Below are 288,358 nucleotides of genomic sequence, written 5' to 3'. Positions count from 1 at the left end.
CCACCCCCTCACCCACTGCGTGGCTGGTAGCTTGGGGAAGATCCCAGCTGGCCAAACACAAAAAAGATCATCGGCATTTCACTCCTCCCCTCCCCCCGCTTGGCTACGTGCAGGAAAGGATTTTTTTTAAGCTGCTGCAGTCCACGAACCCAGTAGGAAAATGGCCATCCCCCTTACTTAAATTCCTGATTTTTAACCAGGTTATCCTGAACAATATCACTTTGCTGAGGATAACACAGCGAGATAAAGAACAGATGCTTCTTGAATGCCAGCAATCACCGGGACCATACGCTGCTATGCTTTGCCATGCAATGATACCTGATTACTTGCTACATGCATGGTGTGGTAAAGTGTCCTACCATGGTGGGCGGAACAAGGCTGCCTTGCCCAGAAACCTTCTGCAAAGGCTTCTGGAGTACCTACAATCCCCGGACATGTTAACAAACTTTTCTAAGTAACTATACTGTCTGCGAATGCATCCCAAGTCCTCAGGGCAAATCAATCATTAAAAAACGCTTGCTTAAAAAACAATGTTTGCTATTTGCAAAGGTACACTCACCAGAGGTCCCTTCCATGGCGTCATTGTCTGGGATAGTTGCTTGGGAGAGCTGGGAGGAGGGTAATTCCATCAGGGTGAGAAAAAGCTCCTGGCTGCTGGGGCTCACGGAGTGCTGTGTGCTCGCTGCTAGGTCGTCCTCCTCTTCTTCATCTTCATCTTCCCCGTCTGCGTAATCCTCAGACATGGCAGAGATTACAACCCCCACCTCGGAATCCACGGTCAGGGGTGGGGTACTTGTGGCGCAGCCCCCTAAAATTGCATGCAGCTCAGCATAGAAGCAGCATGTTTTTCGACCTGCCCCGGACCTTCCGTTTGCTTCTTTGGTTTTCTGGTAGGCTTGTCTGAGCTCCTTAACTTTCACTCTGCACTGCACTGAGTCCCTGCTGTGGCCTTTATCCGTCATAGCCTTAGAAATTCTTTCAAATACTTTTTCATTTTGTCTTTTGGAACGCAGTTCTGTTAGCACTGAATCCTCTCCCCATATAGCGATCAGATCCAGTACCTCCCGTGCAGTCCATGCTGGGGCTCTTTTTCGATTCTCAGGAGACTGCATTGTTACCTGTGCAGATGAGCTGTGCGTGGTCACCTGTGCTGATGAGCTCTCCACGCTGGGGAAGCAGGAAATGAATTTCAAAAGTTCGCAGGGCTTTTCCTGTCTACCTGGCCAGTGCATCAGAGTTCAGAATGCTGTCCAGAGCGGTCACAGTGGTGCACTGTGGGATACTGCCCGGAGGCCAATACCATCGATTTGCGGCCACACTAACCCTATTCCGATATGTTAATCCCGATATTAGCGCTACTCCTCTCGTCGGGGAGGAGTACAGAAACCGATTTAAAGAGCCTTTAAAATCGATATAAGGTGCCTCCTAGTGTGGACGGGTGTGGCGTTAAATCGGTTTTACGCTCCTAAAACCGGTTTAAACGCCTAGTGTAGACCAGGCTAGAGTGTACAAGTAATGTTTGTAAAGCAGTTAAATTCATTCCAAGGGGCACAGGTTTTACAATAGAATACAAAGTATAAGACACCCTTAACTGGCTATACTTAAATTCAGGTACATGAAATTCAAAATCACATCCCCTAATTGCTACAATATGACAAACATTTATTCTCATAAGGATTGATTTCCTTTATGCACAAAATTAACAAGAAACATAGGACACCAACTTTTAAGACATACACAATAATCTCCTAAATACACAAACACAGAATTATTACTTACAAATGGGTTAATAGCATAATGGCATTTTCCTTCAGCTATTTCCAAACATACATCCTGAGGTTGGAGGGCATTTTTGTTACATTCATATCCAATTCCAGGTTCTTCTAAACAGGCTTCTAATTTTATTGTTTTCTATTTTTGATCATCTTTCACCACCCACACTCTGTGATCGATAGGTTCCATTACAGTCTGATTAATATTGAGGCCTAAAGCCACAGTGGGAGAAACCCATTTTATTTCTGCTTGGGACATTAGCAAAACAAAGACCATGATTTCCTCTGACTCTTGATTATAGGTGAAATTTACCATTTTCCACCAGGCTTGTTACTCTCTTAAAGTTTGGGTGGAATTTTTCCAAATGATGCTTCTGATTTCTACTGGGAGCACCCCATTCATACCATCACGAATCATATCTTTTACTACATCAATCATCCATACTTGTATTTGCATACATGCCATAGCTAAAGAAGTATTAGCTTGCAAAATGCCAACAGCCTGCAAGAGGCAGCGATGGTCTTCCTCTTGGTTTTTTTCCCATCCCTCTAAGATATTTGCTACTTGGGATTGCAGAGAACTTAATTGATCAAATAGATGTAGCCAAATCTTTTATATGAGCTCCCATTGCATTCATTTTGTTTGCAAGCACCTCCTCATTAATACTGTTAAGGACTGCTCCTCCCGTTCCAATTGCTCCCCATAAGTCTTTCTTTACAGATACTGGGCTAGATGGACCTTTAGTCTGACCCGGTACGGCCATTCTTATGTTATGTTATGTACCCTTCTACGTCCCCTGCTAGAACTTTCTGATTTGGGAATATTGTGTTTTCATCCAATTTTTCCAACCTTCCAATAAAGGCGGAACAAATTGCTTACACCAGGGCTCCACACCGAGACCTTTGTCAAGCTTAGGTCTAGAATGACCTTTTTGAGGGAGTGAGTAGGGTTAATTACCAATTGTTTTTTACATTGGTTCGGATAATGTAGGGACTGATTAAATTGGTGACTGGTGGGTCCAGAACCCAAACTTTGCAACTTTTTACACCATGTGGCCCTTGCAAAAGTCATGTTCCTGTCATGCTAACCTGCATGTGGATAATTTTCTCACCAGCACACCAGATCAGCTGATGCTGCTCTCCACATTATGGAGACAGGAGCTCCTCTTTGAGCGACCACTGGTTCCTGTTGGAACAGGACAGGAGGATCTTCCATTCCCCTCCTGGTGTAACTGTTCGCAATTCCATTTTCTCCCAATTTGTCTGTTTCCCAGTGAAGTGGGTGGCATATTCTAATTTAAATCGGACTGTTTTGTCTCCAGGGGCTGTTTTCTCAGGCAGGTCAGTCCACAGCTGTGCACATCTAGATTGGCTACAATTATGCAGCATCCTGCTTGTTCCCACCCAATGACAGCCTAATTTATCTGGGTAATATTTTCCAATTCCTCCTACCAATAAATATGCTCTTCCAGGCCAAAGGGGGTGTCATAGGTTTGTTCCCCACTTTGAACTTTAGCGTCCAAAAGGTGGGGACCTGCATGTACACTTCTAAGCCTAAATTCTAGCTTAGATTTGATAGTGCTGCCACCAACCAAAAATATAGTGTTTTGGTACACTTTCCATTCCCCCCAAACCTTCCCGGGGGAACCCAAGACCCAAACCCCTTGGGTCTTAACACAAAGGGAAATAAACCATTTCCCCACCTTTCCCCCTCCCAGACTTTCCCTCCCTTGGTCGTCTGGAGAGACTCCACACTGATTCAAACTCCTTGAATCTAAAACAAAGAGGGATTCACCTTCCCCCTCCTCTTTTTCCCCCCACCTATCCCTGGTGAGTCAGACTAATCCCCTGGGGTCTCAAACAAGGGGAAAAAATCACTCAGGTTCTTAAAAAGAAAAGCTTTTAATTAAAGAAAGAAAAAGTAAAAACTTTCTCTGTAAAATCAGGATGGAAATGCTTACAGGGTATACAGCTTATAAAACTAGAGGGACTCCCTCCCCCCTAGCATAAGTACAAGTACAGCAACCAGAGATAAAATATCCTTCCAGCAAAATACACATTTGCAATTACAGAAAATAAACAAAAGACTAATCCGCCTTTTTAATTAATACTCACTATATTGAATAGAAGAGACTATTTTAGGAAGCTTGGAGAGCCTGGATGTACGTCTGGCTCCTCTTAGATCCAAGAGAGAACAACCCCCAAAACAAAGAACCCAAACAAAGACTTCCCTCCACCGAGATTTGAAAGTATCTTGTCCCTTCATTGGTCCTCTGGTCAGGTGTCAGCCAGGTTCACTGAGCTTGTTAACCCTTTACAGGTAAAAGAGACATTAACCCTTAACTATCTGTTTATGACAGGGAGAAAGGGGATATTGCGGTATGCATGAGGATAGTGATGTTTCCACCTATTATTCTGGGATTCTTCAGCCGCCAAAGTGGACTACCATTTACAGTCCAAACCATTATACATGTTGATTCCCCACTCATTCTGACTGTGATGTTTATTTTATTCAAACCTTTTAGCCTCACGGAAGTGGGGTTGTATCCATCTGTAGATCTTAGGAGGTGAAGACTTTCTCCTGAGACACATGTGAGATCTGGAGCAATATCGAGGGTATTGTTTACTTCACATTCCAGTGTCTTCAATGCATGGTTCTCCCATTTCTCGATCACGGTGTCTTTTGTTGCGCCAACACCAGAGTAGCAGACCCCCAAACACAAGAATCCAAACAATAACGTACACAGCCAAGACCACATCGCAGGTAGGGATGTTGGACATCTGCTAATAACAAAAACTCTGCCACACAAAATAAAAATAAACTCTCCCCTCCCCCCCAAGAAGGAGGGAGTAGTAAAGCATTTTAAAGCTGACATTTATTCAGATTCACTGATGTCTGAATCATGTTTCTCCCAAGCTGGGCTTATCTGGGCCTGATGCTGTGTCCCAAACGTTTGCCCATGACTACCAGGGTAGTTTATTGCATTTATTTCACTTTCTGATTGTTTTAATTTCAACAATTACTTGGGTTACATTTACATTTTCATCTGGGACCACTTGAGCTTCCTCTATTACCTCCAGCTCTGAACTTAACTCCTCTTCTTCTGACTCTGAGGAATTAGTTGTCGGGTCACTATCTGTTTCTACTTTGGATTCCCATTTCCCATGAGTAATTATGCTCTCCTCCTCCAGGAACCAAAAATGGGCATCCATTTCATAGATTATTATGGTTGGAAGGGACCTCAGGAAATCATCTAGTCCAACCCCCTGCTTAAAGCAGGACCAATCCCCAAATGGCCTCCTTAAGGATTGAATTTACAACCCTGGGTTTAGCAGGCCACTGCTCAAACCACTGAGCTATCCCTCCCCCCTCATCTAAGACTGACTGGGATGGTTTCCCTTCCATCGTTTTAGCTGTGAGGCGTGAAACCACTTCAATATGTTTCTTTCCTGACTGTATTTCTAGCTGGTAGACAATAGGACTGGCCTTGTTACAGATTCTAACAGGCCCTTCCTAAATGGGACTAAGATTATGTGTTCTTTCCTTTATTTGTCGATGCATAACCATTCTTGCGGATTTAGGATTGGACCCATTCTTTTGTCTATTTTCTGAATGTTGGTTCCCAAGGCTATGGCAACCTGCCGATGGGTGTCAACAACAACTTTTAACAGCTGCTGCATCCATTGGTCCCTGAGGATGCGGGGTTGTAGGTTGTCAGGTGGTGTTCCATCCACCCACCACTGTTCTGGGAGACACATCTTTCTCCCAGTCATCGCCTTGAATGGAGTTACTCCATGCGATGCCACTGAACCCCTGATAGCCATCACGATGAATGGCAGTCTTTGGTCCCAATCCTTTCCTTGCTGGTTTACTACTTTTCTGAGAGCTGTTTTTAGAGTATGGTTAGTTCACTCCTCTTGGCCTGAACTTTGGGGGTGTCCAGCTATATGTAGCCTTTGTTTAATCCCAAACACTTGGCAGATTCCTTTTGTGATTTTCCCCAGCAAAGTGGGGCCCTTGATCTGAACCAGATGGGGCACCCCAAGGGAAATTGATTACTTGTTCAGTGAGCACCCGAGCTGTGGTTTGAGCTGTGTTATTTCGAGTAGGGATAGCCTCAATCCATTTAGTAAAGGGATCAACAATCACCAGACAATACTGATTACCTCTGGATGTCCTGGGTAGGGGCCCAATAAAATCAATTTGCAGTCGGGCCCATGGCCCCTCTATTCTTTGATGTTTCAGAGGTCCTTTAATTACTTTGGGATCAGCATTATTAGCTGCACATGGTAAACAGTCATTTACAAACTGCTCCACATCGCTGCTCATGTGTGGCCGGCAGCCTGCAACCAGGTTAAGGTTTTCTCTATTCCTATGTGTCCCTGGTCGTGAGCTAGGGAAATCATTTCTGTTCTTAAGGCTGCAGGAACCACCCAGACTGCTTCTGGTTCCCCTTCCTTAGTTGCTAGAATTAATTTTGATTAATTCTGCCACACTTTCCACTCCTGGTACTTTCCTTTTTTCACCAACTCTGTCAGGCTGGGATCCTGGCTTTGGAGGGTTATTAAATCTATTTGAAGTGAATCTCTTTTTCCAGCTGCTGCTATAGGAGCTATACCTCCCCCAGTTCTTGGCTGCCACAATTTTCCTTCTCTGGCCCCCCTCCTTGCTTCCTCATCTGCTCGATTATTCCATTTTGACTCCTCAGTCCCCTTCTTGTATGCTCTGACTTTTCCCAAGTGTACCACAGTGTCCTGGGCCCCCACCAATGCCCACACATATATCAGTTTGTCAGCATGAGCTATGGGGTTCCCATCTGCAGACCTCATCCCTCTCTTTTTCCATTCTGGAACCCAATCCACTAGGGACCCAAGGACCCAGTCTGAGTTGGTGAAGATGGCTACCTCCTGAGTGGTTGGGGTATTTTCGAGGGCTACTGCTATAGCCACAATTTCGGCTCCTTGGGCAGAATATGGTGTACACTGTCCCCTCAGCACCTCACCTGTAGGCACTTTTACAGCAGCGAAGCCCGCATGCAGATGGCCATTTTCGTAAAAACACGAGCCATCCACAAACCAAACAATATCTGCTACTCCCAGCATTTCACTCAGCACAACCCCTCCCTTGAAGAGCGAGGGCTCCTCAGGCAGTGTCTCAGGTAATGGGCATTCGTGTTCTTCCCCCTCTATCAGGAGGCCATAAGGTATTGGGGATAGTGCTGGAGTCTTTTCCATATCTACATTTTTGTTTAGCAAAGCAAGGGTCCATTTTGCCAATCGAGGGCTAGATACGTGGTCAATGTTGATTTTTTCCAGTGAGTACATACTTCACTGGGGAGTGGGGCTGTTTTTAATAACACAGGGGACAAACCTACCAGGCATTCCCAATGCTGTAATGCCCAAACCAGTGCCAAGACCTCTTTCTCACATGGGGTGAATTCCTTCTCTATCTCACTCAGGGTCTTGGAGGCATAAGCTACAGGTTGGAGACCTGTCCCATGGTTCTGGCTTAACACAGCTCCCATTCCCTTGTCTGCAGTTGCCAGTTGTAACACAAATGGTTCTCCTACCCGGGGATCTGATAGGGCTGGGGCTTGAGCCAAAGCTTGTTTTAACTGGGCCATGGCTTCCTGCTGCTGTGGGCCCCAGTTCCATTCTGCCCCTTTCTTTAACAATTCATGCAGCAGGGCTGCTTTTTCTGCAAACCCTTCTATAAAATCTTGGGAGAAGTTAATCATGCCCAGGAATGATCTCAGAGCGGTTACGTCAGTGGAGGCTGGGAGTTTTTGAGAATTAACTCCACCCTTTGTTGGTCAGGGTAGCGCCCTTCTTGTCCCAGTGTTACCCAAGCTAGAGTACCTGCTGGGAGCACAGTTGGGCCTTCTTGAGGCTTACTTTAAACCCTGTTTCCTGAATTTTTTGCAGCACTCTGTCCAACACCTTTAAATTTTCCTCCTGGGTCTGTGTGAAGACCAGGACATCATCCACATAAGGAATCATACTGTCCCTTTCAGGCATTCCCTCCCACATTTTTGCTACATGGGTATGGCAGATAACAGGCGCGTTATTCCAGCCCATGAGGACCCAGACAAAACACAATTGTTTTTCCTGAAAGGTGAAGGCAAATTTATAGTAGCTGTCCCGGTGTAAGGGGATAGCAAAGAAAGCGTTAGCCAAATCTAAAACTAAAAACCACTGGGCCCCTCCTACAATGGAAGCCATTACCTCCTGATATTTAGCCACTACAGGGGCCAGAAGTGGAGTCACCCAGTTGAGGGGGCGAAAATCCACCACAAGCCTCCAGATTTTGCCATCACTCTTAAGGATGGGCCATAGGGCAGCATTGTTAGTGCTGGTCTGTTCCACTAAAACTCCTTGGCTCAGAAGCCCATCAATTGTTTCCTTCAGGCTGTCTTCCGCCTCCTTTGGATATCGATACTGCTTCTGGGGTGGAGGATCAGGGCCTGTGACTAGGATTTCTGCATCAGTTTTACCACATTCTATTTTATTCTTGGCCCACACCTCCCGGTATTGCTCTGCAATTACTAAAACTTCTGGGGGCCAAGCAGGCCATTCCAATTTTTCAGATGCCTTAAGGGCTGCTATTCGATAGCTGGCTGAAATTTCCATGGGCTCTCATGGGGTGTCAGGAAGCATTTCCCACAAAACCCTGTTAGCACAATCAACTAGCACTCTCAATTCCCTCAGAGCATTTATTCCTAGAATGCCTTCTCCCCACCCAAATCCATCAAACCAAATTGCCCTTGGCTCTTCTTTGTCCCCACACTATATGGGATTTTCTTTACAGAAGGGAACAATGCTTTGTGCTTCATTAAATCCCTGTAAGGTTTTGACTCCAGCCGAAGGTCCAAATAGGTCCTTATTTTGGGTACTAATTAGGGAGTAGGTGGCACCTGAGTCTACTAGTAAATTTTGTCCCAATGCCCCTCCTGCAAACTTCACATAAACTGTGAACCTTCCCCACTCATCGGTGTTTAATTGTTCCACAATTAGGGGTTCCTGGGGTGCCCTGCCTCCCTATAAGGCAGTAATCAATGGTGCATTGGGACCTTTTCCCCGATGCTCGGCCAGTTCATGTTCTGCAAATGTCGCTAGGAGTTCAGCAGTAGGCAGCCGATCTATTGCTTCCTTCTGCTCATATTTTAAAAGCTGCTTCCAAATTTCCCCACACCATGAGTCAGGGGTTCTGCCTCGACCCTTATGGGGGCTATCTCCTTTTTCCTTTCCCTGCATGCTACTTGGAGGGGCTATAGCAGCCACCTTATCAGGTTTCCTTTTAGGAGAGTGCACATCCTTTTGGACCTCATAGGCCTGCTTTGCTCTATCCTCAATATCTCTTGTTCAAACTGCTGCCAGATCCATACCCACTAAGGCCATACGAATCAAAGGGAGAAATCCTTGGATTAAAGCTTGTTTGAAAGGGAGAGCTGCAAAGTCTGGGTTAATGACATTTGTCAGCCCAGAATGTCTCCATGCCAATTTCTTTCTGGCTACATAACCTTCTACTCTCTCCCCGGCCTGTTGCTTCTCCTGGTGAAATATAACTGTGGGGCTTTCTCCTGGGAAGAGGGTGTGTATTACTTCCCTCTGCACATTTATGTGCTTCTCTGTGTCATCTGCTCCAGGGGGGACACCCATTTGGATATCATAAGGGAGCCCTGCAAAATCCTTGGGGGACGTACACTCCCTGCACATAGCTTCCACACCAGCTGGAGTGAGTCCAGCCATGCCAGATACTCTTACCATCCACCCCAAGGCTGTGCTCCTATTCACCAGGCCAACTGATTTTCCTATTGCCCTAACCTGGTCGGGGTAAAGGGTCTAGTCTCCACCCTCTCTTCTGTTCCTGCTTGACCTCTCTGAGGGCCCAGCTTTGTGACAGAGGTATTGATTATGGGGGCCATTGGAGGAGGTCTTTGCAGCTCTTCCAGTGCTTCCCGTAGGGGACTATATGGAGACTGCCCGATGGGATCCAGGGTAAACTCACCAGGATCCTTCCGCTCATAATCACAATAAGGGGGGCATGCACTAGGATCTTCCTCTGATTCTATGTCTTTCTCCCAGCTACAATTCCCTCTGATCACTGCCATGATCCCCTTTTGCTCTCCCAACTGAGCCTTAAGGGCACAAATCTGTCTCTGGCATTCCCCATGGTCTGCCTGGGTTCTGCTTTGTGAATCCTTTTAAAAGGGCTCTGCCTGCAGCTTTGCTCTTGTGGTCTGCTGTTTCAGCTCACACACTTCCTCCTGCAATTTACCACTTACCCTGTCACTGTCACACACTTGCTTCTGCATTCCTGCAATCTGTGCTGCTTGTGTCAGAGACATAGCTCTGACAGCATCAGATTCTGCCTTCAAATTAATCACTTCACTTTCCTTTTCAGCTCTGATTCTTTCCAATTCCTGCACCTGGTTCTTTAGCCGATCTATCTCCTGATCCAATGTGGTTGAAACCACCCACAGCCCCTGCAAAGTAGCCTTTTTCTTTGCCCTAACATTCGGATCCCCCCACCTTCAGGCACTAACCCAGATGTCCCATTGCTTGTAAAGCTGGAGGAAGGCTCCAGGACCAGTGAAGGCACCGGGCTTCGAGGGTCCATTACCCCTGTACTCTTGTACAAAATCTGTCAAGTTGTTTCCCAACATCATTTTCAACTGTTCTTTCTTTCCAGTTGTTTCCCATAATTTCTCCACTTGAGCAGGCAATCAGCCTGAGTTCTGAGTCCCAGTAATGGAATGTATTCGTAAATTAACTCGCAAACTGTGACACGGGAACTTATAGGAAGTGACCCCACCCCGCCATCTTTCACCTCCTATTACAATGGACAAACTACAAACTGTTTGTACTATCTGTCTACCATCCTCGCTGGGGCCTCCAAATTCTGTTACCCGGGGTTCTTTTAACCCAAAGTTCTCAGTAACTTTTACTCTCTGTGAGGTGGTATTAGGAAATAAATCAAGGGAGACATGGCCGTTCGACCCATAGATGGCTGGCACAAACAGGACAACACAGGAGTGCTTTCACTTAAAGCTAAACTTTACTTAGTCTTAAGCACTTACACATGTCTGCAACGGGTTAGTGAAACACCCCCAACCCTCGATAATTACTGAAGCTGAGCGTGGCTCTCGAGTGACACCGTGACAGGCTTCAGCTGGCCAGGCTTCCGTTTGCCGGTGGGGACCCAAAGATGCGTCCAGAGGGAGCATCCCTGAAGAGCCCCTCCTGAGAAGTCCAATTACCTCAAACTTTTTCCCCTTATTTATACATTAGTAATACAATGACATATCCCTTAAAGAAAACTTGCTAAGCAAGCAGGGTTAAAAGGTCAGATACCTTATGATTGCCAGTTAACCAGAGATTTTTTTTTCCCAGTGTCCATGCCTTTGGGCCCTGACAAACATGCCCTGGGGCACATATAAACAGTCCTCTTGTTTTTCTAGAATACATGCATCAGCAATTTTAACACTCTTAGTAGGAAGGGTGTGTGGTCAAGCTGTCCTGTCTGTGGCACCCGAAACCCCCGCCCCTCCTGTCTGGTTACACTGAGGCCACTGCATGACCAATTTACGATCTGCTGACTTAGCTATTTTTGTTAGCAATAAGCAAGAATGGTTCAGTATGGCCTGTTAACTTGACTACTGTTAGTCATACACAATAGTGGTTTAGGCACTTTACTGGTTTATCAAAATCTCCCTGAATAGCAAGGACTCCCAGGTAACAAGGTGAGACAGATAATCAAACAAGGCAGGCTGTATCAATAGGGATCTATACACAAGGTTCAAAATGACAATGACTCTACCATCTCTAGCAGCTTGATTTGATAGTGCCTCCTTCTCTTCAGGATAGATGTAGCATGACAGGATGGCCAGATCGCTCAGATGGAGACAGGACCTCAAGGCAGGACCAGATGAGCGTCTTCTCAGGTAAAATGAGAGTACTTAGGTAATGAAATCCCTCCACCTCCCTTTACCTGTGTCGTAGTGCGTGGGGCAAGCGATCACTATAAAAGATGGATTAGGTACATGTAGGTAAGTATATTCCCTGCTTAAGATGACCCTTGTGGGGTGAATGGCCTACTCTATTAACCCTCAGCTACTTGCTCTGCCTCAGACAGACAACAAGACTCTGCCACTCGGGCAGGCAGCCCCAATCTAATCTGAGCATCGCCTTATATAGGCATTGGGTTGCTAGGCAGATTAGCTGATTGACAATAACTATCTTTTCCCACCTAAACATAAAAAGGCGCCAAACTCAGAGTGCGAAGGGGACAAGAAGGGCTTACAAAATGGATGCCTAGTTGTCCTTTAGAGGATCCAAGATGGCCTTAGGATTTTTACCTCTACAACAGGGCTTCGGTGGGCTCAGGCTTCAGTCCCCCCTCTTGGGGGGGGGGGGGGTCACGTAGTAATTTTTGTTGTCAGAAAGGGGTCACGGTGCAATGAAGTTTGAGAACTGTGGGATTAGACAATGTGGGGAAAACTGCCTAAGTAAATGATTACTTAAAAATTACAATAATTCATCTTCATCTTAAAGATTCTGTCATGTAGAGCAGCTTTAGTTCTCTTTGAGTTGATCTAACCTCAATAAGTAGAAGTTACACTGATTTCCTGAGCAAATAAGAGATTCAGTGCCTCTTGCATGTGCCTCTCATACTAAGAAACCTCTTAAGATATAACACACCTAAAACATATATCCATTTCCCGCTCATAACGTTACTTTTAAAATAACTGTTCTTGTTGAGGATTGCTATAGTTAAATCCTATTTTGTCCACTTATTTGCCCTACAGTGAAATAAAAAATATCAGAAGAAGGATAGTCTTGTGGTTAGCATACTAGGCTGGACCCCACATGATCTGGGTTCAATTCCTACCTCTTCCTGTGTGATCTTAGGCAAATCACTTAATATTTCTGTTCTCCATCTGTTCATTTTAGTAATAATCACTGTTGGGCTGTCTACACGGGGGCATGTATTCAATTACTTTACTGTATGCATGTTCCCTTTAGCCACACTGAGTGTTCACATATGTGGTGCTGGACATGGGTATAACACTACATGTACGTACGTCCACACTACCACTGTTGTTATGCAACATTAGCACTACCATTTCAGTGACAGTATCCCAGGGTTCTGTGTGCCCCAGGGAGACACTCCAGGAACTGTTTTGCTATGTGTTGGTGGTACTTCAGTGTGCCGCACCTTCACACATTTGATGATGGCAGATCCTTCTCATATGCCAAAATGGGTGAAAGACATGGATGATGATGATGATGATGTGGTTCAGCTCCTGGTCTAGGAGAATCAGTATGATGTGATGGAAACCTGGGTTGACCAGCAGTGGCTTCAGAAATTCCAAATGAGGAAACAGACCTTTGTGGAGCTGTGTAAGGAGCTTGCACCAAACTTCCAGAGCCAGAACATTCGATGCAGGGAAGCCACATTGGTGCAGAAGTGGGGGGCTATTTCCCTGTGGAAGCTGGCTACATCCATTGCAAACCACTTTGGGGCTGGCAAGTCTGCTGACAGGGTTGGGCTTGGGCAGGTTTGCAAGGCAGTTAACACTGTGACCTACTCACAGGTGGTTGTCTTAAGAAAAGTTCCAGAAATAATAACTGGATCTGAGAAGATGGGGTTTCCAAACTGTTCAGGGGCCACCAATGGCACTCATATCTGAATACTTTGCCCACCACAACGGGCAAGTGAGTATGTGAACACAAAAGGCTACTATTCAGTCATTCTGCAATGCTCAGTGGACCACAGAGGTAGATTCATGAGAAACACTAGAAAGATTCATGACACCAGAATGCTGAGGAGATCAGGATTGTACTTGGAGGAAAAAGGGACTTTAGCCCCCAGAAATGATACTATTCTGTATGGTATGTCTGTGCCAACTGTTATTTTGGGAGACCCCAACATTCCTGTTCCTAACTTAGCTTGTGAAACCATACCCCAACACCTTAGTAAAAGGGAATTCAGTTACAAGCTCAGTAGCTGCAGAATGGTCATGGATTGCACTTTTGGTAGGCTGAAATCTTGCTGCCTATGCACATGTTTGCCAATGTGGCTAATGCTGTTCAGATAATCATTGCCTGCTGTGTACTCCATGACATTTGTGAAGGTAAAGGGGAGTGCTTCCATCCCCAGGGAAAACAGGACAAATCTGGTTTACACACTCTGTACATATGCAGTGTTGCTATAGCCATGTTGGTCCCAGGATATTAGAGAGACAAGGTGGGTGAGGCAATATCTTTTATTGGACCAACTTCTATTGGTGAGAGAGACAAGCTTTTGAGCTTGCACAGAGCCCACACCTGAAGAAGAGCTCTGTGTAAGCTCAAAAGCTTGTGTCTCTCACTAATAAAAGTTGGTCCAATAAAAGAGATTACCTCACCTACCTTGTCTCTATAAAGGTAGCCAGACCCCACCCATGTGCACACTGGTTCTGGTTCCCAGTAGGCAAGGGAAATCAGGGATGCCATGTGTGTGCATATCTTGGCACAGCAGAAAGGCAGAGGATGGCATCTGTCTATGCTGTGAGATTCCTTCACACCCTGTGCAGATGCTGGAAAAGCACATGAGGGAATATTGGTACATACCTGTGGGGCTATATAGTTTTGTCAGGATTTTGTTCCCCTGTAGCTGAAGGTCATTAGCCATTCATTCCTTTGACAAGTTATACATTACAGACAATTATAACAGGGCATCTCCCCTGGCAGGGGCAGCTCTAGGATTTCCGCCGCCCCAAGCACGGCGGCACGTCGCGGGGGGCGCTCTAGCGGTCGCCGGTCCCGCGGCTCCGGTGGACCTCCCGCAGACGTGCCTGTGGATGCTCCACCGGAGCCGCGAGACCAGCGGCCCCTCCGCAGGCACGTCTGCGGGAGGTCTACTGGAGCCGCGGTCCCAGCGGACCTTCCGCAGGCATGCCTGCGGGAGGTCCACCGGAGCCGCCTGCCGCCCTCCCGCTGGGACGCCGCCCCAAGCGCGCGCTTGGCGCGCTGGGGTCTGGAGCAGGCCCTGTCCCCTGGGGTTAACACCTTTTGGTTTGGGTTTGTACTGTGGAGGGTGGTTGCTGAGTTGTAATGGGGTCATTGGGCAATGCTTTTGTCTTAACTATCACACGTGTTTAAAAACCTCTGTTACTGGGAGCACACAATCTCTTAACAACCTTATCAACATTTGCTTTGGGCGGGGTGCAGGGTGCACCTCTTTTTTTAATAGTTCTTTATCAGTGGTGCTAACTGCACTTAGGCGCTGTTATGGCGCACTAATTGCTACTAAAGTTGAAAGTGGTCAGGATTGGAGTGGGTGGGAAAGAAGGACCTTTTAAATACTGGTTAATGGCAGATGTCTGTATTGTTACTTGAACTGTGTTTTGTTTTCCTGCATGTGAACCAAGCCATAAAGATGCTTATCCACCCATTTTCAGTGTCGTGAGTTCTTCTGCATTTAGACCTACCACTGCTTTCTATAAACACCTAACACTAGCTGCACTTTCCCCATTCCTCCCCTGTGTCCTGGGGAGTTGGGATCTTTCTGATCCTGCAGGGAGCAGGCTGTGGGTGTGGGATAAACAGAAAAGTGTTTGTAGTATGATGGCACCAGACAGATGCACCATTCCAATTCATGTGCTGTGAATCATGAGGCCCAATCCTGAACCTGAAAACATCTTACATTCATCATGCTTAGGAAGGAGGGGCCACACAGAAGTCAAGGAAATGATAACATTAGTCAAAAGAACTACATGAAATGTGTAAGTAAAATATTTTTTAAGAGAGATGGAAACCCAACAAAATATAATGAGACTGAATCTGTGAACAACAGCCACATGTTAATGTCTCTGCATCCATCTCCTTGCCTTCTTCCTGACAATGGGGGGAATGATGGGAGAAAACTCTTGGGGCTGTAAGGGGATGTGTCCTACTTGGGCACTTGGTGGGATTCAGGGATTCCTGCAGGCTCATTGTTCCCCTCCTGGATGCTTGGGGGAGGATGCCCCGATGAGGGGTTTCATGTGCTGCTGGATGGTGTGGTCCTGGGAGTCCTTCAGGCTCCTCCCAGTCATTCTGGGGGAAAGGGGATTGAGTCCTCCACTTCAGCAGGACCCTGGGCAGCAGCAAGAGAAGGAGGAGATGGCAGCAGTTCATGGACAGGATCAGTGGCCATGGAAGCAGGTGGACCTTAAACTCATTCTGCCACAAGTTCTATGAGCCTCTCCATTAGGGAATGCTCCTGTTTTGTAATGTGTACTCCTGCACCATGAACTGGTTCATCAGTGTCTCTTCCTGTGGAAGAGCTTAATCCTCCCAGATCCTGAGGAACTCAAGCTGCTCCTGGTTCCTCCTGTACATACCAATGAGAAGATCGTCCAGGGCCCTTCTCTGTCTGCTTTTGTTGTCTTTGGGGTGTTGCTCCTTCCCTCCCAGTAGAATGGTTTCCCTCTTGGGAGTCAAAGATCCTGACAGCTCAAAGACAAGAGTAGCATTATATACATTCTTTTTCCTTTGGAAGAATCCAAGAAATCCCCCAGATAACATAACTTTACTAAGGCTAGGTCTACACTGAGGAGGGGGTGGGGTTGGCCTAAGATACGCAACTTCAGCTACACGAATAGTATCTTAGGTCAATTTACCAGGCCATGAGGATGGCGGCGAGTCGACCACTGCCGCTCCCCCATCGACTCCGCTTCCGCCTCTCGCCATAGTGGAGTTTTAGAGTTGACGGCAGAGCGATCGGGGATAGATTTTATTGCATCTACACTGGATGCAATAAATAGATCCCTGATAGATCGATCACTACCCGCTGATCTGGCAGGTAGTGTAGATGTACCCTAAGAAAGGCCACAATATTGATACTTTCCAGCGCTCCAGGAATGCTACTGTTAGACTATCTTTGAGTCTCTGACCACTTTTGTAGCTCATGAGGAACAAGCAGAAGTTACTAATGGTAAAATTCAATGTGCTCATATTTTTAAAAATTTAAAAAGTCTATAGGGTATCAAAGGGGTGACAGGTGGCAGTTCTTCCAGAGGCTAAATTACCAGTATGTAATTTCTTCTTTAAAGGCTGGGCAACTTCTGGAGAACATGGTACCAGAATGGAAAAGAGAGGTGACTTTCCAATTCTGTGAAAGAGATCCAGCAATCTACACCAGAGAGATGTTTCTGTTAATAGACACCCCACTACATATTGTGAATGGAGGGGTTTGGTCATATATGAAGGTAGACCAAGCAGATGTGTGCTGCTGTTGAACATCAAGACCCAGCTGAAGTTTCTGCTACATTAGAAGTTTACTGAAATATGTTTACAGGATTGGGGGACAATTCAACTGGAAATTGACTATATTCTCAGCTAAGATCTAGAGTTTCCTTGCAAAGGTAGATGCAAACCAGGAACACCATCTACCCCATGCCCCCCCCACCCATTGGCATCACTAGAAAAGCCAGCCCCTATGCCTGCCAAACAATGGTGAAATGGACAGGGAAAGAAAGAGACATCACAACTTTATTTCATTTCCCGGAGTCTCAGATCAGTACCACCTCTCCACCGCAAAGGGACATCATACTGTGTTTGACTGTTAGGTATTCCGGGGCATTCACTGAGGTCCCTGCAGCCTCCTCACCCTGCCTCTTTTTGGCATCCTGTCAGACAATGAGGCTGTTAGGCTTAACGAGGGGGTCGTGAGCCACTTGAGACTCTGTCCTGGGAGCCCTGACAGCACCTGGTCCAGCTCATCGTAAAAGGGGTATGTATGATGAGCCCTCACAGAGCAAGTGTTCGAGTCTTTTGCCCTCTGTTCAGGAGTCTCAAGTGCTTGATGCATTCCCAGTACCATGCTGGAGTCCACTCAATGCCCACCCACTCCAGCCTCCATGAAATTTCCTGGTAGAGGTGTCTTTCACTGCCACACTGGGTAAAGTCATGGTGGATGGTTTATTCCAACCAAACAGTGATCAGCACACAGGTGTGGCTGGCAAACCAGATGTCTGCTCCCGGAGGAGGATCCACATTCACCTGTTCTGATCTGCAGTGGAAAGCAGTTCTGATGTGGTCAGCACAGCTCTCTACTACCAGTGGCAGTGGGGGAGACACAAGGATCTTTACAGATTGGATGAGGGTCAGGAAGACAAGGGTTCAGTGCATTGTGAGAGGAGGACTATTGAAACTTGATACCTGGTACACACCCCTTACTCCATGCAAACTGGCATGGGTACAGAACTACGCCACAGCCTGAGGTGTGTACATGCCCCCACCCCTCAGGCATAAAGTTTACTCACCTTCTCTGTCTTCAGACATGTGCTTCTGGGGTTTAGATGTGGACAATGGTGGTGGTGGTGGGGTATAGCCCAGTCACACGCACAGACATGTATACGTCGCCTCAGACTGAAAGATTATAAACATGGGATTATCAGGATTTCACTACAGAAGCAGAAGGAAAAGTTGAACAGCAAGGGAAGAAAATCCCTATTATTCATTCACACCCCACCACTCCCACATCCTGATTAATAGTAAAGGAAATTCAAGGGGAAAATTGTCCAAAATTTGTTTGTATAAACATTCTCCCTTTACTTTTGCTCCATTTGCAAAGTCCCGTTGAACTGGTTTCCCTTTGTATGTTTCTTTGTGCAGCTCCCCTTTTTCCTTCTGGAAAACATAGTTTATCTAGCCCAGCAGCCATAGCATTCTACTGATCATGTCTAATTTCAAATCTCAGAGTAATGACCTCTCAATGTAGCAGCACCCATTGGTTTAAAGGTCAGTGCAGTTCAACAGCAACTGTCAGAAGTTTAACTTTGTCAATTTTTTGCAGTCTCAAGAGAAGAGGCAGTAGTTCGATATGTGGAGCTTCAGAGCTGGTGGGAGAAGTACAGGCCTGATCAGCTTTCACAAAGTGACCATCCAGGTAATTTTCTCTTTCTCGTCATGATGAGAGTATTTTGGCTGGTTTCTGAACTGGAAATCATGGATGTCATCTGGATCAAGATTCTTTTCCCACTCGGGTCTTGACTGGTTCGAAAATATTCTTTTTGCAATTCCAGTTTGGGGAGTAATAATCACAGTTTATTTATTCATGTTAATACACAAAGGCATGCATTACAACATCAGAAGGAATTCTAGAGCATATATTAAGCTATGCTATTAATTAAAAATATTTAAACTAAAAGGTTTTCTGGAATACTCTGCAGTTGCTAACACATTTTAAAATGTTTTATATTAGGAATGTTTGATGGTTTCAAGGGGAATGTATTTACTGAGAGCGCATGAGGAGAGAGCATTCTACATGGGCAGAGCTTTGCATTTAAATATCCATGACACTGATCCTGCAACTGATGGATATCTCTACCAGCACAGAGCCCCATTGAAGTAAATGTCGGCTCATGTGTGTGCAGTTGCAGGACTGGGGGCTTTGTCTCTACATTATGCCATTCTGGGTGGATGGGTGTGCTCATTTGATCAGTTTACTGCCTATATAGATGAAGTCATGATTTGTCTGGAAGCATAGATGTCTTATATCACAACTTTTGTACTAACACTCTTGATTTTTTTATTATTTTTTTTTGGTCCAAGAGACCCATTTATTTAAAAACTTCAAATGTTAATCCACCATACAATTTGGAAAACAAAAATCTCTTTTGCCTTTGTGCACATTATTACTGCAGTGATCATTATTCCTAATTAGAGATGGAACAGAGCCACAAAATATGGAACCAGATTTAAACTTTTCCAAAACTCAGGAGACGTCTGATTTTGGTGCGAAAGGGGCCAGCTATGAAATGTTGGCCTCGTCTACATGAGAAATTTGCACCAGTTTAACTTAAATTGGTTTTTAAATTGATTTAGTTAAACAGGTGCAAAACTCCTTATTTTGGACGCTCTTATTTCAGCTTAAAATTGGCCTATTTCAGTTTAGCTTAAACCAATTCCTAACTGACTTAAGATAAACTGAAATGAAAGTATCCACACAGCTTTTTGTACCTATTTAACTAAATGGGTTCAAAATCACACCTTTAGTTAAACTGATGTAACTTTCTCATGTAGACAAAGCCTTGCTTCAGCTCTGAACTTCCTCAAGTGAGGGTTTGTTCCGATCTGCGGCTATGGTTTGGGCCCCACTCTGTTTCAAATGGAAATAACAGTTTTTGGTACTCGACCATTATAAATGTGTGTTACTTTTATCTTCATTGCACTAGATCACATGCTTTTATGCAAACTGTGAAAATGAAATCCAAGATATTGCCTTCATTAAGGTATAAATGAAACCATTTGCTGTGCTCACGAAGCCATTCTCTGCCTGCTTTTGGCATAAAATGTGTGTTTTACATCCCATCTTGGCACATACATCTCCTGCCTTCCAATTATGAATGCCTTGGGGTGACCAAATAAGCAATAATTCTAGCTGCTCCTGGTAGAAGACACTGCTGCACTGCATTATTTTTTCTGATGGATGTATATTCCCAATAAGCATAAATAGACTTTACGTCAGCAGCATCTGCATCAGCAGGGATTTAAAAATTGGGTCAGACACTTTGCTGGATTGAGGGAGGGAAGGGGGTGAGGAGCTTGTGTGTGTATGAATGTGTGGCTGTCTATACTTCATTTTTCCCCCTCAAATTCCCCACTGTTCCTACCTCTGGTACAGCTCCATTAGTTCTAGCAGCTGAGGGAGACTTAAATGTAAAATGACTACCTGCATTTTAATCACCTTCATTGAAATTCTGGCTTTGTGGAAGTCAGTGTCAAAACTTCCATTGATGTGAATGCAGCCAGGATTTCACCTCACATTGTTTAACCCTGCTCAGGACTTTTTCTAGTTACACAGGCACTGATCCACAAAGGGACTTAGGGGCTGTGATGCTCAGTGTTGCAAGGCCTAACTTTTAGTGCCTAGAAATTCACAGACACAACACTGTGATCCACAAAGCCTGAGTTAGGACACTAGGCTCCTTATACAATGCATGGGGAAAGACAGGCACCTTGCAATGCACTCTACAAAAGCCAGCATGCTTGGAGGGGAGCTGCCTACGCTAGCCAATATGAGATGCAAATGAGAGGGATATGTGCTAAGCCCAGAGGTGTGGGAACTACAGGTGCGGAGGGTGCTACAGCACCCCTAGGTTTTGTGTGGGGTCCCAGTTGCCAGCCCCGTTTCCAGGAACCCGGAGCCCCTGGACCCCTGCCTGGGGTTCTGCCACTGGACTACAACCCAAGGCTCTGCTGCCAGACCCGCACGCGGGGTCCTGGCTGCTGGCCCGCACCTGGGGCTCTGCTCATGCCCCCAGCTGGGATCACAGCCTCAGCCCCCTTACCTCTGTCTGCATCCCACCCCCTCTCCCAGAGCCATGGCCCATTCTTGGCCCCAGCTCTGGGGAGAGGGGGCATGGACAAGGGTAAGGCGGGGTGCCAGGTAAAAAGTTTGGGAACCACTGGCTTTCAGCACCCCCATTGTTCCAGTGCCACTGGCTAAGCCCCACCTCTCTCACAGAGATAGGGACCTAAGTCCAGGCTGCAGGGAGGCTGCAGACAGGGGAGTTTGAGAGGGAGTTTGACAGAAGGAGGCCTAAGATGGTAAGGAAGACCCGCAACACCTGTGCCAGCACTGCTTCTGTCTCCTCCACCTGCGCCTGTAGCCAGACAGAACGCCTGAGCATGGATGCTTCTACCCAGATCCTGGTGTGGTTTTGCAGGGACGGTAACTTGCAATTCCCACTTGCTGAAATCCAGGCTGGGGGGACCATCCAATGTGAAAGGTGCCTGCTGGTGGAATCTCTCAGGCAGCAGGTGGGAAAGCTACAGGAGGAGGTGGCTAGGTTGAGGAGCATCCGAATCCACGAGCAATTCCTGGACAGTGTTCATGAGGAGACAGCTGAGGTAGCTGTCCCAGTACACAGGACTGCTGACACACCACTGGTGGAGGAGGAGATGGCTCAGGGTGGTTACTTTTGGCAGTGGACCGTGCTCCACCCCTGCTCCAAATCCTCCCACTGTGGTAATAGGAAACCGTTATGCTCTTCTTGATACAGGAGAGAAGGAATCACCCCCTACAGCAGAGGAGGAGAAGCCTCATACCCGTAAGGCTGGGAAGTCTGCTGCCACCACTGCAAATAGGAAACATAGGGTAGTGGTGGTCAGAGACTCTCTGCTGAGGGGGACGGAGGTGCCCATCTGTTGCCCTGACATTTCATCTCGGGAGGTATGCTGCCTGCCCGGGGCCCGTGTCCGAGACGTTACAGAGACATTGTCGAGGATTATCCAGCCCTCTGACTACTAGCCCATTCTACTCATCCATGTGGTCACAAATGATACTGCGAGGTGTGACACTGAGCGGATCAAGAGTGACTACAGGGCTCTGGGAGTATGGGTGAATGAGTTTGGAGCACAGGTGGTATTCTCTTCAATCCTTCCTGTCAAAGATAGGGACCCAGGCAGAGACAGGTGCATAATGGAGGTGAATGCCTGGCTGCGAAGATGGGGTTGCCAGGAGGGCTTTGGCTTCTTCAACCACGGGATGATATTCGAGGAAGGACTGCTAGGCAGAGATGGCGTTCACCTTTTGAGGAGGGGAAAGACCCTATTTGGACACAGACTGGCTAACCTAGTGTGAGGAGGGCTTTAAACTAGGTTCAACAGGGACAGGTGAGCAAAGCCCAGATGTAAGTGGAGAACATGGAGACCTGGGAGATGGGTCGGAAATAGGAGGGAGTGTGGGCCATAGTGGCAGAGAGAAAGGAGGGTCAGGGCAAAACTGGGAGGCAAGATCAAATCAGTATCTTAGATGCCTATATACAAATGCAAGAAGTATGGGTAATAAGCAGGAAGAACTGGAAGTGCTAATAAATAAATACAACTATGACATTGTTGGCATCACCGAAACTTGGTGGGATAATACACATGATTGGAATGTTGGTATGGATGGGTTCAGCTTGCTCAGGAAGGATAGACAGGGGGAAAAGGGAGGAAGTGTTGCCTTATATATTAATAATGTACACACTTGGACTGAGGTGGAGATGGACATAGGAGACGGAAGTGTTGACAGTCTCTGGGTTAGGCTAAAAGGGGTAAAAAACAAGGGTGATGTCATGCTAGGATCTACTACAGGCCACCTAACCAGGTGGAAGAGGTGGACGAGGCTTTTTTTAAACAATTAACATAATCATCCAAAGCCCAAGATTTGGTGGTGATGGGGGACTTCAACTATCCAGATATATGTTGGGAAAATAGCACAGCAGGGCACAGGCTATCTAATAAGTTCTTGGATTGCATTGCAGACAACTTTTTATTTCAGAAGGTTGAAAAAGCTACTGGGGGGAAGCTGTTCTAGATTTGATTTTAACAAATAGGGAGGAACTCGTTGAGAATTTGAAAGTGGAAGGCAGCTTGGGTGAAAGCGATCATGCAATCATAGAGTTCACAATTCTAAGGAAGGGTAGAAGGGAGTACAACAAAATAGAGGCAATGGATTTCAGGAAGGTGGATTTTGGTAAGCTCAGAGAGCTGATAGGTAAGGTCCCATGGGAATCAAGACTGAGGGGAAAAACAACTGAGGAGAGTTGGCAGTATTTCAAAGGGACACTATTAAGGGCCCAAAAGCCAGCTATTCCACTGGGTAGGAAAGATAGACAATGTGGCAAAAGACCAGCTTGGCTTAACCATGAGATCTTCATGATCTAAAAAATAAAAAGGAGTTGTATAAAAAACGGAAACTAGGACAAATTACAAAGGATGAATATAGGCAAACAACACAGGAATGCAGGGGCAAGATTAGAAAGGCAAAGGCACAAAATGAGCTCAGACTAGCTACAGGAATAAAGGGAAACAAGACGATTTTTTATCAATACATTAGAAGCAAGAGGAAGACCAAGGAGAGGGTAGGCCCACTGCTCAGTGAGGAGGGAGAAACACTAACAGGAAACTTGGAAATGGCAGAGATGCTCAATGACTTCTTTGTTTCGGTCTTCACCAAGAAGTCTGAAGGAATGCCTAACATAGTGAATGCTAATGGGAAGGGGGTAGGTTTGGAAGATAAAATAAAAAAAGAACAAGTTAAAAATCACTTAGAAAAGTTAGATGCCCGCAAGTCACCAGGGACTGATGAAATGCATCCTAGAATACTCAAGGAGCTAATAGAGGAGGTATCTGAGCCTCGCTCTAGCTATTATCTTTGGAAAATCATGGGAGACAAGAGAGATTCCAGAAGACTGGAAAAGGGCAAATATAGTGCCCATCTATAAAAAGGGAAATAAAAGCAACCCAGGAAACTACAGACCAGTTAGTTTAACTTCTGTGCCAGGGAAGATAATGGAGCAAATAATTAAGGAAATCATCTGCAAACACTTGGAAGGTGGTAAGGTGATAGGGAATAGCCAGCATGGATTTGTAAAGAACAAATCATGTCAAACAAATCTGGTAGCTTTCTTTGATAGGATAATGAGTCTCGTGGATAAGGGAGAAGCAGTGGTTGTGGTATACCTAGACTTTAGTATTTGCATTTTTGATACTCTCTTGATATTATTAAAAAAAAAAAACAAACTTAGATGGGGCTACTATAAGATGGGTGCATAACTGTCTGGATACGAGAGAGAGTAGTTATTAATAATTTTTCAAATCCTGCTGGAAAGGTCAAACAAGTGGGGTTCTGCAGGGGTCTGTTTTGGGACCGGCTCTGTTCAATATCTTCATCAATGACTTAGATATTGGCATAGAAAGTAAGGTTATTAAGTTTGCAGATGATACCAAACTGGGAGGGATTGCAACTGCTTTGGAGGATAGGGTCATAATTCAAAATGATCTGGACAAATTGGAGAAATGGTCTGAGGTAAACAGGATGAAGTTTAATAAAGACAAATCCAAAGTGCTCCACTTAGGAAGGGACAATCAGTTTCACACATACAGAATGGGAAGTGACTGTCTAGGAAAGAGTACAGCAGAAAGGGATCTAGGGGTTATAGTGGACCACAAGCTAAATATGAGTCAACAGTGTGGTGCTGTTGCAAAAAAAAGCAAACATGATTCTGGGCTGCATTAACAGGTGTGTTGTGAGCAAGACACGAGAAGTCATTCTTCCACTCTCTACTCTGTGCTGGTTAGGCCTCAACTGGAGTATTGTGTCCAGTTCTGGGCACCACATTTCAAGAAAGATGCTGAGACTGCCAACAAGGTTGACAGCTACTGTCAAGCATGGCTTTGTTTTTGGTGATATGGACACACATACTAGAAACTAACTAGATAGAGCCCACCACCAAACCTATTTCATACAAACATGTTCTATACCTTTACAGACATCTCCTCTAGAAAATAAGCAAACATGGTGTCTGATTTACGTTAGTCCTTGCTACAGCATGAAATAGAGGGAAACTTTGGTTTGATTCATTGCAAACAAACTGATGTTAGGATATAGATATTCAGGCCTGTCTGCAAAGGCCTATACTTTAAGAATTTAGGTGGATTCTTATCACTTAGCTAGTTATAGAGGTATAAAAGAAATAATCAAAATCACTGTCTGTCTGTGGAATGGCCTTCTCTTACTGTGACAGGCTAAGGCCTTCAGCTAAGATGTAGTTAGGCAGCCATAAGCTGGGAAGTGTATGGTCACATCCTCACATTCCAAACTAGTCACATTGAAATAAGGTGCTATTGGGCTATTAGAAATATCAGGGCAGGATTGTATTCCTATCACCTCCAGAGAAACGGAAGAGCCTAGAAGATAGCATCCTGTCTGGCAAGAACTCACTTATCAATAGACACAGCTGGAAAACCCTTATGTCTGTATAGATGTAGTTGTGAAATCCTCACTTCTGTATTGTTTTGTATGTTTATTTGCATGGTCTCTGTCTTGTTCTGTAATTGTTTCTGTCTGCTGTATAATTAATTTTGTTGGGTGTAAACCAGTGAAGGTGGTGGAATATAATTGGTTAAATAACCATGTTACAATATGTTAGGATTGGTTAGTTAAATTTCAGTAAAATAATTGGTTAAGGAATAGCTAAGCAAAACTCAGGTTTTACTATATAGTCTGCAGTCAATCAGGAAGTAAAGTGGGGGAGGGGAATGGGAACAGGGACCGGGAATGGGGGAATCAAAATCATGTCTTGCTAAAGGGGAAAATGGGAACAGGGGATGGGAACAGGAACAGGGACACTGGCAAGGCTCTGTGGTGTCAAAGCTGGGAAGGGGGACACTAAGGAAGGAAACTGGAATCATGCTTGCTGGAAGTTCACCCCAATAAACATCGAATTGTTTGCGCCTTTGGACTTCGGGTATTGTTGCTCTCTGTTCATGTGAGAAGGACCAGGGAAGTGAGAGGGTGAAGGAATAAGCCCCGTAACAACTGACACAAGTGCTGTCTATCCATTGTCATGTAGTATATACAGCTGTCTTCTTTTTTCTGTTCCCCATACCATCAAGGATCAATTGGAAAAGCTGTCCTTTCCCACATACTGTCCTTTTCCACAGTTATAAATTAAGACCTTTGAGGTGGAACTGCTGTCAGAGTATGTTAACTTCTAGGCTCCACAACACTGACAGTGTCTTTTAAATTATCCCATGATATTTCCAGGCCACCAAGATCCATATACTTCCAGCCCTTAAGTACACAGACGGAAGCAGGTGGCCAGAGATTGGAGAGAAGAAGGTAAAGGAAACCTTCAATCCATCCCCCAACACTGAGAGCTGTGCAGAGAATTCTGGACAAGCATGCAGCCTAGCAGAGGACATGGACAGTGGACTCTCTAATGGTCATTAACAGCTATAACACCCTTGAGCAGAAATTATGGCAACTTCTCCACACAACTTACCAGACACTTTCTCTTGGACTTGGAGAGAGAGGAGTTCCAGCTTCTCATCCACAAATTGTCTTTCAAATGCAGTTATTCGTGATAGGTATGAGTCAGTGGCCTTGATGTAATTTATTAAGTAAAATAAAGTTCTTGATTGTTTTTGGTTTTTAGTAGATTCTGAACTGTCCCTGAATGCACCCCTATTTACAATTTCACTGTAACCTTCCAACTGAATTAACTTTTTTGACTGGGAAGGGAGAAAGAACTAATTAGCTCTTTCCTTTTTTGGCAGTCTATCTTATTATAAAACTAATTAGTACCTGGCTTTTTATTGTTGTGACAATTAGAATATTAAAAAAATAGGCCACAGAATAAAATTAAAAACTGTTACATTTTGTAGTGATTCTACACTGGGTCAGACACTCATAAATAAAAATATCTCTGCCTTTCTCCGCCTTTGGAATCCTCTCTGGAAGTCTAAGGAGTAATGGATTTTAGAGATAGTTATTTGATGAAATTGAAGTAGTAAGTATGGAAGATATTCAGGGCCAGGTTGAGACATTACTTGTTAATCAGAAATCCCCATTGATATTAAGAGGGGTTTCTGCTTGAAAATGATACAATATGGCTCTCTGGTTGGAATTGATTGTAATGGTGTTTGACATCTGGATGGATAGAATTCTTACTACTGCACTTATACAACTAGGCTGGATGGGAGGGGGAAACCCTTGATACCTTTCCTGTTGCTGTAAGTGGACTGGATAACAAGGAATTAGAAAAATCATTAACAGACTTATGGAGAGGAGTCAACAAAACAATAAGATCATCTTTTGATACTCAAATACTTTAGTAAGAGGCAAGTAGCCTTGAAATGTCATCTTGCAAAACACAGAAATAACTTTAAATGTTATTATGCAACAAGTTGGCTTACTGATACTCATAACAGGAGATCAGATCCATTATTTATATTTGAAGACATTTAAACTATAGGGTTTGGCCTTTGTGGAGGAAGCAATTAGTCATAACTATAGACTAATAAAAATAAGCTATACCGATTATAAGCACTTTTGAACCATAATAGGAATAAGCTATACTGATTTAAGCACCTGTATGCCAGTAAAACTGCATTCACATAAAAAGTTTTTATGCTTTACCTATATTGGCTTTTAAACCAATATAGTTAGAGTATTACAAAAGCTATGTGGAGACAAGCCCTTAGCAATGGCAATTGATTTGCAGTATGCAGTATCATTACATCTGGGGTAAAATGTTAGGATTTTGTTTTTATATTGTTATTGGCATTTCTTGGTTCAATATCAGTCATGCATTCAGGATAGAATGTAACTGGTTTAAATGGACTGTAGTTGGTTGTATATAATTGAATGACTATGTATCATTTATGGGGGGTTTATGCCTACATGTGTTATATTTGTGTATAACACATATAGGCATAAAAACCTCATAAATGGTTTGACCAGGTGTGGCCAGGTGTCTGGTTTTCAACCAGAACACCCAGTTGAAAGGGCTCCGGTCAGCACTGCTAAGGCAGGCTAGTCCCTACCTGTTTTGGCACCAGGCTGTGCCCTGGAAGTGGCAAACAGGTTGGGCTCCTAGGTGGGGGGGCTGTCTCCGCTCTGAGCACTGGCTGGCAGCCTGCCTTAGTCCCCCTGCTGCGCCACTGACCAGGAGTCACCCTAGGTAAGTCCATGCCCCAACCTCGAGCTCTAACCCCCTCCCCCAGCCCTGAGCCCCCCAACCCAAAGCACCCTCCTGCACCCCAAACCCCTCATCCTTGGCCCCAGCCCAGAGCCCGCATCCCCAGCCCTCACCCCCCCTGCACCCAACCCCAGCCCAGAGCCCCCTCCCACACTCTGAACCCCTCATCCCCGGCCCCACCCCAGAGCCTTCACCCCCTCCTGCACCCCAACCCCTTGCCCCAGCCCAATGAAAGTGAGTGAGGGTGGGGGAAAACAAGCCAGCGAGGGAGGGAGAATATAGTGAGTGGGGGGGCCGGGCCTCGGGGAAGGGGCAGGGCTAGAGTGTTTGGTTTTGCACAACTAGAAAGTTGGCAACCCTGTACACAACATTGTATTATTTTACATGATTAAGTACTGAAGCAGTGTGTTAAAATTGTGCATTTGATCTTTTTTTTAATTTTCACTAATATGTATAGTTGTACATTTTAAGATTATGCCCCTGTGACATCAACCACACACTTCAATTTCTTTGTAAAATTGTACCAGTATCTTCTCTGAAACATGGGTAGATGTTCAGTCTGATGAATTTCTATTGCACTAGTGGCAGGCCTTGTATTTTGGGAATTAATTAGCTTGTTTATGAAGTAACTGTTTGCAGCTGTATGCTACTTTGGTTCCTTCCCTTTCAAGAGTTGTTGTCATCCGTGTTGTACTATTTTGAATAAAACTGGCTCAATGAGTGATCTTACTGTACATTTCTTTACCTCTTAAATTCAGAGAACCCCCAAGAGCAGGGTGGTCTTAGAATGTGAAGAACTCTTTTAAGGGCTGAATGGAGGGCATCCCAGGAGCGAAACAGTGCTGAATTGTTGAAGTAATTTCCAGTCATTGATCAGTGGAAGCATATTCTTGGAGATAACGAATGCCTCTACTCTTCTTCTTCTTGCTCCAGCAGCCTTATCCCAATACGCCTAATCAAAAAGAGTCTACATAATTCATCTGAAGGCTCCAGTACTTTGAACTTTTGCTTTCAAGTTTTAATTGTTACTTTGCTATGGTTATAAGTTGTTTTCTAATTTTCTGCAGGAAGAGTTTTTAAAAATGTCGGGTGAATTTCTCTTTAGTAAGGAGCAATGTTAATGCCACTGTTACTAATGCTGCTTTTTCCAAATTGTTTGGGGGGAGGGTAGAAGTATAGTAACATAGACTCTAGCTCTATTATACAGTTATTAACATATTCAGCCAAAGTGAAAATGTGCCCTGAAACAAAGAAAGGGCTTTGCTAGTTTCAACTTCTCTCAACTCTGTCACTTGGCCATGTCTACTTGGGAAAGTTTTACCAGTTACATTGACATCGTTACACCAGTATGACTCCCAGTGTGGAAACCCCTATAACGGAATAAGAATTTTTGCATCAGGAATTTATCCTGGTGTAACTATATCCATTTAAATTCACACTTTAGATTATACAAAAAAAATTTCCTGTGTAGACAAAGCCTAAAATTGTTTCCACTCCTAACAACAGATTTGGATACTTTCTTTCACCATTTTCCTTGGCAAAACCAGTCCTTATGGAGCAAAACTAGAACTACTAGCCTTGCTTCTGCTTACACTCGGATTGAAACCAAGCCAGTCCCTCCCCAACAGAGAAGAAATGTGTTTTTCCCTCTTTATATTCTTGGGACTTCCGTTTTGCTGCATACATGATTTTGGATTGACTCATAGCCATGGTATTATCTATTATGAATCTGAGAAGCTTTTGAGGATCATGCATAGAGCAGCTGTTCCTTTATCTTCATTGTAGATATTTTGGGCCATAATGAGAATTTGCATAAATGGGTGCAACTCTTAATGATTTGAATGGAGCGGCACCAGCTTATGTCAGGTTTGAAGCTGGCCCTTTGAGTCAGATTTACAGATCTCAGTCCAGCCTACAATACAAATTGGTGTGTGTGAAACAAGTGTCACAGTCACAGTAAAATTGCCCCCCATGGGGTCCCCTGGGTAAACACCAGCATTGTATATTGCTAATTCTTTTAGACTCACTGAAAAGGATTTTGAGATGGTGTAGCAGGGTGAACACCCGCTCCAGCCCAGAAGGGGTTGGAAAAGCCCTGCAGAGGGCTGGGGCTGGGCAAGGGAGTAAAGCCCTGGCTGATTAGGGGAAGTGGCTGCAGCTGGGGCCATGCCCCAAACAGACTAACCAGGCCTTATAAGAAGGCCAGGGCAGCCAGAAGCTCAGGACTCTCGCTCTGCTTGTAGAGAGAGAAGGGCCTGGCTGCTAGGGAGCTGAGCAGGGTACTGGGAGTGGAGCAGGGCTGGGGGAAGGCTAGAGGGGCTGGGGAGCTCTGGCCTAGGAAAGCCCCAGGCTGTGGGCCTAGCTGAGGGCCTCAGACCAGTACTGGGGTAGCCCAGCTATAGAGACAGGCAGCAGGTCCAACCCCACCTTGCCTGTGATGAGTGGCGTATACTGCAGTCTATCCCAGGGAGTGGGGCTAGATGGTGACTGGCAGTAGCCTTACACTGAGGTAAGATGGGCTTAGTGGGTGGGGAGACCCAGAGTGTGGGGGTACTGCCAGGGAGGGCAGCAACCCAGAGAAAGGGGCACCAGGGTCCTGGTAGGGACATAGGGGCCAATGGTAAGGCCGATCACCAGCCTGAAGGGGGTGCTCCAGAATGCTGGAAGAGCTAATTCCCATGGATGACCAGCAGGAGGTGCTGTAGGAATGAGTCCACTCCCTTACAGATGGATTGAAGGTGTGAGTGTGAAGTAAAAGATTCCTTTGCAGGTTATGAGAGGCCAAAGGGGGAGGAAGGGAGAAAGGAACGGGTTAACTCAACAATGTAGCTAGGCTTGAAAATAAGAAGCAAAACTGCCACTCAAGGTCAATGCACACACAAACAAGCTCCCTGCTGCCAAACAGCTAAAAGCCTGGGAAAAAGAAAAACTAACCAAACAAACCTAAAAGGGGGGTGCAAAATGAAAAAGATTGTGAAGGCCAGCGAGTTGAGCAACAACAGCCTCGCGACCCTTAAGCCAGTGTGTTTTGGAAACTTAGAGGAACTGCAGAAGGCCGGTTCAAACTGGTACAAAAAGCATGGAAAACAAAGGTCCCTGAACAAAAACACTCCCCAAAAAAAACAGGGCTTAAAACTCTCCTGAGAGCTGAAGCAAGTCGAAGATCAACCATGGACCCTGAATGGCCTGTGCACAAAACAAAACTCTTGTCCACCCTTCCCCCTCTTCTTCTTACATTACACCCAGGCTTGGCCAGCCGTGGGTTGTGCATGTGTAAGTATAAAAGTGGGTTAGGGCACGGGTGCTAATGCTTTCTTTCTTACTCTAAGTAATATAAAAAGCATCATACACTCACTGCTGTTATTTTATTAATAAAACTTTAAAGTTAGTCACTTGGTGTGCTCCTTCATCTCCTCCCCTAACAATCCGGTGGCCTCAGCCTAATCACCTGATGCCTCAGGCAAATTAATAACAAAAATCTGTCACACAAGTACAATACTGCATTTGTGCCTGGCAGTGGATAAGAGTGCCATTTTAGCTGTGAAAGTTAGAGACTACTTTATAAACAAATGAAAATGTGCTTTTTGTGTCATCCTGCAATTGTCTCAACAGTTTGGACTCTTTGGAATCTTCCATTATAGAGGCCAGGGCTCTGCTTTATAACTCTCTCCCCTCCCCCCCCCCACCCCAACTCTCTCTCCCCTCCCCCTGCAAACAACTGAATTATCATTTAAAATGTTTTGATTCAAAGTGGTCTTAATCTCTCCTTTAATATTAACAGAAATAGGAACAGAAACTGGGACTATATGTGGAGTATTCAAACTTGTTCATTAGCTCATCCTTCCTTAAAACAATTCTATGCAATAGAAGGAAATGTATAGGGTTTTGTTTTATTCCATATAGGTTCTGCAGTAGTTATATATGCTTCTGACTGTTCTCTCACTATTCCCTCTGATGGATGGAATGTTAGATCTGCTTAAGTGTGTTTGTGTGAAGTGGGGATGGGGGTCATGTCACCTTCTAGTGGCTGCAAATTACAAAGGATATAAATCCTGATTCCACAAATAGCATGTCTCACATACTATGGCTAATTTACATCCAGAATTGTGTTTTTTATGCTAAACATGGACATTTGGCCTGTTGAAAACACCCTGGTCCTTATTCTTCTGGGCAGCCAATGGGGTCTTTCAGGGTATTTGATATAGAAAGGCAAGCAAGCAAACAAACCTTGTCTTGATGCTAAAATATGCATTACACTGAGAGTGGAAAGATTCTAGACACACCTAATTTCCCCAGATGGATTACAGTTTCTCCTCTAGAGAATATTTACAAAAGCCTGAATCAACAATCTCTACAAGATATATATATTTAATTGAGCCATTATAAGAGAGCCTAGTTATTGTTTTGTTGATGCTGATCTAGCTGATGCTTCATGAATTGAACCTTATTTCTATTATTTGGATTTTCAGTTTTTGTAAAATGCATACATTAGCCTCTCTTTTGGTTCTATTGCCTAAGCCGGAATGTAACCATGATTGATTTTGGTCTGCTTCTGTAGCACATATAATTTCTAATGTTGCCCCATTTGTATGATTTTTTTTCTCTTAAATTTTCATAGTAAAGGCAACTTTAAAAAAAAAGCAGCTACATTTATTTATTACAATGGCACCAGAGACCCCCACTAGAGATGAAAGGCTGCTTGGGCTGAGCACTACACAGACACATGGTAATTTACAGTCCCTGCCCTGAGGAGTTTACAAAGGGTAGGAGAAAGAAGTGTTATCCTTGTTTTTCAAATGGGGAACATAAGAACGGCCGTACTGGGTCAGACCAAAGGTCCATCTAGCCCAGTATCCTGTCTACCGACAGTGGCCAATGCCAGGTGTCCCAGAGGGAGTGAACCTAACAGGCAATGATCAAGTGATCTCTCTCCTGCCATCCATCTCCATCCTCTGACAAACAGAGGCTTGGGACACCATTCCTTACCCATCCTGGCTAATAGCCATTTATGGACTTAACCACCATGAATTTATCCAGTTCTCTTTTAAATGCTGTTAGAGTCCTAGCCTTCACAACCTCCTCAGGTAAGGAGTTCCACAAGTTGACTGTGCGCTGTGTGAAGAACTTCCTTTTATTTGTTTTAAACCTGCTGCCTATTAATTTCATTTGGTGACCCCTAGTTCTTGTATTATGGGAATAAGTAAATAACTTTTCCTTATCCACTTTCTCCACACACTGCTGAGGCAGTGAAATATTAAGTGATCAGCCTAAGGCCATTTAGCTTGTGGTATCACTGGGAACTGAACTCAGATCTGCTGAGGTGACAGTGTTGAGTCTGAACTCTTTATGAACTGAAACTTAACTCAGACTACATGTCTCTGTCTGAAACTTTTAATCAAAAGCTTTGACCTGCGAACTACTCATGACCCTTCCCCTCCCAATAAGTAGCCATAAGTAGTCATCTCCTCTTATGTCTTCTCCAATTTACATTTTAACCTGTTTTATCCTGTAGAATCTTGATTGATTATGCATGACCATTATGATCTGTTAATCACTTTGTTTACTTCTGTGTATAAACATTGATGCTCACCCCTAATAAACTTGCCACACTTACTCCGAAGCTTTTCTGTAAGCTAAGGATGGTGTGAGCCCGTTGATCAACGAATTGTTGTCTGGTCTCTGACAGACTTGTGAGCCCCATACCAACTCCGCACGAACTCGGGTGCTGGAGAGGTGAGTAAGGACTTGCTTTTTTACCTAACAATTTGGGGGCTCGTCCGGGATTCCTTCTGGTGCGGTGCCTCTGTCCAGTGGCCAGACCACTCATATACGAATTGGCAGGCGCCACGGGAGATTTCTCCCAGCCAATTCAATATTGAGGGGTCGTGTACTGGACACCAGGATAAACGCCAGTTGGAGGGCTCCTGTCAGACACCATGGGTCAAGGGACTAGCGTGCCTCTTGAGAGTCCGCTGGGGATTGTAAATAAGTTATGGAATGAAGGGAAACTCCCAGTACAGACAGGAATGTCTAGGAGGAAGTTGTACACACTGTGTGTAAGGAATTGGACTGGGTATACCGCGGTATTGGCCGACCCGGAGATGAGGTGGCCTTCGTATGGCTCTTCAACAGGCTGCCTTAAGAGGAGTAAGGAGCCAGATCGAAAAAGACCATCCGGGACAGTTATGTTACTGGTTTTGTTGGGACACAGCAGCAGAGCTGTGGAAATCTTTAAAAATTATGGCAGTCAGGTATTCTTCTGAGAGTGAACCCCCTCCATGTTATTTCGATGAAGGGCGTAAACCACGGCGTGTTTTAACTCGTCAGTTGGTCCCCACTGCACCTGCCCCTATTCCTCCGCAAGGGGACTCTCTCCAGAGTGCAGAGGGGAATCTGCAGGACTCCAGATTGGAATCTCTGCAGAGGGATAAGGAGGAAATGGAGGGGCACACCTCGGAAGAAGTAATTACTAGGCAAAAGATCAAGCAGCTGCAGCAGGATGCATACTACTCTTATTTCGTTTTTTGTGAATCAGTCAGTACCCCCTGTAAGGGATTATTTCTTAAAGTTTCGCCCTGGTTGGGGAGGTGAGTCAGTCACTTCAGTGTTGGACGTAGCTGATTTTGCATGGGAGAAAGAAAGGGAAAGTAGTAAAAAGAAAGAGAAAAAGGAAGAATATAAGTTGATGGCTTTAGCTTTTTGCGGTGGTATTTGAGGCAGAAGCTGTGGCCGTGGCAGGGGATTTCAGGGTGCTCGGGGAAGAGGGTCCTGGCAACCCCAGCCATCAGGAAATTGTTTTCAGTGCGGACAACCCGGTCACTTTAAACGTGAATGCCCCTGGGGACGCCCAGAGGGTCTGGTCGCATCCGCAGATACTTACACCAGGGACCAATACACCCCTGCACCACCAGCCCAGCCCGTTCCTCAGGCCTGGATCAACTACGGGCAACAGCAGCAGCTGCAGCGAACTCAGCCTTCTCAATGACGGTACCCCGGGGGCGAAGGCAAACAATGTGATGGTCTTATTTCCTTAATGTCTTTAGCCGGCTCTTTCCTCACTTTCTCCCCTCCCAGCAAAGAGCCTCATCTAACCCTTTCAGTCCAGGGACTGCCTGTCTGTTTCCTCATTGATACTGGAGCTACTTTCTCTCTTTTAAATCATGCCCCCTCTCCCTGGCTATCCTCTGAGGTTAAAACTGCAACTGGGGTGGAAGGCAATCCACAGTCTCTGGGACTCACTTTGCCTCTAAATGTTATTTATGCTGATAAATGTTTTTCTCACCGTTTTCTTTTTTCCCCAGCTTGTCCGATCCCTTTGATGGGCCGGGATTTACTCTGTAAGCTTGAGGCTACTTTAACCTGCACTCCTGAAGGGGTAGGATTATTGATGACAGTGTTAGGAGATTCGGCCCCAGCTCAGGGTAATTGGGAAACCCCCCCCTCTCTCTCCCCTGACCTCACTGACTTGCCTTCAACCCTCTGGGGAATTTCTGACACTGATGTTGGCCTGCTCCTTTCGGCAGAGCCAGTAAGGATTCAAGTGAAGCCCTCCTTAGCCCCCCCGTCAGTCCCCCAATACCCCCTGTCGCTGGAAGCCCGGGAAGGCATCCGCCCCATTGTCGAGGGATTCATTGCACAAAAGCTAGTCCGCCCTCAGCGCACTCCCTGTAATACCCCTATACTGCCTGTCAAAAAGCCTCCTAAAAAGGACGGAGACCCTATTCGTTGGCGCTTTGTACAGGATCTACGGGTTATTAATCAGTATGTGGTCCCTCTTCATGCAGTAGTTCCTGATCCAGCTACTATCATCAGCCAAATCCCTGGGATGCTGAGTGGTTCACTGTTATTGACTTAAAATCAGCCTTTTTCAGCATTCCTGTGCACCCAGACTCTCAATATCTCTTTGGTTTCACCTGGGAGGGACAAAGTTATGTCTGGCAACGACTTCCTCAAGACTACAGAGACAGCCCCACGATTTTCAGCCAATGCCTCCACCACGACTTGGAAGGCTTCACCAGTCCGCAGGGATCCACGTTAGTCCTATACGTAGATGACATCCCACTAGGTAACCGCAAAGAAGCCACCCTCCGCATCGATGGTAAGGCACTTTTATTATACCTACACACCAGAGGCCACAAGGTAGACCCTAACAAGATTCAGTGGGTCTCACAGAAGGTTCGATATCTGGGCTTCCTGTTAACCCCAGAGGGGAGACAAATGGACCCAGTCCGCATAAAGACTATCCAAAACTGCCCTCTGCCAAACACCAAGAAACAACTTCGAGGTTTCTTAGGATTAATTGGCTTCTGTCGCCCTTGGTTGACGTCCTGTGGGGAGTTAAGCAAACCGCTCCACCGACTCACTGCTAACCTTGCTCCTGACCCTTTGCAGTGGTCCCCAGACACAATCCAAGCCTTTCAGTTACTCAAGGACAGTGTGGCCTCCTCCATGTCTCTCCGCCCCCCCAATTACAGCAAACCCTTTCACCTTTTTGTCCACGAGAGGGGCGGAATTGCTAGTGGCGTCCTTACCCAGCTGAGCGGACCCCACCATTTCCCGCTTGCTTTTTACTCCCAGCAGATCGACCCTGTCGCTCAGGGAACCCCATCCTGCACCCGGACTCTGGCAGCAGCTGCCCTGCTGATCACAAAGGCAAAGAGCCTGACCCTGGGTCATTTTACCATGGTCTGGACCTCTCATGCCTTGTCAGCCCTTCTGCGTAAGGGCACGACCCAAGTCTTTTCGGCCCATCATCAGCAGCAGCTAAAGGCCGAACTCTTAGAAGACACTAACCTAATTTTTAAAAGGTGTGGGCCCCTTAATCCAGCTACCTTGCTTCCTGACCTGCCAGTCCTCCAGGATCAGCACGACTGTGTGGAAGTAGTTCATAGCATCTTACAGATAAGGAACAACCTGTTTGACGTGCCACTGGACAACCCTGATTGCATCCTCTTCTCGGACGGAAGCTCCTTCTATGTTGATGGCAAGCGTTTCACCGGTTATGCAGTCACCTCTGAATGGGACATTCAAGAGGCTGCCTCACTGCCAGGCAACTGGGGAGCCCAAGCCGCCGAACTCTATGCCCTGGCCCGAGCCTGCCAGTTGGCCGCTGGTAAGACCGTTACCATTTTTACTGATAGCAAGTATGCTTTTGGAGTTGTGCATTGTCACATCCACCTCTGGAAGTTTCGAGGTTTCCAGACAGCTGCCGGTAAACCCATTCAGCACCTCCCCCTCATCCACAAGCTTTTGGATGCCCTCCAAGAACCCTCGGTCCTGGCTGTAGTTCATTGCCGGGCCCATACTAAAGATGATAGCCCCATCACCCGTGGGAATGCCCTGGCTGACGCCTCCGCCAAGGCGGCTGCCGTCTTACCCTTAGCCATGCCCACGTTGGCTATTGTGACCTCCTCCTTTACTCCACCACACCCCGTACCGGTACCTGCTGCTGAACTACAATCGTGGGAGAGCCTCGGAGCCACTCTGGTCAAAGGGACCTGGCTTATGCCGGATGGCCGAGCCTGCCTCCCTCGCTCCACATACCCCGTGGCAGTTCGCTGGCACCAAGATAAGGGGGGTCACTACGGCACGCACGCCCTTGTGGACACCATCGCTCGCTTTTGGTATGCTCCAGGCATTCAACCCTACTGCCTGTCAATAGTGAAAGCATGCAGCACATGTCAGCAAAATGGACCTGCTCCGCCTCTTAACAAAATTAAGGGTGGAAGACCTCCGCCTGCTGCCCCATTTCAACATCTTCAAATTGACTTTGCAGATATGCCAAAGGCTTTTGGGAAAAAGCACCTCCTTGTTTTGGTTTGCCCTCTGACTTCATGGGTCGAAGCTTTTCCTACTGCTAATTGTACTGCTGCCACAGTGGCGAAGATCCTCCTTAGAGACATTGTACCCCGTTTTGGCATCCCTCTCATACTTGATTCAGATCGCGGACCCCACTTTACTGGTAATGTCCTTGGCCGTCTAGAACAAGGACTGGGCATTTCACACTCCTTTCATACACCCTACCACCCCCAGTCTAGCGGGAAAGTTGAGCGTATGAATAGGGAGCTTAAGCTTACATTGGCTAAATACTGTCAGGAAACAGGGTTAAAGTGGCCTCAGGTACTTCCCTTGGTCCTGTTTCACCTTCGTACTCGCCCAACCCGTGTATTGGGATTATCCCCCTTTGAACTGCTCTATGGACACCCCCCTTTCAAAGGCGGGGCGCTACCACGTGCTGATGTTTCACTATTGGGAGGGGATCATATGACCGCGTGCCAGTTTCTCTCCCTACAGGCTCGCCTCCGTACCCTTTGGAAAGCCTCGCAGTTTTCCCAGACCGTGCCACTAGAAGAACAGATCCACCCGTTCCAACCAGGGGACTTGTCTGGGCCAAAAAGTTCGTTCGTGGCGACGCCCTCCAGCCGAGGTTTACTGGACCCCACCAGGTTCTTTTAACAACCCAGACTGCAGTGTTCCTGGAGGGAGCACCTGGATTTGGGAAAATGTCCCAGCTGCGCCAGTTAGCTTTGCAAAACCGAATGACTTTAGACATAATGTTAGCAGCCCAAGGAGGGACTTGCGCCCTCATAAATGAAGAATGCTGAGTTTTTGTAAACGACACCTACCCTGACACTTTTCAACGTACCAAACATCTAAGGGAAATGGCTAAGAACTATTCCTCTGGCCAGCCACCTTATGATTGGTGGGGAGCCTTATGGAATTGGCTGCCTGGATTTGGGTGGGTTAAAAAACTCTTGGTGGGTATTGTTGGGGCCATAGTAATCCTTATAATACTGTGTTGCTGTATTCAGTGTGTTCCCTCCCTCATAAACTCATGTGGGTCAGTTTATTCTTTTTCTACTTCAGCCAAAGGCCTTACTCTCTTCGAGTTGGCCCAGGCTGAAATTGCCAAGCGGCCCTTGGCTCCTTAAAATGGGGTGTAGCTGTTGGTAAATAATTATCCCAATAGCTACAAATGGAGGAATGTTGAGTCTGAACTCTTTATGAACTGAAACTTAACTCAGACTACATGTCTCTGTCTGAAACTTTTAATCAAAAGCTTTGACCTGCGAACTACTCATGACCCTTCCCCTCCCAATAAGTAGCCATAAGTAGTCCTCTCCTCTTATGTCTTCTCCAATTTACATTTTAACCTGTTTTATCCTGTAGAATCTTGATTGATTATGCATGACCATTATGATCTGTTAATCACTTTGTTTACTTCTGTGTATAAACATTGATGCTCACCCCTAATAAACTTGCCACACTTACGCCGAAGCTTTTCTGTAAGCTAAGGATGGTGTGAGCCCGTTGATCAACGAATTGTTGTCTGGTCTCTGACAGACTTGTGAGCCCCATACCAACTCCGCACGAACTCGGGTGCTGGAGAGGTGAGTAAGGACTTGCTTTTTTACCTAACAACAGCTAGTGCCTTAAGCACAAGCCCATCCTCTCTCTTTAATGCTACCTTTGTAATGACTTCAGTTCTCCAGATGCAGTTGTCTTCAAACTATAACTGTAAATTCCTAAGTAATTTAAGAAAAGAGAGAGTTATAAAAGTAACAGTAGCTGGTGATAATATAAAGTTAGGGGTATATCTTCCCTATCATGAAACAGCCAGGTTGTAATACCAAAGTGGAGTCCTGATTACATGAAAAAATTAGGATAGTTCAATATTGCCAATCCCAAATTTTCAAAATAATAAAAGGCTTTAAATGAGTTATTATTTTGGGGTTCTTTTTATTTGCCTTCTGTTTTTTGAGTCTTCCGGGTACACGCAGGTCACACTTTCAAGGTCTTCTCTGCATCCCTGGGAGCTAGAAACTTTTTTTTTCCTTAGTGAAGAATGAGATTCTCATGTAATCACTTGTCTCCCGGAGCTAAAGCTTTAAGTAAAACACCATGTAATGTGGGACTCACAATAAAACCATGAGAGCTGGCAAAACTGTTGGCATTCTCTATGACATGCATATACATTTTGAAGGAATCCTATTCAGTAACCTACATGACTTAAAACAAATCTTCTCCCTTTCTCTGTGTGTATCTCTTTGCCCACTCCAACCTCTCCCCTTTGTGTCTGGTTCAGGGCTGCCCAGAGGATTCAGGGGGCCTGAGGCAAAGCAATTTTGGGGGCCCCTTCCATAAAAAAAAAGTTGCAATACTATAGAATACTATATTCTCGTGAGGGCCCCTGCAGGGCCCAGGGCCTGGGGCAAATTGCTCCACTTGCCCGCCCCCGGGCAGCCCTGGTCTGGTTCTTCTGCCACACTCCATTTGCACTGGAGAGTTTGAATTTTTTAATTATTTGAGTTCCAAAAGGCACATAAGCCTCTTTTACTCTTCTGGTGTCTTGTTTGTTTGTTTGTTTGTTTGTTTGTTATAACATCAAACAGAGACACAATGATAAAGATGCAAATATCTAGTTTTTATTAGCCATTTCCCTCCAGGCTTTTCTGTCTAAAACACAGTAAAACATGCAACTCTGAATTACATGACTATCAAAGGGTTTTGGTAATGTCATAAACCATTAGATGAAGCTTGTAGGGTTGTGGGGTTTCTTTGTTTTTGTTTTTTAATCAATGAGCCTCTGAAGTAAGATTATAGCCCTGTAATTCAAAATGTGTTTGTTTATTTATTATAATACATTGACTTGATTTTCTATTTGCCTCTGCTCCCCCTGTTGCTTTCCGTCCCTGGTTTGAACTGCAGCCCAGTTTACTTGGTTTATTCTCATAATTTTAATTTGTGGGTGTGCTTTAATCCCTGTGAATTACAAGGGGCCAGGTACCATCATACTCCTGGATTGTGAGATTTCTTTTATCATAAGGTTCTTTGCCAGAGAGTAATTTCTATCCAAGAAGACTTAATTTAAAAGACTAAATACTGTGTTGATTTCCAACAAAATCCTGCAAAGTGCTGAGTACCTCATGTGAGGTTCTGTGCCCCTGTGATGCTATATAATTGAAGTCTGGGACCATTAATAAAATTGATATTGCCACTGTTATACAATTGCAACAAATTTTATACAAAACACGTCAAGTCAGGTGTCAATGGAAAAGTTATGATTTGCTAAATCTGATTATCCTGTTTATATGCATATATAATTTTTGTTTCCGAAGTTATGAATATTGGCTATACACTGGTATATGTATACACTGGTACATGTACTATATTCCTGGGCAACACACACCAGATAAGATTTACATCCAGGCTAGACAGCTTTGTGTTGATGGCCCATTAAAGACACTGAGCTCTCACAATGGGCCACAGAAGAAACTGATTCCACCCAGACAGCTCTTCCTGCAGATGCTTCAGATACCAAAGGGCCAGTGGCAACCCCTGTGAGTCATCAAGCCATGTAAGGACATGTGATATGCTCATGTGACCTTGGACTCCATCTTGTGCCAGTAACTTTCCACAAACTGGAGCCATGATACATTACAGCAAGCACAGACACAATAGAAAATTGGAAACAGCTGTAAAGAATCTTCAAAAAAGAGAAGTGCCATCCTGTGTTATAAATATTGATGGACAACAGCAGGCTTCAGGTAGCTACCCTGTGCCTGAAAAGTGGGTACAGAAATGGAAAATGATGGCCCAAGCAGAATTAAAAGATGGAACTTGGAATGAGTGTTGTAATGGGGACATATGGAATGACCCAGACCAGACACCTAATAACCCATGGGCAGGGGCCACCCTATTGCAACCACTACCACATGATAAAAGCCAGGTTCCAGTAAGACCTAAATGAAGACTTGGACTGGTGCCTGTCAAAACAGGAGAAGTAAGTGCACAGGAGAGAGAAGTAGACGCTAGATTGGTAAATCGGAGGAGGGATCGAACAGTAGTGTTAACAAACCACCTTAAGAGACAGAAGCTGTGACTTGATCGCAGGGGAGTGGATATATAAAAAATGTCAAAGTAATACGAGAGTAAGTGGTTTAACAGTTGGAATTGATGCATTAACACATGGAGTTGCCCAGAAACAGTTAACTGTCGCAGAGAAGGGCAACCCTCAGTGGTGAAAGTAACTTACAGGACTTACTGGTACTGCTGGAGTCCTGAGTGGGCATGGCCTCATCGGGAAGAGGCATGGCCTCTCAAGTTTTAAAGGCTCTGGGGCACTGGCTGTGGCTGGGAGCCCCAGGGCCTTTAAATCACCCCAGGGCTCCCAGCTGCAGAGGTGGCTGGGAGCCCCCGGGGCATGGGGGCAAATTAAAGGGCCTGGGGCTCCGGCTGCTGCAGCGCTCCGGGCCCTTTAAATCCCTGCCACAGCTCCGACAGCCGGGCTCGGGCAGGGATTCAAAAGGCCTCAAGCTCCCGCGGCTGCAAGGAGCCCTGAGCCCTTTAAATCCCAGCCCCAGCCCAGCAGCCAGGCTTGGGTGGGGATTTAAAGGGCCCGGAGCTCCCGCCACTGCGGGGAGCCCCAAGCCCTTTAAATCCCCGCCACCAAAGCCGGTGCGGTCCAGCACAGCATACTGGCTCTTGCCGGTACGCCGTACCAGACCGTACGGGCTTACTTTCACCTCTGGCAACCCTGCAACCCATTTGGCATGCAGACAAAAGCAAAAAACACTGGGGAAACAAACTAGATTTTGCAAAAGCAGGTAACAACACCCACTGTCCTTTGAGAATCAGAATAAAAACCAAGAGTACAGGTTCCCAATCGCTTTAACCCATGGAGTCCCACTTCTCGATCAAAGCTAATAATATAATCTTTCTCAAATATTTTTTACATACTGGTCAAGTTTTCCTTTATATCCTCTCTGTTTGCTAAACTTGCTGCTGCTAGCCTGTGCTATAAAATGACTTTGCAGGGTTAACTAATCTCTTTTGGTTCAGGTCTCCCTCCCTTCCTAGGTTATTCTTCCTCTCCCTTCCCCACCTCTCCTCACTTCTGCTCTCTCTTTGTTTAGAAAGTTATAGTTATTACCGAAACCTCCATTGCTCAAAAAGATGAAGCAACTGAAAACAAAACAACAAACAAAGAGAAAACAAGGTAAACACTTTTGTGACACCCTGCACCCCATGTTCACTGCTTTTATTTGGTTATATGTTGTATAAAGCAGGAGTGGCCAAACTTACTGACCCTCTGAGCTGCATACAATAATCTTCAAAAATTCAAGAGCCGCAAATCACGCACAACCTGCCCTGTGAGGCAGCGCCTGTCGGGGTGCAGGGCTTCTTCTCCATTCCCCTCCCCATTGGATTAAAGCCCTTAGACCCCCATCCCTGCAAGGCAAAAGCCCCTAGTCTCGCCACCCCACCGCAGGGCAAAAGCCCCTAGTCCAACCACCCAGCTGCAAGGCAGAAGCCCCGAGCTCCCCCAGCCCAGTCTTGTAGGTGGAGACTGGGGGGCGGGGAGTACATGGGGGGGCTCCAGGAGCCAAGCTTTAATTGTAAAAGAGCCACAGTTTGGCCATGCCTGGTATAAAGTATTCCTTGTGAGGTATCATTTGAAAACTCATAATCTACTAAATATTATTATTGTGTTGAAATTTGTACAGCTTGTGAAATTATGAGATGTTGATGTATGATTGTTACTGAAATATGCTGCTGTTCTGGATAATGCCCACAAACTAGTTTTTAAGAAACAAAGACACACTGGCAATCCCAGACAGGTCAAGTGGGCAATCACTTACTTAAATAACCACTCTTCAGCAACAGGGAAGTGTAAACAAGAAATTTACATTTCCTCCCAGATATGGTATGAATCTCACCAACACTAGGCACTGTTTATCTACACCCCAGCTGGGGGTGGGATGAGGAGGGTAAATCTCAAAGACAGGAGGTAGGTATAAAAATAAAGGACAGTGACCTCCACAGGCCCCTATCCTCTCCACCTTATGTCTCTTCTCATAACATCAGTGAATCCCAGGATGATAGGAAATGCAGCCTGTGAACTGAACTGTGAACTGTCTGCAGCATCCAGTTTGTTAAGAAAAGTGTTTGCTTCAAATCCTGTTTAGCTTGATAACGTTTAGGAATTAACTTGTGGTTTTATCTTTTTATTTTTTTTGTAACCAATTCTGACTTTTATGCCTTGCCACTTTCAATCACTTAGAACCTATCTTTCTCTAGTTAAGAAACTAGTTTTATTGCGTTATCTAAACCAGTGTGTTTGATTGAAGTGTTTGGGGAATCTCCACTTGAGAAAACAAGACTGGTGTACAATCATTCCCATTGTTGGAATGATGGAGTATTTATGAGCTTGTATGGTCCAGTGGGCTACTGAATGATACAAGATGCACATTTCAGGGGGGCAAGGCTGGGACTGAGGGATATGCGGGTGTCGCCCTGTATGTAATTCATGAATGGCTGGGCACAACATTCATGTACTCAGCTGGGAGTGACTTTGCATGCTGGTGGCTGTGAGTGAGCAGAGCCTGGAGATGTTTGCTGTTCACTAGCAAAGCAATGTAAAAGGCATTTCAGGCTGGAGAGGTAAGGGGACACATCAGTTTACGATGCACCCTGAGGAATGTCACAACTTTATTTTAAATAAGCCCAGTGAATTAATTATTGTAACCCTTCAAGAATGCAACAGCTGGAAATACTCCTAACTTTCTTGAAGATGTGGTTGCTAAGCAACAGAAATGCAGACTCTGCTTCTAATCCTTACTATTGACTAATACATAAAACATGAGTTTTCCTTATTTCCATATAGCAGAGTTTTTAAAAATAAAGCAATAACATGTAATGGAAAATGCCTTAAGTTACTAAATTAATACAACAAAGTGGGCAAACAATATGAATTTTTATCAATTGTTAAAAGTTTTAAATAAAAAGATAACTTGCTTATTTAGACATTTAATTATTTTATTTACCTGTTAGTTATTAAAGCAATGTATTTTAGAAAACAGAGTTCTTAAAGCCTTGACTGATATAGTTATAAATACAATTGAAAGCAAATGGTGCCAAAATTATAAGTTTGTCCTGTATGTTGTCCTGTGTTGTATGTTATGTGACTACTTTTTTGTTTTAATTTTGTTGCAACAAAAGTCAATTTTATACTTTTTGAAAATATAAGTGGTACCACACTATTTTAATATTATAGTTGGGATATAACCTCATAATACCAATTAATTTTTTTCAAAGCTCAAAAACACTGCTGTTATAAATATATGTACATATACTTTTGCCTTAACAAATAATGCAATTGCAAACAAAAATAATTGCTGGGGCTGACAGCAATCAAAAGTCTAATGCCCGAGCCCTCGGGGCAGGGCTGAGCTGATAGCAGGCTGTAACCTAAGGGCACATCTTCACTAGCAAGGTTAAAGCGCTGCTGCTGCGGCAGCGTTTTAACCTGGCTGTATAGTGGCGGCACCAGCGCTGGGAGAGCTCTCTCCCAGCATCATAAAAAAAAATCTCCACGAGGGGAGAAGCTCCCAGGGATGTAGCACTGTCTACACTGCTGTGTTAAAGCGCTGAAACTTGCACAGGGGGCTGTTTTTCCACACCTGAGCAAGAAAGTTGCAGCACTGCAAAGTGGCAGTGTAGACAAGGCCTAAGCCTCCGGGCCAAGGCAGCCAGCAAACACACGCAGTCAATAGCTCTACCCCTTTGGGTGGGGAAGAGCAGGGAGCAGACTTTAGCCTCAGCTTGTGGACGAAGGCAGCCAGCAAACACACAGTCTCGGGGTTAAGATAGCGTGAACACCTGCACAGTCTAAGGTATCAAGAAGGCTTACGCACCCAACAGAAAGTCTAGGGCGCTGGCAGAGGTATTCAAGGAGCACAGGCCTCCAGGCCTAGGAAGGGGAGTCGGCCACCCCAGGGGTCAGATGGCAGGGGGACGAGGGCCCGCCTAACTCCACCGTGTCTCAGACCAGGGCCCTAACAGTGGCAGAGTGGTGTGCCACTGGTTTGGCGTGGATCCAGATGCAACACACCAACCAGGGGGAGTGTAGTGCTCCCTTGCTCTCCAGTCCAGAGGGAGGCCACTCTGCCTCAGTACACCATCTGTCCTCCCTCCCCACCAAGTCTGTCTCTGGGGAATTGAGATGGCAATGTCTCCTTCTCCCAACCGAGAGAAGAAGTCTGCATTGGTATGGTCTCTACCTGCTCGATGACGCACCATGAAAGCATAGGGCTGCAGGGACAGAAACCAGCGCATTAGCCGGGGGGTTCATTTCCTTGACCTTGTTCAGCCACGTAAGGGGAGCATGGTCGGTCACCAGCATGAAGGGACCTCTAAGGAGGTAGTATCTTAGGGCATCCACGGCCCATTTGACCACCAGGGCTTTCTTCTCGACAACTGAGTAGTTCCATTCTCGGCAGGAACAACTTGTGGCTGATATACAATATGGGGTGCTCATCTCCGTTAACCTCCTGGAAGAGGACAGCTCCCAGGCCCACCTCCGATGAGTCAGTCTGTGACAAGAATTCCCGGTTAAAAGCCAGGCTAAAGAGCACTGGCTCTTGGCAAAATTGGTCTTCGAGAGTTTGGAAGGCTCATTTGTACTCGTCCGTCCAACACACGCATCGGGGGCTGTCCTTCTTCAGGTGCTCTGTCAGTGGTGCTGCGATTGAGGCAAAGCTGAGGACAAAGAGGCACTAGTACCCGGCGAGCCCCAGAAATTGTTGCACCTGTGTCTTTGTAGTGGGGGCCAAGTAAGCCTGCAGCGCCTGGACCTTTCCTATCATGGGTCGTATTTGGCTTCACCTGAAGGTATACCCCAAGTAGGTTGTTTTCTGCCACCCAATTTTGCACTTCTTAGGGTTGGCAGTCAGTCCGGCGTCATGTAAGGCTCTGAGCACGGTGGCCACTTGGTTGAGATGGTCCTCCCAGTGCCTGCTGTAAATTACTACGTCATTGAGGTAAGCGGCGGCGTAGGCACTGTGGGGTCGTAAGACCCAGTCCATCAGCTGCTGAAAGGTGGCCAGGGCCCCGTGGAGACCAAACAGCATCCGGGTGAATTGGTACAACCCAGTCAGGGTGGCAAATGAGGTTTTCTCCCTGGAGCTCGGGTGCAGGGGAATTTGCCACTACCCTTTTGTGAGATTCAGGGTACTGATGTACCGGGCCCCCTCAAAGTGCTCTAGAAGCTCATCAATCCGTGGCATCGGGTACGCATCGAATTTAGAGATGGTGTTCATTCTCCGAAAATTGGTACAGAACCTAAGGGTCCCATCCGGCTTCGGGACCAGAACGATGGGGCTGCGCCAGTCACTTTGGAATCACTCGATTATGCCTAGTTCCAGCAGTAATCGGTACTCCTCTTGGGGCTGTTCATTGGCACTCAGCACAGGAGTCACAAAAGTCTTTTACCTCCCTGTGTGCTCCGGGCCAGAAGAATCAGGCCAGAACTTGGGCTAGGGACTTCTCATGGCCCAGGTGCCCAGTCGCCGGGATGTCATGGGCAAGTGCAAGACCGCATGTGGGTGGCACCGGGATATCACAAGCTGGGCTTGGGTTTCGTGTGTTCATGGGTCGAGGGTGATCCGGTAAAGGCAGTCACCAGTCAATTAGAAATGGGGGTACACCGTTGCCCGGTGGGGTTCCGTCATGGTCCCATTAACGCAAGCCAGCTGTTTGTAGGCCTGACTATGTGAGGGATCCTCCCATGGATCCCGGCTGAAGTCAGGCCCCAAATTTGGTGTTTCTTCCTGAGCGGGTTGCCCGGGGTCAACCTCTTCCTGCATGGGTCAGGGTCGCTAGCCCTTTGGTCCTTCCCATCAGGGTCCTTGGAGATTCCGCTGGCTTCCTCAACGTGTTCCCTGTCGAGGGCTACTTCAGGCAGTGGGGCCCCTGCGGTTGTCATGCACAAGACCTCCGCAAACCCCTTCCAGTAACGGCCCAAGATGACAGGGTACGCCAGCCTTGGTGCCAGCCCAACCATCATGGTCTGCATCTCCCGTCTCATGGTCAAGATGACCTGGGCCTTGGGGTAGGGCTTCATCCCCATAGATGCACAGCGGTGGGTCTAGAGATGGGGCGAGATCGTGGCAGACGAAGTCTACCCGCACCCCGAATCAATGAGAGCAGAGACTTGGACTCCGTTCATGTCAAGGGGGATTGTCAGCTTACCCGAGCGCTGCTCATTGGCCTGAGCCTCCCTGGAACAGACCTGGCCAAAACTGCAATCCATCATGGGACACTCACGTCGAAGGTGCCTGAATCAGCCGCAGGTGAAACAAGGGACGATTTCGGGACGTTGGGGCCAGTCTGTAGAATTGGGCGAGGGTACTAGCAAGCCTGCAACTTGGGTCTTCCCCACGATGGCTACATCCTCAGGTAGTCCCTGCGTGGTAGGGGGTGGCTGTTGGGGCCTCCCGTCCATCAGAGTGTCTTGGGCCAGGTTGGGGTTCGCTCCTTTGGCTCCTGGTCTTCTCTTCCCAGGGCTGGACCGTCATCAGGGTCACAGGCCGAGCCCCAGGCCCTACAACAGTCTCTGCCACCAAAAAGCCCTCCATAAGGGCCATGGCCGTGCTCAGGGTCACTGGCCGGTGGCGAAGGACTCAGGTTCTTCCTCACACTACAAGGAGATGTATGAACTGCTCAAGCAAAACTTGTTCAACGACTTTGGCCCATGTACGCCATTCGGGCTGTAACCAGCACCAGCATGCTTTCTTCAATTGCTGGGCTACTGCCCTTGGTTTGGCCCTGGGAAGGTAGCTCTTCTCCCGGAGTCACCACCGGCATGTCTCTGATGTGATCTCAAGTGCATTGAGGATTGCGGCCTTCAACTGCCCATAGTCCTGGCCTTCCCCTACCGGGAGCCCCCAGTAGGCAGCCTGGGCTGTGCCCGTCAAGTACGGAGTCAATAGGGTGACCCATTGCTCCAGGGGCCACTCAGCTGCTGAGGCGACCCTCTCAATTCAATAAGGCAGGCTTCAGGATCATCCTCAGGACCCATTTTTGCCAAGCATACCAGCACCATGGGCTCAGCTGGGGCTGCTTCACCGTGGGGTTGGAGCCCCCTGGGGTCAGCAGAAGTGCCGCAAGCTGCTGCAAGCACTGTTGTTGCTGCTCACGGTTTTGGGTTCCCAGTTCTCAAATCAGTTGCTGTTTCCCGAGCTGTTGCAGCAGTTGTTTTTGCTGCTGCTGTTGACTCTCGGCAAGCCATTTAATCAATTTCTCGACCTCCATCCTTCCTAAAATGGAGAATGGTTAAGTGGTTCTGTCTAACGCTGTCATTGGCTTGTCCCCTTATCTCAGGGGAGGGGGCGATACCCATGTTCTCCACCAAGTGTAGTGCTCCCTCGCTCTCCAGTCCAAAGGGAGGCCACTCTACCGCACTACAATTGCATTAACCCTTTTCGCCACAGCATCACACTGGGAGTGCATGTTTTAGTTACTTGTCCACTCTAATCCCTAAATCCTTTTCAAAGTCAGTACTTTCCATGGTACAGCCACTCACTGTTTGGGTAAAACCTACATACCTTGTTCCTAGATGTATAGCCAAGCTGTGAGGATAGCGCTAATAAGGGATGTGGACCTGAGGTTGAAAAGGATCCTAGAGGAGCAGGTAAGAACCTTTTTCATCCCTTCATGTGGTGATCTTCAGTTGATTAATAGGCACTGGGAGGCTTTTGGGGACAGACAACTGTTCACAGCATTGTATGTCAATAATGAGGAAATGTGTTTGGGCAATGGTCACATTGGATCTAGCCTGGATATGGATAGAGAGCTTTTAATGTTTTTAGGAGGTAAAACTAATAGGAACTGTTTGATGCCATTTTAGATCTGATTCAAAATAAATGGGAGGATAATCAAAATTGCATCTGAGACTAAGGTATACAATTTCAAAAGGGCTAACTTTACTAAAATTAAGGCGACTAGTTAGGGAGTGGGATTGACTAACATATTTAGGGATCTAAAGGCAGATGCCTAGAGGACTGATGGGAATGAAGATATGGGGGTAGACATTATGGTATCTGAGGTAGAAGCCAAACTTGAACAGCTAAATGGAAGTATCGGGGAGCCAAACAAGAATATTTGATTCTATAACTTTGCACTAGGCTGTAATAAAATGCATTTTGTTTGAATGGGTCCAGATTACCAGGTTATGTAGATTGCCTTGTATGACTGCCCTGTACTCATTATTATTTACCATTCTGCCAATCTTTGCGTCATCCGCAAGTTTCATCACCAATAATTTTATATTTACTTACACATCATTGGTGAAAATCTTCAATAGTGCCATAAAGCCAATCTCTGTGGAACTCTACTAGAAATACCCCCAGTTGGCAGTGATTCTCCATTGACTACATTCAAAATCTGTCACTTAGCCAGCTCTTAATCCATTTAACATGTGCTTTATTCATATTGTACTATGTTAATTTTTTAATCAGAATATTTTGGGGTACTAAGTCAAATGATTTACAAAAATCTAATTGTGTTACATCTATGCAGTTACCTTTACCAACCAAAGTTGTAAACTCATTGAAGAATGAATTTAGGTTTATTTGATTAGACTTATTTTCCATAAAACCATGTTGACTGGCATTAATTATATTTCTGTCCTTTAATCCCTTACGAATTTAATCTTATCTCAGCTTTTCCATTATTTTGCCAAGGATTGATGGCAGGCTAACTAGCCTGTAGTTACCCATGTTATCCCATTTGCCCTTTTTGAATACTGGCACATTAGCACTTTTCCTGTCTTCTTGAATTTCACCATGTGGTGGGGCGGTTTTTCCACCCCCTGAGAAAAGGGCTGGAACAGGCCTTTGAGGCTGTGCAGGACAGCTACAAAGGGCCGAGGAGGTGCACAGGGCCAAAGGGGAAGTGGCCCAGGGAAGAAAGGCAGACAAGAGCGGAATGAAGGAGGGCAGAAAGAGGCTGCCACTAGAGGGTCCCTGGGTTGGGATCCAGAGTAGCAGAGGACTGTGGCCAATACAGACTGCAACTTGCCCCTGAGCTAAGGGGCTAGACTTTGGGTTGTAGTTGGCCAGTGAGGCAGGTTTGAGTGCCAAAGACTGCTGTTAATCCCCCCTCCCCCGGAAGGGGGTGAGACTGGAGTAGTGGGCACTGCCGGAGGGCAGTGTCCTGAAGAGGATGCCACTGAGTGGAGAGCAATGCTATCAGTCCAGTGATTAATTCATCTTTATCCAACATAGTAAGGTCCAAAATCATTACCTTGTGCTGGATACCTTTTGCATTAGAAAATGATCATCTATAATTTTAAGGACATTTTACTACTAGGTACATTGAAACTAGGCAAGAGTGTTATATATATTTTTGAGCAATGCAGAGTAGGATACTGTATATGAATAAATGTCCAATTCACCTCTGGAGATCTAAAGAACATCTGAAAAGTCTTTGCCAAAGTTTAATTCCGCCTGAATTTTAGTGAAAAACATCAGCCAGGAGGGGATTTACCAGTTAAGTGTTTGGATACTGTTCCTGACTCCTTACTACCACAGCTCTAATAGCCTGTACCAGACATAGCTTGTTTTTATTTTTTTGGAAAGGTGGCATTATGGAATTAAAGGGTTAAGTTTAGGTCTTAGAACTGGGAATTCACACGTAGGGAAGAATGGGATCAGTGGCCTGAAAGGAACTAGAGTAATGAAGTCAGACACAATTCACTCAGCAAGGGCCTTAAAATAGCCCTAATGGCTGGGCAGAGTATGCCATGGCTTTTTTAGTCTGCTGTCCCCTGAACATTTTGGCATTTATTTATCTCACTCCACTACAACTTCATGCAGTAGTGGCTTCATCTTTCCAGAAAATCACAAAGTGGAATCACTCCCCAATGCCATGCAATCTACACTCATTTAAATGGAAGAATTCTTCATTTTGGGTCAATATTAAAGGCATTAAAAAAAATCTCTCTATTATGAGGACAGCTTTTGCTCTGAGCATGGGTGCATCCTGGAGCCACTGAACAGCTCCCTCTGAGATTTTTTGAAATCTCCTTGATGCACACTGTCACAGCTTGGGATAATGCCCTAATTGCTACATTCCCAATTTTCCAATATGGTGTCTGCTATTTATACCCACAGAGTCTGATTCTTCTCACTTCACACATCACTTCACTGATTTAAATGGAGTTACTCTGGCATTTACCCTGTGCAACTCGCAGCAGATCCGACCCTGTAGTCCAACCAGCCTAGGCCTATTTCTATTTTCCTACCTTCCTACAAACACCATCAAATGTAATCGCTTTCACCTTCATTTAGGGAGCTCCACTCGTTTTGCAATATTATTTAGGTGGCTAAGGAACCACACATAAAACAACAACCCACAAACAACCCAAATATACAAAACACAAACTCTCCTCCCACCCCGCTTTAGGTTGAAGGGTTTTGCAGCACGCCTTTCCCTGAGGCCGTTAAAATCTCCCAGACCAGGACGTAGCTCCCCTCCCCGGGGATTAATTTAAAGACAATCGCTCTCTTCCCCGAGAAAGGGCTTTGCGGTGTATGTTTCCAGTGAGTAACTCCAATGTCCCTTATTCAAATTGTTCCTCCCCCGCTCCGCATCGTGTGCTGTTCATCACCAAAACCAAGGACTGTGCATGGAAACAACCTTCCCGTTGCGCGCGAGAGGGACCCCACCACAGCCCGAGCAATGCGATCAAAGGCTGGGCAGGGGGGTGCTGTGTGAACAGCACTGCCCTTCCTACACTTCCCGTGCCCCAGCGCCACTCACACCACGCCCACGCGGGTATTTATCGCACTAGGGGAGCGCGGCTCGCTACGTGCCCTGCGTCTCCTCGCGGCGCCAGCAGCTCCCTGCGTTGGGCGAGTGGCGGGCAGGGAGCCAGCGGCGCCGAAGTTATTAACCAGGGGCCGGGCGGCGGCGGCTGAGGAGCGGCAGCAGCTGCTGGAGGGGCAGGTCAGGGCTGCGGAGACTGCGCTGTGCCTGCGCGACGGGAGACGCTCGCTCGCCTCGCCGCCTTCCACCTGCAGCCATTTGCCAAGGGCTGACGGGCGGGCTCCGGCGCAGGGCGAGAGACACCCGAGCAGCAGCAGCCGCCGCCGCCTGGACAGCGCCTGGGTCGCGCTCTGCACGGGGGCCGTCCATGAACAGCAGCGCCGGCTCCGGAGGCGAGATGGAGGGTAAAGGCGAGCTGGGCAGCGCCTGAGTTCTGGCTCTTCCCTTGGCGGGAGCAGGGCCGCCCGCGGGGCCGGCTTCTGCCTCTCCGCGGGAGCGGTGGGGGGTGTCGTGGCTGGGGCTCCGCTCGCTGGCCACCCCCGCCCCCTTCCACCCCGGTCCTCCGCTCGGTAGAGCCGGGCTCCCCCGGGCGGGGGGACACCTGGCGGGTTGGGCTGCCCGCGGGGAGCGGGTGCAGCTGCGGGGGTTGCCGCGCGACCTCTCTGCGCCGGGGAAGGGTTCTTGGGCTGGGACTTGCCCCTGCTCTCAGCACAGTGGCTTCCTTAGCCTCCCTGAGGGCTGGAGTTAGTTGCCAAGGGCCAGGGCTCAAGTAGTTTTTTTTTGCGTTCATAACTGATGCGGCAAGCCCAGGGGGGCCGGGGCTGTGCACTGCCAAGGCTAGAGGTGCCAGGGCTCAGGCCTGGGCACACATTAAGCACTGGGGGACATGTAACTGTGGAGAGGGGCTGAGGAGGGGGATAATTGGAAGCTGCTGTGGGGGCATGTGACCGCCCCACCTGTTGCCTCTGCCTCCACACCCTGAAACTTAATATGTAGGTAGACAACATACACCAGTGGTTCTCAAACCATTGTACTGGTGACCCCTTTCACACAGCAGGCCTCTGAGTGTGACACCCCCATACATGAAAAACACTTGTTTATATATTTAATAAAATTACAAATGCTGGAGGCAAAGCAGGGTTTGGAGTTGAGGCTGACAGCTTGTGACCCCCTTAGGGGTCCTGACCCCCAGTTTGAGAACCCCTGACATACACTAACAACTACCTCCTCCTGGTCTTTGGCTGCCCAGCCCCTTGCAGAGCTTGCAGGCATTGCTCCCTGCCGGAACTATCCTCAGTCAATTTAGCAAGAGTTCAAAACAAGACCAACAAAAGGGGCAACACATCTGGGATGCACAATCCCCCTTGTGCCATCAGGGTGGGATGGTACTTCAGGCTTGAGCGTCTCAGTTAGCAAGACACTTCTTATTGGAAGGGGGAATATGGTGCCCCCAAAGCACCTTGATAGGCACATTGGCGGCTGCAGGGTCTGCTTTTCCCCCTCACCCTCTCCCCCTCAGCCTGCTTCCCTGGGGCTCTTGGGCTGGATGGGGCCTCATCTGAGCTGTCTGGTGCTGAGCACCATGTAGCAGGTCCTCTTCCCAGTCTAGAAGATGCTCCCATGACTTGCCTCAGCGGACGGTCTGCAAAGCAGGCAGTGGGAAGTGCTGTGACTCCAGCAGCAGGGAAGGAGAACTAGCCCCATGTAGCAGGGGTAAGCTCAGCCCACAGCCAGCCGCCCTGCTGCTTCCTCCTTCTCAGTGCTGCACAGACATATAGTGAGTGCTGCCATCAGGGGGAGCCACTGCCTCCTCACTGCTGGGGGTCCCAGAAATGGGGGGTGGTGGTGGGGGGGAGAGGGGAGAGAGACAGACATGTGACCCCATGTGTCCCCCACCACACACTGTCTCTGGATTAATCTTTAATTAAAGATTGTCACATGTTGAAACCTCCAGGAATATGTCCAACCAAATTTGGCAACCCTGCTGAGTGCACATATCCCTGGGCGTGAGTGCACCTTTCCCTGCCTACCCACAATGAAAAATCATCTGCCTTTGGAGCTGGGGGGCAGTGCCTGGAGTGAAGGTGTCTTTGGGATGTCACGGGCGGAAAAGTGGGGGAGTTCTGAGGAATTTCCTTGGGATAATGGTGTGGAAGGGGGTTTGCTGGTCTCCTTGATGTGAAAGTTCCTGCTATAGGAGGAATACATCAATTTATGGAGCTCATCAAAATAAATGGGTGTAGGATATAAATAATCTCCCTTTATAAAAGTGCTCCAGTAATGTACCGAAAACCCTTTAAGATGTTCTAGTGTTTCGAACAAGTACTATAGAATACTGTAATGCAGTATTTTTGTTAAAATAAGTGCTCTTTAAAGAACAATACTTAGCCCCTCCACCCACCCCCTGTTCTGGACATAAGTATGCACAGAAACATAATGATGCTCTTTGAAGCAAGTACCTTAGGAAAATAAAAATAAACCTATTTTATAAATGCATTAGTTATTACACTGGAAAGTTATAACAGGAGTACACTGAGCTATATTAAAAGGAAGAGAGCTGTTAAATGAATAGGTGATGGACAAAAAAAGCTTAAAACATAAGTTTATAGACGTTGGGAATGAGAGAGACCTATTTTTCATATAATTGTGGTACCTTTAATGAGGTTTGACAGGATAACTGTCAAGAGCATATAGTTTGGTGCATTTATACATTTAGGTTACTGCTATACCACTAACTTGCAAAAATTAGAAATGTGCAACTTACTGGTTTCTTGAGTGCAAAAATCTATTCATCATCCTCTTCTTTCTCCATTGGTGAGGTTGGATAGGACCAAGCTTATGAGCAGATTCCATCCACATCTGTTTTGAACCACCATTTGAGCCTGATTGTTCTGAAAATCAGGTGCTGCCTGGATGGTTTTGAATACCATGTTATACCACCGTCTCCTTTATGCCCAGCAATGTGGCCAAACCATTTTACTTGGTGCCTATTGATGATTGTAATCATGCCCTGTACTTTCAGTCATCTATAGATGGCTAGAATGCCAAAGAAATGCTATGTCACATCTATGACATAGTGCAGACACCTCATTTCAAATGTTTACAGCTTTTGCTCCAGATGCTTTTGTCAGTACCCATGGTTCACCACCATAAAGTAATGTGGGTTCAATGATCATTGTGTATAATCTGGTTTTATCTGTCATGGACACTGATTTAAGGTTTGATACTGTTTTATTCAGATACACGAACGTTCTGCTGACAGTAGCTATCTGCTTGTTCATGTCATCTTCATAGAGATTATTCCATGTTATGATGGAACCTCTGTAGCGGAAGTTATCTACTTGTTTGTCTACAACATTAATGACTAGGCTAGTCTGTTTCTTGATTTTTGACAGTACCATTAATTTGGTCTTTTGTTCATTCATTTTTAATCCCCATTGGCCCTGATTCTATTCTGTTCGATTTCTTGCAAACATAGCTCATTGAATAGGATAGTGTAGAATAAAGTTGTTGTACATAAGTATGTTTATACTTCATTAAAAAATAATGGGGGAAACTATTGCTAGTCTGGAAATTTAGAAAAAGGTACTTAGGGATGGACCTTCCACCTCCCATAAGCTTAAGAAGAATATTCTAGATCAGTGCAATTTTTTCCATACCATGACCCCATTACAACAGGAAAAAGGTTTTGGAGCCTCCTTCCTTCTAGTCATAAAGTAAGGGTTGCTGAGACCCCCCGAGACCTGGTTGCAACCCACAGGTTGAGAGTTTGTGTCCTAGATTCCCACCTCCCAGGATCTCAACCTTTTTACTTTGTTTTGGGGTTTAAATCTTGAGCGTTTTATTTGTGGGGAAAAATTGTAAATCAACAAAAATAACAATAAAATATCATTTTAAATGAAAGCTCTGGATTCTTATTATTTAAGAACCATTATCTTTTTTTGTTTAGATTCCCATAAGTCAAATGAATGTCATATAGCTACATGACATTTCTGGTATGTTGTGAAATATGCTGTAGTATACACTGTAATTCCAGACATCCTACTCTGTGAGAGAGACTCACATGGGACTGAGCATCCTTGAAAATTACTGATCTCAAACAAATTTTAATTTTCTTTATCAAGACAAAACTAAAGATAAACTTTTAGTGGCCACTAATTTGTCAGACTCACTGAAATGCACAGCTAGCGGCCCCCATGTTTCTTTCTGCTGTGCAATGGTGTTGGTGTTTATAAAAATTTAAATAAGGGGCTCCCTCTAAAATGATGGGCCTTGTCAGCAGTGCACATGACATTCCTTGTGTAAGCTACTTCTGTGCTCTCCTCACAAAAGCATCTGTAACTTTAATATTTTTCCTCTATACCCAAGGATCATTCCATCCCTCCACCACCTCGCATAGTACTTTTTGACTGGCTATGTGTCCCTCTGCCCATTACTTCACTGAAGGTCCTCCAAGTGATTTCCTTATCTGGCAGGTGTTCTTCACAACAGCAGTGGTGGTGCAAGGTGGGTGGCTCTGTGACTTCTGCTGGTGGCAGTGGTTTGCAGGCATGTTGTCCTGCCGACTTGGGTAGTTGGGATAGGTCAGGTGGGCAGTGGGTCCCCCTAGTGATGGTCTGGGTAGTCCGTTGGGGAATGGGTGCTCTTCAGTTCTTGAGGTGGGCAGATCTCCCCTAACTGCTGGAGGTCTCCTGTAGCACGTGTGAGTTTTGAGACCTGATCTTTGGGCTGATGCATGGGTAGTTCTCCTCTGGCTGGTAGGAAACGGCTCCATGTTCCTTTCCAGTACCGGCTCATAATACTCCTAGTAGGCATGTGCAGGCATCAGTGGGAGGAGAGGTGGGGTGCAGTGACTACAGGGCTCCCACTCAGCGCAGCAGTAGTATGGCTCTCATTTTGCACTACTGCAGTGCTTTTCAAAGTGGAAAGAGTTGCAGGGGTGACATTGGTTCATCCCTGGTATGTATCTAGAGCTCTCGCAGCAGCTACTGCAGTCACAGCAATAGTGGAAGCTCTCAGAAGGGGATGAAAATTTTAACAAGCAAAGCCAGCCTTAGCATTTTTTTTGGATGGGTTTTGAAACAAGTTCAAACCACTTGCTGTCAGTTGTAGCCCAATTTTTCTCCATAAATTATGACTCCATTATGAACAGGGCCAACTGAATCATTGTGGGGAGGATCTGCAAAATGATTCTTTAGGATACACCCCGACTTCAACTAACATGTTGTATGTAAAAACTAAATGTTTGTGTGTGTGTGCGTGCTCACATCAATTAACTTTTCCCAGTCTATCTTGGCAAGGAACCGGCCCAGAAACTTACATATTTTTTTAATAACATGAAAGCTGAGCTCCTCCTTCATAGACTCAGCCTTTAGAACCCATTCAGAAGAGTCTCAGATGAACCCCCTCTAGCCCATCAAATAGAGCAGAATAGAATCAGTGCCAAAAATAACAGGGGACAGGAGCACAGATTATGCAATATGCTCCCTTTTAATTCTGAACTGCTGGCTGCTCCTGTGTGTGAACAGTGCACAATTGGGGAGCTGCGCTGTAGCTGCTGGCAGAATGGAGAGATGAGCCAGAGAGCATCTATTTCAGGCAGGATGCTTCCACCTATAATTGTGTGATGTACAACCTAGCAAATGCAGCAGAAGTTAAGGTTGCCTGGTAGTTTGACCAGAGTAAGGACTGAAAGATAAATCCCTATCTTTGTCTTAAAATCTCATTTGACAAGAGAGACATGCCATCATATGTTATCATTTACTTGCAAGAAAAGAAACATTTGCAAAAAATCAAGATAGCATAGAATAAAGCCATTATACATAAGTACATGCAAACTTCATTAAAATTATAAAGATTTTTCTCAGCATTTAGAGAGTGTTTAGTAAGATAGCTTAACTTGACATTTGAGAAGCATGATAAATGTCTTATTTGATTAAGATATCTTGTCAATTACATAGCTAGAAATTGTCATAATGCACTGAGAATCTTATTGCACATTAACTCTGTTCTTATTGCTTATTTGATAATTTATATTTCATATGCCTGAATTCCATCCTGCTTAATGTAAGCTGTCTTCTTATTTGAAGGGCATTTAGATTTCCATAAACATTTACAGTGTTTAAACATGAAGCATGGAAAAATTGAAATACACAGACTTGCATTTTTGTACTTTTTAAATATTCAGATGTAGCCCAGTAACTTTTTAACATTTATCCAAAATACGCATAGAAAACATTTTTGCCTGCAACTTTGCAGTAACAAAAAAAAGTTAACTTTTCAGCAACCCTTTTTGTTTGATCATTTGCAGTCACGGACTGCAGAGGTTGTTGGAGGCAATTGTTTGTAAAGCAGAAGAATTGGCCATTTAAGAAGAATTGTCTGGACACAGTCAACTTGTGCCAATATTTCTGTTTAGGTTTTTTTTTGCCCTCTGTGCACATGGGTATCTCTTATTAGCAATAATGGGGGTTTATAGATTCCCCCCTCCATGTGTGTACATGGAGGGAATATTAGAGGTCTATACACAAATGCAAGGAGAATAGAGAATAAACCGGAAGAACTGGTAGTATTAGTACATAAGCTAAAATATGACTTAATTGGTGTCACAGAGACTTGGGCTAAGTCTCATGACTGGAATATTGGTATAGAGGGGTTCAGGAAGCTTGTTCAGGAAGAACAGGCAAGATAAAAAGGGAGAAGGTGGTGGATTATGCATCAAGAACATATGTGTGTTCTCAGGTCCCGAAGGAGGTGAGAGGCAGACCAGATGAAAGTCTCTGGGTAAAGATAAAGGGGGGTTGGGGGTGGAAAGTTAGGGTGACAATATGGACCACCAAATCAGGAAGAGGACGTGGATGAGGTGTTTTGGATATTTATGCTATTTTGTTCCAGAAATGCAAGTCCTGATAATAATGGGGGACTTTTAACTACTCAGACAGCTGTTGGAAAAGTAATATGGCAAAACACAAACTTTCCAGTACGTTTGTGGAATGTCTTGGGGACAACTTTTTGTTTCAGAAAACGGAGGAAGTAACCAGGGTGACAGCCATTTTAGACTTGATTCTTACCAAGAGGGAGGAATTGGTAGTGAAAGTGGAAGGCAGTTTGAGGGAATGTGATCATAAAATGGTAGATTTTGTGATTATAGGGAATCAAAGGGGTCTAATTCTACTTCGAATGCACGTGCATCACTGAGTTAAGTGCACGCGTGAAGAGAGGAATACACCTCTGAAAATGTAATGAGAGCCAAACAAGAAGTAAATAGATACTTAAAGGCAGAGACCATTTTAGTGTCCCCAAATTTAAAAATATGCTTATAGAAAATTAAAATTTTTTGTTAGTAGGGAACCGGCTTATTAAACCTAGAGTAGGCTCATTTTTCGCTAATTACCTGTTTTTCAGTAAATGTTTTTGATTATTGTTAAGGCTGTCAAGCAATTAAAAATAATTGCGATTAATCGTGCGATTAAAAATTTTATTGTGATTAATCTCGCCGTTAATTGCACTGCTAAACAATAATAGAATACAATATAATTTAAATATTTTTAGATGTTTTCTACATTTTCAAATATACTGATTGCAGTTACAACACAGAATGCAAAGTATACAGTCCTCACTTTGTGTGTTTTTTATTACAAATATTTTCATTGTAAAAAACACAAATAGTATTTTTCAGTTCACCTAATACAAGTACTGTAGTGCAATCTCTTTATCATGAAAGTTGAATTTACAAATATAGAATTAGGTACAAAAAAAACCCTGCATTCAAAAGTAAAACAATGTAAAACTTTAGAGCCTACAAATCCACTCAGTCGTATTTCTTGTTCAGCCAATCATTAAGACAAACAAGTTTGTTTATATTTGCAGGAGATAATGCTGCCTACTTCTTGTTTACAGTGTAACCTGAAAGTAAGAACAGGCATCTGCATGGCACTGTTGTAGCCAGCATCACAAGATATTTACATGCCAGATGCACTAAAGATTCATATGTCCCTTCATGCTTCAACCACCATTTCAGAGGACATGTGTCCATGCTGATGATGGGTTCTGCTTGATAACAACCCAAAGCAGTGCGGACTGACTCATGTTCACTTTCATCATCTGAGTCGGATGCCACCAGCAGAAGGATGATTTTCTTTTTTGGTGGTTTGGGTTCTGTAGTTTCTGCATTGGAGTGTTACTCTTAAGACTTCTGAAAGCATGCTCCACACCTCATACCTTTCAGATTTTTGGAAGACACTTCAGATTCTTAAACCTTGGGTTGAGTGCTGTAGCTACCTTTAGAAATCTCACATTGGTACCTTGTTTGCATTTTGTCAGATCTGTTCTTAAAATGAACACGTGCTGAGTAATCATCTGAGACTACTATAACGTGAAATATATGGCAGAATGCGGGTAAACGAGAGCCAGAGATGTACAGTTCTCCACCAAAGAGTTCAGTCAGAAATTTAATTAACACATTTTGTTAATGAGCATCATCAGCATGGAAGCATGTCCTCTGGAGTGGTGTCCGAAGCATGAAGGGACATACGAATGTTTAGCATATCTGGCATGTAAATACATTGCAGTGCCGGCTACAAAAGTCCCATGCAAATGCCTGTTTTCACTTTCTGATGATTCTGTAAATAAGAAGTGGGCAGCATTATTTCCTGCAAATGTAAACAAACTTGTTTGTCTTAATGATTGGCTGAACAAGAAGAAGGACTGAGTGGACTTGTAGGCGCTAAAGTTTTGCATTTTTTTTGTTTTTGAGTGCAGGTATGTAACAAAAAAAAAATCTGCATTTGCACTTTCACGATAAAGAGATTGCTGTACAGTATTTGTATGAGGTGAATTGAAAAATACTATTTCTTTTATCATTTTTACAGTGCAAATATTTATAATAAAAATAATAGTATAAAGTGAGCACTGTGCACTTTGTAGTCTGCGTTGTAATTGAAATCAATATATTTGAAAATGTAGAAAAACATCCAAAAACATTTAATAAATTTCAATTGATATTGTTTAATGGTGTGATTAAAACTGTAATTATTTGCGATTATATTTTTATCACGATTAATTTTTGAGTTAATCATGTGAGTTAACTGCAATTAACTGAGAGCCCTAATTATTATGAAAAAAATACTAAATGTGGGAAAGCAACAACAAAACAGATTTGTTTGGTTTTTTTGAAAATCAAGGGATCATATGTATATTTTGAACACCATCAAAATTACTCTGTATTGGTAGTGCTTGCTGAGCAAAAAAATATTTATTTATTGAGATAGCAATAACTGTATGGAGGGATCAGCTAAGTGCTGGTCTGTTAATGCCTCGGCTATCTCAGAATATCCCTCTGCTTGCCCTAGGTTTGTGTGCACTACCCTTATCTCAGCAGCCCAGTCTTGTGCAATATTGGGCTTCCTCATATAGGAGTGATTCCCCTCTACTGAAAAATGGCAGGGTCTTACCAGGCATGGTTCTCTCCTTTGATGCTTCTTCCCCGCCCCTAGCTATGTGAGCTGTCTTGCCAATGTTTCTCAATGTGTCTTTCATATTGACATTGTCGGTCTTCTGAAACCTCTTTTTCTATCCAGCACTACTCAATCATACAGTGTTGTTGCTGTCTTTGATGCAAACATACCGTGCTAAAGAGCTAGGAAACTTGGCAACAACACATCGTATATAATTGATGTTCATGTGGTACAATGCAGAAGCTGACCTGAAATGACAAATTATGTAAGGGAAGCAATCAGAATGGTCAAGAAAAGCCTGCACTCTCACTGCCCATGGGCAGCTGGGAAAAATGTGAAAGGTAGGTCACAAGTACAGGAGAGTTGTGTACTACCTACAGCTGTGGCCCCCTTTTCAGCTGGCTTGAACCATGTGATCTCGGTCCAGCCAGATGCTGATTTTTAGCATGCATGACACTCCTGGCTCTAGGTTACTATGACCCCTGACTTAGGCTACTATGACCCTAAATATCTCTCTCCCTTGAGGGTAGTCTGGGTCTGGCTGGGAGCCATTCATGCGCACTGTCACTCATTGATCCTGCCTCTTGAAGTTCTGGGAGAGGTACTGCCAAAAACACACATGTATGCTAAATAACTTAAAAGCATAGCTGGCCCTATACAGGGTAAGATCTATGGAGTCCAACTGGGGTCCCAACCCATGACTGTGCCCTGCTTGTCAGACCAGCAGTGTTACTGGTGTAATGCGGTTGGAAGACTGAAGTTGTGAATTCTAATCCTGGCTCTGCTACTGACCTGCTTGTGTGACATTGTTCCTATTTTTGGAAATGGGGAGAGAGGCACAGAAAGGCAGCTCCATTATGATTATTTGTATACAGTGGCCACAACTGAGATTTGGGCCCTAATTGTGGATTACGCACTCTACATATACACAGTAAGAGTTTACAATCCATGTAGATATTATACGTAAAGCTAAAAAAAGATATATATTATCACCATTTTACACGTGGGGTATTGACGTGGCGAGATTAAGTCATTTGCCCAAGGTCATCCAGGACGTCTGTGGTAGAGCTGATATACTTACCTTTCCTAGAGGAGTTTTGTGAAGGTAACGTAGTTAGTGTAAGAACTAAGATCACCACTGTCGTCAGACGCTCCTGGTGTGGTGCTCTGCTCTGTTCAATGTTGATATCAATCGGCTGCATGTGCGTGCTCCCTCTGTGTGCTGTCCCAGCTCTGCACAGATTGCTGAGATAGCAGACCCCGAGAGAACCCCCGATGACCACAGACTCTAGTAAGGCACGTCGGCCAGGTTTATTGTCAAACGAAGCACAGTAATAGTTCCCTCTAGACTTTACGGGATATACTATGATTATGTGCCCCCTGGCAATGGACTCAGCTCAGTCAGTGGTGGGACTTTCCACTGCCCCCTAGGCTGGATAAAGACATCCACTCAGAGGTTCATTCTTATACAGAGGTACAAACAAGTTACACATCACTCCTGACGTATTGAGGTGCAACCCCTCTACATAGTAAGGTGCCGCCTCTCACCTTGTACATGTTGGTTCGAACAAAACAACTCTATCCATAAGAACATAAGAACGGCCCTACCGGGTCAGACCAAAGGTCCATCTAGCCCAGTATCTGTCTACCGACAGTGGCCAATGCCAGGTGCCCCTGAGGGAGTGAACCTAACGGGCAATGATCAAGTGATCTCTCTCCTGCCATCCATCTCCATCCTCTGACGAACAGAGGCTAGGGACACCATTCTTACCCATCCTGGCTAATAGCCATTTATGGACTTAGCCACCATGAATTTATCCAGTTCCCTTTTAAACATTGTTATAGTCCTAGCCTTCACAACCTCCTCAGGTAAGGAGTTCCACAAGTTGACTCTGCGCTGTGTGAAGAACTTCCTTTTATTTGTTTTAAACCTGCTGCGTATTAATTTCATTTGGTGACCCCTAGTTCTTGTATTATGGGAATAAGTAAATAACTTTTCCTTATCCACTTTCTCAACGTCACTCATGATTTTATATACCTCTATCATATCCCCCCTTAGTCTTCTCTTTTCCAAGCTGAAGAGTCCTAGCCTCTTTAATCTTTCCTCGTATGGGACCCTCTCCAAACCCCTAATCATTTTAGTTGCCCTTTTCTGAACCTTTTCTAGTGCTAGAATATCTTTTTTGAGGTGAGGAGACCACATCTGTACACAGTATTCGAGATGTGGGCATACCATGGATTTATATAAGGGCAATACTATATTCTCAGTCTTATTCTCTATCCCCTTTTTAATGATTCCTAACATTCTGTTTGCTTTTTTGACCGCCTCTGCACACTGCATGGACATCTTCAGAGAACTATCCACGATGACTCCAAGATCTTTTTCCTGACTCGTAGCTAAATTAGCCCCCATCATATTGTATGTATAGTTGGGGTTATTTTTCCATCATATTACCCTTTTGGCCCTGTCATTGGGATGGATCAGCTTGTTCCTTGTTATCTGTGTGGAATGTTCCAGTATCAGAGTGTCCTGGTACTGTTTATATACTTCTGGTATCCAATACACTATATAGGTATATGTTTATGCCAACTTCCTTTCCAACTTTCCTTGCCAACTTCTGTGAGCAGGGCCTGCCTCTGGCTCACAGCTTAATTTTGCTTTGTTGGCAAAGTCTTGACCATTACTTTAGTTCAGGCCTTAGGCCTCATACCGGGCCTCTGATACCAAGGGTTTATGTTTCAGGGCCTCATCTTACTACAACCACTCTTAAGATGTACTTTGTTGAAGCAGAAATTTTATCAAATGTACACTATGAATGAATTTAAAAAAAAAAAGTCAGGAAACAGACTTATTTTGGCTGCAACTGAATTCATAAAAAATAACCACACAGAGAAGAAATTTGAAGTTTCCTGATAATTATATACTTCTACATTTTAACTTGTGTTGGTTAATGTGTGCTGTTTTAGGAAATGACTGGTTCCTCAGCTGAATTTGCAAAGATTGGTGTTTAAATATGTTTTTAAATGATCAAAAAAAATACAACACTTGCATAACATTAAAGGTTGTCATGCATTGCTTTTAAAATTATGTGGGAAGACCTCCATTTAAAAGGACCTATGTCCAGTTTTTCCCTTGATGTTCCAGTGAATAGCAGAGGAGTCAGAGGGCATTTTTATAGTTGTTTTGGGACCAATGGATTGGAACAACCAATCAAATTTTAGCTATTTGAACATGTTATGGACCTGAAAATATCATATGCAGTAAAATATTCATTATTAATGTGACCATTTTTAATTTACATAAGAACCATTTTATGTCTGTTATACTCACTACATCATTTGCAGATATTAAACATGAGAACATATAAGCAGGCTGCATCTCATTGGGGTCAGGGAGTTAGGATTTCTATTTCATACTCAGCACCTGCCATTTCTCAGTTTCTATTTAAGATGAATTCCAGTTTTCTTCAGCCTCTTTTCCTAATTTGAAATATTACAGCATGAATCACTCTTTCAATTACTTGGCTGGAACATCAAAATGTCATTCTTAAATATTAACACCCACTTCTGAGCTGTAGTGTAGAATCCTGCTACTTTGTTTTTGGTTATTTTTGGTTGGTGGTTTTTATTTCATTTTTAAGATGTCCTGCTTGATACTGTCATGCTTAATAAGCACTCAGTGGGCAGGGTGATTGGGCAGAGGCATAATGTTTTATAAGCACTCGCACTCAGACTGCATCTGTTCAGGATTCTGGAAACAACTAGGGGCAGGACGTGGCTCCTGGTGAGGCTGCTTCGTGTCAGTCTGCACGTACATTGCTGCCTTAGCTGCCTGACCACAGATTACCCAGCAGAGAGGAATTTTTGAGTGGCATATGTCTGGCATAGCCATGTCCACGCCATCTCCTCCTAACCCTTCCTGTCATGTGGGGCAAATCAGGTATGTGGGAGGGTAAAAAGGCTTGTTCAAAGCATAGTCGAACTTCAGCGATTCCCATCTACTGGAACAGGGACCGTTGCAGCCTGGCATAAGTTAGCATAGCCCAGAGGCTGCACTAGCCTACATCCAGGGCAAGTTGGATTCTTGCCAACTCTGGGATTTGTGTGTGGTAAAAGAGGTCTACAGCACCTCAGGCTCTGCACCATAAGGTTCACCTTTGCACTATTACAAACCTGGGGCTGTTGTGTGCAGACTGTCCATGCCCTCTTTCCTCAGGCCATGTCCCCTTCACCAGCAGCAGGGAGGAGATGTGGTGTAGGAGCCACTATGCCAACTCTACAACATTTGAGGATTTCCTTTGCAATGTTATGGGGCCGGAGTGGTGTCATACAGCTGCTTTGGTGCCCTGGGTGGATCACCCAAGTGCAACTTCAAGCACTGTATGAGGAATTCTGACAAACTTTTCATCTGTCATCTTTAGCTGTTCCTTCGTAGCAGGCCTGAGAAATGGGTTTACCACAAAACAATATATTTTGCCTTATCACTGGACAAGCTTTACTTTAATCATGGACATTTACAAAGAAATTATTAAAAAAAAAATCTATATCACGAGTGAATTCCCTGGCATACATAACAATGATCATATAGCACAGCACAGGTTAAGTTCTAATATTATAATGTGCAGCATGACAATAACAACAAACCAGTGTACACTGGAGGGCGTGTTCAAGCATTGAATTTGTCCATTTGTTTTTAATTTGCTTCATAGAAAAGATGCAGAATACTTTTGGAGGGAGTACTAGCAATTAGAATTTAATACAAGAAATAATTTTTACAATTTTGAAAGGTTGAATCCAAGATTTAAAATTAAAATCTATTTAGGATGAATGCAGAGGAAGTTAGCGCAATGAATGTTACAATTTGTGATTTACTCTTTTGGGTCAAATCCCGCTCTCCTTACTCACTTAGTCATGAGACTATTTTATGAGCAATCTGAGCAGGATTTAGTGCTTTATATTTAGATACAAGCTGTGTGCCTCACAGTGCAACCTCTCACCCATCCCCCCTCTAGTTCTGTGTCTCCTGTAAGTAGTAAATCTCCCCATGACATTTTATTCTACTCAAATAAATGCTGTTAGAATTTGTCAAGCACAAGGCTCCAGTTTCGTTTTGCAGAGTGAGAATATAGCAGCAAAGGTTTTTCTATTTTATGGAAACACAGAATCGCATATTTAACTGTTAAGGCTTGCGTAGTGAAAAAGATGGTAACATTAAAGAGTATTTTGGTTTTGTGTGTATTGTTTCAACTTTAGGTGCTCACATTTTCTTCTTTCTTTTGAGGAAAATAATATTGATAATAAAAATTGAATGTTGGTTTGAAAGTATTAAGCTTTTGAGGTAGAACATTGTACTTTCAGAATGAAATGTCAGAATCATGTGCTTTATCCTGCTCCCGCAGAAGCCAATGGCTAAATCCCCAGTTGCCTTGAATGGGAGCCGGATCAGGCCCTCTGTTTGTCACAGGCCATCTTGAGCAGTCAGTAATCCTTAATCTCAGATTTAGAGCACTTCTATTTGCTAATGTTTTGGCATTGCTTCTAGCCTTGAGCCATTTACCTGAAATTGCACTTGCTGCTGGTGTACTTTGTGTGCCTTCTCTCTGACTCAGCTTAGAATGCTGCTTCCAGCTTTTAAAATGCAAAACAAAGAAGTTTGTCACTATCACACCATCTGTAGATCATGCGCTTATTATTACATAAGACACATATGGGGGAAGATGCTGTTTTAGCATGTGGGCTTCATGTGAAACACAAAGGGCTTTCTTAGACCCAGTGTGTGTGTGTGTGTGTGTGTGTTTAAAACTCGGTTGTTTAGAAGGGGCTTTGAAAGCCCACTAGAAATACACAATAAAGTAATGCTATTTTGACCATGATATTTGGAATAGTCTCTAAAAGGAAAAGTACAGTTAAAAGCTTTAGGTCTTCATACAGTTTAAAATGACATTGTTGGCTTTGAGGCTTGGAAAAACGGGTATTAAGAGCACACAATTTAAACCAGCTACCATGTCATTTTAAAGTGAAAACTAAAGGTTGTTCCAAGTCCAGCATTGCCAATCCAGAACATTTAAAAAAAACCCCATGAGTTGGGCCCCCAAAAGTCATAAGTAAGGTCCTACTAAATTCACAGTCCATTTTGGTCAATTTCACAGTCAGAGGATTTTAAAAATAGTAAATGTCATGATTTCAGCTATTTAAAGATGAAATTTCATGGTGGTGTAATTGTAAGGGTCCTGACCCCCCCCAAAAAAAGGATTTTGGGGTGGGAGTCGCACGGTTATTGTAGGAGGGGTTGCAGCACTGCTACCCTTACTTTTGCACCATTGGCGGTAGCGCTGCCTTCAGAACTGGGCAGCTGGAGAGCAGCAGCTGCTGCCAGAGAGCCCAGCTCTGAAGACAGAGCCACCACCAGCAGCAGGACAGAAGGAAGGGTGGCGTGGCATGGTATGGTATTGCCACCCTTCCTTCTGCACTGCTGGTGGTGGGACGCTGCCTTCAGAAGTGGTCACCCGGCAAACAGCGGCCGCTCTCCAGCCACCCAGCTCTGAAGTAATCACAGAAGTAAGGGTACCAGTACTGCAACCCCCCTACAATAAACTTGTGACCCCCAATGACCCCTTTTGAGTCAGGACTTCCAAATTGAGAAACGCTGTTCTCTCCCGTGAAATCTGTATAGTAGAGGGTAAAAGCACACAAAAGACTAGATTTCACAGTCCGTGATGCATTTTTCATAGCCGTGAATTTGGTAGGGCCCTAGTCATGAGTTTTGCTTAAAAATTGTGAGATTTAAAAAAAAAAAAAAAGTTTTGGGGTTTTCCTGGACTTTTGAACTTCTAGGGTACATTCTGGTCACGTTTTCACGCTTTGCTCTGTAACCACGAGGGATACAATTTACTATAAAAATCTTAAAAATTGAAATCTTAGTTTCTCATGTAAGAGTAGCGGCTGGGGCTTAAAGTAAAACATCATTTTTACAGCAAGTCTTTCAATATTTGTAAGAGTCACAATACTTTAAGTCCACATTTTGGTCTGCAAAACTCAAACCCAGCCAACACAGAAAATGTGCATATTTAGGGCCAAATTCTGCTTTTGGGTGCAAACATTTGTGGTTCCTATTAATTTCCATTGAAGCCACATCCATATGGTATATTCCAAACTAGAATTTGGCTCAGAGGCCAAAGTGGAAGTCTATAGCCAAAAGCTATTGAGAAATTGATTGAGTGAATGGAGAGCATGTTGTTCTCCAGACTAATTTAAGAATGTACTGAGGGCCAAGTCCTAACCTCCTTAGTGCTTAAACAAGTAAACTCACATTTAAATGAATGGGAATTTACCTGAATAAGGGCTGATGTCCCTTGCAATCTGCACATAAGTCTAATCCTTTCTGTGAGGGTGGAGGAAGAAGCAGGAAGGAATCAGCTGTCTCCACAGCATTATCCTCTGCCCCAGGATCTGCAAACATCTGTCTGGGGACCAGTAACCTGTCAGTGCAGAAAGGCAAGGCTGGGAGAACACCTACTGTTACCTTACAACCAAACCCATGGGAAAGTTAGTGCAGAACAAGGCTGCACTAACTTTTCTGCAGAGCCCCATGAGGGGTTGTTCTAAGGGCAATAGAAGATGAGGAAGTCCTGGCAGCATGTCTCCATTTGGGCTAGGAGATCTGAGGTGGTCCTGATTCAGTGGCACAAGGGTAGCCTTATGGCTTTGGCACAGCCTCTGTCATCCAGGCCTGTCGAGAGAAATTTTGGGCCACGGTACATCACGTTTTCTGGGGCCCCAACTCCTCCCTTTTTACCCCAGTTACAGATTGTTCTGAGAGGCCTCAGTACAATTGCCCCCTCGCCCCTTCCCCACTGTTCATCAGCCCTGCTGACCTCTGCAGGTTCTGGGAACAGAATAGGAACTGTCTCTCCTCCCTCACTTCATTTTTTCTGCTTGGAGAAAATCCTGTTCTCCCAAAAGAGCAATCTGGGGGAAACTTTGCAACAGCTGGCATCTGAGCTATACAGGTGGTATGCCTCCCTTTTGTGGCCTTCTCAAATCCTAGCCCCAGCCCCTGCTCTGTAGATCTAAATGAATGGTGCTGCATGTAACGCTCATAGCATCTCTGGAAGAGAGAGGGACAGTATTTTCCTCTGTGTGTGTAAATTCTGTTAACATTTAAGGGGGTCAGACTTACATCAAAGGGAGAACTGAATCTAAATCCAAAAATAGTCCCTAATTCCCTGTTCAGTGTGCCCAAAGAGCAGGTAGGTGTCTTCCCATTCCTCACTAAACCCAGATCCTGCAAATCTTTTGAAATCTATCAACTTTGTTTTCATAGAGGAAAAAACTCAGACTTTTTAAAGCTGGACATTGTGTACAATGCTCCTGCTGAGGTGTGCTCTAAGGCAAGATGGGAATTGACCTATGTGGCTTTCAGTTGAAGAAGGGATGGAATATTACTTGCCTGTTAGTGAGGTTCTATGTTGGATCTACAAGAGAACATGTATCTTTTTAATCAAGTTTGGTACAAGAGGGCATTTTATCAACCTAAATTTACCAATATAGGGCTTGTCTACACTACAGGACTATTTCAAATCTACTTAAGTTGAATTTGTGGATTCGACCTTAATAAGTCGAATTTGTGTATCCATACTAAATACACAAATTCGAACTTCTGAGTCCACATTCACGGGGCCAGCTTCGACTTTGGAAGCGGTGCACTGTGGGAAGCTATCCTACAGTTCCCGCACTCCCCGCTGCCCATTGGAATTAGGGATTTCCCCAATGCATGCTGGGGGGAAAAATGTGTCGTCATTGAACCGTCAATCCCGCCCTCCCTGTCTTCCTTGAAAGCGCCGGCGGGAAATCTGTTCGCGCCCTTGTCTGGTCGGTTACAGCGCGGACGCCACAGCACTGCGAGCATGGAGCCCACTGCGATCATCGCTGCACTTATGGCCGTTGTCAACTCCTCGCACGTTATCGTCCACCTCTTCCACAGTCAGATGCTGAGAAACCGGGCGAGGAGGCTCCGGCAGCACGGTGAGGAGAGTGGCGCAGACCTCTCAGAAAGCAGGGTACGCCGGGCAGTGGAGATCATGGTGGCAATGGGTCAAGTTCATGGTGTGGAACGCGATTCTGGGCCCGGGAAACAAGCACAGACTGGTGGGACCGCATAGTGCTGCAGGTCTGGGATGACACAGAGTGGCTGCGAAACTTCAGGATGCGTAAGGGCACTTTCCTTGAACTGTGTGACTTGCTGTCCCCTGCCCTGAAGCGCCAGGACACAAGGATGCGAGCAGCCCTGAGTGTACAGAAGCGAGTGGCCATAGCCCTCTGGAAACTTGCCACGCCAGACAGCTACCGGTCAGTAGCGAACCACTTTGGCGTGGGCAAATCTACCGTGGGGATTGCTGTCATTCAAGTAGCCCACGCAATCGTTGAGCAACTGCTCTCAAAGGTAGTGACTGTCGGAAATGTCCAGGTCATCATAGATGGCTTCGCCGCGATGGGATTCCCAAACTGCGGTGGGGCTATAGATGGGACTCACATCCCTATCCTGGCACCAGCCCACCAGGCCAGCGAGTACATTAACCGAAAGGGCTACTTTTCAATGGTGCTGCAAGCTGTGGTGGACCATAGGGGACGTTTTACCAACATCAACATCGGGTGGGCGGGCAAGGTTCATGACGCGTGTGTTCAGGAACTCTGGTCTGTTTAGACGCCTCCAGGCAGGCACTTTCTTCCCGGACCACAAAATAACGGTTGGGGATGTGCAGATGCCTACAGTGATCCTCGGGGACCCGGCCTACCCGCTAATGCCCTGGCTCATGAAGCCCTATACAGGCGCCTTGGACAGTGAAAAGGAACTCTTCAACTACCGGCTGAGCAAGTGCAGAATGGTGGTGGAGTGTGCTTCGGACGTCTCAAGGGAGATGGCGGACCTTACTGACTCGCTCGGACATCAGCGAAAAGAATATCCCGTAGTTATTGCTGCTTGCTGTATGCTCCACAATCTTTGTGAGAGCAAGGGCGAGACCTTTTGGCAGCTTGGGAGTTAGAGGCAAATAGCCTGTATGCTGTTTAAGATAAGCAAGACACCCGTTCTGAGAGAATATCCCAGCGGGAAGCGATATGCATCAGGGAGGCTTTGAAAGCGAGTTTCTCGCAGAGCAGGGTAACCTGTGACTGTCCACTTGATTTTAAGAGAGCCTGATCATAAACCAAGTTTCCCCAGTTCGAAGGACGTTTTAAAACTAAGGACATGTTTTAGTAATTAATAATAAATCTTTCTTTGACTTTGCATTTCTCTTTCTTCATTGAAACATGGAAGCACTCTGTGCTTGTTAAGGTGTGCACTGATGGGTGGGTTTGCAGGAAGGGGCGAGGGTGCCGTCTTTGGATAGGGGTTAACATGACGGCTGTGGGTTTGGGCGTTGGAAGGGGTGAGGGGTGTGGGGGAAGGGTGAGTATCTGCCCCTGGATGAGGGCTCTTTTTGGGGCTCAGGGCACCGGGGAGGATCGTGACTACGGTCCAAGTGCATGTGAAGGGAAGCCTGCCTTTACATTCTGGGATGTCAGGCACCAGGACCCTGCACAAGCATACACATCAAGGAAAGACCCGGTGTAGCATACACCACACAGACTGTCCCTGGTGCCTACTGACTGCAGTCTGTGTGTGCCCTGCAGTTGACCCTGCAGCCAAGTCTGTAGCATGGCACTGTGGGCTATGCAGTGAAATTACAACCCCCCCCCTACAGAACAACAGAAAGTCTTCTGACACCAGAAACGTGACGGAAACAGTCAGTAACACAAAACCGCTTTTAATAATGTAGTACACAGTGGGGGGTTTGAACTTGGAGTTGGGACTGGTTGATGCTTTAAGGAAAGAGCTTGTACAAATTTACAGCGACAGTTGTCTCGAACATTATCGGTGTGCTGCGGTGCAGGGACAGTTCTCACGGCCCCTACCGCCTCCGTCTTGTCACTTTGGGTGAGGGGACAGGACTTCTTGGCGTTGGAGGGCGGTTGCAGATGCACTGCAGGGGGGCTCTCTCCTCCTGACTGCGGTCTTGCAGAACATCTACAAGGCGCCGGAGCGTGTCCGTTTGCTCCCTCATTAGACCAAGCAGCGTTTGAGTCGCCTGCTGGTCTTCCTGCCGCCACCTATCCTCCCGTTCCATGTGTGTGCGATGCTGCTGACACAGGCTCTCCCTCGACTGTCTCTGCTCTGCCGCCTCCGCTCTGGAGCTGGCCATCAGTTCCTGGAACATGTCGTCCCTTGTCTTTTTCTTTCGGTGTCTAATCTGAGCCAGCCTCTGTGAGGGGGATGGCGGGGCAGTCCGGGAAGGAGCCGAAGCTGTGTGATGCGAAAAAGTAGGTGATTTCCTTGAACAAATACATGTTTGCCAACAGTAAACACAGTCTAGTCAGTTTCAGTTAAGAAGACCAAACAGGGAACCAAGTCTCAGGAGATCTCGGAACTAGTCCGAGATTTCGGAATACGCTCTCATTGGCGGCGCGATTGCACTGGATAGCGCACAAGCGAGGAGAGACAGCTGCATCCCTCTTGCACAAAGTCCTGGTAAGCCTTACAGTACAGAGTGCTTATCAGTTACTGCTTAGCTGTGCTCTCCTGCTGGAGGCAATGTGCAAAGCAGAAAAGATGAGCGTTATGCGGCACCTCCAGCCAGTGAACGGGAAAGACCCCTGTATGTGTTTCCTCTGTGGCCTGCAACACGTGGCTGTTAAGCGAGGGTCATTCTTATGCAAAGTAAAACTCTGTTAAGCAAGGGTCATTCTTATGCAAAGTAAAACTCTGTTAAGCGAGGGTCATTCTTATGCAAAGTAAAAGTCTACCATGCACAATAGTAACAGTACACTAATTCCACTAATTAGATGCAGCACTTCCACAACGACATCACCCTGAGGCGTGTCAGGCGCACACAGAGAGCGGATGCTAACAGAAGCCCTGCACAGACCAGGACCATACGCTGCCATGCTCGTAGAGGCGATGGTCCCCCTGTACCTGAGGATGGCCTGGCGCGGAAGAGTGTGCTTCAACGGAGCACCCAATAAAGCACCTTTCCCAAGAAACCTCTTGCTGAGGCTTTTCCAGCTGCTCTCTGAGAGCTTTTTTGAACTATCCCCAGAGGACTATTGCTCCATTGCTGTTTGTGTAGACCTGCTGTTTGTATAGTTTCATATTTAAAAATTGTTATATAGTATTTCTATTTTTTATATATATCCCTGTTTCTTAAAAAAATAAATGTTTCCCTGTTTGTAGCACTTACCTCATGATCCTTCCCCTGATTCCGAGTCCGGGTTAACGGGCGGGGACGGTTGGTAGGGGATCTCTGTGAGGGTGATGAAGAGATCCTGGCTGTCAAGGAAAGCGGGAGTGGGTTCGATGTCGCCTGCGCCGTCCTCAACAGACCCTTCATCATCTTCCCCATCGGCGAACAGGGAGGGGGAACTGTCCCGGTACACTATTCCGTCCTCGGAGTCCACCGTCACTGCTGGGGCACTGGTGGCAGACCCACCTAGAATGGCATGCAGTGCCTCGTAGAAGCGGCATGTCTGGGGCTGGGCTCCGGAGCGTCCGTTTGCCGCTCTGACTTTTTGATACCCTTGTCTTAGGTCCTTCACTTTCACGCGGCACTGCATCGCATCCCGGCTGTATCCTTTGTCTTTCATGGCTTTAGAGACCTTCTCGAAGGTCTTCGCGTTCCGCTTGTTGGAGCGCAGCTCCGAGAGCACAGACTCCTCGCCCCACACAGTGATCAGATCCTGGACTTCCCGGTCACTCCATGCTGGGGACCTCTTTCTATTCTGGGATTGCCCGGACTCCTCTGCTGGAGAGCTCTGCATCGTTGCAGGTGCTGCGGAGCTCGCCCCGATGTGCAACCAGAACGTCAGATTCAAACCGCCCAGACAGGAAAATGAATTCAAATTTTCGCGGGTCATTTCCTGTGTGGCTGGCCAGAGAATCCAAGCTCGGAATGCTGTCCAGAGCGTCAACAGAGTGGTGAACTGTGGGATAGCTCCCGGAGCTGCTAAGTTCGATTAGCATCCACACCAAGCCTAATTCGAGCTAGCAAGTGCGAATTTAGCGCTACTCCACCTGCCGGGGTGGAGTACCAAATTCGAACTAAAGAGCCCTCTAGTTCGAATTAAATGGCTTCCTGGTGTGGACGGTTGAGCGGTTAGTTCGAATTAACGCTGATAAATTCGAATTAAAGTCCTAGTGTAGACCAGGCCTAAGAGTCATATTCTTCCCTCAGACAGTATTAAAAGTAAAAATAATACTTTTATAGATGCACATTCTAGCTTCCATTAAAGTTGGCAAGTTCATAGGAGGACTGACTGGCCACTTCAGGTCAGAATTTGATCTTATTTGTCCTAATAATGAGAAGAAAATTGAGTAGCTACTTTGTGCCTGCAGAAAGTTAATGTCATGGGATTGAAAGGATTTCTTTATGGACCTACAAACTGCATCCGTATTTCTAGGGTATATTTTGTATTTCTTTTGCTTCCTCCATGTGGGAATGTGAATTGTGACTGATATCCGAAGTGAATGTGCTTCATGCTGTCAGGCAGCATGCTGGAAATAGGCAGTCATTTATTTAGGCCAACATAAAGGGTCACATGTTTGCTTCTGCTGGGAAGTGCAGATAGGAGCAAAAAAGAATTAAAAATTGACAGGAGAGTTAAAAAGAATGTGAAGAGGGAGAGTGGGGCTGCCACAGTTTGCTTCCCCACTCCACAGAAGCCTAGACAAGCCCCTCTATGGCAATAATGCAGCATCCTGGCTAGAAAGTTCTTGATCATGCCTGAATGGGACCAGTGAACAGCCACCTCTTGTAACCCAGTGGATATTGGCACATAAGTTAATGTGATCCCTTGCAGCATTCACTTTTGTGCCATTTGCCTGTAGTTTCATTGTCACTTTGGAGAGGACTTTTTTATTTTACAGGCATAAGCAAGAGAGCCAATGATAGCAGTGCTCCTTAAGGAGCCAAACTGTTGATGGGATCATGGAGCAATGTGTAGGAGCAGCTCCTTTGTGGAGCCAGAGCTTTCTTTTCTAGAGATTCCTTCAGTAATATGTAATGATAAAATACCTCAGGAAATGGGCTGAATTAATATCTCTGATTTTAAGCTAGTGTTTCTCGATTTATGTCACCGGAATTACTTCTGATTTATATAGATTCAAGATCAAAATCAAGTCCAGACTGACGGACTTGATCTTGGATTTTCTTGCCTTTTTGTTCTGGATGATTGGAGACAAAATAATCATAAGGGATCTATAGAATAATGATTTAGCCTAATGCATCATGGACAGGCTTGGAATGATTGATTTTTTTTAAATTGGTAAATGCCGGTAAACGTTTATTTCACTGTACACACACAAAATGATGAACAAATATATTTGATAAAAATGTAGATAGGCAAAATAAGAAAAATGCTGCTTGCAAACTTACTGAAGTTTGATTTAAGGATATTTACTTTGTTTATTTTGACATGTGATGTCAGCCCATTTGTGTTTTAATGATGACAAAGCTTTAACTTTTTGAATCTTCTAGTTTACTGTCATTAAACACCCCTTAATTTTCCCAAAACTGTGACTATTGAAATTAATAAAAATTGTGAAAAATGTTTAAAAATAAACATCAATATTATCTGTTGAAATTATGAAAAAAAATAAAAATTGAATGTTGTCAAGATTAATAATGGGATATCATTGCATAAATCAACTTCATGCCCTACCATTCCTTCTCATGGTAAAGTCAATAGTGGAAGGGATAGCGAACTCAGAAAACCTGGCAGAATTTTTCTCAATGCTTCCTACATGTGGAAGAGGGCTGGGTACTGAGAGGTGAAGATGCTATACTTTGCCTGTCTCTCTGACTACCTCATCCCTTTTTCCCCTTCACCTTCAAACTCATAGAATGTGCAGTCTACAATCTTTACGCCGAGTTCCTCTCCCCCAACTTCATCTTGGGTCCCCCTCAAACCAGATTTCTGTCCTCTCCACGCCACCAAAACTGTTCACATCAAGGTCTCTTATGACTTCTTCCTACTCAAATCTCAGGGTCTCCACTTCATTCTCATTTTTCTTGACCTCCCTGCTGCATTCTGATAGTGCTGACCACTCCCTCCTGCTTGAGATGTTGTCCTCTTTTGCCCTATTGAAGTATCGGGTCGCCTGCCACATCTCTGGTTGTACTTTGTGTCTCTTTTGGTTGGTAGTCTTCCCCTCCGTCACTTTCCAATGGGAGTTCCCACAGGGCTCTGTCCTAGACCATCTCTTCACTCTGTGCTCCCTATCTATGGGTAACCTTATCCACTCACATGGCTTTAACTACCACTTCTGCACCCATGAATAGCCGCAGAACTACCTGTCCACTTCTGGCCTGTCTTTGTCTGTTCAATCTCACATCTCAGCCTATTTCTCTGACATCTCCTCCTGAATGTGTCACCCTCCACTTTATGCTCATCTCAGCCAAAATTGGACTCCTGGTCTTTTCTCATGAGATAAATAAGTGAAGTAGGTAAGTAGATGCCTTAGTCAGCTAGTTTCCTAATGATATAAAAGCAGTGTGGCTTCAGGAAAAATCTATATGAGGGAATGATGACAAGGGCTTTGTGGATCACCTCAGGAAGTGCATCCATTGCATAGGATGGTAGGGAAGAAAGCATTGAGATGGTTGTGGGAGAAGTGGACGAGCAAGATACGGCATCATTGGAAAACAGATCAGATGTAGGGCGATATTATGAGATCAGGGGAGGAGTAGAGTTGGGGAGGGGCTTTGACCGCAATTGCGAGAAGCTTGAACTTGATGCAGTGGAGAACAGGGAGCTGGTGGAAGAATTGAAGGAGAGGGACAATGGTGGTGTGGTCAGAACAATCAGGCTAGATGTTGGGAGGGAGGGAGTTAGGAGCATAAGGGTGCTGGAAATGATGCTGGGAATTGTTCCATGAGGAAAGAAAAAGGGCCGAATGGTCGAGGAATGGTCAGAGGAGAAAGAAACCTAGTGTGCTTAATATGGAGCTAGTAAGCCAGGTGCTTGTCACCTTCCACATCTTTTTTTATTTCAGGCTTTGTGCTCTTCAGGCAGGGACTATGTCTTCCTCTCTATACTATGACCAATTCTGTGCCCACAATTCAAGAAACATGTTGATTATTTGGAGAGGGTTCAGAGAAGACCCACGAGAATGATTAAAGGATTAGAAAACCTGCCTTATAGTGATACACTCAACGAGTTCCATCTATTTAGCTTCACAAAGAAAGAGTTAAGCGCTGACTTGATTAACTTATAAGTACCTATATGGGGAACAAATATTTAATGGCTCTTCAATCAATAGGCTCTTCAATGGGCAGAAAAAATCCAATGGCTGGAAGTTGAAGCTAGTCAAATTCAGACTTCAAATAAGGTGTAAATTTTCAATGGTGAGAGGACTTAATCATTGGACCAATTTACCAAAGTTTGTGGTGGCTTCTATATCGCTGACCATTTTAAAATGAAGGTTGGATGTGTTTCTAAAAGATCTGCTCTAGGAATTATTTTGGGTAAGTTCAATGGCCTGTGTTATACAGGAGGTCAGATCAGATGATCATAATGGTCCCTTCTGTCTGTCTAATCTAAAAATTAATGAAATTAGATCATTTCTATTTTTAAAGCTGTTCCCTTCCTATTCTGGGGTCTAATTTTGCATTCTTAATGCATGCAAAGATCCATGGCAACTGTTTCCCTAAGGACTTCATTAATTACACTGGGCTATGTGTACAGAGTTTAATACATTGTCAGTAGTGAGAGATTGCTTTTTTCCAGCTTATGATTTAGCTCAGTGGCTCTCAACCTTTTCAGACTACTATACTCCTTTCAAGAGTCTGACTTGTCTCGTGTGTACCCCCACGTTTTATCTCACTGAAAAACTTACAAAATCAGACATCAAAATACAAAAGTGTCACAGCACACTAAATACTGAAAAATTGCTTACTTTCTCATTTTTACCATATCATTATAAAATAAATCAGTTAGAATATAAATATTGTACTTGCATAATATACAAAGCAGCATAAACAAATCATTGTCTAGGAAATTTTAGTTGGTACTGATTTCAGGAGAGCTTTTTATGTAGCCTAGGCAAATATCTGAATGAGTTGATGTACCCCCAGGGGTACATATATCTCTGGTTGAGAACCACTGATTTAGCTGCTCAGGCATCACTTTAACCAAGTTGTATTTCTTTTACAGTTGATAGTAACAAACAGGAAATATTCCAGAGGACGAAGAATGCTGTCTTGGTGAATGGTGTCATTCTGAATGGCCCGATAACAGATTCAAAAGCAGGAGAAAAATTTGTAGAAGATGCCTGTAAGATCATAATGGAAGAGGTCATACAGAAAGCTGCTGATGTAACAGAGAAGGTAAAACCTTGGAATCAGTTTGAAAATATATTGTAATAGATATGAGTGATTAAAAACTTTAGCTTTCCAAGACAGCTGAGTTTTATAGCACATAAATGGCATTGAACTTGCTTTTAGTGTGTGGTTAGGTTTTGAAATAAAATATAGCTGTCTGGATTTAAAAATGTGGCATCATGAAACCTTTTAATAGCATAATTAAATTAAATTAAAATATACATTTGCAAGAAAATGTTTCCTACATTACTTTGAAATGCCATTTTTTTTGTCTTGGGGCCAAATTTACCCTTGAGTTTGCTGAGCCTGCAGGAGCATTTGTGTCAGAGACGGATTCAACCCTGAGGAAGGGTGGTTATGGTACCACTGGAGGAGGGCAGCATTACAGACTTGTCTGGGTTCCATAGTGCACTTATGTGCAGAGGCTATTTGAGAGAGGTGCTGGACAGGTAGGCCTTGCCCATTTGTGGGCTGCATGAGCCAGCTCCATGCCCCTGGCACAACAGCATTTGAAGACACTGGGATTTCATGGGGGTTGCTGAAGGCAGAATTTGGTCTACAAGTTTATTACGCCTAATAAAGATATACAAAGCAGAAGCAACTCACCTTGGCTTCCAGATTCCAGGTTGAGTTTGCAGCTCCAGCAGTTAGAAAAATAATCTTTCTGCTTTTAACCAGAACAAGTTTGAGCAGGGAGTCCCTGAGACACAATAAAAATAGGATCCCATGAGGCCATTTTTACAGAGTTGCTGTTGAGAGTAGTGCTGCACTTTTAAGTGCAATTTTCTTACTTTGGAAACCATTACATTACAGAATCTATTGGTGAGTGAGGTTATATTACCATAACATTTGTCTTCACCTCAGCCAACATGTATTAATTGCTGGCATTTCCCCCATCATTAGGTTTGTGAATGGCAGCCTCCTGAAAAACTGAAAAAACTTCTCGATCTGGAAATGAGGGATACTGGAGAGCCCCATCAGAGACTCTTGCAACTTTGCCAGGACATTATTCGATACAGCGTCAAAACTAGTAGGAATTTGAGTTCTAATTGTGTTACCTTATTACCCTCAAAAACTCTGAAGTCAGGGTATTTTCTCCTAAACTTTGTTACCCTTCAGGAAAGAAGGTGACTTTTTTCTACGTGCCTGTAACCATATGAAAGCATATGAATGCTTTCATTGGCTGTTCTATAGCTGTTTGCGTAAATGCTGGCATAAGTAATTCTTCTCTCCTTCATATCTAGTCCTTATTGTAAAATGAGAGTATCATACCTGCCAAGCCACCTGGATCCTCACAGTGATCAGATGGATTTCTGAGAGGGACTAAAATCTGTATGATGACATTTAAAAACCCTGCGAGGGATTACCATTGATGTTAATGGGAGACTCTGCTATTCTAAAGTCTCCTGAAAGACACCTTTGGCCTCTAGACAGGTATGGAATATGATATAACAATTTACCAAATCAGGCAGGAGAAAGACCTTTATGAATCCCCAAGACCTTTGCATAGGACTTCCTGCTGTCTGGTTGGTGAGTAGTGATGTCATAGTCACTGCCATCTAATGTAACTAAGGCAAGGTTAAGTCAGCCTGTTGGTCAAGAATGGCACTGCGTTTTCTGTTAACGTATAGCAACCAGTCTGTTTGCAAAAGGAAAGTCAAAACCTTAATGCATGCTTTAAATCACTTTTTAAATGTAATCAGGTGACTGAGGGAGGTATATACTGGCTATTTCACAAGTGGATACAAATTTCACCTGGAGCATAATCCTGCTACATGCTGAGTATCCCCTTGTAAAATTCTGGTCAGCCCCAATTCCTGCTCAAGACAATGGGGGATGAGTGCTCAGCATCTCAGAAAAGGCACCCAGCACCTAGCAGGATTGACCCCACTCAGGTAACCTTGATGAAAAGCATTCTGTATAACCAAATATCAACAGAAAGAAATGAGTAACATCTGTTTAGGAAATAGGGTAGTGTATCAAAAGCCTAGTTCGAATTGCAGAAGCATAGCTACATATCCTATACTCACAGTGTATTTCAGAAGGTGTGAAGGACATTTGATATCAATTACTGGGTATGTTTCCTGCTAAAGATGCTGTTGTTACAGAATAAAAAAATAATTTTTAGAGTGAGCATATGTTTTTGAAGAACACAGAAATTAGCAGAGCTTATCTGAAGAGTCGTATGCAATATTAATATGCAGATGTCATTACAATGTCAGTGGAATATGTTATCTTCATTTTGTAATTTTTCTTTACATTTTCATTTGTTGCACTGTGCCACCTTAGAAAATGAATTAAATACAAAAGCAAGATGCACAACTAATGTTACCCTAACTATAAAAGCTACCAAAAGCTTCAGATTTAAGGCTTCTAGTCTGTCATGAATTCACCCTGTTTTATAATACCTAGTTACAATGTGGTGAACTATAGTCCAGATGGTAGCGGACCCTGAACTGAATTGATTTTATGATGAAAACTTTTAGATTACTTTAACATAATTTCTCATTATTGTTATTTATTTAACGGTGCAGCACCCCCTATTGGTGCCACTTAAATTAAGGTAAAAGACAGTTTCTCTCTTTCTCTATATCTCCGAAATTCTGGTAAAAGAAAGAAACACAATTTTAAAAAAGGAAACATTTAGAAAAGCATTTCCAGAGAGGTTGGCTCTTTAAAGTAATTTAACAGGGAAATTAAAAAACAAAAACCTTCCCCTGAGGTTGGCAGGGAGGGGTATGAAAGAAGAACACTGATGGGGTAAATGAAAATTATCTATAATATCATTCCATTTGTGTTCAAATACTGCTTGCAGTACTCACCTGAATAGTCCAACTCACACAAGTAGTCTCACTGCAATATGAGAAGTGACCAATGAGGATTGGACAATCATATCTTAAATAAGAAAAGTTGAGTGCAGGGTTAAAATGGAAAGTGAAATTTAGGAAGTCAAATGTAGAGTGCAGTGTCAGACTGCCCTCAACTCCTGCCTCGCAAGATGAGTCTGTACGTGTAAATTCTAGAACTGGTCAGAAAATGGTGATTTTTTTTCAGCAGAAAATATAAATGAAAATGAGAATTTTTTTTGTTAAAATTTTCAGTGGAAATTTAGGGGGGGGGTCAAAACTTACTTTCTATGAAAGTTTTTGTTTAAACTAAACCAAATTTTCCTTCAGAAGTTTCAGCAGGAAGTTTTCAAGCAGCCTTAATAAATTCACCCCTATGAAGAAGGCCAGCAGGAGGCATAGGTGCTATTTAAGTCCCACTTACACCTTGTTTGAGCACAGTTACAAATTTCACCCTTTGTGAAAAGTTTTGCCAATCTGGGGAAAGAAGAGAACATCACAGGGACACTAAAGGGACAATCAAGTAAAATGCTGCTGTTTGGCCATGTAGTATGTTTTAATCTATATACCTGCATCCTGTGGTCATGCAGTAGAGATGCTGTTGTGTTTATTTTCACTTGTGAAGTATACTGGAGTACTTATGTTTCATTTTTAAATCTGCAGATCATCCAAGATTTTTCAATCAGTTGTATGCTGGTATTGATTATTACTCTTTAGTGGCTCGTTTCATTACAGAAGCATTAAACCCAAGTGTGTAAGTGTATCTCTTTTGTACTCATTGAGATGACCCTGGAACACTATAGTAACATTCCAGATTTTTTTTAAATTATGAATATCCACTTCAAGTTTCTGTTTACAGTAACACAGAGGACTTTTAGCAGGAACCTGGGGATAATAACAGAGTTTGGTTCTGTATCACATAACCATATACTTCAACAGAAACTTGGCCAAGCTGTTGGAGCCTTTTTCAGTCTGTGAGTCTTAATTTAGGAGTAAAGATCCCCCACTGAAGGGCTTTTGTTTGTCATCCCTTTTACCTGTAAATTTATTCCGATTTAGGGGATCTGGATGTGCTATTTAGATATGCTTTTAAAAACAAACTTATTCAGATAAAGGCTGTCCTCTCAATGAGCAGGACTTTGATCGCACTTCCATCAGTGTAAATCCAAGGTAACTTCAGTGGTGGTGTTTGGGATTTATGCCATTATAATGGAGATCAAATATGCTCCGGGGTGTTCAAGGTGCAGCTAGTACAAATGTTATTTTTTGTTTTCATAGTGTTTGTTTGGTATGAAGTGTTAAATTGATTCGTTTTTCTTTCTTGGCATCCCGAAGTTATATGCCCTTAAATAAACTTTTCCCATTTTGAGACTGATATTTTAAAGTTGATCCAAAGTTAGGACTGATGATAGCTGAACTGTTGTAAGCATGCCCAATGGAGTCCTTCAGCCACCTTCAGTATTTGCTCCACATAGTATTAAGTATGGGCACTACAATGAATTTGCACAAATGTTATATATGTATATGTCCAAGCAATACGGGGAAGATAGAACCGAAGTCTATGGTCCAAGTACGATTGCTTCAGGTAGGGAGAGCTTTCAGTGTTTTGAGTGCCAAACTACAGAAGCAACAGGAGCTCCTACAGTTCAGCACCCACAAAAATTTGTCTAGTTACATTCATGGATGTTATGTTTTCCATACACATTTTCAACCTGAGTGACTTCTGTTTTTGATGAAGAGAACAACACACTAAAAAAAGTAAAGTCTCCATGAGAGAGAAACAGTCTGCACTGAACTGAACTGAACACAAATGGCTTCCTGGTTGGGCAGGCAGATGTAAAGGTGTAGTAAACAAAAGGATAACTTACATAAAATGGGTAATTATCCCCAGTAGCGTATGGTTTTATTAGTTGTTATTCACTTAATCTGAGTCTAATGACTGAAATCCCTATCATTGCTTTGAAAAAGTAAAGGTCAGTGTCATGATGCTGTTAGGAACAGAGTAAATTGCCATAGTGGATTAGACCTTTGGTATATTAAAATCCAGCACCAGATGCTTCAGAGGAAGGTGCAAGAAATCACACAGTAGATTGATGTGGGATAAACTGCCACGGAGGGAAGTTTCCTCCTAACCCCATAGTTAGAGATTAGTTTAAACCCAGAAGCATGAGATTTTATTTTCCTCCCAAAACTTTTTTTATCATTAACATTATAAACTCTGGATATTCTTGTTATCCATATAAATCTCCAGTCCCTCTTTGAATCTTGCTAAATTCTTAGTCTCTATGATGTCCTGTGACCATGAGTTCTGCAGTCTATTGCCAATCATGATACTTTTATATTTATTCAGATATACATATGAGGTGTCCCCCGTGTTTTTGTTAGTGGAAGAAGCAGTCCTGAAGAGAATGATTGAATTCATAGGCTGGAAAGAAGGTGATGGCATATTTAATCCAGGTAAGAAAACAGCCTTCCATCTTCCGAATTTCAAACTAACCTATAGAAACTGCAGAGAGCTACAGATTAAGAATTTTGTGATTATTTAACACATATAGTGTACTCAAAAAAGCATACAAAATCAGATGATGCAAGGACTTTGAGCTTTTAATAAAGTTATTTTACCCAAGCTTCTAGACCAGGGGTGGGCAAACTTTTTGGCCCGAGGGCCGCATCGGGTTTCATAAATTGTATGGAGGGCCGGTTAGCGGAGGGGGTCGTGGCCCAGCCCCACCTCCGTGCCGTCCAGCTGGAGCCTGGCCATGTCGTTGCCGCCACCACACAGGGCAGAGAGCAGGTGAGGCCGGGCTCAGAAGCTGCGCTGCCCCAGGAGCTCATAGCCCTGCCGCCCAGAGTGCTGCGGCAGAGCAAGCGAGCTGAGGCTGTGGAGGAGGGGGAACAGCAGGGGAGGGGCTGGGGGCGAGCCTCCTGGGCCAGGAGCTCGGGGGCTGGGCAGGACTGTCCCGCGGGCCGGATGTGGCCCGTGGGCCATAGTTTGCCCACCTCTGTTCTAGACCATAATAATAAAAATTCTATGAATCTGAACACTCACATGAAACGAAAGCAGCTGTATGGCTCAGTTAACAAAAAATTTCACAGAATGAATGCTAGAGCCCCTGGAATTGGAGCTCACCCAGTTCTCTTTAATATCAATCGTAAGATCACCTTCAGTGACCTGAGTGGGCAGCAGTCTCAGGCTCCAGTTCTCTGTCAGTATGAGCTAATCTACTCAGACTGAATTTGGAGTGAGACTGCGCCATTTAAAGTGGTCATAGTTTCAGAGGCCCACAAGTGCTTTACAAAATACATTGAGCAGGAAGTTTCCAAGCAATGTATTCGCTGTTATGGGCCACATTGTATAGTTTGCATAGAGCCTGGCGCTGAGATGTGGGGTGAAGTTGTACTGCCTCAGAGGGTGACTGTGCCTCTGGAGCGTGAGGGAGGGGTGCATATACTGCACCACCCTGCAGTGCTCCCTTCTGTACGGCTGGCCAGCTCCACTGACTGCTACAAAGGGGACAGCCTTTGAGCTGGTTGTCAGTCCCTAGCATAGGGCTGTGATTGTGCCTGTTCCTTGTGCAAGATGCCTGACCCATGCACCCACACGAAGGTCAGGCACAATGCACCCCTGCATTTTACATCTTTATATCACTGTGTATCATGTACAACTTGTGCTTATCCCGCACATTTCCTGAAGGCCATTCCTGGTTACTCTTCTCTTCTGCCAGCATCTTTGTAGCTATCTGCATGAAAGCCAGTCAGTGGTGTGACAGGGTACTCCTCTGTGTACACTGCCTACATTTTGGGTGTCAATGTTTATCTTAGTAGGAGTGACTTGAGCAAACTCCTTTTGGTGTGATACTGTTTTGAAATGATATGAGCAGGTAGACCATGAAATATTTCTGGTTAAATTTTTTAAAAGGCTACATTTTAATACCCTTTTTGTTTAGTTTAAAAGTAGCAATATTATCAATATATTTCAGAATGGAATGTAACAATTTATTCCCAAAGTCTTTTTGTACCAAATTATTAGCATCAAGATACCAAACTGTAAGATTCTCCAACCTGCTTCCTGTGAAAAAGAAGCAAATGTTAAAATATAGTTAGTGGAGGGGATGAGAAGTAGTTAATGTATCCCACCAATAAGTGGTATAAAAGTAAATTAACCATAATTAAAGACGTTGGAAATTTGTGGGAAATTATACCAAATTTGTGGATTTTTTTTTTGTCCTAGATTCTGTGCATACTTTTAGAAAAACCTCTGGCATATTCTGCAGATTTTTTTTAAAGCAAATTTACTCAAAATATATCTGAGGACACTAAAAGGTTCTTTAGTACATTAATTGAATCTTTATTTTCTAGCTTCCATAAAACTGAATTTTTATATAAGCCAATCTTGCCTCTAAAAAATCCCATCTGTTTCCTTGAGCTCTTCCATTTCCCTTCCAGATCTTCTCCCAGAGATCTTCTGTTCCTTCCAGTTCCTCCTAATTGTCTCTTTCCCCTTTTTCCTTTCCAAATGGGTTGAGACCAGGTTGCCTGAGGGACCATCTCTCTCTCCGTGGTGTACTGCCACAATTGAGATCAGCAGAGGCACTGGAGCTCCCACAATGTATACAAGAAGGAACTGGTGGCCGGGCATTCTCTATGAGGACTTCTTGGTTTCCGAACTCATTCCCCTGCCATTTGGTCCACTACAGCCCAGATATGTTAACCTTTCAAGCAAGCAGCAAAGCCTCCTTTTCTTCTCTCATCTCCCAGGCTGTTGAGTAAGGACTGGGCTATGATGGAGATATTTACAGGCTAGTTTTGTGGTTTTAATTTATGGGCTAGGTGCCCACAGCACAAGATAAGTGCCAAGAGTTACTTGTTAGTTAGAATTTCTAAAATATAATAAATGAATATGTTGTTTTGTGGTTTTTTTTTTTTTTTTTTACAGGTGGCTCTGTTTCTAATATGTATGCTATGAACTTAGCTAGGTATAAATATTGTCCTGACATAAAGGAAAGGGGGCTTTCAGGGCTGCCAAGACTGGTCCTGTTTACATCAGAAGAGGTAAAGAAATTGCACCCATCTTCATTATAGACTTTTTATTAATGAACTTTTTTTCTTTTGCATATGCTGTACATGTCCATTGTTTGATTGTGTGTCTAATGCTGTTCCAAGCATAATAAAAGGGTCGTCATTATACAGTGGGAAACATGGTGTGTGGAGATGGCTGGTATTGAACTCTCCCTGCACAGAGAAACTCTCCATCTCCTGGCAATCTCTGGTGTTGGGAAAAGGAAAGGTTGTGGTGAAACAGAGCTCCGCTGTCTGATTTCCCACTGACATAACATCTAGCAGGAACATACCTCGGTAGTGCAAGGTAAAGTTGCTATTCTGCAGCTTCAGCTTATGCTGGGGCCAGACAATCAATAGTCAGAAAGCTACAACTGACTCCCTGCAGTGCCCCCAATCCCTCCCTTCCCCCCCGCTTCTCCACTGGCTCTGAGCACAGCTTGGCTGCAGTGGAGAATCAAACCCAACAAAGAAAACCTTTCACTGAAGCTCTCTAAACAAGGAAGATTTAATAACCTACTTTAAAGAATCTAAAAAACTCTTCCTGTTTTAAAGCTTTCAAACACAACATATGCAAAACTCAGGTGGGAGACTGTAGTAGGAGGGATGCCCACCGGCACTAATTCTCTGTCAGAGCTTCAGCCTTTAATTAGAGCCTCTTTTCTCCCACCTACATCTCTGCCCCTTGGGCTTTGTGACATTCACAACCCTTTAAACAAACTAGGTTGAGTATAGTTGTGTTTGAGATTAGATTGGCACACGTGGTATAATTATTATTACTGTTACAATAGCAGCTAGAAGCCCCAGTGGAGATCTGGGCCCCATTTTGCTTGGAAATGCATACAAATACAGAAATAGGACAGTGCCTGCCCTTAAGTGCTTACAGCCCCCAAAAGCTTACAATCTAAATGGACAAGGCAAAGGCTTATCCCAGTTTTTCAAATGGGAACCTGGACACAGGAAACTCACGTGGCTTGCCCAAGATAAGAGAAAAATCTTGTGGCAGTGCCAGGGACTGAACCCAGCTGTCCTGAGTCCCTGTTGATTGCCTTAACTACAAGGCCATCCTTCCTTTCTCTCTTTGGTACCTACATACGCAGTACTTCTACCTGTGCCTGTAGCATTTGTTGTAATATCTTTAGTTATGTTAATTGGCATTGTAAAGAAGTGCTAGAACATTTATCAGTTTAAGAGGGAGGAGACATACGTTTGTAGAGATCCTAATTTTTGACCCATGTTTACCTCTGTTTCACCCAGATTTGGTATTATCTCACTTCTGTTTTTCAAAATAGTTTGCCTCAGATATGATTGATTATTGAGGTTATATGAAAAACTGCTTAAACTCAAGAAGTTGATACACCGTAATGCTAACTTTCTATTATTAATTATTTATTGTGTTTTGTTTATTTGTATTGAATAGTACCTAAAGGCCAGGGACCCATTGTGATGGGCTCTGTACAAACATACAAGAAAGAGATGGCCTCTGCCTTGCAGAACATAAGAACATAAGAAAGGCCGTACCGGGTCAGACCAAAGGTCCATCTAGCCCAGTATCTGTCTACCGACAGTGGCCAATGCCAGGTGCCCCTGAGGGAGTGAACCTAACAGGCAATGATCAAGTGATCTCTCTCCTGCCATCCATCTCCATCCTCTGACAAACAGAGGCTAGGGACACCATTCTTACCCATCCTGGCTAATAGCCATTTATGGACTTAGCTACCATGAATTTATCCAGTCCCCTTTTAAACATTGTTATAGTCCTAGCCTTCACAACCTCCTCAGGTAAGGAGTTCCACAAGTTGACTGTGCGCTGCATGAAGAAGAACTTCCTTTTATTTGTTTTAAACCTGCTGCCTATTAATTTCATTTGGTGACCCCTAGTTCTTGTATTATGGGAATAAGTAAATAACTTTTCCTTATCCACTTTCTCAACATCACTCATGATTTTATATACCTCTATCATGTCCCCCCTTAGTCTCCTCTTCTCCAAACTGAAGAGTCCTAGCCTCTTTAATCTTTCCTCATATGGGACCCTCTCTAAACCCCTAATCATTTTAGTTGCTCTTTTCTGAACCTTTTCTAGTGCTAGAATATCTTTTTTGAGGTGAGGAGACCACATCTGTACACAGTATTCGAGATGTGGGCGTACCATGGATTTATATAAGGGCAATAATATATTCTCAGTCTTATTCTCTATCCCCTTTTTAATGATTCCTAACATCCTGTTTGCTTTTTTGACCGCCTCTGCACACTGCGTGGACATCTTCAGAGAACTATCCATGATAACTCCAAGATCTTTTTCCTGACTCGTTGTAGCTAAATTAGCCCCCATCATGTTGTATGTATAGTTGGGGTTATTTTTTCCAATGTGCATTACTTTACATTTATCCACATTAAATTTCATTTGCCATTTTGTTGCCCAATCACTTAGTTTTGTGAGATCTTTTTGAAGTTCTTCACAATCTGCTTTGGTCTTAACTATCTTGAGTAGTTTAGTATCATCTGCAAACTTTGCCACCTCACTGTTTACCCCTTTCTCCAGATCATTTATGAATAAATTGAATAGGATTGGTCCTAGGACTGACCCTTGGGGAACACCACTAGTTACCCCTCTCCATTCTGAGAATTTACCATTAATTCCTACCCTTTGTTCCCTGTCCTTTAACCAGTTCTCAATCCATGAAAGGACCTTTCCTTTTATCCCATGACAGCTTAATTTACGTAAGAGCCTTTGGAGAGGGACCTTGTCAAAGGCTTTCTGGAAATCTAAGTACACTATGTCCACCGGATCCCCCTTGTCCACATGTTTGATGACCCCTTCAAAGAACTCTAATAGATTAGTAAGACACGATTTCCCTTTACAGAAACCATGTTGACTATTGCTCAAGAGTTTATGTTTTTCTATGTGTCTGACAATTTTATTCTTTACTATTGTTTCAACTAATTTGCCCGGTACCGACGTTAGACTTACCGGTCTGTAATTGCCGGGATCACCCCTAGAGCCCTTTTTAAATATTGGCGTTACATTAGCTAACTTCCAGTCATTGGGTACCGAAGCCGATTTAAAGGACAGGTTACAAACCTTGGTTAATAGTTCCGCTTCACATTTGAGTTCTTTCAGAACTCTTGGGTGAATGCCATCTGGTCCTGGTGACTTGTTAATGTTGAGTTTATCAATTAATTCCAAAACCTCCTCTAGTGACACTTCAATCTGTGACAGTTCATCAGATTTGTCACCTACAAAAGCCAGCTCAGGTTTGGGAATTTCCCTAACATCCTCAGCCGTGAAGACTGAAGCAAAGAATCCATTTAGTTTCTCCGCAATGACTTTATCATCTTTAAGCGCTCCTTTTGTATTTTCATCGTCAAGGGGCCCCACTGGTTGTTTAGCAGGCTTCCTGCTTCTGATGTACTTAAAAAACATTTTGTTATTACCTTTGGAGTTTTTGGCTAGCCGTTCTTCAAACTCCTCTTTGGCTTTTCTTATTACACTCTTGCACTTAAGTTGGCAGTGTTTGTGCTCCTTTCTATTTGCCTCACTGGGATTTGACTTCCACTTTTTAAAGGAAGCCTTTTTATCTCTCACTGCTTCTTTTACATGGTTGTTAAGCCACGGTGGCTCTTTTTTAGTTCTTTTACTGTTTTTCTTAATTTGGGGTATACATTGAAGTTGGGCCTCTATTATGGTGTCTTTAAAAAGGGCCCACGCAACTTGCAGGGATTTCACTTTAGTCACTGTACCTTTTAACTTTTGTCTAACTAACCCCCTCATTTTTGTATAGTTCCCCCTTTTGAAATTAAAGGCCACAGTGTTGGGCAGTTGAGATGTTCTTCCCACCACAGGGATGTTGAATGCTATTGTATTATGGTCACTATTTCCAAGCGGTCCTGCTATAGTTACCTCTTGGACCAGCTCCTGCGCTCCACTCAGGATTAAATCTAGAGTCGCCTCTCCCCTTGTGGATTCCTGTACCAGCTGCTCCATGAAGCAGTCATTTAAAGTATCGAGAAATTTTATCTCTGCATTTCGTCCTGAAGTGAAATGTTCCCAGTCAATATGGGGATAATTGAAATCCTCCACTATTATTGGGTTCTTAATTTTGATAGCCTCTCTAATTTCCCTTAGCATTTCATCATCACTATTACTGTCCTGGTCAGGTGGTCGATAATAGATCCCTACTGTTGTATTTTTACTAGAGCATGAAATTTCTATCCATAGAGACTCTATGGAACCTGTGGATTCGCTTAAGATTTTTACTTCATTTGAATCTACACTTTCTTTAACATATAGTGCCACTCCTCCCCCTGCACGGCCTGTTCTGTCCTTCCGATATATTTTGTACCCCGGAATGATTGAGTTTACCATCTAAGTAGAGACAAGAAGTGGATAAGACAAACGGATGAGGGAGCCCAGGGAGACAATGAGCTGATACTGCTCAGTATCATAGAATCATAGAATATCCGGGTTGGAAGGGACCTCAGGAGGTCATCTAGTCCAACCCCTTGCTCAAAGCAGGACCAATTCCCAACTAAATCATCCCAGCTAGGGCTTTGTCAAGCCTGACCTTAAAAACCTCTAAGGAAGGAGATTCCACCACCTCCCTAGGTAACCCATTTCAGTGCTTCACCACTCTGAGTGAAAAAGTTTTTCCTAATATTCAACCTAAACCTCCCCCACTGCAACTTAAGACCATTACTCCGTGTTCTGTCATCAGGTACCACTGAGAACAGTCTAGCTCCATCCTCTTTGGAACCCCCTTTCAGGTAGTTGAAAGCAGCTATCAAATCCCCCCTCATTCTTCTCTTCTGCAGACTAAACAATCCCAGTTCCCTCAGTCTCTCCTCATAAGTCATGTGCTCCAGCCCCCTAATCATTTTTGTTGCCCTCCGCTGGACTCTTTCCAATTTTTCCACATCCTTCTTGTAGAGTGGGGCCCAAAACTGGACACAGTACTCCAGATGAGGCCTCACCAATGTCAAATAGAGAGGAATGATCACATCCCTCGATCTGCTGGCAATGCCCCTACTTGTACAGCCCAAAATACCGTTAGCCTTCTTGGCAACCAGGGCACACTGTTGACTCATATCCAGCTTCTCATCCACTGTAACCCCAGGTCGTTTTCTGATCAGCAGTGATCAGAGCATACTGACTGCTATACGTTCCTCATTTTTATGACTTAGGCTCAAAACCATGTCTTATATTTGAGCTTTAGCACTGTAAGAGGTGGTCTGTTAGTGTTGCACAGCACTGGGTGTTCTCAGGCAGGCACTCAGTGCCAATGTGGTACTGTTTTTTAGAAGAGCAGGTCTGTTCTACCGGTTAAGTTGATCTAACTTGCGTCGCTATGGGGTGTGAGGACCCCCACCACCCCCAAGCGACACAGGTTACAGTGACCTAAGTGCTGTCTCCCACCAACATTGCTTCTGCCTCTTGTAGAGGTGGAGTAATTACGTTTATGGGAGAGCGCTCTCCCATCAGCATAGAGCGTCTTTACTAGACTGTGCCAATGTAGCACTTCTAATATATACCTGCTCTCAGACTTTAAGGCCAGAAGGGACCATTGTGACCATCTAATCTGACATCCTGCACATTGCAGTGCACAGAACCTCACCCACCAACTCCTGTAATAGACCCCTAACCTCTAGCTGAGTTACTGAATTCCTCAAATCATGGTTTAAACACTTCAAATTACAGAGAATTCACCATTTACACTAGTTTAAACCTGCAAGTGACCTGTGCCCCATGCTGCAGAGGAAGGCAAACCCCCCCCAGGGTCTCTATCAATCTGACTCTGGGGGAAATTCCTTCCCAATCCCAAATATAGCAATCACTTAGACCCTGAGCATGTGGGCAAGATCCACCAGCCAGACAGCTGGGAAAGAATTCTCTGTAGTAACTCAGAGCCCTCCCCATCTAGTGTCCCATCCATTGATGATATTTGCTGCTAGCAGTCACAGGTTGGCTACGTGCCATTGTAGACAGTCTCTGCTCTTTTGCTGTAAGGTAAAGTAAGTTTAGATAACATGCACTCTAACTCAAGAAGATAGAAAATCCTTAGCTACTTGAAATAATGGTGGTTTATGGAGGAAACTGCACATACCTTTGCTGGACAGTTCCCCAGTGACACTTGAGATAGCAGCAGCAGAAAAATTGTTAGTATCCTGCCTTCCTGAGTTTTAGCTGGTGTTTCTGAACCTTTTGATACATAACTGAGTACAACTCAAGCTACAGTCATTAACCACATTTTTATCATTTTTCCTTTTCATTATATTTGAGTCTTATCTGATTTTGTTCAGTAATAAATACATTGTGGTGGGCCAGAAAGATGAGAATGCAATGAAATTGAGACTAAGGCCATGGCTACACATGCAAATTTGCAGCGCTGCAGCAGGGTGTGAAAACACACCCTCTCCAGCGCTGCAAATTGCGGCGCTGCAAAGCGCTAGTGTGGTCAAAGCCCCAGCGCTGGGAGCGCGGCTCCCAGCGCTGTACGTTATTCCCCACAGGGAGGTAGAGTACGGACAGCGCTGGGAGAGCTCTCTCCCAGCGCTGGCGCTTTGACTACACTTAGCGCTTCAAAGCGCTGCTGCTGCAGCGCTTTGAAGTGCAAGTGTAGCCATAGCCTAAGAGAAGAAAAGAACTGCATGAGAAATTGCAATGAATACTTTAATGCTGGTAGTTTTTTGGTGTGATGAAATGGAACCCCTCCGCAATGTGACTTGATCATACATGTAAACTAAGTATGAGAGTACAATATTAAGCAACCCCTTTGATCTGCTACTGAGATTACAATAGACATAATGAGTAATAAAGCCATAACATAATTGCTTTATGTGCTCCGGTTTCCAGAAAAGTTTTCAAAAACAAGAACATATTAATTTTTATTCTGTCTTTATGAGTGCAGGACAAGGTTACATTGTGTTTGGAATTACAACAAAAAATACTAACGCATTCATTCCCTAGTCAAAATAATCTCATATACTCTTCACCCCACCCCATTTTAAATGTACTGGTATTCAGTTTGGTCTTGTGCTTTGAAAAGGTTTCTTTTTTCAACCTGAATGATTACAGATATTATATCTTCCTCAAAAGAAGATTGAAAAGAGTTTACTTAAAATAGAGGCTCTAAGCCATGTTATAAATGGATTGACAATGTGGATTGACTGTAGTTTCTGTAAATACGTGTGCATCTTTTGTTAAAATGGTGTTATGTAACTTATTACATTAGTGTGTTTAGCAAAAAATAAACAGTATATTTAGGAGCCAGTATATTTTGGAGACTATTTTTTCTTTTAGTCCAGTGATGGAAGCACTCCAAAGCTATGCTTTAGCACAACTCTTATTCTCTTTACAATGATAGCTTCTGGCCATACACTTAAGGCCTTTTTCTGCTCCCATTGAAATCCAAGGCACAACTCCTATTCAGATTGGACTCTTAAAGTCCAGAAATGACACCATCTACATGTTGTTTTCCTTGGGGATTCAGTCAGTTCCCATTTTTTTTGTGTCTCAGTATCTCAAATGCTGAAGCTGCACTTATGTTCTTGCCCCTGTCCACATTTCATAATAAGATCTATGATTCGGTGACCTGCTTTTATCTACCAACTTAAATTTTGCAGATCCACTGCTTTCTGGAGAAATGTGATTATTCCCAGTGTCTGTGTCATGCTTTTCATTTGAACATAGTGGTAAAAGTCAGTGGTATAAACAAGCTTTTTTTTCCCCCCCCCATTGCTGTTTTTAATTATTTATTCATTCAGAAGTCATTTGAAACTCTCTGTTGCTGGAGTCCGAATCTCTCATGAACAAAAAACATTGCATCTCTATAATATATTACCAGTTACTGATGTAATTTGATGTAACTCAAGATTAATTATCCACCTATGTATACTATTCTTCTTGCAATAGTCTAAATGGATGAGTCCTGAAGGTTTTGTGAATGTGTCATGTTAGAAAATTAAACAGTTTTAAGATTGACTGACTGATATTAGCTGTTTAGTATTTTTTGTGCATTTATTTAGTTGAAAGGAAAAAAATCTTCCTGGTTTTTTTAAAAGAAAGAAAGAAAACCCTCTGAGATGATCCATCTCATCAAAATAAGCATGACAGGCTTGAATACCCTTAATATATTCATACCCACACATTAAAGTGCTGTACATTTTTCATAATTATGTTCCTCTGTAACTGCTTTTGTGTGAACCCTCTGGAAGAAAATGGAATTAATCAATCACCTGGCTTCACCTCCTGTATGATAAGAAACAATTCTAGACATCTTCAGGGTTGTTGGAATGTTTGTTATTTTAACCTCTAAAATAATAACATGAGGGATTTGCTTCTATTTTCCAACAAGAGCAATTTTAAAATACCCTTTCAGGTTTAGGGCAAGCTTAATCCTGCAAGGTGCTGAGAGCTCGTGTGAGATGCTAAGGGCACATCAGGATCTACTAGCTTCTATGGGAGACGAATGCATTTAGCATCTTTCATGTGCTTCTCAGTACCTTGCATGATGGAATCCTAAAGACTTGTAAAAGGCTTGTAAAATGTAAAAGTTAATTTGGATTAAGGCAGGGTGTGCGAAAGTGCGATAGCTAACTGTGACTGTGAACTAAGATAAACCAGAACAAGGTACTCTTGTCTACACTATGCGTTTATACCGAATTTAGCAGCGTTAAACCGATTTTACGCTGCACCCGTCCACACAATGAAGCCCTTTATATAAAGGGCTCTTAATACCGATATCTGTACTTCCCCCCCGACGAGGGGAGTAGCGCTCAAATTGGTATTACCATGTCGGATTAGGGTTAGTGTGGCCGCAAATCGACGGTATTGGCCTCCAGGAGCTATCCCACAGTGCACCATTGTGACCGCTCTGGAAAGCCATCTGAACTCAGATGCACTGGCCAGGTAGACAGGAAAAGCCCCGCGAACTTTTGAATTTCATTTCCTGTTTGGCCAGCGTGGAGAGCTCATCAGCACAGGTAACAATGCAGTCTCCTGAGAATCGAAAAAGAGCTCCAGCATGGACCGCGCGGGAGGTACTGGATCTGATCGCTGTATGGGGAGAGGATTCCGTGCTAACAGAACTCCGTTCCAAAAGACGAAATGAAAAAACATTTGAAAAAATTTCCAAGGCCATGATGCAGAAAGACCACACCAGGGACTCAGTACAGTGCTGTGTGAAAGTTAAAGATTTCAGACAAGCCTACCAGAAAACCAAAGAAGCAAACAGAAGGTCCGGGGCAGGGCCAAAAACATGCCGCTTCTACGCTGAGCTGCATACAATTCTAGGGGGGTCCGCCTCCACTACCCCACCCCTGTCCGTGGATTCCGAGGTGGGAGTGGTAATCGCAGCCATGGCTGAGGATTCTGCGGACGGGGAAGATGAGGAGGAAGAGGAGGACGACCTTGCAGAGAGCACACAGCACTCCGTTCTCCCCAACAGCCAGGAGCTTTTTCTCACCCTGACGGAATTGCCCTCCCAAGCAACTATCCCAGACAATGAAGCCATGGAAGGGACCTCTGGTGAGTGTACCTTGTAAATATAAGACATGGTTTAAAAGCAAGCGTTTTTTAATGATTAATTTGGCCTGAGGACTTGGGATGCATTCGCGGCCAGTACAGTTACTGGAAAAGTCTGTTAACATGTCTGGGGATGGAGCGGAAATCCTCCAGGGACATCTCCATGAAGCTCTCCTGGAGGTACTCCAAAAGCCTTTGCAGAAGGTTTCTGGGCAGCGCTGCTTTATTCCGTCCTCCATGGTAGGACACTTGACCACGCCATGCATGTAGCAAGTAATCTGGTATCATTGCATGACAACGCCTAGCTGCGTATGGTCCTGGTGATTGCTGGCATTCGAGCAACATCCATTCTTTATCTCGCTGTGTTATCCTCAGGAGAGTGATATCGTTCATGGTAACCTGGTTGAAATTCAGGAATTTAAGTAAGGGGACAGAGATGGCCATTCCTACTGGGCTGTTTGCCTGTTGCTTAAAAGAAATCCTTCCCTGCAGGTAGCCAAGTGCGGGGGCGGGGGGGGCGCGATTGGCGTGGCGCTTTTCCGTGTTTGGCTAGCAGGGATCTTTCCTGCTACCAGCCACGCGGTTGGGGGTGGTGGTGGAAAGCGGGGTGTTTAGCAGTGATCTTCCATGATACCAGCCACGGGGTGGTTTCTGCTGCTGTATAACCACCCTCCCCCCTCACCATGTTCCTTAGCCTCCTCACCCGCCAGACGAGTAAGAACTTGTGGGGGTAGGCTCCGTGCACCCGCCCACTCCACCCGAGTGGACAGCCCAACCAAAAGTCTCTCATTATTATGAAATTTTTATAGTGGCCTTTTACTTCCCTACTATTCTCATCCGAAACCAGGCTGCCTTGTCAGTTCTCTCCTTCTTTTTATAATTAAGTAATAAAGAATACATGATTTTTAAACGAGAGTGACTTTATTTCCTTAGAAAGGGAATTTCCATCGAAGGGGGGGTGGGTGGCTTACAGTGAATGAGTCAATCAAGGGGGAGAGTGTTTCATCAAGGAGAAAGAAACACAACAGTCAGACTGTACCCTGGCCAGTGATGAAACTGGTTTTCAAAGCTTCTCTAATGCACACCGCTTCCTGGTGTGCTCGTCTAATCTCCCTGGTGTCTGGCTGTGCCTAATCAGCGGCCAGGTGATTTGCCTCAGCCTCCCACCCCGCCATAAAGGTCTCCCCCTTACTCTCACAGAGATTGTGGAGCACACAGCAAGCAGCAATAACAATGGGGACATTGGTTTGGCTGAGGTCTGAGCGAGTCAGTAATGTGCGCCAGCGCGCCTTTAAACGGCCAAATGCACATTCTACCACCATTCTGCACTTGCTCAGCCTGTAGTTGAACAGCTCCTGACTACTGTCCAGGCTGCCTGTGTATGGCTTCATGAGCCATGGCATCAAGGGGTAGGCTGGGTCCTCCAGGATAACGACAGGCATTTCAACATCCCCAACTGTTATTTTCTGGTCTGGGAAGTAATTCCCTTACTGCAGCCGTTTAAACAGAGTAGTGTTCCTGAAGACGCGAGCGTCATGAACCCTTCCTGGCCATCCCACGTGGATGTTGGTGAAACGTCCCTTGTGATCCACCAGTGCTTGCAGCACCATTGAAAAGTACCCCTTGCGGTTTATGTAGTGGGTGCCCTGGTGCTCCGGTGCCAAGATAGGGATATGGGTTCCATCTATCGCCCCACCACAGTTAGGGAATCCCATTGCAGCAAAGCCATCCACTATGACCTGCACATTTCCCAGAGTCACTACCTTTCGTAGCAGCAGCTTAGTGATTGCTTTGGCCACTTGCATCACAGCAGCCCCCACAGTAGATTTGCCCACTCCAAATTGATTCCCGACTGACCGGTAGCTGTCTGGCGTTGCAAGCTTCCAGAGGGCTATTGCCACTCGCTTCTCAACTGTGAGGGTTGCTCTCATCTTTGTATTCTGGCGCTTCAGGGCAGGGGAAAGCAAGTGACAAAGTTCCATGAAAGTGCCCTTCTGCATGCGAAAGTTTCGCAGCCACTGGGAATCGTCCCACACCTGCAAAACTATGTGGTCCCACCAGTCTGTGCTTGTTTCCCGGGGCCAAAATCAGCGTTCAATGGCTAGAACCTGCCCCATTACCAGCAGGATCTCCAAAGCGCAGGGGCCCGCAGTTTGACAGAATTCTGTGTCCATGGCCTCATCACTGTCGTCGCCGCGCTGCTGTAGCTGCCGCCTCCTCACCTGGCTTTGCAGGTCCCGGTTCAGCATTGAGTGCACGAGAATGCGTGAGGTTTTTAAAACGTTCATGATTGCTGTCTTGAGCTGAGCAGGGTCCATGCTTGCTGTGCTATGGTGTCTGCACAGTTCACCCAGGAAAAAAGGCGCGAAACGGTTGGCTGCTGCTGCTTTCACAGAGGGAGGGGTGAGGCTGTACCCAGAAGCACCTGCGACAATGTTTTTTGCCCCATCAGGCACTGGGATCTCAACCCAGAATTCCAATGGGCGGGGGAGACTGCAGGAACTATGGGATAGCTATGGGATAGCTACCCACAGTGCAACGCTCTGGAAATTGATGCTAGCCTCGGTACATGGACGCACACCACTGAATTAATGTGCTTAGTGTGGCTGCGTGCACTCGACTTTATACAATCTGTTTTGAAAAACTGGTTTATGTAAAATAGGAATAATCCTGTAGTGTAGACGTACCCTCATAGTGAAGCCCTAGGTCACAAAGATGAAATTTAGAAATATGGTAAAATGTGAAACTCTGAATCTTTGCATTAAATAGAAGAAAAACTGCAAACTCCAATGCAGAGATTGTTGAATTGATTCTTATTCACACAAGGCCACTTGACACCACTCTCATAATGTAAACACCCACTTTAAGGCCCCTTCACGTTGCTAGAGTGGTGTAAAGTGGACTAGTATATGTTTACTTTTACTTGTAAGGCCCCTTTGAGCTGTATACAGTGTCTTTAGTATAAATGAGAAGCAGGTTTTGTGTGTGCACACTTGTGTGAAGATATTGTTATGGTATCTTTTTATCAGTATCTTAAATGTGGACCACATTACTCTTTGTCTCATTATCTACTGTACTATTCAGTGCATGTCATTTGACTTGAGCTATCTTGTTTCTGCACAGCATTCACAATTTGTTGTTTGCATTAGGAAATATAGTTAGTGATGTGACCATGGTCAAATATTGATGTCATTATACGCCATGTCAAGTTTTTTTTTTAAAGATAAGTTTACTTTTTTGATGTCTTTTTTTCATTTACTCAGTGTCATTACTCCATGAACAAGGCAGCTTCTTTCCTGGGCATTGGCACGCAGAATGTTTACTTCATCACAACAGATGAAAGGTAAGGAAACAGAGCCACTGCCATGGTCTGATCCTTTTAAAATGCAGTAGTGCTGTAAGTAAGTAACCTATTTGAACATAACTGAAAAAGTTTTAAATCTGTGTCCCTTAGAGGTAAGATGATACCTGAGGAACTGGAGAAACAAGTCCAGCGGGCCAGGAAAGAGGTGAGAGGGGGAGAGAGAGCGAGCATGCAGGCTGTGCGTTTGTGCATTTGAATGAAAGAAAAGGGAATAAGAGTGAGCGGAAGTTACAATAGGGCAGTTCATATACAAATGTTCTTACACATGCAACCTGCTTGCCACAAATTGTTCAGTAAGCCAGGAATTCCGGAGGATTTGCTGTACAAGGCCATTAACATTTCCCAAGGCCTTTGCTAGTGTTAATCATAAGATCAAATAATGCTGCTCTGAAGGACTCTAGTACATCTTTTCCACTCACAATATTCCATTTGCCCTCAAGCCTTCATAAATTGACATGATGAATGTATTGCTTTAAACGGTTGCTGCTTTCTTGATTATAATGTAACGATTTTTAACTGTAGCAAAAGCTATAAGAGAAGAATCAGCAAATGTTAAGAAGCATGTGGAATAAAGGCCTGTTGTCTTAGCATGTAGTACCACATTCCACCCTACCCCTTGTAGTGACAGGGATCAAGAGACTCCATCCAGTGTTTATGTTCCTCCGGGGATCCTGCTATCCAGGAATAGGGTGGGGGTAGCATTTGCAGGGACTAGGGTATTGCACTGAGAGATGTATTTTGCTGCTCAGAGTGTAGGCCCACAGTCTGCCAGCTAGCACTTATTACTGACAGTAGCTTATGAACTCACTAGCTTGGGGACCAGAACATGACTCCTAAGATTCAGATCATCTTTCCTTGGGTTGGTTAGCTGGGCCTTCCTCTATTCACCCAACGTGTGCATCAACGCAGCAAGGACTGGATTGAGCCTTTAGGCCTCAATCTGGGAATTGCATACAGACACCACCGGGTGTGCCATCTAGGATGTTAATGTGCTGGACCACACAGAATGGGGCTGACACTTATACCTACTTTCCCATCATTGGCAATGGAGTCAGAAGTGACTGTGCCATCCTGCCTTGCTCCAGGACAGCAGAAAAAGCTTTCAATAAGGGCTGACTTACAAGTATATCGTTAACCAAAAACCGACAGTTATTTCCCCACCGTGTACTATATTGAGTTCTGACTACTGATTTACTGTGGGCCTATTTGCATAGCAAAACAAATTCCTCCTTCACCCCTCCACTCCCCCAGACAGCTGAAGCAGAAGACCTACACTTCACTCATATTGAGCGGGTAGGAGAAAGCAGAAGTGAAAATAAAACTGGGCAACTATAAAGCAATAAATTAGCTGAGCTAATAGGGAAAAATTCCTTGCTCAGGTAAGAAAAGGACTCTCCTTTCTTGGCCTGCGAATGAACTGTTGATTTTTGGATGATTTTAAAGAAAAGCACCTAAAAGAAGAGTGGGCTAGATCCATTTATGTTGCACTGATTTTTATAGAAAAGAAAACTTTTTCCTTATTAAAAATGTTCTGGTTACAGATTTGCTTTCTTTCATAATGTTTATTATTGTTTCATTTGCCCTGAAATGGGAAAGACAAGCACTTTAAAAGGTTCTCTCATTTCAGTTTAGGTTCTGTAACTACGTCTCTCCTTGATGAAATGCTATTTTATAATTTTTCCACAGAAATATGCCTCAGTGAATCACAGTAAATATTCTTCTGACACCAGAGGACTATTTTTTTTCTTATTCTGCAGTGGTGGAAGTGCATGAGTGTTCTATAAAGCATAACAAAGAGACAAAGTGGATGAGGTAATATCTTCTCTTGGACCAACTTCTGCTGGTGAGACAGACAAGCTTTCGAGGTTACATAGAGTCCAGACATGAAGAAGAGCTTTGTGTAAGCTTGAAAAACTTGTCTCTTACCAACAGCAGTTGGTTCAATAAAAGATATGATCTTACCCACCTTGTCTATCCAATATCCTGAGATCAACACTGCATAAGGCATAATAGACAAGAACCCTCGGCCTCTTTACTAACACGATACGACTAGAGCTAGTACTTACAGCAAAAAGGAAAAAACTCAGAAAAAAGGATTTGCTTAAATATAGTGGCAAGCAGAATAAAAACATGCTTCCTTTACTTACTAAAAATGTTATGGTCATTATCAAGAATTCATAGAGGACCCAATCCTGTTGGCCTAATTCAGGCAAACCCCTTGTTGGCTTCAGTGGGAGTTTTGCCTTTGCCTGTTCATTTACTGTCAGAGCAGACCAGCAGAGATTCTTCAATGAATTTTTGTTAAATGTAATGAATACATAGAATTATTGCCATAGTGGAAGTGTTGCTTCACTTGGTACTTTAGTTTCGGCTCTTTTGTTGTGTTTCAGATTAGTTGACTTGTTTTAGGCTGTGAGAGGAATGAGACATTACAGACTGGGATTTTTGTGAACATATGGGCCTGAGTTTCATTTACACTAAGGCCTTTTACACTGCGCTGGAAGTGTAAGTAAAATTGACTCTCCCTGCAAGGCCTGTTGACATGGTTAGGTGTAAAGTTGCCTTAGTGTAATTGTGAATGAGGCCTATATGTCTTCAATAGATGCTTAAAAGTAAGTGATAGCTATTTAAAGTTGGTCTGGATTTCATTTGAAATAAAACATCACATTGCCAGATTGTCAACTGCTATAAATTGAAATGAATGGAGCTACGCTGATTTACATCAGCTGAGGATCTGGCCCTAAAAATAAATGAAACAGGTCCCTCTCGTTAGCCTAAAATTAAGCATGTAGTTGATGAGACATCCCAAATTTAACAGTTTAATACCAGTTTTAGTGCGTATGCAGTAATGATTTTACCATCCTTTGGCCATAACCTTGAGTGGTGCAGAGGACTAACCACTCCCATTGACCTGAGAGTTCTATCGCTCATTGCTGCTTGGGATAAATTTAGCTTCTCTAAATAAATGCAAACTTGGTTGCATGTGCAACTCGCACTGACATCAGTAAGAGCTACAAGCTCGTATTGGAGGGCAGAATTCCGTCTACTATTGTAATCACCCTGCTAGGATTAACTAAACAGGAAAACTTTTGCTGCCAAGGCCAAAAGGGAAAGAGAGAATTGCCAGAGACCTCAAAGCTGCCAAAAGTTTCACTTCTCAATCTAGCTAATCTGTCTGAGAGAGATATGGCAGAAGATCTCACTATATGTTTAACCACTGCCTATAATCCTTACTATTTTCAGAAGAGTAGGACAGACACAGTGACTTACTGTGGGCCACTGACATTAGGGTGAGTGATAATGGTTCCAGCTTTAGAATATGCTGGCACCTGCTAAGGCAGAAGGTGTTACCAAGCTCAGCCTTCCTCTGCGCTAAGCAGGGTGAAGAATACAAGCACTGCAGAGGTAATGCAGGTGGGATCCCCTGAGAGATGGAGTCACTTCCTTGCCTGATAGTTGAACTAATGGTGCCATCAGTATTAGGCAGAGCTGCAGCAAACACAGCAGTGAGAGGGAAAGGATTGTGAAATGACAATTAAAGTGAAAAAGAGAGATGTCAACTATACAACATACTTTCATCTTTACAGGGCTCAGAGCTGTCAAAATATAGTCTGCATCTAGTAGAGTCCAGCCCATGACAATATGTCATCCTGGAATGCTGGTTTTCAAAAGTCAGCATTTTAAAATACAGTACCTCATACGTTAGCCTTTTACTGCTGAGAAACTAAAATGTAGACACTGTTATACCTGCCCTACTTTTCTAGACCTTGTTATATTTTAGCTCAGTATGCATATTAGAGGATGTGAACAGTGCAAATGACATTTCTTTGTTTTGGATCATTTCACAGGGGGCAGCACCATTTCTTGTCTGTGCCACAGCTGGTACAACTGTGTTGGGAGCATTTGATCCTCTGGATAAAATCGCTGATATCTGTGAAAGACATGGTCTTTGGCTGCATGTGGATGTAAGTTAGTTTATATACCATGTAGTTTGTTAGTATTGCTTCAGCATTATTGATGCTTTCTTCGGCTGCTGTGATATTTCTATGCACTCAGAAATTAGACAGGAGTTTATTTCCATTTGCCATTCTTTGCATGGGCAGCAGAAATGCAGCCACTTTCTCTGCTAAGTTCCGCTTGCTGAAAACCAGAAAAGAAGTGGGTTTTGAAACCTGGTCAAAGTCTCTTTTGCAGATTGCCAGATTGTACTTTAAGAATGCTTCTAAACAGCTTCCCACTCTTTCCTCCCACCCAAAAGACAAAACCAAACCCCATGCAGTTTTGAAGAGGAGAATTGTATAGAAATATTCCTTCAAATTCTTTCAGCTTCTTAATGTGGGCTGGATATAGCATAGTTACTGTTAGCTGGGTCAAAGTCAGTGTTCCCAGTGAGACTAGGAAGACTTGTAGTCAGTGAGTTTATAGTGGTCCAAATGAGAGCAGAATCTGCCTTGATCACAATAACTGATGGCTGTCTCACATTCTTGGATTTGGCTTTCCTGTTGACCCACTTAAATTTTCCTGGGCTGCTCGGAATAAAATGTTCTCTAACCCTATTTTTTTTTCATTGTATGATAAGGTTTTAATCTTATACAAGTGAAAGGTTGGAAAGTTGAATTTATTATCTCTATCTGGAGTAACTATTGAGTTACTAGTATGAAGAGTTAATTTTTTAAAAAATTGTTTAATCTAAAATTAAATCTTGTAGGCCAGATTCTTCTTCTTAATTACACTAGTATAAATCCAGAATAACTCGACTGAAATCTATGGAATTACTCAGGATTTATATCAATGTAGTCAGAGGAAAATCTGGACCTGGGTCTATAGGGAAGATTTAATGTTGTTTGTTTTGATTTTGAACACTTTAAGATTTTTGTAATGGAAATTACCTGAATTTTAAATAGAAACTTTTTTTATATTTAACCTGATTGTGCTTCCGATTGAGTCAGTGAGTTTTGCCATTGATTTGATGGCTAGGCCCTATTCATTTTAATATAAGAGCTGGAGAAATAGTATGGTTAGGGCATTGCTTATCAAATCTAATATTTTTGATCTGATAATTGTCCTATGGTTCCTCAGTTGCAGTCTGAGAAGTACTTGCTAGTGGCCTGCAGAGAACTGGCTTTTCTTGTTTCCAGCAGCTAAATCGTATTAAGAAGCTAAAAAAAAAAATTTAATATTTGGAAAATTCTACTTTTCCATGTGTGCAATTGCTGTAGTTGCCCCAGGGATCTTACTTGATTTCCAGAGGAAGGGGAGGTGTCCTGCACAATCATGAATGGGAGGATATGCGGTGAGCACGGCAACTTTGCTATTAAGAGGTGGCCCCCATTATGAAAAAGTTTGAAAATTTTTATCCTAGGCTGATAGTGGGGCTTTGGTTTATTTAAGCTTTTAGTGGTAGGTATTTGTGTGTGGCAGTAGAGGGGCTGTAACCCTATATTTTATTAATTTGTATAGCCATACATATCTATTCAAGCTCAGTAATGTGGAGTGAGTACTCCTGTAACTGCAGAAAAGAACTCAAGTGATATTCATAATATGATCAATGATGAATATAAGAAAGAGAAAACAAGTAAACACAGGAACTTGTAATTCAGAAATAATCTTCAGGAGTCATGGTAATCAGAGGCCATTCTGGAAAGAAACAGCAACCCCATGTACACTGAAAATAGTGTTTGAAAGCTAAAAGCCCAGTTTTATGCCGATTTATGCATTGCACAGTCCAATGGTTATTGAGAGAACACCTAATATGGGCCTGTTTATAATTTTGAAAAAAATAACAATTAAAATTAAATGACTCTGAGTAGATGTAAATGCTCTATACAGCAGGGCCATATTCTGATGTCAGTTACACTGGTGTGAATCAAAGTCACTCTGTTGGCTTCAGTCCCAAGAGCTATTCACCATCCTTGGGCTCTAGTAGTGGCCATAGCTCAGTATGCCCCACCCCTGTGTGGGATTCCTAGCTAATGAATCTAGGTTATTTGATGATTCACTGACCACACCCCTACTACTCTTCTAGTCCACCCACAATCCCCTGTGCATTCTTGTCAAGCGGAGAAACATTTCACTTGGCTCTTCAACATGAAGGGGGCTGTGGAATCCTTCTAAATGGTCTTTCTGCTTTCTAGTCTCGTACAGCAGAACAGCAGTGATTCCACAGCTGTGCAGGGATGGGAACCGAGATTTCACCCAATTCTATCACATGGCTTTTGGCCTAACTTCCAGTCAGTAACAGTATATACCACCATATACCAATTTCTTCATAAATATGTATAAAAACATTTTATTTGCATTACCCATTCAGAAATTTTTTTATCTTTAATAGGACTCTTCTATGAGGCTTTCTGAAATTTTCCACAAAATTTTGTTAGTTTTTAGTTCCTGGAAAAAATATTTCCAACTTTTGCAGAAATCCCTGCCAGGTACATTTTTAACACAAACATTCTGCATATGCGTTTTTAAATTGCTTGGGTCCCGGTTCTGCATGGGTAGGTCCATGTACCTGGGTGGATCCCTGCTTAAGTCCCTGCTCTGCACAATCATGGGGGTCTGCCTGCCTGGAGCTCTTTGCAGGATCAGTGCCTTCAACATTTGAGCCCTTTTCTTTTTTATACTAATAATTTCTTATAAAAGACTTTGAGCATATTATGTGACATGTGCCCCACAATCTCCCTTTCCATGCATAGCTGCGCGGAAACTCTTCATTAATGTCTCAGACTTATAGATTCATTGCAGCTGTTAGGTAGTTGGTCCAATCCTGCTCACATTGAATCCATGTTTAAAAATTCCATTGATTTCAGTGATGCAACATCAGACCCTCGTAGGGTGAACAGATGTCCCGATTTTATAGGGACAGTCCTGATTTTGGGGTCTTTTTCTTATATAGGCTCCTATTTCCCCCTGCCCCCCGGCCCGATTTTTCACATTTGCTGTCTGGTCACTCTAGACCCTGGGTGCTACCGTCACATACTTGCAAACATTATATTCCATAGTAAAAGTCAGTGGTCCAAATTCTGGGCCTGACTATGCAACTTACATAGAGTAGCCTTTACTTGAGAGAGTATTATCATTGAGGTCAATGGGACTACTCCTATAAGTGCTACAGAGAGTGAGTGAGTGAGATTTGCAGAATTGGGCCCTCTTCGACACCAGTGCAACCGACTTGATTCCAACATGGTTGCATTGATATCACTGAGTGTACAATTAGGCACCGTGATCAAGGATCACACATTTAAAACAGAGTATTGCTTTAGCATAAAATGGATTGTTGAGGCTTTATAAAATAATGCAGTAGGAATACTTATAGAACCTTAGAATATACAAATAACATTGTCTTGGTTATGTAAATATCTCAACAGGCATCTTGGGGTGGCTCAGCTTTGATGTCAAGGAAGCATCGTAAGCTTCTGCATGGCATTCACAGGTAAATAGTTTAACGGCTCAGGGGAACGCCCAGGAAGGGTGTTAATTGGGAAGGGGCACTGCTTAAGAATCTCTTTGGAGTTTCAGAGTAGCAGCCGTGTTAGTCTGTATCCGCAAAAAAAAACAGGAGTACTTGTGGCACCTTAAAGACTAACAAATTTATTTAAGCATGAGCTTTTTACAGCTGTAGCTCACGAAAGCCCATGCTTAAATAAATTTGTTAGTCTTTAAGGTGCCACAGGTACTCCTGTTTTCTTTGGAGTTTGTATATCCAAAGCATTTTTTTAATTGAAGAGACCACAGAATTTATAGAGGGGTGGGGAGGAAATTCAGAAATTTGTTATAGGCATTTGTACTATACATGGGCATTTTTCACTATCTACTATTATGATTATAAGGTAATAATTTGTTTTTCCTCTTTCCTTAATTCCCCAGGGCTGATTCTGTTGCCTGGAATCCCCATAAAATGCTGATGGCAGGAATCCAGTGCTGTGCTCTTCTGGTGAAAGACAACTCTGTAAGTTGTCCTGTTATCTTTTTAAATGCAACTTAAAATTGGGGTGTATCATTGCTGTATTATGGAAGTGGAGATAATTAGGAAGCAATTGCAAGTTATTTTTACTACACTCTCCAATGCAAAGTATAGAGCTGTAAAAAATGTATACAATGTCACAAAGGACAAATAAATGATATGGGACCAAATTCACCCATGACACTGAACTCAACAGAGTTATACCAGGGTTGAATTTTGCACATGGTGTTCCTGTAACTTATTTGATTTCGATTATGAAGAAAGCTGCTCAGTCACACAGATGCAGGATGAAGTGGTCTCAAGCACTTGGAGACTGATCTTGCTCCCATCAAAGTCCGTGCAAAACTCTCATCCATTTGGATGGGAGCAGTATTTAGTCTTTAGGTGGCATTCATTAAACAGGGGTTGGAGGGATAGCTCAGTGGTTTGAGCATTGGCCTGCTAAACCCAGCATTGCCAGTTCAATCCTTGAGGGGGCTATTTAGGGATATGGGATAAAAATCTGTTTGGGGATTGGTCCTGCTTTGAGCAGGGGGTTGAGCTAGATGATCTCCTGAGATTCCTTCCAACCCTGATAGTCTATGATTCTATGAAACAGTTAGGGCTAAATGTTTCCTTCATTTGCACTAAATTTTAGGTCAACTTAGGACAAACGGATATAAATTGTCAGTCAGGAAATTCAGGCTTGAAATTAGACGAAGGTTTCTAACCATCAGGGGTGCAAATACTGGAACAGCTACCGAGAAAAAGGTGGGGGGGGGACCTCCATGACTTTAAGATTAAGATAAGTAATATGTTGGATGAGAGATGATAGGATATAGGGCTTAGTCAATAGGTCAATTAAGTGCCACACTGGTAAATAGTACAAATGGTATGGTGTGTGATATATATATTTTTTTTTTTTTGGGTGAGGGCTGGTGCTTGCATGCTCGGGCTCTGGGTTTCAGCTATTTGGGTTTTGGGGAGGAAAATTTTTTTTCCCAGGAAGATTGGCAATGGGTTTTTTTTTTTTTTTCTTCCTCCCAGCATGGGGGGGGGGGGGTGGCTTGCTGAGGTGGGTGGATCGGCTTATGTGGCCTGCATCTTGCAGGAGGTCAGACTAGATGATCATAATGGTCCCTTCTGATCTTGAATTCTATGATTCTATGAACCACTGCTCTTTTGCCTCTCCCCATTGTTCACTGCATTGTGCAGGCATGTTTCTTTCATCCCTTCCATATCTTCCATATGGTTTGGTTTCTTCTCTGTCTGCCTGTCCCAGTGATGTGCTATGCTGCATAAAAATCAGCTGAAGGACGACTTAGTTTGTGCTGTCACAGATTGACAGGAGGTGCTGTGTTCAGCAGAATTACTTCAGTACATTGCACTAGTGCATCAGCAGGATAGGTAGGTGGAAAAGAGATGGCTCACCGGTATTTCTGGGGAGCGATAGGTGGCAATACCTCTTCTGTTTTTGCTTGCATACACTGATAGAGTGAAATAAGTTTCATTTTTTCCACCCATGAATTCATCACTCTGTTCTTCTGAGTAACATTCCCAGGAATTAGCATTTACTCCAAGTAGATAGGACTACTTTTTAAACACCTGCTGTGTTTGCAGTCTGACATATTCAATTATGAAGCTGTTCAGTTCTGGTTATAGCAATATCTCAAGTGATCTTCCATGGCTTGCAGTAACATTACACACCATGTTAGGTCTTTTTGTGATAGACATAATAATTTCCCATAGGAAGGAATGACATGAGGGGAACTAATATCCTCTGATGCTCTCTGTCAGAGAGTAGGATGTGGGTGATTGTGCCTGGTGGTTAGATTTGGAGTGAGCCCTGGTGGCTACAGCAGGAGCCAGAAGTCAGTAATTGGAGCCATGGCCAGAGCCAGGTTACATGGAGTGAGGCAAAGCAGGGGCAGGGCTGTTTCCAAGCCCGGAGCTATCACAGTCATGGGTGAATGCTTTGAGCAGCCACCAAACTTCTGCTGCTGGTTTTAAGAGCTGGTCTGCTGACTCTTATCGCCAACGAAGCAGCCTACCACAGGCCGGCTCCGCTCCTCAGATTGCCTGGAGACTGGCTCTGCTGTAGGTTCTGCTTCTTTACGTCCTCTGCAATGCAGCTATGTAATATTTTGATAACTCGGTGTCCATCCCTGCCTCACCTTCACAGCTGAAACACTATATCTGTAGGAGCCAAACCAAACAACACATCTTTTTTTTTTAAGACCACTACTTCTTTTTCAAGCTGTAGCACTACCTGCTCTGCTGGTTGACTTAGATGTCCACCTATGAGAGCAAGCTTTCTTTTCAAAACTGACTTAATGTGATGCAATGGCTGTGCAGGCAGATTACTGTAGCAGGTGTGGGACCACTCAGAATAACATAAGACTGTAAGAAACGTTAGGGATTGGAAAAGGCTCAGTGTCTGACCTTTTGTTTGATTTGAGATTCCATCTTCTTGCCTTTGTCACCATGTCTTCCAGTCTCCTAAAAGGATAGAGGATGCTTTCTTAAATCTCACAAATGTAGGGCCCAGTTGTGGTTTTCCACCCACTGCTCCAACTTGTGGGTATGGAGGAGGAGCCTTACCATTCTGAGGAGTGTAAGGGGAGAGCAGCCACGGTATCACTCTTTCCAAGGTGATGGCATGAGCTTCCTCCCTATAATGTCAATTTTGCTGGCTGCTAAGGAGGTGAGACGGGCTGGTGATTTGCTGGTCCCTCTGGGAAGCTAGTGGTATTGATAGTGTCCAGTCCCCACACACACCTCCTTGAATGCTTTCCCTTTTTGTGCCCCTCAATCAAGACCATAGCCCAATGTTTGAAGGGGAATTGAAGGAACAAGGAGAGAAGGAGGAAGACATAGTGACTTGAAATGAGGAATGTTGTTCCCTTTTATTATTCCCTCATTCTCCCAACAGATTTTATTCTACGTATGCCAGTAGATAACTCATATCACTTTTATATCCCTTGGATTTTGTATTGACATATTTTCTTCTATTTTATTACCAGTTCAAGAGAGTTATCTGTGATGCATTGGAATGCAGATTAAAACCTGTACGTTCTGTTACAGAAATAATGCTTTTCGTAAAAGTTTCTGTCAGACACCTTGTACCATTTCACAGTCAAACTTGCAACAGATGTAGAGAAATGAAATATGAAATATACCTTCAGTCAATCCACACTGAAATTTAAAAAATGGATTGTGTTCTCTCCATGAGCAGCAAGGTTTCATGTTTATAGGCTTCATGATCTACTTAGAACACATGCAGTGTGGCTGCCACGTAAACACAGAGTGGCAAATCCAGATTAAATTCTGTAGCCAAACTTTTACTCTATATGCATTCTTAATTGAATGGTTTCGTTCATCCAAAATCCTCCACTAGTTCCACCCCCCTCAATTATTGACAACTCTACTACCCTCCTTTGTCATGTAAATGCACAACCTTACGGCCATCTTCAACTTCTTTTCCATTTCCTCCTACATCCTGGCTCTTGCTTCTTCCTTTGCAGTATTCATCAAATCTGTCCATTCCTCACTGTCTCAAATGCTGCAACCTTCTCCTTTCTGCTTATCCCTATCTCTGCTCTCTTTGGCCATCCAAATTTCTGCCTTTAAAATCATCTTCTTCTCCTGTTGCTCTATGGCACCCCTTCCTCGAGACATTTCACTAGCATCTAGTCTCATTGCACTTTAGTTTTAAACCCCTTGTCCGAATCTTCCAGGCTCTGCTCAGCTCTGTGCCTGCTGCATCACAGCTCTCCTTTCCTCCTACTTCCCACCTTGTGACCTACCTTCTTCCAACTCCCCTCTCCTTTAATGCTGCCTTTATTTCCTCCACCGCTCCATTTGTAAGCTTGTGTCTTTTGTCATATTTTGTACCCCATAATCCTACAACAACCCATTCTCCTCTTATGAATGATGTGGCTTCATTCTTTGTCCAATCCCTTTACAGAACTCAAGGTTCGGTTTTGGGTCCGATCTTATTCAATCTATTTATCACTGACCTCGGAACCAAAAGTAGGAGTGGGCTGATAAAGTTTGCGGATGACACGAAGTTGGGAGGTATTGCCAATTTGGAGAAGGATCGGGATATCCTCCAGGGAGATTTGGATGACCTTGTAAACTGGAGTATTAGTAATAGGATGAAATTCAATAGTGAGAAGTGTAAGGTTATGCATTTAGGGATGACTAACAGGAATTTTAGTTATAAGCTGGGGACGCACCAGTTGGAAGTAACAGAAGAGGAGAAGGACCTCGGAGTCCTGGTTGATCGCAGGATGACTATGAGTCGGCAATGTGATGTGGCCGTTAAAAAAGCTAATGCGGTCTTGGGATGCATTAGGCGAGGTATTTCTAGTAGAGATAAGGAGGTGCTAGTCCCGTTATACAAGGCGTTGGTGAGACCTCATTTGGAGTACTGTGTGCAGTTTTGGTCTCCCATGTTTAAAAAGGATGAATTCAAACTGGAACGGGTACAAAGGAGGGCCACTAGAATGATCCGAGGAATGGAAAGCCTGTCGTATGAAAGGAGACTTGAGGAGCTCGGTTTGTTTTCCTTAACCAAAAGAGGGTTGAGAGGAGATATGATTGCTCTCTTTAAATATATCAGAGGGATAAATACCAGGGAGGGAGAGGAATTATTTCAGCTCAGTACTAATGTGGACACAAGAACAAATGGATATAAATTGGCAGTCGGGAAGTTTAGGCTTGAAATTAGACGAAGGTTTCTAACCATCAGGGGAGTGAAATTCTGGAACAGCCTACCAAGGGAAACAGTGGGGGCAAAGGACCTCTCTGGCTTTAAGATTAAGCTGGATAAGTTTATGGAGGGAATGGTTTGATAGGATAACGTGATTTAGTCAATAGGTCAATAACGTGCGACCACTGGTAATTAGTACCGAGGGTCAATGTTGGGATATTGAAAGTCTTTTTCCTGAGTGTCTGGCTGGAGAGTCTTGCCCGCATGCTCGGGGTACAGCTGACCGCCATATTTGGGGTCGGGAAGGAATTTTCCTCCAGGGTAGATTGGCAGTGGCCCTGGAGGTTTTTTGCCTTCCTCCGCAGCATGGGGCAGGGGTCGCTTGCTGGAGGATTATCTGCTACTTGAAGTCTTTAAATCAGGATTTGGGGACTTCAACAGCTGAGTCAAGAGAGAAAATTATTTCAGGAGTGGGTGGGTCAGGTTTTGTGGCCTGCATCTTGTGGGAGGTCAGACTAGATGATCATAATGGTCCCTTCTGATCTTAAGTTCTATGATTCTATGATTCTATTGTGGCTTCTTTTTCACCACTCATCTCTGTTTGGACAGTCTCTACTGAATTAGTCTTGAGAGTCAGAGCATACGAATTTTTGCATAAAATGCTTTCATTTCAAAACTGGAATTATGATGCAATAAAATAATTTCCTGCATGCTACTTTTAAATGTGAAGAGTGACAGAAATCTCTTAGGAGACTAAAAATGGTGCTGTATTGATACTCTGCTTGGTGTATTTTTATTGTACCAAATGAATAATCTATGCTTAAATCATTAGAGGTTGTCCAGTGTTTTGGGGAGGGGGGGGTGAATCTGAAATTTGGGATGAAATCCACCCCACCTCATAAGCCCCAAGTAATTGGAGTATACGTAAGGAACTCTGTTGGAGCAGGCCAGATTGGATTCAGCTACCCCTTTATCCACAGGCAGGCCACAGGGCTGCAAACATAGGTGCTGGAACTAGGGTTTCTGGGGGTGCTGCCGCATCCTCTGACTTGAAGTGGTTTCCATCCTTTTCAGGGTTTACAGTTTGGATCAATGGCTCTCAGCACCCCACTATACAAATTGTTCCAGCACTCCTGGCTGCAAAGCACCTCCTCTGGGACTGCTCTTCCAGCCTATGGACTGCAAGTATGGCAGCAGCAGGCCGACACTGTATATATTTGGGCAACTAGCTCACAGTGTAAATACAGATCCAGTGGCTCTTCTTTTCACCTGCTCCCATGGCCTCTTTGGGGCTGATACAGAAAACTCTTCCACAGCCCACAACCCATCATTGGCAATATGGGGTGAAATCCTGGTCCCATTGGGATCAATGGCAAAACTCCCATTGGCTTCATAGGGGCCAGGGTTTCATCCAGTGTTCTTAAGTAATAAGGAGGGCCTTGCATGCATCCTCCATGCTTGGGTTCATTCCATGTTGTTTTTTTTTCAGTAAAAGTTTGGCACAAAGAAAATAGTGCAAGTTAATTTCCTATTTATAATGTTGCTTATAAAACTCAAGGGTTTTTTTTAAATGCACAGCAGCAGTCTAAACTTTTATTTTATTTTAAAATAGGACCTGCTTAAGAAATGCTACTCTGCCAAGGCCTCCTACCTTTTCCAGCAGGACAAGTTCTATGATGTCAGCTACGACACAGGAGACAAGTCTATCCAGTGTAGCAGAAGACCAGATGCATTTAAATTCTGGATGACGTGGAAGGCATTGGGAACTACAGGACTTGAGGAACGAGTAAACAGAGCCCTTGCCTTAGCTAGGTACCTGATCTCAAATTTGAATGGGTTTTTTTGTTTTAATTGACTGAAACTTCCATAACAATGTCACCGCACACTGTCTATCCTGAAACCAGTTAAACCTTTGTAACTTTAAAATAATCTAATAATAATTGATAAATTAGGGATAAAATGAAGTTCAGGGTCCAATTTAAAGGGATACCATCAATCTGTATTAGGCCTAAAGGTGATCTTCTGGAAACTGATGTGGTCCAGTGAAGAACGCCCTTCTTATTTCAGATATCTAATTTAGAAACGACGCTGCTGTTTTTCATTAATATCAAAACACAATGGGCCAGATTCTGTGCTGTATCCAGCTGGAGGTGAATTTACCATTCCTTTATGGCTCTTTTATGCCACCAATTTGGTGGCAGTACCTGTAGGGAGAGTGGGTTTTCCTCCCCTTCCCCTAAAACTCCCTGGTGCAGGCAAGGTTTTAATCTGTAGAGTGCCATCATTTTTTAAAGTTAGCATCTGTGGCTTCTCTCCTTGCAGCAGCCAAGAAATCCCACCACTCTAGCATTTGCAAGTGCTTCCAAGAGGCATTTGAAATTAATGCTTTGTTTTTAAAATATATGTTTGAGCATGATCCATAATGTTCTTGAAAGTCAGGTGCAGAACCTGGATTTAGAAATGAAGGTTGGGATTACCATAATGGATCACACAAGTGCCCCATTAAGTCTATACTCCATTGGTGGCCTGTATCGTGTGCCTCAGAGGAACGTGCAAGAAACCCTACAGCAGGATTTTATGGAATACGTGGCCCACAGGGAATTTTTCTTCCTAAGCCCCATTAATTAGAGGTTGGCTTCTTCCTTGAAGCATCCCTTCAAAACCTCTCTAATAGTGTATCTTTGCATGTTCTTGTTATCCTTATAAATTTTCAATTCTTTTTAATTTTGAACCTTACTAAGTTCTTGAGCTCTGTCTTGTAGCAGTAAGTCCCACGAGATCATTGTGCACTGTGTAAAATTCTTCCTCAATAAGCACTTCCAAGATGGTTTGCCAGAGGCTCTGGGAAGAGAATTATTTATATGGGTTATTTTGCATGGATACTGACCTTTTTAAAATAATTTGTTTAAAAAAAATCCTTTTCTTTTTGTACAGTGCCTAGCATAATAGGGTCCTGATCCATGACTGGCACTCCTTGGCTTCAAAATACAAATAATAGATATTAATAAGACTAATCAGCCCTATGTTAATATTATTTTATTTTTAATTTGATGCCAAATACCATGTCAGAGAGAGTAATACCCTAGCATTTACCATGGTGCAAATTAAAGGGACAGGTCCTCTTCAAAACTTCATATAAAGAAAAAGCTAAAACATTAATTCCATAAAAATATATGTATTATAAAAGAAAAAAGGTGGCGCTAGAGGGAATTCATTAAAAACTAAATCCACTGTCGTGATTTTGCTGCTTAAATGTCCCTAGAGTCTTTTGAGTAAATTGCAGTCTTGTGTGCACTTCAGGGCCCTCTGTTGATATATGTATACAGAGCGCATCAGTTCCTTCTGCTATCAGTAGACAGATTCAGCCACATCAAGGTCACTGGCGCAGGTCATCTGACTGAGAATGTACAGATTAATGGCGGGATCGATACCCTCTTTGATAGTTAGGATTTAGCTGGTGGTGTTTCTAAGTGACAGTGTGGGTAAAATTTTTGTTTTGTTTTTTAATGAAATTGCCTTAATCAGATAACAGCTAGCAGTGATATTCTGTACAGTAGTTGCTTTGCTATTTTGACTTTGCGTGGAACAGGCATTTGGTAGCTGAGACATCAGTTTCCCTGAGCACTAAGCCAGATTTCTTAACTACATGACCAGCTGTGCAGCCTTTTTCTTGCTGTTACAGTAGGGTTTACTTTGATGCTGCAGAGATGATATTTTAGTGTTCCTGAATATGACCTGGATTAATTCTGGAGCTAGTCCATTGACCTTACCATTTGAGGGCAAGAATTTTTCCACTGCCAGGCAGAGTTGCAAAGGTTTTTAATCTGATTGCTATTCTGTATTCCCTTTGCATCAAACTCTGCCCATTGGCCATTGAATTGATTTCTTCCTTTTTTTAGAGGTGAATCATGTTTTCATAGCATTAGTTTAGATCAGATCAGAGTGCTCCTGAGCTATTTACTTGAAGGGACTTACTTTTAAAATACTTAGAATAGAGTGCTCAACTGATCACTTTGGAGATTATTTTCTTTACATTTGGTCCTGGTGGCAAAGAATTAGATTCCTTTCTTTCCACAGTTTCTGTCACCTCTGTCTGATTCCTTTTCTAAAGATACCCCTCTGCCTGAAACCTAGCTTCATTCAGTACTGGCTCCCCCTCATTTTCTGTGGTGTTAGTAATTTCAAATACTTGTTTTTTCTGCTCTGTTATGAAGTTGTCGAACTAGGACTCTGCTCCTTCTGTGATTCCACAGTCAAGGGATGATAATAAACATTTCCACTGTCAACCATGGAAAGATGTAGGGAGAAAATTACACCACTGGTGCCAAATGGACCGGACATTAAAAATCGAGAATGATGGATTTTCTAGTGGCTGCCTTTTTTGGCCATGGACAGTGGTCAGAGAAACATCAGATGTCAGTCAGTCATACACCATTTTTAATCTTGTTTCAGTGGGTGGTTAAAAAACAAAAAAACAAAATGCTAGCCATGGGTGAGAGAACTATTTTGCAGTGCTAACTATATTGCTAACACCTTTTAAAATTGCTAACATCTTTCAAAAACAAGATGATCTCATTTTAGGTAATCCAAAAAAGGGAAGTGTTGTTGTGTTTTTGTGTGAAGTTGTTTTTTAAATGAATGAGGGAACATGGGCTATTCCAGTCTAGGACCTCTCCTGAGCAGATTGTTTGTTGTGCTCGGCGCTGTAGTTTTATGATATGGAAAAATGTCATCCAGCCAGTAGTCAGGGTCACTAAACTTGTTCCACTTGAGTCCACAAAAAAATCTCCTCCAGAGACATGGTTGGTCTTTGCCCAGTTTGCTAACTAGCCTCATAGCCATCCCATAATAAAAACAGTCTAATCCTTGGTGCAATAATGGTAAAGCATCTTTTTTATTCTTTGCTTAGCTTTGTCAACCTGAGCGTTACTGTGGTTGATCACGGTGGCCAGGTGGCAAACTATAATGCTAACGGTAACTGCTGATCTAAATGGACATTGAAAGAGAGATTCAATGCTGGCTTTGTTTTGATAAGACGGGTGGAAGGATCTCAGCAGCATGTAGCTAGATACAGCATTCAGAGCTGGCATCAGCACTTTGTCATGGCAATCAGCTTATATGGATATACACTAAGGGTAATGAGTCACATGCACAGGTCTTGTTAACCACAAACAACACGGCAACTCCCCACGCTCTGCTTTGAAAAACGTATTCTCTCTAAGGTATTCTTTATTGAGCCCCTGGATAAACAATCTCTGCAGGATCTCCGCTAAAGTGCCAGGCTGTGACAATGAAGCTGTGCTGGTGGTGCCCATACTGGGACTTTCTCCTGGCATGTACACAGGGCCCAAAGTTGGTGTTTTGACAGATTTCTCCCTCCCTCTATTGTGCTCACTGTATGTGGCGATAACCAGTAAAAGCAGTTACAAGCAGAAAAATGCCTAAGTATCACAACAAACGGACAGATTTATTGAAGAATTCCCAGACCCTGGCCAGAATCTGGACAAAAGGACTTTGGTGGGGTCTGATCATGCTGACTGCATATATAGACTCATGCTGGCATTACTAATTTGCAGTTGCTGACAGAGCAAACAGGAGATAAAGTACATTCAATAAAAGCAGTGGGTAGCTAGATGTATGGAATATTGCTGTGTGTGGAATGGGATGCAGCGATTAACAACAATACAGTGCCATGGGAACAGTGTTCTCCAAACTGCAGGCCAGTGCCCTGGAGCCAGTGCAGTTAAACAAGACAGATAGGAGTATGCAACAGCTCCATCCACAGCCAGGGCAGCACAATACCCCTTACCTAGTGCCTTTACTCAGGCTATCGCTACACTAGAGAGCTTACACCGATGCAGCAGTGCCGCTGTAAGCTCCCTCATGTAGCTGCTCTTAGGGTACGTCTATACTACCTGCCGGATCTGCGAATTGATGCCCGTACTCCACCTCGGCAGGAAGAGTAAGCGGCGTCGACAGTGGAGCCACACCAGTCGACTCACCGCCGTGAGGACGGCCAGGTAAGTCGAACTAAGATACTTCAACTTCAGCTACGTGAATAGCGTAGCTGAAGTTGCGTATCTTAGATCGATCCTCTCCGCTAGTGTAGCCCTCTCCCATCAGCTTTATTAATCCACCCCCAACGAGTGGCAGCATCTGTGTCAGCGGGAGAAGCTCTCCCTCGTCAGAGTGCTGTCAATGCTGGCGCTTAAGTCGGTGTAGTTTATGTCGCTCAGGGGGGTGGCTTATTCATACCCCTGAGTGACATAGGTTATGCCAACATAAGTGATATTGTAGACATAGTCTCAGAAGCAATTAAATAGGCCTGACAGAGATTTGGCTGCAACCTTTGCAGCTGGGGCTGTGCATGCAAATGTTAAATGTGATTACTTTGTGTGAATATGGCAACATATAATTACCATAGAACCCAGTTTATCCAAACCTCCATTATGCGGCTCTTATTAACCGAACCACCCACGCATACACAGGATCATGGGACACTGACATCACCTCCATCGCATGCCATGTTTTCAGTCTTGTAAATTATTGACACTACTAAGCAAAAACGCGTAGTGCTGTCATTGGATGCTAAATTAGAGATTATTAATAAAATAAAAAAAAGGAGAGTCACTAGCAAAAATACCCCAAAATTATAGCATTGGATAAAGCACAGTACTGGACATCAAACACAATGCAGAGGAAATTCTTAAATATTGCGTGAATAACTCTGCATACTGGAAGACCATGAAGCAACTGAACAATGCTGGTCTAAATGAAGCCCTTTATCTGTGGTTTATACAGGCGCGAGAGAAAGGCATTCCTATTAGTGGTCCTTCACTATGCGAGAAGGCTTAAGGCTTTCATTAGGGTTTAGAAGGAGACACATGTTTCTCTGCTAGTCAGGGCTGGCTCGGTCAGTTTAAAAAGCATCACGACATCCGACAACTAACAGTCACCAGGGAAAAGCTGTCTGCTGATTCAGGAGTTATTTCTGATTATAAAAAAAAAAAAGGCAAGTATCTTAGCTGAGCACAACTTGTCACTGGAACAGATTTACAACTGTGACGGGACTTGCTGCCAGAATGGAAAGATCTGCGCCTGGCTACAAATGGAGCAAAGAACATTTGACAGCCCTGGCCTGTGCTAATGCTAGTGGCACATACGAGCTCCCATTAATTATCATTGGTAAAGCAATGAATCCATGTGTGCTTAAAAATGCAAAAATGGATGCTTTGCCTGTCCTCTACAAATCACAAGGAAAAACATGGATGAACAATGTTTTGTTTCATGATTGAGTTTTTTAAAACTTTTGTTCCAAGCATGCGAGCTCATGTGAACAAAAACAGCATCCCATTGAAAGCTATCTTATTGCTGGACAATGCAGTCGCTCACCCTGATGACAGAGGGCTCACCTCCCAAGATGACCTGATCTTCTGGGTTTTTTTTTTCTCCCTCCAAATGTAACTTCTCTGTGCAGCCTATGGACCAAGGCATGCTGGAAAGTCTAAAACAACGCTATCAATAGGATCATCTTAATTGACTACTGATGTCTAATGAAGCAGCTGAGAATAAAGGCAATATGTTGCAGCACTGGAAAAAAATCAATATCAAGGATGCTAGTTACAGGGTTGCAGAAGCATGGGAAGACATCTCCAGGTCAACCTTAGAAACACTGAGGAAAAATCTGTGGCCTGAAGTTATTGCTGACACTCAGAACAGTCACCGGGCAGCTGCAACAACAGCTTTGGCAGGTGAAGAAGAGACCAGTGCATTTGTGGATCTCCTCCATAAGACTTCCTCACTGCATAGAAGTTGACCAAGATGATCTTGCAGATTGGCTTGAAAATGATGCGAACTACCCTGGCCATCCATTACTGGATGGTGCCAAAATCTTATAGACTGTACCAGATGCTGACAGCGACTATTCAGCTGAAGAGTCTGCTGAGGAAGAATTGATGGGAAAAAATTCTCACTGTGATGCTGCAATAGCAGGAAACCTCTTCCTTCAGTACTTGGAGCAACAGCCCAATACTGACCCCTCTGAACTGCTGTTGATGAAGCAACTCCATGATCGCACAGTGAAGAAGAGAACCTCTCATCTGAAACAACGCAAACTGTCAGATTTTTTTCCAGGCATTATAAATGTGAGTGCTGCTGTACCTACCACTATGGTATGTACTGTACTTTCTGCATATCACGTGTTGTTACCATTAGTATTGCTGTTACAACTTGAAAAGATCATTTCTGCATTTTTTTAAAACTGATACTCTTTACTAGAAGTAATGGTTCGTATACGCTGTAAATAAGGAAGGGGGTTACATTTTAATGCTTTGTAATGATTATCATTTTTGCATTTTTTTAAAAAAATTGTACTCTTTTTGTGATGTTATGTGTACATAAGCTAAATAGAGATGGTAACGTGTGTAACATTAAACAGACTATGTAGACCAATGTTTATCAACCTAGTGTCACAGAACAGATTTAGGAGGTTGCAAGTACAGAGCCAGTATTAGGGAGTGGCAAGCAAGGCAATTGCCTGGCACCTCACGCCACAGGCCCCAGGAACCTAAGTTACATGCTTCAGCCAGTGATGAGCTCCCAAAAATCCTAGTAACCAGTTCCCTACCGGGTCCTCGGTGGCACTTCGGAGGTCTTAACTTGCTCCGTTTTTTTCGGCAGCATTTCGGTGGCGGGTCCTTCACCCGGAACGAGTGAAGACACCCCCCCACCCCGCTGCCGAAGTGCTACCGAAGACCTGGTAGGGAACCACGCGGTGAGTACAAGCCCCACGTGCCCATCTCCCCCAACCCACGTCCTGCCCCCGACTGCCACGCTCAGAACCCGCAACCCATCAACCCCCCACCTCACTCCTTGTCCCCTGACCACCCCCTCCTGAGACCAGGAGTGAAAGTAAGTCCAGTGACTTACCGGTACACTGGGGCCAGCTCTGGCCCCCAGAAGGGGCGTGGCCTAGGGCAGAAGGGGCATGGCTGAGGGAGTCAGAGCCAGTTCCCGCCCAACCTGTAAGGTAAGTGCCGCCGCCACCCCCACCCCCCCCGTCTGCCCTCCCGTGGTAGCAGCAGCAGCAGCCTTGGGCTCTGGGGGCTATTTAAAGGGCCTGGGGCTCCCCTGCTTCTACTGCCCTGACCCTGTAAATAGCCACAGGAGCCCTGGGGAAGTGGCGGGGCTTCCACGGCTATTTAAAGGACCAGGGCGGCAGAGACAGCTGGAGCACCGGACTTTTTAAATAGCCCCCAGGGCCCCACAGCTCTACCCCAGGGCTCCTGCAGTGGGGCTCTGGTGGCAATTTAAAGGGCCTGGGACAGGACAGACCCATGGACCGGAGTTTGCCTACCCGCCGGCCCCTTTAATAACCGGTTCTACATCGGCTTCTAAATTTAAAACCAGTTCTTGCGAACTGGTGCAAACCGGCTCCAGCTTACCATTGGCTTCAGCTCCAGGCACAGGGTTCCAGCTGTCAGCCGTGGGCGGCAAGGCTCGGGCTGTCAGTTGTAATTTAAAATCTGATCCTAGCCTGTAATATTCCAATAGTTTAAATTTTCTAGCAGTGATGTCTCAGGCAAGGCCTGACTTAAGTGGCCTAAGGGGAAAAACGGTTTTAAATGTCCTAAACATTCCCTAAACCTGCCAGGGTTGCTCCTTCTAACTTCAGCAACTGCTCCTTCCCTTTCCCGCAGAAAATCAAATACTGGGTGACTTGATCACGCGCTCCCCCTCCTTATTACAGTTATGCTGATCCAGTTAGGGCACAGAAACAATACTATGTGGCTAAGGTGACTATTTAAACAGCAGTAAGAGTGCATAACAAATACAGGGAGCGAACAACTTTCAAAGAGGTCATGTGCAAAAAAATTTCAGCCTGAATAGTTTCAACTGTTATTCATAATTGTTCAAACTCTGAACAATTCACAAACAGGAAAAAAAGCCAAAATGTGGACAAAGTGTTCACAATGAATAGTTTGACCATCTCTACTCTTGGTGCATTAACCCCAGAGCCAGTTGGAAAAACTTTAATGGAACCATATTGCACTGGAATTTGCAGCTCTGTTGAAATTCAAACATGTCGCAAAATCAGGTTGATTTTACCACTGTTTCATTGCAGAAGAAAAATGTGGAAAAAAGTTCAGACAGTACTGAGATGTCCCATTTCAACATTTTTGGAACAAAATATTTAGATTTTTTTTGTTTTGAAATTACCTTTGTTTTAATTTTTTTTAAATGTTGTATTATAATACAAAACAGCCAATGTTGCAAAGTTTCGATTTCATCAAAATGAAATGTTTTGATTGACCCAAAACAATTTTTTTTGTTTTTTTCCTTTGTGGAGAATTTTAAAATGTTTTCATTATAATTTGGAACAAAGCCGAACTTTGAAATCCTTTGCAAAATGGAACTTGCGTCTACCACACACAGCTCCAATTACTACCTTTATGACTTGAGATGGAACTGAGCTGCAAACTTTAGATCCACACCCAAAGTCTTCTGACAATCAGATGAGGTGAAATCCATCCCTTTCGGTTTAGAATTCTGTAGAGATCTGTGCCTGCTGTAACAATTGGGTCAAGATCCAAATATTTCTGTAATTTGAGGTTTTTTTGAATCCAGGATTTTGGTTCAGATCTATTTTCACTTATTATATTAGTGTGTTTCTGCTGCTGGTGAAAGAGAAGAAAATTTTATTTTAGTGCACTGTTATTGGAGAATACCCAGGGATTATTGTGCATCAGTGACATATATTGTTATGTAAAAGTGGACCTGTCAGGATACTGGGAGTTTTTGAGAGAGAGGCCCAGTGCAGCGGGGCATGCTGCTAAAGAATATGAGAGAGTCAAAGAATTGGGGGCAGTGGCAGGGCTGAGAGAAATGTCAGAAGTAGGCAGTGAAGTGAAATGAGATAGCAGCACAGAGCTTTCAGCTGTGGAACAGAAAGTGAGTTATTAGTGGAGAACAACTCAGGCGTGGTCTATACTAGCAACTTATAACTAGCAACTTGGTATAACTACGTTGTTCCGGGGTGTGGAAAAGCCGTACCCCATAGCGACGTAGTTATAGTGACCTAACTCCCAGTGTAGACAGCACTATGTCGATGGGAGACCTTCAGTCAGCACAGCTACTGCCTCTCGGGATGGTGGAGTACCAACAGTGTGGATGTAGATAGTGTTTCCACTAAGCACTACAGCAGAACAGCTACATGGCTGCAGCATTTTAAGTGGAAACAAGCCAGTCAGTGTCGGAAAAGGGAGCTACATCGGTAGATCTGTGCAGACAATTCTAATACAAGTAGGCCCAATTTCTGCTCCCAATGAAAGCGGGCAGCATTTGATCTACACCATCACTCACTGCTTGGCTCCAGTCTTTACTTATTTTCAGGAGCTGGTTATCCCATTAACTGTTGTATTTTCACAGCAGGTAGAAACTATTTTAAAGCTCTGCTATTAAGAAATCTAGACATGTTCAAGACAATTTTTTGCTACCTGCATATCCTATACTTGTGTTACATCTTATAAACATTGTATGTTTACTTGCAGATACCTAGTAGATGAAATTAAGAAAAGAGAAGGATTCCAGCTTCTGTTGGAGGTAGGTGACTATAGAACTGAGTTTGTGTTTTTGTCAAATGCCAGTCTGTATTTTGGGTGCTTATTTAATAAACTTGGTAAATTGCTGATGCACAGAAGTGTTAAACCACATCATATTGTCCATATTTCACATAATCAGTCCGTCCATTTCCCTTGCTTCTGGGGTTGTGTAGGCACTGGAACCTATGGCTTGAGTAATCCCCATGTATGGCAATGGGTAGGGTTGCAAAAGGACCACCCATGCTAGAGCTATGGCTAAGAACTAGAGCTGGTTGGAATTTTTCAGTTAAAACTTCTGTCCTGAGAGTGAACTCTTCTTCATTTAAAAAAAATAAAAATAAAATAAAACAATCCCCACCCCCTTCACCGTTTCCCCTGCACTCCCAAATTTCCAGTGTAGAACAACTGGCACTTTTCAACCAGCTCTACTGATAACTTTTTTTTCCTTCCAATTTACTCCATGGCAAAGTAAGTTGATGAAGATCCTGTTTGCAGAGTATGTGCTGAGCAGCAGGGGTCTCCACTCCTGCCCCTGCTCAGCTCTTTGGCCAATGAGATCAGCACCTGGGGACATTGAGGAGGGGAGTCTATTTAGAGGAATCTTCAGAGCGGGTGTGGGTGTGGGTGTGGAGCAGCAATGGGAGAAGGAGCAGAGTAGACAGGAAGATGGGGAGTAACAGGATGGTGGAAGCATAAGGGGAGAAAAAAGGGGCAGGAGGAGAAAGGGGACAGCAGACACGTGAAGAGCAAAAGGGTAGAAAGAGAATTAAAAAAACAGAAATGAATTGTTTAAAATTGTAATGTGGGCTTATACGTGTGCTTTAACTATCATGGTTGGAGTGGAAGCTGAAAGAAACTGAAAACATAATTTTTTCCCAGTAAACTTCTGCTTATTTGGAAAGAGCACACTGGGAGTGGTGGGGGGATTATCCTGTGTAACAAGGGGTTTTGGGGATGGTTTTGTGGCTTGTCTCAAGCCTGTTTGAGTGGCCAGGTGTCCTGGAATTTGTAGTCCAGAACAACTGGTAGGAATTGTAAACAACTCAGCAGCAATAAGTGCTGGGAAAGGGAAGGCAGGGATGTAAAATAGCTCAGGAAAGAGGTCAGATTTGATGTGGGGTCCTCTACAGAGTGAAAAACCTGGAGAGAGCAGCCATAGCTGCTGGTGAGCCCCTCCAGTGAAGGGGTGCCAGGAGTATGGGTGGGGCTGTGGGAAGGAGGAACAGGTGGGAAGAGGCCTGCAGAAGAATAAGAACCCTAAGGCGGGGTAAGCTGCCCATTTGGGAAAAGGCTGCCAGTGACCCAGAAGTGTCAGTCCTGCACCGAGGGTGAAGGTTTAGGTTTGTGCAAGGAAGCCCATGAAGGAAACTATCAGGGGCAAAAGAGCTTGATGGTGGGATTAGGTAGTTGCTTATTGTTTAGAGGCTGGGACTTTTAGAGAATGTGGGAGAAAAGCTTTGCCTTCACTTGCTGCATGAAGGGATAAGATTGTTCAGACCCTGAGGGTACGTCTTCACTACCCGCCAGATGGCGGGTAGCAATCGATTTCTCGGAGTTCGATATATCGCGTCTCATCTAGACGCGATATATCGAACCCCGAACGCGCTCCCGTCGGGTCCGGAACTCCACCGGAGCGAGTGGCGGTAGCAGAGTCGACGGGGGAGCTGCGGACGTCGATCCCGCGCCGTGAGGACGGGTAAGTAATTCGAGCTAAGGTACTTCGACTTCAGCTACGCTATTCACGTAGCTGAAGTTGCGTACCTTAGATCGACCCCCCCCCCCAGTGTAGACCAGAGAGGGACTGGAAACTATGTGAAAAATGGCTAAGTGGAGCCAGTTTTTCTTGGACTTCTGTTGACTCTGGAAAAGGTAGAGTTTTTCTCACATAGCCAGAGGGTTAACCTACCCAGTGAATGAAGGGAAACTGAGGCATGCTGCATCTGATGAAGGGAAGATAAGCCACTGACTGCATGCACCCTCTGCCCTGAAACAGAACTGAGATTGAAACCCCATATTAGTCAGCTCGCGCTTCAGCTCATGAGGAAACTACTGTACGTCCGGGGCTTGATCTATTCTTATTAGAGAAATATGGGACTTTTAGAGCTGAACTTCATTTCATTCTTTGGAAGCAGGTGGCAAGTCTGCTGATCTCTTCCTGCTGGTGATGATAATATTCTCCTTGCTGATCAAAGAATGTGTTAAATGCAGTTTAAAGCGAAGCAGTGAATATAAATCGTTCCCAGTGCCCTTTCATGAAAGAATTTGGCATGGTCTAGGTAGTCTGCATTCGCTTGGGAGGAGGTCTGGGACTACCAGCGGTGTTTGCATTGGGGTATATGATGGTGTGATCTAGCTATTTTCGTCCCTATTTCAACATTTGTTCCTTCTTTTTCAGCCAGCATCAGTGGGTATAGTAGGGTTTAGTAGTGGGGAGGTATGTTCTAATCCTCTCTATCCTTTGCCCCATATAAGTAGAGCTCTGAATTGCAAAGACATGGCAGGTCACCATTAAGGCGGTGGAGTTTTTTTGGGAAGTTTAAATAGGACTGGGATGCATTAACTGTTTATCTAGATGGTGCTATGTGTCCTTCATTTGTCCCAAAAAAACCTGGGCGGAATCTGTAGGTGCCTATTGGGAAAATTTGTGAATCCTACACACAGAATCCTCATAAGTATGAAGTGTCCTAATTTTAACCAACCGTGAATGGTCATTGCTGCGAGTCTCCCAACAAAAACAAGCTCTGAATTGAGCATAAAACCTAAGAGAGATACTCAGGACCCGGGTGGAGAAGTGGAGTCTTTGTTTGTTCCAGTCACGTTCAGAAATTTTGAGAGAATATCTCCTGGACAGGACATGTACAGCACTCCAAGGAGCTTGGGACTCTTAAATGCATGGAATCCTGGCCTCAGGTCCATCATTATACCGTATGAGTACCAGGCGGTCAAAAAAATTGCCATTATAAGGGTTTTTTTAAAATGAATAATAGGGTTTTCTGAAACCAGATTTTTCCAATTTTTTTGTATTATTATTGATTTAATTTTTTTCCCTTGAAATGAAAAATTAAGGAAAAATCAAAATTTAAGTTTTAATTTTGAAATTGTGCTAAAATGTCCACCTTCTCTCTGCTTCCCTTCCCTCCTCCTCTTTCCCACTGGAAAAGGAAGGTAGTGGGGTGTGTGTGTGTGTGTGTGTGTGTGTGTGTGTGTGTGTGTGTGTGTGTAAAAACTTGAAGACTAGCCTTCCCGTCGGGGGGGGGTGGGGGGGGGAAGCAGGGGTGGGCATAGGCATTGTACAGGAGTAAGGGGGGTAAAAAAATATAAAAGTCAGTATTTGGGGCGTTTTACTATGGCAACTAAACAAAAGCCCCTTCAATCCGATGAGTGGTGTGTTTTTTTGTTTGGTGGTTTTTGTTTGTTTGTTTGTTTATTTTTTATGAAACATTTCTAAAACTCAAACGTTTTAGCTGAAAATTTTCACAGAAATATAATAGAACTTTTTGACCTGCTCTTGTGAATATGATGTGACATAAGTGAGAGAGAAATAAGCAATCATTTTTTCTCTTACTCAGCCAGAGTATGCGAACATTTGCTTTTGGTACATTCCATCAAGCTTAAGAAAAATGGAGGAAGGACCTGAGTTCTGGGAGAAGCTTCATCAGGTGAGTAGTACATGTATGGCTTACTGGTTTATTATGATTATCCCAAGGATCGGTGCAGTGCCCCAAGGATCGGTGCTGGGGCCGGTTTTGTTCAATATCTTCATTAACGATCTGGAGGATGGTGTGGACTGCACCCTTAGCAAGTTTGCAGATGACACTAAACTGGGAGGAGTGGTTGATACACTGGAGGGTAGGGATAGGATACAGAGGGCCTAGACAAATTAGAGGATTGGGCCAAAAGAAATATGATGAGGTTCAACAAGGACAAATGCAGAGTCCTGCACTTAGGACGGAAGAATCCCATGCACTGCTACAGACTAGGGACCGAATGGCTGGGCAGCAGTTCTGCAGAAAAGGACCTAGGGGTTACGGTGGACGAAAAGCTGAATATAAGTCAACAGTGTGCCCTTGTTGCCAAGAAGGCTAATGGCATTTTGGGTTGTATAAGTAGGGGCATTTCCAGCAGATCGAGGGATGTGATCATTCCCCTCTATTCAGCACTGGTGAGGCCTCATTTGGAGTACTGTGTCCAGTTTTGGGCCCCACACTACAAGAAGGGTGTGGATAAATTGGAGAGAGTCCAGCGGAGGGCAACAAAAATGATTAGGGGGCTGGAGCACATGACTTATGAGGAGAGGCTGAGGGAACTGGGATTGTTTAGTCTGCAGAAGAGAAGAATGAGGAGGGATTTGATAGCTGCTTTCAACTACCTGAAAGGGGGTTCCAAAGGGGATGGATCTAGACTGTTCTCAGTGGTAGAAGATGACAGAACAAGGAGTAATGGTCTCAAGTTGCAGAGGGGAAGGTTTAGGTTGGACATTAGGAAAAACTTTTTCACTAGTAGGGTGGTGAAGAACTGGAATGGGTTACCTAGGGAGGTGGTGGAATCTCCTTCCTTAGAGGTTTTTAAGGTCAGGCTTGACAAAGCCCTAGCTGGGATGATTTAGTTGGGTTTGGTCCCGCTTTGAGCAGGGGGTTGGACTAGATGACCTCCTGAGGTCCCTTCCAACCCTGAGATTCTATGATTCTATGATTCTGCCAGGGAAGAAGGAGAAATAGCTCCTGGATGTGCCCACCATTAACTCATCAATAGAATGTTATTTAATCCGTAGATAGATGATACTAGGATTTCTAAGTTTATTATGCTCTCTATTTAGACAAGGCTAATTAAGTTTTTCTTCTTAATGTAACAAAAGCAGACATTATGCAAGTATTCAGTTTACTATCAAAATTGTTAGCAGATGATGGAGTGGAGAGAAGAGAAACAGTATTGTCTGTATCTCTTGTCTAGACAGAGCATTCATTACCTATTTCATACACTTAACATTGTCCTTGGGACTTGTCTTGCATTATCAGTGGATAATGTAAGGGAAGAAGTGTTTAAGAATACATTTCTGATGTTAAGCAACCCATAAAAGGAAGTAGGACTAGAATGGAAAAAAAATAATGGTGAACATTTTGGTAACTTTTTGTCACTCTTATGGAAAATTACTAACATTTTGAAAATGGACTAAATTCTTTGATCAGAGTAAATTAACTACAGAGGAGCCTACAGTTAAGATTAATTAGAAAAGTAATGGAAACTGTGATATTTGTGTATTATTGAATAAGAAACTCTGAAACAAAGTGAGCCAAGCCGATTGTTGGTGGATGGCTTGTTCTGCTTTTCCTTTTAACACACATTAACTAGGCAGTAGAAATGCGAGGTGGAGTGAGGATATATAAATCCTAGACACAGCTAGGAAATCTTTTCTGCAGAGCCCAACTCTCTTCTCCCAATGGTGCTCACAACACAAAAGACCCCCTTTGAATTAAAGCAGGATACTTCTGTCTTCGGGGATGAGATCTTCTCTCCCCCAAATATATATATATTTTTTTACAATAAAACATTACTTAACACTTATACAAGCCCCATAAGCAAAAATGGGTCAGATACTCAGCTGGTGTAAGTCAGCAGAGCTCCATTGACTGCAACAGAGCTATGCTGTTTTACATCAGCTGAGGATCTGGCCCATGGCCCCTGCTCCAAGAAGCTTATAAAGTATGTTAGGTGCTCTATGGCCCCAAGTAGGGTGGGGGAAAAAAGAGAGGTTTCCATATTCTGTATCGCAAGATGCCGCACATGTTGGGTCAGATCATGAGGACCCCTTATCGCAAGATGCTTCCTCTCCCCTCCATACACAACTGTCAATGGCCTCTCACTGTAACAGTGCCTGTGCCCCTCAGGGAGCAAGACTCTGAAAATGGGGCAGGGAGGAGCATAGAAGAGGGGAGGTGATGGCCCCCCACCTTTCTCTGTGCCCACTTGTGTAGAAGGGCTGGCGCACTAGGGAGGAGGGAAGGGGTAGATATGGAATAGAGGGAGCACCTTACCGCACATGGAGAATGCCTTCCTGAGTCTCCCCAGGCTGCCCCTGGAGCAGTGCAGCTCCACGCACCACCTATCAGGGCTGTGGTGTAAATACACCTCTGCCTCGGTATAACACTGTCCTTGGGATCCAAAAAATCTTACCGCATTTAGGTGAAACCGTGTTATATTGAACTTGCTTTGATCTGCCGGAGCACGCAGCCCCACCCCCCCGGAGCGCTGCTTTACCATGTTATATCCAAATTCGTGTTATATCGGGTGGCGTTATATCGAGGTAACGGTGTACCACAACGTATCCCATTCTGTTAGCTTTGTTAAGTTAGCTTTTATAAGGTTGGCATGGGACTCTGCATGCCAGTAGAAGGTAGGTTGTAGGAAAGGATTTGAAGGAAGACAGGGAGTTTCTGTACAAAGGAAGGGAAGAGTGTTTTCCTTCACCTTCCCAATAATCCAGGGGGCTGCTCTGTGGTTATTTTATTTCTCCATCCCCAAAACTGGAGGGGGGGGCGGCAAATGTGGGACACAAAGTGCAACAGGGACTCACAGTGAGAGAGAGAAGCAGAAAAGAATATAGCTGAAAGATTCAAACACTTGGGGGTTAATGTCTTTAACATTAGTATAATTTAGTTCCATGATTCAACATTGTTGATTTAAATAATTTACAATAATTATTCTAATAATTAATAATAAACTAATTAGTAAAGAGGTGAAAGAAAAGAGGGTAGTAAGGAGTGCAATCCTTGCCAAGATATTTAAGACCTAGATAGCTGAAGATTTAAGAGGCTTGTTGCATCATGTCATCGTTATTCAGTGTGGCGATGTATACGATTTCCTTCTTAACTGCTGGCACTTCCTGAATATCTTCATTATTTCACTAAAATGAACATTAAAAAAATTAATTTACAATATGTCTTTTCATACCATACTTAAACACAGTAATTATTCCATTTAGACAAAGATCAGTCATCTAATTTTTTGATGATCTGCAAGTCTGTGAATAATTTAGTGAGGATGTATGTTAGAAATTCCTTGTGCTGTTCATTGATTTATTACACTGCATATTCAGCAATAGAACTCAGAATTGTACACTATTTTCTAAGGTTATTTATGTTTAGTGCTTGTGACAGATGCTAAGCTAACAGCACTGGGACCATATCCTCAGCCTTGCTAAGGTGACTTTCTGCCATTAGAGTGATGCAAAGTAACCTTAAAGCTTCTCTGCACTTTGGCTTTACTCCAGACTTCATGGCCACATGGTGCAGAGCATGTGTCAGGACTGGCTGAGTCCATGGCAGGATCTGATTATGATGTCACAGCTATTGTTGTCCTGCACAACCTGTTCTCTCTCAAAGCATTTTTCCATTTAATGCTTACTGTAAATTTGTACAGAATATAAAACTAGAATGCAGGCTCCTATTAAAGCAAAAATCTGTGTGTGGGTGGAGGAGGAGGAGGAGCGGGAATGTACTTTCTATACCACTAGAAGCAGATGTGATACTGCCAACAGTAGATATTCATTGGAGTGTATACTGGGGCATTTTAAAGAGCAGAAGACAATGATGGTGGAGGGGAAAAATAAGGTCAGACATTAGTAATGTAGTGGAAATGGGCTTTATTTGGAGCATTCAGCACTGTACCATAAAAGACTAAAATATTTTCAAGAGTACAGTAGCTAGAGGTCCCACTGAAAACCAGGGCCCCATTGTGCTAGGACTTGTACACATGCACAGTGAGAGAGAGTCCTTGCTCTAAAGAGCTTATATCACCTTAAATGCCTCTTGAGTGCCTGGCACACAGCACAAACGTCCGAGCAAACTGCGGATTCAAACCAAATGCTTTAAACAAGATTCTGAAAAAGTAAAGGAAGATGATAGGAGGGATTTCTTTCTTGGGCTTATAAAAAAAATAAGTGGAGTGTCCTGGTAAATGGGAAGCTTTTGTTACAATCAAATAGGAAATTACCGTGGATCTGGGTATGCTTCGCACTGCAAAATAAGGGAAATTGCTTCTAACCTGGAATTGATGCAACTCATTGGATAAAGTGACATGCCTTGAATAGCTTTGTTAGTACTGTACATGCCCCCTGGTGGTTTTTTTCCTGCTCATTCTTTTACGAATGCCCTGTAAATAGGTACAATTTAAAACAAAGGGAGCCAATGGAATATTAAGCTAATTAAAGACACGATGCTCCTTACCATGTGGGAAGGGGAAGGGAAAGGAAAGTGGAAATTTAAACCCAGCCCCCTCTACACTTCAGATGGTATCATTTCATAACTACAAATATCCATGTGTATTTGTGTTCATAAAGGGGTCAAGTTCTGGCCCCCCCATGGCTCCGTTTGCAGGGCCCCAGCAGCACAGAGGAAGGAAACTGGCTCCATCACTGTAGCTGGGGATTCCTGCTGCATGAGCGAATCCCCACAAGGCACTGAAATTGCATAGCTGGTTCCTGGTCATGCCACCCCTGCAGCCTCCTGTCCAGGGATGTGTTGGGGAGGAGAAGGGGTTTGTCGGGGTGCAGCTGGAGCATGTTGCATTCCAGCTCTCCTCCACTGACCAATGACCTTGCCAGCTGGTATAGTTTAGAGGAGATTGCAGGCTGCTCCAAACCCTGCTGGTCCTGGGACAAGCATAAAACCAGCACCAAGAAAAGGGAGAAGTAACTTTCTTCTGGTTGATTCCCTATTCTACTGGCCCATTGGAATCTGTGCTCAGAAGAGGATATGGGCCATCATTTTATGTATTCATGTAGGATGAAATTTATCCCAGTGCAGAGAACCAGTGGAACATACTAGACGCCATATAAGCCCATAAGGCTGGATTTAAGTGATGTAATTGACCTTGTGGTGGGTCCTTTGCACTGGGGTGAATTTCATCTATATTGTATTTCTAAACAATGTATGTTAGAGCATCATATTCCTGTCACGTCAGTATGGCTTCTATACAAAATTATTTTAGTTCTGATACTGCCCTTTCAGTCTGAAAGTTTATTGGGATTTTGCCTTTTTGTGTTTGGATGCTGTCCTTTATAGGATTTTTTGGTCAAGTTTTACAAATGTTAGTTTGATTATATTTCAATGACCAGAAGGCACAGCATTTTATGAGTGTAAGAGACTTTTTCTGCATTCGTATGTAGCTGTGCTATAAAACCTGAACCTTGGTGTGTCATTTCCCCCTTTATCCAGACTAACTCCTTCCCCACTCCTACCCACCCTTGGAGAAAAACATGTTTCTGATTAGCGGCTACTAGGTAGGTAAAAGAGCCTGTCACACAAGTAGTGTTCTGATACATTTATAGACTGAAAAGCTGTCTATCAATGCAGAAATGTAAGACCGTTGAAATAGAGTTGCCTTGGCAACTTCTGAGTCTTGTAGTACTAATCAAATACAAATCAAGGGCCCAATTCTGCACACCCAAAATATCCATTGACTGCAGTAGGAGTTTTGAGTGAGCAAGAAATGCAGGACCTAGAATAATCTGGACGACTAATATTTGCTCCTTCATTATTTATCTTAGGACAGCAACAAATTAATGGCATAGTTAACAGCTGCTACGTTAAACAAGAAGGCCCAGTCTTTGCACAGCCAAATGGCCCCTGTAAGTTTTGTCTGCATATGGTATGCAGGATTTGGGCTCAGAGTGTTGTCTCTTTTACCCCATTGCTCTCTTGGTATAATACTTTACATTTCCCTTTTCCTCATTAAGAAATTGACTTAAAAATGTGTACTTCAGGAGAGTAGGTGTTGCAGTCCTGATTCTGTAAACCCTTGTTTACATGAGTAATTCTTAATCTCAGCAAAGCATCATGGGCTGTAGAATCAGTCTGTGTGAGCCAATGAGTCCCCATATAAGGACTCATCCAACTCCCATTAAAATAAATGGAGAGATTTGCACTGAAATCCATGAGAGTTGGATTGGCCCAGTAGTCATAGCTATGATGGATTGGGAGTTGCTCTGTAATAATTAATATTAATATTGTTTGTAGGGGTGTTTTCTGTATGACTATAATAGTTTAATGCAACTGGAGAATGTCTGCAAAACAGGCAGGAAAGGAAAGAATGGCTCAAAATAAGCCACCCCTTTACTTGAGACTTGTTCAGGGACAATGCCAGGACTACTAGCTTTAAAGGGTATGTCTACACAGGCAGAGTTACCATGCTGGCAGTTACATTGCCGCTCAGAGAGCGCCGAAGGGAAACTGCTGTTGTGTGTTCACACTGTCAGCTGCCTGTTCAATAGCGTGTTCACACTTGCAGTGGTGTTTGGAGTGGTGCACTCTGGGCAGCTATCCCACAGAGCATCTCTTCCTCTTCTGCCGCTAAGAGTTGTGGAAAGGTGGAGCGGGTCGCGGGGCATCCTGTGTCCTGTCCCAATGCCCCGTGATGTATTGCTTCGCATCCCAGCAATCCCTGTGCTTCTGTCTGCATATGGCGCCATCTTTCAACAGTTTGTGTACTGCGTGCTCTGCCTCTTTGGTGTGCAGGAATGGATCCCGCACTGTTGACCAATTTGCTGCTCACTCTCACTAACACGTCATGAGTGGCAGGGGAGTTATTCCTTAACTTACAAAGGCAAGAGCAGTTTGACATTGATCTTGCCACGCATAGTAGCTACAACACAAGATTGCCTGTGGCATTCACGGACGTGCTGACCACAGTGGAACGACAGTTTTGGGCTCGGGAAACAAGCACAGAGTGGTGGAATCACATTGTCATGCACGTCTGGGATGATGAGCAGTGGCTGCAGAACTTTTGGATGAGGAAAGCCACATTCATGGGACTGTGTGCTGAGCTTGCCCCAGCCCTGTGGTGCAAGGACACGAGAATGATAGCTGCCCTGTCTTTGGAGAAGTACTTGGCGATTGCACTGTGGAAGCTGGCTACTCCAGACTGCTACCGATCGGTCACTAACCAGTTTGGAATGGGAAAGTTGACCACTGGATTTATGTTGATGGAACTGTGCAGGGCCATTAATCGCATCCTGCTCCAAAAGACCTTGACTCTGGGCAACGTGCATGACATTGTAGATAGCTTTGCATAAATGGGTTTCCCTGATGGGTGTGGGGGTGGGTGTGTGTGTGTGAGATAGATGGCATGCGTATTCCAATTCTGGCACCAGACCACCTAGCCACCGAGTACATTAATCAGAAGGAGTATTTCTCTATGATTCTCCAGGTACTTGTGGATCACCTTGGGCATTTCATGGACATTAATGCAGGCTGGTCCGGAAAGGTGCATGATGTGCACATCTTTCGGAACATTGCCCATTCAGGAAGCTTCAAGCAGGGACTTTCTTCCCAGACCAGAAGATCATCTTAGGGGAAGTTGAAATGTCCCTGGTAATCCTGGGAGACCCTGCCTACCCCTTAATGCAGTGGCTTATGAAGCCGTACACGGGGAACCTTGACAGCAGCAAGGAGCGGTTCAACAGGCTGAGCAAGTGCAGAATGACTGAGTGTGCTTTTGGCCGTTTGGCTGCCTATATGGGAGGCTGGACCTGGCCAACGACAATATTCCTGAGCTTATAGCCGCGTGCTGTACGCTCCATAATATTTGTGAAGGGAAGGGTGAAAACTTCACTCAGGGCTGGACCACTGAGGCTCAGCGCCTGGAGGCTGAATTTGAACAGCCAGAGACCAAGTCTATTAGAGGGGTCCAGCGTGGGGCCAGAAGGATCAGGAATGCCTAGAGGCAGCAATTTGAAGCTGAAAGCCACTAATATTTGTTGCTGTGCTCGGGAGTATGGTGCTTGTAATGCTAGGAGTGCTTGTAATGCTAGGAGGTGATTGTGATTGGTGCAGATGATGCACTGTGAAGGTTTAAGAAAATTGCCTGTTGCTTTGCAGGGCTCTGTTTGCTTTCAATTAATGGAATAAAGATTGCTCTTAAATCAAAAGAATTCTTTTATTAAAAAACAACCACCAGAGGAGGGAGAGAGAGAGAGACAAAAAAACCCACATCAGCACTGTGGGGGATGGGGGGAGGGAGGGTCCCAGCAGAAGGTGAGGTCCCGGGATGGTTAAAGATTTGTGTATGTCCAGGTATCATATCTAGCCTTGTCCTTTGGAGTACAGTGCAGTGGGGCTAAACTGCAGAGGGATTGGTGTTGAGTGCAGTGGATACTGGGAGTCCACAGGGCTGGACTATGACGGGGCAGGAGTGGAATGCAGACTGGAGCCAGGAGGTTGATAAGAGCCACCAAAGTATCCACAATGGCCTTTGCAGTGGAGGTGGGGTTGCCACCGAGTATTGCGTCCAGCTCTTTGTAGAACCGGCAGCTCATGAGCGCAGCACCGGAGAGGCGGTTTACCTCCCACACCTTGTGGTAGGCGTTCCGCAGCTTCTTCACTTTGACCCTGCACTGCAGTGTGTCCCGATCATGGCAGTGTGTCCGTAGGTATCATAATTCCTATGGCTGGAACGCAGCTGGGACTGGACATCCTCTCCCCAAATGCTGATGAGGTCCAGCAGGTTGGCATTGCTCCAAGAGGGGGATTGCCTGGTACATGGAGCAGACATCGTCACCTAGAAAGATGCGCTGAGACCACTGCACGCATCATTGAGCAAACAGGAAGGGGACTTTCAAAATTCCCAAGGAATTTAAGGGGTGAGGCTCACCGTTAGCCACCTGCAGGCAGGGCAATAGAGTTCAAACTGATGACCAGAGAGGTGAGAACAGACATTGTGGGACACCTCCTGGAGGCCAGTTGCAGCGCTGTAATTGACCAGGGTGTCTACACTGGCACGGTAGCGCTTTAGCCCTGGTGCAGAAAGCTCTACGCCGCTCATCGGGGTGGGTTTTTTTTTTACAGTGCTGCAAGTGCGCAGTTTCTGTGCACTAAGTGGCTTGGGCAATGTGTACACCTCGGGCGTTACAGCACAGAAAGCTGCTTTACTGCGCAGAAACGTGCCAGTGTAGAAAAGGCCAAAGATTTTGCCTCCTCTCCAGCTAACCTACAAAACTGGTTTGAACCAGCATGTGAATAGGCCTGTGAACACAGGAGATCAGAAGACAGGTGGGACTAAAAAGAAACACTGAAGAAAGTGGGGTAGTTTTTCAGGGGAACCAGACTGACACTGTATCCCACTGGGGTGTCTGAAGAAGTTAAACCTTCCGAGATCACATCATGGGATGAGAAGCTATTAGGTAAGACGTGTACCTAGATTGTTTGTTGTTTTAAAATCCTTTCTCTAAATGCATTCATCATACTCTTACAATAAACAGTACTTTGGTTTAAGAAGGCTGTCTGGTCACTGTAGTTGCCACTGGTTACAGACTCCCAAAAGGGAGACTTGCAGATGTCTATACTCAGTCATACCTGTTGGGTAAGCCCCACAGTACGGTAGGCCGGGGCCCAGTCTAGGAGTGGGGGAATTGCAGAATTCGATCTTGTGATAGGTCAGGGTACAAGATCTGACACCTGAGGGGTACACTCAGAGACCAGGAATGGGACAGAGGTTCAGCTAGGCCTCTGACTGGCAATAGCCAATATTATGATAATAAGCTGGGCTTGTACTAAGGGTGTGTGTGTGTGTGTGCGCGCTTCTAAACAAACTAGACTGCTATTTCGCTCAGTGATACAATGAGGACAGTATCATTTGGTATGACAGTTGTTAAAGAAGATACATTTTTTATTTTATAATTAATAGTACATAGTGTACTAAGTAGAGGAGTAAACCTGTATAATTTAGCCACATATAAATTACTGTAGAAGCAGCAAAGAATCCTGTGGCACCTTATAGACTAACAGACGTTTTGCAGCATGAGCTTTCGTGGGTGAATACCCACTTCTTCGGATGCAAGCAGTGGAAATTTCCAGGGGCAGGTGTGTATATATAAGCAAGCAAGAAGCAAGCTAGAGATAACGAGGTTAGATCAATCAGGGAGGATGAGGCCCTGTTCCAGCAGCTGAGGTGTGAAAACCAAGGGAGGAGAAACTGGTTCTGTAATTGGCAAGCCATTACTGTTAAGGAACAGCACAATAGCATATATTAGAGAAAATTATAGTAATGTTGTAGTGTCTCACTAGATAGGGATCTGCTTTCCTGGATGACACACTTCTGAAAATAGATTTATTATGTAACTCGGCTGTAAAGGTTTGTTGTTGGCTGTGAATTAAAAGACTTAGCAAGGATTTTTTTAAATATCAAAGAAATCTGGTCATTTGAGTGGTAAGATGTAAAAATGGCATATTAGTTTGGCTTCAGTAAATCAAAATTGACATTTTTTATTTACAACACAATTCTGCATATAACCAGGTAATTTAAAGTTACAGGTCTTGGGCACTCTTTTGTGCACTAGTATGTAAAAAGCAGTGCTAGGTCAAAGGACAAGTCAGTTTTAAGGTCTGACTACTCTAGAACTACTAGAGATAAGTATCAGAGAGGTAGCCGTGTTAGTCTGGATCTGTAAAAGCAGCAAAGAGTCCTGTGGCACCTTATAGACTAACAGACATTTTGGAGCTTCGTTGGATGCACGAAAGCTCATGCTCCAAAACATCTGTTAGTCTATAAGGTGCCACAGGACTCTTTGCTGCTTTTACTAGAGATAGAAACCAAAGCTTTATATGTTGAAAACTTGAGTCCCATTTCACAAAAAGTATAATTTGTTAGGCCCGCATCCTGCAAATATTTAAATATATCCTTAATTTCAGTAGGCCTATGCATATGTTTAACTATGTGCATCTTCAAAAGTGTTTGCAAGATTAGTGCATTAATCTCTAATCTAAGGAATCTCCTTCCTTAGAGGTTTTTAAGGTCAGGCTTGACAAAGCCCTGGCTGGGATGATTTAGTTGGGAACTGGTCCTGCTTTGAGCAGGGGGTTGCACTAGATGACCTCCTGAGGTCCCTTCCAATCCTGATATTCTATGATTCTAATTCATGTTGCTCGTGGGACGACGGCTGGTAGCATCCTGTTGGAATTGAGAAGAGTGGTGGGGAGAGGGAAGCAAGTTGCTAATCAGAATAATGTGTATGCATTTTTAAGGTGTAATAGACTTGGGCTAGAAACACTTTGGACCACTGCAAATGCTTTCAGGACTGACACACTCCTCTAAGAAATGATCCTGGACCTGTGATCAGAATGAGTGTGCGGGGAGGTCAGGGAGGGGAGGCATGGACATTTGGATATAATCCTCATGTATTGGGCCTGATCTTGTGCTCAGATTAGTCTTTGCTATTAACTTCAATGGAGGCAGAATTGAGCCATTTGCAGATATAGGGTGAAATTTATCTATGGCTGACTCCTATCCCTGCATGCATGCTTTTATTGATGCATAATATTTGTTTCAAAATAGCTTAATAATAACAACTCTTGGGCATGTTTTGCCATATTCATCAGCATTGCAGAATCTGTTTGCTATTGCTGTAGAGATGAAATGGAACAAAAATTACATGTTTTGCCACAGAGATTCCAAGAGGCTTTCAGGAATTGCTCATCACGCTTTTCAAATATGATGATTTTTATCAGACTTATCTAGAATAAATGTTACTGTTCTCAAAATGACGGTGGTAGAACTAGGTTAGGAGTAATGGTGACTCTCTAGCGGCACTGAGTTAAAACTCATTTTTTGGAAAAAGATGTTGGATTATTACATCTCCTGCATTTGCCAGCTTCTCTCTGATAAGCACAGTCAACATCTTATTACTTAATTTACTCTCAGCTACTTAAAAAAACCCCAGAAACTAGGGCTCCCAGGCAGCAGAGGATTTTATGTCTGCAGTATGATTTTGCAGAAAGTAATTTTTTTGTCATTCCTGCCCTATTTGCAGTCAAATATCTTCCATTCTGAGGCTTACATATTAGCTAGTGCATGGTGTTACACTCTGCATAATCGGTCAGCTTCAGCTAGCGTGTCTGGATCCCTGACTCCTCCCGGCCCCTTTGGACAAACAACATAATTTTTGCTCTGCTTAAATCTAACTACTTACTTTCTATTCCTTCATTCCCTTTTAAAGTTTTAATATGATCTTTCATGCCTGCTCTAGTGGGTTTTTCCCCCCCTGGAAAGACTGGATACCAGGGCTCAACAAGAGGTTAATTTTGTATTGGCTCTATTTACTTCTGTCTGGTGCTATGCACTTCTTTTATAAAGTGTCATTGTATTCGTGCACCTCTATGCATCTCTTCATTATGCAGTGGCTTTCTCCATTCTGTACACACATTAATAACCAATGGTGGAAGAAAAAAGAGTTTGAGTTACATGCTGAACTCCAAACTACAGTTTTTGAATGTGTCATAGATCATGTTTAATAGACTAGGGATCAAAGTGAAACCCAATATACATCACAGGGGAACTCAATAATTGAAGCATCCCAAGAATGTCTAAGGGTATGTCTACACTACGGGATTATTCCGATTTTACAGAAATCGATTTTTGGAAACAGATTGTATAAAGTCGCGTGCACGCGGCCACACTAAGCACATTAATTCGGCGGTGTGTGTCTATGTACCAAGGCTAGCATCGACTTCTGGAGCGTTGCACTGTGGGTAACTATCCCATAGCTATCCCATAGTTCCCGCAGTCTCCCCCGCCCATTAGAATTCTGGGTTGAGATCCCAATGCCTGATGGGGCCAAAAATTTGTCGCGGGTGGTTATGGGTAAATGTCGTCAGTCAATCCTCCCTCCGTGAAAGCAACGGCAGACAATCATTTCGCACCCTTTTCCCTGGATTGCCCGGGCAGATGCCATAGCATGGCAACCATGGAGCCCGTTCAGCCTTTTTTCACTGTCACCATATGTCTACTGGATGCTGCTAACAGATGCGGTACTGCAATGCTACGCAGCAGCATCCCCTTGCCTTTGCAAGTTAGCAAAGACGGTTACCAGCCATACTGTACCGTCTGCTGCTTTGCAAGTTGACAAAGACGGTTACCAGTAATACTGTACCATCTGCTGCTGTCATCAGTGCTCCTGGCCGACCTCGGTGAGGTCTGTCCGGGGTATTTGGACAAAAATAGGAATGGCTCCCCAGGTCATTCTCTTCTCCCCAGAGTCAGTCCTGTCTAGAATATCAGGCAAGCCTACTAAAGAACCAGAGAGGCAAACGGCTGCTCCGGGTCAGAGCCCCAGACATCCTACAGAAATGATGAGCTGCATGCCATTCTAGGGGGTGCCCCTGCAACAACCCCACCAGTTGCTTCCCTCCTCCCCCACCCCTCCTGGGCTACCGTGGCAGTTATCCCCCCATTTGTGTGATGAAGTAATAAAGAATGCATGAATTTGAAATAACACTGACTTTATTGCCTATGCAAGCAGAGATCACATGGGGGAGGGTTGGGCGGTTGGCTTACAGCGAAGTAGAGTGAACCACCATTCTGCACTTGCTCAGCCTATAGCTGAAAATGGGAATCTGTGACAAGCACTAGGATAAAAGCAGAGGCAGGACTGAATCTCCATTTGTGTGTGGGCCTTTGGCTGACACTGCTAAAATACAAAATGTCCCAGGATATGTATGTTGGCGGACAGTTGTAAATGGCAGCTTAATGTTTTTATTTGCAGCAAAATGTAGGGGTCTAAGTATCTGATTGTGAGCCCTGGTAGCAAGGGGTAGGCTGGGGTAGGTGCGACCGCGCGGTGCTGCTGACTGGGAGAGCAGCCTGAGGTAGAAGCCTCCAGCTGGCATGATATTCCAGGCAGGACTGAATCTCCATTAGACAAAACTTAAAGAAGAGAATGACCTGGAGTCATTCCCATTTTTGCCCAGGTGCCCCCGACCGACCTCACTGAGGCCAGCCAGGAGCACCCAGGAGATGACAATGATGGATACCAGTCATACTGCACCGTCCGCGAGGCAAGGCAAGGGGATGCTGCTGTGTAGCGCTGCAGCACCGCGTCTGCCAGCAGCATCCAATAGACATACGGTGACATTGAAAAAAGGCAAGAAATGATTTTTTTCCCTTTGCTTTCACGGGGGGGCTGACGACATATATCCTGAACCACTCACGACAGTGTTTTTGACCTTCAGGCTTTGGAAGCTCAGCCCAGAATTCAAATGGTTTTCGGAGAGTGCGGGAACTGTGGGATAGCTACAGTCGTCAGTTGCCCCACCCTCTGTGAGCATCCATTTGATTCTTTGGCTTTCTGGTATGCTTGTCTCAGCTCCTTAAGTTTCACGTAGCACTGTGTTGAGTCCCTGTTGTGGCCTCTGTCCATCATGGCCTTGGAGATTTTTTTCAAATGTTTTGGCATTTCGTCTTTTGGAATGGAGTTCTGATAGAACAGATTCATCTCCCCATACAGCGATCAGATTCAGTATCTCCCGTATAGTCCATGCTGGAGTTCTTTTTTGATTCTGGGACTGGATGGTCACCTGTGTTGAGCAGCGCTCCATGCTGGGCAAACAGGAAATAAAATTCAAAAGTTCGCGGGGCTTTTCCTGTCTACCTGGCCAGTGCTTCCGAGTTCGATTGCTGTCCAGAGCGGTCACAATGGTGCACTGTGGGATAGCTCCCGGAGACCAATAGCATTGAATTGCGGCCACACTAACCCTACTTCGAAATGGCAATGTCGATTTCAGCGCTACTCCCCTCGTCGGGGAGGAGTACAGAAATCGATTTTAAGAGCCCTTTATGTTGACAAAAATGGCTTCGTTGTGTGGACGGGTGCAGGGTTAATTCGATTTAACACTGCTAAATTCGACATAAACCCGTAATGTAGACCTTGCCTAAATATTGGAATCTTGAGGTCGCTAGAAGCTTTATTCATTCAGTGCCCAGATTTTACCTGACTAACGGTCTTTTTTTTCTCTTTTAACAAATGTAGATCAGATTTTAACACACAGAATTAATGGCTACAGCCTGCATTGTCCCATCTCTAGCGATGCTCATCCCTGATGGTTCAGAGGAAGGAGACTAGACTCTCTGCCCCCAATATATTGGTGATGGAGAAATCCCTTCCTAGTCAGCTGACGCCGTGAAGCATGAGCTTTTAGGAACATAAGACATAAACCAAAAGTGAGCTCCAGGGATGCTGACCCCTGCCCCTACTATCACAAGTAACCCCATCATATAATCACACCCATAAATTTGTCCAGCTCTCTTAAAACTAATTAAGTTGTTTGCCCCCATAACTTCTTTTGGGAGGCTGTTCTAGAACATCCCCTGGCGATTAGAAACCTTCTAATTTCCAGCCTGAATTTGTTCATGACCAGTTTATACCCATTTGTTCTTGTGCCAGTGTTGTCCTTTAGCTTAAGTAGCTCTTCACTCTCACTGGTATTTAGTCCTCACTGATGTATTTATAAAGAGCAATCATATCACTTCTCAGCCGCCTTTTTGCTAGGCTAAATTAGACTTGGTGTTTTAGTCTGCTCTGATAAGAGACTCTCCATTCCCCTGATAATCCTAGTAGCTCTTCTCTGCACCTGTTCTAGTTTTGAATGGTTTTTTTTCTTGAACATGAATAACTAGAATTGTTCGCACAATTCATAAGGTCTTATCAGTACCTTGCACAAAGGCTTTATTACTTCTCTGGGTGCTGGGGATTTGAGAAGAGGCACATAGGAAACTGAACGTGTCCTTTGCTCAGCACTTCTGCATTGACTTCTTGAGAGAGGGAGTCTGGGGGGATATCTGGGGCATGAAACTGGGTCTTCAGTTACATATGTCCAATAGTCACCGTCCTGGGTCTGTCTAGGCAACATGGCCCCTTTCTCAGTCCAGGAAATCAAAGAGCAGTTACAGAGGGGTTGCAGAGATGTCCAGCTCTCTGTTTGTGGATTGGGGAGTGGATTCCATTCCCCCAACTCTCCTGTAGTCCCCTCACAGAAATTCTGCCTACTGACGAACATGCATATCTGGAGATGGGAGGGGAAGGGGGGTGAACTTCACTAAGGGAGTTTTGTAAAGAGAATAAGTGAAGAATAAATGCTATCTAGGAAGAGTTTGAATTAAAGAGGGGATTCATGAACAGAGGAGCTGAATGCAGGAATGATGATAATTCTGGGTGAACAAATTTTTTTGGGTCAGTGTAGCCCTTATTTTCTGTTCTTGAATTATCTGCAAACAGACTGTGACTTGCCGATTTTGTTCACTGTTCACAATTGCTCAACAGATATTTTTTGACGACCAAGCCTGTGGCTTTTCAGTTGTTGGCTGTGATTATTCCTTCTAAAATTTTACATTCAATATTTCAACTGTGAGGGGCTTAAATGTGACTTAAGTGGTGCCTGGACCTTGTGTTGCTTTTTCACAGTGGATGGAGAAGCTAACATGGCTGAAGCAAAATTGTATTTAGCAGTCACTTAACTGTTAGTGAATCATTTTCCTCACAAGAAACACAAAGTGTCTATGTAATACAGATTGCAATGATCTTTGTTTGCACAGTTTAAAGGCAGTTTCTCTTACTGCTGGTGTGTGGTAATAGGAGCATCTTTGGTTATTTAAAATATTTATGAAGTTACTTAAATGTCAGAAATAATAATTGTTGTAAATCACAATCTTGTAAATGAGTAATGAACACTGTGTTGTCTACTGGTATTGGCTTTTTGAACAAACCTTTCTAAAAGAAGAGAGATGTTGTCTCCGGTTACAAACCTTTTCACCATATTAGTGTTGTCATTAATAGTGCACTGTAGTGTTCATTCCCATTTATATTAGGGATGTAAAATGTTAACTGGATAAGCATTAGTCTTACCAGTTAACCGGCCTTAACTGTTAACCCCAGGCCAGTGGGCCAGCTGGCCCCAGTGGCCCTGAGCTGACCGCCCGGTCCACCAACCCCAGCAGCCCCGCGCCGCCTGCCTGGTCCGCTGACCCCAGCCGCCCTGCACCGCCCAGCCAGAGTGCTGGAGCAGCGCCTCTAGAGCAGCGCTGCCTGGCTGGAGCAGGCCCAGCAGCACCGGTTAGTTTGGCCCCAGCTGTTTAATCAGTTAACTGTTTAAACAACATATTGTTAAATTAAACCGTTAACTTTTTAAAAGGTATTTACATCCCTAATTTATACCTAACCACTCCATTACTACCCAATCAGCTCAGCTGATTGTACTATTCCTGTCCAGGGTAACAGGCACCAACTATGTGCTGAAAGTACCTTGTGCATCCTAGCATTCAGCTGGTTTCAAAGTAATGTTAATGAATAATGACAATGTGTCTGGTGTGGTGAAATGCCAGTGATGAAAAGTAATTACACACTGATGATCTGGACAGTTTATCTTCTCCTGGGTAGAAGCTCTGAGGCTCTCACACTTGTAAACATGGAAGCCCCCTAGTCATCTGTTTGCCAGAGGACCAGACTGGACTCCCTTTTGGAGCTTCTCCTTAATCATCCAGAAAACAGTGACTGTTTAACCGTGTGAATGTTCCCTTTTGTTTTCCCCACCTCTTAGGGGGGATCTGCCATGCTAGCTCAGAAAGTGAGACAAAGGGCCAGTTTTGCCTCTGGTAACTCCTTTGGGGAAAGACTCCATTACACCAGGGATGAACTTGGTCCTGGAAATGGAACCTGTTGCTCATGTACAATTCTGCAGAGCACTAGGCCACGAGCACTAGGCCACGAGACTCAGCTTTGTTATGGGGAATTTTTGAAAGTGATGGCAAAAATATACCCAAGCTACTCATAATGGGAAAGATGGTTTAACTAGGTATTACGTTAAAGGCTTCAAATATAAAGGTATGCTTTAAGCCACTGTTTTCACTGGAGAGTATGCCAAGAGACCATGAAGGAGTAGGGGGTTCTGGAAGCATTCTGCCTTAGCAGCCAAAGAGTGCCTCTGGGAACTACTGCAGAGCAAATACCAGAACAATAGCTTATCTTCCACCTTTATGTAGCGGGGGACATGCATTCTCTGCTGGAGGCTGCAGAAGAGGGATGGGATGCATCCCCTTTGATGTGTCTAGTGTTGACAGCAGTTCTAGGCTGCTACAATGCTTGTGTTTTCCCTCTGACAATGGAGGGACTCGATGCATGGGAATGTGTGGGAGGGAGGGGAAGGCAGCCAGTTTTCGTGCCTTTTCCCTCCTTTGTCTCCCCTCTGCCAGACTGCCAGTTTCTCTCCTGTAATCTTATAATCTGTGTAAAAAAAGACTGTTAGTAGTTTTATCTCCTTCCACTCAGGGTCGTTCCTACCCATATGCAGAGTATGCAGCTGCATAGGGCACCAGAAAATTTGGGGCACCACATTTCCTGGTGCCCTGCGCAGCTGCATGCTGCTCCAGCCTCTGCTCCGCCTCTTCCCCATGGCCTCAGGCCTGCCTTTTCCCACCCCTGCTCCGCCTCAGCCCCGCCCCTCCTCTTCTGAGGACTGCTGCAGGGGTCGGGCCTGCACTCACTGTGTGGTAAGTGGAGCGACCTGGCACCAGCCTGCTCCACTCCCCTGGCTCCCAGCTGCGCCACTGGTGAGTGCTGGGGGGTGGTTCCTCCTCTGCCCCCCAAGGCTGGAAGCCAGGGGAGCAGAGTGGAGCTGGCTGGGGTCGGGGGGGGGAGGTCTCTCCCCTCTCCCCCAGAGGCCTGGGGCACCAAACAGCCCCCCCCCTCCCGCGGGGGACTGCGTAGGGCACCAAAATGGCTAGGGATGGCCCTTCTTCCACTTGAAAGTTTTAAGATGTCAAGAGATGGAGAATCTCCCACTTCCTTTGGTAGTTTGTTCCAGTGGTTAATCTGCATCACTGTTGAAAATCTGTATCTAATTGGAATTTGTGTGGCTTCATTTTTCAGTTGGTAGGTCTTGTTATGCCTTTCTCTGCTAGATTGAAGAGTCCTTTAGTACCTAGTATTTTCTCCCTACAAAGGTACTTATGCACTATAATGAAGTCACCACTCAATTCTCTTTTTGGTAAGCTAAACTTATAGAGCACTTTAAGTCTCATTGTGTGGCATTGTCACCAGTTCTTGAATCAATTTTGTGGCTCTTGTCTGCACCCTCTCCAATTTTTCAGCATCCTTTTTAAAATATGGACACCTGAACTGGGCACAGTATTCTAGCATGCCCTCTTCCCTACTTCTATTCACTTCTCCTCTGTTTATATATCCAAAGATCACATTCACTCTTTTTGCCACAGCATCACATAGGGACCTCACGTTGAGTTGTTCGTCCATTCTGGTCCCTAGATTCTTTTCAAAGTCACTTCTTGCCAGGACACAGTCCTCTGTTCTGTAGCATGCTGCATGCCGCCTTCTTAGATGTAACCTTTGCATTTGGCTGTATTAAAAAGCAATTTGTTTCAGGAGCAGAGCTTACCAAGAGATCCAGATCACGCGGTCTGACTGCCCTGTCCTTATCATTGTTTGCCACTCCACCAATCTTTGTGTCACCCACAAATTATATCAGCAGAGATTTTGTATTTATTTCCAGGTAATTGGTGAAAATGTTGAACAGTGTCGGGCCTGGTACTGAACTCCACGGAACGTTATTAGAAAGACTCTCATTCAGTGATGACTCCTCATTGACCACCACTTTTTGAAATCTTTGTTTAGTCAGGTCTTAATCCATTTAATGGGAAATTTATTGAAATTGCGTAATGCTAATTTTAATCCTGTTGTTGCTCTTTGTTTTTAAATTGGAATGTCTTGTGGTAATAAATCAACAGCCTTGCAAGACTATGGGCCAGATTTACAAAGGTACTGAGGTGCCTAACACCAAGATTTAGGTGCCTAAGTCCTGTTTTTAGGCACAACTAAGATTCTCAAAACTCCTGCGTGGCTGCTGCCTAAGCCTGTAGGTACTTACACTCACTCTGTGCCTAAGTTTTTGCAATAATGTTTGCTAGGTGCCTATATTTTTGCTTCTGCCTGATGAGGAGAAGGGATTTAAATGGACATCTGCCACCTCTTCAGTGAGAGCCCTAACCACTGGGCTATGAGTCATTCTAACTCTTTTACTGGCCCGATTAATATTTCATTATTCAGTTATTTAATTAAAGTGGAACAACTTCAGGAGGCGAGATTGAGGGAGACCCACATCAGAATATCCCATAGCCTAATGGTTAGAGTGCTCACCTGAGAGGTGGCTGATCCCTGTTCAAGTCCCTTCTCATCAAGCAGAGGGGGGACTTGAACCAGTGGTCTTTCACATCCCCAAGGGTCATAAAGGAGGTCTTCATCCTCCTTTCTGCCCTCCCTCCCAGCTGTTTTGTGTGGAGTTAGGTGGCTTCCAAGCATGCCTACCAGGTCAGGCCCCACTGTGAGTTAGACACAGGAGTGCCCATATTTCCCAGTTCATGCATTGCTGGCAGAGATATGCATGTCCCTGCAGCCTGGTCTTAGTCACCTTTCTCTGTGAGAGAGGTGGGGCTTAGCACACCCCTCTGGTCAGCATCTCCCATTGGCTAGCTTAGATGGCTCCCCGCATTGCGTGCTGCTTTGTGGATCGCATTCAAACCTGTCTGTCTCTCCCCATTCATTCTTTAGAGCCTAGGTGCTTTTCTTAGGCTTTGTGAATCAGTGTTGTTCCTGTGATTTTTTTTTCTAGGTGCCTAAAAGTTAGGCACTGCAACATCAGCATCAGAACACCTAAGACCCAGATTTTTAAAGGTATTTAGGCAGTGGTTAATAAAGTACAACAAACTTCTCCCCTCATCAGAGAATGAAATTAAGTTGATTTGACAAGACCTATTTTCCATAAAACCATATTGACTGGCATTAATTAAATAGCTATCCTTTAATTCTTAATTGAATCCCATGTCAGACATTCCATTGTTTTGTCAGGGACTGATGTCAGACTAATTGGCCTATAGTTGCCTGGATCATCCCACCTGCCTTTTTTAAATCGTGACACAACATTAGAATGGGCCAGAGATCTCCTCGGTCTGCTCTTTTCAGACTCTTGGGTGCAAGTTATCTGGGCCTGCTGAGTTTAAAATGTTTATCTCTAGATGTTCTTTAATGTCCTCCTTAGTTACTAATGGACTGAAAAGTACTTCCTCGTCCTCTCACTGCCAGTCAAGTGACGAATTCATCTGTATCTGTCATAGTGAGGCCCAAATAGGTACCTAGGGTTGGGTGCAATACCTTGTATTATATACTGGGACTCAGGCAGAGGTAGGACAAGGAGCTACATAAAACTTGGCAGCTCTTCCTGGGATGGGTGCATGTTGGAGTGTGTTTGGGGGTGCTAAGTAATGAGTAGTATGGTGGGAGGTGCTGGAGGTATCTGGGGGGGACAATGGGTTGTGGTGATAAATGGCTGAGTTGGCAGCGGTATTAGTATTTCTTGGGGGAAGAGGGAAGCAACAGCAATTGCAGGGCTTTCCTGCAATCTGGCTGGATGTGTGGCATCTCAGCTGGGTTGTGGAAATTCATGGCCTTTGTCAACCCGGCAAGCAGGGCCTCTCTTTTGTGAATCTAGTTCTTTTTATAAACAACGCTAACACTGAAATTTCTAAACCAAGCTTAATGGAAAATTCCATATCCCTTGCTTGAGCTTTGAAGCATTCTCTCAGTTGCAATTCATTTTGCATGCCAATTAAAAGCTGGTAAAGGACTTAAACAGCTTTAGTGCTTGGGCATTCAATGTGTATCGAAATCTATGCTGAATCTTAACAGCCAGCCTTGTTTTCGGAATGCAGACATCCTGCTATATAAACAGTACCGCTGTAACACCACACATGCATTTTGGGATGAATCCTGCAAAATTCTTTTTAACAAAATATGTGAAGCCATAGCTGGTAGTGAACTAGTAAGACCATTTGGGGGCACCAGAACAACAGGAATAGATTTGAGCTACTAATTAGGATACACACTGTTGATGGCTGCTGGTTGCAGTCATGCAAAATCTTCTTCTAAAAAGAAAAAATATATTTCTCTTCAGTTTTTATATGAACATAATTTTCACTGATGTGTCCACAGTGTGCTGTGTTTTCTGAGGAGACAAGCTGTTATGGAAGATCCTACATTATGTGTGAATTTTCTCTGACTTTTCAAGGAGCAATTGCTGCTGTCCTTTTTTATAATATGTAATTTTGTACAGAGTATTACTTAAAAGATTTAGAATAGAAAGTATATATTTACTTTGAATATAGTTATCACTGAGTGGTTGGTTTCCAATGAAATGTGAAAGCATGTTTGTAAAGATATAAAATCCTATATTCACTTAGCATGTATATCCACTGAGAGAATTGAATCCAGGAATGTTTGAGAAACTAGTATACACTTTTAACTGAAGACATTTGAACTGTCAGTCATACAAGGAAGAAACTACTCAGCCTTTGTGAAGACTTAAAAGGATACATGGAGAAATCCCTTATGCCCAATTGCTATGTATGGCTTTCAGCCTGGGTAGATGTTTAGCACCCTGAAAGTCCGCAAATATCTGCTTTATATCCGCGGATATCCGCATCTGTGGACACGATTGCGGTTGTGTTGTTTAACATCTTTGCATATTGAAGATTGGATGCGGATCCAAATTTTGGTATCTGTGCAGGGTTCTATTAGTGAGGTAGGGCGCTGGTGCGGATGCAGATGTGGATATATCTATATCTATATCTATATAGTGGCAAAGTTCCTCCTCTCCTCTAGTAGGTCCTGCGCTTATTGGCGGATTTCTTCCCCTCAGTGGTTTTCCCCTTGGACGAAACCCATAGTCTGGATCAACTACTCCTATGTCTGATTAGGAGTAGCAGGGCTAGGGGGGGAACCCGGGCCCGCCCTCTACTCCGGGTTCCAGCCCAGGGCCCTGTGAATTGCAGCAGTCTCTATAGTGCTACTTGTAACCGCTGCTTGACCGCTACAGCTCCCTGGGCTACTTCCCCATAGCCTCCTTCAAACACCTTCTTTATCCTCACCACAGGATCCTCCTGGTGTCTGATGCTGCTTGATTGTATGGTGTTTTCCTCAATCCTCCAGTAGTACCCCCTCTCAGTTCTTAGTTCCTTGTGTCTCTTGCTCCCAGCTCCTCATGCACACTTCTTTCCTCTGGCTCCTCCTCCCTAGACTGGAGTGAGCTCCCCTTTTTATACCAGGTGCCTTGATTAGCCTGTCCTGATTGGCTGCAGGTGCTCCAATCAATGTAGCTCTCTCCGGTGCCTTCTAGAAAGTTCTTAATTGGCCCCAGGTGCCTTGATTAGCCTGTTCTGATTGGCTGCAGGTGCTCCAATCAATGTAGCTCTCTCCGGTGCCTTCTAGAAAGTTCTTAATTGGCCCCAGGTGCCTTGATTAGCCTGGAGCAACTGACATTTTGGTTCCCATGGTACTAGGGATTTGCTTAGCCTGGAGCTAACATACCTGCTCCTCAGTACTTCCCTGTAGCCATCCGGCCTTGCTCCATCTCTCTCTCTCTCTCTCTCTCTCTCTCTCTCTAAAAGGTGGAGTGCAGATCATGAGTCAGATCCAAGTTAATTATCACAGATGCGAATCCAAATTTTTGTATCCGCCCAGGGCTCTAGAGATGTTCTGTAATTATTCCCTTTGTGGCAATGGGGAACTGACATAACATGGCATCTAATAAGGAGAAGGGAGATAAGTACTCCCTGACTTGGGGTATCTGTGGATCAGCAGCTCTGGAAGCTTCTTTTTTATATGAAAAGATATCAGTGTCTGTCTTTCAGCCATTCTTGGCTCACTGCAAGGCTGAGGCCTCTTCCGCAACTTCTTGGGATATCCCTTCTCGATTTCTGACCAAAATTTTGGACTATTAAATTGCTATTTAGCATTGGTATCTAGCACCATAATACTGTAGATAAACTTGGTGCTTTGTACAGAGAATTGGAACAATCAGAAGAAGCTGTGCCCTGAAAGAATATACCCCTATTTTCATGTTGAGCCCAGTACATCCCGAGACAGGACATTGGAGAGTTTAGTGCATGCTGTGTGAACCCTCATTCAGAGCTGGCATGATCAAAGGAGCTCTCAGGTAATGATTTTGCCATTGAGTCTCAGTGCTTTGATTTAAGGAGTCCCTGGTAACACGTTTTCTGAAGGGAGTGGCCACTGGCCAGAACCTAGACCTGCTTAGCCAACACAGTCCAGGGTTAGCCAAGCTTGCCTGACTCACCTACATCACTGCTAACCCTAAAGCTGCTAGGGACTGTCACAGTGAAATTGCTCAGAGTTCCTTTATCAGGTTCTTTTATCAGCTGTGAGATGGTGTCTCTGATGCACAGATAAGCATTATAGATTATATGAAGCACAAAAAGGACACACATTTTTTAATAGTAAAAACACCCAAAAGAATGGATTTTGTAAGTGAAAAATATCTCAAATAATATATATTTCCAAGAGAATTTTGAGCAAACATTGTATGACCAACGAATGTAGCAAAGAGAGACCTAGAAAATAAGCTCATTGCAGAACATCTGGCTTTCATCAGACAACTGTGGCCATTTGGAAATTCCTGCTCTTTCAAGCTTACTCAGTCTTTTGTTGGGGGTTAATTTAAAACGATCTAAAGAACAGCTAACTGTGCTGTTGCTTAATTCCAGATCAGGAAGTCACTCTCTACATTAACGCAATTCCTTAATTCACTCACTAGATGGAGATCAAAAGCAATCCAAGTTGTGTTCGTCTCCTCTGCTTCCCTAAGCCACCACCATCACAGCAGAAAACGAAAATACATGATATTATTTTCCCTGCCAAGCTTTTAAACTTTTTTTTTCCGTCCAAGAATGATTAATCTTTTTTCCAGAGTCATCTTAGAGAGTAAAGAAGAAGCAAGGAGTTTGAAAGGTGCCGTGGAATTGGTACATCATTACGTTATTGTTACTGCAATTATCAAGTTATTTGATTAAAACCAAGAAAATGCATCTGCCACTGTCATTACCAGATAGCCATGAAATGTCTCGTGACTTAAACTGGCATCAGATTAGTATCTTGGACACAATCAAGGAATTCAAATATGCCAGTTCCCATTTAATTGCAAAAGCCTGAAACCCAGTCTTCTGACCATAGAAATCTACTCTCATGTGATAAAATATGTAGTTCTAGGTAATAAGAGGAAATGTGAAGTTCTCTTCAGAAAGATTGGGGGTGGATTTTGGTAAGACTCAAATTGAACTGATGAGAAACATTTTATACAGTCAGATCCAAAATTATAAAAACTATCCCCATAATAACTCTCATCTTGAGAGCATTACCAGTTTCTAAGGGAAAAAATGTAAGATTAATTTTAGATTATATAACTGAAAAATGTGTTTATCACAGAGAATCAGCCAAAGATTTTCCTTTTGGTAAAAGCTGGAAAATAATTTTCAGGTTTAGAGCTTGTGGAAGGAGTTCTGTGGCATGACGGGGAAAGACTAATAAATACTGTCAACAATTGAAAATATCTAGAAAACATCAATGAATACTGTGCATGTGTGATTACAGGAAAACACACAACATTCTGGACTGTAAGATCAAGAGGGCTATTTTATGGCCTCTGCTACAGGCCTGTTGTGCCTCTTGAGAGGAACAGAGGACCCATAAAATTCTGCTAAATGGGCATCAGGAATTCCCCTTGGAGTGACTAAGAGTTGGTGTAAACAGCTCTACATAACTTTGATGTGCTGGATATGAGAGTGGGTGTGGCAGTGGTTGAAACTGTGCTGATCTCCTGTAATCCCTCGTTTGTGTAATGATCCCTGAGAGCATGTTAGTGTGTGCCAGTGAACTGTGACTTTTCTGTGCTATTTTAGCAGAATTATTTTCCGGCCATTTTCATGACAGTTCTTGGGACAGGTGAGTTGGATCATTTTATGTAACTTTGAGCGGTTCTGAGGCTGCTCTAAATTAGGTTGCGTACTGAGCATAATTCTGGTACAGCTGAGGATCTAGTCCAGAAACTTGCTGAATGGATGGCATTTACATCTTCAAAATAAACTGAATCATAGTCATAATCCCTGGAAAGGCCAGCAATTAAGACAAGATTTGTACAGGGAGGTCAGTGACGTAGGTGAATTGACTGTGCAATGTGATAGAGGTAACTGATAAGTATCCACTCACAGATGACTGTAGAATTTAAAAATAAATAAAAGGAAATTGGGATGTGTATACAAAATATTTTAAAGTGGAGATCTATGTATAGGAAATACAGTGTCAAGCAAGATTCCAGGCTGCTGAGCACAAGATATGATTGATAAACTATTTTTAAATTTAATCTGGTTATAATGAAAATCATCTGGGGTTAAAATAACAGTTTAGAGTTTCTAGACTGTTAATAGGACAGCCTTATTCTGTAGCCACTCTACATGCAGAGTAGCTATGTAATTGCCCCATAGTACTTTGGGTATGGAGAGGTTATGCCATGTAATAGTTGGGTTTTTTTAATTGGGAGTACATCATGGGTCAGATTTACAAAGTTAGGTCTGCACTATTGCATGCTTATATTTGCACGTACAGAGTATATACATTCAAATAGTCTGTGAGCATACACACAGCAGGCACTTGCAGGTGGCCAGCTTAGCAACTGCAATGGATCATTTGTATGCCCCAAATTTTGTAAATCTGGCTGCGGAAATGGAAAGGGAAGTGGGCATGGGCTGCTATATGTTCCCCTGAGCTGTTCTTCCTGCTAAGAGATGGCCCTCAGACTCAAGTTGACTTCTAAACCTGGTGTTGATTCACTTTGATTATTTTAAGTTAGTGACCTCTGACATGTGAGACTTATAGAACACCTGATTTACAGAGCAGCTCATCTGAAGCTTCTTGTGTGCCTTTGGTTTTTTTCCCTTGTGCTCTGCACTTGTTTTGCATTTAAGCCTCTTGAGTTTGAAAGGCGCAGTTGTGTAGTGGTATGTACGGGGCTACGTGCTCTCCTGCCACAGTCAAAGGCAGAATGCATGTTATATAAAATGTTCCAAAGCATCCGTTCCAAAAACTGCAATGAAAAAGACCAGAAAATAACTTGCTGGCTAAAATACTACAGGAAAAGCATTGGAAACTTTGTAGCCCATGCAGTGTGTTCCGTAGTCTGCGAGCAGCAGGCTAATATGGGCAATAGCTGCACTGACTTGTGGAATTTCCATATCTTGCTTTCAGTTGTGAGGGAAGCACTTGGAGTCTGGCTCTGTGAAGCTGACTTCTCCTGCCTGGAGTCCTTTGCTCAGGCTGTCTGAAGAGTCTTGAAGGTGTAGTGCAGCATACATATTAATGGGCAAATGCTGCTATGAGTCAGTGTGGCCCAACAGATAAGGCATTGGCTTAGCAACTGCGTGCCCTAGGTTCTGTTCCCAGCTCTGACGCTGAATTGTATTTGACTGTGGGCAACTTAACCTCTATGTGCCTTTGTTTCCCCATCTGCATAAAATGAGGATTAGAAAGCACATTTATCACATCTTTTAGGATCTACAAATGAAAAGCACTATAACATGGCCCAAGTACTCCATTTTTATCTGTGCTAGGGACTTGCTGCCTTTTTTTGGGAAGCAACTTCCTATCCATTTGTCTACCCCTAGCCTCTCCATAGTGCATAAAAAGTAGCATAATCTGGTTCCAAGAGTTTTAAGATTTAAGTCTAATTAGAGAGCACTTGACAATGGTGTAAATGCATGTCTATGCTGCTGCTGGGGTTTAGGGTGACCAGATGTCCTGATTTTACAGGGACAGTTCTGATATTCGGGGCTTTTTCTTATATTGGCACCTATTACCCCCCACCCCCGTCCTGATTTTTCCCACTTTCTATCTGATCACCCTACTGGGGTTTGAATGGAAGGGTCATCTGCAGTAGCATGAAGGAGGAACTCAACTCAGGGGACTCAATAAAATGTACAACTATAAAATTATAGTGGCAAAAATAAGTATCTTAATCTCCTAGCATTTAGATTAATTATCAGAAGCCTATGTAATAGTAATGAATATTGGCACAGAACTCATGAGTACACTGAATATAATTAGTGTAATTAGGATGGATTTTATAATACACGGATTAACATCTGTTAGTCAGATATCAAGATTTATTGTTGTTTGAATAAATATTGACCTTTTTGCTCTCAGGTCATTAAATCTTGAGTTTGGCCTTCATTTAAAACACACAGTAGCACTTCTTTGTTCCCTGTCACCAGCATTGGAGTGTGCGTGGAGTGTAATTGCCCTTCTACTTGGATGTAGTATATCGGTGAGAAGCACTATTTTCACTCCAATTACAAAAAAGGATTGAGGTCTAATCCCTACATCAGTGGTCCCCAACACGGTGCCCGCGGGCGCATCTTAATGTGCCCATGTCCTGGACCCCGGGAGAGCACCCGCCGAAATGCCGCCGAATTTCAGTGGCATTTCAGCGGGGACGCCTCTCGATGATGACGCTTGTCGCCAACCAGTGATGTCATCGAGAGGCGTCACCCCCGAATTTCGTCAGGGACGCCTCTCGATGACACCGCTTGCCGTCGACAAGTGACATCATCGAGCGGTGTCGCTCCCAAATTTTGGCGGGGACGTCTCTCGATGACGTCACTTGTCGACGGCAAGCAGCGTCATCGAGAGGCGTCACTGCCGAAATGCCGCCGAAATGCGGCGGCATTTCGGCGGGTGCTCCACTGCCTCAGTGGTCCTTCGTCTGGTGCCCGCCAGACAAAAAGGTTGGGGACCACTGCCCTACATCCTTTACTAAAGCAAAACTCCCATTAGGTTTGCTTGAGGAAAGGATTGCAGAAATATTCAGAAATCATTGCTAATGATGCTGGAAAAAATGGTGTTGCATGGTGGTTTGCATCTACATATTTGTCTCATACTTTTGTGTTACACCTTGGCAATGAGATGTACCTTGTGTGCGTGCTGATGATGATACCTGTAATGTTTTTTCCAAAACCATCCAGCTTTCTATTGTGGACTGAGGTGTAAAGTCTTCTAGAACTTTGGATTTTAGTATTTTTAGGACCCCTAAAAATAGATCCTTGTTGAAATATAAATAATTTCTCAATGGGATTGAAATGGAATGAGTTTCTTCCCCATGAACATACAGTAGATGTAGATGTATGTCTAGATCACTCTATAAAGAGATCTGATTAGTCAAAAATCTCCAGAAGCCCTATAATTAGGGCCCTACCAAATTCACAGTCCATTTTGGTCAATTTCACAATCGTAGGATTTTAAAAATTGTAAATTTCATGATTTCAAATATTTTAATCTGAAATTTCACAGTATTGTAATTTATAGGGGGCCTGACCCCAAAAGGAGCTGTGGAGGGGCTTTCAAGGTTATCGGGGGGTGTGCGGTACTGCTACCCTTACTTCTGCACTGCTGCTGGCGGTGGCACTGCTGTCAGAGCTGGGCGGCTGGAGAGAGGCAGCTGCTGGCTGGAAGCCCAGCTCTGAAGGCCAAGGCAGAGCCGCCACCAGCAGCAGCACGGAAGTAAGGATGGCAAAGTATGGTATTGACACCCTTACTTCTATGCTGCTGCCTTCAGAGCTGGGTTCTTGGTCAGCAGCCACCACTCTCTGGCTGCCCAGCTCTGAAGGCAGCAGCACAGAAGTAAGGGTGGCAATACTGTGACCCACCCCCCCTGCAACTCTCTTTTGGGTCAGGACCCCCAATTTGAGAAATGCTGCTCTTTGCCATGAAATCTGCACAGTATAGGGTAAAAGCACACAAAAGACCAGATTTCATGACGGGAGACCAGATTTCACAGTCCGTGATGCATTTTTAATGGCTGTGAATTTGGTAGGGCCTTCCTATAATATTTAATATGGTTATACCCAATAAGAGTTCTTCTAAAACATATAGAAATCACTAGAGAATTATATCCTTTCAGCAGAATATTTTAAGCCATTCTACAAAATGTAATAAAGAATTATGTGGGATTTTCAAACGTGCTCAGTGTTGCTCTGTTCCCGCAAGTCAGAGATGAAACTATCATTGCTTCAATGGGAGCATAGTTAGGCCAATGCAGATTCACTGTGAAAATCTCACCCTAAGTCACTGATAAATTGATTGGTTCAAAAACTCTACAGAAAGATTATTGTTCTCTATTAAATTGTACAGAGCTCTTCGATAAAGGAAGGGAAGTTTAGGAGACTATCAAAGGCAACTTCTCTAAACTAGGTCATAACTACTTTTAAAAAATCATCAGATTGTTCAGGCAGCCCTGCTCACGCAGGGTTTTTTTAATTAACATAGGTAGGTTTTTTGGAATTTGAAAGCTGGCTAATAAGGTAGGTTACTCAGCCAGAATAATGCATGGTGTTTCTGTTAAGGCTTGCTTTTATCATGGTATTCAGTAAAAATACAACTTCAGTGCAGAAACGCACCAAAAGCAAGAGTTTGAAACTCTTTTGCCTTTTCTCTCTTCGGTATCCCACTGCTGACAAGTAAAATCACAAAGGCCCTGATCTAGCAAAGCACTTCAGCATGTGCACCAGGGCCCAAAGCTAGACAGAATTGCTTGTAGGGAAATTCGGAAAATCACTGCATTGGTGATTTAACCGCCAAAGATGGTGGTGGTAGAGCTAAGACTTTTGCATGAAATTGGCAACTTTTAAGGGTTCAAGTCCTTGGTAAGCATCTGAAGGGAAGATTCCTTGTGGTTGTGAGCTGGCCCTGTGGCACTGCCAAAGGGAAAAAGCTAGACAACATTCAGTCCAGTATTTTCTGCCTCACTGAACGTGGACTGAAAACACTGGGTGAGGCTATTGGGGATTGGTGAGATGACACCTCTACATCTCAGATGCAAAAGCAAAATTTGAGCACAAGTTATACCGACTCGCAGGTGGAAAATCACCAAGAATGTGATTCCCAAAGTTCTTCCTGCTTGAGTTCTCACCCGCTCCTACCCCGTAAGGCCAGCACAGATTGCTCCACCCTGGGTTTTTCCATCCTGACTATAGATTCTTCCCACCAACCTCACCAGCCCGAAGTCTGACTTGGCTCCTGAGTCCCTGAAACTCAGTACCCCATCTTTGCTCATACTCCTGATGTGCGGCTGCACAGTGCTACTGATCCATTCCATCACCTGTAAACACCTGTTTCCAGCCCTCCTGTCACCTGGTAGAAATATGGCCCTGTTCCTATCCTCTAAGAGTCCCTCCCATTTTCCCACTCCCTCCCTCATCATATGCCGATACTCTGTCAGGAGAAAGTCAGGTTTATCTTTCCATCACAGCCACCTGCCATCACCCAGCCCAGCCTGGCTTCCTTTCCAGTTTCAGGACCCTCCCCACTGTGTCGTGGGATGTGAGAGGAACCGTGACAATGACTGGAAGGGCTGTTTGGCTCTTTGTAGAGCTTTCACAATTTTAGTAACACTTCTGCATAGGCAAAAGTTGTGAGAGGGCAGAATACCTTACAGATTGTGTCTGGTGACCCACACTCATTTCTGGACATTTCATGGTCTTGGCCAGAGGAGCCCTAGAGTTTGCAAATACAATAGAGAAGTCACAGAAAATCTCAAACAAGATTGTTCCCTCTCTTCCTCCAAACTTCACCCATCTCTTCAAAAGAAGGTGATTTGCTATATATATATATTTAAAGAATGTTACATGTAAATTTTAGTTCTGTTAATACAGCAGATACCAGAGCAGGTTTCAGAATTCCTTTGGACTTTCAATCCTGGGAGATGTGCAAGGAAAAGGGGATTCTTGCCATCCTGTCTCCAGATTGAAGTGTTGTACAGTGAACTTGAACGCTGCATTTTAAAAATATTCATTAATATTTATTTGCTCATATGGAGTACTAGAAATATGAAAGCTTAAAGCTTTTGCTTGCTTAATTAAAATATTCCTATAACAATGCTCCACAAAACCTAAATTATTACTACTCCTATTTATAGTAAAGCGGTAAAGACTTTATATCATCAGTTATAATGTATTTAATGAGAAGCACATAACTGTGTTTAATAAAATTGCTTGAGAGCAATAACAATTATTAAGAAACCCATCTGGTGGCCAGTCTCTGCCTTTGCTACAAGAAACGAGCAAGATGTCCTTAGGGCCAATCCTGCAAACCCTTCTGTGAGTAACCTCAACTCACACAAATAGTTCCGTTGGCACCAAGGAGTAAAGATTAGCAGGTGGGTTGCAAGTCATGGGGCCAAATTCATACTTCATGTAACTCAAGTACAGGTGATGATATTACACCAGGGCTAAATGTCACCCTTGCATAGTTGCCATAGATTGCTTATCGCAAGGAATCCTACAACAGATCTAGAATTTTGTTAGCTTTATCATCTTTCTGTTAATTGATCCATTTCCAGACATCTATACAAAACGTAGTATAGGTTATTAATGATAAGTACACAGTTCTTTGTGAGAACAGCATTTGTTAGAACCATTTTTTAGCTGAAACTTTTGATTGCATTAGGGTTATTTTTCTGGTGGTACATTTCAGTTACATTGACTGTGGTGTAGATTGTAGCATTTACCTGCTGCCCTTAGTAAAAATCTAGTTCACAGACTGGTCTTGGAGAAACAGAAAGGTTTCTGGAGTTCCCCCATTCCACACTCCTCCCTCTCCCCAGTGCAACCTGCGAGGCCCCATTCTGGGATGCCCCTCACCCCCCAACTTCTTGGCCAGCCAGGCCTGCTTCCTGCCTATTCTCCATGTGCATACTCACCCTCTTTCAGTGAGCTGCTTGCAGGGTGTGGGGAACATCTTGTTAGAAGTCCCTGGAGGGCAGGGGTTGTAGTTTTGGCCAAGGCCTTACACGGGCTATATAGGAAGTAATATGGGAAGTTCCTTCCTCCCTCTCCCCCTACCCACAACTCAGCTGTCTAAGGGCTGGCCACAATCTAGCCCCATATGATTAACACTATTGACCAGAATTTTCAGAAGGGCTTGTGCATCTTTTGCTTACTTGTGAAAGGCTGCAGGTGTAAATTCTTATTTCAGCAATTCCTCTTACTCTCCCCCCCCCCACACACACACATCTACCGACTCATGCCATGAAATCTCATGCATTTGTGGGGTTGTTTTATTGTTTCAAGTTCCTGATCGCACATTGTTTTAAAGCATAGAGACTTGTAACATTTCACATTTCAGTCATGAAGAAAAATGTGAGATACAACACACCACTGATAGCTGAATATAGACAGGAGATTAGGAGAAGGAGGAATGGTGTGACCCTAACACGATCTTGATCCTGCAATGAGATGCATGCGGGCAGACCCTTCTGGCTTATCGGAAACCTTTTGACTTCAGTAGAGGTCCATGGAGAAGGGAGGGGTCTGGCAGTGCCCATTTCATGTCAGGATCAGGTCTTGAAACATGAGTCTGAGGAAGGTAAAAATAATTACAGGTGAGAGATAAAAACAGGGACAATTATTGGTTTTGGTTTTTGAGGGTGACTAATGTGTTCTCTGTTAAACAGGGTGATCAGATCAGACAGTCTTGCCTATGGTACGAGTCCACTTTTTCCCTGCAGAGAAACTGCCAGCAACCTCCATGAAGGTCATTACTCTCCTTTACAAGATAGAAAAGGATACAAAGAACCTGGCTTTGTTTTAATGTTCATTTTGCCTTTAGATCCAGTTAAAAAAGATGAACAAAGGCTCATTGAAGCTCTCTAATCTTTACTGTAATGCAAATACAGAGTGTTGCTACATATGTACCTTATGCCAGAAGCATAAGGTTTGCTTGTGCAAACGGCATAAGAGTTCTTAACAGTAGGGCACCATTCCAAATTTCTGAAGACATTCATTTTTCTACAGAAGTGTGTTGGGTTTTTGAACTTGTGTCACCAAATAACATAAGTTGCTTACTGTAATATACACCCACCGCACACATTGCATTGTGATTTCCTTTTCTCAGTGGAGAAGGAAAGCACAAGCTCATCCCTATGCATACAAAGTAAAAAGGAATGTTTTTTGTTGGTATCTTTCTTTCAAGATGACAAACTGTTGTTTCATTCTTGCATGAAAGAACCTTCCTTTGCCAGTATTGAAAAATAGGGAAACCTAATCACTAGGGCTGTCAAGCAATTTTAAAAAATTAATCACGATTAAAAAAAATTAATTGTGATTAATCGCACTGTTAAACAATAATAGAATACAATTTATTTAAATATTTTTGGGTGTTTTCTACATTTTCAAATATATTGATTTCAATTATAACACAGAATACAAAGTGTACATTGCTCACTTTATATTTACTTTTGATTACAAGTATTTGCACATTAAAAAAACAAAAGAAATAGTATTTTTCAGTTCACCTCATTACAAGTACTGTAGTGCAGTCTCTTTATCATGAAAGTTGAACTTACAAATGTAGAATTATATACAAAAAAAACTTCATTCAAAAATAAAAAAGTGTAAAATTTTAGAGCCTGCAAGTCCATTCAGGCCTACTTCTTGTTCAGCCAATTGCTCAGACAAACAAATTTGTTAACATTTGCAGGAAATAATGCTGCCCACTTCTTGTTTACAATCTCAACTGAAAGTGAGAACAGGCGTTTTAATGGCACTGTTGTAGCTGGTGTTGCAAGATATTTACATGTCAGGTGCGCAAAAGATTCATATGTCCCTTTGTTACCCGGGGTTCTTTCAACCCAAAGCTCTTGGTAACTTTACTCTGTGCGAGGAGGTGTCAGGAAATAAATCAGGGGAGACACGGCCGTCCGACCGATAGATGGCTGGCACAAACAGGACAACACAAGAGTGCTTTCACTTAAAGCTAAACTTTACTAGTCTCAAGCACTTGTACACATCTGCAACAAGTTAGTAAAACACCCCCAACCCTCGATAATTACCAAAGCTGAGTGTGGTTCTCGAGTGACACAGCGGCAGGCTTCCGGTGGCCAAATCTTCCGTCTGCCGGTGGGGACTGCAAGATGAGTCCAAAAGGGAGAGTCCAAAAGAGTCCCCAAATGAGTCCAACTATCTCAAGCTTTTCCCCCTTATTTATACATCAGTAATAAAATGACATATCTCTTAAAGAAACCTTGTTAAGTAAGCAGTTTCAAGCAAGAGGTTCCTTCTGACTATTGATTAACCAGGTGTGGGTTTTCCAGAGTCTGCAGCTCTGAGACCCCAATAAACATGCCTGCTCTTTTTAAAATGCATGTATCAACAACTGCAACACAATTCTTATCAGGAAGGATGCGGGGTCAAGCTGCCCTTTCCATGGCACCCAAAACCCCCTCCCCTCCTGCCTTGGTCAAGCTGAGTTTGCTAAATGATCAATTTACAGCTTGCCCAGAGACCCTATTAGGGCTGCAGTGTCTGTCTGCCCTAAACAAAAGGTGGTGGAGGAAAGGGAAGGCTAATTATTGCCTTGAGCTTGGGTCCCCTGGCTATCAGGCTTCCCTAGTAACTTATCTACTTGGACAAACTTTCCCACCTTGCTCCATGGCCAGCTTCACCTTTTTAAGCTCCCCTTTTCCAGGCTCTGCAGGTGCACCTAATTGGCACTCCCTGAGTGCAGGAACGCTCATTAGGCTTGCTGTCAGTGGGATGGGGGCATGGCCCATCACGATACACAGCAGACCTTCTACTTACAAAACACAGCTGCTGCTCTGCCAGCACTTCTTCTGGATGTTCTATTTGCAGAACATGACAGGGTTGTTGTAACAATTCTACCAAGGATCCTTTCCACTGGGGTTAAAAAGGGAGCAGGATGAAGTTGGAAGATGCACTTTTGAGGGATTTAAGAAGCCTAAATCCTCCCATGCGGACTCTTGCCAAAGGAAGACAACTTGTCAGGGACCATTCATGATGGAAGACCATTCTACACACCACCATGGCTACAACATAGCCATGTGAATCTGCTGCTTCTGGTACACTCCAAAGCTATTCCTATTTATGTCAGTAGTAACCTACACGCACTGGCCCAGATTCGGCTCCCACTGAAATCAGTGACAAAATTCCCCATTTACTTCAATGGGAGCAGGATCTGGCTATCTACATTTTTCCCGGATCCACAATTTAGATGGTAGCTTACAAAAAGATTTTAGCTTTAACTAGGAAAAAACACTTGTAGTGAAATCCATATACTTTGTAGGGATCCACAAAAGAGTCACTTTCTGGAAGGTAGCAGGATACTGGCCAATCAACTACAGTATTAAGGATTTCAGCTGCTCAGATACAACTCTGATGAATCTTTCCAAAGTTTGGGACACTGCAGTAGAATTTGGCAGTAGACATGTAGCAGGAAGAAAAAAATTCTCCTCGCTGATAAAACTAGAGAAAGATCACATTTTCACGGTTTCACAAAAATGTAAACCATTTTCCATTCTTGCCTTAGCTATTTTGCAAAACGGAAGACAAGTTTATACATGAAACAGTCTCATTTGACCACAAAAATCTGTTTTGGCACAAAGGAGGCATATTTTCATTCAGAGTAAAGTTATGATTTTGCCTTAAGTATTTGGCCATTTTGGTTATGAAAAAAATGCTTGCTGCTAGAATTGGCTGGACCAAAATTTACAGATATTTACAATAGAATGAGTTACTAACTCAACTATATAACTGACAGCAGCAGTCATCTTCAGGAAGTTAACGAGGCCATAATTCAGGAAAGCATTTAAGCACCTGCTTAACTTTAAGTACATGCATAAGTGCCATTGACTTCAATGGGGCTCAAATATACATAAGTATTTTGTTGAAAGAAGGTTCACGACAGGAAGGATGGTCTTGTGATTAAATCACTGGACTGAGACTCAGGACAACTAGGTTTGATTGCCTGCTCTGCCACAGATTCTCCGTATCACTCTGGGTATGTCTACACAGACAAACAAACATGGCAGTGAGTCTCAGAGCCTGAGTCAACTGAATCCGGCGTGTGGGGCTTGTGCTACGGGGCTAACAGCAGCCATGGAGACGCTTGGGTTGGACCTGGGCTTTCAGACCCTTGCCAGGTTTCACAGCCTGGGCTCCTCAAGCTGGAATGTCTACAAGGCTATTTTTTAGCACGAGTTCAAATCTGTTAACCTGGGCTCTGAGACTTGCTGCCACAGGGTTTTTTTTTTTTTGCTGTGTAGACATACCCTCTGTCTCCCTATGACTCAGTTCCTTACCAGTAACGTGGGAACAACGTATTTTCCTCTTCCCTTACCCTTATCATTGGATTGTCTTGTCTATAAGATTTCTCAGCAGGGACTCTCTCTTATTACATGTTCATACATCACCTCGCACAACGGGGCCCCAATATCACATGGTTTCGCTGGATGCTACTAGAACACAACAACATTTACCAACAGATCTTGCATACAGTTGCCACATCACATCTGCCAGTTTTTTCCCTATTCTAAATCCAGATGATGACTATGGAACCAAATTCACCAATGAGTATTAACTGTTGACAATTGTTGATATATTGACCACTGTATACAAGTAAGCAAACAACTTTATTTGGTTGCTTATAATCACTACCCTAATTCCTCACCATAAATGTATGGAAGCAATGGCTTCTTCAATATATTTTAAAAACGAAGAAAGCATATTCTCCATTGTTTAATAACTTCTTGTCTTTGTGCAGCAAAATTGGTTGCAGACTTTAAGTGAAAGCTTTTTCTTTTTGGTGATAATTAAAAACAAACCCCGGCCATTTGTCAGCTGTCACCCCAAGTAGGACAATCTAAATACCAAATGTTTGCACTCCCAATCACAACTTTGTTCCTGTAGCCAAGGCGCTCTGTAAAAACCCAAACATGTTTTTCTTTTGTCTAGAATTTGTTCTGGGCCCACAGCCCTAACCCACTAATAAATTATTACAAAACATGAGTGCACCAGCATTTCCCTTGTGTCATACCATACGACAGAGAAATAAATACATTTGTCAAAGTAACAGTAAACCACTTCCACATTCTTCAGAGCTACTAGAGAATCAAAGTGAGAAACAGATGCCTCTATATTTCTGCTCTGCCACTGATGTTCTCTGTGCATTTTGATCTGGGGGTTGTGGTGCTACACCTTCTATAAAGTGATTTGTGTGCGCTCCTCCCAGTCATTACTTTGTGTGACCAGGAACATGAATTCATTATAAAAATTTCTTGACCAATAAGGTATGGCAGGTTGGCTAAGCTTTATCTTGCTTCAAACAATTGTTTTAGCCATTCATTTATGCAATGTTCATAGCTGTCTAATGCATCACCTTTTTATTTTGTGTGTCTTTACCCAATATTGCATTTGACTTATACTTGATTAAACCACAATATTTACACAGGACCCCCAACCAAACCCATTACTAGGACCCTAACAAATTCAGTCCGTTTTGGTCAATTTCACAGTCATAGGATTTTAGAAATCGTAAATTTCATGATTTCAGATATTTAAATCTCAAATTTCACGGTGTTGTAATTGTAGGGGTCCTGACCCAAAAAGGAATGGGGGGTCACAATGTTAATGTGTGTGGGGGGGGGGGGTTGCGGTACTGCTACCTTATTTCTGCCTTCAGAACTGGGCAGCTGGAGAGAGGCAACTGCTGGCAGAAAGCCCAGCTCAGAAGGCACAGCTGTCGCCAGCAGAGGCACAGAAGTAAGGATGGCATGGTATGGTATTGCCACCCTTATTTCTGCACTGCTGCTGGTGGGACGCTGCCTTCAGAAGTGGTTGCCCGGGCAACAGCCGCCGCTCTCTGGCCACCCAGCTCTAAAGTCAGCACAGAAGTAAGAGTGGCAATATGGCGACCCCCCTACAGTAACCTTGTGATCCCCCCCATTACCACTTTTAGGTCGGGACCCCCAATTTGAGAAACACTGGTTTCCCCCATGAAATCTGTATAGTAGAGGGTAAAAGCACACAAAAGACCAGATTTCAGTCTGAGACGCATTTTTCATGGCCACAAATTTGGTAGGGCCCTAGTCATTACAAAGGTGAGATCTAGGATTTCAGAGGCGCCTTTGGTTCTGAATGAGCAGAAATAGAGGGCATTCAGAGATGGGTGATGAGAGTGATTTGAGGCAGGAAAAGACATTGGAGACAGAATAGATTTGAAAATATTGGATAGTGTTGGCTAGAGAGGAGTCCCATAAAAGGGATGGTGATAGAAGTATAACAGAGTAAGGAATGGTGCAGAGAAACTAATCAGTCACTCCTCTTTACTATATAAGAACCAGGGAACAATCAATGAAAGAACATTCTTTTTTACACACATTTTGTCCAAAAGTTTATTAGGCTTAAAAACAGTTAGCTATACCAAAGAAAACATCCACAGTTATTTTAGGAAGTGTATCCTTTATCTTTGGATATAAATCTTCATGTGTCAGAGCGTAAGCAAGGGGTTAGAAAGAAACTTCCATTATAGGCAGGTTATTTTACAATTATCCAATATGGGGCTGTCTGGTACTTGTCATTGTCTGAGACAGGATACTGCACCAGAAAGAACACTAGTCTCATCCAGGCTGGCCATCACTATGCTCTTGTATAGATGTAAGAGGTGTTACATGCCTGTTGGGGAAATTCTGACCTGTGAGGAGAATTTATTTCACTTTTTACAGATATTTGCCCACAACCAAGGAACCTTAATCCAGTGAGGATATTCTGGACAGTAGTCTAGTGAATCTGTCTAATCGGAACAAGAGAGCCGGGTTACTGTTCTCTGTAGCCCAAACGTATCAAATATTTTGCAACCAATAAAATAACAGAATCACAGTCTGGTAATAGGGGGCCACTTCTTTACTACTTATTTATGAGTCAATGTGATTTGGAATGATTAGTACAGAACATTTGACCAAGCCCCTTTATCTTAATTTTGTTTTATTTTTCATTGGAATAAACCTTCATTAAGTTTCCATATTGCAGAGTATGAGGCAGAGTGACTTAAGCGGGAGCCTAGCAATCCAGCATGAGTGCTGTGGTTAAAATATCAGGTGTTCAACCTAGCTACTTTTGAGATTTCCCATTGCACAGAAACAAACGCCTGAGTCATTCCTCCGTGAGCTAAGAAGTTGTTCCAGGAGTTCAGGTGTTGCTCACAGGGGCGGCTCTACAAATTTGGCCACCCCAAGCAATCATGCCCGGGAGGCGCCCCCGAGCCGCGGGAGCAGCGGAACTGCCGCGGGCATGACTGCGGAGGGTCCGCTGGTCGCGCGGCTCCGCTGGACCACCCGCAGCTGCGGGCGGTTCGCTGGTCCGGCGGCTCCGGTTGAGCTGCCGCAGTCATGCCTGCGGGTGGTCTAGCCGAGCCGCGGGACCAGCGAACCGTCCGCAGTCATGCCTGCGGCAGGTCCGGTCGTCCCCGGGCTCCGGTGGACCTCCCGCAGGCATGACTGCGGCAGGTCCACCGGACCAGCCTGCCGCCCCCCTGGGAAAGGGCCGCCCCAGGCGGGTGCTTGCCCCGCTGGGCTCTAGAGCCGCCCCTGGTTGCTCATATAGCATTGTCACTCTGAAGTGACACCTACTACACCTTGGTAGTTAGTGTAATAGTGGATGACTTTGAATGGACATTTCTTCAGCTTCTCTTGGAGGATCCTAGTGTCAAAACCCAGGGATTAATCCTCAGAGATGCTGAGCACCTGCATCGCTTACTGTCGACTGCAGGATTTTGCAGTTGCTTGACTCTTCTGATGGCTAGGCCTTAATGCTGGGGGCTGAATAGAGTTCATTTGTAAGTCACTGTACGTGAGCTCAGATGGGCGTTTTCACCATTCTGAAGAATATTAAATACCATCAAGTATGCCAGTTAAGGACTGGATTGTGTTTTGTAAGGCACAGCCCTGCATTGGGGTCATGCAGCTCTACCCCATGTCAGAGGAGAGCTTCAGGGGGAGACAGTCATTCCCAGAGCACCCTGGTGCACATGAGGAGTATGCAGACTGTACTGTCCTTGTAGGCCCATCCTCCTTCCCTCACTGCTCTCTGTCCCCCGTGGGGTGCATAGAGGGAGCTATCTTGCCAGCTGTGCAGGGCAGGATGATCCTTGCACCTGCTTCCTCACAAATGTGTGCAAGGGTCAGCACAGTCTGGACTCTAATATACAGGCAACTAAAACCTTAATGCTAAAATCCTCCCAACCTGAGTAACAAGGCTGGGTGCTGGAGAAGGTGAGTAGGAGGCTGTGGAGGAGGAGCTGGACTACTCTGTGGCTGCTAACCCAGCCTAATAACTGGATAGCTGCTATGAGGTAGGAGAAGAATACAGGTGGCAGCAGATCCTTCTTCCGTAGCTATCCCCCAGCCTAGACCCCCATATTCCCCTGTGCAGCAGTGCTCTGGGAGGGTATGCAGAGCAGAGGGTGTGCGTTCCTTCTAATAGCTTTTCCTAGCACCTGCCTTGTCTTGCACAGCAGAACTTGCACAGTTCCACTGCCAAAGGGCCCACGTTGAGCTGCTGAGAGAGCTGAAGAATTTAGGGCTAAGGATGCCTTTCACTTACCATTCTGAGACTATTCCTCTGAAGTGCAAAATAAAGAACTTGATTTATAATTTGAAGTAAATTCGGTAGTAAAATAATTGGAAAGGTGAAGCAGTCTCACTCTTACTAAATTGCTTTCCTAGGGGTCTATTCTGTTAGGTGCTGAGCAGCTCCTGCCTGTAGTTTAGCACTCTCTGCTCCCATTGACTTCACATTGATTTCAGTGGAAGTTCAAGACACTGAATTCCTTACAGAATGAGGTCTTATAAACTAAGGGTCTGATCTCCAGGCTGTTGAGCACCTGCAGCTCCGAACAGTTATGGATGGTTGGCACCTCTGAAAATCAGACCCTACATGCAAGTCAGTCTTTAATGGCTGTGTTCTGAGACTTCTGCTTAGAGTTTGTGCATATATTCTGCTCCTTTGTTCCCAAGTGGAAATGATTCTGGGTGAAATTGTTACAACAACCCAGCCATGTTCATTCAGAATTCTTGATGGCAAACCAGCAGCTGTGCTTTATAAGTAGAAAGTGCTTGGCTTCATAGTGAACAAAGGGAAGGAGACACTTAAAAATATATTGTGGGGACAGGCCTTCATTCGCCGCGTGATAAACTAGATAATAGATTTTCTACCTCCAATTTCCATGAGACCAGCATTGCTGTAGCACAGTATATTTATCCCAATAGAGCTGACGCTGATGCTCTCAGTGTTTCTGCTTTCACAGTCTTTATTTGTTACTTTATTACTGCAAAGTTTGGGGTAGTGAGTTCCAGCGTGCGTTCTGTAACAGCACTCATTGAGATGAAGGGAATCCATTTCAGGACACAAAAGAAATAATAACGGATAGAACATCAGTAAATACTAAAATTGCCCAGGGCATTTGAATCTTAAAGGAGAGCCTGAGAAATTCTAATAATAAAGAGGCAGGTCTGCCACTTTTACACCTTTGTTCTATGAGTGTGTCCCTTGGGACCACTTGTGTAGTACACCAGCAGTTGTCTGTCTTCTGTATTTGTGTGGCAACCAGCACACTGTAGCTCTTATCTTGATTGGGGCTTTTGAACACTACTGGGGTACAAGTAATTACTCATTCTGAGTGCAGTATAAAGTAGTAGTAAGAGTGAAAGAGTTGAACTGTTACTAACTTGATGTAATGGTAAAAGGGACCAGGACGTTCAAACCAACTTGGAGCATGAGAATTTCCATCATGCCAAACGTATTCTGTGTCCGAGAGGACATATTTGGAGCAACTAAACCTGCGTGTGCAAGCTTACCAAACCCTACCCTGTCCAACTCACATTTGAAAATTGTGCAAGGACAGTTCAAAGGTCCAAATTCTGCCCCAAGGTTCTCACTATGTGACAGTACTGAAATGGCTTGTCAAGACACAATTTGGTCCCAAGCGTAGAGGCAGATTCTGCCACCATTATGCAGGGTAATACCTACCTGCAGTGTGACTAATTGCAGAGGAGAGTGAGTAAGGATGGCTCATGTGGCACACCCATATCCAGCAGTCCTTCAGTGGAAGTTTTTTGAGTATGGACTAAATGAGGTTATGTCTACCCTAGGAGCTAGTGCTGAGATTCTGCTGCTTGTGAACACACATCTCACCCTCGCTCTCATTGAGTTAGCCAAGTATAAATAAATAGCAGTGTAGCTGTAGTAGCACTAGGCATAGGTGTCAACTTCCCCTCTTTCCTGTGGGTGCTTGACTCCCCCTCTGCCCTGGCCCCACCCCCACTCCACCCCTTCCCCAAAGTCCCTGCCCCAACTCCGTCCCCAAATCCCCGCCCTGGCCCTGCCTCTTCCCTGCCTTCTCCCCTGAGCACACCTCCTCCCCCTCCCCCCAGAGCATGCTAACGCTGCCAAACAGCTGTTTGGTGGTGGCTGGGTGGGAAGTGCTGGGAGGTAGGCGAAGGAGCAGGGCCGTGGTGTGCTCAAGGGAGGAGGAGGAGGTGGGGCGGGGGGTGAGGGGAGCTTGGCTGCTGGTGGGTACAGAGCACCCACTAATTTTCCTGTGGCACTAGGAGCTGCAATGGAGGCACAGCTGAGCCATGCCAAATACGTACCCATCGGTTTCCAGGGTGGGTTTATATTCTGTATGGCTCAGCCAAGAAGCAGCCACTGCTGCTCCACTGCTACGGCGGTTATTTAACTGCTCCACTGTTGTTTATACCTGCACTAGCTGAATGAGAGCTAGCATGAGTTATGTGTACACAAGCACGGGAATCACAGCACTAGCTCGTAGTGTAGCCAGAGCCTGAGATGAGCATAATGTAGCTCATACTATATAGCAATCAAGGTCAGCGAGTCCTTGTGGTTTTTGTCACACAGATAAAAACCCAGGTTCGGAGGATGGTGGTTTTGCACATATTATATGGCAGAGCTATCTTTGATAACATCTGTTTCTAGGGACTTGTCTACATGGTGTATTAGTCTGCGCCAGAGGATACTGGGCTAGATAGACCTTTGGTCTGACCCAATATGGCCGTTCATATGTAGCTAGAGAGATGCACAGGCCCAATCCTGATCTTCCTTACCCATGCAAAGAACTCTTATGTGGGTTGTACCATTGAAATCAGTGGGCCAATTCATGTAAGTAGAGGGTGGCAAGATCTTGTCCTAACTCAGTGGTCCTCAATCTGTTCCTAACTGGACCACATTTTCCATACTTGGGACCTCCCTCCCATTTAGTGGCAAGGCAAGGTGGTCACGACTTCCAGGCTGAGAACCCCTGTCCTGGTGCTAAATATGATTCAAGATTACAACTTTAAACACTTGTTCTCTTTCCCCACTGTAGGTTGCTCCTGTAATTAAAGAGAGAATGATGAAGAAAGGCAGCATGATGATAGGGTACCAACCCCATCGTGGCAAAGTCAACTTCTTTCGCCAGGTAGTGATCAGTCCCCAGGTGAGCCGTGAGGACATGGACTTCCTGCTGGACGAGATTGACTTGCTTGGCAGAGACTTGTAGCTGTAGTTCAACAGCACCAGGCACTGCTTATATGCATGATGTTTACAGATCAAGAATAGCAGCTGCGTAAATGGTACCATCACTACTGTTCTGAGAATGACCTCCTATATGCTAATAAGGCAGGTATTTGGCAGGTACCTGTGACAGACGGGGCCAGATTGGCTGCTGACATAAGTGGGCATGACATAATTAACTTCAGTGGAGTCATGCCTGCTTATGTCAGCCATGAATTTAGCTCAGTGAGTATTAAAATCAAAGCACATCTCTAATATGTTAATATTTTAGCCTGGCATGCATTAAGGATAAAGGCCCAGTTGTTGATTGAACTAGTAAGGCCTGATGCTAGGGGTCCTGTGGCTCTCTTAATGAAAGCCCCTAAACCAGCAAATTGCCCAGCACAAAATGGGCCCAATCAGCATTTGCCCACCCATAAACCTACCAGGATTTTAACAGAGCTAAAAATGTTGGAACGGAGATAGTATCATTTTTTAACTTTTTGTCAATGGGAGATACGAACAGGAGATGTTAAAGTGTAAACATTTCTTTAGCAGCTTTAGACGCATGATAAAATTTTAACCAAAAAGTTAGAAAAATAGATTTATCTTAAAGGAGTGTGTTTTTTATGCAGGGTAGCTATTCATTAAGAATTGATATAACAAAGCATTGCATTTATCATGGTTCCTTATGATATTCCTACAGATTTAAAAATAGCTAGCTCTCTTGTGATCAGTTTATAATTCTTTTTTGGCGTTAAACTTAAGCTGCTGTATAAGTTAAAATTTGTCTGTGATTTGTCTGTGATATGAACATTGTTAAAAAAATAAGTGAAATACCAAAATTAAATTCTAACCTTTATAGTTATTCAGAATTACATTATATTTAGATAAATAATTTTGTGAGTGGTCTAGTTTAATTTTTTCTATCTATATAATGATTCTTTCAGTCATAAAAACAGAAATCATCAATGTATCTTTGGGTGGGAGTTCTAGCAGGAAATATAAGGAAATGACCACATTTTTCACTTCTAACTTGTGACACTAACTTACTTAGATGTTTTATTCTTTGTTCCATAATCTGTCTTTGAGGAAGCACTGACCAATATGAAGTTTTTTGTTGTAATGTATCTGTATTGTTGAAAGCTGTCTTTAAATGCGGTGCAGGATGTTTTCATTTCATGTATTGTGGTAGTATGCAGTATTGTAGAACATTCCCAGTTTCAGTCTCCAAGATACCAGTGTGGAAAGTTTGCCAGTATCAGTCACACTATCAGAGCAGTAGATGGGAACAAGAGCTTGATAGACCTCTGCAGAGCATACTGGGAGTGGATACTTTTGAGCCACGGTACATCATTGATATTATTGGGGAGTTCTTGATAAAAGTCATTGGCATAACATAACCCTTTGGTTTTGCCCTGTAATACTTACTGGTTCACATCATCAAACACTACCTATGATTAATGCTCCGTGTTTGTCACGGAGGTCAAGTGACCTCCATGACTTCTGCAGCAGCTGCTGTGCCTGGCCCAGGAGCTGCCTGACTGCTGCTGGGGCAGTCTCCCCGCTCCCACCCCCCCCCCCCCCGGACCCGCCAGCAGCAGGAGTTTGGGTGCTTACCTGGAGTGGGGAGGGCTGCCCTCCCTCAGCTCCTAGCTCCAGGTGCTGCCTCTGCCTGCAGGCACCACCTCCACAGCACCCATTGGTCATGGTTCCCAGCCAATGGGAGCTGCAGAACCAGGTCTTGGGGCTGAGCGGAGGCAGCAGCACGTGGAGCTCAGGAGCCGGGTAGGGAGCCTGTCCCAGCCCCGCCAATCCTCCCCCGTGGTTCCCTCCCACCCCAGGCCGCTACTTTCCTCCCCGAGCACCCAAGGCGCCCCGCCCGGTTGCACCCCATCCTGAGCACCTTGCCCTCCCCCAGGCCATGCCTCCCACATCACCCCTTGAGCTGCCCCCCCAAGTTTTAGCCATGGGGATATAGTAAAAGTCATGGACAGATCACGAGCCGTGAATGTTTGTTTACTGCCCGTGACCTGTCTGTGACTTTTTTACTAAAAGCACCCGTGACTAAAACGTAGCCTTACCTTTGACTTCTGGGTATACCAGCCATCATAACATCATTTAAAACCCTGATCCAGCAAAGGACTCAGGTACCTGCTTAAAGTTAAGCACTTGGCAGGTCAGGGCCCAATTGCTCTGATAAACAGCCACCCACTCTTGACCGGTGTGCAAAGAACCTAAAGAGCACTGAGTTACCAGAATTGCTTTGCTATTGCTTCTGTGGAGTAACCTGTCTCTTTTTTTGGCTTAGAAAGAAAAGTGTCAGGATTTTCTGATTCTGACCCAGATTCTCAGCTGGTAAAAGCCAGCCTAGCTCCATTCACTTGAATAAAGCTGTCCCAGCTTACAGCAGCTGACGATTTGGTCCTCTGTGTTTTACTAGTGAAAAGTGTCACCATGCTATTACATTCATCTTAACAAATTACCGCTTTCAGTGATTGAGACAGTCCCAGTACACTTCTGGTTGTCTGTCTGAAATACCATCCTTCTAAATCTATCATAGTAGTAGCTGTATTTTTAAACAAAAGCCAAATTGAACTTTTTTTGAATGTTTGCACAAAATATTTCTTGGATTTACACTTGCACTGTATTTGCTTTCTTGAAAGGTGAAGGTGAACCTTACAGTATGATGGAATTAACTTTCTGAGCTCTGTATTTTCTCTGTTGCTGTCGGCTCCCTGTAACACCTAAGGGATGTAATAAGCGGGTCCTGCTTCAGGATTGTAACAGCATTTTCCTATAGTAGCTTATTTAGACCTAATAAATGCAAAATGTCTATTTTTTAGTCAATGATTTGAATAAAAAGTAAAGTAAATGGCACTCTTCTAAAGGGAGGCTGGGCTTGTCATTTGTAAATCAAAAAACCAGGAATATAAATGTTGCCTTTAAAGAAGGGCAAAGGGTGAGTGCTCCAGATGGCAGAAGCCGCCTGTGTTTGAGACTGTCAGGTGCGCTTTACCCCTGCTGCAGGCAGTGGGTTATTAATATGCAGCGGCAGAAGAATACTGCCCATACTATTTTTGATAAACACCTGGCGTAAGGGAATATTACAGTTTTACTCCTCTTCTCAGTTAAACTGTCAAATGCAGAAGTTAAACTGTCTTTGCAGCAAGTGGGAGTGTTAATTTTCTGAAATATCCCAGTTGAAAATAAATGGATCACTCGACTCCTCCTCTTCTGGTCAGGGAATTACCATCGTTCAGAGCACTGAGCCAGATTCTTCCAATGCACAGATATAACTCAAGGCAGAATTACTCACTGTCTTTGGTTCCCTTTCTAATAATTACTGGTGTCTCAGTAGCCAAACTGTTTTAGATGTGTGCCTTTGATTCACATACGTGGCTTTGGTATTGTGGCGTTATCTGTCATAAAGGAAGTTCTTAGATTGAGGGTACAATGAGCCAAATTGTGCCTTCTCCTACGTGTATGCATATTGCAGTATCATGGAGCATATTTATTTCTTGGGAATTTTGCCTCTCTCTCCATCTGCAATTTCACACACATAATACAGTTACAATGCATGCAGGAGAAATAATCTTGGACTATAGAGATCCTGCTAGTAAGAATTCCTTTATAGGATTGGCGTAGTGTCTGATCATGCAAGATTTGTATGCATGAAACTCCTATTGACTTCAGGATAAACATTGTGTTTGGAGGGCGTGGTGGACTGGGCACTGAACGTCATAGGCCAAACTTTGGATTTTTATATTACGAAGAAGTTTCTTTGATTTGTCAGTGCTGTAATACATGTCTGGATAGAATTTTACAAGCAAAGGATGCATATCCCCCATAAAGCAAAGAAGATTAACTTAGACTAACCCAAAGAAATGTTATCAGACCCTTTCTCATACTGGGTAGCACCATAGACTATCCTTACTTCAGTGGGTCTGCTCGTGGTGTTGTGAGAGTCAGTGGGTATCAGAAACTGGCCCCTAACGCAGCTGATATATTTAAATGTGCATCTTGCAAATACACAGAGGCTAAACAGTCTCCTTGGTCACTGGGTTAAATAATGATTCTTAAAGTATCCGTTTAGAAATGTTTGTACTCTAAAATCGTTTAGTTGCTTTAAGTCCAGCCTGGGTCTTCGTCCTGTCCTGTGGAGGTGATGGAGATGAGAAAATACAGATGATAAAGCTCCTTTGTGCTTCAGAAGAATGGATGTCTAAGTAGTGTACAGTGTCTAGAAATGCCACCCCTTATTTCTGAGTTATTTTAGAAGGGGTTACCTTGGTGAGAACAGAATCTGTCGTGTCTAGGAAATGGCCATTTTAGAGGCATGGACTGCTTCTGCTCCCAAAGAAAACACCTGGGAGTGGTTTTGCATGCTATCAGAAACTCTCTTTGGCCTGTCTAGGGTGTTGCTGTGCCCTGTCTCAGTCGCTAGCTGTGTACCAGGCAGACTAGCTAGGTTTATCTACCCTGAGTCCTCCTTAAACGTCTCTTTTGAAGGGATTGAGGTTTATCCTTATTGGCGTCATACAGAACTGAAGTCTTCTCGCTTATAGCCCTAAATGCTGCATCAACATGCTCTGCAAATAGCCTATGACCCTTAAAGGGCAGGGCTATCAGTCTCATTTTACTAACTCAGTAAATCCCCTGCAACCAAGACGTAAGCCAGAGGGCTTGTCTGTCCAGAACATTAAATGGGATGCCCTGACAAAGAATGGGAAGCATCTCTAGCCACAACATAAAAATAATCTGCAGCCTGGTGCCTAAAAAGAGTTAGTTTTTCTTTATTTGTTTTTAATGCCAGAGTTTCTAGCCAAGTCTGTCTTTGCGCCATGCTAACCTGAATGGAAACTGCTCCAGACAACAGAGGAGTGAGGCCAAAATTGAATATTCTATTGGCCCATCTGCCATCACTGGAAATTGAACCTGGGTATCCATATTAGTGGGACTAGTGGGGAAAAAAATGGGTTTGAGGCTCAGTTTGGGTTGCATTGTCACCATGTAGGACTATGCTTGCTCTATAGTATTGATGTTTTCTCAGCTCAGTCAGCTCTCTGACTCTCTCTCAGCTCTGTAGAGTCCTGAATCTACAGCTTCTTCTTTAACATAACGTACCTCCAATACGTCTGTTAGTCTATAAGGTGCCACAGGACTCTTTGCTGGTTTTACATATCCTACCTCCTCCTTCTGCTTCCTGGACTGAGAGGTATGGTCGCTGGACCTGACAGCATCAGCCTGAGGAGAAGCGATATTTCATGGTGGTGTGGGATTTACTGCATACAGAAGTCTTCCCCTAGTTTCTAGCTTATATGTACTCCTGGATCCACCCATCCACTTATATCATGCTCATCCCTCTAATTTCTGAGAGCCTCCTTCCTACAGCCCCAAACCGGATATAGCCCTTTCTCCCCATTCCCTACCTCCGTTGACTGTGCAGCTCACAAAATGAGTCACCTGGCTCCTGGAAGTTAGCCTACCTCCAGATATCCTCCACCTGTGAACAGCCCAGTTTCCTATAGGTGAGTTGGTTGATGTTGGTAAAGCACTTTGCTAATATTTTCAATGTATGCAGTAAGGTAAATGTTAAATATTGTTATTACATGCTGAAATAATGCAATTGCACATATTCATTATGTCACAATTGCGCATGCTAATTGCAGGTTGGATGCAATCAAAACAGCTCTGTTGGGTAAATGCACTGTGCATGAGAGATCGTGGTGCAGGGTTGTTTTTTTTCTTTCTTCTTTAAATTGAATCTAACCCTACACAATTATATGTTTTTGCTTCAGATATACAATTAGATGTTATTACGCTAATTCTGTAACTACACAATAATCAACCAGAAATTACACTGAAAAGCAAAACAAAACAAGGAAATGTGCACAGCAAGAGGTATAATAAAAAGAATGTGAAAGGTTTTGTGACAGACCCGTGAATGGAAATAATTTCAGGGTGACGGTTAAACCTCCATTTGATGTAATGTTCATTAATGAATTGTTGTGTGTTATGTGACTTTTTTATAAAGCACCATTTGAATGGTGGTGTGAACCATCACAATGGAGGTGTGAACTGATAAGTACTGTAGCCAATCAAACTCACATATGTAAAATATTTATTCACCCTGACAAAAAATATAACGGTCTGTCTGTTTACTCTGGATGAGCCCTTTGAAAGGAATAATTTCCCTTTGCACTATGGCAATGTTTTACACATAGCTCAACATAAAGCTCGTTTTAAAGCATTCAAAGAAAATGTGATCTTGGTAACTGGGACCTGATCATAAAATATTATTGAAAATGTGGTCTTGGAAAAAGGATAATGCCAATAAAGATGTTAAAGCCTTTAACGGAAACCCTGTAACTTGAGTTGGTTGAAATTTTTCAAATATTTTTTCATTAAAAATTGGCTTTTTTTTTTCTTTTTTTAAATTGGAAATTCCCTTTGCATCCCTCCCCACATTTAACAGTGTTTTTTCCCTATGCTTTGATCCTACAAGGCTCTCTGTGGGAGGACTCCTGTATCCATATAGATCCCGCAGTGGGTGAAAATGCAAATATTCCAGAACAGCATTGGATGATGGCTGCTGGCTACTCCTCAGCAAAGGGAGGTAATTTCATCTTTACCGCCATCAAAACTGATTCAGTAGTTTAGTTTGTTACATTAGCCATTATGATTACAGCTATTTAGCTTCCTTCAAAGAGAGTTGGTTCCCAGGTGCTTCCCCCAGCCACTGGTCAGGGTGGCCAGATACCCCCCTCAAGTGGCAACAGCTGCTCTTTTGGGAATTTTAGTTAAATAAATGCCCTTTGCATCCCCAAATTAAACTCTAGATATTCCAACAGGTTTATAACTGGACTAATACAGTATATTTACTACTGTGTATTTAGTGCAGCTACAGTCAGGCCCACCAAGGGTAAAGGTTTGCAAACATCAGGCCGTAATTTTCTGCAGTACCATAAGTGAGAGTGGCAAAGAGCGAGGGTATGGCTACACTGGCGAGTTGCAGCGCTGGTAGTTTGCAGCGCTGGTCGTCCAGCTGTGCAGGGCCAGCGCTGCAGTGTGGCCACATTTGCAGCGCTGTACTGAGAGGTGCATTGTGGGCAGCTATCCCACAGAGCACCTCGTCCCGTTTTGGCGCCATTTTGGCACTGAGTATTGTGGGAAGGGGAAGGAAGTGTGTGGGTCATTCCGCTTCCTGTTCCAACGCCCCGTGGTGCATCGCTTCACTTCCCAGCAGTCACAGTTTCGCCGTCCACGTTTCTTGCCATTGTGAGTGTGAAATGGAGCCTGAGCTGCTGAGGAATTTGCTGATGACTGTCGCCAGCACATCACGTTTGGCAGTTGAGCTATTCCTTCAGCTCCAAAGTGACAGTGAAGAGTCCGATGATTATATGGATTTGCCTAATGTGGGTGACATGAAATTGCTTGTGGCGGTAACGGAAATGCTCAGCACTGTGGAACGCCGCTTTTGGGCTCGTGAAACAAGCAGTGAGTGGTGGGATCACATTGTCATGGAAGTCTGGGATGACGAGCAGTGGCTGCAGAACTTTCGTATGAGAAAAGCCACTTTCATGGGACTGTGTGCTGAGCTCGCCCCCACCCTGCGGCGCAAGGACACAAGATTGAGAGCTGCCCTGACGGTGGAAAAGCAGGTGGCTATTGCAATCTGGAAGCTGGCAACTCCAGACAGCTACCGGTCGGTCGGGAACCAGTTTGGAGTGGGAAAGTCGACCATTGGAATCGTGTTGATGCAAGTTTGCAGGGCCATTAATCGCATCCTGCTAAGGAGAACCGTGACTGTGGGGAACGTGCAGGACATTGTGGATGGCTTTGCAGAAATGGGTTTCCCTAACTGTGGAGGGGCAATAGATGGCACGCATATTCCTATTCTGGCACCACCCCACCTAGCCTACGAGTACATTAATCGCAAGGGGTATTTCTCTATGGTTCTCCAGGCGCTTGTGGATCACCGTGGGTGTTTCATTGACATTTACACAGGCTGGCCTGGAAAAGTGCATGATGCACGCATCTTTCGGAACAGTGGCCTGTTCAGGAAGATGCAGGAAGGGACATTTTTCCCAGACCGAAAGATCACAGTAGGGGACGTTGAAATGCCCATTGTGATCCTTGGGGACCCCGCTTACCCATTAATGCCTTGGCTCATGAAACCCTATACAGGGAAGCTGGACAGGAGCCAGGACCGTTTCAACTACAGGCTGAGCCGATGCCGAATGACTGTGGAGTGTGCTTTCGGCCGTTTAAAGGGGCGCTGGCGGGCGCTTTATGGGAAGCTAGACTTGGGGGAAAGCAGCATCCCTGCGGTTATATCCGCGTGCTGTACCCTCCATAATATTTGTGAAGGGAAGGGTGAAACATTCAGCCAGGCATGGACCAACGAGGTGCAAGTCCTGGAAGCTGAATTTGCACAGCCAGACAGCAGGGCTACTAGAGACGCCCACCACAGGGCAACAAGGATTAGGGATGCCTTGAGGGAGGAATTTGAGGCTAAAAGCCAACAGTAATGTTTTTTGCCTTGACCAGGAGTGACGTGCACTGGTTACAGTGCTTTTAAGTGCCTGTGTTTTCCTTGCTGTTTGTTACCTGTGTTTTCCTTGGGGTTTGTTATCTTTCACTTTATGCAATAATAAAAACTGTTTCATAATCAAAGAAATCATTTATTTAAAAAAAAGGAAGTAAACGGGCAGGGGGGTTGGTTGTTGAACTGTACATTCATAGTTTTGCATATGTACTGCCAGGAGTGCTGTGCACCTCAGGATTGTACTGTTGCATGGTGATGGGGGTTGAGTGCAGAGGGTAAGGGTCGTAGTTCTCTGGGCTCATAGGTGACCGTACAGGTGTCGGGGGCAGCTGGTGATGGTGTAGGTAAGAACCTGGATGCTGGGGAACGGGACTTGGAGCTGACATTGGTGCATAGGGGAAAGAGGTTTGGGAGGGTGGGGGTTTGGCACGGTAGTGCTCTGCCTGCATTGCTACCAGTGACTGCATACAGTCTGTTTGGCGCGCAATGAGGTTTATAAGCTGCCTCGTGGTTTTCTTCAGCGTCAACGCCTTTCTCCTGCTTTCTGTTTCCTTCCAGTGCTGCATCTTTTCTCTCCATTCCTGCGCAGTTTTATTCTCTGTTGCACACTGGTTCATAACTGCCTTCACCAAATCTTCCTTGCTTTTGTTAGGCTTCCTTCTCAGGTTCTGAAGCTTTCTTTCAGTCACTGATAAGACCGGACCAGGACTAGTCAAGGTCACTATAAAAATACAGCAAATGATACATTTTAAGAGAGCTTCCATTGTGTATAATCTGAAGTTAGTTTCAAGTCTCACACTGTAGCAGTCCTCAGACATTTCAAACACAGCTAGAGAATTCACAGCCTCCCAGAAATGGTAAGGGTAGTAGTCAATAAAACCTGGGAGACATGCTGGGAAACACTCCCTCCATGTCCCTCAGGAATTAACCCTGGGGTTCCTGCCGCGGTTTGCCTGGGCAGGGTGCTTTTTGCTTCATGGGTACACTGCCTGTTTTTGGGCTTTGTTAAAGGCAGGAAGCAAGCAGCAGTTGGGAGACCTGCACTGAAACACTCCCTCCATTTCCCACAGGAGTTAATACTTGAAGATATCTCCCTGCTGCGGGTTACCAAAGAAGCAAGGGAGGGTCTCCTACAACAATGCGGATTCCGCCCTGGCCCCTATGCAGCTTGCCTGTGTGCAGCCATGGTTCCCCCGCCCCTCCTGGAACAGTGGCGCGGACGCGTTAGCCTGACTGGGACAGGGACCACACTGGCTGTCCCTTTAAACTTGGTCACACGAATTGCCTATGCTCTTGCAGAAACTTTTGAAGAGATTACAGAGGCAGATTACCGCGACGTGATAGACCACATCAATGGGATATTCCACGTCTAGGCATGCATGCATGCAGCCATACCCACCCCCTCCCAAAACCTTTGCATTGCAATAAAAGCTGCTTACCTGGGACCTGCTCCTGTGATTCTTCTGCACCAAGTCCCAGGGGCTGCGACTAGCTAGCTTCCTCCTGGCTTGAGAAGAGCTCCTGACTGCATGCCTCCTTGGACTCCGGGGTGTCTTCCCCCACCACAGTAGCCTCACTGTCTGCCTCCCCCTCCCCCTCCCCTACCGGCTCTGAACTGTCCATCGTGGTCCTTGGATTTACAGAGGGGTCACCCCCATAAATCGCATCCAGCTCCTTGTAAAACCGGCAGGTCGTGGGGGCAGCGCCGGATCTGCGGTTCCCCTCGCGTGCTTTGCAATAGGCACTCCGCAGCTCGACTTTAACCCTGCACTGCAGCGCGTCACGCTCATGGCCCCTTTCCAGCATGGCTCTTGATACCTGGGCAAAGGTATCATAATTCTTACGGCTAGAGCGCAGCTGTGCCTGCACAGATTCCTCCCCCCAAACACTGATGAGGTCCATCAGCTCGCCATTGCTCCATGCTGGGGCTCGTTTGCCACGTGGAGGCACGGTCACCTGTAAAGATTCACTGATTGCACTCCACACCTGGCTGAGCAAACAGGCAGGGGATTTTTAAAATTCCCAGGGCATTTAAAGGGCGGGTCACCTGAGGCCAGGGCAGTAGAGTCTGACCTGATGAGCAGAGTGGCTGAACAGGCATTCTGGGATACATCCTTATACCCTGGAGGCCAATCACAGCGCTGGTGTGTGGCCACACTTGATGACCAGCGCTGCAGCACCAGCGCTGGAATCCTTACCCAGCGCTGGAATCCTTATTTCCCATGCTGAGTGAGGGGTACGGCCAGCGCTGCAGCCAGGGAGTTGCAGCGCTGGAAGTGCCGTGCAGGTGTGGCCACTTACTAATTGCAGTGCTGGTGGAGGCTTTCCAGCGCTGCAAATCGCCAGTGTAGCCATACCCTGAGAGTGTTGCCTGGAAGGTCCAGAGGCTCTCAGCAGTAAGCGCCAATGAGCACTCAGTTCACACACTAGTACACAGCTCCATAGTTCTGTTAAAGTTACACTCTGTGTTTTGGTGAATTAATGAATTGCCTCAGGGTGGCTTGAGAAGAAACACTTTCTTAGGAGGAATTTGAAAGAAGAGAGAGTGACGACTTCCCAAACAGGGAGTGGGGATGAATTAGCAGCGGTACACAAAACAAAGGGCTTGGCTACACTAAAGAGGGCATTAAAGCAGCCACAGGCCCCCTAACTCATGACCCGGCCACACTGGCAAGGCACTTAGAGTGCCTGGACTCTGCAGCTGGAGCGCTCCTGGTAATCCACCTCCATGAGAAGCATAACGCTTGCTGCACCTCGCTGAAATGCCCCAGCGTCAGTGTGAACGAGGTGTTTTGTTACTGCACTGCGATCAGCCTCCAGAAACGTCCCATAATCCCCTTAAATCAAGTGGCCACTCTTGCCATTGTTTTGGAATCGGCTGCAGCCATGCCGATATGCCCTTTCAAAGTTCCATTTCTGACAGCTGGCTGCTTATCTGCTCCAGGACAAAGCAGCCCTTACTGTGGAATGTTGCTGCTGTGAGTGTGTGTGAGAGAGAGGTGGGGAGATGGGGGTTCTGCTGCTGTCTGAACTTACAAGATAGCATGCTGACATGCTCTCAGCCCCCCACCCCCCCAAAAAAAACACCCCACTCTCTCTCTCCCCACAGACACACAAAACACTCCCTGTCACAGTCCACCCCACCCCCATTTGAAAAACACATTGGAGCCACTTGCATGCTGGGCTAGCTACCACAATGCACTGCTCTCTGTGGCGTTGCAAGAGCTGCTAATGTAGCCACGCCACAGCACTTGAATCTGTCAGTGTGGACACTGCAGCTCTTTCCCTACTGCACTCTCCAAAGATGGTTTTAACTTACAACACTCTACATCTGCAAGTGTAGCAATGCCCTAAGCCAACACCTGCCTTTGTAACTACCTGCTCTCTAAGCCTTGCCCGCTGAGAGGAACTCTTTTTCTCAGCATGCCTTTCTGGGAAGTGGTCTTTTAAATCTGGCAGGCAGCAAGAACTGGAGCTTTAAAGTGGCCATTTCAGGACTGGCTGCTGCCTCTCCCTCTCTTCCAGATGGTACAGGTTCTTAACGCCTCCTTTGCGTTTGCTCTCCTATTCCTGAGGGCAGAGCACATTTTCAGTAGGCGGGTGCTCCAGGCATTGAGCCACCGTCAGAAAGCCACAGAGGTGGGACTTGGGGAATGAAGGGAAAAGGGGCTCAAAGCTGGCCCAAAGACGGAGCAATTTTTTGCAGTTTTGTCTCTGTGGTGTCATTTGTTAGCCTACTAGATTTTATGAGACATGTTCTGGCAGAGGTTTTAATATAGCTAACTAACCAATTTTTAGGCAGAACCATGTAGCCACGAGTGCTGAACTGGAGTAAAGAATACTGTTATTTACTGTGGCCTTATATTTACTATATTCCATATACAGTAGTTGGAACTGAAATCTGTGTATGAAATATTGTGTTTTTTTACAGGAGGTTTTTGCTTTTTATTTGTTTTATCGGGGGAAGGGTGGTTGACAATTTTTACTAGTTCCTGATTGGTATAAGAGCTGTGCTAATCTGCACTTCTGTATTAGTTCATATTATTTGTTCTTATGAGAGAAATTAATCATATTGGCCGCAGGAAAAGTGGGCAATTAATTTTACAGCTGAATGCTTGTAGAGAGAGTGGGTCAGGTGGCTGCGCCCATCTTTGTTTCAATTCCTTTCCTTATGTGCTCCCTGATAGTGGCTTATCACATTCATAATTGAAATGGATTAATTTTATAATGGGAATGACTCCTCTAGCAATCCTAATTACCTACTTTCCTGATGGAGCCACAAACCTTGGTGAGTACTGTGAACAACGTGCAAATATTTGGGATTCTGCTGGCATATACTTTATAGTATGAATTATATTGTTAAGTAACTGAGTGACTTGCCAGCCAGTGTCAATCAGGATGAAATGACATTGCTTGGGGGTTGCGTGCAGTGCTTTGATCGAACTGGCAATTTTGGGGGAATTTTGTTTGCTCATTTAACTTTTTGTATTCAGTTATATGGTGAACCATCCTAACCTATATTAATTACCAATTCTGGGGCGTATTATCCACTACACCATTAAATATCAGCGTCTTCCAGTGACAAACAGATACCGCAAAATAAATACGGGTGGCACTGCTCATCAGGAAAAGCTCTAGCTAACAAAAGGCTGGATTCATACCTGCTTTAACCCCCTTGACTTCAGGGGTGATAGTCGGTCAAATTCATCCCTGCTATATGTGGCACTCAAACAACAATCTATGGCTGCTGACATCTCAGAGCAGCGCTGCTGCTTTCAGCCTAAACCCTTAATTCTGCAAGTGTCAGCAGGGCTGTGCAGGGGGTGCACGCAGAGTGCAGTTGCTGCTCTCCAGATACTCCTCCTCCTAGCGAGGGTTGGGTCCAGTAACACCCCTGGCCAGCCTTACAATTGAGAATTACTACCATAGGCTTCCCCATTATGCAAACTTGCTTACTGCAAGCAGCAAAGAAAGCTCAGGCAGGGCGCATACTAGACTAGTTTAACGTTGATTACAAACTAATTTGTGACAGAATTCATGGTCGCAACACAACCAGTTCTGTGGCCAGTTGTACGTAGTTACATGTTGCCAGTTTTTCTCAAATGTATTTGTGATACAGGAGGGGGGGGCGTGTGCTTTCTGGGCTGGAGCCTGTGATGGACCACACCCAGCCTTGCCTCAGTCACTTCTGACATGCGTGAGCAGTTCTGTTGAGTGCTGTGGGAAAGCTCCAGTTCTCAACAGTTGAGCAGGGCCTTAAGCACGTCTTCCTCCCCCCCCCTCCCCCCGCTTAGCCATCATGCTAATGAAACTCGCTTCCATAAACATTTGCCCAAAGGGGCTAGAAACAGGTCATGAACAAGGGCAAGTGCCTTTATGACCAATGTAGAACCATTAGTACAGTACTTGTGCTCTAGTGGCACCTGCCAGGGAAGCAGCCTTAATTATTCTTCAATATGCAGTGTTTTATCACAACTGAAAGGTCAAAAAGAGGTGTGGGGCCAGGACCTCCTTTGCCTGGTCAGCCGTGATGCTGGAACAAACCGCTGGGTCCAGGAGCAGGCAGCTCAAAGTTGTGTTAGGCGCCAGCTCTCTCCCAGGCCTTAATGCCACCTTCCCAGCCTGCCTCCTGAGCTGCAGTGAGTACAGCTCAGCCACGCCCTCTGGGCCTAGGGTGACCAGACAGCAAGTGTGTAAAACCGGGACAGGGGGTGGGGGGTAATAGGAGTCTATATAAGAAAAACACTCAAAAATCAGGACTGCTCCTATAAAAATCGGTCATCTGGTCACCCTAGCTGGGTCATGCATTATTATTTCCTACTTGTTTTCTACTAGCCAGAGGAGCCCTAAAAGACCCCCCCAGTGCTAGGTACTGTGCAAGCCAGTAACACAGATAACTATGCTCAGCAATTTTTTACAATCTAGTTTACAACTCTATATTCCTCACCAGCAAACCAAAGGAACCTGCTTTGACCTCTACAGGTGAATTCTGCATGCTTTGTATTTTGGCCTTAAACTATGATTGCCTGGCTAATTAAGGTTACTAGCAGAAGAGTATTGATGCCAATGTTTAGGATAACACAAGTGGGTGTGGGTTAATTGGCACATACTAAAAGCATAGTGCTTTAGAGCTGAATGTTCCTTGGGGTTTTCCCTGCAAAGGTACCGGGTACTAGGTCTGTCTTCCACACAAGGGGCATCATTCCCAGCTGGGACCGGCAGGCTCAGAGGTCTGACCAGTAGGTGCAATGGCACAGCTAACCTGGTGCTCAGGCTCATGTCTTTCTGGGTTACTGCACTATCAGACCAAAATGTGACTGTTCTAATTAAGGCCTTGTTTGGACATAGGCTTCAGCCAGCAGTTTGAAACTGGGTTGATCCCTCCCACATTGGCCGCAGTTGTGTGGAGGGGTTAGCAGCTGTGGGGCAGGTTTAAAATTTCCATAGGCTTCCCCACCCCCCCAGCAAGAGACCATGACTATAGCCTGGATTTGTTGGGAGTAGCCATGAGGCCAACAAAGCAGCTGTGCTCTGAGCTTCACTCTCAGGCACCTGGAGAGAAGGGCTGACTAGGAATGATCGCAGCAGAGTGAGGATTGCTTTCTGTGAGGAAACGTCTTTCCCCAGCCAGGTCACTTACTCATTCTGGAAAATTTGTCCGGATAAGAAAATCCCAGTGAAAAAAGGTCTCTAGTTTTATTTGCTCTAACATTTGATTTATACAAAACAAACACTGTTTACAATGAAAATAAGTGCATGAAACATTTGATAAGGAAGAGTATATATCCACATTCCTATTTCATACATGATGGACAGGTGAAATACTCCTTAGAAGAATAAAAAATTCCCTTTACATGTAGGAGTAAAAATGTCAGTAGTGTCAGGGACTACTGGATGTTATTCCTTGGCAGGAAAAACAGGCCATGACACAATTTTATGCTACTATCCACTTAGTGAAAATGGCTTGCTTTTCCTCTCCAGGCAGTTACTGGAGTGCATTCTCCAAACCCACCACTAGAGGTCAATGGGCCATAGCTCTGCATGGATGACACATCAACCTACCAGGTGGCATTTATAGTAACAATGTTATTGATGTTTGCAGCACAAAGCAGCTAAGCTGTATTCCTTTTGCCTGTAGTGCCACCATTCAAGCTAAAATAGTCCCCCTATAAAATCCGGCATAGTATTTTCTGAATCCAGTTTTAGTTGTTGACTTTCTGCACCACTCTTTAAATATCTCTATATAGTTTATTATAAAAGCAGATACAAAAACATTTTAAATAAAATATTTTCATCATAAATCTTAACTTTATGTGAATAAACATGTTTCCTATTGATTTATAAAGCAGTCTCCTAGAAAAATATCAATGTCTGACAAAGGCTTTTATAATTGCACTGGACACACTTCTCTCTATATATATTTATTAATGGAGAATTGTTTTGTTAATTTCAATGGCACATTTTATTCCTCTGTGAGATGAGCACAAGTCACAGAAGACACCTGAAGACAAAACTTGTAGGAAATACTGACTGCTGATAGCTTTACTTTAAAGTCCAATATGAGGCCAACTTCAAATCTAAACCTCTTGGAGGGCGAAAAGAATGTAAGTAATGTCTGATGGATGAATTTTGGAATGCACATTTTTTGCTAGCTATACTGCATAGCTGGGAGCAGCTCTAACCACTGTGTATGTGCAGTATGTGACAATCTTATGTTAGAGAGTGTTCCCACTGCACCCAGATCTGCATGGGAATTCAGAAATGGAGGACACCGATGTTCTTTCCTGGCTTTTGCAAATAAGGCATGAAACAGAGTCTGAACTAAGAAAAACTGAAAAAAGAACCGGAGAAGTTCATAGAGGATAGGTCCATCAATGGCTATTAGCCAGGATAGGCAGGGATGGATGGTGGCCCTAGCCTGTTTGCAAGAAGCTGGGAATGGGAAATGGATTACCTGGTCTGTTCATTCCCTCTGGGGCACTGCTGGAAGACAGAATACTGGGCTAGATGGACCTTTGGTCTGACTTCCCTATAGCTTTTCTTGTGTGTCAAGAAATTAGACATGCTGTGTATAAAAGAGTTTGTTTTTATATCACTATATGAAGAGTAAAAAGAAGTACTGCCTTTCATCAGAATGTACAGCAAATGCAAAACAGCTGCCTTATTATCGGCCTTGCCTGGTTTCCTAGGGTCGGGCGAAGGAAGCATGTTCCTCTGATATTTTGCAGCCTGCTAGCATGAAGTGTAAATTCAAAGCAATAAACATATAAGGGAGAATGACTTTGTATGGAGACACATGTTAAGAGTCAAACACAACCCCTCTTTTTTGGAATATTTCGAGGAACATAGTTAAGCATCTGAGTGCGCTGGTGACCCACTGAACAATACATACCAAAACTTTTGAAACCAGCTGCAGAAATGATTGCATAGTTACTGCATAACTGAAACAGACTCTGAGGCCAAATCTGTCTGTCTGCTGTGAACAAGCTCTCTAAAATACAGAGCAGCAAGGCAACAGCAGGATATGTACAAGTATGTGATTTGAAAGCCACCTTTCTATTGCCTATTGTTCCTATGCATTTGGTTAGGTGCCTAGCACGCCGTTGCTGGTATTATGAGAGACCTCTCCCTCTGTTTCCTTAATGGGCAGGGTTCTCTTAGGTACTGGTAGTTTCCTGGAAGCACATTTTACTCTTTCCAGAGTATGGCTGTATATATAAGAATAGCTATTCTGTAGTTCTATACAGGCATTAATAAAGTGCAAATATTATTGGCTATTGTCAAATCTTGTTTCCTGAGGAAGTGCTAACACAGCTTAGCCATGACAAGATCTAAGGCAGCCACGGTATGACACCAACTCCCTATTTTTGGTTCCCACAAATTCTTGTCCTTCTCTGGAGACACCACTTAAAAGGAGTGGCAAGATCCTCAGTACTTCAGGAAGCAAGTCCAGGCATCGATTGGGACCTCTTCTTTTTCCAAGCTGCATGAGTTCAGGAGCAACTTCCCTCCTTTACGCAAGCCTGAGCTGGTTGCTACTTGGTGGTGGTCACAGTGCAGTCTTCTGGGATTTTCTCCTCTGAACAACTTCTTCCTGAGAGTCTGTCCTGGTGCTCAAGCTCATTGAAACGCTCAGCCACGCACTGCGCAGTGAGCCGGGCTTCGGGGTCGTGATCCCAACACTCAATAAGAGTCTCACACACCGTCTGGATACCCTGCAATGGGCACAGAAACACAGCAATGAATTCCTCTACAGGATAGTTAGGTCTCGGGCAATGCAAGCACTTGTGTGTGAGTAACTTTGTGCGACTTCTTGGGTGAGCAAAGTTACTGACGTACATACATGTTTACAGAATTGGTCTCCATCTGATGTGAAGTGTAGTGAGAACTCGATACAAAAATACTGCACTATTTACAGCAGATTACAGCAGAGTTACTGCAGGTTTTGGACTATTACTGCAGAGTACTGTAGTATAAAATACAGTGGACCATTACTGCAGAATCCAGCAGTGTGTTTTAGAAGCGTGATATGGTACATGATACCCTCACTATTACTGGTCAGCTGATCATGAAGAGGGTAATGGGAAATCCAAGTGAAATCTGGAGAAAAACTAAGTATCAGGCCCCAGTTCAGGTCCTTATGGTTTCTTGGATCTATGTAGAAACATAAGCCCTGATCTTGCAGACACATTACTCACAGGTATTTGGCTGTAATTGCAGTGCTGCTGCACATGTTTACTGGAAATAAAAACAGCTGTGTCTTAGCAATATCTTTATAAACAAGAGAGATTTGCCAGGAAATTGTGTGTTTTGCTTTCTGACACTAAAGGCCATTAAGCAGGATTTATATTAAACTTTTTATTGAAAAAAACACACTTCACAATACCATATTAATTATATAATTTCCCTAATTGGTGATGTTGACTGATGTCAATGTTAATAGCAGAATGTTACTGTCTGTATACAAATAACATTCATTTTCTGCTGGCATTGAAATTACAAGCAGTAAATTAAATTAAATATTAAACATTAACTTGGAATCAATAGTGCAACAAGTCTCATTAAGGGGGAAAACACTGCAATATGTAAATCTATTCCAGAATGTTATCACTATGAATAATGGGTTCATTACCAAACCACAACTGCAGAGGAAGAGAATGAATATGGAGGAGCCATTACAGTAAAAGCAACTTCTACTGATTTCAAAATGAGTACTAAAGAATTCTGGGGTAGATCCCCACCTGGGATAAACTGTGATAGCTCCACTGAAGTCGATGCCCTGCTGAATTTCTGGTGGCGCTGCATGAAATGTTGAGAGGATTTATAGGGTGGGAACCAAATTTCCTTTTATTAAAGCTCCGTATCAGTGAGATCAAATCCAGTACTGTCATAAGAACATAAGAAAGGCCGTACCGGGTCAGACCAAAGGTCCATCTAGACCAGTATCTGTCTACCGACAGTGGCCAATGCCAGGTGCCCCTGAGGGAGTGAACCTAACAGGCAATGAATGATCAATCTCTCTCTGCCATCCATCCATCCCCATCCTCAACAGAGGCTAGGGACAGACACACATACCATACCCATCCTGGCTAATAGCCATTTTATGGACTTCACCATGAATTTTAGTCCTCCCCTTTTAACATTGTTATTAGTCCACAGCTTCCTCCCCTCTCCTGGTAAGGAGTTCCACAAGTTGCTGCGTGTGCAAGAAAGAAGAACTTTTTTTTTTTTTTTTTAAACCTGCTGCCTATTAATTTCATTTGGTGACCCCTAGTTCTTGTATTATATATATAAAATAACTTTTCTTTCTTTTCCTTTCAATCTCACACATCTTCACTTTCCTCTATATACCCATCTCCCCTTTAGTCTTCTTCTTTTTCTTTTCCACCTCTTTAATCTTTCTTCATATAGGACCCCTCTCTCTCCCTCCCTAAATCATTTTATCTTTCTTTTCTTTTTTTGCTTTTTTTAGAATTTTTCTTTTTGAGAGAGATTTTTGAGGTGATCTGTACACAGTATTCGTACAATGGGATGATTTTGTGGATTATTATAATATATTTTATATTCTATATATGTCAATTTCCCTAAATTAGCCTTTTGATTAAACCTCACTTCCGGCCAGACTGTGCCCAGCCCCTGAAGTACAGAGACTGTGCCGTTCTAGGGGGCCTGTTGGGTAAGCACCGCAATCTCTCCATAATGGTGGAGTTAGGGAGCAGCAACTATCCTGCCACCTGATTCCACAGGGCAGCGGCTAGTGAGCAGCACTCACCTGTTGCCAGACAAGGGGCAAAGTGTCCTGGGGCTTCTCCAGCAATTGCTCTAAGGCTTATGGGGCATCTGTAGCTCATCTAGTAGAGCTGGCAGCACAACTGGAGTGTTTCCCTGCTCCTGTTTCTCTCAGACAATCAATCAGGCTGGTTCCTGCCCTCATTTATTTGGCCCTACTTCGTTAGTGACTGGCAAGTGTGTTCTTCTGTGAGCAGCTGTCAATTTATTTCACTGATGTGATCAATAGGCTCAGGACTGAGTTGTCTGCTTTTGTACCAGCCAGAGCAGACACTGAGAATTACACAGCCTTGCCTGGTTTTCAGACAGTTTCACTCAGGCCTTGTCTGCACAGTGCCACAGAGAGAGAAAGAGAGTGTGAGTGAGTGAGTGTGTACTGCACAGCGCTCTGACGTGTTGCACTCTCACTGCATTGTGTAGATCCCACTGGCTCAAATGACAAGGTACCTAGTTTGCATTGACATAGTCCGGTTTCAAACGGGACCACGTTAACACACGCTAGGCACCTCTGAGTCAGCAGGGTCTATACAAGGCAGTCAGAGTGCTCCACAATTCACACCCCTGTAGTCCAGACTGTGGCAAGCCCCGGACTGTGACTAACCAAATGTGAGAAGAACCCATGTTCTTCAGGACCGGTTAGGGCCAATAGAGAGGTTCAGAGCCCACAACTGAAGAGGATTGTTAATGCTTCCCTTTCAAAGCCCTGAACGAGCTGAGACTGCCTCTCCTCTGTTGCCTTAACCCATCAGATCAGCTAGCATGCTCTTGCTGATGGTCCCTAGGAAAAAATTCTGAGTCTGACAGCAGTTATTTCTCACCTGAAGGGAGCCTCATATGGAATTTTCTCCCCTTTGACCCTTCAGAGCCAGAACTGGGAGTGCTTTAGGGGGCAATATATTTCACTGAGATTTGGCTGATTGATCTGGGTTTGGTTTCTAGCTAAGGTGGATCATTTAGGGTAGAGATTGTGTCTTCTGAGGCCACGGGTGCAGTAGAACTTCACTGCCCTGCACTAAGGGAGTGGGGTTGGAAGAGGAAACCCAGTGCAGTATGATGAGGTGTGTGATTTACTAAGGATGTGGATGGGCAGGAGCACCAGCACTGCCAGCCTATTAAGAAACTCTAGCCCTTTTCTTAACAGATGGTGCAGCCAGTTCAGCCCTCTGCACCCCAGGGCACTGGATGAGGGACTGTGTCTGGACTGCATCACCCCTACTCAGGGCAGTGGCTGAATGCTACAGTCACTTGCACGGCATGTTCTTACCTGATGGTTGAGCCAGGAGCTAGGGATCTCTGGACGCCCTCTATCTCGCAAGACATTGTCCTTCATGCTTTCAACACAAGGGTGCTCTCGTACTTTAGAACCAAATGGGGGCTCGTAGTCTTTCACTTCTGCCAAGGGAACAAGTAAACACAGAGACGTAGATGGGTTTGCCTGTTTATATTGGTGCCAAGAGCCATTAACAGAAGTAGGATCAGCTGCTTAACTGCCACAGCCCATGGTGTACCAGCTGACCAGCTTCAAATAAAGCCACACCTGTGGCTTTTTCTAAAATGTAAGTATTTTTTTCTTTTTTTCTGGCAGGCTCATTCTATCCTCATTCACATTATTCCCCAATACTTACTCACATTAATAGCAATCACCGCATCATAGTGACTCTCAACAATTTGGGAGTCTGATCTAGGAGCCCTCATTGAGGCAACAGCTTTGCCTGAGCAGAAAATGCAGGACTGGCCCCTTTGGGCTGACCTCGTTTGCAAATCCAGGGAAAACACTTTGAGGGTGGACATCCAGCTGAAATCTGTCTAGGGTTTACATATGAATGTGACTGGTCTCTAAAGGACAACAGTTGCTTGAGAAATTGAAAGGTGCAGCTTATTAAGGCAAGAAGCAGTGCTGAAAGCTGGTGTATAGGCCTCCCTGCTCACTGATGTGATGATCACTGGAGACAAGAGTGTACTTCCCTCCCCCCCCCAATATTAATTTACAGGAGGGGGGGAGAAGATAGATTCTGACCTATTGGCACTATGTAGTGGGCCTGGATTCATGACAGCAATCCTTCCACTCTAGTTTTTGTTTGTGTTCTCTATATTTTTGTATGGGTGCACATGAGTGCGTGTGAGAAAGACTAAGCCATATGGGACCTTTGGAGAAAACTCAAGAAATCTCTGGGAGCGGCAATATTACAGTAAATGCTGACACAATGTAGAAAATGCTGTGGTTTCTTTGGAAACAGATGGAGAATTTACTCCCAGGGACAGGCTAATGACTTACCGGTACTGGATAAAGATTTATGAGGTTGGCCTGTTCTACTGCCTATTGTTTCATTCCAGGAATTAATTGAGGGCCCCTTGAAAATGTGACACATATAAGAAAAACTGAAATGTAATCGACAGGCTATTCTAGTGACTGTATTTACATACCTAGAAGATGCACAAGAAGGAATAGGATAAAGAATAAGGGCAATATTATAATGCTATAGGACAAATCAATGGTACGGCCTCAGCTGGAATACCATGCAGCACATCTTACAGGCTATTTCATAATTAAAAATTATTCCTGGAAAGATGACAAGAATGATCCAGGGCCTGGGGAAATTCTTGTAAGAAGAGAGATTGAACACATTGGGAATGTTTATGTTAGAAAGGAGACTAATAAGAGGGGACATGATAAAAAGTGCTTCATATAATGAATGGTACAATAGAGAAGGTAGAACAGGAACTTGTGTTATGAGCAGGGAGAACAGACGAATAGGGGACATTCAATGAAACTGAAGGGTGGCAAATTCACCGGATAAAAGAAATACTTTTTATACAATGCATAATTAGTCTGTGGAACTCATTGTCGCAGGCTGTTGTTGAGACCAGGAATTTAGCAAAATTCAAAGAGGAATTTGATATTTATACGGATACCAAAAATATCCCGAGTTACAACACTTACTGATAATGACAATTTATGGAGGGAATATTAAAGCTCATGCTGCCGAGCTTAAGCCAATCTCTAAATACTGAAGATCAAGATGAGATCTAATGTGGGTGCAGGTTATCCCACATATGCTTAAGGTGGGGTGGGGTTCTTACACCTTCCTCTGAAGTGTCTGATAGCATCCACTGTCTAAACACTAGATCAACTGGACCACAAGTCTGATCCAGTATAGCAGTCCCTAAATTCTTCAGAGTACATCACTGTATTTAAGTTTTGAATATAATTAAACAAGCACTCAATTAAGGGCCAGAGTCTTCCAGTCCTGCTCCTGATGATTAGTACCTTGATCCACAGATAGTTCCACCAGCAGTGTAAGACTGCTTAACAAGAGTATGGCTAGCAGAATATAGCCCTTAAAACCAAATGGAAACTGCCATCTTGACAGTCTGATGCCCATGAGTACAATGCAATGCCTGCACAATGAAAAAGCAGATACATTCAGTCTCAAAGTTGTTGCAAGCTTTAACCATTAATAAGCAAATCTAATTGAAATCAATATCAGAACCATGCAATACCTTGGGAAGTGTTCTGTTTTGTCATGAATTCTAATGGGATCGGCATTCCCCTGACTCCTGATCTATTTGTTACTACTATTTATCATTTGACAATGGCAGTGCCTATGCACCCTGGTCAAAGGATCACGGCCCTATTGCAATATAGACAAACAACAGAGAAGACAGTCCCTTTCCCAAGGAGCTTACAGTCCTAGTCAGTCAGAACATGATAGGAGGATAGAACAGACAAAGGCCGGCGGGGAGGGAAGAAGGGAGAGGAGGAGGATGAAACCATTTCCTGCTGGAAAGTATCAATAAAAAGGCAGCCTCATTATGAGACACCAGCACCATCAACTGTTATGGGGGATATAGTGACAGTTGTTTGCAGTGTTGCTGTAACCATGTTGGTCCCAAGATAGGAGAGAAACAAGGCGGGTGAGGTAATATCTTTTATTGGACCAACTTCTGTTGGTGGAAGGGACAAGCTTTTGAGCTACACAGACGTGGAGGCTCATGGTTCAATGCTTGATACTCTTAATTTTTATCTTAGAAAATGGCAAATTATGCATTTCTCAGCAGGTGATCAAGAATTTTTTACTTATGATTTAAGTCAAGCTCTATGTGAATGGAAATTCAAATTCAATTAACTATACAGAAACATTTTAACTTTGTTAAAATAAAACTACCTTAAATGGGCTGGATACACAAGAAAAAAGTTTCTCACAGACTATCAAAACATCTTTTGCATTTAAAACTAACTTATTTATTAAGCAAAGGAACTATAATAAAGAATTAAAGGAGAGTAATGCAAATCAACCTGGGTTTATGGAAAATACATACTGTCAAACTAACTCGATATCCTTTTTGATGAGATTATAAGTTTGGTTAATGTAATATACCTAGACTTCCGTAAAGTGTTTGACTTGTTTCTGCATGACATTTTGATTAAAAACTAGAGCAATATAAAATTAACAGACATTAATGAATTACAAAATGTCCAACTGATAAGCCTCAAAATGGGGAATTGTTATCAAGTGGGTGTGTTCAAGTGGGGTTCTGCAGGGGGGAGGGACAGCTCAGTGGTTCGAGCATTGGCCTGCTAAACCCATGGTTGTGAGCTCAATCCTTGAGGGGGCCACTTAGGGATCTGGGGCAAAAATCAGTACTTGGTCCTGCTAGTGAAGGCAGGGGGCTGGACTCGATAACCTTTCAAGGTCCCTTCCAGTTCTAGGAGATAGGTATATCTCCATTTTTTTTTTTAATATTGTTTCTTAGCCCTATGCTATTTAACATTTTTATCGGTGATCTGGAAGAAAACATAATATTGTCTCTGATAAAGTATGCAGGTGACACACATTGGGGGCGTGGTAAATAATGAAGGGGACAGGTCACAAAGAATGTAGGCCATATGTACAGAATGGGGGACTCTATCCTGGAAAACAGTGACTCTTAAAAAGATTTGGGGAGCATGGTGGATCATCAGCTGACCACAAGCTCCCCATGGAAGTCTGTGATCAAAAGAGCTAATATGATCTTAGGATGCATAAACAGGGGAATCTCAAGTAGGAGCAGAGAGGTTATTTTACCTACATGTTTGGCACTGCTGTGACTGCTGCTGGAATACTGTGTGCAGAACTGGTGCCCACAATTCTAGAAGGATGTTGATAAATTGGAGAAAGTTCAGAGAAGAGCCACAAGAATGATTAAAGAATTAGAAAACCTGCCTTTTGTGATAGAGTCGATCTACTAAGCTTAACAAAGAGGGGTGACTTGATTTCAGTCTATAAGTACCGACATGGGGTACAAAAAATTAATAATGGACTCTTCAATCTAAGAGAGAAAGCTATAATGCAATTTAATGGCTGGAAGTTGAAGCTAGACAAATTCAGACTGGAAATAAGACGTAAATCTATAATAGAGTAATGAACCATTGGGAGTAATGAACCATTGGAACAATTTACCAGTGGTCGTGGTGGATTCTCCACGTTTAAATCAAGACTGGATGTTTTTCTAAAAGATCTGCCCTAGGCATTATGTTGGGAAAGTTCTATGGCCTGTGTCATACAGGTCATCAGCCTAAATGATCATAATGCTCCCTCTGGCCTTCCACCCTGTGAATCTGTGGCCTGGTCTACACTACGCATTTAAACTGAATTTAGCAGCGTTAAACCGAATTAACCCTGCACCCGTCCACACAATGAAGCCCTTTATATCGATATAAAGGGCTTTTAAAACCGATTTCTGTACTCCTCCCCGACGAGGGGAGTAGCACTGAAATCGGTATTGCCATGTCGGATTAGAGTTAGTGTGGCTGCAATTCGACGGTATTGGCCTCTGGGCAGTATCCCACAGTGCACCATTGTGACCGCTCTAGAAAGCAATCTGAACTCAGATGTACTGGCCAGGTAGACAGGAAAAGCCCCGTGAACTTTTGAATTTCATTTCCTGTTTGCCCAGCATGGAGCTCTGATCAGCACGGGTGGCGATGCAGTCCCAAATCCAAAAAGCGCTCCAGCATGGACCGTACGGGAGATACTGGATCTGATCGCTGTATGGGGAGACAAATCTGTTCTATCAGAGCTCCATTCCAGAAGACGAAATGACAGCATTTGAAAAAATCTCCAGGCTATGATAGACAGAGGCCACAGCAGGGACTCAGCACAGTGCTGCGTGTCAAGCGTAACGGAAAGCCAAAGAATCAAATGGACGCTCATGGAGGGACGGAGGGAGTACTGAGGACTCCAGCTATCCCACAGTCCCCGAAAAGCATTTGCATTCTTGGCTGAGCTCCCAATGCCTGAAGGGTCAAAAACATTTTCCCGGGTGTTTCAGGGTGTATGTCGTCAATTTACACCCTTCTCCCTCCCCCACGAAAGAAAAGGGAAAAAAATCGTTTCTTGCCTTTTTTCAATGTCACCCTATGTCTACTGCATGCCGCTGGTAGACGGGGTGCTGCAGCGCTGAACACCAGCATCCCCTTCCCGGTGGCAGATGGTGCAAAATGACTGGTAGCCATCGTCATCATCAGCCCGTGAGTGCTCCTGGCTGGCCTTGGTGAGGTCGGCCGAGGGCGCCTGGGTAAAAATGGGAATGACTCCTGGTCATTCCCGGCAGACGGTACAAAAGGCTTGGTAACCGTCCTCATCATAGCAGCTGGAGGCTGAGCTCCATCAGCCCCCCCCCCCCCTTCATGTCTAAAGAAGATTCTGTACTCCTTGGACTATCATAGCAGCGGGAAGCTGCGCTCCTCTCCCCCCTACCCTTTAATGTCCTGCCTGGACTATCATGGCAGCTGGAGGCTGCCTCCCTCTCATTTTATCTCACTAAAAGTCAATGTTTCTTATTCCTGCATTCTTTATTACTTCATCACACAAATGGGGGGATACTGCCACGGTAGCCCAGGAGGGTTGGGGGAGGAGGGAAGCAATGGGTGGGGTTGTTGCAGGGGCACCCCCTAGAATGGAATGCAGCTCATCATTTCTGCGGGATCTCTGGGGCTCTGACACGGAGCGGCTGTGCTCTCTGGTTCTCTAGTACACTTGTCCCATATTCTAGGCAGGACTGACTATTTTTAGACAAAACATAAAGAAGGGAATAACCCGGGGAGTCATTCCCATTTTTGTCCATGCGCCCCCGGCCAACCTCAGCGAGGCCAGCCAGGAGCATCCATGACAGCAGCAGACGGTACAAAAGGATTGATAACCATCATCGCCAATTTCCAATTGCAAACAGTGCAAAATGACTGATAACCATCATCTCATCGCCAATTTACAATGGTAGACGGTGCAATAGGGATGGTAACTGTCTTTGCTACCTTGCAAAGGCAAATGAATGCTGCTGTGTAGCACTGCAGTACTGTGTCTGTCAGCACCATCCAGTACACATACGGTGACAGTGACAAAAGGCAAAACAGGCTCCATGATTGCCATGCTATGGCGTCTGCCAGGGCAATCCAGGGAAAAAGGGCGCGAAATGATTATCTGCCGTTGCTTTCACGGAGGAAGGATTGAGTGACGACATTTACCCAGAGTCACCCATGACACTGTTTTTGCCCCATCATGCATTGGGATCTCAACCCAGAATTCTAATGGGCGGGGGGAGACTGCGGGAACTATGGGATAGCTACCCACAGTGCAACGCTCTGGAAATCGACGCTAGCCTCGGTACATGGATGCACACCGCCGAATTAATGTGCTTAGTGTGGCCACATGCACTCGACTTTATACAATCTGTTTTTAAAAAACGGTTTATGTAAAATCGGAATAATCCCGTAGTGTAGACATACCCTGTAAAAGCTTGTCCCTTCCACCAAGAGAAGTTGGTCCAATAAATGACATTGTCTCAGCCACCTTGTCTCTCTCACAGTGAAACAGTGTCAGGTATTCCTAAAAGCTTGTTTGAATATGTACGTGTCCATCACCCTGCTCATTGTCTGTCCCTCTGTGCAGATCTCAGAGGCGTCTCAGGCAGGGAAGATGATGCAGTGGAGGTGGTTGATTCCCTCCCACTTAGCCTGATCAAAAAATCCATTGGAGTTGATGAAAAGACTCCCATTGGTCTCAATGGGTTCGGGATGAGGCCGACAGGGAGTACAGGGTGAGATTGGGTGTGGGGAGCCTCCCCGCTGCACAATGGGATAAATGAGCCCTGTTTGTTTAACTGTCATTCCAGTGTTCTGTTATTAATCACTGCAGTTTTTTGTTAGCACTTAAATAAATAAAGCCTAGCTCTTACAAACCACCCTTCATCAGTAGATCTCAAAGCACTTTAGAAAGGAGGGCGACATCATTACCCCCATTTTCCAGCGGTGGAAACCGAGGCACAGAGAGTCAGAGTCACCCAACTGGCCAGGTAGAGCTGGGAATAGAACCCAGATCTTCTGAGTCCAATGTCAGTGCTCTATCCACTAGACAACACTGCCTTCTCACAGATGCTGGCTAGGCTGGTGAGGGAAAAAGCTGATCTACATTCTTCTAATATTTCCCCTGACTGAAATTATTTCTCTAGAATACCCAAATGAAAAGGTTGAATAGACTTTTTTTTAAAGGGGGAAATTTCGGTAAGGTGCCTGTTCTCATAACCAACGTTATAAGAACACACTTCTCTTTGTTAAGCTAAACAGCTTGAGCTCCTTGAGTCTATCCCTAAAAGGCAAGTTCTCTAAAATTCTTCTGACTCTTCTCTGAGCCCTCTCCAATTTATCAACCCCCATCTTGAATTGCAGACCCCAGACCTGGACACAGTATTCCAGCAGTGATCACACCAGTGCCAAATACAGAGGATTGCATTAGCACTTTTGGCCACAGCATCACTCTGGGAGCTCATGATAATCTACCCCGACCTGCCAATCTTTTTCAGAATCACTGCTTCTCAGAATAGAGTCCCCCGTCCTGTAAGCATGGCCCGCATGCTTTGTAGACACTGATATTTAGCCATACTACTACACACGTTGTTTGCTTGTGCCCAGCTTTCTAAGTGATCCAGATTGTTCTGCATCAGTGACCGCGCAGCAGCCTTCTTAGCACCACGTGGGCACTCAGGGAACCCGCCTGGGGAACTGCTGTGGCTGGGGGAGGGATGCCCCTCCCCCAGCCTGAACCTAGCCCGGCCCCCAACCTGTCACGGCCGGGGCAGCCGGCCAATGGGAGCTGGGAGGGTATTGCCTGCGGGCAAGAGCAATACTCCGAGCCTTCTGCCCCCCCCCGCCTAGGACCTAAACCTGCTGGCTGCTTCTGGGGTGCGGCACGGTGCCAGGCAGGGAGGGAACCTGCCTTAGCCCTGCTGCATTGCTGACCAGGAGCCACCCAAGGTAAGCCCACACCCCAACCCCAACCCGCTACCACAGTCCTGAGCCACCCCCCACAAACCCAGAGCCCCCTCCTGCCCTCCAAACCCCTCAGCGCCAGCCCCACCCCAGAGCCCTCACCCCTTCCTGCACCCCAACCCCTGCCTTAACCCACAGCCCCCTCCCGAATCCCTCAGCCCAACCCTCCCAGCCAGGACCCACCTCCTGCACCTCAAACCCATCATCCCTGGCCCCACCCCAGAGGCCACATCCCCTCCCACACCCCAACCCCAACCCACAGCCCTCTCCCACACCCCAACCCCAACCCACAGCCCTCTCTCACATTCCAAATTCCTCGGTCCCACCCCCTAGCTGGGAGCCCCCTCCTGCACGACATGAATTTTATTATGTGCACCAATCTGGAGGGAACACATAATAGAGGGAACACTGGTGTCCTGTCCTCCTCATTATTTACCCCCTCACCTCCAATTTTTGCATCATCTGCAATCTTTATCAGTGATGATTTTATATTTTCTTCCAGGTCATTAATAAAAATGTTAAATAGTGTGGTTACTGTAATACAAATAATAATGATAATTAATATTAATTGAGCATTTCCATTGCTCCATTTTCACCTCATCATTCTGTGGGACAGTTTTGTCTCGTGTGGAAGGCCAGCCCCTAGAACATTACCTATTGTGTCTCACAGAAATGTGAAAAAAGTGTCCAGCTTGCCTGAAGATGACAGGCAAAAAACTGGAGGGTGACAAATTTTCAGATTAACCAAAATAACGTTTGCACACATCTGTGATGATCATCCAGCATACTAAAATATAATCTCTGACAGCACAGCTCATCAGAGGCTCTCAAGACACTTTACAAACACTGATGTGTAAACTGAAAGCATACAAATGTTCAAAACTGGGTATTTCAGGCACCTAAGTCAGTGGGAGCTCAGCATGCTTGAAAATCTGGACACTAGCTTAGATGACTAAATATAGATTCAGGCTCCTAACTTTAGGAACACAATTTTCAAATCCTTGTCTACAGCTAAGTGACTTAAATAAATACTTAACCTTTATATATAATTTCTCATAGGTCTCAAAGCACTTAACAAAAGATAGCGGGGGGAGATTTTCTAAAACACCTAAAAGATTTAGGAGCACAAGTCACATTATTGATCTTGGCTCCTAAATAACTCATGTGCTTTTGCATTTTCCCTATTTTAGAGATGGGGAAACTGAGAGGTTCAAACATGTGCCCCAGTTTACACATGAAATCAGTGGCAAAGGTGGGAATAGAACCAGACTGTCCTGAGCTCTAGTCCCCTATTCTAGCACTAGACACATACTCCCTCTTCAAACATAAGCTTTGTTCATCCCTTTCACAGAATTGCAGCTAGTTATTTCTGTGCATTTTTCCTATTAAGCCATAGTGGGCAGGGCACTTCTCACATACAGGTGGAGACCCTGCCCTTACTGCAACTAAGGGGAGTTCCACATCAGCTTGGCTGAGCCTGAGGATCATCAGGTAGGTGCCTGTCAGACTATGGAGCAGCTCCAAAGCAATGTTATGGTTAGGTTTAAGGAGCTGCTGAATGGCTTATCCCTCAGCTCCATGGGGTCTTAGCAATCCATCCCCCTTGTCTCCCATCCAGAGGCCCCGCAGAACAATGCAATAGACCAATATTGCAGAAGGAGATGGCACAGCGGAGAAGGAGGATGCCTTGGAACGGGGAACAGTGTTCTCTTCCAGATGGGTGTGGTCTGAGGTGGGCGGGGGAACTAAGCTATACATCTCCACCTCTGATTGCTCCTGGTGAGATGTTCTGCACAGCTGATTGCTCTGTGTTAGAATTGTCAGCTGGCTGTGCTGTTTCTAAGGTGCATACTCTTTAAGACTCGCTACATCTGACTGTCAGCCAGAGACTTGCCCTCACTTCTATGGACCTCAGGGTGTTCTCTACTAAAGACAGGAGTGGCAGACACATTAATTGTGCCACACGGGTTGGGTTACATGCTAAGTAGCCGCTACGCTGCAGCTCCTAAGGTGGGGAGAGGAAGGAAGAGGAATCTTACTGAGCTCTAGCTGCTGAGCCATGAGCAACTGAGGCCTACTTGGCTCGACACCTTAGAGCCCTGGGGGTCGGGTTAGCCCCAAAGTGCATGTTAGACTTGTGGGCCCCCTTCCGAAGCCCAGGAGGTGGGGTTAAGATCCATCAAGAGAGAGCAGGGATGTTGGGCCAGGCAGATTCGATACAACGGAGGCCGCATTTCATTGTGTTAAAGGACACATTAGTATTAGGAACAAAAAACTATGGTTATTTGACTCTTTCCAAAAGCAGCATAGGGTAAATCAGTGCCCTTGTTCACGTAACGTACACTCACCACATAGTTACATTAAAACCAGGCCTCTGTTTCAACCAAAATTGTGATGCTGCTCCGGAGCCAACCTCCTCCCCAGGCAATTGAATATTTCTTGAGTACCCCAAGCAATGTCAGCCATGCGGTGGCATCTCTCTCTCCTTCCCACTTCCCCATATTGTATTGGAGAAGAGCTGCACCTGAGCCCTCCCCCCCCGACTGATGGCAGCTCCATTCCTAAACACAGATGCTTTCAATTTCTTTCTAGAAGGCTGGCAGAAAAACTGCAGTTGCTGTTCTCGTGCCAAAGGCAAGTCTTTGGGAGGAAAAATCATATTTTTTGCAACATGCAGCATCTGGTGCCCAGCTGTTGTGCTGACTGAAATACCAAGTTAACGGTGGAGTGGGGTACTTGGTTCTTCCAAAAGCAGTGTTGCTGGGTTTCTAAATATGCCCTCTAAGTTATACGCTAGTGAAAAAAATCAGACAAACTTTATCTACATCTCTGTCTTCCGCCTCACCCCTTGTGCTTCTCCATATTTAGCACAACAAAACAACAACACAGAATACCATGGCCTTTGCATAAAGCGGAGACCCACCTGCACCACTCTTTACAGTGAGATGCTGCTGCAGCTTCCCAGTACAGATGAAACTGCTGGTTTTTAAAAACAAACGAAGGCTGCCTAGAAAGGATTCACATACTGCAGAAACTGCATTTGACAAAACGCCTGCAGCGAAAGGCCCTGCCATACAGCACCTCCCACACTATCCTCCACACCCACAAACAGGTTCTCCAGAGAAACACAGAGCTCCCTTTGATAAAGAAACTGCCATTCAACTGTGTCAAGGTACAATAACTATTAGGCCCACCTGCTTCCCCAGCAAGTTGTTAGCATTACTGTTGGGACCTTACACTGATTCCTCCTGCTTTTGAAACTCCCACACTTTCCATAGCAATGGGATTACCGACACTGTAATCATGTCTTTGTTAGAGAGAAAGAGAACAAACTACTTTGGAGCTCTAAATTCCACAGGCTCCCCTGGACATCCCAACTATATTCACCAGCATCAGTCACATCAACCTACCAAGGTCCAAATAAGGGGTACTTCCTCTCTTCTTGGACTGTATATCCCATATACGAGAAGAGTGTATTCCTCATGCACCAGAGAAGTCATGCTGGTAGGAAAGGAACTAGTTGTGATGGTGGCAGAAGGTATCAGCAAGAGAGATGGGGGAATGATCATTATGAATGCTGGCAGGTAATCTGCCAGTTGGGTGCCAGGGTGTCAGATCTCATGAGGCAAGAGATGATCTTTTAGAGGCACATGAGAAAACCCAGTCACTATGCTACTGCTCTCTGTGAAGGGGGCCAGGGAGGGCAGAGGGATAGGAGGGGGAGCGAGGGGAGCTACTGCAACTCAGTGAGTGCGGGGGAGGCCAGCTCCAGGCTGGGAAGGGGTATCCACCTAGGTCCTACTGCCAGTCCTAGGGCAATTCCTCAGTGGCTGGTGTCCAGTGCCCCATGTTCCAGGCCCCTTGGCAGCTGGTGCAGTGGGTGCTGACAACCCCCTGCCCAGGTGCAGGTGACCTGTCCAGTCCCCCTCACTCAATCTCAGCAGCTGGCATATGTGCTTTTGCCCCTCCCTGGGGCCAGATGTCTTTGCTGGGACCCATGGTGGCTGGTCATTAGAGTCACTGGGTGAGAAAGGAAAAGCAAGAATGACTCTACAGTTCAGTGGCTAGGGCATGGGCCTGGGAGGTGGGAGATCCTGGGTCCAGGCCCCCTGCTCCAATGAGTCTTTCATTATTTATCCACAGTGGAACAACTTCAACAGGAGATGGGGGATGGTCTTCTGCAGGCTATGCCATAGCCGAGTGGTTAGAGCACTCTCCCGAGAGGCAGGAGACCCTTGCCCTGTTCCAATGCTTGCTCCCCTTTAGGCAGAGCGGGGAATTGAACCTGGGTCTCCCACATCCCTAGGCAAATACTCTGTCCACTTGACTAGAAGTAATAAGGTTGGCACCACCACCAGCTGCTGCTGCTGTCACCTTTGGCATTTTGTGTGGAGTGAGGCAGGCTCCTACGTCCTTGTCACAGGCCTAAGCCATCTGACTCCAAGAGAGGGGTTCCCCATCTCTTCGGCATCTCCTATTGGCTATCTTAGGCGGCTCCCCACCTAGCGTGCACTGGTTGTTGTGGATCCCATTCTTAGGCACCTCTCCTCCCCCCCCTCCCCCCCCCGGTGTTGGACAGGGACCCTAGGCACCTAACTCAGGCTTTGTGGATCGCAGAGTGGTGCCAGTTTTCTAGTTGCCTGAAAGGGCTTGCAACAGTGAGTATCCCAATGTTTAAGTCCCTTTGTGGCTCTGGGCCCAAGTTCTGGGAGTTATATTTCAATTATTAGGACAAAAGCTTAAGGCTTGGCTCTGTCCCTTGTGACTAAAAGGTCACCCCAGATCGGGAACAGTAAAACTTTATGTCGTGCCATCATGTTGTGGAATTACACTTCCTGGGAAAATGACTGAAATCAGGAAATAAACAAGTTCAAGAAGTTTTTTGTTTTGTTTTTGGAGACAAGCAGTGATTGAGGGGTAGGATGAAAAAAGAAAACCAGGAAGTGGGGTTAAGATCCATCAAGAAAGAGCAGGGATGTTGGCCCAGATAAGCTTTTCTTTTTCCTAACATTTCTTATGTGCTTATTCTAAAGGTTATAATGGGTCACGCTATTCTAGCTGACAAGCTGATGATTTTTCTTCCTTATGAAACTACACTCATATCCTCTTTTAAGCAGCTGCCTTGTGAGCAGAGCTTCAGTGAGGCTTGCTTTCACCACAAGCACCATTCCACTGTACTCAGCAAATATCAACAGGAAAGGACCTCAGGCATCAGCAAAAGGATGAAAGATTCCTGAACAAACAGCTCCCATATTATATATAAACAACAGCGAGCTGCTAAATGCAAGAAACAAAGTGTTCAAGAGACAGAGCAAAGATCCTGTATTTCCACTTTTAAATTTTATCATTGTTGTTTACTAAACACAAATTAAAAAGAGCGAGTGGCATCAATAAATGGCCTTTATTTATAAATGCACAGTATCATACGAGTTAAACTAGGATGGACTTGCCTTTAAAGATGCAAGCTTGAGGTTAAATTATGGAACCACAAAATGTTTGTCAAGCTCTACCTTCCTTGAAATATTTGAATAGTTTTGGGATGATTTTTTTTTTTTTAATGCTTGTAAACAGCTAGAGCCATTGCATATTTGCTTTGCAGGTTTCCTCACACAGTTGTTCCAGGGGCAAATCCATTACCCAGAGCCCAGCCCACATTGCAGAACTGACTGCTCAACAGCTATATGGAGAGGCTAGAGTAGAGGAATACTCCTCCGACCTCCAACCAGGATTCAGCTGTGCAGAGACCGTTCCAGCTCAATAGCAGAGAAGTTTTCGGGGACAAAAGGACCCATGAAGCAGCAGATCTGCAGCCTGATCATGTCTCCCTCCCATTCATTCATCTGCGCATTGCTGTGCAGGAATCCTCACACTGTGAAACTCTACACCTTGCTAGGTTGCCCCCTCTCTGTGCAGTCCCTTGAAATACTACTGCTCTGGTCCTGCTGGACAAGGAGACCCCCTAGTTTTGGAAGAAGTGACAAAATTTGCTTCCTAATGCACATTTGCCATGATATCTGGCAAAGTTATTTGCAACACCTCCGTTACTCAGTCCTGCTGTGCAAGTGTCAATGTACCAAACTGTGGGTAGCTTTAGGATGGACACAGATGTCCCATAATGCTATGTACTATGATGACACCAGCAAATTTTACTTGTACCTTGACCAGCAGCTAAATTCAGAGGGGAGACAAAGCCAAGGCCCTGTGTACGTCGTAGCACATTGCATATAAATTCTGTGGCCAGTCTCCTGGTTTCTATACCATACATAGCTTCATACTGGAAATTTTGGGGCAGCTTTAGGTATAATCTCAGAAATGGAGATTTAGTTTTAATGGACTACATCTGAAAATGAGTAACACAGTATTCCTTGTGGTATTTATTTTGAGGTTACATTCAGTTTATTTTACTCTGTCCTACATCTTCAATAGCCCACTGTTTTTTATACTTACAATGTGTTACTGGATTACAGAAGTTGTCAGGGGTGCAGTTGAGCTTTTGGCACCCATCTAAGGTACGGGAGAAAGATTGGGACTTAGGGATTTACCCCAGGATGTTTCTGATAAAATGACCAGTCATAAATAGGTTTCAGAGTTAACACTCCAGGGAGATCAATGCGTGGGGGCGGGGGAGGGCAGTTTACAGACCTATTGCTCCAGACTGTATTGTATATAGCACCAGCTCAGAAAAAAAAAAAAAAACTATTAAAGAGCCATACAATGCCCCGGGGCTGCTGGATAATTCCTACAACAATTAAAGGGATAACAATTGTAACAGTCATTCAAGCATATTGAGCCAAAACATTCCTTTAATAATAAAACCCCATCACACGTACCTCCAACACCATTACAACGAGACGTCATTTCCCACAGGACCAAAGCCATAGAATACACATCTGTTTGCTTGAAGGATTCAATGTTGTCCAAATTCATCCTGGATTCCAGGACTTCAGGGGCCATGTACCTCGCTGTGCCAACCTGTTGCCAAGTATAAAAGGAACAGCTCAAGCATGGAAATTGTAGTTCACTTTTTCCATTCTATTGCAGTTTTGCTTCCGTTTCAACCACAGCTATCTTATTTGATTTTTAGTAAGGAATATGGACCAAGTTCTTTGTTGCTCAGAGAATCTGGCATTATATAGACCACCAATCTTCTTCCATCCCTGTGCATGAGTGATCTAAGGTTCTAAAAAAATCCCATAGTGGCTTTTCATTGTGGGATTTCACCAATGTCTTTTCCTTTTTGCTCTTTGAATGTTTACAGAGGTAAGCCCGACTACTCAAGAGTTAAAAATTTTCCCATACATCCAGTGCCTTTCTGTGGGTTTCAAATGAATATGAAATATATTACGTTCATTCTCACTGGATGTTATGACGCTAGCTGTTCCCTTTGCTGATGATGGCACAGTTGAAAAAGCAAAGTATAAAAGATATGCAAATATTTAGTGTAGAATTAGGTATGTGAATCAAAAACAGAACCTGAGACTTTGTTTGAAAACCCCGTATCATAAAGTTTATATGTGTCTAACAATTTTCAGATTTCTTCAGCTTTGGTATAGCTTGGATTGTGACCATGGTGTGCAGATGGCAAAATATTGATTATAGCTTTTATCAGAGGGGAGGACTTTGGATGTAATTCTTAGATATCTCAAGAGTTACTTGCAAAACGAATTCTCCATTGACTACATATCTAAAATCTACCCAGAAAAGCCTCAAACACATTAAGACCCTGATCTTGTAAAGACAATCTCCAGTTGGACTACTCACATGCTTAAGCATGCAGATAAGTATCCAGGATTGGGATCTAAATTAGCTATTTGCAGACTGACATACAGCGATAGCTGTACAGTTCAGAGGTGGTGACAGTTTTACATGACACAACCAATCATGAAAACTGTGCAGTGGGGCTGCTCACCATTATGTCAAACACTGATTTAATATAAATCTAGAGTGGACAAAGCATGAGACTGTAATATTGGAGGGCATTACCCTGCACACTGTGGACTTAATTCTCTGTTGCCCCTCAACGTGTGTAGCCATTTATACCACTGCTCTGTGCCATTCTGATCTGGCAGCACTTCACACCCACTTGTCACCAGTGCAAATGACTACACAAGATTGCATGGCAGTGGAGAATCAGGCCCTATAACTTAACTGTACCACCTAACATGTAGATGAAATAAAAAACCTTAACTCACATAAAACCAACCACATTTCCTTACTGTTTAACATTTATCCTCCACTTCCCTACCCCACTGTTTACTGTCCTTTGTCTAAATTTCAGTTTAAGCAATTTAAGTCAGGGACTGTCTTTTTAAGTCTGTGGAACATCTAGTGCACCGTGAGAGCTTCTGGAATACAAATAGTAACAAACTCAATCTAGTTCCAAATCTCTTTATGTAATCCTATATGCCCGTAATGTTTGTTAAAGAACACAAGGAAGGCAGTTGGCAGAGAAAGCAGAAGTGAAGGCAATGGTTGTTAACCAATCACTAAAAATCTCCCTCCTTTGAGGCTGCCTGCCTCCACGACATTGTCTGCCTCAGCCCTAGGAGCCCTGGGACTCTGGAGCTGGCAGCTAGTGGGGCCCCTGCAAGGTTCCAGCGACAGGTGACAGACTCCTGAGGGGACCCTCCTTGGGGTTCCTGAGATGCATGGAAGGGGATCGCCTCTGGCTAGCAGCTGGGGGATCCCGTTTACAATTTGGGAAATATAGTCACCCTGTAGCTTTCAGCTGCCATGGGCAGTGGGGGAACCCCACAGCTCCAAGCCACCACGGTGGGAGGAGAAACCATGGAGCTGCAGCGGCAAAAGTCACAGACAGGTCACAGCTTCTGGGAATTTTTGCTTACTGCCCGTGACCTGTCTGTGACTTTTACTAAAAATATCCCATGACAAAATCGTAGCCTTACATATAATGAATTCACCTTTCTTTCATGAAAACTGCTCTTCTTTTCAATTCTTCCCTATACAGAACTTCTGAGATGGTGCTGACATTAACACCAGAGGAAGGCTCAGAATCAGAAGAGGTTTACTGACAACACTTGATTCCAAATATTGCCTACAGATAATAGGTGGACTGAAAACTGAATATAAAGACCATAAATGAGAAAGATGGTTTCTCAGGTCATTTGTATTAAAAATATTCAATAATAGTTAAATTCATGCTATACAGCTGGTGGCTGGTTAGATGAGAATTAAATCTGCCGTAGGTTCATCACTCTTACAATGACTTTGCAAAGTACACTTCGCCTCAAACATTACAGCCTAGAACTGGTCAGAAAATGGGAAATATTTTCCACAAGAAGTTTAGAAAGAAACAAAAAAACTTTCCCTGAATGGAAAATGTTGGCCAACTATCACAAACCTTTAAAAATTGGACTTTCTGGTAGGAAAGGTCTGAGTCTATGGATTAAATTTAGAGGTGATATGTCCAGTGGTGTAGTGTCCTTACATTCACATTACCTTACTTTCACTGAGATTCCATTACACTTCCCATACATTGACATATAATGAATACGCCTATCCTTGGTGAAAACTGCTTTGCTTTTCAATTCTTTCCTATGCAGAACTTCTAAGGTGGTGCTGATTAACACCAGAGGAAGGCTCAGAATCAAGTGTTGTCAGTAAACCAATTTAATATCCACTTTATTGCAGTGTAAAGGAGTCTGTGTCAAGGAACAGGAAGAAGTAGGGTGGATCTACTTTATAGTATCTCCTCTTATCTCTTCTTAGGGCTTGGCTACACTTGAAAGTTGCAGCGCTGGTGGAGGCTTTCCAGCGCTGCAATTAGTAACTGTCCATACCTGCAAGGCACATCCAGCGCTGCAACTCCCTGGCTGCAGCGCTGGCTGTACACCTGGTCTGCTTGGGGTATAACGAGTGCAGCGCTGGTGATCCAGCGCTGCTCGTCAAGTGTGGCCACACACCAGCGCTTTAATTGGCCTCCAGGGTATTAGGAGATATCCCAGAATGCTTTTAACTAAATTACTCTCTCTGTTTTGTTATGTAGCCTCTCTTTGTTTTGTTGTGAACTCGGAGCTCCGCACGGAGCTCCGTTGCCGGTGCTGCTTATCTAAAAAACAAACAGAGCTCCTGTTTGCTGTGATCAATCTGTACCTGGCTGGAAACAATCAAATGAGAGGCAGCCAGGGAGTGAGTGAAACAGCGGGGAGTCGTGTTGGATGCAGGCTGTTTGCAATTAAGAGTTAAGACTAAGGGGTTGGAAACATTTTCTGATTTTTCAAGGCAGGAAGCTAACACACAGTGTTGGCTCCAAAAATCCACTCTCTCTCTCTCCCCCCCCCCCGCTCCCTGTCACACTAGACCCCACTCCACCCCCCTGTTTTGAAAAGCACATTGCTGCCACTTGAATGCTGGGATAGCTGCCCATAATGCATCACTCCCAACAGCGCTGCAAATGCTGCAAATGTGGCCACACACCAGCGCTGGTAGCTGAGAGTGTGGCCACACACCAGCGCTGTTCCTGCACAGCTGCACGACCAGCGCTGTAACTCCCAGCGCTGCAACTTTCAAGTGTAGCCAAGCCCTCAGTGTGTGAATGACACCAACTCAGAGTCCTTTACACATAGGCAGAGTGGAGTTAAGTAGGTCTAAGGGACACAAAGTGTAAGGGGCTCTGAGTTACACCACATTACACATCACTTCCGAATCTGGCCCTATTGGGTAAATTCTCTTGTCAATTATGCCAGTGTAAAGATGATATAACGCCACCGAATTCAGTAGACTTACTCTGGATTTACTCTAGTGTAAAAAGGAGTGGAATTTGATTCTATGTGTAGATTTTTTTGTTTTGAAATCACTCCTCCCAGCTTTGAATAATAATCCCAGTCCTACTAAAGAAAATGCTTAAATGCCCATTGATATAAATAGGATCAGGACTGTTATATATTGACTTTAAGGGCCAGATCCTCAGCTGGTGTAAAGAAGCCAAACTCCCTTGACTTCTATGGAGCTATGCTGATTGACTCTGAATACTCTCTAGCCAAGAAAGAAAATGGTCCCATACAAAGTAAATTATAGTGTGAATGAGTACACTTGTCCTTTGCCCAAGCATACAACCTGTGGAGCATAAACTGTTGAAAGATATAATTATATGTAGGACCTACATTAGGACCTAAACCTATTTGATACACAGAGTCCATTTACAATGAAGGAAAATTCACGATAACAATGGATATTTACAGAAGCACTTATATAACCTCACCTTCAAAACACTCTACAAACATTAAGTAAACCTCCACCAACCCATGTGAAGTAAATAAGTATTATCCATGTTACACAGTATAAATAACCGTGGAATTATAGCACTTGGGCAATTTCATATTTGCCTGCATTTGGAGAAAGTACCATAATCCTAAAAAGGTTTCTCAACAGTGTTTTAAAGTTATAGCTATCGACTGATCTCTGGGACAGGTTCTGATCTTATTTACACTGGTGTAAATCGTAAGTAACTTCACTGAAGTTTATGGCGTTTCACCACATAAAACTATTTTAAGATCAGAATCAGGAATTGTGGCACAAGATTTCAAGAATTTAAAACACACCTTCCTAATATTTTTTGCAGCAGCCCAAACAGTAGCCAAGTAACCCATATGCACTTCAGTACAAGTTCACATGGGATGATTGTACTGTATATGCATAAGCTACTTGATCATAACAAAACTGCCATATGGCATTACTACTCACACTGCTTCCTTTACGTCCAGATTTGAGCCGAGCCTCTTTATTTATGAGTATCAGAGAGGTATTTATGAGTGCTGTCATTTATTTCTAATAATTATTTAATAGTTATCAAAGCAGTCGTTTTTCCTCCAGTCCCAGGAAGTGACTCAGACTGACACACCCACACACACACAATATAAGCTACTGTTTAATGTTTTAACTCACCTGCCCACTGTTAGCCAGATCGTCCACAGATAGAGTAGGATCAAGCCTCAGGGATAACCCAAAGTCACAGAGGCAGCAGGTTAGATCATTTTTCACTAGGATATTGGAGCTCTTTAGGTCTCTGTGCACAATGGGCGTTTTGGGTCGACCACAAGGCGTGTGGTCACTATGCAGGTGGGCAATCCCTCGAGCCAAAGACCCACCTAGCTTCCATAGGTCCTCCCAGCTGATGATGTGCCGTGTGAGATATTCCTGCAAGTTCCCTCTAGCATGGAAGGCAGTGATCAACCAGTATTGTTTCCCTAGCTCTGTCTTACGCTCCTCTGCTGTCAGGAACTGGAGGATGTTCTCGTGCTTGAGGTTTATATCTGAAAAAATATCTTTCTCCGTCTTCCAGGAGGCATACTCTTCATAGGGGAAGATCTTGACAGCCACTGTTTCAAATTGCTCAGATGTGTTTTGCTTCAGCTTGGCCTTGTACACTTCGGCAAATCTGCCTTTGCCCACGAGGGTGTCTAGCTCGATGGGCAGCAGTTCGGTGTTATGGTTGATGTTGTTGGCACAGGTGGAGCTGATGTCTGAGCGGTCGTCATCTATCATAATAGCACAAGCATCACTGCAGTCCTTATGTTTCCTGGGCTTTACATTCTTCTCCCATGCCATGTTGAGCTTCCTTCTCCTATGAATACGGTAGCCATAAAAGATAATGTTCACAGCAATGGTGATCACGAGTAATGGGATGAGACTTTTAAGCATCACTGTAACAGTGTCATCGGTGTCTGGGGGATCTGCTGGAAGAAAAAGAAAATCCTGGTTCAGATTTACATACTAGGAGATAATAGATATGGCACCTGGTAAACTGCAGTTTAAACATACTACAATTAGAATTTTTTTTTGTTTTGGTTTGGTTGTAATAATAAAGCTGTATGCAGTTGTGCTGGGATGATATTTATTCACTTTATTCTATGGTAGCAGTGAGCACACCAAAGAAGCAAATGACAGAGTGCATAAGAACTTTTGTGAGCGCTCTTTTTTTTTTTTTTTTTTTTTTTTAAAAAGACCCTCAGTTTGCATACGAATTGGCCGTAATACTTAACCACATATTATGACAACTTTCTTAAGATTTTTAATGCATGTATGAATCATACAACAACCGTTTTCTTCATGTGTAATTCTGTTTTAGAACTGCTCCATCTGTTATTACACATCATAAAACATGACATCAAAAGTAGTTCTAGAAACCAAAACTCCGTTGTCTCTGGAGTACCTGCCTTGAACCCTGCTGCAAACCACCATAGCCTTTAAATTGTGCCCCCCATTATCAGCAGTTACCAGTTGCCTGTTTGTCCTTATTGAATTTCATCCTATTTACTTCAGACCATTTCTCCAGTTTGTCCAGATCATTTTGAATTTTAATCCTATCCTCCAAATCACTTGCAACCTCTCCTGGCTTGGTATCATCTGCAAACTTTATGAGTGTACTCACTACGCCACTATCTAAATCACTGATGAAGACATTGAACAGAACCAGACCCAGAACTGATCCCTATGAGAAACCACTCAATAGGCCCTTCCAGCTTGACTGTGAATCACAGGTAACAGTTTTCCAACCAGTCAGTCAGAAAAAAGTGTCATTCCTATATACTCTGACATAGCAAACAATCTTTTAGAAAAATCTTACCTCCGATCTTGCTTCCTATATATCCCCTCCTTTTCCAACTCTTGCTCTGATTATTAGCCTGCTAAACCCAGAGTTGTGAGTTCAATCCTTGAGGGGGCCATTTAGGGATTGACCCTGCTTTGAGCAGGGGGTTGGACTAGATGATCTCCTGAGGTCCCTTCCAACCCTAATAATCTATGATTCTATGATCTATGTGTGCGTGCACACATTTCCCTCTGACAGCAATGTTCACAGAAGAGCTTTCTTACACTGTTATGAAAAGTAATACTCTCCCACTTACGTGGTTTATCCTGGAATCTGTTATGAATGCTTCAGTTACACAACTCAGTGTCTGTTGCTGTTTGATATGTTCAATAAAATCACTAGACATCTCTGTCACTTCAATATGTTCCAGCAGATGCCACACACAAAACACTTTTTTTTATCTTAAGCCCTAGTTTCACACTGCCAAACTTTATCAAAATATTGGTATTGCTAGTGTTAATTACAGAAAGAAACACACTAAGTATTAAAATATCTTCCATGACAACCCGATAAAAGGTTGGCCACATTCCTACACTATTCAGCTTTTAAGTGATGCAAATTGTAACAAATATGCCAACCAGGACCATCATACCTGCCTATTTTGACTTTACAAAAAAAGTCAGTAACTGAGCTCTGCATAGTTATTTTTCTAAAGAGCAAATAATGGTTTTAATAAAACAGAACTCCTCTTTACTTCTGTTGCTTCTACCCATTCCAGTTTCCTTCCTATCCCTCTAAGTGATTCAGACCTTCAGTGTTATGGAGACTTTTCTTTGATTACATACAACAGCAGTCCCTGGTTAGGTCACTATTGCTGCAAATGCCTAAGAGAAAACATTGAGAACAATGCCAATACATGAGTGGTGAGAGGTTCTATGCAATGTTATGCACTGCAACTGACCTCTTTTATGGTAGAGCTTGAACACAATTACTTTCTGAATGAGTTAGTTGAATAGGAAAATAGATTCATGTTTCTTAAATTCCTCGGGGGGGGATGCAATTCAACTGTAATTATGTCCCTTTTATTATTGTGACTAATTCTAAATCTGAGGCCCACCTACAAAGCCAGATATAATCACTGGGGCTTTGAATCTACCAAGGAGAGGGGGAATTGGAAAGGGAAGAGGGCAGCACTTTAAAGATCAGAGAGAGATACCAGGCTTAGAAAACATTAGAACATTTTCAATCCTTTCCTGTGCGCTCTGCACAGCTTCTGTTTATATAGTTTAGGTCATCCAATCATGAAATAAACAATACCATGTCACCTAGGTGACCAATTGTACACAATGAGTAATCATAGCACTTAATACTCAGATAATCCATAGGTTGTAATTTGCTCAAACAATACAAACAGCTATGATTAATGAATATGGAGGAAGTATCAATTTGTATATAGTTTGCAAAAGAAAAAGAATGCTATATTAACCTAAAAAATTGTTCTTTACAAATAGTTCACCCAGCTCTGATACTGAAGTTTTGAACTCCATTTCAAAGCAACAATTCTGATGAGTCAGTCTAAAATGTAAAAAAACTAAGTATACTTATGGTTGGTACTAAAGGTTTCTTCCACATTATGACGAGACATGTATGGAATGTCCAAAACAATGATCTAATCTTGCAGCATACAATGGAAAAAATTCCAGTTGTTCACAGTAAAGGTATAATACTCAATACACCCACTGAAGCCTGAACGCTGTAAGATGGTGAACTTCACAAATGTTCAGACAGGGTAAGTGATGTTTTCAGGATGGTGAAGTAAGAGAAATGATCCAGACATAAAACCAAAATTAAATACACAGAAGAAACTGAGCTAATGATGTGGTACAAATTAGTGATCTGTTACCAAGCCTCTGCATTTTTACTCTAGCTCAAATTTGAGGCCCATGATTATGCCTGCATTTATTAAGATAGTAACATGCAACAAGATGCCACTTAAAGGCTCTAATTTTTCAGATGCAGTCTCTAATATTCTGAGTACCATTACAGGCATTCAAACCAACGAGGCTGCAGGTCAGGAAAGGGGAGATTGTCCTCCCAATGGACTGCATGCTGACCTCCCACTTCCTTTGCAGAAGTGAGAGAAACCAATCAGCTCTGCATCACCTGCACAGGCAGGACAGGTTAGGCCTGAGGTTGGAGGGAGGAGTGCACATTATGCTCCCATACTGGGCAACCTATGAGGAATCTGTGCAAAAGGTAAGGTTCGGGGATCTTTTAAGATTGAACTTCAGCCAGCCATTCTAGGTTAGGGCTCTGGCATAGCATCTTCTTCAACGAGGTAGAACGTTCCCACTTGTAAATTGCTTGACAGGGTTATGGAAACTGGACAGTGGCACAGTAAAGGGAGAGTAGGGAAAACATAGAAAAGAAATTGGCAAAATAATGAAAGAATCCTGGATTTGTCCAAATTCTTAGCAGTAGTTTAGTTTCTTCAGAATGGTTTAAGTTGTGGGAGGGGAAGTGCAACATTTTAATGAATAATTCTGGAATGAACTATTGTGATGTGTAGGGCCATTATACGTAGCTAGATCTCACCAAGGCAAAAACCCCAGTACTCAATCTTGTTCCTATTGAACTCAACTGTAAAATGCCCAATCTCTTTCATGATGACAACACTGAACATCTGGCAAACCTTTTTCCGAGCCGACTGTTTTGGGGCCAGTCTTTTCCCATGTTTTTGCTCCTGAGGATTGCTTCTAGTAACGTCGAAATTAGACATTTAAATAAATAATAATTAAAATAGCCTGGCATGGAGTTTTGCTTTCAGGAGCAATTTTCCACCACAAACCTCTGGTTCAAAATTCCAATTGGTGTGTGGTGTTCGCCAGTCAGCCACAATTTTGTTTGGCAAAAAAGAATGTGAGCAGCATAAACCGAAGAGTTTCATAGTGGTTAACTTGTTCCTTTGATCTTTTTTCCCCACCGAGCTACACAATATTGTTTTATATGATCATGCGCATGAAAATGTTATTCTTCAGACTGATGCCTCAAATATTAATTGAAATGGTAATAGCCAAAAGCACAACGCAGCAGCAAAATTACATCTGTGTAGTTAGACGCATATCTAGTTTCAGTGTGTTTGTTTATTCTACAACTTGGCAATTTAAAAGTAAAATCCACAAAAGAAACAGAAATTTGATTTGGTTTTACCCATTTCAAATATCTGCAAAGCCATGACTGAGTGAGTCACAATACCTACTACTATCCACACTATTTTGCTTTTCGTGTCTTACTATGGCACGCTATTCAGAGGTCGGGGCTGGGAGGCTAGCCATTCACCACAAGAGACTGATAAAGGACAACAGTTCCATAAACTGATTTGACTACAACATAGAGCTGCTTAGCTGTGATTTCTTGGAGCCTAGTAACTAACCTCTTTATGGAAATTAGAGCCTGCTGATACATCCACAGTTTTCTGTCTCCTATCTCAGGCACATATTTTTAGTAGACAAGTAACTGCATCTGGTTTGCCTTTTAAATCTTGCATGTATACCAAGCAGGAAGAGGAGGTTGGGAGCGGATCACTTACAGCAGTAAGTACACAGCACAGACATTGATTATCAGCTGTAAGATTATGATTTTTTTTATCTAAATTTTATTGCTGCTAATAATGAAGAGAGTGCTCTGGAAACCTGAGCCAAAGTTCACTGAAGTCAATTCAATCAGCCTTTAGATCAGGCCATACAAGGAGACCCTGTCTCATTCTCTCACAAAAAAAGAAAAAGAGATATGCAAAGGAATAGCAAAATACACACTCTACTGTACAAGTAAAAGTAGTATTCAAAAGAGAAGAGCAATGTACAGAATGGAGCTGGATGACAGTCATTCCAAAGGCAAAATTATTATAGGCTATTATCTAGTTGTCTGGAGGAGCAGTGGACCAGCTGGCTGTGATGTTCTGCTCAAAGTTAAACACAGACAGGAAACCGCATGTCTGATACTGTAAAAATCGTTTGTCTTCCTTCCATGGCTAACCAGGCAAGCAATCCAGCTGGGCTGTTTTCATTTAAAAGAAACACTAACCCACAAGAATAAAAAAGGAATGACAAAGCCTCAATTTTTTTCCCTTGGAGTTGTTTGTGTTTGTGGAAGGAGTGGAAATGTTACAAACTGAAGTTTTGTATTATTTTATTTTTCATCTGAACTACTCACAGACTACGGGCAATTGCTGCATATATTTCACAGTTATATACTTACAATGGGACCCTACCCACAGGGAAAGTTCTGAATCTACTTACTTCTAAGAATGAAAGAAATTAGAGTAATACGTTCAGATTCTCATGCACACTAAGGCCCTTTAACACTACTCTTGCAATGTAATGGGACTGTGGTGTAACTGAGAATAAGGCATTCAGCGTTAGATTTATGGAATGGTTAGCATTATAACCATTAACAGAGAAGACATGTTTGATACCCAGATTGCATTTAATTATTTAACCCCAGGAGAAACAGTTTTAACATGACTTATTTAGAACAAGTTAGCCAAAATCCATAGGAGTGTATAGAAATCCTAGACAACTGACAGATAAGATGGTTGTTAGCTTTTCACTGGGAACACATTCACCTCTCATCTAAATAAAATCAAGACACCGATTAGTATTAGGGTCTGATTCTGCATTCTCTGTTCACACACGTGGTATCATTTCCTTCAATTACTCACATAATAAAGCATAGAAGGAATGGATCGTTATTGGGTAAAATGTAGATATTTCAGAAATACAAGGACCTTCTTTAATGCATATATTTGAGCAACACATGTATGTGCACAGCATGCAGTATTCACATGGAAAATGTATGCACAAAGCAAGTCTCATGTGCACTTGTAAGACTTCCGGTTGTGTTTGAGGGTTGACAGGAAGTGAAATAATCATGGGGCTTGATCATTTTCCATAGGAGAAATTAAATAGAGGTGTGTGGGTTTGTTTGTTTTTCCAGGAATCAGCTGCTGCCATCCATGATGAAAACTTTGTTGCCATGCAGTCTCAGACCTTGCCTACCCACAAACTTGCACCCATTTAATTAAACTGGTTTAGTTCAATTGGTATAAAACCTTTGTGGACACACCTATTTTCGTTTAAAAATGCTTGCTTTTGGTTCAGTTTAAATTGGATGCTACTTGACTTCAGCTAAACCAAAATATGCATAAACAGGGGAACGATGAGTAGGAGTAGAAAGGTTATATTCTGTATTTAGCTCTGGTGCAGCCACTGCTGGAATACTATGTCCACTCCAGGTGTCCACAATGCAAGAAAGATGTTGATAAATTGGACAGGGTTCAGAGAAGAGCCACAAGAATGATTAAAAGACGGGAAAATCTGTTTTACAGTAAGAGACTCCAGGAGCTCAATCTACTTAGCTTAATAATGAGAAAGTTAAGGGGGTGACTTGATCACAGTCTATAAGGGGCCAGATTTTTAAAAAGGTATTTAGGTGCCTAGTCGGCTTTTCAAAAGCATCTAGGAGCCTAATACCCACTGAAATCAATGAGTTTAAGATGCCTATTTGCTTTTGAAAATGTCTCAAGGTGCCTAAAGAGCTTTAAAAATCTGGGTCTATATACATTCCTAGACAAATTCAGACTGGAAATATGATTTAAATTTTTAACCGTGAGGGTAATTACGCATTAAAACAATTTACCAAGGGTTATGGTAGTTTGTCCACTATTGGCAATTTAAGAATCAAGATGGGATGTTTTTCTAAATGATATGCTCTCTAATTCAAACAGGAATTATTTTGGAGAAGTTCTATGGCCTGTGTTACACAGGAGATCAGACTAGGTATTCACAGTGGTCCCTTCTAGCCTTAGAATCTATGGCTTGGTCTACACTTAAAACTGATATGGTGAGTCAGGAGTGTGGAAAAAAAAAAAACCACACTTCCTACAGACATTGCTATGCCAACAACCCTCTCCCCGTCCCCCGTGTAGATGTAGTTATACCTATACAGGAGTGTTTCTGTCAACATAGCTAACACCATTCAAGGAGGTGGTGTTTAAAAAAAAAAAAACACCTTTTATTGGCAGATGAGGAGTCTACCCTCAAGGGTTATGCCAGCATAGACTCTGTAGTGTAGACATAGTCTATGAAAATATGCCTGGTTTAAGCCAAAATAAGCATGTCTAAATAGCCCTTTGCACCAGTTTAACTAAGGCCTGGTCTACACACAGATATTGTACTGGTATACCCCCAACTGACATAGTTATGTTGTTTTTTGTTTTGTTTTTTTAACCAAAATAGTTACACCAGTACAACACTTAGGGCTTGTCTACACTTACATTTTAAAGCGCTCTAACTTGCTGACTCAGGGGTGTGAAAAATCCCCCCCCCCGAGCACAGCAAGTCTGAGCACTTTAAAGCGCTAGTGTAGACAGTCTCCCAGCATTCGGAGCTTATCCCCTCATGGAGGTGGATTACCGGGAGTGCTGGGAGAACTCTCTCCCAGTGCTCGTGCGTGACCACACTCGCACTTCAAAGTGCTGCCATGGGAGCGTTCCCGCGAAAGCACTTTGAAGTTTCCAGTGTAGCCACGCCCTTAGTGTAGACATGGTTATACCACTATAAAGGGAATTTAGCCCTGGTCTACATGACAGGGTTAGGTCGAATTTAGCCACATTAGGTTGATTTTATAATGAATGCATCTACACAAGCAACCCCATTCCGTCGACCTAAAGGGCTCTTAAAATTGACTTCTGTACTCCTTCTGGCGAGGGGAGTAGCACTAAAATCGACCTTGCTGGGTCGAATTTGGGGTAGTGCGGACGCAAATCAACGGTATTGGCCTCCGGGAGCTATCCCAGAGTGCTCCATTGTGACCACCCTGGACAGCACTTTCAACTCCGATGCACTAGCCACACAGGAAAAGCCCCGGGAACTTTTGAATTTAATTTCCTATTTGGTCAGCGTGGCGAACTCAGCAGCACAGGTGACCATGCAGTCCCCCCTGAATCTTAGAGCATAGAATGTTTCTACACTCCCCCTATCATCTCCATCCCTGAGATTATCACAGATTAGAAGGTGAAAAAAAACGCACTCGCAATGACATGTTTTCTGAGCTCATGCAATCTTCCTGCACTGAGAGGGCACAGCTTAGTGCATGGAGGCATTCAGTGGCAGAGGCCAGGAAAGAATTAAGTGAGCATGAAGAGCGGAGGCAGGATGCGATGCTGAGGCTAATGGGGGAGCAAACGGACATGATGAAGCATTTGTTGGAGCTGCAGGAAAGCCAACAAGAGCACAGCCCCCCGCTGCATCCCCTGTATAACCGCCTCCCCTCCTCCCCATGTTCCATAGCCTCCTCACCCAGCTGCTCAAGAACATGCCATGGAGGAGGCTCCGGGCACCTATCCGCTCCACTCCAGAGGATGGCCCAAGCAACAGAAGGCTGTCATTCAAACAGTTTGATTTTTAGTGTGGTTACAATAAGCAATGTGGCCTTGTCCTTCCCTCCTCCCTTACCCCACCCGGGCTACCTTATCCGTTATCTCTTTTTTTTTTTTAATTAATAAAGAAAGAATGCATGGTTTCAAAACAATAGTTACTTTATTTCAAAATGGGGAGGGTGGTTGGCTTACAGGGAATTAAAATCAACAAAGGGGGTGGGTTTGCGTCATGGAGAAACACACACAACTGTCACACCGAAGCTTGGCCAGTCATGAAACTGGTTTTCAAAGCCTTGCTGTGCTCTTCTAATCGCCCTCGTGTTTGGCTGCTCAAAATCGGACGCCAGGCGATTTGCCACAACCTCCCACCCCGCCATAAACATCTCCCCCTTACTCTCATAGATATTATGAAGCACACAGCAAGCAGCAATAACAATGGAAATGTTGGTTGCGCTGAGGTCGGATCACCAGTGCCAGCAGGATTTTAAATGTCCAAAGGCACATTCTACCACCATTCTGAACTTGCTCATGCTTGCCGTGGAATGGCGTCTGCATGGGTAACCCAGGAAAAAAGGCGCGAAACAATTGCCTGACGTTGCTTTCACGGAGGGAGGGGTGACTGAGGACATGTACCCAAAACCACCTGCGACAATGTTTTTGCCCCATTAGGCACTGGGAGCTTAACTCAGAATTCCAATGGGCGGCAGAGACTGCAGGAACTGTGGAATAGCTACCCACAGTGCACCGCTCCGTAAGTCGATGCTAGCCATGGTAGTGAGGACGCACTCCGCCGACTTAACGCACTTAGTGTGGACAGACGCAATCGACTGTATAAAATCAATTTCTAAAAATTGACTTCTATAAAATTGACCTAATTTCATAGTGTAGACTTACTCTTAGGGTACGTCCATACTACCCGCCCGGGTCGGCGGGTAGCGATCGACTTCTCGGAGCTCGATATATTGTGTCTCATCTAGACGCGATATATCGAACTCCAAACGCGCTCCCGTCGACTCTGGAACTCCACCACCGCGAATGGTGGTGGCGAAGTCGACGGGGGAGCCGCGGACTTCGATCCCGCGCCGTGAGGACGGGTAAGTACTTCGAACTAAGGTACTTCGAGTTCAGCTACGCTATTCGCGTAGCTGAACTTGCGTACCTTAGTTCGAACCCCCCCCCAGTGTAGACCAGGCCTTAGACTGGTACCGTTACTCCTTTTCCTGCATATACTGGTATAAAGCACCTATCTACTGATATAACTGTGTCTACACTTAACAGCTGACTAATCACTCAACTAAACAACAAAGGAAAATGATCTAAACACCACTAATGCTCTTGCCTAGCAAGACCAGATGCTCCAACCAACTTTCACGGTTGGCAAGAAGAAATTGAGAGGGTGTAGGGCTGGTGGTGCCTGATATCCTGCCACATGAATGAGGTGCTCCAGAGGGCACCACAGCCAGCCCTACAGGGACTGTTAAGGCAAAAACCTCTGACAACTGTACATGTGAGCATGCACACACCTAAAATGGAATCAACATGAGCAAGCACTCAAAGGAGAACTGTGTCTACACTAGGAGAAGTTCAGTACCCTGGGGAACTTGGGGAAGGATAGTGCTTTTAAGATGATGGAGCCTGGACCCTGTGGTGTGGCTAATCTGCACTGCAAGGGGTTTGATGCAATGGAGCCATGGCCCCCTTCCTCCTTTGGAAATATCCCCTCCTTGGGAGTGTACATAGGGAGAAACCCTCGTGTTCCCTGAATGAGGGAACTTTAATTATTCATGGTTGTAGAGGATGTCCCTAGGATGGAGCATGCATGCAAGAATGACTCCTTGTGAGCTCTCCCCTCAGATCCTGCCTAAGAACTAGGTGGTATACAGACAACTCTGTCCATCTCCAACTCTGTCTCTGCCTGTAAAACTAAAGCAGAACTTAACCAGACCCAAGGATCTGGCTCCAGATTTCTCACTATATGGCATGGCATACAACTGAAATTTGGGATTTTAAATACCAAGTATGAAAAATTCCCCCCTCCATCTCCCCCGCGCCCAAAAAAATTTGAAACAACTTTGAATAGCAAATAAATGAGAAGAAAATTACAAGCTCTTCAGACACTGCACAAATAGACAAAAAGGTGAAATTAGCTGAAAATATTATTGGTTATGGATTGATTATCTCCATGCATGAAATGGAATGCAAACTTAACAGAGAGTGACTTTTAGTAGAAAACCAACCATATAATTAAGGAATGAGGTTATGGAATTAAGGAATCCACAATGTAAGATTTGCCACTGGATGCAGTAGGGTTGAACCTGAAAGCACTCTGGCTCAGGCATTGGGTGCAACCTTCAGGGAGCCACAAATTCAATGTAATGAAATTTATGGAACTGCATTGCTCATTGGACTCTCCTCAGTGGCTGAGGAGGCAGGATTTGCCCCACCAGGAGGTTCTAGACCACAGGAAAGTCCTAGAGAACAACCCATGTTGCCTGGCAGCAGGAGGGATGGGAGAAGAGAAATTAAACTTACCTTCTGAAAAGATGATCTCATCATTGCATTCTTCCTCTCTGCAGAAGCACATGAACAGCAGACCACCAACTTCCTTCTTCTCTTTCATCACACACTGTTTTGAGACAGGCTCCTCCAATTTCTGTCCAGAGATTGGCAAAGCAGGATCATGACATATTGTTTCTAAAGTTGTGTTTGCATCATTCTGTCTCCTAAAAATGAAAAGGAGAATTAAAAACCAAAACCAAAAGGAGACAATCCTATCACAGAAATTGTTAGGACTCTTTCTGGGTAAAATTCACCCTGTTGTGAAAGTTAAGTTTATAGAGTCTTACTGTAGCCTCACTGCACAAGGATGAATTTTACCTTCTGTGGGCTTGTCTACATTGGGGATTTGTGCACTGCAGCAGCTATCTCAGTATATAACCAGTGGACTTTGATGAGAGCAGAGTTAGGCCAGCGCTGAATGCTTTTGAAAAACACCACCCTAGCAATTCAAACTAAAGTTAAACTGAGCTGCTTTGAAACTCAGAACAGACTTGGTTCAAATTTGAGGCAAAGGTAAATCATCCTGTCATCTGAACTGGTTCAGTGCTGTATCTTGTTTTTGTCTAGTTCCTGTTTCTTGAACTTCCACTGTCATCAAGTAAAATGTGCTAAGCACTGGATCCTCTCTGCAGTCTCAAGATGAAGAGATCCCTTTAAAAAAATCCACCACCCCCCCCCAAAAAACATTTTGTTTCTGTGGTTATCAGCAAAGATAGCAAAAATCTTTGGAAAATTTTAATTAAAAAAAATAATGATCTCTGCAAAATCTGTGGAATTTCAGGGTGTTTTCTTCCCTAAGATAGTTTTGGCAGTGAGTGAGTATGTTAGAATATGTATTTTAAAAATATAGAGCTCTTACAAGCCAAGATAGCGCCACTGACTTCAACAGAAGCAACACCAATTTACACCAGCTGAGAATCTGGCCCATACTTTTGAAGCTTTTGTGGTCCACCTCTAACATTTCATTATACAACATAAGAGATGGGACTAGAAGGACAGCTCAAATGTATTTATTGACTGATTAAACTGGCTTGCCTTTGCTGTTTCTAAACACAGTTGCATTAACAATCCAGAGAATCTCAAACTGCATTGCAGCCACTTTGTAGCACACAGAATATTTATTTTACTCTTCAGACACAGGAAAAAATATTTAATGGAACATTGCACCATTTCTACATTTGACGTGTGTATGTTCATTCATGCTGGACACCTTTTTAAGTGAACGGATGTAACAAAGCCATGAGCCTCATGGGATATTTCTGATGATTAATCAGGTTTTCACCTAGATGTTCCTAATTAGGCTTCAGCACTAACATTCAATGACATATACGGAAGGTTTGCAAGTTTTCTGTGCTGTTGTTTCTGCCTGGTTGTGAACTGAAAAAAGACAAGAATGTTTTCATTGTCAAGGCTGGTTTCATGACTAGAAGGGCAAGAACCATTTAATTCTAAATATCAACAGAAAGTTTAGATTCATCAAACACTCAGGAAAGCTTCACGTGTCACTGAATTTTACATATCCATGGTTTCTTTTGTTTCAGGTATAGTTAAATAATCTCCACAAGTCACTATATTTAAACAGAAGATAGAAAAAAGGATTCCTTTATGTATGCACTATTATACAGGTAAAGCACTTCTGCCCATACACTGTATATAAAGCTCCAGTGATAGGCACATATAATCTAAATGATAGCGTCAGTTTGTTGTTTAATGGTTTGACTTGAAATGTTGCTTCGCTCCATTCACATCAGATAACACAACCATGATCTGCTCTTAAGAGTCTCAAATCTGTTTCTACTTTCAGTGTGCTGTGGGTGGATGCTGTTTAATGGGCTGAGGAAAAACATGACTCTTTTTCAACAGCAGCATAAGTTGGAACAGTACTGTGTTGTTGTTTTTTTTTAAAAACCCAACCCCTACACATTTCATATCTGAATTTTTGTTAACCTCAAGCAATTCTAGCACAGAGAAGAGCCAGAGCCAAGAGAATACAGTCTGTCATGGTGGCAGCACTTAGAGAAAGTTCCAGAAGAAAGTTTTGAATGTCTTGACAGTAAGAGCAACTTCTAAATGAAGTTTAGACCTTCTCCTAACCCATAAAAAAGAATGAACTTACCATATTGCTACACAGACTTCATTCTTATCCTCACAGATAGAAGTGAGGTTGCAGTTGCTTTTGCAGTGACCTTGGTGTGTGCAGGTTGTCACCGCCACATCACAGAATTTACACAGCGCATGCATTTTGAATCCATTTTCCTCCATTTGTTCCATAGGCGAGCGATCATCAGCTGGAGCAGAGAGAGAAATAAAACACTGTAGTAACATCAGCATATCAGACTGCATTAAAGTTAATCACAATGGATAGTTTTACCATCAGTAGCAAACAGCCTCCCCATAAGTCAGGGACATCTGAAATTTGCCCAACTGGAAGATCACTCCAGCAAAATGCCAGGAGCCATTGGTGTTCTCTCAAATCCTGGTTTCCCTCAACTCCTCTTTATTTCAATGGAAGTGAAGGCGCTCTGTACCAGGAAGGACTGAGCCCAGTTTGAGTTTCATTTGCACAAAAGAAGAAAGCTGCATCTACCCTTATTTTTAATACAGGGGTGAGCCAACATGCAATATGTTGCAACTTCGTTCTGAGCAGCTGACATAAGCACAGCTGGGAAAGGAGTGTACTTGGGAGACACCATCATAACTCTAACTTAGGGTGGACAATGTGGACTTGTCTTCATTGCACTGTTAGCTTGAGGTATAACTTGAGTGTTGTCCCTGCCCTGATTCCTGTCCACACACAAAAATCCCTAGCTCGAGTTAAGTGGTGCTTTCAACTTGAACCAGCTGGCTCTTTGGGGGCATAGGCTGAAGCATGAGTACTGATGATACTTGTAATAGTAATGCAGGGAGGACACATCTACTTTGTGCTGCTAAGCCAATCATTTTGAGCCAACTTGAGCGAACTCTGCAGTGAAAACACCCTGTAAAACTCTAAATTCCAACTGACACATGGGCTGAACTTTTGGCTACTGCTCCTTTACACAGTCACTGTTGGGATGGGTAGCAGTAAAGGAAGACGAGACAATTCATCCCGTTGAGGCCCCAAGTATGATTTTCAGGAAGCATATTTTTAGTTCAAATACTATTTTGAGATCCCAACACAACTGCAAGGAACAGAAAATGCCTACATAGAGGCATATTTACTTAAAATAATATGCAACTATCTGAGATGGAGAAGACTTTGACTATAATAGTTTCAATACAATTCACCCATAAAAGTATGTAGAGCCATTTTAAGCAGATATCAGACTTTATTGATTACAATGCTTTCAATTGTAGCCACCTGTAGATGAAAACTATATTAATTTGATGCTATATGTCCAATGGTGTTAGTCAACACGCAATAGGAGATTGGAGGTTCATAAAATTCCCTCTCCTCCACAAGCACTACAATCAATATTGCCCCCTAGAATTTGAAAATATTTACCATATTTAGAAACACTTTTCAATAAGAATTAAATATATTTGGCTGGATGCCAGAAGAAAAAAGCACTGGTGCTAAAATTTTCAGCGGATCCTTGCACCATTGTAAGAGGCTCAGAGAAAGGGGTCCCTTACTCTTCCCTCCCTCAGCCAAACAATGCCTCCTTCCTAAACACGCTATGGATTTGACCCTATGGCTCTGGTCCTACTGCCATTAAGACCAATGGCAAAACTCCCACTGATTTTTAATGGTGCAGGAGAAAGCCCTGTGTGCAAGGGGGAGAATGGCATAAGCTGACTGGGAGTTGTCATTGGGGGGAGCATGCTGGCAATAGGTTACAAACTGGCTAGCATTTAGGCCTTAGATAAACATTCATCTTATTAATTACTTGTGTTGCAATAACTCCTAAAGCTTGCAATTAGGATCAAAGCGCCACTGGGCTGGGTGCTATACAAACACAAAGGAACAGTATTCAGCAGGGCCAGCTCCAGGCATCAGCAAAGGAAGCAGGTGCTTGGGGCGGCCAATGGAAAGGGGCGGCACGTCCGGGTCTTCAGCGGTAATTCGGCGCCGAGTCCCTCACTCCCTCTTGGACGGAAGGACCCGCTGCCGAATTATGAAGCGGCGCCAAAGTGCCGCCGATCACAGCTTTATCTTTTTTTTTTTTCCCCCGCCACTTGGGGAGGTAAAAAAGCTGGAGCCGGCCCTGGTCTTCAGGAGCTCACAATCTACTGTAGAACACTACATCAAATCTATTAAAATTAGTCATTACAAATTTTTTGTTCATCTCTGTGCGTGACAGTGCATCTCACTTAAACATGCAAGGTACCTTATTGGCACTATTTATTAGCTGGATTAGAGTAGCTCCTAGACATCCCAACTAAGATCAGAACTCTCTTCTAATAGGGGCTGTACGTACACTAAAAGATACTCCATGACTCTAAAAGCCTATGATTTAAATAGGCAAGACTGAAAGGGTGGGAGAAAGAAGGTATCACTATCTCCATTTTACAGATAAGAAACTCAAGCACAAGGTATTTCAATGAGAGTTAGGTGCCTAAATACCTTTAAAAATCCGACCCTAAGATGACTTGCCTAAAGTCTTACAGGAAGTCTGTGGCAGAAACAGGAACTCTCTGTCAAGTCCAAGCCTTCCTGCAAGGCCATCCTTCCTCACACACAATACAAAAATGCTCCAACTCCAGAGCTCACATTTTAGGGTTTGTCTCATTTAGGGTGATCAGATGGCAAATGTGAAAAATCGGGACAGAGGATGGGGAGGGTAATCGGTGCCTATATAAGGAAAAAGCCCCAAATATCAGGACTGTCCCTATAAAAACGGGACATCTGGTCACCCTAGTCTCACTGTACTGTTATTTTGAGGTATAACTTCAGCATTGCCCCTAAACTGACTTCTGTTCACACACAAGCTCTAGCTTGAGTTAAATGGTGCATTAAAGTTGAGCCAGCTGGCCCATCAGGGACCATGGGTTAAAATCTTGAGTGTTGCTGATGCTGGAGCTAGGAATGCAGTGCTGACGCAGCTACCCTGTGCTGCTATTACACACACTCTGTGCTGCATGAGTGTTGTTCTCTCACTTGAACTAGGCTAACTTGGATTGTAGATAGAGCTAACACTGCAGTGAAGACAAGCCTTTAGATAAGCTGTTTCAAATACAGTGTTTGGTGACAGACAGGGCCAGATTCAGCCAAGCTTCTGCCAAGACTCACCCACTGTAACAAACCAATGACAATGTCTCTGGATTCACCCCAAGAAGGGAATCTCCATTCCAAGCCACTTGATTAAAAAACAATTCAGTTTGGAGAAGCAGCCCATTTTAAAGTACAGTACATAGCAAGGGCACAAATTTAAAACAAGAGAGTCCTAGGCTATGGCTCAATTGTTAGCGAGGAGTCAAAGAAAGAATTCTGGCTAGTCAATGTCAGCTTAATTTTTAACAGGGTACAATTTAGGAGAAAAAAAAAGGGGGGGGGGAGTAGGACATCCAGTCTGATTTCACTTTGAATTTTCCTTGAAAAGGATGGCTGTAGAGCCTAGGTGTTCAGTACCTAAGTCACTACTCACCACACCATTCCACTCAGACAGATGCAATGGGAACAGATGGGGCAAGGGGCAGACATTCATATTCAAGTAGAGGCTGGTGTGAAGTGTTGGCCCTTAAAGATGGACTATGTTTTTTTTATATTGTTATGCGGCTCTAGCAGGTGTCTATGTGCCATTCATTCCTTTAGCTCTGCTTTGGCTACCCTGAAGGCTCAGATGACTGTTTCATTCAAAGTTAGTTAAAGTGAAGTTTGACTTTCCCCCAATCAAGCATTTATTGATATGTTGAAATCAAATCGGTGACTTTTAAACTGTGCAAAGGGACATGAACCAAAATCTGCATCCAGATGCAAACTTGGCCTCTAAGCACGCCTCTCTCTCTCTCTCCTGTTAGCAGGCCATACCAAACCCCTGGATGTGAATACACCCAAAACTCCAGAAAAATTCAGATCTGCTTCCAAGCTATGTAGCTCAGGGCTGTCTCCAACAAGTTTACACACAGGTTGTAGGATGAAACACTGGCAGAGATCTCCTCGATGGGAATGCATTGATCACTCTCTCCCTGCTGTACATCATTAGACTTACTTGACTGCACCATTCCCAGGTTCATGCTATTACAGTCAACACCCTAGGGCTTTCTTGTATAAAGCTGAGCAAACAAGATCATTTGGCCTTTTTAAAGCAGAAACGGCCTCTAATTTTGCATGAATATAACTGCCCATGTAACTAACATTTGCACATGTAAACTAGTATTTCCACACACAAAATTAGAGACTATGCTGAAGCCATTCTAAAACTTGTTTTCAAGGCAAGTATAATCTCTCATGATCCTGTAATGTTTCTCTTATTTAGAGTCACAGATTTATAGTTCCAGATTTTAGCTCTCCCTTGTATTTTTTGCCCTGCAAATAGGTCCAAAACAAGGGATAGCGTTTACTTGGCCTCCTGTATTCTGGTTGTCCATGGGTCTTTCAACAGACCCAATACTGCACCAATCACTCATGCCAGAAGCACATGGCTATAGGTAGAGACAGAAATTCAGATTAAAATACATGGCCCATACCTATTGATCCCTAGGTCTGAGGGACAATCCCTTCACAGCTCAAGACGTGAAAGGCCTTAGAAATATCAGTGATGTGTGTTTTGGGGAGCAAGAATCGTGGAATAACAATTTTATCCCATGGCTCACTTCCCAGCTGTGGCTTTCCAGGCACACGTACACAGTATACCTCGCCCAAAGTCTATTGGCTGTTTCACATTGTTTGCTTTGTGTCGCTCACATGTGAGCGTCTAACTTTCACTGAGACCGCAAGCTATAGTTTACGCTCCTCTTATTTGCTGAGTATTGTGAGCTAATAGTAGGACTGTGAAAAGCCCACAAAATGTAAACAAAACTAAAACTAACATGCTTTCTTTTTTTGGAATATCTACATTGAAAACCTCACTTGGGGCTCAGGGAAGCCTTTCAAAGCATTGGCAAACTCATCCTGCTCCTAACTGGTGAAGTATAATTGCTGCCATTTCTCTTCTCTCATTCTTTATTACTTAGGATTTATGCACAAAATAGTAACTGTGAGCTGGACTTCCCCACTTTAGAAAAGCCTGCTGGGAGAGTGAAGGGGAAGCCAGCAAAACTCTGTGAGGTTTAATTCTTGTGGAACTATCCCGTCTGCTAAGAGAAGCATGGATTTGGGACCACAGCTTCTCCCAGCCCCAGAGGCCTTGGGAATTTGCAGGAAGGAAGACACCTTTATCAAAGAGACAGGAAATATTATGTAGAAGGAGGTACATGTGTCTCTCCTTCCTGGCAGCACAGAGTCCCTGCGGGAACTATCTCTGGCTGGGCCCCTTTGCAGCTGCCAGGGGCGGCTCTAGACATTTCGCCGCCCCAAGCACGGCGGCATGCCGCGGGGGGCGCTCTGCCGGTCGCCGGTCCCGCAGCTCCAGTGGACCTCCCGCAGGCATGCCTGCGGAGGGTCTGCTGGTCCCACAGCTTCAGTGGACCTCCCGCAGGCGTGCCTGCAGAGGGTCCGCTGGTCCCACGGCTCCACCGAAGCCATGGGACCAGCGGACTCTCCGCAGGCATGCCGCCGAAGGCTGCCTGCCTGCCGCGCTCCCAGCGACTGGCAGAGCGCCCCCCGCGGCATGTCGCCCCAAGCATGCGCTTCGCATGCTGGGGCCTGGAGCCGCCCCTGGCAGCTGCACACCAGCCGCTATAGAGTAGATTCAAGCTCTTTTGCCTCATGCCTGGATGTGGGCATGGAAATCTCCAGGCTTTGCCGGGGACCGTGCTGCAGAGAGCATCTCCTCTGCTCTGCCCTCTCCTCTCCACCACCCTACCCTTCCTCACAGCAGAGCTCTATTTGGGCTGAGTGCTACAGCATTCACATTGTGCAAGTGAAGGGAGCATAGTGCCAGGGAGGTAATACTCCTTCCTTTCTAGGCAGGCCTTCCAAGCACTGAGGATCCCTGGGTGGGGGAAGGGATGATTCCAGCATTTATGCTGAATAGTGAAAACATCATAAACAACATTTCAAAAAAGTTGGGTTTTTTTTATTTGCTTTTTGGGTTCGGGGTCTTTCGGGTGTACTTGAATCACTTTTTCAAGCTTTTTTCTACAATCCTGAGTTAGAAACTTAGTGTTTTTAATAAATGAAAACAGAGTCCCATGCAATCACAGGACTCCAGGAGCTGGGGCTTTAAGAAAAAACACCAAATATTGTAAGACATCTGATAATATCATGGGAGTTGGCAACACTGCATCAATGCTTGATGCTAGCGCTAGCACTGAGTCACAATTGTGATGTCACTGTGAGCCAGGACATGGGAGCCCAATGGGCTGTAAATCACCATTTAAACAAAATATTTATATCTTAAATAGTAAACATTTAAATTGTACTCTTGTTCATTAGGAATCGGTTTATATTCTTCTCCATTTAGCTCCTATACTGTCTGCTACAAATTTGCGTCACATTTGACACTAAACTTCATTCACCAGTAGGCTCAGAAATGCCAATTGGGATTAAAAATGTCTTTTAAAATAATTCGGAGTTTACTCTTCATGAGAAGTGTTAGATTGTGAGATTTCAAAATGCGGGAGTGAGCAAAATGGTGCAGCTATCCTCAGTGTTAGCTCCCTATGTGTGACATCACAATTGGCTGCTTCTGAGGTCATAATGAGAGCATGATGACTTCAGGTGGGAAATAGGCAGCAGGAGCAGATAAAATCTAATTCCGAGTTTCTTTTCATGCAACTATTTCTAGTTGTGCAATAAAAAGGGAAGTAACTCCTCCCTTCCCCCCAGAATCTATGACATAAGCAGAGCTGTTACAACAAAACAGTTTTCAACATTTCCCATGAGGTATCATTGGCTTTTTAAAAGGTTTCAGCAGTAATATTTAGATATGCATGTACTCAAGAATTGTGAATCTGTGGTTTGATATATGCAAGGATCTTGATCCAACAAAGTGCAGGTGTAGAATGTTGTGCATATAGGCACAGACCATTTGATTCTGCACCAGTTAAGTTGGAGTCTCTTGCTTACAACATTTATTTCAAACTATATGTCATGCCACAACACTAAGCCACACAGAAATTTGAAGTTATGTATGTTTCTGGTTTCAGTGTCAGATAGGATGTTCCCAGATGTTGCTTCAAAATTTGCTATCGATGAGTTGATGCAGAGAAAAATACATGGATGCTTTCAATTACATTAAAAAGTTCAGCAGCCTCACTAGAAGCTGAGGCTGCATCACTGACCACCAAGTTCAATGAATGAGAACTGCAGGAGACAAAAAAAGCTTGAGGGTTTAACTCTCGGATCCACGTCTGCACTCCTCTGTTCTTTCCTCTCATATTGGCACCATTATTGTAGCCCTGACCTGTCATGTCAGTTATCACAGTTCCCGTATCTTCCAGCTTTTTAAGAAGCACATTTGTCATACCAGCTCCTGTAGTATCATCAATGTCAATAAATTCTAGAAAATACTCTGTCACCATTGCAGAAACATTTTCACTAGGTTCTGTTGTTGTTACAAAATGCACCATTAAAGTCATTTGTTCCATATGGCTGATGTCACGTGTGCAGTCCAGAATAACAGTAACATCTTGCTGACTTCAGATCTGCCACAATCTTCTGTTTGACTTTTGTTGACAGTAACTGTATGATCTCATTTTGAATTGTTTTTCCAAGGTACTGGTGTGTGTACATTTCTTGGTGATTCTTCTTAGATGCTCCTGGAGTACAAACTCAACTCAAACTCAGCCATCAGCTCCACAATTTTAAGGAAGTTTCCATTGGCACATACAGCTGATCTGAAGTGTCATGCAGTGCTAGGTTTTGAGTAGCAAGCATTCTCACAATGGCAATGAGCCATTTCAGAACATTTTGCCAGTGAAGAGACTCTGTTGCAATCTTCTCTTGATGCTGATCATCTATAACCTTAGCCTCATCTCAAGCTCTTTCCACCTATGGAATGCTCTCTGGTGATTTGCTGCCTTCTCATGGCATGCCAGATTTTTCCAGTCCTTTGCTCCTGTAGAACCCAATGTGGCTGGAACATTAGACTGGAAGAGTCTGCAACAAAAACAGTATGCAGCATTCTGGGTTTTGGAGTACATAAGCCATGGCCTCTCCACTTTGACACCATTGGGGATTTCATGCCAGTAATGTGTTGGATAGAAACTTCTATTTTCATGAAGTTTTTCACTTGCTGTGGCCCATGCAGTACAAGGAAGTCCCTCAGGCTACTGCTCAAGTGGGTCCACAGTCCTGGATCATCTAGACTTAAGGAACTAAACTCTGCAGCAGCTGTTTCTTGCACCTCCACCACACTCTTTGATCTACATTTTTCTTCAGGAATGTGCACGGTTACACATCCATTTGAGATGGAGATATGTATGCTGCAGTAGCTGCCAGATTACCTGAACTCTAACTGGAAGATCAAGCATCTCCTCACCACTCTCATCCTCACTGGGGCCGGAAGACTCACCGTGAACATTTCTGTCTATGTATCTCAGGAGAGCTCCTCCCTGTTTAGATAGAAAAGCTTCCTTTGCTTGCTTTCTTTTTCTGAATGCTGCCCCAGAGGGGCATTTTCTTCTTTCACTCATGACTGCTGTTCTGTGCCAGCTATAGTGGCTCTCAGTACTCAATTGAAGGAGACAAAGAAGCAGCTGGTAGCAGGGCCTGAGTGAGGGAAGATATCAGCGTCTTAGGGGCCTAACTGGCTCCTACTACTTCAGTTGACTGGCTGTTCTCCTCAAGTGGATTCAGAGAAGCAGCAAGAAACAGGAAGCTCCCTGAGAAGCTGGTGTTAATCAGTCCAGGCTCCTGAGGGTGCTAAAGAGGTACATAAGAGGCTCCTCCTCTCTCTCTCCCTGCAGCTCCTGCTTCTGTTATTTCCTCTCTCCTTTTCTCCTGCCTGCCTGTTATGTCTCTTGTGCCCTCCTTCCTCCAGCACAGCACTCCACCATCTCTGTGCTTCTAGAGCAGAGAGAATACATATGCACCAGCAGCAGACACAATTTTCTACACTCGGGTCCTATCGGTGCCCCCTCCCCCCACAGTCTGGCACCTGAGGTGGCCGCCTCAGTTCGCCTCATGAAAAGGCCAGCCCTGTCAAGGACTCTTAGCCATCTCCGGTCTCTTAAGGTGGAATCACACAATTCTCCCATTCTCAGACCAGGCCCTGGGTTGCAGTCTCTCGTGTATCAACCATGGTTTACTTTAGCAGGTCTGACCTAGGCAAGTGTTGTTCCCTTCAGGAGCCATAAGAGTGGTTAATGCAGTGACCAAATAGCCTCCTTAAAGCAAAGTATCATTTAGTGTTAGAACATAAGCATTTAAGAGAAAACTTCTTAAAAACCAATAAAATTGACTACGTATGTCTAGCTTACCAAAGGTTTAACCATCTTCCCTGCAAGGACCCTGGAGTGACCAACTCCTTATAGAGCTCTTCCGCAGAGCCTCTCTCTGTGTCAGTTTGTCTCTCTGTCAGAGCTGACAACTCCCTAGACAGCCCTGGCAACCCCATCCTCTTCTTTTCCTCATAACGCTTTTTAACTGTTCAGGGTTCTTTTGATCTTCAGGCTACCAGCCTCACAAAACAGCTGTCTCCCTTCAGCCTAAAGCCTGGAAGCATGCCACTGTCTTGTAATTGTCCCTGATGTTGGCAGAGATGTTGCTTATCCAGGACCACTGCCTTCCTGTTTATTCTTCCCACCTCCCCTCTTACGCTAGACAAATACATTCATACAGGAGAGTCTTATAACCTCAATGTACAATAACTTCACTTCGACGACCAGATCACATACCATGTTCACAAAATGGTTACCTCTTAGAGCTCATAACAGTCGTGCTGCTGTGTGTCTGTCACACTTAGTGCTTATCCTCCATAGATAATTTTTAAAAATTTGCACTTGTGTGTAACCTGCTCATTCTCCTGCTGGAGCAGAAGACTGCACGCTCTGAACTACACTGCACAAGGAACAAGGCTACAAGCAGAATGATACCTTCAAAATGGGAAGGCACTCAGCAGCATTGTGACAGACTGACAATATCCTGGGCCAATCTTATGGAATTAAGATAAACTTTACTGAATTAAGTTAAACCTTATTGAATTAGGTTTAAAATCTTTGGGGTCCATTGCGTTAAAAATGCAATTGTGTACGTGTTATTGTGTGTAACTCTTCTAGTAGGAGCGGGATGCTAATGTACCTCCTCCATTAACAGCCCTTTGAAGCTACCCCTGGAGAGGAGCGCAGATACTAGCTCAGACTAGATTCTCCAGAGACCAACAGACAAAGAGAGGGTTTTTGGATAATAGCCTTGTTTCAAACTGGCTCAGGGCCTCCTTCATGATCCAGCAAACAGACAAGACTCCTGGTTCATGGAGGGCCCCAATCCTTAGGAAAGGTTGGTAGGATTGACTGGGCTGATGGAGACTCCATAAAACTATGTACTTGTTTGGAGCTAAAGCTGTGATGAACTCAAAACCACAAGAGAACCCTTTGGGTGTTGAAGAGCTGCTCCTGCAAGAGCCCACATTAGGGTTGCGGTGATCTCTGGTAAGCTTAGTAACATGTGGGTAGAGTCTTATTGTTTTCTCTGTCGTGCTTTTACCTTAAGAATAAAATAGGGTTGCATAGGGAGTCCTGCGTGGCACCATAAAACTGTGGGCAGTCACACCGTTAATGGTGACGGAAGGGAAACGAAGCCAGCATGCATGGGCAGCCTGTCTATTTAACCTGGGGATACCTGGTTGGAAGGGAGAGAGAGTTGTGTTTCCACCTAAGAGATGTGATGGCCAGGGGAGTTGGACACCTGAGAGTGGGTGCCCTTCCTGTACCAGAGAGAGGGGAAATACAGGTGCACATGCCATGAACAGTGACAAGAATATTAAATAGTCGGTACTGTAATGTGGGGAAAGCTGCTGTTTCCAAAGGTGTGGAACAATGATAATACATGCAGAAGGAAAACAGAAAAGAGTATGGAACAAGGAGTCAGAAATCTCAGTTAACTATTGCATGCAATGGAAGAATCTCTCTAAAATTTCACCACTTCTATATGCCGTTAAAATAGTTAGTGATTACTACAAGCACAGATACTCAGAAGCAGAACCGAGTATGACAAGAGTGAGTGAGAGGGAAAGAACTGGGCTATAATGGTTCCCAAGGGAAAGTGTGCAGACTAAGGGTACATCTACACTGAAATAAACAACCCACATAACCGAGTCTCAGAGCCTGGGTCAATTCACTTGGGTGCACAGGGCTTAGTCTGTGGGGCTAAAAATAACCATGTAGACGTTTGAGCTCAGTCTGGAACCCGGGTTCTGAGACCCGCTCCTTGCAGGGTTTCATCCCAAACCCAAATATCTACACTTCTATTTTTAGCCCTGCAAGCCTGAATCGGCTGATCTGGACCAACTGCAGCTGTGCCGCAGGTCTTTTACTGCAGTGTACATGTACCTTAAGAGGACTAAATACATATTTAGCTGGATAAACAATATGCCTTTCACAAATGCTTGACAGAGTATTTTACAAATGGTTAATCTAGCCCAGATTCTGTCTACATAGGATTAAATACTGCTTATTTAAGAGACTCCCCTCCGGTCTCACAAACAAACAATATTTATTTTATGACCTTTTTTAAAAGTTAAGCATAGGAAATGAAGCACCAACTCCTATACTCTACATTAAGGCTGTGATAAAGCACAACAAAAGACAGGAAATTCAAAGCTACGGCTGACACCCCATCCTCAATAGGGCTGGGTGCTTTGTGAATGAAAGGGAAAGCATCAGTCTTATCTTTAAAAAGCAACAAAGAGTCCTGTGGCACCTTATAGACTAACAGATGTACTGGAGCATAAGCTTTCGAGGGTGAATACCCACTTCGTCAGACGCAAAGCTTATGCTCCAATACATCTGTTAGTCTACAAAGTGCCACAGGACTCTTTGTTGCTTTTTATAGATCCAGACGAACATGGCTACCCCTCTAATACCAGTCTTATCTTTGAATTTCCTGGTGGGTTTTTTTTGAGTCATATACCCATAATATTACTGAAGCAAAGTTTCTCTGCAGCCTTTGGAAGAAAAATGCCCATGCAGATCTCACTGGTGTATGTTACACGTCAAGCTACATGATACACAGTGGTTTCAGTCTGAAGCCTGTCCTGCGGTTGTACTCATTCTATGGGTACAGTTTTTGAAGACTGGCACAATTTTCCATGCGCTGAGAGCACTCGTACCTTTGTGGCTCCCACTACAGAAACTCACACACTTACACATATTTACTGATAGCGAATTATAAAAAAAAATTCCTTTTTGATTGTAGGAAATTGCATATTGTGAGAATAATTAAACATTTCCCTGGTGTACCTCTTAGGAAGCACTCATTGGCTCATTTCTCAGATATTCCAGAAAGAGCTCACTCAGCATTGAGGAGAGGAATGGTGTTCTTGTGGTTAAGGCACAGGACTAGGAGTCGGGTGTTTGAGGTTCTGTTATCTCTACCACAGACTTCCTGTGGGACCTGGAGCAAATCACTTAAGCCAACATTTTTAAGAGACCTCACTAATTCTGGGTGCAACAATTTTTGGATAACTATCTTGAGAATCTGGACCTTGGTGCCTCAAGAGATACCTAAACTCCCTAAATACTTTTGAGGATCTGGGCCTTAGGGCTTGATTTTCAGAGACGGTAAAGAGCTGCAGGTCTTATTTACTTCCATGGCAGCTGCAATTGCTAAGCACTCTGGAAAAAATCAGACCCAAAGTGTCTCAAGTTGGTCAACCAAAATTACTGGATGCATTTGAAAATTTTGACCTGAATGTCTCTGTGTCACAGTTTCCTCGACTGTAAGTGGGAATAATAGATTTCCCTACCTCGCAGGGATTTGGAGAGAGGCTAGTGCATCAGTGTTGGTAAAATGTACTATATTTTCTTGATGAGAAGGTATAATCTAAGAGAAAAGTACTGTGTTATTAAGCGGATCTATTTCTCTCTTCCAAGTGTTTTGGTTAGAGTTGCCAACCCTCCAGGATTGGCCTGGAATTTCCCAGAATCGCCATTGATCTCACAATAACTATTGAAAGCAACGGAATAGCTTCAGTCAGAGTTGGCAACCCTCGCTTTGGTTTGGGTGAGATGCACCCCATGAGTTTGGGATGCACATGTGATGTCAACACAAAAGAGACAAGGTGGGCGAGTTATCCCTCTAATATCCTGGGATCAACAAAGCTATAACAACACTGCAAACAACATATAAACACACAGTAATTTTCAACCAAACCACCAGTTCTGCCTTGCTTTAGGGGAAAAACCTTGTGAAACTTGATTGCTCTGCAGTTTTCACCCAATGCCCCATGAAGGTTTGCTTGAAACTTGCCTGGCCAAACAGTCGGTGAACTTTGGTAAACCTTGCCTGAGTTTCGGTTTTTGTTATGAATATTTTTCACAGTTCTAGTTCCAGTTTGGTGAAATTAAAGGGCCTGATTCTGATTTCACTTACACTCTAATACTTTGGGAGTAAGTTCACTGATTTAAATGAGATTAGAATCAGGCCCAAAAGACTGGATGTTAGATTTTTTAAAAAGAAATCAAAAGAACTTCTAAAATATAACCCTGAGTGGGCTGCATCTGTTCCCATAAAACTTAAAGTGTCACATTCCTGCACTGATAATACTTCATAATTATGAAGCACCAGACACATAAATGGCATAAGTAAGACCTAAAAAGATTTTGGCTCAGATTATGTGGTTTAGAGTAAGAAAATTATAGTGCTGCTGTTTAACCTTTTTTTTTTTTTTTTAAACTCTGTTAGACGAGTGCATACTAATGTTTCTAGAGTTTTTTCAAACCATGATATCTCACTGAGCTCCTTCACCAATGCACCCCAGTATCCGTGGTGCCAGTTTTTGCAGCACTTCAAAGAAGGTACAGGAGTCAGTACCTAGATGTATGGGGTGCTTCATGAATCTGAGGACTAGTTTATTCTTTCAGTCTGATGTAATTAATCTAGCCATCTATGATTGGAAGTGACCGAGCAAATTTACTTCAGCGAAAGGAATTGGGGGGAGGGGATTCACATGTTGAGAATCTCCACTATTCCCATACGAGATGTATACGCACATGCATATCACTGACTAACCAGCCTGAAACTTTTATAAAACTTTCCATAAACATCCAGCATATTCATGGGACTCGTATTTATCAGTTACACAAATCACTGTGTTGTAAAGACCCACAGGTGCCCATGAAAAATGAGTATTGTAATGCATTAACCAGGCAATTGTGCTTCTAACCTGGCAGTAGTTATGCACAGGTGCATATGCACTGATTTATACACATGTGCCGATACCTACTTTCCATATGCAATGAGTGCATTTGTATTTGTGTGGGTGTACTGTTACCATGTTTAAAAATCTGATCCTCCCATACTTTAAAAAAAAAAAAAAAAAAAAAGTGGGCCCCCACTACAAAATTTGGATCCAGAGTTCAAGCACTAAAATTCAGGGGTGCTTATTTCAGGGGGGTTGTTTCAGCTCACTATAAAGATAGGGACATTTGCAAAATTTGGTCCTTTGCTTAGATTTTGAACTTCTCCAAATTTCAGCAGTAGTGGGAGAGGTGAGATCTAGAATTATATTTTGGACACATCGTTAAAAACATTCTTTAAGGTACTACAGCATTGGTCTAAAACACTAGTTTGCAATAAAATGAATTGTTTTAATATTATAGAATTCTATATAATTTATTTTCTAAAGGCTGTATTGTACCTCTTTTTCTGATCCATCCTAGTTAATCTAACTTGGGAAATTAATTGTAGTGAAATAAAAAGACTTATTTTACCAAAAAGGAAATTCTCTGTCAAACACTGATGGGCCAACAAGCTTTTGTGGCAGCTCTGTTCAGATCTTGTTGACTGCAAGGCGAAATTTCCCTGCGAAAAGACTCTCTGCAAACAGCTTTGTTGATGCACAGTAACGTTTGAATGACAGATTCAACAGAAATAGCATAAGAAAGAAATTACTCACTTTCATAATCCATCAGCTCTGTTAAAATCGTAAATCACTCTCCTCAAAGTAAAGTTAGACAGAAACTTAATTCTTTGGGAGCAAAATCACTTTGAATGGATTTGTGGGGAAAAAAATACACAACCTTCTCAAATTCAGCAGCATGGATGGCTATATTTGTCTCAGTCAGATTACATATGAGAAAGAGAGTAGAAGAATGTTATAACCTTGGGGGTAGGGTCTCTTGATGGATGCATCTAATTCCCACCAACATTAATGGAAATTATATACAATGCATTGAGAAGAGGACATAGCTCATAAAAACAAGCCAATCTTAGAAATGTTTTCATTCTGAGACTTCTACTTAGGAGTCCTAATGTCCCTTATGTTATGCCTTAGGCCTAAAGGGAAAAGTCGATCAAAGCTACGCAATTTGAGTTTCGTGAATAGATCTATTTACTGCAAGGTCCACACTACGCAATGTCGATGGGAGATGCTCTCCCGTCTACTCCTCTTACTCTTCTCGATCAGATGGAGTACAGGCGTCAATGGAAAAGCCATCGGCGGTCAATTTAGCAGGTCTTCACTAAACCTGCTAAAATCGACCACTGATGCATCGATTGCCGCAGCATCGATCCTCCAGTAAGTGTAGACAAGCCCATAGTGCCACAGTATACCAGATTTTTTGAGAAAGGTGTATGGAGACAGCCCCTTCTCTACTCCAGATTGGTTGGTTAGCATGCCTCACTGTCTTATCTACCCCAGATTGGTTGGTTAACATGCCTCACTGATCATCTAATCCTTTTAATATGTTTACAAATGGATTCCTTGCGTAACCTCACTGTAGCCAAATCTGCAGCTTGTAGTCCATTCTAAAAAAAAAAATGTGGGGGAAGGGGGCGAATGAGGCTGTTCACAAATTTCTCTTCACTGTAGGGAGTGTTAACTCCACCAGAGAGGTCCTTTGGGGCCATCTGCCTGTCCCAAGTCAAGTGCTACAGAAACGCCAACAATAGAGTTAACAGAGACTTTTAGCCTGAAAAAGAAGGTTATCACCCTTCTTGCAGCCAGGAGGATACCATCGCACATCAGAGATGAGGAGCAACAACCTGACCTACTAGGGCATTAGCGAGACACAAGATGGGACGCTGCTGACAGAGACGACTGTGAGGAGAGGAGTTGCTATATTCAGGACATGAAAGAGAGAGGCACACCACACACACACACACAGGGCTTCATGTTGTCCAAGCAGGCACAGAGCAGAGATTGGATGGGAGGGGAGGGTCCCAGGATCATCATCATCATCCTTCAGAAAACTAAAGAAGAGATGAAGAGGATTAAGTTGAATGTTGTCGCACAGCCAACCAATGACAGTGAAGAGGAGACAGGGACTACTTTTAACAGACTCCAGAGAAACCAGAGAGACTAGAGACTCTCCCAGACATTACCATTACCATGGAGACTTAAATGCCAAAATTGGACCAAAATTGACAATCAGCAGGCATGACAGAAAACCAGATCGACCATGTCTGCATTAGCAAGAAGTTTGAAGATCCCGACCATCACTTAGTGGTGGCCAGATTGAAGCTGAAGCTGAAGAAGAAGCCCACAGAGCAGTGAAGAGGAATATTAGGAAGGACAAGAGAGATTATGTGGATGGACTGGCAGCAGAGCAGAGCAGGCAGCATAGCGGTAACATGAAACAAAGACAAGCAGGGAAAGTCTATAACAGGAATAGAACTCAGATGAACATCCTGAACAGACCAGCACCACCAAATCCACAGACATTGGACCAGCACGACGAGACTCCCCCAATCATTTGAATAACACCACCAGAGGAGAGATCAAAAAAGCCATCCATGATGAAGAAAAGGAAGGAAGGCGGCTGGCTGCGATATCCCAGCAGAGGCCCTGAAAGCAGACCTGGGATGCCTCAGTGGAAAAATGCTGTACCCTGAGAAAATAAAAAAGAAGAAAGTGAAGTGATTGATTGAACTGAGAGGATCTCATCAAATCAAAATCCCCAAGAAAGGAGACCTCAGCAACTGTGCCAACTATAGACTCCACTACCACTCAGGTCGGGTGGTCTTCACTTAGAGAGTTTAGAGAGAAGAGAGATGAAGAATGCCATTGATCATCACAGGCTACAGGCAGGGCACTATGGCATCCCAGCAAAGGTGGTCAACTGATCAAGAATTCATTGTAGGGAGTGTTACCAGGTTTAAAGTAAAAATTCATGGGTGAAATCCAGCCCCTATTGAAGTAAATGGGTGGGACCTGGATTTCACTCCATAACTTCAGTGGGACCTGGATTTCACTCCATAACCAAACCCTTTAAAGGGCCCAACGGACCAAAGGTCCCCGTCACTACCATTGTCTCTAGAACACGAATGCAAGGAAGTTACATTTGTACACCGTGCTGTAAAACAGCTTTCTTCTGGGGTACATTCTCACGTAGATGTCTGTGGAATCCAGCATACATGACGCTCACGTTTAAAGGCTAGCAACACTCTGACATTAACAAATATGCATTCGTGCATACAAGAAAAAACACTTCTTACTGCCTGCAGTGGATTATTTTAGTCACTGCTCAATGTGCTTCAGTTGTCTGCACCAAGAGGCCTGGCATTACAGCATGAGGCAAGGATATTCTCAAAGAAAGAGACATCTCAGTGTGAAGGAACTTGCCAGGCTAAAATGTTTAGTCTACCTGTCTGAAGGTGTAAGAGAGAAAGCAGGCTGTTCTAGCTTGGTTATGAAGTACAGTACTGGATGTTTAGGCAGCATAACTTTGTAATTAAGCTCATACAGTGAACTGTATGAATAGGGTTGATTTTTTAAAAAAAGCATATCTACCTGTGTGGAAATACTTAATGAAAAAGCAGTCTTTTATGATGGTCACTGTTTCCATAACCCACTGTCTCCAGAATGCCCCAAGCTTAAGATAATGGCCATCTCCTAGATACTCTTGAGACTACTTTAACAGTTCTTTCTCAATAGCCCAACAGTTCTTAAAGTCAGCATGTGCATTTTTCAGATGTCTTTTAAAAAAAGACAAATTCCAATTAGAAGTGCAAGGGAAAACCAACCAAAAGTCTGCAAAACAATTACTTCTGTAAAAGGAGGAGGTGTGAGGAGAGAGGCGGATGGGTGTAAGACTGAGAAACGCATACCACTTGCTCAGGTGTATCAGGAAAACCTTTCTTGGAAGAACTCAGAATCAGACACGCCTTCTCTCTGACTCATAATTTTTGTTCAAATCTCTTTGCCTTGTAACGATTACAAAATTTTAAAAGCAAAATGTGGCTACACTTAATGAGTTTTTACATGGTAGTTCAGCTAGAGACATGATATAGTACGATACCAGCATATGGAAGGTACCTACTTTCTGTGGTATCTTAGAAAGGATTAATAGGACTAAAACATCCATTTAACAGAATGGTCTTAAAACAAAAAATGTCCAAGCTTTCCAAATTCAACAACATGATAATTTAAACAAAAAGAAACTTTCCATGGGAAAAGGATACATTTTTTAAATTCCATGGATGCAAAATTGTATAGCCCATACATGTATGAAATGTCCTTTCAAGAGGTTAGTCAGCAGAGTGACTTAACTCTTTGTTGCTTCTGGAAACACTAATCCAAATTCTGATTTAGGACACAAGTAAAACCAATTTTTGGTGCTAAACAAATACCTGATAAGTCACAGGATGTAAGGCCCAAAAAGACCATTCATCTAGTCTGACCTCCTGTATAACTCAGGACAGGAACCCACCCAGCAGTTTTTGCATCAAGGCCACAACTTCTGTTTGAGCCATTGTTTACGTTTTAAGAAGATAGCCAGTCTTGATTTAAAGATTTCAAATGATGGAAAATCTATCAAGTCTCTAGACAGGTTGTTCTAACGGTTAATTACCTTCACTGTTTAAAAAAATATTGCACATTTCTATTCTGAATTCATTTAGCTTCATTGGAATGGCTGCTTGTCCACTTCAGTGATTCTCTTCACAATTCATATTGAGTGTCAGTCCAATGCTACTCTGCTACTGGCCCTGTGCCCAGTGCCTGCCCGCAGCCTTTGCCCCCTCACCCGTCTGGGCCCTGCCCCTCCTTCCGGAGACATGGCACTGCTCCCAGATCCAGCTGGGCGGAGGAGAGTGGACAGCGGTAAGGGGTCTGGCTTTCAGCACCTCCACTATTAAAAGGGTTCCAGCACCACTGGGGGTATGCACTGTTCCTCCCTAGTCCAAGTTATCTGTTCCTCCATTTAATGAGCACAAAATGCACAATTTTTTATAACAAAGTTCACACTTTATGGGATGGAAGACTTATCTTGGTGGGTACGGTCCATGCCAGACTACAGCTGGGGGGAGGTGGGGGAGGGAAATGTAGAGGCAAGTTTCTTCTACCTTGATGCACGTGGTGAGTGGTAGTAGTAGAGATGTATCAACATTAGCTTTGAAGGTTAAGATACTTTATAATGATTGCTATAAGCAGACCATTGTTCGTTTGCATTCACCCTCAACCGTCACCAACCAGGACAGAGACCAGTGTTTCCAATTTGACACCATTGGTAAGCACATGTGACAAAACACACTGCACTTCACACATACAAAAATAGCCAAGTTAGAGGAAGCACAACACAATACCCATCAAAACAGCCATGACAGAAAAGAGCTAGACCATAAAACAGTCAAGTAACACAAGATGGGGCCACCTTGCACCATCACTGCTCCTTGATGGCTCATACCACATGGAAGCTCTTAACTGGGGAAACAGATTAGTCCTGTGTCTTGTTTAACTTGGCACAGTATAGGAGAAGAGAAACAATGCAAGACTGACTGGCCTTCCTGATAGCCTTGGGGCTCTCATCCAGAAATTCTGTTGAAGAATTACTGTGCTCAAGACTCTCTTTGAACCCAAACTGACACACTTGGAGGGGTCATCCACCCACATACATCACCCCATTTCCTTGGGGGAAGTAGGCGAATGTCACTGCCATGGCACCATCCTTCCCTCCCGTGGCCAACAGGGATGCCTCCCATCAGAGACCCACACTCCTTAGGGTTGAAGGGGTGGAGGAAGAAGGGGTTGCTGCAGGGCAGGCGCTGTGCTCCATAGCGCAGTCCCCTGCTGAGCTTGGGATTTCCTTGTGGAAATATGAAGAGGAGGGAAATTCTGTTGGCTTGGGCTGCAAACCAACCAATGGGAGGTAAACGAGACAGTGGAGCAGCAGTCACCACTGCATGACAGCTCTTCTCCATCCTCATGTATTACGGTATTCCTGATCATGATCAATGGGGTTGATGAAGCTGTGGCCTCCAAAATCCACAGCCCACCATATCCCTGCAATAGAGGGGATGGTTCAAGAAAAATCCACAATGCAAATCTCAAAGATTTCCTTCTCTGATCATGGACCCATCCTATGGGGTTTTCCGCAGGCAGCGGAGTGTCTGGCATCAAGGCACCTACAGCCATGCTGCAAGATAGTTTATCTTTAAGATTTCCATGGAGCCAAGTTGGGAATAATGGCTTTTATAATATGTTCCCAGAGAAAAAGGGGGCTAATTTCAGTGTAATCACTGAAAACATAAAGAAGAAACATGTTCTTAAATTTTGTATATTTTTATAATGCTGCACATTTTGGGCCAAAGGAAAAAAAAATAGTCACTCGGTAGTCGTGTAATGCCTTACTCAAAACAACAGAGAAGTGCTACTCTGGGCTAATTACTAACTCCAGAATGAATGGAAGCAAAATTACTGTACTTTGCACCTGTCAACATCAGCCTTAAAATTGCAAACTTGGAGCGATTTCTGTCCACCCAAGGAATATTTTAAGAGACTAGGCAATTTGAGAAAAAACGAAGTGAAAAAGTACTAATTACACCACATCATATCTCCCTCTCCATACATCTATTTTTTTAAAATGCAAATAAAATACACAGACATACCAACAAGCATTTCAAGAGCTAAGGGGGAAGTGCTAACCATTATTATTATGATGGCTTCAGATGTACTCCAAACCCAAAACTCACAAACAAATACTGTGGAAGTTGGTGGATAGAGATTTCTCTTTCACATGCATAAAAAATATAAGGGCCAGTCTTCCTAGGCATTAAGTGATTTCAGCTCCCACTGAAGTCCATGACTATGACTACATGGCAACTGGGAGAGAGCCTCCAACCCCTGGCAGATATATTTCAGTAGTGGGGTTTCCGCTAGTGCGCTAAAAATAGTAGCGTGGACATTGCCACATCAACTGAGGCTCAAGCTAGCCACCTGAGTTCAAATTCACACAACTCTGGGGTTCTGAGCTCAGATGGCTTGCTGAACCTCTCCCAGTGTGGCAACATCTGTATAGCTAATATTTAGCACACTAGCGCAAGCCCCACTAGCACAAGTCTATCTACCTGGGCTGGGACGCTCACTCCCAGCTGCAGTATAGACAGGCCCTAAGGAGAATGAAAGGCATTATATTAATGTAAAATACTATTAAAGTATTTTGCTTCTCACAGCTCCCTTTTCTGTGAGTCTGCCTATTCCCCTATCTGCTACATTGCCAGAATTCTTTTTCCCCTTGGTTCTGCCCAAGTTAAAAGCCTTAATCATACCTTTGATCATGTCCCCGCATTCTGGAATTCTGGAAATTCCCTCTTCCCATGGCCTCCTGAAATCTCTACTCTCTAGGCTCCAGGGAGTCCCAAATGCTGCAGCCAAATTACTTTCTTGTTCTGGGAAAGAGAACCATATCATTTTGGCTCTTGTAAGATATGATATCACAAAGGTCTGCTCAAGGGAATTAGAGCCTTATAACTCACAGTTGCCAGTTATTAATTCTGTGGGGCAGATCCTCAGTTGACATAAATCAGTGTAGCTTCATTGTCTTCAATAGAGTTATGCTGATTTATGCCAGATGAGGACCTGGCCCTAGATGTACTTTGCTTGCACAAAGGCTAGTTTTCCAAGGTATCTATTAATGTGCCCTATGCATGTAAGAGCCATACTGTGTCTTTATTTGGCAAGTTGCTTTGAAAAATGACACCTTCCTACTTAACAGACCTGGTCTCTGGGTGTATTCCGTCAAATTCACTCACTTTTCTAACAAAAATAAATGTATCTTCCTTTTTACTCCTTGGAAGAGGCAATACAGTCATGGGAGAGTGAGATGGATTTCATTTTGGCACTTGCATCAACAGAATTTTTAATTCAGTTCAATTGCAGAGCCAAATTATGCCTTCAGTTACAACAGTACAATGCCTCAGTGGGGTTGTACAGCTGTAATAGGGCAGAAATTATCTTTCAGAACCTCTATCACTGGTGACAGTGCATAAGCTAGAAAGAACACAGCTTGACTTACAAATCACAGGTTGAACTTGTGGCAGTGGCTCTTTAGATATGCTTATTTATTATATATATTATATATACAGAGAGAGAGAGAGAGCGCAAATTTGATCTGGAATTTGCTGAGAGTCAATAAAACAGTTATACTACGATGTCATGTTTACAGTTACTTTTCAAATTAGGATCACACTTTAACTTCTCAATGTCTCAGTTTCCCCCTCTTTAAAAATCAGGATATTGGTGCTCAACTACTTTTATAAAACCATTTTGAAATGTACAGAGGAAAAGCATTCTATAAGTACAAAGCACATATTAATAAAACATAGTGCTCTGGTGCTTTAGAATATTTCTCTTCACTACAGCAATACAAATAAATTATAATAGTATATTAGGGTCACACAATGCAAAGGCTCTGAAAGGACTGTTACATTGTATTATTTGATGTCAGTGTACACTTAGAATATCTGTTTGGGGGCAGGGACCATCCCTTACTATGTGGTTGTACAATGCCTAGAATAATGGGGTGCTGCTCTCAGTTGGTGTCTCAAGCTGTTGCTGTAACACAAAGAGTAATAAAAAATAATCTTGGAGCCATTATGATCACATACAATAGCCATGTTAAAAATCAATTGAACTCCAGATATTATCATGTAAATCCTATCAAAAATTGTGTGCAGATACCCCCCACCGCATCCCAGCTAATATAAGTATTTACATGACTTCACAAACATGATGGGCCAGATTCACCACCAGCTGGTACCTTATGTAGTCATTTGCACCTGCGAAAAGTGAGCATTCTACTCTCAATCATGCTCATAATGTAACACACAGTGCAGTAAAGGTAGATGAGAGCTGCTGGGTGTGTTGTCTCAAGGATGTGGTGCTTCTGGGAAGGGCAAAAGAGAGTCCTTTGATACAAGCGGAATGTCTGTGGGGGAGAGAGTGTTCTAATACCTATAGTTTCAAGTCAGCTTGTGAGTTAAATGCAAAATATTAACCCTTGGTGTGGATGTAGGTTTAAAATAAAAAATGCTTTAAATACCAGGAGTCAGATGCTCCTGTGAGTTACAGAGATGCATCTACCCTTGCACTCAACCCATCTGGCTGCAGCTGTGGAGGACTGAGCCCAATTCTCCTCTCACTCACACCAGTATCACATTAGAATGACTCCATTATTTCAATGGAGTTGCTCTTGACCTACTCTCAGGTAAGTGTGTGAAGAACTGGACCCATGAACACTGGGGACCAGTTCTAAATAACTGGTTTATTATATACAATATAACAGTTTATTTTTATTATGATATGAAACAGTCTAGAAACTCCATTTATTCTTAATGATGCCACTCATCCAAAAAAGAGAAGAGGAACAAATGAAAGAAGACCATTATAATCAGGATAACTTAGGGACGGATGCCAGCAGGAAAGGCTAACTTGCCAGCTGTTTCAGCAAAAGAATTTTCCTCAACAATCATTCCATGGGCGAAATTGGCTCTAATATCAATATAAAGGGAGGAGCTGAGATGTTACAGAAAACTCAGATAAAATGATAACAACAAACTGCAATTACAAGAAGATGAAGGAACTGGGATTGTTAAAAAAAACACACAGAAGGGAAAAAAACCTAGGAATTAGTCTTTTTCCTTCAAATGCCACTGTTTCTTATAATTTAGGGCTGTTGCTAAACTTTGTTATACTGTAACCAAAGTAATATTAGACCTGACTCAGGAAAGCATCTGAACTGAGACTTCACTTTAAACCCATGCTTAACTTTAAGGATTGTTAAATCCTATTAACTTCGGTAGGATTTAAGTACAATTAAAACCTATCACAAATAGAGATGCAATTAAGTGCACACACAATGGCCTCTAATTAGAAAAAAAAAGTTTCATTGTTCTATTATGTTTGAAATAGTCTTTTTCTGTATATAGCTTTTTGTCAGACCTAAATTTCATAATTACTTAAAGTTGCACAATTTCAGAAAGTGGGTGATACATTTACATTTAACTGATATCAGTTCTGTTGACCTGTCTATGTACCGGAAAATACACCCAAGAAAAATACTCATTGAAAATTTTGTTTTCGTCACTTACAGCCCACTCATGCAAACATTTAGTATGGAGTGTCTCATTCACTACAACAAATAGTCCCTTTGCACTCTGACATAGCTGCAACACCCATCTCACCTAAGCAGGAACTTCAATCAGACTATTCACATAATAAACAAAATGCTCAGAAGTAAGTTGTTTGCAGGACTAGGCCCTCAATTTCTTAAAGTAACTTTTAATCCCATTGACCTGGTAATGAAGCTGAAATTCAAAAGGGACTAGCTGAATAACCTATAGATAAAAATATTCTTTCTAATTTATTTTGGACTATTTTCATCCTCTAGGATTAGGCTTGTTCAAGTAAACACCATCCACTTTTAATTTTTATTCTTGCTTACAAGAACTTGTCAATTCTACTTCTGCTGTCTAGTAGAATTTACACTATACCCCTGACCAGATTTGAGGCCTAAAACTTATTTAGCAACCTAGATGAAAGCCAAGAGCACTGACTCTTAAGGCAGGGCTTAAACAGATTTCCTATTTCACCACAGAGGGACTGATTCTCCACTGCTTTGCATTAAAAATGCGATGTTGTCATTTACAGCTGTACAAACCGAGCCAGATACTCAGCTGCATCCCATCTGATCTGCACTGCTATGGAGGCGCAAAGCTGCTGACACCATGGGATCTGCTCAGTTGAGGATTCCCCTAGCGTGGAGGAACCCCTGGGTAGTGTAGAGCTAACACAGAGCTGGCTATGTTGCCTTTACGGTCCTGGCCCTGGCCCTCTCCATAGGAGTTGTTCCTGGGAAAAGGTAATATTTTTAACATGCGTCTCCACTCCAGTGATCTGCAATTGCCAGAATGGCCCCAAAAATGGAGATAACTGAAGCGTAGCCTCAAGAATAGCCTACATTATGCTAGATGCCAAAAAGAGCTCCAGATGGGCCCAAGAGTTGAAAGGCATCTGAAAGCTTGACTCCACAGACTCAGCTGAGTTGAGTGTGTCTCAGCTACAGATCAGAATCAGGCCCATTTTAGACCCACTTTGCATAGGTGCAAATAGCTACATTAGGTGCAAGGCAGTGAAGAATCAGGCAGGAGTTAGTTCTGCTCATTTACACCAGTGTCAGTTGGTCATAACTCCACAGTAGTCAATGGAATCAGAGTGCTGTAAAACAGGTGTAACTGCAAAGAGAATACGACACATGGCATTGCAGCTGTGATACAGCACTACAAGGAAAAAGTGCTCATATCATGAATGTAAAAATATCCACTTAAAAGTATCCTGCAGAGGAAATCCGGGAAACTTCATCAATGATGCCGAGTTCTCTCTTTTTTGGCCAGAAAGAGGAATTGCTGCTATTTGACAAATGTTTACAATACATAGATGGAAATCCTCCCTAAAGCATCATTCCACAAATAAACATGAATAATTTTCTTCACATGAAAAAAGGAACATGGTTTTGAAGGATCATTGTCAGATTTAATGTAGATGTATAGTAAGAAGTTTTTACAAAATCTAAGTGGAAAATAAAATAAACATAAAATCAACATAAACATTTCTATTAACTTTTTAAAAATTCCATTTCTAACAGAATTGGACCAGATCCCCAGCTTGGGTAAATCAGTGTCAATCCATTGATGTCATTGGAGCTATATCAGCTTGCAAAGCTAAGGATCTATTTCATCATTGTTAAACAAATAAATCCTCCTAAACAGTGTTTGCCAACCAAAGATTGCAGATTTGCAATAGAAGAGAACTTGAAACAGAATGACTAGAAGCTCAAGAAACATTTACTAGCCTATTCTCATTGTCCAGGAAATGCAAAAATCATAGATGCAACACAATTAAAATAACTGGAATCACACTATGATGTAGCTCCTACTGAAATAAATGGAATTTTGCCATTGGCTTTAATAGGAGCAGGATTGTTTTTATAATATTTGAGTGTACTATACACAGGTTTCCCTACAATACAAAAAAAAATAGGCACAAGGGGAATGTGTCATGTACACTATTCTCATTTGAGAGACTATGACAGGGGTTCTCAGACTTTTGTACTGGTGACCCCTTTTCACACAGCAAGCCTCTGAGTGCAACCCTGCTTATACAATAAAAACACTTTTATATATTTAACACCATTATAAATACTGGAGGCAAAGCGGGGTTTGGAGTAGAGGCTGACAGCTCACAATCCCCCCACCCCCCATGAAATAACCTTGCAGACCCCCTGAAGGGTCCCAACCCCCGTTTGAGAATCCCTGGACTATGAGATGGCATTAGAACAAGTACATAAATAATGATTGAAAACGTACTTAGATTTTTTTTTTAAACTAAGACAATAATATAAAGTTTGGCTGGATTGAGAGGCTGAGCCTTTATTCTATAGAACTGAAGGCTGATGTGTGACAAAACCCCAAAACATAAATTCAGGTTCTTCAAGTAGAACTCAAAATAGAAAAGTCACACTTCATTCTTGTACATAAGCGCAGATTTATTACACATACCTGGCCCACTGTCCCTCATCAGTTAAAGTTGTATTGTGGCATTCATAATAATTTCAAAAATATTTCTTTATCCTTCCTTTTGGTGAAGATATTACAACTAGTTGGGTTGAGTAAAGGCCTTTTAGTGTATAGATAATAGAGCATCTTTTTTAAAGCAGATATGTTTTCCGCTTGGCAGTCCACCTGCTACACATATTCTTAAAATTCTTATGAAATCCCAAGATCATTACAAAAAAGGATATTTTCAACAAACTTTGTGATGCCTAAGGAGTAACTGAATATGAAATGATAATATTTCAAATACTGGAATAGTCTAAATTTTAAAACATATGTTAACTGTGTTCTGAATATCTTTTTTTACTAAAAGTTTCTTCTGAGTGAGCAAAGAACAGAAAAATGTTGTTACGCTATCTCAATTTTTTTTATCCATTTTCTAAAATAATGTTGTCTAAATTGGTTTTCAGAAAAATATAGTAAAAAAGAAACAGTAAAGCAGAAGATGAAAAATGATGCATTGCTTTTTCACTGAGGCTTTGTGTCACAAGAACCTACCTAGAGCAACTTTTATTCTGATGATTAAATGAAAGTTACCATTTACTGGGTTTTGCCACTTATTAGTCAAAAGTGATACAACTGTAAACAAAATTCAAACATAGCTAAACATACCACATTTAAAACTCTTACATTATGGTCAGCCCTCAGACAATATACTTCTTTAGGACACAAACTTTATACTATTTTTGTATATTTATGCCCTAAACCTACAAACAGTTATACACACAAGTAATTTCACACATATGTGGGACTTCAACAGGATTACTTACATGCACAAAGTTACTCAAGTGCAAAAGTATGTGTAGGATTGAGACTTTACATGGTAGTTCTCTGTGTAGTGTATTTTACCAATATGGAACAACTCAAGTTTTTGCTGGTCTCGTATAGACCAAATTGAGAAATCTGAGGACTCCGAGCAAAGCTTCCCAAAAGCATTAAACAGTCTGTGCAGTGATTACATCTTAAAGACCTAAGAATAGATGTTTAATGCTAATATGCACCTTGGAGGTTAAATCAATAGTTAGAAGCTAAACGTTTAGAATTTTGTTTTGCAGCAATCTGAAGTCTTTTATCCCTTTATTAATGGACCCCTCACAATCAATAGGCAACACCAGTTTCAATAATATGTTCTAGAGCTTAACCCTCTAGACACTTACAGATGTAACTTTACACATGTGAGTAGTCCTGCTCAGATCTCATGGGGATAAGTGTTTGTGGGATTAGATCCCCAGTTTACAAGCTTTTCAGCCAAGGGAACCTTGTTTTCACATAAATCTGCAAGGCACTTTGCTCCCTCTTTGCACAACATAATAAATATATTAATAATAGTAATATGAGCCATGGTTTTAAAAATATCCAGGGATGTACAGTGCAATTAAAAGTTCCCAACACAGGGATGTGAAGTGTAATGAAAAACCAAACAAACCAGGCATTAACTTTTAGGAATCCTTTGAATACTGAAGGAATGCCTTAAGTTTCACAGAGTTTTAGGCCAAAAAGGTCCATCAGTTCATCTGGTCTGATCTCCTGTATATCACAGACCATTAAATTTCACTCAGATACCCCTGTATTAAGCCAAAAGACCAAAGCACTTCAGTCCTCAGGAGACTAAACTGTGTGCGCACAGGCAGAGTACAGGAGAGACCAAGGTGCCACCAATGCCCAAGACCCCTGCAATAGCAGGAAATTAATTAAATGAGAGTTCTCTGTGCAACTGCTCTTAACCAGTTCTTAATTCTCAGTTACAGGCAGTGACTGTACAACAAAAAAAAAAATACCTTTTAAGACACTGCTGCACGCTTTGCAAGATCAGTCTACACAGAGCTAGACCCATGGCAAGGCCCACGTGTGGGACAAGCAGCAAATCAGGGATACACACAGAGACAAATAATACTCTGGGGACCTTAATAGGATCTAAGATTAACTCATTTGGTTTGAGTGCCATTTTCTGAATCCCCTTTACCTGCATCCCAGGTGTCAGGTTCCTAGAACAACAATGCCGCCTCGGGCTCAGAGGCGCACTTTTCAGCCCCAGAGAGCAGCACACAGGTGAGCGGGTTAATCCTAATCAAAACTAACAACTGCCACACACAGCCCGAGAAGCAAGATAAGGGGGGGGGGCTTTGCTACTGCGAAGAGGGCCCCCAGCCCCCTTTGCGGAGGAGCAGCAGCACCCAGAGCTCAGCATGGGGCCAGGTGCGGAGGCAGCTGCGCCCTGCCCGATAACCCCAGGCCAGGCAGTAGCCAACTTCCGAACTACGCTTTCCACGGGGCCCGGGCTAGGCTCGCCCCAGAGCAACCCCCCGCGCGCTTCCTGCAGGCTCCCGGGCCAGGGCTCCTCGGCTGCGCCGCGCCGCGCCCAGCCCCTCCAGCGAGCCCCCGAACTTCGCCAGCGCCGCTCCCCTGCTGCCTGCAGCTGTCAAGCGAACGGCATCGCCCCTTGCACCGCCGCCTGGAGGGGGGGGGGACCCCTCTGCCGCCGCCCCGGACAAAGAAGGGGAAGGGGGGGACGGGACCGCGACTTACCTGAGCCCGGCGCCTGAGAGGGGATGGTGCTGCCTACGAGCGCCCAACACGAGCAAGCGTGCAGCAGCCACAGGCTCCGGAGGCGATCCCGGCTCATGGTCTAGCCCGCTCCGCATAGGAAGCCGAGGCAAGACGTCGGGCTCCTCTGCTGCCCGGGGGGGGCTGCACCCCGGGCCGGCCGGGGAGAGAGGCGAGGCCGCGGCAGCTGGGGCTGGACTGGCTGCTCTGGGACTCCGCGCGGCCGGGCTGACTCACTCCGCTTCGCTTCAGCGCCGCGAGGGAAACAGGAAATCTTAAAACTTCGCAAACAGCTGGGCAGGACTTGCTCGCTCCGACACGAGTTCCTTCGCCCCCTCGCTCCCCGCCCCGCCCGCTTCCTCAGCCGCCTGTCACTCAGCCGCCCTGAGCCAGCCCCTCGCAGGTCTCTGAGCCACCGCAAACACCCACCAGCCAGCCGCAGTGCCTCGCCGGCGTGGCTGTGCAGAAAAGTAGTTGCCCTGCCTAGGAAGCAAAGCCGGAGAGTCAGAGCCAGCCCACAACACTTTGGCACCGGAGGCAGGGAGCTCAAATGACACCCCCATGCCTCCTCGCTTGGGCTAAAACTTTGAAAGGTCTCAATTCTGCCGCCTTCTTGTTCTACTCCTCTCCTCTCCTGGTACTGTTTTGCTACCTACCCCAACAAAGGAGACCTAACAACTTACAATGCCTTGTTCAAAAATTTTAAGTAACACTTAACTTTCAAAATCTTCAACAGCAAATGCAACTTTCCTTGTCTGTGTAGTAAACACTGGCATTTTTAATCTGTTTGAATAATCAAAGTAGTGCTTTCCATGCCTTCTTGGTCACAAAGATGTGAATTTCTTCCTGAAGGTCCACAGTCTGGGCCAGCTCATGTTCTATTGAGATGGTTGCAAGCTTGGAGAAGCCACGTTTTCTACTGGCAACTGTTACAGGAAGTGTTAGAAGTATGCACAGAGCAAAAGAAGCATTTGGAAAGACGGTGTCATTTGTGCGCATATATTCCAGAACAGCCTTTGCAGTTGATCCTGCTGAAATGTATCTTGAAAGGGTTTCAGTTCATCAGCTAAATCACTCGCATCAATATTGCGCATGTCATCATGTGTCAATACTGTCTCCAGTGCCCTGCATTGCTGGTGTAGGTCTTCTTCAGGTATACTGAGGAGGTTTGGAATATCATACAACATCCCAAATATACTACTGTGTTCCCTGAGCTGCATGAAACGTTCTTCAACTGACTGTATTGCACAATCTAGCACCTGGTTAAAGAATTCAACTTTGTTGTTTGGGGTCTCTTATGGGATTATCCTGTGACTTGTAATCAAAATGTCATCTTCGGTGACTCTTGTATTCTCGAATGGGTGAGAAAATAGCTTCAGTGTAAAGTTCCTCTGCCAACTTCTGTGCACTCTTCAGAACGTTTTGAAATCCCTCATCTGACCGGTAAGACTGTAGATATGACTTTGCTTTGTCCAGTTGTTCCATTGCTCCACATATATCAAGGTCAACCCCTTGGAGTCTCTTGCTTACAACATTTATTTCAAACAACAACAAAAAAAAATAATTGGAGATATACCAATCTCCTAGAACTGGAAGGGAGCTTGAAAGGTCATCAAGTCCAGCCCCCTGCCTTCACTAGCAGGACCAATTTTTGCCCCAGATCCCTAAGTGGCCCCCTCAAGGATTGAACTCATAACCCTGGGTTTAGCAGGCCAATGCTCAAACCACTGAGCTATCCAACCCCCCATGCCACAACACTGAGCCACACAGATTTGAAATTACGTATGTTTCTGGTAATTCCATTTCCCTCTGCCACTGTTCTCCCATGAACAGTTCCTGTCACAGCATTATCCTCCTAATGGCAACTATGGCATCATCTATCTTCCCAATTTGGTGTTTGATACACTTTATCGCCTCCACTCGACTTTCCCATCATGTGGCACTCAGTGGTTTCAGTGTTGGAGAGGATGTTCCCAGATGCTGCTTCAAAATTTGCCATCGATGAGTTGATGCAGAGAAAAATACATAGATATTTTGAATTACATTAAAAAATTCAGCAGCCTCACTAGAAGCTGAGGCTGCATCACTGACCACCAAGTTCAATGAATGAGAACTGCAGGGGACAAAAAAAGCTCGAGGGTTTAACTCTCAGATCCGTGTCTGCGCTCCTCTGTTCTTTCCTCTCATGTTGGCACCATTATCGTAGCCCTGACCTCTCATGTCAGCTATCACAGTTCCCATATCTTCCAGTTTTTTAAGAAGCACATTTGTCATACCAGCTCCTGTAGTATCATCAGTTTCAACAAATTCTAGAAAATGCTGACAGTAACCATTTTCACTCGGTCCTGTTGTTGTTACAAAACACACCATTAAAGTCATTTGTTCCATATGGCTGATGTCAGATGTGCAGTCCAGAATAACAGAGTAACATCTTGCTGACTTCAGATCTGCCACAATCTTCTGTTTGACTTTTGTTTACAGTAACTGTATGATTTTGTTTTGAATTGTTTTTCCAAGGTAGTGGTGTGTGTACATTTCTTGGATGGTGACTCTTCTTAGATGCTCTCGGAGTACAGCATCAAACTCAGCCATCAGCTTCACAATTTAAAGGAAGTTTCCATTGGCACGTACAGCTGATCTGAAGTGCCACACAGTGCTAGGTTTTGGGTAGCAAGCATTCTCACAATGGCAATGAGCCTTTTCAGAGCATTTTGCCAGTAAAGACACTCTGATGCAATCTTCTCTTGATGCTGATCATCTGTGGTGGCCTATAACCTTAGTCTCATCTCAAGCTCTTTCTACCTGTGGAATGCTCTTTGGTGATTTGCTGCCTTCTCATGGCATGCCAGATTCTAGCCAGATTTTTCCAGTCCTTTGTTCCTGTAGAATCCAATGTGGCTGGAACATTAGACTGGAGGAGTTTGCAACAAAAACAGTATGCAGCATTCTGGGTTTTGGAGTACATAAGCCATGGCCTCTCCACTTTGACACCATTGGGGATTTCACACCAGTAATGTGTTGGATGGAAACTTCTATTTTCGTTGTCTTTGGGGAACATGAAATTTTTCACTTGCTGTGGCCCATGCAGTACAAGGAAGTCCCTCAGGCTACTGCTCAAGTGGGTCCACAGTCCTGGATCATCTAGACGTAGGGAACTAAATTCTGCAGCAGCTGTTTCTTGTGCCTCCACCACACGCTTCTCTGATCTACACTTTTCTTCAGGAATGTGCATGGTTACATCCATTTGAGATGGAAATATGGATGCTGCAGTAGCTGCCAGGTACCTGCACTCTGATTAACTGGAAGATCAGGCATCTCCTCACCACTCACATCCTCACTGGGGCCAGAAGGCTCACTGTGAACATTTCTGTCTATGTATCTCAGGAGACCTCCTCCCTGCTTAGATAGAAAAGCTTCCCTTCCTTGCTTTCTTTTTCTGAATGCTGCCCCAGAGGGGCGTTTTCTTCTTTCACTCATGACTGCTGTTCTGTGCCAGCTATAGTGGCTCTCAACACTCAGTTGAAGGGGACAAATAAGCAGGCTGGTAGCAGGGCCTGAGTGAGGGAAGATAGGCCCTTAAGGGCCTAACTGGCTCCTACTACTTCAGTTGACTGCCTGTTCTCCTCAAGTGGATTCAGGGAAGCAGCAGGAAACAGGAAGCTCCCTGAGAAGCTGGTGTTAATCGGTCCAGGCTCCTGGGGGTGCTAGAGAGGTACAGAAGAGGCGCCTCCTCCTCTCTCTCCCTGCAGCTTCTGCTGCTTTCTGTTATTCCCTCTCTCCTTTTCTCCTGCCTGCCTGTTATGTCTCTTGTGCCCTCCTTCCTCCAGCACAGCACTCCACCATCTCTGTGCTTCTAGAGCAGAGAGAATACATATGCACCAGCAGCAGACACAATTTTCTACACTCTGGGTCCTAGTGGTGCCCCCACCTTCCCCCCAGTCTGGCACCTGAGGCAGCCGCCTCAGTTTGCCTCATGGTAAGGGCAGCCCTGGGGAGAGTTTCCCCCCAGCCATATGATCAAAGCTTGCAATAGCAGCCTATTATTGGGAGGGCCTATAGGCAGCTGCTAGTTTGGGGTCCCTTGTGCTGGGTGCTGTACAAACAGTAAATGGCCCCAGCCCTGAAGAGCTTAAAAGCTAGGATCCAGATCCTGCAATGTGTTCCAGGTGGGCAGACTGCTCCCCTGCACATAGGCCTGCTTGTTGATTCCACTAGGTTTCCCCTGGTGGCATTTCACCTGTGTCATGTATTTCACATTGCTGACTCAGGGCCCGAAAGAGAAGACATAGCAGGCAGGTGACATAAACAAGGGGGCAGGGAAGTTGAAGTGACATAACAGGAAATGTAACTACAGACTAGCTTGTGCTCAATTTTTAGAAGTAAGACAGTGGGTAGCAGCAATCACAGTCATAACAGTTTGTCACCTGCCTCTCATGCATTTTGTTCCAGAATTGAAAATAGGCGGCATGTTTTGCAGAAAAAATTGTCAAAAGGAAATGAATGGAAATTTGCCTGCACAAGAGGTCACATTGCTAGTGAAATTAAAGCATTTTTTTTAAAAAGCAAAGCTGGGGTTTGCAATGAAAACAATGAGAAATTCACATTGTTGTATCTTTTTGATGCAAAAATCTACATGCACAGGTGCAAAATCACCTGAAAGAAAATTGTGAACATTTTCACAAATATGTGCATTAAATTTTTTTTCAAAATGTGGCACTACCCTAAAACATACACATGCTAAAATATGATCGATGAAGCAGTGACTACCAGATGCAATGTATGTGTTGGGTGGATAGCTTTAAGATGTGTTGATGTGCTTATATGTGTGCGAGTGCACACATACTGTTTTCTAACAGTCTCAGGAACCAACTACATCAGTAAGAGGACATGACTTTGAGATGTTTCACATCCATTGTGGATATAGAAGGTGGGTAAAACTCATCAGCTTCCTTCCTTCACCAAGCCCAAGTAACCAGGCTTTTTTGCAGGAACCAGTATGAACAGAACATAACATTCTAGGGATGTAATCGATGCAATGGAATGATTCTGCACTGCCTATATAGCAACTGCAAACCATGAGAGCTACTGGAAGTTTGCACTGAATAGGCACTGCAGGTCACTAAAAATGCTGCCACGGGATATGGAGTAACTTTTTATTTTAGTATATTCAGTTTTAGTACATGGGCTGTTGACATTACAGTAGAACCTCAGAGTTACAAATACCTCGGGAATGGAGGTATTCAGAACTCTGAAATGTTCGTAACTCTGAACGAAACATTATGGTTGTTCTTTCAAAAGTTTATGACTGAACATTGACAGCTTTGAAACTTTACTATGCAGAAGAAAAAAATATTTTTTTAGTAGTTTACGTTTAACACAGTACTGTACTGGCTTTTATTTAATTTATTCATTTATTTATTTTATTTATTTTGGCTTCTGCTGCTGCCTGATTGTGTACTTCCAGTTCCAAACAGGGGCGGCTCCAGGCCCCAGCACGCCAAGCGCGTGCTTGGGGCAGCAAGCCATGGGGGACGCTCTGCCGGCGCCGCGAGGCCGGCAGGCAGGCTGCCTTCGGCGGCTTGCCTGCGGAGGGTCCGCTGGTCCCGCGGCTTCGGTGGACCTCCCGCAGGCATGCCTGGTGTGCGGGAGGTCCGCCAAAGCCGCGGGACCAGTGGACCCTCTGCAGGCAAACTGCCGGAAGCAGCCTACCTGCTGTGCTTGGGGTGGCAAAACCCCTAGAGCCGCCCCTGGTTCCAAATGAGGTGTATGATTCACTGGTGAGTTTGTAACTCTGGTGCTCATAACTCTGAGGTTCTGCTGTACTCACCTCTCACATATACAGCTGTGTGAACTGGAAAATAAACAGCTGCACACAGAGATAATTTGAGAGTCTTTGTTGTGATTTTGGTGATTCAGCTGAGTCTTGATTACAGCATTTGATATGGATGCAGAGCCAGGTATTTCAAAGATGGGGACTGAGCCCTCGGGGGGGGGGGGGGGAGAGAGAGAGAGAGAGTGTGTGTGTGTGAAAAATGCACCATATCAACCATTTATGAATTTTGAAGGGTTTACACAATGTATTTAATTGGTGAATAACTTAGGCTTCAAAAATCTCATGTTTTTATGTAACTTTTGTTTTAAAAATATATTTGCACAGTGCACTCACAGTTTATGTTGTGAATTCTCAGACTTCTCTAAGGGGTTTTTCATTTCTTCTTTTTGCTTTGTTTACTCAAGATTCCCTCCGACACAACTGCCCTCTTGAAGTTGGGGGAAAATTTGCTTCAGTAACACTTGAGTATAGATGTGGGGTATTTTTATCAATTAGTAGCATAACATCACTACTGCAAACTGGCCATATTTTAGTCACTTAGCTACATATTATGTTTAACACCTTTTATTATATATTATAGCAATGCAGTTCTCTTACTGTGGATCACAGAACTCTTGCTGGTGGACTGGAAAGTTGGTTACATGGCTCTTGTCTATTTCCCTGTGCTAACTTGCATTATTACAAGAAATTATAAATTCATTAAATACATTCCTAATGTTACTTTTCCATGTAAGCAATTGCTATAGTTGCCAAAGGAATGTTGCATGGCTATGAATAGGGGAGAGGAAGAATGGTTGTAGGTCAGGTGGCCCATGAGACTTTTTTTTTTTTTTTTAAAGATGGGGGCAACTCTGCTAAAGCTTGTGGATCCCTGTCATAACATAATGAATTCTTGCTTGGATCTCTCTAAAGGAAAAGTAACTAACTGGACTAAAACTGGTACAGCTTTCACAGGCGGTGAAGCAAAAAACAAGTGCAATTCACAGTTGTACTTTCACAAAGATGTACCTGAGTTGTGGTATACTTACACACCAAGGCCCTGTACCTGTATTTCTTGAGCACCGAAAGCTCCCATGCTTGGGCCCAAACTCAGTTTAGTCAGGATTTCCTGGACAACTGAAAATAAATAAAACAATGCTAAAAGCTGGCTACTTCGTTCCAGTTCCTTCTTAACAGTTTCCATTTCCTTATTCACAGACTGAAGTTGCCTGTTTATTTCTAAACCAAAACTGTGAATAATTAACTTCAGCCAGATATAGGTGTGGGAGACCAAATGATGCAAACCTCAGATGAAGTTAGAAGAGAAGCCTAAGACGTTTTCATAATTATCTCTGTTCAATGGTCACAGCTGTTGTTTTCTGCAACCATTGTATATACAGTGCTATATGGTACAGGAAAAATGCCAAAACTGAATATTTTTTTTAAATGTTGTACTTTATAAATTGTTAATGTATCTGTATGTTGTTTTGGGGGAAGTAGGTTATAATATGTAATGAAGTCTGAGATCCTCTTAAAGAAAAACTTCAGTGACTCTATGATACCTTAGATAGCAACACCAATATGTACTAATTAAGAATAAGTACAGTATATTATGAAATCTGTACAGTTTGCTGTGACAGGATCTGTCATTACAAGGGGAAATATGGCTTGTGGGCTGATGGGTTGCTAAAACATTATAAAAACAATGAGGAGTCCTTGTGGAACCTTAGAGACTAACAAAATTATTTGGGCATAAGCTTTCGTGGGCTAAATCCCACTTCATCAGATGCATGGAGTGAAAAATATAGTGAGCATTATACATATACATGAAAAGATGAGAGTTGCCTTACCAAGTCGAGGGTCAGTGCTAACGAGGCCAATTCAATTAAGGTGGAGTGGTCTATTCTCAACAGTTGACAAGAACAGTGAATATCAAGAGAGGGAAAATTACTTTTGTCATGCTAACGAGGCCAATGCATCAAGGTGGATGTCGGCCATTTCTAACAGTTGACAAGAAGGTGTGAGTATCAGAATGAAACATTTTGATTTTTTCATTTTGAACCAACTTCTCGTGTTGAAAAATTTAAATTTAGTACTACATATTAAATTACAACATTTAAAAAGGTCTTAATGATATTTTTTTCCAGAATTCTACTTCATAGATCATTTTGAAATTTTCAGTTTTCATTCCAATTTGAAACAAAGTCAAATTTTGAAATCTCAAAATCCTTTGTGAAACGGAATGTCCATCCTTCACACAGCTCTAATCAGGAATCCAGGCTGATACCAGCCTGCTAATTTTCAGACTCTAAAGCCTGAGCATGTAACAATGGCCACTCAGCACACTTAAAGATCTCTTTCTTACAACTCTGCCTACCTGCTGCATCACTTGCTACTAGTGAAACACACATGTGCTATATGTGGCACAAAAAGTTAATATGGATGCCTGTCATTGTAACACTAAGCACCTCTGTATTCACATCCTATCCGCTATTGTAATAATGTCTGTACAAAACATGCCTTTTGAGGTATCACTTGAACACTAATAACTTGATCACCTTAATCGATTGGTCCATCAGCCCTCACAGAGAGAGCGCTGATCACAACATGTCATTTGTGTTGTTCTAGCCATTTCTTCAGCCACCCACTGGTCAGTGGCACCAGACATCCAGTCAGCATAGCGCACTGCAGCCCAGAACCCCTGAGCGATCCCCCAGCCTCAGAAGTAGCTGGGATTACAGGCATGCACCACCGCATCTGGTACTAATAACTTACTGATCATTAATATTCTTGTGTGATGTATCTACATGGTGGGTATTAAGAGTTATGGGTATATGCTAGAATTATAACTAAAGTGTGTTTAAACTAGGTATGCCAGAGGGAGTTGGTAAACAGGTCTGCCCCCAGACAAAGGAGTATGTTTTCCCCACCTGGGCGTTATGTCCAAACTCCTTTGAAAGACAATGAGAATGTATTTTCATATTGTGTAAACAGACCCATCAAGCTAACAAAGACTGGAGGCAAAACTCATACTAACAAGTTGGGTAGAAGACAGCATGGCATCTACATCCAGCAAGAGAGGGAAGCTTGGTCTTGTATTTTTCATCCTGCCTCTTGAAACAAAGTTATTGAACTCTGGAAGATACAAGCAAAGACAGAAGCCATCTTGGGCATCCATCACTAGACAGACATAAGAGGCCAGAGCTCTTGCAAACTGATGGTGATGTGGGGTGGGAGTTTGTGTTTAGAGGAACAAATGAACCATATTATTTCTCTGAATAACAGGAGAAGGCCAGACATTGCAAAGCACGCAGTTTTGGGAAAAATTGGGACTGGGAGTGTGTTGGGATGACCCTTTAAGTATCATCATAGGCTGTGGATGCCACAATGGGGCTGTAGACATGCTGCTGAAATAGGGCTGTTTAGTACACAGAGACTCAGGAGGTGACCAGCATGCTAGTAAACTGTTTGTGATTGTCCCAGGTTGGGAGCTTCAGCAGCAAAGCTTTGTAAAGCACCCAAGGTTGCAGAGCAGGCAGTGACACAATCCCTCTCTGGTCTGGATTGTATCCCACATCGTCACAATCATGCTACCTTTCTTGAAGTTATCAGGGGGTGCAGAGTTTTAGCCCCTATTAAAATGCAAGCTTTTTTCCTTTGCATAATCATCTCTGCTAGTGTGGACTTATCTCTAATAATTCATACATCACTGCAAAAACATGCATCCTCAAGCAATGGCATTTACAAAAGGTTACACTAATTGCAAAGTTTTATGAAGGACTAATTCAAAGTGTTTGTACTTCTCATAGCATTATGCTTATCTCCCAGATATAATCAAATTAAAACATGTGCTGTGTGTAATCATCCTTCACAAGGAGGTGATCAGTGTGTTATCAATCCCTGAATAAATCAGAGGAAACAACAATTACATTATCTTCAAGATTTATCTTACTGATACTTTCTGTACACAGACAAAACTTCTGAAAGTCACTTTGCTAAATAAAGTTTTGAAATGTTATTAAAATTAACATTACACTTGTAAGCATTGGTGCTTCCATAATCCCTGTGTAACTTTCATCCAAACTCAAGCAAAACCTAATTGAAGTTCATTGAGTTTCTTTCTCTTTTTTTTTTAAATATTTCCATATTAGGATCCCTAATAGTGAAAACAGAAGTGTTGAAATACCAGAAGATTACTTTTGCAGTATTTCTGGCAGGACCAGAAGCAGGAAGTACCAATAATTTTACAATAAGGCCTATTCGATGAAGAATCCAATCCAGAAGTAGATTTACAATAAAACACAGGGTGCCCTGGCATGGGGCCCCCAGGGCTGGGCAACTGCAGGGGCAGAAGCTTGTTCCTGCTGGCTCCTGGAGCTCCCGCTGCAGGCTCCGTCTGCCCCTAGTGGCAGCCAAGCTTCCCTCTCCCCCACCTCCTTCTCTCTTGAGCATGCTGCGTCTCCGCCCCGCTCCCTCCCTCCCAACGCTTCCCCCACCACCAAACAGCTGCTTCCCAGCGCTCAGGGTGCTCCAGGAGGGAGGGTGGGAGGGAAGGGGTAGAGCGAGGTAGCAGCCCACTCGGGGGAGGAGGCAGAGAAGAGGTGGGGCAGGGGCAGGGACTTGGGGAAAGGGGTGGAATCAGGGCAGGGTGGAGCAGAGGCGAGGCCCCTGCATCCCCCTACACAACCCCCTCAAGTCCCCTGACCTAAGCTGCTCAGGGTTACCACACCCAGCCCCCTGCCCTCCCTGACTCCTTCAGCCCCCTCACACAGACCCAGCCCCCTGCCCTCCCTGACTCCTGCACCCCGGCACACACATCCAACCCGTTGCTCTCCCTGACTCCTGCACCCTTCTCATACACATCAGGCCCCTGCCCTCTCTGATTCCTGCACCACTCCACAGCCCATGCCCTGATTCCTGCATGCCCCCACATCCTCACCTCCACCCTGAGCACCAAATTGGAGCTCTTGTACCCTCCACAACAGGGATTGGTAACCTTTGGCCTGCGGCCCGCCAGGGTAAGCCCCCTGGCGGGCCAGGCTGGTTTGTTTACCTGCCGTGTCTGTCTGCAGGTTCTGCCGATCGCGGCTCTCAGTGACCACTGTTCGCCACTCCAGGACAATGGGAGCTGCGGGAAGTAGCGACCAGCATATCCCTCAGCCCATGCTGCTTCCTGCAGCACCCATTGGCCTGGAGTGGCAATCAGCGGCCAGTGGGAGCCGCGATCAGACGAACCTGTGGATGTGGCAGGTAAACAAACCGACCCGGCCTGCCAGGGTGCTTACCCTGGCGGGCCATGTGCCAAAGGTTGCTGATCCCTGCCCCACAACATTCCCACCTGCACCTCTCGCACCAAATGGGAGCTGCCCTACGTAAGCGCTCCACACTCGAACCGCCTGCCCCAGCCCTGAGCCCCCTGCTGCACCCTAACTCCTGGCCAGATCTCAGACCCCAGCCCGCTCCTGCACCCTAACTCCCTCCCAGACTCTGCACCCTCAGGCCTGATCCCCCTCCCACACCCTAAGTCTTTAACTCTCTCCCAGACCCCACATCCCAACCCTGAGCCCCTTCCCACATCCTAACTCCTGGCCAGACCCTGCATCCCAAAGTTTTTTTACATTTTTTTAATAAAGCGCTCAGTTAGCTAATGGTACAAACAATATTTGGAAAGATCATTAAATGGTCTGCCGAGACCCTCAGCAATTTTCAAGTGGTCTGTGAAAAAAAAAATTAGACTACAAAAACAATCAAGGTACCTCACTTTATTTTCATTTACTTCCTATTACTTATAAGAGGAGGATGAAGAAAAAAGAATGAAAAATGGGGGCGCGGGGAGGGAGACGACAAGAGAGAATGTTCTTTTTTCTTGGCTGAATCCTGAGGGGGGGCCCCAAAAATGAAGCTGAGAACAGGGCCCCACTAACTCTAACTAACTCTAACTAAATCTGCCACTGATCCAATCCAAATTTGCAGCAACAAAGAGTTTGGAGAATTCTCTTCTATTTTCTTCAGGCTCTTGTATTGCACCCATCATCATGGTATCTGAGTTTGGGTAAAATCCTGAACCGTTTGGGAATCTTTTAACAGCACTAGCTAAAAATGTTCATATATTTCTTCTTTACAGTCCACTCTTTGCACAAGGGACCAACAAAATAGTCAGCCTAGTTTAAGTGATTAAAAAATATTGAACCAAATTATTCTGGAAAACTTAGGAGTATTTTAAGGTGGATGCTCAAAATTTGGAGTTGCCAAGTGGTTCCAAAGGCAGGTTACACTTTATTTGTCATCAAGTTGTCTGTTATTGTAGGTTTCTAATTAGAAGTAAGTTGAATGTTGATTGCAGAGTCTCTGCAGCCCTCCACAGCAATCAGAGGATTTAAGCATATTCTAACACAACATGCAATGATTTTCCTGTTCTGTCACCACTGAAACTAATGGAAGCTGTGAGGATATGGGGATTGATAGTGTATATCCCTAAATCTAATGTGAAAGTGTCTCAATACTTTGATTTGTCTGTGAAGCGCTGATCTTTAGAAACTAGCTTCTCAACCCCCATTACTATTACGGAGAGAGAAGTTATGTCTTGCCCGATGCTCATTCAGGAATGTAGCACACAGCGATGATGTTATACTGACTCATCTGACCAGGATCTCAGAGAAACTGATGTCATCTCATGGTAGAGGGCTTTTAAAGACATATTTACAATAGCACAGCTGTTCATCTCTAAAAGGAGGTGCATACTTCTTCCTAAGTCCTATAAGTACTTCAAGATCTGTGGTGACTGCGCATGGTTAATGAGCTTTGATGGTGTGAAGTATTTTGTGTGACAGAGTTAAAAAAACTTGGGAATTGGAAGCAGGTGTGACTGGAATTGGAGTCTGAACCAGGAATGAAGCTGTAGCTTGTAAATAATTGTCCTGAGAGTCATGCTTTGCCATTGTCTTTTCTTGTTGATATCCTCATCCATTTCATCATTGGGCCTGAATCTTAGGCTTCTTTAGACAACTGACAATATAAAGAGCCTTTCAAGTAGGGATGAATGTAATTTATACCCCTTTTATGGTCTTTTTACAATGCCACAGTGGTATAATGGGCCTCAGTGTTACTAACAATCAGGTCCCTTGTAAGAAGGCACGATTGGTTTAATTAAATAGAGAGAAATAACACTATCAATTTTCTATTAAGAGGAAATTCTGGGCTATAGCTTCATAATGTCAGTCTTCTTCTGTGTCCATGGATTGAATGTGACTAGGAAACAAATGACCTGTGCTTCTTTCAGCAATGACTATCTCCTACTCAATTAGTTCTCCATAGACAGGTATACAAAATCTCACCCTGGGTTGCCTCATTGACTCCAGATGGTTAAAAGCTCTCCCCTGGGTGGTTTGCTGGGATAGCTCTACTGGTGTACTGGCAAACTCTTTCAAGTGTAGACAAGGCCTTACATCTCCATACAATCTGATCTCTTCAAACCATGCATGGTTCTGGGGCCTAGTTCAGGCATTATGCCACACCTGATGCCACAAAACTGCATAACTTTTGTGGAGTCTGAGTGCCATCAGTGAGATAGCCCAAAGTCTTAGTAGGTAAGAAAGCTAGAGAAGAGAAGAGAAGAGAAGGGGAGGGGCGTTGTCCAGGAACAGGGTTGGGATGTTCATGAGGGAGTCAAGTGAGCCTGCTGAAGTCATAGTGAAGGAGAAACTTCAATTCCTTAACTTGAGCTTTCACAGTGAGGCAGAGTCTCGGTGTGATACTAGCTTTTTCTTTCTTGTTCTTTTCTAAAAAAATACTCCTTTACCTTTTTATGATTTCTGATCTGCCTTAAAATCTGACACTGCTAGAAAGATGAACAAGCTGCTTCTACTGTAATAGTTGTGTGTGAATCATTCATTCAGAAATTTTAGATTGTTAACTTGGAATAAACAACAACAACAGTTTATTTATTGTAAATCCATTCTGGTTTAGATTCTGGCAGTTAGTCACACCCAGAGTAAGGGGCATCGTGAAGACACACTGACCCAAGAGGCCCATGGTAGGCACAATAGCTTCTAGCGCTGTCTTTTTTGCACTGCAGAGAGCACACACTGTGAAACTCCTTTAAGGCATTCAGCACAGTTCCACTCATGCAGCTGACCAGTTCTGCTAGCCACTCTGTAAGTGGGTAATGGGTATAGCCACAGCTCCATTTAAGTCTTGCCCCTTGCTGCCCCCTTTCAAGAGCACTGCTCCCAGGGAAGTAGGTAGCATCTTGGCAGAAGATCCTATGCTTTGCAAAAACAATCCCACCCCCTGAAAACCAGGGACTACAATTATGGCTAGCTCTTACATGGGCCTTTCAAAGGGGGAAGGCTCCTTACCTCCCCTCACCCTCTATTAAGTGGTTGCATACGAGTCAGTCATAATCCAGCACTATATAAGTATATACACTAGTACTGGCACAGTGAATATGCCCAAGTCCCATTGTGAGACACAATGAGTGGGAGAGACCTAAAATGAGCGATGCAAGAATATTTTGTATATGGCAAACAAACTGATAGAAGATTAATCCCTTTAGGGTGACTCTTTATGTAACCTATGTTTCATGTTACCATATTTATGATGTCAATCATTTTCAAACATAAAAATGAGGAGACTGAGGGGCAGGTGAGAGGTCTGACACTGAGACAGAATAGACGTGATAAAGTACAATCTGCACAACATATTTTTGATGAGCTATAAAAGCGAGAGAGGGATGGGAGTGCTAAGAAAGCCACATGTAAGAAAAGCCACTTTTTACACCAGTTTAACAGATACACAGGGGGATGTGCGGGGAGGGACTAGGGGAGTTACAGATGCAACTACAACAGGGCAAGTCTTCACTGCAGAGTTAACCTGGGCTCTTATTTATGCGTTGCTCCTAATTCCCTTCAGTTCCCCACCCTTCAAAAAAAAATCCTCTTACCCAAGTTTAGCTTTCAACCCAGGCTAGCTGGCACAGTGTGGGGCCTGGGTTAGAGATTGAGTTCCACTTTCATTCAGACTGCTAACCTGCCCATTTGGCAGTGAGGAGACAGGCTAAATCACTCAAATGCTGGCAGTCCTTCAGTGTCCACCCACAATTGCCTGTGTGTACCCAGAAGGAGAGCTACATTCTCCCACAATTCACTGGGAAAGAATCATTCCATGGTTCAGCTCACTGGAGCACAAAGAACCATGGGATATAGCCCCCAAAGTCTTAGTGACACACACAAGGAGTGCAGCACAAGTGAACACACTAACTCAGATATGATTCACAGCTGTTCATATCCAGGCTAGCTAACCCAGGTGTTCAGACCCCGGTGCTGATCTTGCAAGCTAACTCTGCAAATACCCTGAGTATAGCTACACCAGTTGTTAAACCCCCAGTAAGCCCTTAGCCTAGTCATTATTATGTTACTGCTATTGAAGTGTTTTCAAATTAATAAAGAAAAAAGCCACAATATGAAGTGGCCATTGGATCACTGTTTACTTTCTTTCTCTAGTTTTGTTGCAAAGTTGCCTGTCAAAAACACTGCAATTAAAATACTTTTGGCGCCACAACCAGGTAATGGTTACCAGAAGCCCTTTCATCTATACCTTTCTGCAGAAAAAAAAATACAGACTAAGTGCCCTCTTCAGTACTTGGAATTCTAGCAGTTGACTATTGAATGGTGTTGATTTTATCCACCCCCCTCCACTGGGGGAATAATAAGGGACTAGCAGAGAGTGTGAGCAAATTCACAGAGACTGTCTGTTATGTATAGTTGAACAGAATGAAAAAGGAACATAAAGTTATATGAATGAGAGAGATGGACTAAACAGGGTGAAGTATCAGAGAGAAAAAGAGTCAAGCTGGATATATTTTCTAATACTGTTATTTAAAGATCTTGTATTGTTTCCCTTACCTCTTATACCTTTGTAAATTGTCTGCATTTAGGACTAGAATGTATAACCCTTTTGCATATTGGTGAGCATTTACTCACAGGAGTAGCCCCAGTGAAGTCACGTGTAAGTGCTCTGCAATGTGACTAAGGGTTGCCACAATATTCTAGTCCATCATTTGTAGGCTCTTTCAGAAAAGGACCTGTCTCTCTTTCAGGTCTATGAGTAAGGCTACATTTTAGTCATGGGTATTTTTAGTAAAAGTCATGGACAGGTCACGGGCAGTAAACAAAAATTCATGGTCCATGACCTGTCCATGACTGGTACTATATACCCCTGACTAAAACTTGGGGGAAGGGGTGGCCCTTGGGGCACTGCGGATGCTCGGGCGGGGTAGCCCGGGGGTCACCATGGGTACTCGGGGGGACGGCCCAGGACCCCTGCTGGTGCTGAGGGGAGGAAGAGTTGGTGGAGCTGGCAGGATCCCTACCCGGCTCCCGAAAGTGGCAACATGTCCCTCCCTCAGCTCCTCTGCGGAGGTGCGGCCAGATGGCTCCACAAGCTGCCTCTGCCCTGAGTGCCAGCTCCACAGCTCCCATTGGCTGGGAACCACGGCCAGTAGGAGCTGCAGGGGCGGTGTCTGAAATTAGAGAAAGTGTGTGGAGCTGTCTGGCTGCACCTCTGCCTAGGAGCTGAGGGAAGAACATGTCACCGCTTCCGGGGAGCCCCCGAGGTAAACACTGCCCAGAACCATCACTCCCTCCTGTGCCCCAACATAAATCATATTAAATGCAAAACACTCAGGAACAATTAAGTACTGGCCACTTACTTGTACCAACAGACTGAGTTGTATTTTTCCTGGGTGGCTGCTCCACCTCTGCTCTGCTCTAAGGCCCCTCCCCCACTCCACCCCTTTCCCCGAGGCCCTTCCCTGCCTGCTGAACAGCTGATTGGTGGCCCTAGGCCCTGCCAAACAGCTGATTGGTGGCCAGCACCAGGGCTGGAACCAGTGTGGCTGGTGGGCACTGAGCACCCCCTTTTTTTTTTCCATGGAGTTGAAGCCTATGCCAACAGATGCCAATTATAGACTGCCAATTTAATCTGTCAGGCGCGAAAGGACTGATGACAGAAAAGAACTGGCAAGAGCCAACAGGGTGTGTAGCAAACACTAGATAAACAGGAGCCAGTCTCAGACTGAAGTACAGCTCTGAAAACTGACTTTGCAGAAGCTACTCAGGAGGTGCCACTGCATTTCCAGCCCTAGACAGGAGTTACAGGTGGTTTTGCAGTAGCTGCAGAATATCACTGTGCTATGGCACCATAAAGAATGTGTGGTATCTTCTGCTATTGCAAAAGAGGCAGCTTACCACAAACACTTCCTCACAGGCTCCATTGTAATGCCTACTTCTGCTGCACATCACCACAGTATAAGAATGATTCTCACTTGGGCTCCACGTTTTTGATAGAAATAAAGTTAAACAAGCATAAGATTTTAAAATAGATGCTCTAATGAAGCAGCCGCTGTATAAGGAGTCCTGCACTGCTGGCCTGACTTGCATGGTATATAGAGCTGTTTGGGGAACTCACTAATACCGTATCTGCTTTTACAATCAGTATTTTCTGGCCGTTGTCTACGTCTTTTTAGAGAGGGGCCCCAAGCTGTAAAGTTTGGCTCTGGATCCAAATGCATTTTTTTCCCAAAGTTCAGAGGAGTTTGCATCCAAGGTCTGGCTCAGTCCATTTGGATCAAATGCCAGCAGCAAATCTACTCCTCCAATCAAAACGTTTCCACAATTTTAGGATTTGGAGCCAAGGTTTCAGTTCTGGCTCATCTCTAGGCTTTTTCAAAAGTATTGTACCTTTAAAATTCCAGGCCAGAGCCTTCTCCCATTGAAGTCAATGGGAGTCTTATTTTCTTGCCATTGACATAATAAAGAACAGGGCTAAATTTTTAGGGTAACATTTTCTAAGCTATTTAGGGGCCTAAAGATAGGTGTCTGGTGGGATTTGCCCAACTCATTTGGAAGTTAGGCACTTAGACACTTTTGAAAATACTACTAGGTGCCCACCAACACCTTTAGGCATCTAAATATCTTTAAAAATCTGGCCCTTGATTTACAATTATTAACTATTAACTCACCTAAACGCTTCAGAAAGAAGTACCCATTTAGTACGGTGCTGCACAATTAGACAGCACCCTCTAGGGGTTCTGCACCTTCCTCTGATAGATTTGACTCTGGTCACAGTCAGAGACTAGATACCAGACTGGATCATTGGTCCATTCCAGTATGACAATTCTTATGTTCATGTTACTTTGCAAAGACAGAGCCTGATCCTACCAGGTGAAGTCTGAAGGTGTTCTGCACCTTGTAGAAGGCACTCCCAGCACCTCACAGGATCATAAATTCCAGAGACTGAAGAGATAGGAAATGGCATAGTTAGGCAGAGTTTCTTTTAGAGCACTCCCCATTCTCTCATAGTGGATTTTAGCATGGCTCTTGGATGTAGCTCTATCTTGGAATGGGTTCAGGAAATACACTTGCTTTAAGAGGTTTTTTTTAGAAAAAACATATATTATTAATTACCTTTTTTGACTGAATTAAATTGAGCAGGTTGCCCCTGCTGAGTGGCGTGGAAGCAGCAATCTGCTCCAAACAAATTGAACTTGTTCCGCCCCAGACACCCTTTAGGCAACTTCCTGTGTTTTAAGGAATGCGATAAAGGTTATTTATAAGAAAACAGATATTTGCAAAATGTTCAGGAAGTATCACTTACTTGAAGCCCTAAGAGGCCATGTTCACATCTCTGTTCACTGCTCTCAAACCTCCCCTTGTTCAATGTCCTGAGAACAGAGGAAATTAGGTACCCTGGAACTCTCACCAAACATGTTGGATGTTGACCTGATGTGTGTCAACCTGGCTTCCATTTGTTGAGTGCTAATCACAAGTTTTAATTTTGTGCAGTATAATTTCTGCACACACAAATTACACACGCAAAAATAGATTTATGCTCAATTTGTATATGCAGCAGTGTGTTTGCAGTAAATTCTAATTGTGTGTACAACTGGCACCAAGTTTATAACGATCTCTGATTTTTATGATTTTCGGAACATCATTTACCATTGTCTGTCTTGTTTGGTGTCGCCTAACCTCTCATGTGTTAGATGAGTGCCACAAAAATGTGTCTAACACTTGTGTGTGAAGTAAGTCTGCAGTTGAGCTAGTACTGTCATGTCCCATCTATACTGGCCTTACAACAAAGTTAAAAAACCACTTGTCAAATGAGGTTCCAGTACTAGTGAGCGTTAGCTGGCCAGAAAGGATAGGGTTAAATTGTATAAAGCATGTGTACAAACCAGTGCTCAGGCTTGGGGCAAGACTGCTCTAACTGTGCACTCAGGAGCTGGGACGTGCCAAGGGTTTCTGTCCAGTAAATAAGATGTTCTACAATATGCTGTGAGAGAGAAAACTTTGGATAGCTGTAATTTAATTTCTGTGCCCTAAAACACTGTATCCACTGACTGCTGGTTTTCTAAGTTTTGAAAAAGTCATAAAGACAAAAAGTCGATCTTTGAGATCTGAACCCATGCACAGGAGATATTTATGGATGTGGCAGCACAATGCATCGGTGAAATTAAGTTTCCACTGGATTTATCTTTGTCTGTAAATGGAGGGAGGATGATCTTGTGGTTAAGGCATTGGATTGTGACTCAGGAAACCTGAGTTCTGTTTTCAGTCCTGTCACAGACTTCCAGTGTATACATGGGCAACTCACTTAGGGTACGTCTACACTGCGAAAAAAAATTAACCCAGGCAATGAGTCTCAGAGCCCAGATCACCTGACTCGGGCTCATACTACGGGGCTAAAAATAAACATTCCTGCTAGGGATGGGCTTTGAGACCAAACCCCTTGCTGGATTTCAATTAATGAAGGCAATTAATGGAAGAATATTCTTTCAACCACTAGAACTTTAAACAAAATGCATTTATAATTTAAAAATGTTGTGAGCCTTCAGAGACCTTGGGAACCATCTGATATTTGGCGATCATTTTCCTCTCAAAACCACACATCATTGCTCTTCACATTTAATCTATTTTCTTTCCATTGTCCAAATCCTTGAAACTCTTGGTACATATTATTTACTTGAGCCAATGTGACTGAGAGAAAATAATACACAATGGAATTGTTTTCATAAGTGACAGGATTGCTGAAGAGACCCGCAAAGCAACTGGAAAAATAAACTTTCATCATGCAAAGATGTTTTTATAGAGTTAAATTATGAGATTTCATAGTGTAATGTTTTGGCGCATTGTAATATTTTGTTTAATTGCAGGAGCAAAACCTATAAGTAGCAGCCACACCTAAATATGTTGCTTAGAGAAATTAAAGCAGGGAAAACAATCTTTACTGGTGATAAACTAAAAAGAAATGCCCCACAACTGACAATAAGCATGTCTTCAAGCATGAACATCTTACACACTCCGATCAACAGAACTAGTAAGCAAGTCTGTAATTGCACCATCTGGCAAGTCTCTATATTATGACACAATCCTTCTTACCAAAGAAGAAAATGTATCAAGTTTACTGTAACCATAAACTCAAGATTTACTCAAAGCAAAATTTCAGAAATGCATTGTTTAAATTTATGAATATTTTAGTGCAATTAATATTTCAACTGTTCAGGTGATCAGCAGAGATAAAATACTATGTGCCTTGGTTTTTCTGTGGACTCTGCCAACAAATGTATAGGTATGTTTAAAAGTATTTTAGTCCTTTTTGTTGAACAAAACTGGTATCTGGCCAGAAATGGAACTTCTTGAGTGACAATCAAGACCAACTGGATTAATTTTGTGTAAATTAAACCCTGTATTTTATGTCCAAATTTTCCTGCACTCCCTGACTGCAACAAATTAGAACTCTTTTTGCCAGAAGCTGGGAATGAGCATCAGGGGATGGATCACTTGGTGATTACCTGTTCTGTTCATTCCTTCTGGGGCACCTGGCATTGGCCACTGTCAGAAGACAGGATACTGGGCTAGATGGACCTTTGGTCTGACCCAGTATGGCCATTCTTATGTTCTTATTAGTTTAATCTGTCTTTGCCAGTGCCGAGCTGCAGTTTACCATCAAGATTTTATGAACACACAGTCTTTACTTTCTGGAGAAGAGTTAAGGCTTTCATGTTCCTTTTCTAATATTTGGACCAGTCAGCCTGTTCGTCATTGTGTCTTTAATACCAAGACATAACAGCAAATCTCTTGCCCTGTACTTCCACTTTTCTACTCCATGTACAGCAGAGTGACATTTTTCAGCCAAATCTTGGCAAAAAATATAGATTTGGCAACATTGAACAATTTTGTGAATGTGTGTCAGTTTCAGCAAATTATTTCCATTCAGAAAGAAATCCTAAAAATATTCCAAAAAATCAAAATATTTTATTTTGACATTTCCGAAATGAAACATTTTGATTTTTTGGTTCAAAGTATCTCTTCATTTGAAAATTCCTATTAACATTATTTTAAAAAACAATTAAAAGCTTAAAAGCAGTAAAAATCAGAACAAAATAGTTCTATTTTGTTACCATGAATCTTTGTTCAAACCAAAATTATTTTATTTCTACATTTTGATTTGCTGAATTTTTTTTTGGTTTGACCCAAGACAAGTTTTTTTTTCAGAATTGCTGGCAAACTGAAAAATCCATTATTTGCGCAGCTCCACTGTCAGGTGTTCTAAACAATCTTGTAATTTCTGATCTTAGTCACCTTAGAACAACAAATCTTTCACCTTTAAAAAAAATCAAATAATCCATAACTATTAGATCTTCACAGAATGTCACGAATTCTCTCACATGTAGCTTAAACCAGTGGTTCTCAACCTTTCCAGACTATTGTATCCCTTTCAGGAGTCTGTTTTGTCTTGCATATCCCACGTTTCACCTCACTTAAAAGTTACTTGCTTACAAAATCAGACATAAAAATACAAAAGTATCAGTGCACACTATTACTGAAAAAATGTTTCCTTTCTCATTTTTACCATATAATTATAAAATAAATTGATTGGAATATAAATATTGTACTTATATTTCAGTGTGATACTTGGGCCTGTTTTTCACTTGCGAGCCTTGTCTGACGCATGAGCCCCAGGTAGCAAGGCTGAAGCATGTAGCGTGGGGGCCATGGGCAGTTGCCCTGCTTGCCACCCCATAATGCTGACCCTGCACTTGAGATCCCCCATAACCTGTACCGTGACCTCCCAGGGACTGCAACCCCCCAGGTTGAGAATCACTGATCTAGATGAGTTGAGTATCCTCTGGAAGATCTCTTTTTTGCCCCTGCTCTCCACCCGCACCCCGTGGAACGTGTACCTCTGGTTGAGAATCACAGACTTAAACAATATTTTCAGACTTTTTCTTTTGACCAACCAGCAATGATATTGCCAGCACTGTGGGTCATCTAGAATCTTGCTTAGTTGCAACCATTAGTTCTGTAATTTTCTTGTCTGCCACATGTGACAAATGACTTCCCCATATTGTCATGCCAGCCAGAAAGTATCTATTCAGGGGAACAGCAACTGCAATATCTTTTCCTGATCTGTTTTTAGCCACATTGTATTTCTGCAGGCGCAATTTCATTCTTTGTAAAGCTGGCGGGGCGGCTGCAAGGGGTGGGTTTTTTTTTCACAATTGTCTCCAAAAGTTACTGGTCAGACTCTCCTGTAACCTTCCACATACCTAAATACATATTGAAAGTTCTCACAGCCAAACCCAACTGCATACATCTCTTTTTTGATCCACAGACACATTATTTCTATGGCGTGTGAATCCTGGTGCATGAAGATCTGGTTTCTCTTTCGTCAGTTACAGAGCCTCAAGTCCTCATTTGGATGCATCCATCTGAATGGCTGCTACTTTATTTCTGTCCTACTGTACCAATGTATCTGCATCAGCAGTTGAGCACTTCATATTGGTGAAGGCTGCATCTTGCCGGTCTTCCTTTAGATTTCTTAGTGGTGCTGACATTTCTGCAAGGTGTGGTAGAAATTTGGCAAGATAAATCACCATCCCCCAATATCTATTTTTCTACTTCAGCATGATACCCTGGTGAGTGTGGCCAAGTGGCTAGAGCACTGGACTGAGACTCAGGCGAACGATTCCAAGGCCAGAAGGGATCATGGCAACTATGTAGTCTAACCTACTGAATAACACAGGCCATAGAACTTCTCCAAAATAATACCCAGAGTTTATCCAATCTTGATATAAAAATGGCCCATGATGGAAAATCCATCATGACCCCTGGTAAATTGTTCCAATGGTTAATTACTCTCATGTTTAAATATTTACACATTATTTCTAGTTAGAATTTGTCTAGCTTCAACTTCCAGCCACTGGATTGTATTATACCTTTTTCTGCTAGATAGAACAGCCCATTACTAAATATTTGTTCCCCATCTGGCTACTTATAGATTATAATCAAGTCACCCCTTCACCTTCTCTTTGTTAAACTAAGTAGATTGAGCTCTTTGAGTCTATCACAATAAGACAGATTTTCTAATCCTTTAATCATTCTCATGGCTCTTCTCTGAACCCTCTCCATTTTTTCAACATACTTCTTGAGTTATGGACACCAGAACTGAACACAGTGCTCCAGCAGCAGTCGCACCTGTGCCAAATATAGAGGAAAAACAACCTTTCTATTCCTACTCAAGATTCCCCTGTTTATACATCCAAAGACCTCATTAGCACTTTTGGCCACAGCCTCACGCTGGGAGCTCATGTTCAGCTAATTATCCACCATGACCTCAAATCTTTTTCAGAATCACTGCTTCCCAGGATAGAGCCCCATCCATAAATATAGCTTCCATTCTTTGTTTCTAGAGGAATACATTTACATGTAGCCATATTGAAATGCATATTGTTTGCTTAGTAAACTGGACACAAGCAGGGATGCCTGGTGGGGCAAGAGGGGCAATTTGCCCCAGGGCCTGCAGGGGCCCCCACAAGAATATAGTATTCTATAGTGTTGCAACTTTTTTTTTATGGAAGGAGCCCCCGAAATTGCTTTGCCCCAGGCCCCCTGAATCCTCTGGGCGGCCCTGGGCGCAAGCAATCCAGATTGGGCTGTATCAATGTCCTCTTCCCTATTTACCACTCCAGTGATTTTTGTGTCATCTGAAAAATTTATCAATGATGATTTTATGTTTTCTTCCAGGTCATTGGTTTCAGTGATTGCTGATACTTTTGCAGGGCTACGTTTGACCTCCTTTGGTAAAGGAATTTTCCAAATACTTCAGCAGCTCAGATGATGCATGCTCTGGATTTAACTTGGCCTCTGTTTTCTAGAGTTTGGTGCGTGGTGTGTAGTTTTTAGGTTCTGCCATAGTAGCTCTTAACACTAATATGTAGTTCACAAAACCATGTATTGGTCTCATCCTTACTTTTGAAGAATGTTTGGGGTTGAATGAACCCCAAACAGTGAGTGGAGACTCTTCCTTTCCCTTGAGGGGCATTACACGTGGTTAGCTATGAACTTTCTTTGTCCTGTTATTTCTGCTTATATCTAGATTGGGCATACAGGACACTGAAAAACTGGGCTTCAGCTAATTAACTCGTGACGTCAAAAAACATGAGGATCTAGTAAGGGTCTTAACTGGTTGCTTCCAAATTGCTTCCAAATTGCCAAATTGCCTTTGGCAGCTTGCCTGCGGAGGGTCTGCTGGTCCCGCGGCTTCGGCGGACCTCCCGCAGGCCATGCTGCCGAAGGCAGCCTGCCTGCCGCCCTCGTGGCGACCGGCAGAGCGCCTCCAGTGGTTTGCCGCCCCAAGCATGCGCTTGGCATGCTGGTGCCTGGAGCTGCTCCTGGACATAGGCAGGTTAGAAGTACCTTGTGGACCACTGTGTCCAAGGCTACAGAGGGGTCTGGCAGTGTGAGCATGTCCTTGGCCAAGAGGAGGACATCTTGTAGAGCTAGAGCCATCTATGCTGTGCTCTGGTCTGAACCCTGATTGTGAGGCATGCAGGAGGCTGGTGGATGTCACATGTCTTTGGAGCTTGGAAGTTACTACTTTCTCAGTTATTTGTCTCAGGAACAGGTGGTTGGAGACAGAATGATAATTTGAGAGCTCTTCATGGTCAAGTGTGGGCTTCTCGAGGACTGGGTGAACTGTTGAATTTTTCAAGGAGCTTGGTAGGTGTACTTCACTGAAGGAGGCATTGATTATTTCCATACTGCTATGCACAATTTTGCTTCTGCTGTTTTGACAACCATTTTTTTTTCACTTTTCATGAGTGTTTTTGTAAGTTTTGGTCATATGAAGTTTGCAGAAAGAAAATTGTGGGCATGTTGCCAAGATTTTGTTTAATCACAACACAAAATTAGTTTTGTGATGAAAAGAAATGTATTTCTGATGGACGTGTTTGTAAAGGGAAAAGAGAGACTTGAAAGCCTGACATGTTCATTTTGCTTTAAAATGCATTTTTCTCTCTTCATTCCTCATGACCTTCTGGAAAAGGTCTATGGAATTTAATAGAGGTGAAAATTGTAGAAAATTGATTGGGGTCTCTAGGCACTATTCTACCAAATTTGATATACAATAGCAAAACTCCCATTGCCTTCAGTAGGGCTAGGATTTCACTTTATATGTTTTACAAACAAGCTAATAAATTTCTATAGAAATGCGGAATACACTCAGGCCCCAGGCTCAGCAACTCACCCCAGGCACTTAGCACCTCACAGGAGGTGCTCAGCACCTTTAAGATCAACCCCCTCCACAGTGCCAGATTTTCAAAAGTGTTCAGCACCTACAACTGTGGCCAGATTTTCAAGTGATATCACCTCCAATTTATGAACCTAAATTAAGTGGCCAGAATTTAAAAACATATCACAAAAAAACTCATCACCTAATGGCTTCTATTGAAAACAACAGGAGCTGCTGGGTGCAGAGCACTTTTGAAAATCTGGTCAAAATTTTTGAAAATCAAGTCACTAATTTACGTGCCCGAACAGCAGCTGAGCTCCTCTGAGAATCTGGTCCTGGTTGGGAGTGCTGAGCCCTTCTGAAAATTTGACCCGAAGTTTCTTTATAATATACTCATTAAGGGACAGATTGTGGCCTGTCCTGTGTGCTTATGCAAGGGAGTCAGAGAACATAAGGTATCCTTTATCCCCTGCACCAGTTACCTATACTATGGGGAAGCAGGTTCCCACAGGTTCCCAAGAACCGGTTGCTAAAATTAGACCTCCATGGAGAACCGGTTGTTAAAGGGCCAGGGGATGGGCAAAGAACTCCGGTCCGCGGGTTGGACCATCCTGTTGCTCCCAGGATTCCCAGCTGGGGAGCCTGAGGCTCCCACGGCCCTTCCCCCACTTCCCCCCAGCTGCAGCATGGCCAGCCGCCGGCATCAGCTGTGCAGCTCAGCTGAGCTCCGGAGTCATTCTGCTGCTTTGAGCTGCCGGCACGGTAAGCGGGGAGGGGGCTGCAAGCTCTAGGCAATTTGCCCCAGGCCCTGCAGGGGCCCCCGGCCCCACAAGTATGTCTCCTCTGCCCCAGCCCCTCCCCCGCTCCCCCCTCTTAAATCAGAACTTTTTATAGGGAACCGGTTGTTAAGATTTTGGCAGCTCATCATTGGCTACATCCCTTTTCACACATGCGGGAGGGGAGGGGTAAAACCATGACTCAGTTTCCTTAATTCATAGGCCAGTACAGGGGTATCAGCATGCCCAGGCAAGTTTGCTGCACTAGATATAGGACTAGTACAAGATACTCCCCCCAACCCCAGAGCAGGGGGAAACCAAGAAGCAGATTATGACTCAGGGCTGGCCTTACCATGAGGCGAACTGAGGCGGCCACCTCAGGTGCCAGACTGTGGGGGCGCACCACTAGGACCCAGAGTGTAGAAAATTGTGTCTGCTGCTGGTGCATATGTATTCTCTCTGCTCTAGATGCACAGAGATGGTGGAGTGCTGTGCTGGAGGAAGGAGGGCACAAGAGACATAACAGGCAGGCAGGAGAAAAGGAGAGAGGGAATAACAGAAAGCATGGTGCATTTTGTAACAACAGAACCTAGTGAAAACGTCTTTGCAATGGTAACTATCAGAGAACATTTTCTAGAATTTATTGACAATGATGATACTACAGGAGCTGGTCTGACAAATGTGCTTCTTAAAAAGCTGGAAGATACGGGAATTGCGATAGCTGACATGAGAGATCAGGGCTATGAAAATGGTGCCAACATGAGAGGAAAGAAGAGAGGAGTGCAGACACGGATCCGAGAGTTAAACCCTCGAGCTTTTTTTGTCCCCTGCAGTTCTCATTCATTGAACTTGGTGGTCAGTGATGCAGCCTCAGCTTCTAGTGAGGCTGCTGAATTTTTTAATGTAATTCAAAGCATCTATGTATTTTTCTCTGCATCAACTCATTGATGGCAAATTTTGAAGCAACATCTGGGAACATTCTCTCTGACTCTGAAGCCACTAAGTGCCATATGATGGGAAAGTCGAGTGGAGGCGATAAAGTGTATCAAACACCAAATTGAGAAGATAGATGATGCCATAGTTATCATTATGGAGGATAATGCTATGACAGGAACTGTTCGTGGGAGAACAGTGGCAGAGGGAAATGGAATCACCAGAAACATACATCACTTCAAATTTCTGTGTGGATTAGTGTTGTGGCATGACATACTGTTTGAAATAAATGTTGTAAGCAAAAGACTCCAAAGTGTTGACTTTGATATATGTGGAGCAATGGAACAACTGGACAAAGCAAAGTGATACCTACAGTCTTACTGGTCAGATGAGGGATTTCAAAACGTTCTGAAGTGTGCACAGAGGTTGGCAGAGGAACTTCACACTGAAGCTATTTTCCCACCCATTCAAGAATACAAGAGTCACCAAAGAAGATGATATTTTGATTACGAGGCATGGGATAATCCCCTAAGAGACCCCAAACAACAGTTCAAAGTTGAATTCTTTAACCAGGTGCTAGATTGTGCAATACAGTCAGTTAAAGAATGTTTCATGCAGCTCAAGGAACACAGCAGTATATTTGGGATGTTGTATAATATTTCAAAACTCCACACTATACCTGAAGAAGACCTACACCAGCAATGGAGGGCACTAGAGACAGTGTTGACATATGATGACATGCGCGATATTGATGCGAGTGATTTAGCTGATGAACTGAAAGCCCTTTCAAGATACATTTCAGCAGGATCAACTCCAAAGGCTGTTCTGGAATATATGTCCACAAATAAGATGACCACCCTCTTTCCAAATGCTTTTGTTGCACTGCACATACTTCTAACACTTCCTGTAACAGTTGCCAGTGGAGAACGCAGCTTCTCCAAGCTGAAGTTCATAAAAACACATCTATGCTCCACAATGACACGGGAGAGGCTGGTCGGCCTTGCAACCATCTCAATAGAACATGAGCTAGCTCAGACTGTGGACCTTCAGGAAGCAGTTCAAATCTTTGCAATCAAGAAGGCACGGAAAGCACCACTATGATTATTCAAACAGATTAAAATGCCAGTGTTTACTATGCAGTTAATAAAAGTTACATTTGCTGTTCAGGCGTTTGAAAGTTAAGTGTTACTTGAATTTTTTTAACAAGCCATTTTAAGTTGTTAGTTCTCCTTTATTGGGGTAGGTAGCAGAGCAGTACCATGAGAGGAGTAGAACAGGAAGAAGGCAGAATTGAGACCTTTCAAAGTTTTGGCCCAAGTGATGGGGCATGGGGGCGTTGTTTGAGCTCCCTGCCTCAGGGGCAAAAATGTTGTGGGCCGGCCCTGTTATGACTGAATCATAAACTGGCTCCCTGGCTACTTCTGGGGTAGCAAGGCTCTATGCAATTTACATGATATTGATTAATGGTTAAAGTGTATTCTTACCCAGAAATGTGGCTTAACTAATTTAAACTAATAGTGAATCTAACACAGCCACCTATGCAATAACTCTGTTGTCTATATACTTGTTTGATACTCTTAGATTGATTACGCTTGGCACACATTGCTGCTGCCATTGAAGTCAATAGGAGTTTTGCTACAGACTGCAAAAGATGTTGTACCTGTATACAATCAGAAGTTAAGCACTTGGCAGTGCTAGCTGAATTGTCAAACAGAATAATGAATAAAAGCAGAGTTTAAAAATAATACATTTGCTGGTTCTCCTCTATGCAGTATCAGCAATGAGTAGATGTGTGGGAAATATATGTTGCAAAATATAAATGTACTAAATAAACCAGATTTTTTTGGTTTTGTCTTTAAATTTTATTATGAGCTTGAAAATGGGCCCACTTTTATGAAAAAAATGTGCCAGATATGTGGATTTCATTGAGCAAAAAACAGACCCATTCCCAAATCTCAGCGAAACAGGTCCATATTTCAGGAAAGACTGATTTGCATGTGCTCTTAAATCACTATTCTAGTTGCTACCAAACTCCTTAACTTCCATTCCATTTTTTTTGCACAACTTTTGTTTGATCCTCTATTTAGCTATCCCTTGTTCATATTTACGTAGCACTAATCACAATAGCCTCTGAGTTCTTCACTCAAGAAACTCCCATTCAAGGTCCTCATTCAATAAAGCATTTAAGCATGCACATAACTTTAAGCACATGCTTAAATCCCATTGCCTTCAATGAACTGAAGTACATGCTTAAGATAAGCAGGTGCTCAAGTAACAAGATCTAGTCAATAGGTGTTCTATAGGTGGAGTGCTTATAGATTTTGTGCCTTTCCTTGGTTACCCAGTGTGAGCTGAACTATAGGATTTAACAGACATACACACCTTGCATCTGGGGCTGGATTCACAAGGGAATTTAGACACCTGTTGCTAGTGGACTTCACAACCCTGAGTTAGGCATCCAGGCTCCCCAAGCAATGCATGAGGAGAGTAGGTGCCTAAAACAGGGATTCACAGAAGCAGCATGCTGAGTGGAGAGCCGCTTAGGCTAGCTAATAGGAAATGCTGAGGAGAGATGCAGGGGGTAGGTCCCACCAGGGGCGGCTCTAGGCACCAGCATGCCAAGCACGTGCCTGGGATGGTAAGCCATGGGGGGCGCTCTGCCGGTCACCGCGAGGGCGGCAGGCAGGTTGCCTTCGGCGGCATGCCTGTGGAGGGTCCGCTGGTCCCGCGGCTTCGGTGGACCTCCCGCAGGTGTGCCGCCGAATCTGCGGGACCGGGGACCTTCCACAGGCAAGCCGCCGAATCCACGGGACCAGGGACCTCCTGCAAGCAAGCCGCTGAAGGTAGCCTGCCTGCCATGCTTGGGGCGGCAAAATACCTACAGCCGCCCCTGGGTCCCACTCCTCAAAGGGAGGTAGGAGCCTAACTCTGGGCCAGAGGGAGGTGCCTGCCTCCACTCAGGAGTCACAGCTGTGAACTCTCTCCTGGAGTTAGGTGCCTAAACCAGGTCATCCCTATCTCACATCACAGTCACTCTCATTCTCTTTGGCCCAACAAATATTGAATTATTTATACAAAGTGGAACAACTTCCACAGGACAGATTGAGAAAGGCCCACCACAGAATAGCCTGTAGCCCAGTGGTTAGGATGCTCATATGGGAGGTGGGAGACCTGGGTTCCAGGTCCTGTTGCAAAGTAGAGATCTCTCACAAGTGCTCTAACCACTGGGCTGTTAAGTTTAAGGGGGAACCTTCTCCTCAGCAGCCTTTTGTGCATGTTAGGTGAGCTCAAAGCACATCTACCAGATCTGGCCCCACAAGTGGTGCCTAAATGTTGGATTTAGGCCCTTAAATTCCCTTTTGAATCAAGCCCCTGATGTCTTTTGGGTTCTTAATGGTCAATTTAGCACCTAAACCAGAGCTGGGAAATCCACCATATAAAGATGAAAAAAACCTCAATTTTCTAAATGTTGGGAAACTTATACTGGACACTAGAGATACATAGTCTCTGTAATTTTTTAATGTTTCAACATGCGTAGGCACAAGAGAGAGAAAGGACAGATGATGGAGAGCTGAAAATACTTGTGTTACATTTCCAAAATTCCTTTCTCAGTAATTCTTTGAAATTGCACAGCTGTTGCCCTTTCTGTTTTATGACTCCTTCTCCAGCTGTGCGCAACGCTGCAAACCACTTTGTGACCTGACGTTTAAAATATTTTCAATTAATGGACAACAACGGCACAGAGATTTCTTTACTGCATAATATTACCCAGCACGTTAGTGGGTGCAGATGAAGAGATGGAGTCGATTCTTAACCATTTTAAATGGAACTGAGGAACCTGCTTTAAAAAAGAGAGAAAGCTGTTTTATAGTTTATCCCGTAAAGGAATTTTGAGAGTTCAGAAGCTGGTTTCAAAAACTTTCTATAGGAATCAAAGCAACAGTGAGATTTTTTTTCCACTGTAGTCTGTTTCTTAGGGTACGTCTACACTACCTGCCGGATCAGTGGGTAGCGATCGATCTATCGGGGATCGATTTATCACGTGTAGTGTAGATGCGATAAATCGATCCCCGATCGCTCTCCCATTGACTGCTGAACTCCGGCTCGGTGAGAGGTGGAAGCAAAGTCAATGGGGGAGCTGTGGCAATTGACCCCGCGTCATGAGGATGCG

The 288,358-nt window shown here is 43.8% G+C and overlaps 2 protein-coding genes across 8 annotated transcripts; one reads left to right on the top strand and one right to left on the bottom strand.

Moving 5' to 3' along the window:
* The first annotated feature begins 52,986 nt into the window (after positions 1 to 52,986).
* On the top strand, positions 52,987 to 174,439 carry GADL1 (glutamate decarboxylase like 1). Of its 5 annotated transcripts, none has more exons than XM_039526411.1 (15): positions 52,987 to 53,289; positions 79,585 to 79,757; positions 80,655 to 80,781; positions 83,261 to 83,351; positions 84,948 to 85,054; positions 87,534 to 87,649; positions 100,439 to 100,518; positions 100,630 to 100,684; positions 104,388 to 104,504; positions 107,904 to 107,968; positions 108,403 to 108,484; positions 114,805 to 115,004; positions 124,742 to 124,793; positions 128,362 to 128,451; positions 172,683 to 174,439. In XM_039526411.1, exons 1-15 carry the CDS (start codon positions 53,253 to 53,255, stop codon positions 172,854 to 172,856), a joined length of 1,566 nt encoding a protein of 521 aa, XP_039382345.1. In that variant the 5' UTR covers positions 52,987 to 53,252; the 3' UTR covers positions 172,857 to 174,439. The 5 variants fall into 5 exon arrangements, with proteins under 5 accessions (XP_039382345.1, XP_039382344.1, XP_039382343.1 ...); XM_039526410.1 differs by having other exon boundaries at positions 52,987 to 53,295; XM_039526409.1 differs by lacking the exon at positions 52,987 to 53,289 and adding an exon at positions 57,254 to 57,391.
* A 14,925-nt stretch (positions 174,440 to 189,364) lies between these two features.
* Positions 189,365 to 257,405, bottom strand: TGFBR2 (transforming growth factor beta receptor 2). 3 transcript variants are annotated; one of them, XM_039525934.1, is made up of 8 exons: positions 257,077 to 257,405; positions 249,211 to 249,330; positions 227,656 to 227,827; positions 225,513 to 225,703; positions 213,898 to 214,685; positions 208,824 to 208,965; positions 193,954 to 194,081; positions 189,365 to 190,615 (listed from the first exon to the last, which is right to left on the bottom strand). In XM_039525934.1, exons 1-8 carry the CDS (start codon positions 257,171 to 257,173, stop codon positions 190,436 to 190,438), a joined length of 1,818 nt encoding a protein of 605 aa, XP_039381868.1. In that variant the 5' UTR covers positions 257,174 to 257,405; the 3' UTR covers positions 189,365 to 190,435. The 3 variants fall into 3 exon arrangements, with proteins under 3 accessions (XP_039381868.1, XP_039381867.1, XP_039381869.1); XM_039525933.1 differs by having other exon boundaries at positions 213,898 to 214,688; positions 257,077 to 257,404; XM_039525935.1 differs by lacking the exon at positions 249,211 to 249,330 and having other exon boundaries at positions 213,898 to 214,688; positions 257,077 to 257,402.
* Positions 257,406 to 288,358: the final 30,953 nt, after the last annotated feature.

The sequence above is a fragment of the Mauremys reevesii genome, linkage group 2 (genome assembly GCF_016161935.1).
Source record: "Mauremys reevesii isolate NIE-2019 linkage group 2, ASM1616193v1, whole genome shotgun sequence".
NCBI classification, from domain to species: Eukaryota; Metazoa; Chordata; order Testudines; family Geoemydidae; genus Mauremys; species Mauremys reevesii.
The sequence above is the reverse complement of the archived record's forward strand: the minus strand, read 5'-3'. Positions and strand labels throughout refer to the sequence as shown.

Coding starts and splice junctions, on each gene's coding strand:
- GADL1 (XM_039526409.1), top strand. CDS start 57,301: ATGTGTCCCTCTGCCCATTACTTCACTGAAGGTCCTCCAAGTGATTTC. Junction 83,352..84,947: donor GAAGCATTAAACCCAAGTGT/GTAAGTGTATCT, acceptor ATATTTATTCAG/ATATACATATGAGGTGTCCC. Junction 104,505..107,903: donor GTCTTTGGCTGCATGTGGAT/GTAAGTTAGTTT, acceptor ATATCTCAACAG/GCATCTTGGGGTGGCTCAGC.
- TGFBR2 (XM_039525933.1), bottom strand. CDS start 257,173: ATGAGCCGGGATCGCCTCCGGAGCCTGTGGCTGCTGCACGCTTGCTCG. Junction 227,828..249,210: donor ATGCGGGGACATGATCAAAG/GTATGATTAAGG, acceptor TCTCTGCTCCAG/CTGATGATCGCTCGCCTATG. Junction 225,704..227,655: donor GAAGTCTGTGTAGCAATATG/GTAAGTTCATTC, acceptor TTTCATTTTTAG/GAGACAGAATGATGCAAACA.